This window comes from Panthera pardus, unplaced genomic scaffold (assembly GCF_024362965.1).
Source record: "Panthera pardus isolate Hobbes unplaced genomic scaffold, ASM2436296v1 HiC_scaffold_11, whole genome shotgun sequence".
Taxonomy (NCBI): domain Eukaryota; kingdom Metazoa; phylum Chordata; class Mammalia; order Carnivora; family Felidae; genus Panthera; species Panthera pardus.
In genome coordinates, this window is record NW_026526666.1 from 62,156,584 (window position 1) to 62,400,376 (window position 243,793).

Below are 243,793 nucleotides of genomic sequence, written 5' to 3' on the forward strand. Positions count from 1 at the left end.
CTGTTGGCACCAGGGAGGGCTAGACATGTATGAATATGACACCTCCATTCTCTGAGTTTGGGCTGGGCAAACAGTCACCAGGCTAGTGACTACATTTCCCAGGCGCCCTTGCAGCCAGCTGTGCCTCACCAATAAAGCGGAGCTGGCTGCAAGGGAGCCTGGGAAATGTAGTCGCTTCTCTCTACTTCCTCTCTCTCCACCTTCCCGTGGACCGGAGCGCAGATGTGGTGGTGGCGGTGAAAGATCTTCAAATGAAGGAACAAGGTGACACTCCAACAGCGAAACTGGAAGGAACTCTGGCTCCCCTGGCCCACCTCTGGAGCACACTGCTGTGTGAGAGGCCAGTCCACTTTGATCCTGCTTTGGCGACCGCATTCTGAGGTCTCCCTTGGGGCACCTTAACTTTTAGTAACTAGTACACAGCGTGACCTCTGAACAAATCACCTGGTATCCTGGAGCCTCAGTTTCTGCATCTCCGTATCCCTCATAACACCTAGCATGGTACTTGCCACATGATACAAGCTCAATAAATGGCTCTCTGGGCCTGTTTCCCCATCTGCAAAATGGGTACACTAATCATTCCTTTGTGAAACCCCATTTGACACAGAGGACCATACCGTTTGTACACCCGGTACCTAGCTGCCAGCCGCCTGAGGTATCAGGGTACTTTGCACCGAGAATGAGCAGAGGTTTCACCTTCCTCTGTCTGGGTGAGTTTGGGCAAGTCCCCTGTTTTGGACGCCGTGTGGGAGCTCCCCTGGATTAGAGGCAAAGGACACCTCTGTCTCTACAGGCCAAGGAGGGTGAGGCCACGGAGGAGGCAGCCTAGCGAAGGCGTCTGACCGCACAACGCCTGCTGACTTAGGCGTGAATGAATCAGAGGCACGTGGGTCCCATCACCTCTTCTGCACGTGTGGATTTTAAAACTAAATGTGTGCCAGGGAAAGGGGGAGCAGTTAAAGTGAGTTCTCAAGATCACCCTTCATTTGTCCCACGCAAGTGAAAGAGTTGAAAGGCCAGTCTTTTAAGCTTTTGTCAATCACAGAGCCCTGCGTTAATTAGATACCTAATATGCGTCAGCCCCAGTACTCAGCACACTGTGTATGCTCTCTCCACCGATGCAACAGCCCAGCCCGATGCTCACCACCCTGCAGATGTGAAGACCAGAGAACAAAGTGCCTTGCCCAAGATGACACAGCTAACAAGTTGCTGAGCAGTATGTGAATACAGATCTGCCTGTGGCCAAAAGCCACGTTCTTCGAGGCCACAACTCTAACACTGAATACCTATTATGCTCTCAACGAAGGCTAAGTTCCTTGGAGAACAGCAAGACAAATCAGGTACAAGACTTTCTGTTCCCCGGGTGATTTGAAGAACGTTTTCTTCATGGAAAGTAAAAGGATGGGGTAGGTGTCAGACTTAGGATCAGAGAGCATGGGGTGCTCTGCCCCCTAACTACCCCACATCCTTCTGCACTTTTCTGTGCCTCTCTGGGCTTCATTCTCCTCACCTATAAAATAGGAACGGCACCAACGTCCCAGAATCACTCAGAAGATTAAAAGAAGGAGAGGGGCGCCTGGGTGCCTCAGTCGGTTGAGCGTCTGACTCTTGATTTCAGCTCAGGTCATGATGCCAGGGTCGTGGGATCGAGCCCTGCATCAGGCTCTATGCTGAACATGAAGCCTGCTTAAGATTCTCTCTTTCCCCTTCTGACCTTCTCCCCCACTCATGCTCCCTCTCGCTCTCTCTCCCAAATAAAAAATAAAGATAAGAAGATAACAGGTATAAAGATGCTATGAAAACTCTCCAGTACAGGACAAAAGTCAACATTGTTTTCAGCTACTCTGGAAGCCTTGCTTGTGTTGTTCAAATGCTCCACTAACATCCATGGGGACAGTGAGCCAAGCACATTTGCTCCCCTGGGACAAAGGGAGCGCAAATGGTGTCTCCTGACGATGTTCCCCACATGTGAAATCCCAGAAGCTCACACGCCCGAGTGCTGGACCATCTGACCTTCCAATGCCAGATGGCAGATGTCAACAGCTTCGTGGCGCTCTGTAGGCCCGCTTCTGGCAACAACAATTTCCGTGTGGATGGCATTTCAGAGTTAACAGAGTACTTTCACACTCGCAAATTCTTTGGAGCGCCTTGGAACCCAGCAACATAGGGAAGATAATTTGCATATGAGGCAACTGGGGTCCCAAGGTACCAGGAGGTACCACAACTTGCCCAAGGACTTCCATATTAATAGGGAGAATCCATACTATATAAGCCATGTCTCAGGCCTGTACCTGGGTCTAAAGTTCTTTCCATTTCCTGGGTATTCACCACCTGCTACAGAGGAAACTATGTATGTTTGAGGCCCAGGTTACAAAACACAGCACATGAACCCTACTCAGTCATTCAGTAAATGTTCACTGAGGATCTTCCCCTGCCCAGTCCCGTGCTGGGCCCTGCAGAGACCAGTGGGCCAGATGCAAGGCCTGCTCTCCAGGGACTCAGTCTGCTGGATCACAGGACCATGGAGTGAGGCTCTGCTGTGCCTCTGTGATCTCTAATTCTTACAACAACACTGCAAAGTGTACATTTGCCCCAAATTTAATAATGGGCAACGGAGGCTCAGAGACACTGACTGATTGGTTCAAAGTCACTCAGCCCATAAGTGGCAGGTGTAGGATTAGATTTACGAAGTCTTTTGGATGCCCAATCTCAGGCTCTTCCTCAAGAACACACAGGATACCTTGACATGTCTTCAACACATAATGTCCGGAGAGGGGCCAAGATGGCGGAACAGCATGGAAGTCTTCTGCTTCTCTCATCCCCAAAATGCAGCTAAATCAACGCCAAACCATCTTACCCACCTAGAAAATTGATCTGAGGATTACCACAACAATCTGCACAACTTGAACCACAGAACTCGGCAGGTACACTGTGCAGAGGGGTGAACTACGGGAGAGAGAAGCCGGGGGGGCAGGGAGCTGTTTTTGCTGGACAAGACAGAGGGGAAGAGTACAGGAAAAGCATTCCCCCCGAAAGCAGCTGGAGAGAAAGAGAGTGGAAACACCCATAAAGGGCTGAACAATAAAGGGAGAAAGGGGAAAGGAGGAAAGAGAGACTCTATAAACAGGGGAGGGCAGAGTCTGAAACTCCACAGCTCGGTACCAAGCTGGACCCAATGTCCGGAATAGAATTAGAAGTGCCACGGCACCCACTGGGCTTAGTTACATGACATCAAGCGACGATTCAACTAATTTATTTCTTCTTTTGCCCTCTAGGCTGGTGATTTCACGCAATCATAGAGCGTCAGAGAAAAAAAGGGCATCTAGTTAAGTTAAACCTCCTCACTGTACAGATGGGATAGCTGAGGACGAGAAAGCACATCTTGCCCAACGTCACAGAGCAACTTAACATCAGAGCTGGAAATCAGCATACGTACGTCTGCATTAAAGCCCCAGTTATTTTCACTCCATCGTGTTGTGGCTGCCCAGCCTAAGGTCTGGCATTTCCTTTCACATTCTTTTTTTTTATCTGGAGAATACCACCTGCTTCAGGCAGAGACGGACTGCAGTTCGTCTTTGTGCGTCCCGTGCCTGGAGTGCAGAGTGATGCCCCTCCGTGAGTGTGTGATCACTGAACGACAGACGAAATGACCGTAATTATCCCCATTATACAGATGAAGAGACTCAAGGTTCAAAGAGATTAGGGTACCTGTCCAAGATGACATGGCCAAGCCATGATTCACACCTGGTCTTCTGGCTCTGGAGGCCCTACATGGCTGCTGGCCGGAGGGCGTACGAAAGGCACCAGCCCCCTGGCAACCTGAAAAGCAGGCACGGCATTGGGACCCTGACCTGCACCCTCTTCGTGTTGGAAAGAGCCCTGAGTGTGGGGGTCCTGCAGAAGGACCAGGTGCTGTGACAAGTGTGCAGGGTGGAAAAAGATCCGTCCCAGCAAGGCCCCCCTTGCAGAGGGGCCTCGGGCTCACGTGGCCAAACCAGTCCCACATGTTTGGAAGTGAAGAGCCTTGCTGGGGGCCAGGAGAAAGATCCGTTCTGGGGGTTCTGCCAGCCCTGGAGATGAGGCTGCCAGAGGGAGGTCAGGACAGGGGAAGGACAGATGTGTCCAAGCCCCTGCCAGAGGCCACGCTGGCCCCAGTGAATCCATTCTCTAACCAGAGCCGTAACTCTATTCCAAGCCCAGGCGTTCCAGTTCCCAGATTAGACTGTGGAAAAGTGGTTCCATGTGGACTCTTTAGCTCGGCTGCTTCCTCAGTCCCCGCCCCTGCCCCCCACCTCCAGCCCAGAATCGCAGGGAGGCCATTTCGTGTCAACACGAGGATGTTGCTCTTTATTTTCTTCTCTCTTGAACCCATAAAAATAACTCTGCCAGACCCAAGTATCCGTGTGAGCTCCCAAGAAGCTGGACTGAAACATGTTTGCACGTCGGGACCAAAGCAATCCCACATGTGGCTGCTGAAACGGAGTGTCCTCTACGTGGCAGGTGGCTGCCTTCTTGAATCTCACGGACGATCACGGAAGGAGGAAGGGACCACATCTGCACCCCGTCCTCTGCTCTTCAAATGGCCCTTCTGTTTGATTTGTCGTCTTAGTTTTGCAGATGGAAAAACCTAAGGCTCAGAGAGATGGGAACGGTTCAGTCATTCGATCACTCCGCACTCTGCAAATGCGTATCATTTCCACCAATGCGCTCGGTGCAGATTTTTGTAGGGAAAACCCTTTCTTTTCTGCTTTATGAAAGGATTCACTAATGGATTCCCTGGGGTGTTCCATGCAAAGTTTCCCAAAGCGTATAAGGTAAAAGACTAATTCTATGAGGGCTTAATAGGCATTTGGGGAAGTCTATGCACAAATTAACCTGGAAATCACTGATTAAACAACACTTCCTTAGGAGATCACTGATTAAAGAAACTCAACAATGCAGGATTTTCTTAAGTATGGGCGTTTTCAAAGTTTGTAATTGGCTAAAGTATATTTGAGTCTCCCAGCAGAGTATAAAGCATGCAGTCTTTTCCCAAAGTTATGAGCGAGAGTTCTAAGAAAAACTGTCTTGGAAACACTTCCCCAGTATATTTGGTTGACTCATATGAAATTGCCAACCCACGGCTGTTTTTTTATCCACAAAACGGCATTTCCATATGGTTCAACCTGAAGTGCACAGCAGGGTTTTTCTCAAGTGTTTTGTGACTCCTTTATCTGATTTCATAATGTGATGGGGTTCGTAGGCCCCGAGCCCCTTAAAGGGTACTTGACGTGTTGCCTTTTATGTGCTCACTGTTAGAGCTGGAAATGGTCCTGGGGAGGGGTGGCCCAGAAGGCTACTCTCTGCCCAAACCTGTGCCTGTCCTTCCGTACTGAAGCAGCCACGTAAGTAGAGGCTGTCTTGCCAGAGCTCGAGCCCCCAGGTGGGTGTGGGGGCCGGGGGCCGCTATGGAGAATGAGCACAAGGATACACGTGACCGCCAAGCGGAGGGAAGAGTCAGGTGTCTTCTCCATCCTCTCCTTGCCCATCTTCTGGCCGAACACATAGATCTCCAGAGTCCCAGAGGCTGGCAGACCCACAAGAGGGAAGGGAACTCAGTCCTGATTCACCGCCTGGTGGAAAGCCACCCACCAACTAAGCACACCTATGTTGAACCTTTAGGTGAGGGAGAAAGAAACGGATTGCTTTAAGCCACGGAAGCTTGGGAGGTGTTGTTGACATCGCGGAAGGAAGTGTCAACGTAACCAACACAGTAAAGTTGGGAGCAGGTGGTGAGAGTGGCCGTCCAGGGCCCTGAAGGTGGGTAAGAGGATAGAGCAAAAGAGGACCACCCTCAGCAAGGCTCACACGACAAAAGGGTCACCAGCCAGGATGGCCGGACCGGGCTCACGCGTGCAGAAGCTCTCTTAGTCAGTGTGGGCGGCTACAACAAAACGCCATCGATGGAGTCACTTACAAACAACAGGCATTTCTCCCTCATAGTTCCAGAGGCTGGGAAGTCCAAGATCAAGGCCCTGGAAGATTTGGTGTCTGATGAGAGCCCATTCTTTGGTTCACCTGGTAGAAGGGACAAGACATCTCTTTGGACTCCCTTTTAAAAGGGCGCTAATCCCATTTATGAAGACCCTGCCCTCATGACCCTAATCCCCTCCCAAAGGCCCCAGCTCCAAATACCGTCACACTGGGGATGTGTGATGAATGGGGTGGGGGGAGAGCGGACAGGGGAGACATGACATTCAGTGCTTAGCAAAAGCCAATGTCATTTGTAGGAAGCATAATATGAATGGAATGCTGGGCTGATCATAGGGCTATTATTCAAAACACTAAGCATCGGTTGAGACCCTGACACCTTCCTCCCACTCATACCCCCCGTGTCCAATCAGGCCCCACAGAGTTCTGGGGATTGTATGTCCTCCATCCTATGACCCTGTCTCCTCCTCATCCCTTGTGCCCTAAATACACGGCCTCCTTCAGATCTCCCAAACACCAGCCTCACACCAGCCCCTCTAAAGCTGCACATAGGAAGATTTCCAAGGGGTTTTCTTGGCATTGAAAACCTAACCATGGCTCTCCCTGTCTAAACCCTTAAGCAGATCCCAGTATCCTCAAAATAAGTCTATGCTTATGGAGTAAAGGCAGAAGAGGGTGAGCTTTGGAGGCAGACTCCTCTGGGTCTGATCCCTGACCTCCCCACCTCCCCACCTGCATGACCCTGCACGCGGACCTTATGCTTTTGATTTTCCTTTTCTTGACCAATAAAGTAGATCACACCACAATGCCTTGCATGTAGAATGTCCTCCTCCTTAATCAGCATTCTTGCTTTCCCGTGCATGGAGCAAAGGACACTAAACATGGAGGTGGGAAGCCTGATTCGAGGCTGACCACTAGCACAGCACTTGCACGGAGTAGGTGCTCCAGACATGCACCTGCCAGATGGGTCAATGCCAAAGCCCTGACTCCCTGTCATGCATGGCTCTACTCCAGCTGCTACACTTGGGTTCCTTTCCAGGCAGGAGAAGGCGGTTGTTACCGGAGAGTGTGCTACACTTTGCTGTCTCTGCCATGTCCGCGAGGTGTCCCCTAAAGAAACTTCTCTGCCCATCGGAGAAGCAGACTGGGTCGCACTGGGCACGCAGCCCTGGGGTCTACCAGCTAATTGGCCTCTAAATCGGGCAGGCAAGATCTTACAGTCCGGTCTGCTAATCTTTGAAAATGAGACACAAGGGGAAACATTTACCTCCCCAAAGCACACATCTGCTCTGCAGTTTCTGAGGATGAGCCCGCGGAGAGACAACTCCCTCTACGAGGGCTCCCAGGAGAGGCCAACAATGTGTGCGGCCTTTTCCCATGAAGGAAGGGCCAAGTTCCCAGAGATGGCCCCCAGTCACCCCTCCCTCAAGGATCATGCTAAGATCCTCCTAACACACCTGCTTTTCCTTCCTCGGGCCTGGGACAAGTCCTGTCTCCGAGGTGGTTCATCCCATCCTGATCTTGATGTTCTAAAATAACATTGTATCCATTTCAGCCTCAGGGTCCTTAGGGTGCATCACAGTGGCCCCTTTATTCTACTTATGCTCTTCCACTAACAAAAACTATGGGACAAGGACAGGGGAAGAAGTGGTTCTCACACTCATACGAAAACGCCACTGGGCAGGTGGTTGTTGCATATAGCAGGAAGCGTCCTCATTCACCATGCATTTTCAAACCATGGGATAACGCCATCGCGAAGTTCCAAGTAACCATATTTAGACATCGAATTACCAACTGGAGACCATAGCTACGAGGTCCCTTCCTTGCAACTGGGAGTGGCCATGTGACTGAGTGCAACAAAAGGATACATAACACAGAAATTTGTTGGAGGGTTTCTGGGGGAAGATGTTCTCTCCTGATAGAGAGACGCTGTTCTGGCATCTCTGGCTGCCCCTTGGCCTCCTGTCTTTTAAAAAAAATTTTTTTTAATATTTATTCATTCTTGAGACAGAGAGAGACAGAGCATGAATGGGGGAAGGTCAGAGAGAGAAGGAGACACAGAATCCAAAACAGGCTCCAGGGTCTAAGCTGTCAGCACAGAGCCCGACGCGGGGCTCGAACTCACGGACCGCGAGATCATGACCTGAGCCGAAGTCGGACGCCCAACTGACTGAGCCGCCCAGGCGCCCCCTGGCCTCCTGTCTTTGAAAAGAGCCCTTTGAGGACTATTTAAGGTGAGGTGGCCCTATTTAAACCATGAGGCAACAAGCCTAAAGACAAAAGCCAGCGTTCTGAGAAAGAGACACAGAAGGGTGGGATGAGGCTGGTTTGGGGTTATTTGTTTTGTTTTGTTTCGTGTGTGTGTGTGTGTGTGTGTGTGCTTTTGTTCTGTTTTGTTTGTTTGCCACTGAACCAGACCAGAACCACCTACTTCGCAAGCCATTGTTAGGCAGGTACACTCAAAGTCTCTTAACGAATGCCTCGTGCGTTATCAGCCCACAGTATTTTAATAATACCTTGGGACATGAGAGGACCACAAGGTGAGTAGACAATTCAGGGGCTAAAAGTATAAAATAAACCTTTACAAAAACGGGACAATATGTAAGTGAATGTTTAATATTATCAATACGGGCCCTTGTGAAAGCCTCTGTTTGTAGAACAGGAATAATAATATCTGGTGTGGGTTTGTTCCAAGGATTCCGCGAGTTAATACAGGCAGAATAAAGTTAAAAGTGCCAGGCACAGAGCAAGTACTATCTAATAATAACTATCAAGTTAATCAGTAAAAAATGTAACTTTCTTTAATAAAGAGTATAAGTCTGGGTACCGGATTTGGAATCAGAAAACCTGGCTTCTGGAGGGACACTTCTCCTGTTTGATCACAGATCAATGTTCATGGCTATTTCAGGACCATGAAATCTCAATACAATAGAGGCCCCTGGTCAAAGCGTGTTGAAAGTTTGATAAATCATATGAATTCTGAGCTGTCACATGTTGCCAATTCAGTAATGAAATAAATGTATCACTGGAAGTCTAAAAAGGCTTTAAAAATACGCCTGTACATAAAATGGAACATTTGGTTGTGCAACTAAGGAAGAGCCTGGAAGTTTTTAAGTAATTTCATATGAAATTGATTTTCCTTTCCTAAAACAATAGCTGGACAATGACAGTATGAGCACAAATGTAGAAGAAGACAGAGAAGATGGACAGTGCCTAGGCGGGTCCCCCCAATGCCCTGCTGATGTGCCTCTAGGTAAGTCCTTTCCCATCCCCGGGACTCAGTTTCCTCGTTTGTAAATTGAGTAGTGTAGGACACAACAGCCCTTATCCCATCTCCAGTCCTCAGCTGTGGGACCAGAAACAAGGGACTTACTTTCTCTGAGCCCCACGAAATGGGAATGAAAATTGGGAATGAAAAAAAGAGCAACTTCACCGGAAAGCTGTGAAGGTCAAATGTCAGAACACGTGAAAACATTCCAGGCACAGGGTAGATGCTTAATAAATGTTGGTTGGAGCCTAGTACGTTGTCTATCCCAGTCCCAACATTCTGTGGTTCTGTATAAAGTGGGGCCCATAGAGGCAATGGCAAAAAAGAGAGGACGTGTTCTTTGTCCCACAAAAGCATGCCCCAGACAGGATGGCTTGGGCCTTCCCAGGTGGCCAGGGCTCCCTTGTGAATGGTCCAAAGGCCCTTGGCCAACGTTTAGCACGAGAGACATTTATTAGACCCAGGAGACAAAGACGGTCCATAAGGTCCCCTGGGTTCTGGTATAAGGAATGTTAGACAATAGACACGGGGAAGGTATAAGCTATGAGAAACAGACTTCTACAGGACGTCATCAGTGCCTGTGGGTCTATGACCAGAATTCCCACAGTCACGAGGTCAGGTCGGGAAGCCAAGATTGGACATGAAAACATTCACTAACGGACTCACCACCTAGAAAAGTACCCTCATTCATACAGCACCACACACACTCACACACACTGACTCTCACTGTTTGACACGAACAATTACGACCCACAAAGAAGTGGATGGGATGGGCAGAGCGCTTCTCCTTTATGGTCAAATGTGCCACCTCTAACAACACGAGGAACGTGCAATGCAAATGGCCTTCAAAGTCATACTGAAACATACAAAAGACGTCAGATGTCACGAAGTCAGTGAAAGTGATCTAAGGATCTGCGTGGATCACAGGCAGAGTCCGTGATAAATGACCAGTTAGCCACCAAAGCCAAGAAAATCAAAAAGGATGATCTCACAATAGATGTCTCGAAGGAGAGTGTTTCTAACGTAAGTGAAGATCAAGGAAAAATTAATGCGCCTTTTACTCTATTTACACAAACCACCCTTTTGATCACGTTGCAAAAGTCAGAAGTAAACAACACATTTTGTGCTCGCATACAATGGTATCAGGAAAACCGTACCAAAGGAACCAACATTCGCTTTGTTCTTGACTCACCGTAAGCCTCTCACATGTGATGGCAACGCAATCTAAACTTTGTTAAATGCAAAACAAAATAAACATGATGATAATTTTTGTTCGTTCTTCAGAATAATTTCTAATCACACTTTTCATCCTTTTCTACCATTCACTATGAAACCATAGTCCTTATTTTTAAGTTTACTAATTGTATGTGACTAATTTCAAATATGAGGACCTCTTTTATATGGTCAGACGAACAAGAACCAACTCTACATTGAATCCAGCCCTGGCTGGGCTCCGGGCTCTGAGGATCTGAGGATGAGTACATCGGACAGAGGAAACAGCTTGTACCAAGGCTCTGGGGCAGGAAAGCCTTCGATGCACTTGAAGCGGGGAGGAAATGAGTAAAAGGAAGAGCGGGACAATACGAGTGACAGGGGTCAGCAGGGATCAGCTCAAGCAGGGCTGTAGTCCCTGACAGGGAGTTAGAGTAAAAACTCGAAGTGCCCTGGGAGGTGACCAAAGAGTATGAAGCGGATGCTCTGCCCGGAGCATCTGGTGGATAGAGATGCCCCTCCAGGAGACCAGGCGGCAGCAGCAGATCTGGAAGGTGATGCTGAGCTCGTGGTGGGAGGGACAGTTTGAGCTGCCTGGAGCCTTGCACGTGCACACGCCCAGCGGGCATTAGATCCAGGGTTCCGAAGGTGGTCAGAGACGTATGACCTTCAACTGTGCCCCGAGGACAAGGACTTGGGAATTTTCAGTATGGAGGACACAGCCGAAACCATGCTTATGAGTGCAACCCCCCCCCCCATACACACACACACACAAAGAGAACATGTAAACCCACAAACGGAAACTCCCGGAGGAGCTGAGAAAGACTGTCCCCTCCTCAGATGACTCAGGCTGCCTATTGTTCCCAGATCTCCAAGCAAAACAGGAGACTGTGGATGGAAATGAGAGAACACTTTTATGGCAATGGAATATATCTGTGTGCCCTCTCCACGTCAGAAGGCTAACGTGTTAATCAGCTTGGCTTGTCACATGTCGCCGATTCCCCAACGAAATAAAAGCTCTGATTTTGATCTTTCAGGAAAAACTTGAATGGGTCAAAATAAGCTTTTTCTCCTTGTAAACAAAAGAAAGTTCTCTGATTGTGCAACTGGGTACAAGGCCAGCCAATGTTAAAGAATCTCATATGAAACCACCCTCCCCCCCCCCCACCCCCTCTCCACCTACCGGACTTCAGCCCTAAAATAATACATCACATGTTAGGTGGCAAAGTTGAGTAAGAAAAGGAATAAAATGGGTGTCAGGAGACCCAGGACCTAACTTTTGCTCAGCCATTGACAGATGTGGAGACCCGAGATAAATCATTTCTCTCAATACCTCAGTTTTGTCATCTGCAAAATTAGGGGGGAAAAGGCGGGGGGAGTTATGTTTTAAGTCTCTTAACCGTGTTAAGGGCGTGCAATTCTATAAATAGGCAGGTTAGTGGGCCTCTAAGTCTCAGCGAACTGCTATAATATCCCAGGCCCATATGTACCTTTTCTCATTTTAATGTGCACGGCATCCCTACGAGGCAAGCATTGCTGATGCCAATTTGGGGATGGAAAGACTTAAGGTCCCTAAACGGCCAGTGTTAGCGTGGACAGAATTCGGGCTTTGGTGTCAGAGAAACCTGGGTTTTAATCGATTGTAATACTGTGCCAGTAGTCAATGTGTTGCCTCTCAGCCCCGGACTCACCCTCATTGGCCGGCTTCGTGATGGCGTTGCGGGACCCTGGGAGCAGTTCTCCTCTGCCAGCAGGTGGAATGCTAGGCTTTGTCAGTAGAGGGCGCTAGAGGGACACACATACACACACACACACACACACACACACACACACACACACGAAGGCGGCTCTGGTCTTCCTGGGTCCATTGGTTTGCCCTTTTTTTTTTTTTTTTTTTTTTTTTTATGCTCCTGGGGTGAAGAGCAGCCGGCATGGAAAGAACACCCAGCAGTCCCACTGGTGCACACACCTCAGCAAGTTTCACTGGCACCCCAAAAGGCAGCTCCTCAGCAAATAGCAGCCCTCTGGGGAACAGCTTCCAGGGGTCTCAGTCACACGCCAGAAGACGGATCCCCAGAGAGTGTTGTCTGCACCCCAGGGGCTGGTGTCATTGGAGGCGCCTCAGTAGACCTCTCCACCATCCAGCGGAGTGCAGCCACACCCGCTCCAGAGAGGTCTGAATCTCAGCCGGGGGGACCGGGGTCCTGGCCCAAATCTGTTCCTTCCTTGCATAACTGTGTTCATCTATTCACAACACTTCTGACACCAAGCGTGTAGGGGTTTTCCCACACCAGCCAATTCTCCCACAAGACTGCCTGTGACCAGATGCCAGCCGTAAGTCCCAAGTTGTCGCCCATACATCTGAGTAACTGGCTATAAATGGGGGACTCCCAAAACCCCTTGTGCAGGTTTGATCATGTGCTATGAGGGCTCACAGAGCTCAGGGAAACCCTTACTTATATTTACTGGTTGGTTATAAAAGATATCATGAGGGATACAGATGAACAGCCAGATGAAGAGGTGAGATCTGGGTGAGATCTGGAAGGGTCTCAAGCACAACATCTTTTGTCCCAGTGGGGTTGGGGTATGCCACCGTCTTCGCACGTGGATGTGTTCACCAACCAGGAAGTTCTCCAAACCCCATAGTTTAGGAATTTTTAGGGAGGCTTCAGCCCATAGACATGATCAAGCTTTACTCAATCTCCAACCCTTTGACCCTCCCTGGCGTGTAGGGCGAGGGGCTGAGAATTCCAAGCTTCTAATCATGCTTGGTCTTTCTGGTGACCAGGACCCATGCAGGAGCCCACCAAGGACTGTATCATTAGAACAAAACACACTCCTGTCACCCGGAAAATCCAGAGGATTTAGTAGTTGTGTGGCAGCGGCTCCTATCGCCTCCATTTCTCAGGAAATTGCAAGAGTTTTTAGGAGTTTGGTGTCAGGATCTGGGGGCAAAGAGCAATATATCTATTTCTTATTATTTCACAGGTACCCTGCCTCAAGCCTAGAGGTAGAGACTCCGTTTCTGCCTTCTTTAGTGTTATCTTTACCCCTTAGTAGTTAAGATTTCCTGTCACTTTGCAATTCTTTATATAAGACTTTCCCTATTCAAATTCCTGTGTGGCTTCTACCTTCGGACTGGACTTTGATATGCTCGGAGAAAGTTACTTACCGTCTCTGAGTTTCGATTCTATCTTATGGAAAATGGAAATAATAATAATCCTTCTCTGATAAATTGTCATAGAAAATTAGAGCTGTTGTAATGTTCACCAGTTGGAAGGTGTTAGTACAAGTACTCAGTGATTGAAGCTTTTTTTTTTTTTTTTTTTTCATTAATTTATCCAAGGTCTGGATAAATTGTCAGCAGTAGGTGAGCGGAGGGGCTGGTGCCCGCCCACCCAACCAGAGGCAGCCCATGACTGGGCGTTGCAGTGGTGCTAGAGCCCGCCCACCCAACCAGAGGCAGCTCATGACTGGGCGTTGCAGGGGTGCTAGAGCCCGCCCACCCAACTAGAGGCAACCCATGACTGGGCGTTGCAGGGTGCTAGAACCCGCCCACCCAGCAGAGGCAGCCCATGACTGGGCGTTGCAGGGGTGCTAGAGCCCGCCCACCCTACCAGAGGCAGCCAATAATTGGGCGTTGCAGGCGTGCTAGTGCCCAGCGACCCCAAATTCAGGGCTCCCCCAGGGGTGACTTGGCTCCGGAACTCCTACACCAGCCTGGCCAAAACTTTCTTAGAAGTGAGGTGCGGTCTGAAACCTTCTCGCCACCCCTCACCTTCCTCCCCCTCTGTTTTCCCAAGTGACAGAACTGAGTCACGTCTGCAGGCTCCCCGTGCCTAGTAGGCTGCTCTCTCCCCTGTATCCTTCACAAGCCTTTCCCCAATAAAGCTCTTGAACTTGGCATCTGCCTCTCAGAGGATCTGAACCGACATTTCCTCTTAGCTGATGTTGTGTTCGCAGATGATCCCCAAGTAAGACGCCTGTTTTACTTCCCACTGCAAAGGAGCCATCTGGGAGGACCAGCATGTGTATACTGAAGCCTCAACTTCCCTGTTTTCTCTCTCTCTCTCTCTCTCTCTCTCTCTCTCTCTCTCTCTCTCAGATCTCACCTGGCTCTCTCGACTTCCGTCATGCTGACCGCTCCCCGCATCTAATCGGACACACACACGGGCAAGCGCACACACATGTGCACACACGAGCCACGCACACTGCTGTCTCCCTCCCAGGACTCGTCATCCTCCCCCACCTCTTGCAACAGGCGGGGCATGGCCCCTCAGACTTATCCCGAGAGTCTCTCTCCCACCCCAAACTGCCTGCAGACAGCTCCCCGCAGCCTGCACCCCCCACTCTGGGCAGGACCGGAGCTCCAAAACGCAGCTTCCGTTGAGCTTACCTCCCTCGAGGCAAAGCCAGAAGGGGCCCAACAAGGCACCCTCTGAGGGACCGTTGCAGAAATCCCTACCTTAAACAGTGACGGGGACCAGGGTGGGAGAAATCCACATAGCTGAGAACAAGCACCAAATCCAGGAGTGGCAGAGGCATGTCCCAAATGAGTCAGGGAGTCAGGAGCTCAGGATCCAGAATGAGTGGCTCAAACGCAAGAGCAGAGCTTTCCGAAAGATTGTCTCAGGCACAAATAGGACCAGCGTAGGGTCTGGTGAGGGTCTCGGGGATGAGGCCAGCCTGACCTAGAGGGAAGCTGGGTTGGATAGTCACTGTGCCGCACTGCTCAAGCCTCAGCCCTCGGGTTGCTCTGGAGGGCAGGTGGCTACCCAGTGTCCCCTCAGGTGAAGCCCCACATGGACCTTCCTCCGCTACATTGGCCTCATTTGCTCTACTGGCTGTCACTTCAATGTCCCGTTTGTCCTCTGTTCCCTGCCACAAGCATCTCTCCGACTCCTTCCGGATGCTGCAGAGGGCTGGACACGGACGCACAGCTCCAGGCACTAATGGGTTAAGTGCTCCTTTTTTCTCCCAGACCTTTTAACAACCCCACCCCCAAAACACGTGGCGGGGGGGGGCGTGGGACCACATCTAGGCCCTTCACCATTGCCTCCCTGGCCACCTCCACCCTTTTTACTCACACAGCCACTCAATCCTTAACCAGCCATGGCTTTCTCCCTTTTTCTAGTCCAAGCCCCTGAGGCCCCTGTAGGGCTCAAGGTCAAGTCTATGTGATCGGAGGTAAATGACTTTCCTGCTCCGGACCTCAGATCTGCCTCTTACATGGATGAAGTGTATCCTCTCTAGATCATCCCCCAGGGCCGTCCCAAGTGGGGAATCCCATAGCCACTTGGCTCTATAATCCCATGGCCACTTGGTCCCACGATCCCGTAGCCACTTGGGTCCCAGTATCTCTCGTGCAAACACTGCTTCTGTTTTCCCTTTCTTGTTCTCACAATGGGAAAGGGGCCATGAGGTCAGGCCACATCACCCACCTCCTGGTGCCCATGGCCACCTACAAGCTCTCAGTAAAGAGACTTCCTGTCCCGATATAAAGAGGACTTCCTCCTCCCCCCACTGCTCTCTTCTACATTCTGGTGGCTGGGACAGTGGCCTCCCCACCAGATTCACAGGAGATGAAAGACATCCTGCCCCATCATCCCTACTCAGATGCAGACCTCAGCACACACTGACAGCGACACATGGGTCGCACAGCTGCTCGGTCTCTCACAGACACACAGGCTCGCCCTCCCTGCCTAATATCCAGTCCTTTCCTGTCTTCAGACACACACAAGCCCTCAGTGCTCTGGCTCACATTCCTTCTCTCTCTCTCTCTCTCACACACACACACACACACACACGCACACACGCACACCCAGACCCAGCCCTCGCCGTCATGCCCAGGCCCTAGGGCACTACAGCCAAAAGAACGAAGACAACGATGTTGCCTAGGCACTGGCTAATGTTCTCAGGTGATAGAACACGCGAAGAATGCCCGCCAGCGCCCGGTCTGGAACAGAGCTGGCGAGGGGCTCCGAGGGAGAAGGGGGGTGTGGGAGACGCCGAGCCAGCAGGAGCAGCACTGTCTTCCTCCGGCGCGGGTGGGAGAGGCTGGATCCCTGGATCACTTCTGTAGCCCTCAGAAAATGTATGTACCCCCTCCACTAAGGGGACATTTCCTTAGCCACCTTCCTCATTCTAGCATAGTAACCCACATTGCTGCATCCTTATTCTGAGTTAGGGGCTGTGAGAAGCACGGGAATAAGTGAGTGAGTGTTCACTTTGACCTCACAAAGTAAATGTTGCCATCACTGTTTCCGCAGAAGAAAAAACCGAGGATTGACTAAGAGTAGTTCGTTTATTTAAGGATTAATGTTTTATTTTAAATTTTTTTTAAGTTTATTTTTCAGAGAGAGAGAGAGAGAGAGCATGTGCACGGGGGTGGGGAGGGGCAGAGAGAGAGAGAGAGAGACACGGAATCCGAAGCAGGTTCCAGGTTCTGAGCTGTCAGCACAGAGCCCGACACGGGGCTCGAACTCCTGGACCGAGAGCTCATGACCCGAGCGGAAGTCAGACGCTTAAGCGACTGAGCCACCCAGGAGCCCCAAGGATTAATTTTTTCAATTAATCAAGAATTTAAAGGAGCTTGCCCAAATTCACCCAACAGGTCAGGAAGGAGCTGGTATTCAACCTGTGGGAGCCCCAAGCCCACAAGATTAACCCCCAGGCTCCCTCACTCCGGGACGTGACCAGAGCCAAGTGCAAACCTTAGCCCTCCCGTTGACTGACCGTGTGACACCAAGCAGGCTCCGTCACCTCTCTCGGCCCCCATTTCCACGCTGGTGCGCTGAAGATAACAGCATCTGTTTTGCAGATTTGTAAGGATTACGAAGGGTTTATCAAAAGCGCTTAGCACACTGCCTGGCCCAGAGTAGGTCTTCAACCGTGTCTCATCTCTGCCTTCCTGTAAAATTACCATAGGCTCTTCAAAGACCAAAATGAGCCCACGCGGTAACAGCCTAAGCCTGGGATGCCAGATTTGGAGAAGGCCAGGGGTGAGAGTTTTTCAAATGTCGCCTTTAGGATAAATAAAAAACAGCGTGTTCCTTCCTACCCCAGGGTTTAGCCATATGGAACTCATTTCTCTGAGGGGGGTACGGTCTGAAGCCATGGGCGGGTCCAAGTTCAGTTGCGACCTCTCGATGAATGACAGCGACAGAAGGGGGCATCCGAATGAACACTAACACCTCCTGATCGTCTCGCACTTTACAGTTTTGCAGCGGCCTGTGCACCCATTCTCTGTTGTGGGCTCACAACCACCCTCCGGGGCTGGTGGCGAGGTCACGGATGTCTAGGCTGATGTCATCTCCAGCTGACCGATGAAAGAATGAGACCCAGGAGGGGGCACGCCATGCCCGTGATGAGACCCAGGCCCACTGACAGTGGCCTCTCCCGGGGGACGGGGAGGACAGGAGGAGCAGGGGACTTCCTGTTGGTAATAGCAGTGGCCAATACCCATTTGCCAGCAGGGCTGGGGACAAGGCTGAAATGAGAAAGACAGCTCGGGTACAAAATCGAAAGAGAAAAAAAATAAATAAATAAAAAATAAAAACAAAAACAAAATCGAAAGAGGCCAGCAAGCACGGGGTGAACGCATCCTTGACTTTGGCCCCCAAAGCCCCTCCCCCTAGTCCTGGCCCTATTTACCAGGCTCTGTTCTAAATGCCTTATACGCATCAACTCATTTAGTCTTCACCACAAACCACAGGGTAGTCGCCGTGTCATTACCTCTCACACGCACCCCTTTTTAGGTGGGGGGAGAAAGAGGGTGCAGCATATGCTCAGGGTCTCATGAGGACAGTCCACACGCACACATTTAACTCTGCTGTCTGCTCCTCCCCGCTGCCTCTGGCCATGGCCGTGGTCTCACCAGCGTGGCCCTTCCCCGGAAAGGTCAGTGAGTGCAACCAGGAAAGAAAGGGACTGACATGCAACGTGACCCTGAAACATCTAGAGTTGATTGTCGTTATTCAAGGTGATTATGTTCTATAAAGTCACCATGAACACTGAGTTAGCAAATACTGAACCCTTGCTCGTAGGGAAATGTAGGGTTAGGTTCCTATGAACCCCTGGTCACAATGTTCTTATCAACCCATCAGTACATAACCTTGTTCTATTGTTTCATATGTGTTTCTGTTTAAAGACGTCTGGGGGCGCCTGGGTGGCTCAGTCGGTTGAGCATCCGACTCTTGGTTTCAGCTCAGGTCATGATCTCACAGCTCGTGAATTCAAGACCCACGCTGGGAGTGCGGATCCTGCTTGGGATTCTCTCTCTCCCTCTCTCTCTGCCCCTCCCCTGCTCTCGCTTTCTCTCTCTCCAAGTAAGTAATTAATATATACTATTGATTTATTAACATTGAACTCCAAGCCAACAGCACCATAACTCAACGCTGAACTCACGAAAGAAGGCTACCCAACGCGTGTGTTTTCTCCACAAGGCGCATAGGACCACTCACTAGACAGCACTTTGGCACTGGGGCTCCCATGACCCCATGGGCATCTGCATGGTATAGACATGCCACACAACAGCTGTTTCCTTTTAAACAGGGAGGTCATGGGCAAAACCCACAAAAATGTGAAGAACGTGGCACACAGTTGATTGCATAAAGGACACCTGTTTAGAGTATGGGCCGAAACGGGAAGGCAGAGGGTCACCTCCTCTGGCCTTGGCTGGGAACAGGTGCAACGGGTGACCCCTCACTCTGCGGCATCCACAAATGGCAGCAAAAGCACCGTGACTACTGATTTGGGGGTCACAAATAAATTTCGGCGAGAGGCAAGTTCACAAATCTGGAATCCGTGAACAATGAGGATCGCCTGTGCACGCATAACTATTACCTCTGCTTTCTAGAGAAGGACACAGAGTCTCAGACAGGTGGTCCGGTGGCCTGCTCACAGCCACGCAGCTCTTACGTGGCAAGATTTGGGCCTAAACCAGCCCAGGTTCGTTTCTCGCCACGTCACCCTCCCTCAAAGAGGAGTATGTTTGGATGTTTCCCACCGTTCCAGACCTTCCTTGCATGAACCCCAAGGGACTCAGCGTAGTGCCCCACAGGCTTTGGAAGACCCAGGAGACCCCAGCGTGAAAGCCAGCTCCGCCCCTCCACGTTCCCATCTGTGAAGTGGCCATGACAGCTCCCACCTCCCAGGAGGCTGTCAGGATAAGCAGGTGAACCGGTGTGAGTGATTGTCCGGTTTCCCCCTGGAAACAGGCCTTTCCCAGTAAGCAGGGCGAATGCTCCCACTCCGGGCCATCCCGCTGAGCGGACTGGGCAGGTCTGGCCTCCCCAGACTGGAGCCGACAACCCTTCTGTGGCCGGCGGGGCCCACAAAAGGAGCAGTGGGCACACTTCAGGACAGGATGCACGCTCTCGAGTGGACGGTAATCCCCAGACCCTGGCCTTTCCCCAGAGCCAAAGCATGGCCCAAGGTTTAATTTTAGAAACACAAGTGACCCTCTCACCCCTTCCTTTCCAGGGTCCAACAGTGCAAAGACAGCTCCTAAAGGAGCCCACTTGGCAAGCTGAGCATGCAGAACTTTGGAAAGATCCCATATTAAAGTTAGATAGCACTGGGGCACCTGGGTGGCTCAGTCGGTTAAGCGTCTGACTTCGGCTCAGGTCATGATCTCACAGTCCATGAGTTCGAGCCCCGTGTCAGGCTCTGTGCTGACAACTTAGAGCCTGGAGCCTGCTTCAGATTCTTTGTCTCCCTCTCTCTCTGCCCCTCCCCTGCTTGCACTCTGTCTCTCTCTCTCTCTCTCTCTCTCAAAAACCAATAAACAATTTAAAAAATGTATTGCCAAATGCAGTGAATAGTAGTAAATGCTCCTAGAACTAATGTAAGAATCAAATGAGTTCAATCCCTCGGCATTTTACTACTCCAAGCATGTCCTTGCACCAGGAGCATAGGCATCGCCTTTTAGAAATGTGGTAACTCTGGCCCACCCCAGACCTGCAGAATCGGGATCTGCGTGTTAACAAGGTCCCCGGGGTGTGCACCAGAGTGTGGCGCCCTACCTGGCGCCCTGCCCAGCTTGCAGCAGGTGCACAGTTGCTGTGATTGTTCGGAGTGTACAGGTCTGACCCCCAAATGGTTCACAGGCAACTAATATGAGCACGCGGATGACTAACATAAGGCTGGGGCATCTTGGAGACGCAAGAACACGTTGTGGGGCAGAGAGGAGAGAGTGACTGCCACAAGTTGGGGCATTCAGACCAAGCATTAGACCTGGGCTTCCTCCCTTCATTTTTTGTCCTAATAATGCCCCTCCGTTCTTAAATAAACGTGTACCTTTATCCTATGTGGATTGTGGTCTAGGCTCCGTCCTGTGTCCTGGGGAAAGAAGGGGAGACATGGACCTTCCCCTCGAGGCGTTTACGGTCCAATCAGAGACACCTAAACCAATAATCACAGACCACGTTATGGCGGGATATGAAAGCCAACAGAGCACAGAACAGGTGGAGAGGAAGGATGGCCACAGAGCCCAGAGGAAAAGAGGAGCAAGGACCAATCAAAGACAGAGGACAGCGCTTTGAACATTTTGCTATTTCTTACCATGCTCTTCTCTCTTTCCCCTTCTCTCCCCCTTCCCCTCTCCCCCCCACCCCGTCCCTTTCTCCCCCCTTCCCCTCTCCCTCTCTCTCTCTCTCTCTCTCTTTCCCCCTCTCCCCCTCTTCCTCTCTCATTGTGTGTGTGTTTTCACATAGCTGGGTCATATATTATATAGAAATCTGCATATTGCCTTTTCAGTTAATATTACTACGTAAGAATTGCCCGACATGTAACTGGTATATGGTAAACGGATAGGACTCAGAGAAAGTAGTGCCTTTACTTTTTTTTGTCCCCTCTAAGCCCTGAAATGTACTCACTGGGGAAAATTCCTCTCCGTCCTCTGAATGACACCTACCAGAGTCATGAATCTTCTGCTGACACTTACGCGATTTGTGTAAATCACGTAAGTCTTTTTAAGTCTGTGTAAGTCTTTTCAAATAACAAATTTAGTCTCAGTTAGCTCATTAAAAGTCCCAGGGGAGAGGGCACCTGGGTGGCTCAGTCAGTTAAGTGTCCCACTCTTGATTTCGGCTCAGCACGTGATCTCATGGTTCGCGGGTTCGAGCCCCACATCTGGCTCCGTGTTGCCCATGCGGAGCCTGCTCGGGACGTTCCTCTCCCTCTAAATAAATAAATAAATAAACAAACAAGCGAACAAACATTACCAAAAAAAAAAAAAAAAAAGGAGAGGGGGGGTAATCAAAGCTCCAAGCTTGGTTCAAAGGGTCAGTTACACCCCTGTCGCCGTTGCTGCAGGTCTGTGTGAGCAAGAAGCTGGCTTGAGGGGTGGGGAGAGGGAGAGGGAAAGATAGGGTCCGTCTTCCGCCCTCCTCCTCCATGATTACTTCCATGTCTCCTCGCTCCTCTCGATGATAACTGTGCTTCCTGCCCCCCCCCCCCCGCCCCCGGCGGAAGAGAGAGGCAAGGAAGGCAAGATAAGAAAGGCAGGGAAGTTCTTAATGGACTGACACTGTCAGAGGATGGCTTTATCACACTCTCTCTGCTCAGCGGTGTTTGAAACTCATTCCTGAAACCGTTTCTCGGCCTCTCACCGACCCCACCCTGCAGGTCCCTTGACTGTGACAATGGATCCACCTCCAGCTTGTCCCTCTCAGCTTCTGCGGCCCCAGGAACCCAGAAATGCCCCTCTTGCCTTTTCCACCCATTCTGTCTCCCACTCTGGATGGTCACCCGCCCGCTGCTTCACCGTGGTCCACTGGAAAAGCTCCTACACGATTTGCCCCAACAAACCCTGGGAATGTAGCTATCTTTTCTCTGAGGCAAGAAGCCAGTAGATTGCAACTGCCAGAGTAAATTTTAGGACAGGACACACTACAGGTCTTCATATTCATAATTTTAGTAACTATGGGTCTCTCTCGACATTTATTCTCCTTTTCTTCTACAGTTACAGTACCCAACTTTGTAGCTAGACACAAGGTTGGGCTGACATTTTTCCTGTTGATGTAGAAACAAAGTGTTGGGTGAGGAAGTCGGAGGAGGCTCCTTAAAGTAAGAGCCTGCACAGGTCTCTGCTACTTTTCTAGTCGCTTGGAATGTGGATGTGATGGCTGGTGCTGCAGCATTTGCCTTCAACTGTGAAGACAGTTGATGAAGCAGAAAGCTGGACAGCAACTATACCCACTTATCCGTCAGACCAATTGTTGGACTGCCTTCCCCCAGACTTCATTTACTGAGACAATCGGTTTCAATCTGGCTCAAATCACCATGTGATCGTGATGCCAGTGTTGTTTTTTAAAACTGTTCTTCAATTTCCACCATTAGGAAGGACACCATGATGAAGTTTGTCCATATTGCTGCTTGTTTTCTAAGGTAGAAATTAGAACTCTTGATAGAGCTATAGATATAGGTCCATATCGTTTTCCTGAAGTGATACTCATTTACCTCCTCAGGTCACATCATTCACATATTTAACGTGCATGTGGACTTTAGAATATATCGCCCTGTATTTGTCAGCTCTTGGTATAATAATGCCCCGTAACAATCATCTCACACCTCGATAGCTTTCAACAACAAGCGTGTATCCTCACAATTGCAAGCTCTTGTTCGGCTGATCTAGGCTGGCCGGGCCAGGAAGCTCTGTTTCAGCTTGCTGGGCAGTTGCATTTGGCTACACTGTGGTTGGGTCAGGTCAGTTCCACGTGTATTTGTTCTAGAACCCAGGCTGAAAGGGCAGTGGCTACCCAGGAGCACTCAGAAGGTGAGATAAATAATCCAGGGCAGGAGAAGGATACTGTTCAGGGAAGCCACAACAAGAAAGGCCACCTTGCAAAGATAGAAAGAAACTGCTGAAGTTCTGCGCTAGACATTTTCAAAGAGCTGTGTGTGTGAACGAGTTGATTAAACAAGATTCGGATTCAAAGAGTTACACCGGCTGAGCACCTATTCTGGCTAAGCCCATGCTAGGGCTTCTCAGAAATATACCAACCCTTGCAACAAACAAATCTATCCACACGCATTAAAACTATAGAGGCTCAATGTTAACATAGACCAGAGACAAGAAGAAATGCTTTGAAGTTCCCACCTACCCCTCGTCAATGCTGAAGATCTAGTCACCACACAGGCAAAAAGGTTTGAGTGCCCAAAACCGGGTAGGCAGAGTTAAGGTGAATGGACCTCACATCTGATTTTCTGGATTCAATCCTGGGTCTATTTTCTACCTGCAACCTTAGCAAGGTATTTAACCCATCTGTGGCTCAGTTTCCCCATCTGCAAAGTGGAACAATGAGAATACATATATTCCATAGAGTCATTGTGAAGATTTAGTGAAATAATACACCGAAATCTCTTAAAATAGCACCAGCCAGGCACAGGGAAAGTGTTTGGTAAATATTAGTGTTGTGCCAGGGTGCAGCATTTAACTCCTATCAAAACTCAAACTGCCCAAGAATGTGTGGCTCCTTTGTTTTGTCTATCACTTTTTTCCTTCTGATTAATAGATTCTGTGTGTTTTTTCCAATGTTTACTGACTTTAAAGAAAAAAAAGTATGGTTTTAGTTTACATTTGGGCAGGTAACTAATGAGGTTAACTTTTTTGTCTTCCATTTTTTATCACTTAGAATATTTTTAGAAGCCTTTCAATAATGGCTAATCTTTATCCTCTGAGAGTGGGTTTGATTTTTGGAAATAGCCAAAAGCCATTCAAAAGTATGACCTGATTGCTCGCATGTCTAATCAGGTTTGAACCTTAGTATAACACAAAAATGTAAACGGTCCCTTCAAAGGATGTTTACTCCCTAGGGGGAAATAAAGTCTTAGTCTCTCAGACAAAAGTCTTTTGGCTTCTCTCCAAGAGGACATCTGGGTGTAAGTGGGGAGAGTGGGGCTTAAATTATATCATGGAAGAGTCGTATTCACGTGGTTGCTGTGGCTCTTTTGGCCCGGATTGGATGGGGGTTCCTGATCCACCTGCTGGGATACACAGCAGAAGTTTGCATCTGTAATGCAGTAACTTGTGGCCCAGGCTTTTCCTCAGCTGGTCAGAGCCCAGGGGACTGCCTGGCCGACTCTGCCTCAGACCAGCTCTCCCTGGCAAGTTAGACTCCTCTGTTGGCCCTCGACGCCCTCTCATTTGCCATGCCTCCAATTTGGCCGGACCCACGTGGTCCACTGTGCAGTCCTTGCCCCGGGGCACCTTGACCCTCTACCAGTCGTGATGGCTCCCACTGGCGGTGCTCCCCAGCAAACATACACCGTGTTCTGGCTCCTTCCGTGCCTCAATGGAAATAAGGATGGCTCAGGAAAGCTAAACTTGAGCCCCCCCTCTGCCTGGTCACACTGCACTGCCATGTGGATGCGGTCACACCCCAAGATGACACTATTCAGCAGAGCCTCCAGCGTCAAGGACAAGAGTCTCCTCTGCCCTTGGTGAGAGCCCCACCTGTCCAGTGTGCCTTCCGCGTTCTGGGCCAAAGCTGGGAGAACACACAATCTGAATCGGTCTCTCACCTGCTCATACCTCTTTTCTCCTTCTCTCTCTTTCTCAGTATCTCACGGGGTCCCAAAAGGTCAGATTTCCCCCCCACACACACACGTCATGCCCTCCATCTTTCACTTCAGCCTCTTGGAGAGGCCTTAATGGAGCACAGGGGTACGTTTGGTCCACACTGGGGGAACACCATAAGCTGGGTCGATCAGGCTGCGCTGTTGAAACCTAGAGAGATTAGAGGATCTTCGAAATCCCCTCTCAAGGTAACACCTGGCTTGCAAAGTCACTTTTCTGTTGGATAATTCTATTCTACACTAAGTTAGAGGAGGGATTTTAACTTGCTCCTTCCTTTGCCATTCCTTCTGTTACAAATCATGACCTTCCCCTAGGATGATGGATGCTTCAAGCCAGCTAGAGCGAAGGCCAAGGAAGGAAGGAAGCAAAATAGAAAAGCACACAATGGTCCTCACCGCATTACCTCCAACCGGCCATTATGATTAGCGATAATTATGAGGCTCCTTTCCTTTCTTTCTCTAATTTGATCTAGAGTGTCCCAACTCTCTGTTATGCTTAAGAATTGGTGTGAACGTGTGGGCCTTGTTGGAGTTTTGATTCAAACAACTATAAAAAGATGCTTTTTAGACAAAAAAAAAAAACACCTGGTATTTGGCAATATAAATCAATTGTTCATTTTGATGGGTATGATAATATCATTATGCTTAGGTCAAAAAAATATTCACTAGTTTTTAATGTAGGCTTAAATATCTGGGGCATAATGACATGATCTTTCTGATTTGCTTTTTAAAATGCTGTAGCACAGGGCGTCTGGCTGGCCCAGTTAGTAGAGCATGAAATTCCTGATTTAAAATAAATAAAATAAAATAAAATAAAATAAGGAAAGAAAGAAAGAAAGAAAGAAAGAAAGAAAGAAAGAAAGAAAGAAAGAAAGAAAAAAGAAAGGCTGCAGCAAAATTACAGGTGGGAGGGTAAGTGATGGACAGATCAAAACACTGATGGTTGTTGTAGCTGAGTGGCAGCTACAGGGAGAACTTTTCCTCACAAAATTTATTTCTGTGTGTGAGAGACTCTTTAAAATAAAAGGTTTTCAAATAAATTTACATGGGGAATGATAAAACACAAATTATGTATGCTGTATTTAAAGGTCAGTTCAAGGGCAATATTGATTACATGCCATTTTCACTTTACAGGATCAGATGTAACTCAATCCCGTGGCAATGCCCATCTCCCAGTCCCATTGGCAGCCCTGAATTTTATGTCGATTTGGATTTATCAGCTGAATGATATCAAAAAAGAAAACAGGGTCGAGTCTTTTTCATTTATATTTGGGAAGGTTTTTTTTTTTCCTCAAATGTTTATTTTGAAAGAGAAGCGGGGGGGGGGGGGGGGGGAGGCGGAGAGAGAGAGGGAGACGGAATCCCCAAGCAGGCTTGGCTTTGTTAGAGCAGAGCCCAACACGGGATTTGAACTCATGAACCGTGAGATCATGACCCGAGCCCAAATCAAGACGCTGAACTGACTGAGCCACCCAGGCACCCCTGAGAAGTTTTAACAAGGTTCAAATCATTTCAAATATTTCCTACCCAACAAAGTTTTAGCAGCTCTTTCCAAATGGCTAGTCTTTGTCCTCCCAAGAATAGATTTGATATTTAGAAACCACCAAGTGCTGTTTCTAAGCAGGTAGATAAGCAGGTGATGCGTAGGGAGAATGGTCAAATGTCATTTGATCCCCCAAATCTTAAAAAGAATTAGGTCTGGTTTTCTCCGAGGCCCTACAAACAGCCTGTGAAGGTCTTGCTCAACCAGAAGATGTGACAAGTATCTCCCGGTAACAATGTCAGCTCTTTAAAACAAGGGACCGCCTTCCCAAGTTTGGAGGATAAAACACTCCTTGGGATGATATGAACAACGTCGGTGATGACAGCTGTAATGTGTCTTGCACTGACCATATAGACGTGGTAGATAGATTAGCTAATTACCGCTAATCTATCGCCTCTCAACATTTTCCATAAATGTGCCCCTAAATGCACAGAAGGAATATGAGAACCCAACCTGCTGTAAAACACAGAGAGGGAGGCAAACCGTAATAGACTCTTAAACAGAGAACACACTGAGGGTTGCTGGAGGGGAGGCGGGGGGGGGGATGGGCCAAATGGACAATGGGCATCAAGAAGGGCACTTGTTGGGATGAGCACTGGGTGTCATATGTAAGTGATGAATCACTAAATTCTACTCCTGAAACCCAATACTACACTGTATGTTAACTGACTTGAATTTAAAGGAATTAATTAAAAAATAAAACTTCTGCTCAGATGTGGAGGGGAGGGAAACACAGCCCGAGGGCTAAAATTCAGTGAAATCCCCTGGTTTATCTTGTAAAGGGACGTGGTGTTTCCATTCTGTCCCCACCCCACCCCCACCCCCACTAGTAGTTGCTAACGTTCATAGAGCACTTAAAAGAGAGTCTGCCTTAAGCTTTCTATATGTGTTAATTCTTCGACCTTTATGGCGACCTTTATGCTATTACCTCCGTTCCGTAGGCGAGAGAGCTGACCCACAAAGAAGTTAAGCCATCTGCCTGAGGTTGCACAGCCTAGTGTCAGAGCCCGACAGTCTGTAACCAGCGATCATGGCCTTAACCTTTCACCATAAGCATGTTTCTGCTCTCTTGAAATTAACAAATCAATCCTATCTTCTAAGTTACCGCGTGCCCCTCGTTGAGAACATCACAGCCACCCCGTGCCTTCTCCAGGACGTGTACGACTGCATAATCTTGAGTTACGACTACCCAGTTGGAGAAGCGCAAACACGTACTATGATCTCCAGTCCTTGTGATGACAGCAACATAAAGATTCTTATCCTGTTTCAGAGCTCTCCCAAAATCAGAGGTGACATCTCTCCGGCACAGGGGTGTGGGGTCAGGCAAACGTTTATTCCATCATCCCCTCTGTCTTTACCAATGGCAAACATACAACGGCCCTGCTTCTCAGGCCCGTGACTCAACCGTCACGCGCACATGTCCGCACGCATGCACACATACAGGAAACCTAGGTCCGCCGGACCTAAGAGCAAACCCCAGCCACGTTCCGTGGGGACCAGCACAACTTCTACACGTGATAATTAATAAACGGACACCGGACCCGTGAACGAGCCGTGAGCCCCAAGGAAGAAACTCTGCCCTGGATTTTCCCTTGAGACTCTAATCATGGCTTTTCACATCGGAAGACCATTGTCGACCTTCCGAAGCCGATTAGGAAATCCACAGAAAGCATTTTCCCAGTAAGCACTGAAGAGGTGACAGGAAGGAGTGGTAGGGCACACACTTTGACGTCAATCAGACCCAATTTGATCTGAAGCTCCTCTCCGTGTTCAGTTCTGTGGCTGTGGGCACATGGCATAGCTGCCTTCACCAAGCCCCCTTTCCCTCATCTTTACAGCTGTCGAAGTGACAGGCACCGTGTGAGGTCATCGCAGGACTAAATGAGATGCCTCACGTGAAGGTATTAGCTTTGTGCCTGGTAAATCATAAGGACTCAATAAATGTTCGTTAAACGGCACTAATTTAGAGGGCATAATAGTGTGTATATTGTGCACACACATATACACACACATATTCACACGCCACAGGTGCACAAACTATTTCAGGAAATGATCCCCCCGAGGGAGAAGGACTGGAAAAGGTTCTGGGGTCGGAGGGCAATGTGGGTTTCCATTTCTTTGTGTCCTTTCCACTTTATTTCATAAATGTTCTACAGTTTTCAGAGTACAGATCTTTTGCCTCTTTGGTTAGGTTTATTCCCAGGTATCTTATTTTTGGTGCAATTGCAAACGGGATCAATTCCTTGATTAATTCTTCTGCTGCTTCATTATTGGTGTATAGAAAGGCAACAGATTTCTGCACATTGATTTTATATCCTCCGACTTTGCTGAATTCATGCATTAGCTCTAGCAATTTTTTGGTGGAGTCTTACAGGTTTTCTCCATAGAGTATCATGTCATCTGCAAATAGCAAAAGTTTGACTTCTTCTTTGCCGAATTGTAGGCCTTTTATTTCTTTTTGTTGTCTGATTGCTGAGGCTCAGACTTCCAGGACTATGTTAGATAGTAACGGTGAGAGAGGACATCCTTATCTTGTTCCTGATCGTAGGGGAAAGGCTCTCAGTTTTTCCCCATTAAGGATGAAATTAGCTGTGAGTCTTTTGTATATGGCCTTTGTGTGGAGGTATGTTCCACCTATCCCTACCTTGTGGAGGGTTTTTATCAAGAATGGGTGTCATATTTTGTCAAATGCTTTTTCTGCAACTATTGACAGGATCATATAGTTCTTATTCTTTCTTTTATTAATGTGGTGTATCACGTTGATTGATTTCCAAATATCGAACCAGCGCTGCAGCCCAGGAATAAATCCCACTTGATCATGGGGAATAATTCTTTTAATGTACTGTTGAATTCAATTTGCTAGGATCTGGTTGAGAATTTTTGCATCCAGGTTCATCAGAGGTATTGGCCTGTAATCCTCCTTTTTAGTGGGATCTGTCTCAGTTTTGGAATCAAAGTAATGCTGGCCTCACAGAATGAGTTGGGAAGTTTTCCTTCCGTTTCTATTTTTTTTTAACAGTTTGAGAGAATAGGTATTAACTCTTCTTGAAATGTCTGGCAGAATGCCCCTGGGATGCCATCTGGCCCAGGACTCTTGTTTAGTGAGAGATTTTCAATGACTGATTCAATTTCTTCAGTGGTCCTGCACCCTGAGCATCACTGACGAAGGGGCTCTCCCCTAGACCTGTGTCTTGCTCTGCCAGCTGGCCTCAAAGCCGTCCTGCCTGGAATGCAGATCTCATAATGAGTTTTACAAAACAAACCTGTAGTCACTAGACCCCTCTATGCAGAAGACTAGGACCTACACCTTGGATTTGGATGAGGAAAGCAAAGTAGCAATGTGGTTCGGTCCACTTCCCCCTCCCACACCCTTCCTCTCCTGGCTCACCACTGTGAACAAAATTTCCTCCTCCGCAGCTACCATCCCACACATGCACAGCCAGGGAGCAGTGGCCAGTGCCTCCGCTGGCCTGTGCCCTCTCTAGGGCTCTACGGGGCTCAGCTAGATCCGTGTAGAGCATTCGGTGTCTAATAATAGCAGGCATTTTTAAGTGCTGGACGCTGGGCTGGATAATTTACAGACAACATGTCACTTAACCCCCATCTGCCAATTAAGTAACACTACTCCCAATTGTGAATAAAAACCAGGCGCAGAGAGATTTGGTGACGACCCCAAGGCCTTGTGGTCAGAAGGTGAAATTGAGACTCAAACCCAGCAGCCAACCAACTCCGCCCCTACGTCCCCGCTCACCTCTCCCGTCCATCCTGAGGTCTCTCTCTGAGAGTGTCTCCTCAGCCCCCATTCAGTTTTCAGGAGCCGGGATAGGGACGGGGGACAGGGAGGGAAGAGCGAGAAAGCTTCAGGCCATGGGCCCCCGGAGCGGGCACACTTCTTGAACTGGAATTCTTAAGAAATTCAACATGGCCCCTCTCCCTAGGGACGGAGGAAGCCTTTGGCTTTCAAGACCCCAAGGGTCCCATTTGATGCTGAGCGAGTTTTGATGTGCACAGTTTATTTTAGTCAAGGAGAGGGAAAGGAAGAGGGAAGCATGAGGGGGTCGTAGGAAACCTACTAACGTTGCATGTCTTGGTGGGGGAAGAATATTTTGGACTCTTGCCACCCACTAGAGTACCAGGCAGGCATGTCCCACAGAAGCTTTTGCCAGTGTAAGAACGTGACGGCGAAAAGCTCTGCTCTCCCACCTAGGATTTCAGGGTGGAGGGAGGCACTCGGCAGGCCAGGAAGGCTCAGACTGAATTCGTCCACTCCTCAAACACTGATCACACACATGCTGGGCGTTTTGATAGCAGCGTGAATCCGAGGGCCACGGTCATGTAACAACCCAGGGCGTGGTTACCCCTATTTTTCAAAGGAGAAAACCAAGCTTTAGAGAAATGAAGCGTCGAGCACACACGACTAGGAAATGTCAACGCTCTGGTTCCAACCACTTTCCTGTGACACCAAATCCAGGGTCTCCCGCCACCCAGGGGTCCTCCCCTCGGAGACCTCATGTTCCAGCGAGGACTCAGACCTGTACACGGACAAATGTCACACCAAGGGACAAGGGGGCCAGGAAAGCGGAGCAGTTCAGGGAGTAGACTTTGAACTTGGACAGACCGGGAGGCACCATCCAACTCTGCGGCCTACAGTTGCGCAGTTTGTCAGTGAAGCTTTCCACAGATGAGTTTCGTCATCTGCGACAAGGACGCGTCGAGTCCTGCCTCACGGAGGTGGGAGAGGATTAAGCAAATGTGAAAGTCACTTAGCCCAGTGCCTTGGCACAGAGGGACAGCTCTGGAGGTGGGAGCCGCTGTATTTGCCACTGAAATGGAGCGTGTGCAGAGGGAGACCTAAGAGAGATGTGCTGGCCCCAAAGGCAGACCCAGTGTAGTCATTCCTATGCGGCTGGAGTGGGAGCGGGATGAAGGTCCTCGCCTCGGGGGGGGGGGTTAGCAGGTGTATAAACACCTGAGACAAAAGATAACTATTGCTCTTTCTAGCTCCACCTTCTGGCTGGGAAGAGGGGACTCCAGGAGCCTAAGCCTAACCAGGGCCTGGAGCTGAGCAGTAGGAAGGTTGGAGCGAGCCCCACACGAGGGTCTGTGCAGACAGCACGGAGCCTGCTTGGGACTCTCTCTCCCTCTCTCTCTCTCTCTCTCTCTCTCTCTGAGCCCCGCCCCCTGCGATCATGCTCTCTCTCTAAATAAATAAATATGTTTTAAAAATAAATAAAATACAATCTTAAAAAAAAAAAAAAAAAAGGAAGGACAGAGCGAAGTTTCTCCGTGCACTCTCACACCCAGGCACACTGGACTTATGTCCTCCTCCACTCCATTCCCAGCCCTGGGGAAAAACTTAACCTCTCTGAGCCTCAGTCGCCACATTTCCAAATGGTGAAGGGTAATGCTATCTCATTATTAAAGGAAATAATGTATATAAACCGCCCAGGGCAGCTCCTGGCGCACAGACATGCCGGAGAGACAGCAGGTGTATTAGCCTCCCCCTTCACACCCTCTTGGCAAGCTCTGACCTCCCAGCGACAGGTGAAGCCCTTCAGCAGCCACCCCTCCCTGCCCCCCGCACCTGCACGTGCACACGGGCACACACACATGCGCACAACACAAGGGAGGGTCAGGTCGGAAAGAGTCTTGGCTCTGCGAGGCAATCACCGCCCTCAAAAGAATGTTCGCCTCTGACTTCGGCTCAGGTCATGATCTCGCGGTTCGTGAGTTCAAGCCCCACAGCAGGCTCACAGCTATCAACACAGAGCCCGCTTCAGATCCCCTGCCTCCCCCTCTCTCTCTCTCTGCCCCTCCCCCACTTGCACCCCCTCAAAATAAATAAAACATTAAAAAAAGAAGAAGAAGAAGAAGAATGTTTGCCTAAAACCCGAACAGCTCTGGGGTCTGTCTCCTCCAGGGCTGTGAGCAGTTTTGCTGCATAGTTATCTTCACATTGTCCCCCCTGCCCCCATCCAATCCCCATTCCAGCCGCCGGAAAGGAAATTCTTCCTCACAGCCTTGGACACTGTCCAGGTTGGACAGCCCCGTGAAAGGTTTCCATTTTGGCCAATTGAAGCACTTCCTACGTAAGGGTCCCTTCTAATCTGTGGGAGAGGCCGGGTTCCACAGCAGTGGTGCTTGGTGAGAGCCTGAGTAGGGAAACGAGTCAGGAAGAGGGTTCAAGATGTCAGATAAAAGGGGGCGACAGGAGGGCCATCAGCCAGGAACCATTGGCAGCCGGAGGCAAGGCCTTCCCACGCTCACCTAACATCAGCAGGGCGGGCGACTTCCTTTCCTTTCCTTGTGGTTACAGGGCCATGAGGACAGGCCATGCAGGTTCCCATCTCCTCTCTAGCCTTCGAGCCAAGCATTATGTTCCCTGTCGCACCGATGGAGTCACTAAGTTTAGAGAAGGGAAATCGTTGTCCCAGACCATGTAAGTGATGAGAAACACTGTCACAGGTTCAAATCTCCTGGTTCCTAATCCAGAGCTCTTGTACCAGGATGCTTCTCTCATACTGCTACAAAATTAACACTAATAATAATAATAGTAACAATGTCACAGGGCTAGCACAGAGTAAAAGCTCAGGAAAATTTAGCTAAGGGCTATTAACTATCATACTTACTCCTGCAATAACCCAGAGAGGAACGTAGTATTATCTTCATTCGCGAATGAGGAAAATGAAGCTCAGGGGTCAGCAAACTGGCCCATGGCCTGTTTTTGTAAATAAAGTTTTATTGGAACACAGCCCTGCTCATCCGTCCCTGTATTGCCCACAGCTGGTTTTGCACAGTAACACCAGAGGTGAGTGGTTACAACAGGGAATACAGAACCCAAAATGCCTCAAACATTTACTAGCCGGCTCTTCAAAGAAAAAAAAAAAAAAAAAAAAGGCATCCACCCCTGGTCTAAGTGATTTGGAAAAGCTCCCACCATTCTAGAGGGCAAAAACCACGACTTGAGCCCAGACCTAATTCTAGAGCCTGCACCTGTAATCCCCTTGCCTTCCCACACCCCATTATTCAGTTTTTCAGGAACCCTCTCTTCATTACTGTTAGGGGCCGAATTGTGTCCCCAGCCAAATGTATGTGTTGCAGTCACCTCAGAATGTGACTGTATTTGGAAATGGGGTCTTCATGGGGATAACTAAGTCAAAGCAAGGTCATTAGGGTGGCCCTAATTAATATGACTGGTGTCCTTCCAAGAAGAGGAAATTTGGACCCTGACATATAAAAAGAGAGGACCGCGTGAAGACACGGGGAGGAGACCGCCATCTAGAAGCCAAGGAGAGGGCCCTCAGAAGGAACCAACATCTTGGCCTTGGACTTCCGGCTTCCTGGACTCTGAGAAGACAAGTTCCTCTAGATGAAGCCAACCAGTCTGTGGTGCTTGGTTCCAGCAGCCCTGGCATATTAATACCATTGCCCATTCAGAGCCAGACACGGTTCTCGGGGAAAGCAAACAGGGCCTGGAACACGGCCCTCCATCAACATTCGTTACTGGGGTCATTATCCGAGCAGTCTGCTTGCATTGACGTTTCATCCTCACAGAACGCCTATTCCCTGAATACTCTTTTATCCCCATTTTACAGGTGAAACGTATGAAGCCCAGAGAGGGTGTGTACTTACCCAAGGTCACACAGCTAAGAGGAGAAGAAGATGCGGGCCAGTGTCCAGTGGGGTTGGGCATACTGGGCAGCAAATGAACGGTCAGACCACTGGCAACAGCCACTGCCTCCTCGGCTGGTTCAAGGAAGCCTCTCTATGCGGCAGACCAAGCAGTGGATGGAACTCACGAGATATGCCCTGTGCCTGGGCCCCTGCCGTCGACACCCCACCATGCCCTGCCCACACGGGTTTTTGGTGACATGAGATCCATGGGACTCAGAATTACCTGCTCCCCTGGGAAGGCTCTGGGTGACTTGAAGTGTCATCATCACCCATTGCCCTGCCTCTTGGCTTCTAAGAAAAAAATCATTAAAAATTTCATTTAGACTCAAGTTAAATCTTCTGGACGCACGGCACACATCTCAGATACCCCTCTCCTTTGGTTCATTCCTACTTCTGGTCCTGTGTAAATGACCTTTCCTGAGAAATGTCTTTCCTCACCCCCTCAAAGGCCCCTGTCTCTTGTCCTCGGGACGCATCAGGGCTTTCTCCTGGCCCTTCTCCTCGGCGTTATTAAAAAGAGCCCCAGAGGAAGTGAGGAGCGAGGGCAGAGGAAGGGGTATCATTCAGAGTCCCCTTGCACCAAGCTCCTGGGCCGACCAACGCATAGCGGTATGACCTTACACATTTCCTTCTCAGTCTGGGCCTCTGCTTTTCCACTCATACAATATAGGGGTGGCTGGGGTCATATTAAAGTTCCTCCAAGTTCTACAAGCCTATGGCAGCTTTGGCATCGAATGCACACGAGAGAAAATTTGCTCCCACAGCTCTTTCGCATCCTGGAAAAGTACACATCACTCTGTCCAAAAATTGAACCGGGAGCGTCTCTGTCCTCCGTGAGACTGAGCTCTCCGGGGTCAGGGATGGGGTCCATCCAGCGTGTGTGCCTCCCACGCCCAGGACAGAGCCTAGCACACAGTGGGAACCAAAATTTTGGCCTGTGTCTCTTAGAGACTTGAGGTTACCACCTAAAGTGAGAGGCATCAGTAGAGACCATTTGGGGATCCCAATGCAATGAAATGATTTTTGTTTATTTTAAATGTTTTTCTTTATTTTTGAGAGAGAGACAGACAGGGCATGAGTGGGGCTGGGGCAGAGAGAGAGAGGGAGACACAGAATCCGAAGCAGGCTCCAGGCTCTGAGCTGTCAGCACAGAGCCCGATGCGGGGCTCGAACTCACAAACCGCGAGATCATGACCTGAGCCGAAGTCAGAGGCTTAACGGACTGAGCCACCCAGGCGCCCCTGAAATGATTTTTATTCAGATCCCCCATTCCCACGTTATCAGATGGAGTTGTGAGCACAGCCCCATGGGACATGCGTTACCACCCCTCCCCCAGTCCCAGATGCGGGAGAGGAATTCACATTGACAGAGCAGCAATTATGCACTCGCTGCTACACTAACACACTTAGAGTTGTCATCTCCCTTCATATCTCCTTTCACCCCAACCTGCCACGTAGAGATTATCGGCCCCACGTTAGAGGTAAAGGAAGCGAGGCTTACAGAAGGCAGATAACTCGCCCAAGGTGCTGAGTAAGAGTCAATGCTAATCCCCAAACTGGGACTAATTCCAAAGTCCATGGCCCTCGTTCATTCAGTTCAAATATCAACACATAATAGGTGCTGCTGCCCCATCCTGCCCCGTGGCATCCCTGACCCTGAGAGACCCAGAAGCAGAAAGCTGAGGAGTGAGGGTGGGGGTAAGAGGGCAGGTACCTCCCTTCCCCACTGGAGGTCCCTCAGGCCAAAGCCTGGCCTAAAACAGGGAGAAAATGAGGGGCGCCTGGGTGGCTCAGTGGGTTGAGTGCCCGACTTCGGCTCAGATCATGATCTCGCAGTTCACGAGTTTGAGCCCCGTGTCAGGCTCTGTGCTGGCAGCTCGGAGCCTGGAGCCTGCTTCGGATTCTGTGTCTCCCTCTGTCTCTCTGTCTCTCTCTCTCTCTCTCTCTGCCCCTCCCCCACTCACCCTCTGTCTCTCTTTCTCTCCCTCCCTCAAAACTAAACATTAAAAAAAATTTTTAAACAGGGAGAAAATGAATTCTAAACTGGAAACGAGGTTGACGTTGGAGAAGACTCAGGCCAGAAAACGTTCAGCTCTGCCACAAAGGGACGTTCCATCAAGCCCATCTGAAGGCCATGATTAGAGGAAAGCAAAGCTGTCTTGTGCTTACCTCTCACCGAGATCCACCTGTACCAGGCCCTGGTTATAAAAGCCCGGGCCCATGGGCGTAGAGAGGCGTGGGATTCTGGGGAGGGGAGGGACGGAACAGAGAGTCAAGGCCCGGCTGTGTGGGCTGAGGCCGTCCCTAGGAGGCTTGCGGCAGGAGCCGTGGGGGAGAGCCTTCGGGCGGAGACCCGGTGTGCAAACAGAGGGACATCCAGCACGACTGCAGAAGGGAAGTGGACATGAAAAGGAAGAAGTGGGGGTCGGAAGGGAGGGGTTCACAGGGCCCCCGTAGGTCCAGGAGAGGATTCTGGGCTTTGTTGTAGTACGCGGTGGAGGTTGGAACAGTGAAGATGCCGGTTCTAGAAGCTCGAGAGGAAACCCAAGAGATGACGGTGGCTTGGGTTGGGGACGATGGAGATGGGGGAGGGGAGGTGTACAAAGGATTTCAAGGAGCTCAGCAGTCATCTGTGGTGAAAGAGTCATTTCTATAATTTCTCCAGAGGAAATGCAGGACATCAGGATGAATCTGTGCTACTTTTGATCAAAAGATGTGCTTGACTAAGGGGGCCCTGGGCAGGCAGCCAGGCCTTGCCCCTGAGCTGTGATGCCGGGGCCATTCGAGCCGAGAGGGAAGGGAAGCAGCCCAGTGGTGGGGTAGAGCGGCCTCCAGCAGAGGCATGATCGAGTGATAGATGTACCGAAACGGAAAGAATGCTTAGCAGGGCGCCTGGGTGGCCCAGTCGGTTAAGCGTCCGACTTCGGCTCGGGTCGTGATCTCGGGGTTTGTGAGTTCGAGCCCCGTGTCAGGCTCTGTGCTGACAGCTCAGAGCCTGGAGCCTGCTTCAGATTCTGTGTCTCCCCCTTCTCCGCCCCTCCCTGCTCCCGCTCTGTCTCTGTCTCTCAAACAAACGTTAAAAAGAAAAAAATGCTTAGCGAAATCCCTCATTTCACAGCTAAGGCACAGTCTCCATTATCCGACAGGCCTGGGTTCATCCTGACCTTGCCACTGACTGGCTGGGGAAGCCACTTGACCGTGGTAGCCTAGATCTTTCTATCTGCAAAGCAGGTATGGTAAGCCCTCTCTCTCATGAGTCTTGCAGGGGGGCTGGGAAAGTTACGTAAACTTGGTAAATCACCAAGCACAGTCCTTTACTGAGGCTCTGGAGGTAGAGATCAGCTGGAAGATGGTCGGAAGTGAGGAAGAAGAGGAATTGGTGATTGACCGGATGTGGGGAGTGAGAAAAAGGGCAGAGGCCAAGATGGCACTCAGATTTCTGCTCCAGTGCACCATGGATGTCAGGATGTAGGATCCCTCCCACGGTTACCCCAGCCTGCCAGCCCCACGTGTAGGAGGCTGAGAAATACTCCACTCCTCTCTCTTCCGTCCCGCGTTGCCAAGAAATTCCCTAGAAGACCGGGTACCCATAAAAGTGAAAAGGAAAACGACCATCCATCAAGCTTTTGCTACGTGCCAGCTGAGGGCTTTACTCTCACTGCGTCATTTAAGCTCCCGACGGCCTGTGTGAGGAGGCAAATCCCGTCTCGTCTCACCGGTGAGGAAACTGAGGCCCAGAGTGGGGACACCGCTCCCCCCAGGCAGCCCGGTGAATGAGGAGCAAGCAGGTCCCAGCCCCAAACCTGGGCCTGGCTCCTGCCCAACCCAGAGCAGCCGGGGCTGCGGACACCCTTGCTGGGGCCCCGCTGTTGTGAGCCTCCCACGCGGGCAGTCCACGCCCGTTCTGTCAGATGACTGACTTAGTGGGAAGCCTCGTCAGGAACAGGCAGGCTCCTGAGCAAATTTGTGACCCCCACAACCAGGTGTTCCTGCCGCCTGGTGACGGCACCTGGATTACGCGTGGCTGGAAGAGGAGCAGGCCCCGGCCTTTCGACACTGGGTTGCGGCAGCAACCTTTGCTTCTCGGGGACCTCCTACTCTCCAAAGTCTGTGGTCCCCGACAGCTGTGAGCCTCAAAGGCTGGTCCCTCGTAGCTCCTTACACATTCAGAACCTCGGGCCCCACTGGACCTTGGGAATCCGAATCTCCATTTGAAGAAGCTTGACAGGTGCCTGGCCTGCACGGGGACACAGCAGAAAGAGCGTTAGCCCCCAAGTCCAGAGACCCTTTTTTTTTTTTTTTAAGTTTATTTATTTATTTTGAGAGCGTGAGAAAGCGTGAGCAGGGCAGGGGCAGAGCGAGAGGGAGAGAGAGAATCCCCAGGAGGCTCTGTTCTGTCAGCGCAGAGCCCAGTGTGGGGCTCGATCCCATGAACAGTGAGATCATAACCCGAGCCGAAATCAAGAGTCGGACGCTTGACAGACTGAGCCACTACAGGTGCCCCCAGGGACCTTGATAAGAGTCCTGACCAGCCGCTGAGATGAGGCTCTGTGACCCCCCGGCGAGTCTGAGCCTCAGTTTCACCATTTATAAAATGAGGGTGTTAACACCGGATCCTCTCTAAAGCGATATCAGCAGGTGGAGGGAACGGAGGCCTGGGAAGTCAGACCGGCCTCCCTGCTTCTGGTAAGGACCGGCCAGCGCAGGGCAGAGCAACCCCCTGCACACAGCCCCTCAACCTCCGGTGACACATCCGAGACCGTGGTCCATGTCGGTGAACGTGAGTGGACGAGTGAGTGAGTGAACTACGTGGTCCCGTGCCACGGGACAGGGGACAGGACCGTGCATGCAACGGTGAGGAGACCATGGAGAACGCTGTTCAAGACGTGACCTTTATCACGTGGAGGTCTTCCTGAGAAGGTTTCCAGAAGAGCGCTGCGACGGAGAGAAGACAGCTTGCACAAATCACCGCCCCTCTCTGGGCTTCCTGTCCTCCTCGCTGCATCACCTCTAGGCTCTCCTCTAGCTCGTTCATTCGGAAAGGGCCCCTCCACAAGAATACCTGTCCTATGTCCACAACGATCGTTTGCGGAGCAAAGAAAGGTGATCAGACTGGCCCGGGATAATATTTGGAACAGGTGTGGTATGAGGGCGGCGAAAAGAGGGACTTGAAGTCTTTTTCCTTTGGGCCTGACTCCGTGATTAAGATTCAGGCGGGCAGAGCGCCTGGGTGGCTCAGTCAGTTAAGCGACCAACTCTCTGTTTTGGCTCAGGTCATGATCTTGAGGTTCGTGAGTTTGAGCCCCACATAGGGCTGTGCGCTGACCGTGCAGAGCCTGCTTGGGATTCTCTCTCTCTCCGCCCCTCCTTGCCTTTCTCTCTCTCTCTCTCTCTCTTTCTCTCTCTCTGTCAAAAATAAATATTAAAAAAAAATTTTTTTTAACGTGTGGGAATTGTACAATGTGTCTGTGCGCTCTATGGCTGTATGCACAGAACACATCTCTAGGTAGAAAAACGACATGAGCAAGACACGGCAGCTGGCTGGGAGGACTGGCGGGCAATTAGCAGGTGGGAGAGGGGGCTGGAGGGGAAATTTTCCCCTTATGTCACTCTGGGCTTTTTTTCCCCGTTTCTTTAGAAGTCGATTTCTGGTGAATTAGAAAAAACAATTTAAGTGCCCGGATCAATCTAGTGAAGACATTTTGACACGGGTAGAGCTTCATCTATTCCTGTTGCTTCTGGATTTTGCAGCTTGTGGGAGAGTAGCTCAGAAAGAGCCAGCCTCCTGCTTTGTTGGAACTTAATTCAAGAGTTTTTGATGTGTAAGCCTCTCACCTGATCAAAAAATAAAGGAGGAAGAGGAAAAAAAAGAACAAGCTATTTTTTTTTAACATTTGTTTATTTTTGGGACAGAGAGAGACAGAGCATGAATGGGGGAGGGGCAGAGAGAGAGGGAGACACAGAATCGGAAGCAGGCTCCAGGCTCCGAGCCATCAGGCCAGAGCCTGATGCGGGGCTCGAACTCACGGACCGCGAGATCGTGACCTGAGCTGAAGTCGGACGCTTAACCGACTGAGCCACCCAGGCGCCCCAAGAACAAGCTATTTTGAACGTGTTTATCTCATCCAGCCCCCAAATGGGGGCTAATGCCGACCCCTTCTTCCATTTGCGTAGATCGGCCCTCATTCCAAGTAAATTCACTTCTTTTATAAGATGCTGATGCATGGATGTGCAGAAAGACTGGGCATCTTTTTTTATGGATAAAAAAAGCCAACACTTAGCAGGAATAAGTGACTCGCTCATGCACACACAGGCAGTAAACCAGTTAAAATGTTTTCAGCTTAAGAGTAACAGAAGACTTGATTTAAAATGGCTTAAGCAGTAAAGGACTTAGGAACTGGAAACGAGGGGAGATTCTGTTTGCTTAACTCGAGGGCAGGAAGATGTCAAAGGTTCAGCACGTTGCTGGTTTCTCTCCTTGTGGTCACAAGATGGCTGCAGCAAGGGTCACTTAAGGACACATTATCCAAACAAAGAGGACACTTTTTTTGCTGTGGATTTCTCTTATCAGCAATGAAATCCTTTCCCAGAAGCCCCAAGGGGTTTCTGCTCAGGTCCTATCTCCCATATGACTGATTCATATGTCCATACCCAAACCAATCCTAAAAGAGTTTGAGACCACCAAGGATGGCTTAAACCAGTCACGATTCATCCTCCTGGCGCTGAGGATAGTCTCCCATAAGCACAGGATGTCCCCAAATTGAGTGTCCTCGGCAAGGGTAAAATAGCTGTTATGTACCCAGCCAACAATGTCATCCGGGTAGTAAATGATAAGTCCTCTCCTACAAAGCTGGATGTGACCTGGTTAACTAAGATCATTAACAAAACCCATTATTCAGTAAATTTTGCTGGGTACTTGCTACGTGCAAGGCAATCCATATAAGGAGGTAGCAGGGATTCTGAAGTGAAAAGCATAGTCCTTTAAGGTCCTTCCCACTGCAGGGAGGAATGCAGACCAGCAAAGACACAAGTCCAGCTAAGCACGGCCAGAACCCCACGGAAAGGAGGCTCAGGGGACTGCGGGAGGTGGAAGAGGAAACTGGCTGGCCCAGAAGGTTGTGGGCAGATCTTCAAGAGAGGGGAGCCTTGAGAGGTGCCTGGGTGGCTCAGTCAGTTAAGCATCTGACTCTTGATTTTGGCTCAGGTCACGATCTCATGGTTCATGAGACAGGCGCTGCACTGATGGTTCAGAGCCTGCTTGGGATTCTCTCTCTCCCTCTCTGCCTCTCCCCCCATTCATGCTCTCTCTCTCTCTCTCTCTCAAAAAAATGAATAAACTTTAAAAAGAGGAGGAAGCCTTGAGCTGTGAACCAAAAGAACTGGAGATAACCAGGTAACGGCCAGTGAGGGTGATGGAGCAGAGAATAGCCTGCACAAAGCCTGGAGCCAGGGAAGCACAGTGTGCACTTGAGGGACCATGCGGTGGGCACAGGTGCAGCGGGCAGGGCAGCTGTCCTTGCTGAGCCTCATGGGGCAAACCTTTAGCCAGGAAGGTGAGAAAGTCAGACCGTCTTTAGTAGGGGTCTGACATCCCCAGGTTTACATTGTAGATGAGGAAATGGGAAGGAAAAAAACAAGAAGGAGGACTAAGCGAAGAAGCAACGAATGGAGAAGGACCGAGTCATTGCAGACAGCGACTGGGGCCAGATTCCGTCCTAGGTGCAGGGGGTCCGGCGTGAACTGGGCAGAAACGGCCCTGCCCTCACCATCGCCATCACCATCCAGATAGATGCTGACCACATGCTCTAAACCACTGGTCACCTCGGGTGTCAGGGGAGGCTCCAGGGAGGAAATGGGCTTCAGGCTGAGATCCAAAGGATGAGTAGGAGTGAGCTAACGAGGGACTGGAGAGAACGTTCCAGGCAGGGGAGCAGCATGTGCGGAGTCCCTGAAGTGCAGAACACGTGGCATGATCCAGGCACAGGGAGGCCGCCAGAGTAGCTGGAGCTCAGAGAACGAGAATACACTGACAACAGGAGAGCTGGAATATACCTCTGGGCCGACGCCCTGGGCCGTGTTTAAGGGGCTTCTGTTTTATGGAGAGAAAGAAACAGAAAAAACACAAGGAGGAAACAGGAAGAGAGAGGGCTAGAAGGCAAATTTCCTGAGTTCAAGCCATTGGAGATCCCATTGGCAGTTGAAAACCCCAGGATGGGATTTCAGAGTATGCAATGGCCTTGGGCCACGCTACCCAGCCAGGGATGGCGTGACAGCCTCCTGGCAGTCCTGCACCCCACCCCACCCCCAGCTCAGGGCCCTCCGCAAGGCGGGCCTCGGGCCTCTAGGGGGAGACCTTCAGAAGTGAGAGATTTGCCCCAAGGACCAGCAGCAGAGGGCCTGTCCTTTCCCCTGGCAGCTTCCAGACCTACTGCAGGTGGAGGCCATCAAAAAGAGATTAGCACGCAGCCCCGAGACACCTGCAGGGAGGAGCCTTACCAACCCTCTTGCTGGAAACTCCTCCAGCTGATGCTAAGGGAAGAAACCTGAGCTCTCTTTTGGCAGGAGTCAGAGAAGCCTTGGAAACACATTTCCCCAGGGCGGGGGGCTTTGCAAAATCCGTGATGGACTTGGGACTTGCAGCATTTGGAACTTTTTTTTTTTTTTAGCCAAAATGTGTGCTCAGGAACTTTAGGGAAGAGAAAGCCAAAGCCGAAGTGGGAATATGACTTGCCCAAGGTCACAAAGGAAGTCATGGGAGAGCAAAGACTAGTATATGAGTCTAAAGACTCTGTTCAGCACTCTTACTGGTAACAATAATAGTAGCTAACAAGTATTGAACACTTACAATATACTAGACTCTGTCCTAAGTGCTTTGAATATTTTAACTCATTTAATCTGCACCACTACCCCATCAGACTGGTAATGGCATGATTCCCATTTTGCGGATGAAGAAAGTGAGGCACAGAGAGGTTAAGTAACTCTCCCAAGCTTGCATAGCTGGCACAGTTAGAATCTGAACTCAGGCAGCCTGTGCTTTTAAAGACCACTCAGAATTGGAGGTGGATGTTCGACCTCTCGGTTCCAGCCCCACCTCCTCCGAAAGTCAGAAGCTATTCACTAAAGTGGGCCCCACCCTTTAAACCGTGGTTTGTCTTGGGTTCATCTCTCTTCTCCCACCCAGAGCCCTCCCTTGGTCTGAAACAGCCCGTGGTCCGCACTGACAATAGACCAGGTCAGCATAGCACTTTTTCCTCTGTGTAAATAAACACTCACATCTCCGCTAACCCCAAGGCAGAAACAAGGTCACCTGCCAATATGTCCGCTAAGCCCCACGCCCCTCCCACCACTGACCATGTTTCTCTTCTTGCTGGCTAACTTATATAGATTATATGGCTGGGCATCCTTGCCCTCTGGACAATGGGAACAATGGAAAATACAATCAGGAGATTAGAGGAATAGAAAATAGAGGCTGGTGTACTTATTCCTCCCCCCGCCCAGTTCCCTGTTTTTCTGGTCGCCATAGGCTGGCTGAATCTCCCACCTGCTACCCGGGTCTAGCTGCCACCCCGGGCAGGGGCTTTCACACAGCCTTCTCTTCCTTGGCTCCTTCAGAGCTGGGGATGGTAAAGGAGCCTCTCTGTTGCTTATTCCAGGGTTCAACAACATCCCTTGTGGGTTCCCTACACCCTGCCACGGCGCCATGGAGAGCTCCCACATGAACTTCCCGGTGGGTCCTCATTTGAGTGTGCCTGCCGTTTTCTGAGTGACGCACAAGCCACTTCTTGATCTTCTGGATTGTGTGCTCTGCCATCGCCCAAGTGAGCTGAGACTGACACACAGCAGCTGGTCACTCACGGGTGGCGCCCATCCTAAAAAGCCCCCCAGGCTCGTCATGCTCACCCGCTAACGTCAGGATCCACCAGCTAACGTTGGGGTCCTCATTAGAGATGGTTCTCAAGTCCAGAGCCGTGAGCCTCAGTCACAAACATGGCCCGAGTGAGTTCCCAGGCACCGAAGCTGGGCGGTGCACACACACAGGCTCTCTAATCCCAACAGCAGCCCTCCAAGCTTTGAGGCATCACCCCATGTTCCAGGCCAGAAACTGGGGTCCAAAGAGCTGGACATCACAGCTCTGGTTGCTGAGGCTCGGCTATTGCTTGGCTGTGGAGGGGTGCCCTACGTGCCTCAGTTTCCTCATCTGCATGCTACAGATATTCAAAACAGCACCTTCCTCCGAGGGCTGTCAGGAGGACTGAACACTTAGAAGTAACAGCACTTAGAGCAGCACTTAGTGCAGCACTTCCAGTCACGCCTGGCGGACTGTGACGTCTCAGTAAGCGTTAGGTCTTGCCATCCTCCTAAGGCACGCGGGCCACCCCAGCCTCATTCCGAGCCGCGAGACCACTCCACACCCACTAAGGGAGAGATGGCTGAGGCCAAACAGCTAGACCTGCCCCCCAGTCAGAGTGCCTCGGGGACCCGGAGCCTGCAGGAGAGGCATCCACGGGCTTAGGGCAAAGCAGGCCTCCAGGCGGGCAAGTTCAGGGTGTCCCTGGACCGTCCAGTGCGTGCCAAGACCTGGTTATTTTTACAGGCCTGCTGGGAGGCCCCTCCCACACCCCTCCGTGACCACCACCCGACTGTGGGGCTGACCTTTTCCTAACCATCAGCGGCCCCAGAGACGCAGGCACCAGGCCAGGGCCCAGCTCACACCCAGCCTGTCAGAGAGCACACTGCCGGGCTGCCAATTGGTTTATAGTTGTGCTGCTACACCCAAAGACAGAATGGGATGTCTTCGGTTAGAAAGGAAATTGTGGGTTTTGTTTTTTATTGAATTAAGAGTGTCCCTGACCAAGAACCAGAAAAAAATGCATAGGGAGAAAAAATGCCTGGAGCCAGTCAGGAGGCCCAGACTCCAGTCCAGGCCTGTCGCTGGCTCGCTGTGACACCTTGGCTGGTCCCTTCTCCTCCCTGGACCCCGGCTCCCTTGACTGTGGAGTCCTGGGTGGGAAGGAGAGAGAGCAGCAGAGGGAAGGCAAGTGGGTTAAGCAATCCCGGTGGCCTCCTTCCCGTCCAACACTTCAGAAGCTCCCTTTCACCACAAAGACCTGTTACTCTACACTTTAGAAAAATGAACCTTCTGCAATCCTAGCACCGGTAATCCTGCACCGTGCTTCCTCCCTGCTCGCTGCTCACCGACCAGGGCGGCTGTCTCTCATGAACCCACAGCTGAAGCCCTCGCCTCCCCTCCCTTTCCTGTCTTCTGAGAGTGTAGGGTCTCAGAACTCACTGGAAATGGTAACAAATGACCAACGTTTGCATCAGCCCTTTGCAATCTAAAACTAACTTCACGGTGATAGCTTTGTTTAGCCTGAGATTGACAGAGGCCTATCAGATCCAGTCCAAACTTAAGTCTTGCCCCTCTCTACTGGAGTGGCAGATTGCATTGTCTTCCTTGTGGAGTCTCTAGCCTCCAGGGTGGCTGGAGGATCCTCTCTTAACAAATGAGACCACTCCCCAACTGGTGGTTTCTGGAAAAGCAGACTTAGATATAGGAGGGGAATCCCAGTGGTTAAGGGATTCAATCAAGGACCACGGTGGCATCTCCAGACTGAGGATGTCAAGAGCAGTGCCCAATAACGCTTCTGTGAGGTCTGCAAGAAGTCCTTTGAGTGGTTTTTACCAAACCTGATCATTCTACAGCCTGTAACACCAAAGCAGATAGACCTATCTGCTTTGCAGGTTAGAGGAATATTTGGGCTCAAATCAATCTGCAAGGGAGAAAGAAAGAAAGAGAGGAAAAGAGAAGAAGAAACAAAGAAAAGAAAGAAACAAAAGAAAGAAAAAAGTTTCAAGAAGGAAAAAAAAAAATGAGCCCCTTGAGGCAAATGTATCTGACCCAGGTCAGACTCTGTAAACAGAACCACATGAATGTTCAGACATGTTGGTCAATTAGCTTAATGGAACATTCACCACACCTTGCAAATGCTTTCTTTTTTTGGGGGGACTTTAATTAAGTGGCCAGAAGAGGTCTGGTACAGAGGACGACAGATGGGAAGGGATCACCTTAGAGAAGACATTGGCACAGAAACAGAGAAACCTGGGCTGGCTGGGATGCTCAGCATTCATTAAAATTCCCAAAGTGTGAACTCACGCCTGAGTCAGACTGTCAGTGGGGAGGAGAGCGGGGCCCATAATGAATTCTGCAGCCAGAGGCCTATGCCACCTACTCCAAATCCAGCACCAGGGCTGAGGCAAGGAAGGTAGAAAACCAAAGTATGGAGACAGAGCCTTAGGAGAGCAGGGGCCCAATCCAGAATGGGACTTGCCTTGGTGGCTGGGGTCCACCAAGGGGGCATGTTTGGGCCTCGGCCGATAGCTGGTCTAAGGAGGATGCTGCTGAGGCTGAAGAAACCATCCAGGCATTGCATGGTTGTGTTCTCAGCAGGAAAGGAGGCTTGGTGCTTGGAGCCAGGGGGCCTGTAGGACCTTCCCCAGCCCTCCTTTGTCCATCAGTCCCGCAAAGGTCCGTCTTGACCTGCTCCTCTCATTACTCCCCTCCAGCTCCCACCTTACGCACGAGTCCCAGACTCCTATTAACTTCTCTTACCAGATGTCTCAGAGGCCTTTCAAACTCAAGACTCCCTAAACCAGACTCCTCTTTCTGCCAACTTGCAGCATTGTCCTCTCTGTGCATGACGGGCACAACCATCCACTTGGACACCAGAGCCAAAAACCTAGGTACTGGCCTCGACTCCTCCCTTCCCATGAGTCGCCAAATCCAGCCGGATCCCAAGCCCACCATCCCTCGCCACCCTCTACCCGGAATACCTCGGATGCACATCGGCACGTCCCTGCAGAACCTGCCTAGGTCCAGCCAATCTCCAGCAGTGCAGAAACTTTGGATGGCTTCACCTCCTGTTGAATCGCAAACGCCCTTCCCCAGGCTTGCGTCCCAAAGGCAAGCCAACACTGCCAGTTCTCACAGGACTCAGGATCTTAACTTGTTGCCCTAGGGCTCCTTGTTTCTCCTTCATCTGGGACTCCTGACTCGGCCCTGGCCAGGAACCCGGACCCCCCACCCCCACCACCGTGCAGGCGCTCAGAGACCTCTCCGTGCAGCAGGTGAGCAAAGGGACAGAATAAGGATCGAAAGCAGAAGAGGTGGAATGACCTCCACTCCCATTTCCCTGGCCAGACCCCAGTCACAGGGCCACACCCAGCTGCAAGGGAGTCTGGAAATGTCGTTGAGCTCCACGCCCGGAAAGAAGGAAAAAGAACACGAATGTTGGTGAGTAAAGCATTTACAGCCATACCTGGCAAGGTTTATCGGGCAAGATTCTGTCTGTTTGGTTAGTTACCAAGTTTAGCCTTGGGAAGGAGATTGACTAGAATTTAAGTAAATTGATTGAAAACAAAAACCAGACAGAAACCACCTTGGGCAGGAGAAACCTGATGGATAGCAGCAAGAAAAATAAAGGCGAAAGGCCCCTTCAGACTCCCTCTCCTGCTGCTGCAGTGCCAGCTGCCTCCTCCAGGCAGCCACCCAGCACCAGCTGTCTCATATGGAAGGTGGGGATTTCCTGCCTTAGAGAGGGTGGTTTAACTCCTGGTTTCTTGCGATGACCCAAGAGACCACAGGACCGGGCCTCCTCACATACTCATAAGTGCCCAGGGCATCTCACTGGGTTACTGGAGGAGTAATAAGAACAGGAAACAGTTAGAAGATCCCAGGACACCCCTGGGGAGAACCATACCTGCAGCCCAAGCTACAAGGTCAGGCCCTTTGCTTATATCAGTGGGTCTCTTTTGCTAAGCTCTGAGCTACTCAGAGGCAGAATTTCTCTGTAGTCCCAGGGCCTGGGGCAGCATCTGGCACGCAGTGGCCATGAATCCAACTCCTCCCTGAACCACAGCCTTCCAGAACCTGGTCTGGGAAAACTGGATCCCGTTAGCTAGGACACCCAGACCTCAAGGACAGGCCAACAGAACACTGGCTCAATAACCTGGCTCTATTTTCCAGATGAGTCACCAGAGGACACAACCCAAGGGGCATTACTAAACTCAGTCCCTTCGGTTTTTTGCCTGCTAAGCGTATGTACAAACCAGAGTTATTGGCCAAAACACAAGTTGGAATGTGGGAGGGGATTACACATTCCTGGAGGAAGGGAAGAGATACTTAGTAGCCCCCCGGATCGGGTGTGTTTCCTTCGTGAGGTCGTTTCATCTCCTAAGGACTGCATAAAGGCGGTATTTGGGTGCCCATTTTGCAAATGAGATAACGGGCGCTCGGGAAGTATAAGTAATTTTCGCAAGGCCGTCCAGGCAGTGAGCGGTTGCCTCTGGATTTGAACTCCAATCCTTCTTCAAACCTGCTGTCTTCTCACATACCATGATGCTGGCCTCCTCCCATCGATGAGCCTGCTTAGGATTCTGTGTCCCTGCTCTCTGCCTGCCCCTCCCCTGCTCATGCTCTGTCTCTCTCGATAAATAAACATTAAAAGTAAAAAAAAGAAAAGAAAAAAAAGAAAAAAAGCTGTAAAGACAAACAAGGAATAAAACTCAACAATACATAAAACCCCAGGGGACAAGAATTGCTGTCATTAAGGAGACTGCCTGTCATCTAGGACACTGGCTTGCTAAGATCTTAAGTCTTTTGCATGTCCTGGTTTGTTTGGTTTTTTATTAAATTTTTTTAATGTTTATTTATTTGTGAGAGAGAGAGAGAGACAGAACATGAGCAGGGGAAGGGGTGGAGAGAGAGGGAGACACAGAATCCAAAGCAGGTTCCAGGCCCTGAGCTGTCAGCACAGAACCCAATGTGGGCTTGAACCCACAAACCGTGAGGTCATGACCTAAGCCCAAGTCGGACGCTTAACCGACTGAGCCACCCAGGCACGCCTGCATGTCCTGGTTTAAATGCCACCTCCTCTAAGGAGCCACTCCCCGGAAGGAATCCCTCTCTCCTTTGCCTGTACTGTTGGGCGGTTAGTCTAGAATTTATCATCTTCATTCCCCAAAGTCACTAAATGGTAATCCTATTGGAAGCAAGCAACCCACCTTCTTTGCAGTAACAAAAGTAAACTAATAGCCATCATTTGTCGGGTGCTCCTTATGTCCCATATGCTTTACTTTTGTTATCTCCTATAATACTCATGATACTCTTCCTTCGTTTCACCAATGTGGAAACTCACGGTCAGAAAGATCACTCACGGGGGCCAGGATCCAAACCCAGATCCAAGACTGGACTCTCTCCAATATATGACAACGCACAAAGTATTTACTAAAAAAAACATTTGTTTCATATTTGTAAATTCGAGGGTTCCAACCCCATCACCCTGGGTGTCACTTGAAAGTGAACATGATAATGTATCCATTTTTTTTTAATTTTTTTTTAACGTTTATTTATTTTTGGGACAGAGAGAGACAGAGCATGAGCGGGGGAGGGGCAGAGAGAGAGGGAGACACAGAATCGGAAGCAGGCTCCAGGCTCCGAGCCATCAGCCCAGAGCCTGACGCGGGGCTCGAACTCACGGACCGCGAGATCGTGACCTGGCTGAAGTCGGACGCTTAACCGACTGAGCCACCCAGGCGCCCCGATAATGTATCTATTTTTTTATTGCTGCCTAATAAATCGCCCCAAATCTTAGTGGCAGAAAAAGACAATCATTCCACTCGCTCCTGATACTAAAGATCAGAAATTCTGGCAGGGCTCGTTAGGGACCACTCCTCTCTGCTCCCCGAAATCTCTTTTTTTCTTCCTTGTGACCTCTCTCTCTATGGATACTCTGGGCTGTTTACACGGCAAGTATGTTTCTCTCCAAGTTGAAAGCAAAAGCTCTCTTAAAAAGCTTCTTAAATTTCAGAATGTCCGTTCTGCCGCATTCTACCGGCCAAAGCAACTCACAGGTCCAACCTAGATTCCAGAGGGTGGAGAAATGAACCCCCCACCAGTGGGTGGGAGGAGCAGTGAGGACACAGCACAGAGGGACGTGGACCTAGGAGAAATCAACCCACAGGGGCCTTGTTTAGCCATCGGCCCGATACAAATGACAGATTCTGGTCAGAGCACAGAGCTGCAGGATTAACCGTCCACTCCCTTCAAGAAACAGATAGTGCCACTCCTGACCTGGAAATCAGAGCACAGCTGCATCAGACCCAGAACTCTTCGTGGATTTTTCTCCTTTCTCTGCTTTGGTCAGGGTTTGCTATGATAATCCTCACACGTACTTTACAAAGTTATCGACGAACAGTAGCACTTGTACAGAATTGAATGGGCTCTAAGTTCAGCCTTCTCGCCAACCAGGAGTTTTGTTGTGGCAGGGACCATGTGGACCCTTCTGGACCCCGGAAACCATCACTGGCACTGGCACCCCACTGGACACAAGGCACAAAACGGCCCCCGCCGGCACCAGGAGAAACTCCACTGGCCCCTGGGCCACTCTTTCAGAGTCAGAGCCTCTCAAGTGGACATTTCATTATCTGGAAATCCTACCATGTGGAAAATTCCTGACGGGGCAGGAACTGGAGGAAAAGAAGCTATCTGTCAGGAGAGATGATTCAAGTCCACCAATTAGTGCCGGGAGAGACACAGCCGGTCCTTACTCAGCCTGCCGATCAAGAGCAGATGCCTACACTCAATACTCTCTTCAATGCGTGTGACAAACCACTTTTTCAAGTCCGCTCCCTACCTGCATAGTGAATTGTATGAGCTCCCAGCAGATTCAGGTAGTACATGATATCTGCAACGGGGGCGGGGAGTGCAAAAAGGGGCTCTTCTTAAAGATGCGAGCCGAGTGTAAGGAAACCAACAAGGAGTATTGCAACGCCCTGGGGTCCACAGGAGCAAGGCTCCCTGAACTTAGCCATGGTCTTCTGGCTGGGAGAATACCCTGCGATGCCCCCCTCCTGCCACCCCAATCTCCTACCGGTGCTGGCCATTGTCTGATTCCAACCAGAAGAAGCCACAGGGCAATGGAACCCATAGAAGCAGTCTTTCAGGATCAACTTCCCAGGGCACAGGGCAAAGAAGAGAAGAGAATGGGGCTGGAAGGACAAATGGCATTTGATCCAGCATACAGCCCCTCGGCTAAGCAGCACACCCTGGGGTGTTCCTAAAGATCGCTCCCTGTCGTGCCTGACTCAACAGTCTTTAAAATCCAGTTTTACCCGATCCCACGTTTGCAGGGAAGAAGGATAGTACACTGGGATTTGTCCAAGAGACACCCACCAGTGCTCAGTGCTCTGACGTATACATTTCAGATAAGAGCTTGGGTTTCCTGGAGTTGCCGTGTGAAAATCCAGTGAGCTCGTGAATGCGTTGCATCCTTCTCAAGTATAAAGCAATCTACAGATACGCTCCATCACATGTGATGGGGGCAGGAGGGCACAGATATGAAGCCACATCTCCAGTGAAGGACACGTCTCAGCCAGTTCTGTCACACCCATGACCGCGCGCACATCACTCCTCGACCACAGGTCCAGGCAAGCTCCCAGATCCCTCACGGCCACCTCTGCTCTGACGCGTGAGGCCAGCGAGGAGTCCGGCCGACCCTGCAGCGTCAGTGATGACCACCTGGGAGGACGTTGGGAAGTCAGTCCCTCGGCAGCATGCCTGATGAGCTAGACATCCGTGAATGTCATCCGAGGTTTTGTTTTAGGAACACTCTTCTCTCCAGAGAGGCCCTGTGGGAGCATTGAAACCCACAAGGTTTATTTAGGGGCCTGTGAAGTAAGTTGGGGACGCCAAAGTGCGCAGTCCCCGGGGAACAGCCTTACACGGGCTGCTGGCCAGAGAGATTCAAGAGTCGGCCGAGCCCAAGGCCGTCCCTCTGCACCCTCACAGGACCCTTGCCAAACTCTCGGCAAAAATGGCTCCAGAATTTATGAGGCCAAAAGAGGCTTTTAAATAATTTTTATTTTATTTTTAAAAGAAATTGGAAGAGTGCAGCGGGAACAACGATATCCCTCTCAGAGGGGGTGAAGCAGCACGAGAGCCCGTGGAAATGGGGCGGAAGCAATTACCATGTGTGTGCCCACTTGACTTACGAGTAAAATATCCATTTTAGGGGCCCCTGGGTGGCTCAGTCAGTTGGGCGGCCGACTTCGGTTCAGGTCACGATCCCATGGTTTGTGGGTTCGAGCCTCGCGTCGGGCTCTGTGCTGACAGCTCGGAGCCTGGAGCCTGCGTCAGATTCTGTGTCTCCCTTTCTCTCTGTTCCTCCCCAGCTCATGTTCTGTCTCTCTCTCAGGGATAAATGAAGATTTTAAAAAAATTTTTTTAATAAAAAAGCAAGTAAAACTTCATTGGAGGGGGGAAGGAGGAGCAGACTCTGCCTGTGTTTCCCATCTAGTGGCTCCCTGCTGCCCAAAAGACAACAATGCCCCAAGTTCCTTAATCTGGCCTCTCAGAGCCTCCCCAACTGGCCCTGGCCGATTTTTACAAATTTATTTCCCAACACTGTACCTTACAGGCTCACAATCCGGACTCCATCCCTTGCTCTGTTGTGTGACTTTGGCCAAGGTATTCAGCCTCCATGACTCAGGTTTCACACCCTAAAAATAATGGCGTTTGCCCACAAATTAACACATTGGCTGACCAACCCCCTTCCCCCCCCCCCCCCCCCCGCCAAAAAAACAACTCAGTAAATAGCAGCTGATAGCAAACCAGTCTCCTGGCTATGCCATGTCCTTTGCTCCCAGAATCCTGGCCGCCCCGCCCTCCACCGATACAAACCCACCCCAAGTTCAACATCTCCAGCTGCTCTAACCACACAGGCCTCTCTCCTGGCCTTGACCTCCAATCCACCAGAACACCGGATAAACCAGTCACCCTGCAAAGGTCACCACCATGAGATAAGAAATACTGCTGGGTTCAGCACCCAAAAAGCCAAGTTCACATCACAGCCTCTCCGATGATTCGCCACCTGACCTGCTCCCCAGTCACTCAGCCTCCCTGGACTTCCATTCCTCTTCTCTAAAATAGGGAGAATGACCCCTTCCACTCACTGTGGAAAGTCAACAGGATGATAACATGGAAGGACTGTGTAGTTCTGAAATACCTGAAAAACCCCGGTATCTGCTGAAAAACCCAGGGTGCCGATTCAAATATCCAGGCCACTCCAGTTCACCATCACTAACAAGCAGAATTTCCATGGACTCCTTGCTCTTTCCCCATGCCCATCTCTGAAAAGTGAAAAAAAATTATGTTCAGTTTATGTTGTTGCTCAGACCACAGGAGTTCTAGTTCTCATCTGAAGGTGCTTCACAGTTTACAAGCCACTCCTACATCCCCGTGCTAAGGACTCTACAGTTGATTGGAATAGCCAGCCAGAGATCCCCAAGTCAGCCTGGGTCACTGCTCTCCCTCCAAACCCCATGGGCCCAGGGCTTATAAAATTACTTGAAAACCAGAGAGCAACCCATCCCACCTGCAAAGGGCCAAAAGCCCATGGGAAAACGGGATTCTTTGGAATGCCCAATCACATGTAATGGAATCAAGCCAGAGTTCTGTAACCCGAGAAATAAAAGGATTGCTTCTTTTGTTTTATTTCTTGCAAAGGGCAAATCTAGCCCTTTGTCCTTCCCCTGAAGTTTACGGCCCCGGAACAGACAAGGAGAGCCCAATTTACCAACTCCGGCTGCCTGTCAAGGCTATGCTAAGCCACCATGTTTCTTTCATTTTGACCTTCTTGGCTGACATTTCTTAGTCTAGTTGATAACGCACAAAGTGTGCATTTTCTTCGAGATAAAGGAAGCTATCTAGGGGAAGCAGATTTATCTGTAAGCACAAAAAGATTAGTCAATTTGTTTAATGCTACACAGCGCCACAGCTGGTGTTAGAACCTATGGCCTCTAATGGTCTAGGTTACCTCAGTGAGATAAACAGTGGAAATCCTGAAGTGGGAAGAAAATACTTAAGTCTGATTGGCAGTCTTGGCAGCTGGACTATCAATGAGAAAACCCACTGGTCCCAGTTCTGCCCCTAGTTCACTGTATAACCTTGAGTAAGTCAGTTCCCTTCTCTGAGGTTCATTTCTTTGTTGTTTAAATGAAAGGTTAGATTAGGTGAATTAAAGCATGTATGTGTCTGTGCCCCATGAGCTCAGTCACCAAAGCCCATGCAGACATTACTAATCAATCTCGGCACCCTTTCCCAGGAAGTAGGACACAATCCAGTGCTTCAGGCCATTGTCACCAGAGGCCAGAACTGGCACATAAAATAAGTAAAACCTACTTGCCATCCCTGAGCTAGATAATTTCTAAGGATTTTTACCAGTCTTGACATTGTGTGATCTATGAGGGGTTAAAAAAAAAAAAAAAAAAAAGCAGAAATCAGGAAACCTGGGGCCATGGCAGCACCCTGCCTCTTTCAGTGCCACTGAGGAAGGATCTCAAAATCTGGGTCTCTGCTGCCTCCCCTGCAAATTGAGAACAACAATTTTATTCTTCTTCATTTTTTTAATGTTTATTTATTTTTTTTTTTTTTTTGAAGGAGAGAGCACAAGCAGGGGAGGGGCAGAGAGAGGGGGGAGACATAGAATCTGAAGCTGGCTCCAGGCTCTGAGCTGTCAGCACGGAGCCCAACACGGGGCTCGAACCCATGAACCGTGAGATCATGACCTGAGCCCAAGTCGGACGCTTAACCGACTGAGCTATCCAGGTGCCCTGCGCAATTCTATTCTTCTTATCTTCAAGATCTTTGTGCAGGTGGAAATAGAGATGAGAAGCGTGTGAAAGAGCTTTCTAAACTGAAGTCCTCACTATGAGAAGAACACCGATACTTCTTAAGCACCAGACTGGGTCCTCAGGTTTATGTCCTGCCTCATTTCCCTGCCCTCACCACTGCAAAGCTGGGTTTCTGGCACTTGCAACCAAAGGAAATCTGATTAACAGAGACTGCAAACTCCTCCAGAACAGGCCTGTTTCCTCTGTGCCTTTGTCCCAGCCCAGAGCCTGGGGCATTCAGTTAAGTATTTATTGGTTTTCTATGATTTTCTGTAAGAAATGGTGGCTCCTGAAACAGTAATTGAAGGCCTATTCGGGAAGGTGAAGTGTAACTGCAGGACTGAGCTAACAGTGGTCTCAAATCCTAAGGACAGGTCAGGGTATCCTGCATGGACTTTTCACCTCATGGTCCCAAAATGGCTGCTGTATCCCTAGACCTCACATTCTCACAGTGTGTTTCCAAAGTCAAACGTCAAGGGGGTGGCCAAGGCAGTAAAAGAGAGCTCTTGTGGAATACTTACCTCCTTTTATCCGAAAGAGACTCTTTCCCCAGCTGGCTTTTCCTTATAACTCCGTGGGTCTCCTGATCATCCCTGAGTACAAAAGAGGTTGGGAGTATTAGTACTTGGGAAGAAGGCAAGGAAGGAGGGTTGTTAGAAATGGCCATTAGGCAGACGAGCAATGATGCTTCCCAGGGGAGGCATTTCAAGCATTCTCTATGTATTAGTTTCAGATTGTTGCTAGAGCAAATTACTACAAACTTATTAGTGGTTAACACCACCAATTTAGGGTCTTACAGATCTGGGGGTCAGAAGTCCCAAATGGGCTTCAGCAGGCTAAAGTCAAGGTGTCGGCAGGGCTGAGTTCCTTTGCAAAGCTCTAGAGGAAAACTCTTTTCCAGTTTCTACAGGCTGCCCTCAGCCGGGGCTTGTGGCCCCTCCTCCTCAGCAGCCTAGGGTCTTAGAGTGCCCCCTGACTCTGCCTCCTTCCTCTATCTCCCTCTCTGATCCAACCCTCTGCTCCCTCTTCTGGCTTTTAAGGCTTGTGGCTTGTGAGAACACTGGTTATCCCACCAGGATAGCCTCCCCATCTCAAGATGGTTAACTTAATCACACCTGCAAATCTCCCTTCGCAATGTAAGGTCATACAGTCTCGGGTCCTAGGGATTAGACAGGGACACCTTCCGGGTGGCTGTTCAGCCTGCCGCACCTCAAGTGATTCCTTGCAAACCTCTTCGTCCTGAGCACAGACCAACTGCTCCTGAAGCAAGGCTGAAAACAAAATGAACTGCAGACTGCAGAAATTTTCTAGGTCTGCCTTGCTTAAATTTCAGTGGTCTACCTTCAAAAGAGCCACAAAGAGGCTAGTTCAGGCCATTACCTGTCTTGACAAGCTTTCTACCAAGCCCCTGAGAGGAGATACACAAAATAAATTTGCAAACAAAAAGAAATGTGTTCCTTGGGTTAAAGGAAATACTATTTTTTTTTTTTAGACTATCCCACAGCACCCCCCAGTGCCAAGAGGAGGGAAGAAAGGCTTGCAGTTTGACAAAGAATTTTATTTAGCCCAACGTTTCTCAGCTTTGTTGAGACTCCCTAGGCACAGATGCCCAGGCCCTAACCTCAGAGACCCAGATGCAAGTAATGTGAGGTTGGGCCCAGATGCGAGAAGCTTTTGAAACATCCCAAGCGACCGTGTGTCCAACGAGAACCACTGAGTTCAGTGTAGCAATGAATACCATCCAAACACCTACGAGGCCACGGAGGGTCCAAAATAGATACAATCGTGCCCCTCCTTTCAAAGAGCTTCCAGTCTCAATAGACTGTGAAACGTGGCAGAGACGAGCCACAACCAATGACTGTGACACAGAAGGCAATTTACTTACCCTCTCTGTGCCAGATTCCGCATCTGTAAAGTAAGACTAGTAAGAGTCCGGCCTTATAGGGTTAAGAGCGTTAAACGATACAAGCCGCGTAAAGAATTTAGTGTGGTGTGTGGTAAAAAAAATAAGCATGCAACAAGGATTAGGTGTTCCTGCCAAGTTCCAGGGGTAGAAAATACATGACCTACATGCCACCCTCCCCTGTCACTCAGGGCAGACAGCACTGATCTGAATGCTCTTTCCTGCCGAATCTGGACAAGCTTCTAGGCCAGTCCTCCAGGCCAGGCGCTCTGCGTATGTGGCTTTTCAGCACTCACCAGCTTGTCCGGCTCTGCCTTGGCCACAGCATTCCGTGCTGGTCGGGGCTCCTGGCTGTTCTTGTCCTCTCCACCGCTGCCTCCTGGGTATTCTGCAGTGACAGAGGGACCTCAGAGTTCCTCTGAGGGCCAGACACCCAGAGTGACATTATAAGAACTCACACCCAGGGATTAAAGCCACTCCCGCTCACAGAGCCCTGACACCAGCCTTTTGCTAATTGCTTGATTGTATCTGATGAATCTCAGATAGCATCGTGTCAATCCCGCCAGGCGGGGATATTTGTACCCCCCGGTGCATCGATGAGGAAACTGAGGCTTTAAGAATTTTAATATCTAAGGGCGCCTGGGTGGCGCAGTCGGTTGAGCGTCCGACTTCAGCCAGGTCACGATCTCGCGGTCTGTGAGTTCGAGCCCCGCGTCAGGCTCTGGGCTGATGGCTCGGAGCCTGGAGCCTGTTTCCGATTCTGTGTCTCCCTCTCTCTCTGCCCCTCCCCCGTTCATGCTCTGTCTTTCTCTGTCCCAAAAATAAATAAAAAACGTTGAAAAAAAAATTTTTTTTAATAAAAAAAAAAGAATTTTAATATCTAGACGGTGTTAAAATTATTCAGAGGCAAAAGAGTATCCGAACCCAGGGCTGGCCCCAACAAACTTGACCATACCTTTTAGCTTTACCTATCCATAACCTCATGAAACAGAACCGCTATACTTTGCCACAATCCCAAAGTTTCAAGGCTTCCCTCGGTCATGACATTTACTACATTACATTGAACCTGTCCTGTCCAAGTAAGGGTCTCCCCCATAAGACTGAGGTCCCTCTGCTGCTATATTCCCAGCACACACATAAGCATACATATACGCCTTTTCTACCAGTGCCCTACTCATCCTTCAGTGTTATGCTTAATAGTCACCCCTCCTCCAGGTAGCCTGCCTAGACTGTCAGGTGTCCCTGCTCTACGCACCAGTATCAACCTGTATTTCCCTCGTCTCAGCACTTGCCAGACTATGTGGAATATGTTCTCTGACTACAGTGCAATTAATCTAGAAGTCCCCATAATGTCAGGATCTCACCATTCCCATTTGAGCTCTACGTCGGGCTCTGTGCTGACAGCTCGGGGCCTGGAGCCTGCTTTGGATTCTGTCTCTCTCTCACCCTCCCCCGCTCACACTCTGTCTCTCTCTCTCTCTCTCTCCTTCAAAAATAAACATTAAAAAAAATTTTTTTGAAATCTGCCAAGAGAGTAGATCTCAAGTGTTCTTATCACACACACACACACACACACACACACACACACACACTAGCAATTACGTGAGATAGTGGATGTGTTAATTAGCTTAATTGTAGCAATCATTGAACCATGTATACGCATACGAAAACATCATGTTGTACATCTTCAATATATCCAGTTTTTATTGGTTAATCATACCTCAGTAAATGTGGTAGGGAGGAAGAAACACTAAATTATACTTAGTAGTGGCAGCTATCATATTGAGCTTTGTTCCGGACACTCACTACCCTAAGCACTACATAAATATACACACACATACATATATATATATAATCTCACCTAATGATCACTCCAAGAGCCACTTCGGTAGATTATTATCACTTTTCTCCTCTGTGGGAGGTAGGGTTGGGAGCCGGCAGAGAATGAGCCTCAGAAAGGTTGTGAACGGCCCAAAGTCATGCAGTTATAGATACATATGTGGCAAAACCAGAATTTGGAGCCAGATCTGTGTCTGCAGGGCCCAAGGTGGGGTCCGCCATGCTCGATGCAGCCCGACTCACACCCACAGCTTTGTGCAAAAGCCAGTGGCCCCATGAAAACTCGTCCAACCCTTTTTCCTCTTCCTACTGCGATCTCAGCTACTAGAAAAATTGCTAGATTGTGAACAGTTCATCGAATTCCATCACCAGAAGTTGCCAATGAAGAGCAAAGTGTTCCCCAGAATTGACACCCACCCCCCCCCAAAAAAAAGGAGCTTGAGGGATTGGTCCTAGTTCCAAAACTTGAGAAGGAACTGTTGAAGCAAATATATATACATTAACTTCCCATCAGAATCTGAGAAAAGAGATGGTTTTGTTCCTTCTCCCTCCCTGGAACCTACAACAGTGCCTGGCACAGGGTCAGTGCTCAAAAAACACTACTGAACAAGTGAGCGGGGTCACATTATTTTTTTTTTTAACGTTTATTTATTTTTGCGACAGAGAGAGACAGAGCATGAACAGGGGAGGGGCAGAGAGAGAGGGAGAGACAGAATCGGAAGCAGGCTCCAGGCTCCGAGCCATCAGCCCAGAGCCCGACGCGGGGCTCGAACTCATGGACTCACAGACCGTGAGATCGTGACCTGAGCTGAAGTCGGACGCTCAACCGACTGAGCCACCCAGGCGCCCCAAGCGGAGTCACATTAACCCAGATAATGGTAGCACACGAGTGACGGCAGACAGCAAGGATAACCCAAAATCATGATAAGAGTTCTCCAAATATGGCACAAAAATTTGTTTCACGTAAATTTATAAATATTTCCATGTTTATTTATTTTTGAGAGCGAGAGAGAGAAACAGAGCATAAGCAGGGGAGGGGCAGAGAGCAAGGGAGACACAGAATTTGAAGCAGGCTCCAGGCTCCGGGCTGTCAGCACAGAGCCTGATGCGGGGCTCGAACTCACGAGCTTTGAGATGACAGACTGAGCCAAAGTCGGCTGCTGGACCAACTGAGCCACCCAGGCGCCCCTGTTTAATGTAAGTTTAAATGGTCAAAATTACATCTACTTCTTAAGAGCACAGTTATCCTTTTTTTTCTTAGATCTGCCCTCAAGAAATTAATAAAAATTATTTGATACAAAATAGACTAATCACTAACGCTTATTTCCTCTTACATCACTGCTAACAATGATATGATCTAAAACATTCTAGTAATTAACGCACAATATATCACATGAATTGTTTGATGGAAAACAGTTAACGGACTGCTACCAACTCTCTTATGAAGGGGCCAGTGGACGTCTACTGGATGGAAGGGGACAGAGGGACAGGTGTGTGGCCAGGAGCGTGCTTAGAGGCAGGAACTGACAAGTTCAGGAGACCCGGGCAAGAGGAGGCTGAAGCCAGAGGAGGGAATTTCCAGGTGATAGTTAGACAAGGCACAGCAAGAGGCTCCAGGGAGGAGAGTGGGTACGGCATTCCAGCAGCTTGGCCAGTCACAGCAAACTCCCTTGTCCCAGGACTCGTTCACTCTGATCTGCAGACTCTGCCTCCCAGAGGCTCATTTGTGGCCCTTTTCAATTGTTTCCTAAATGCACCTTTCTGCACCGCAATTAATCCACCCCACCCCTCCTCAGGGAGAGCTAATCCTAAACAAATTAAGAAACTGTTAAAAGAAGAACGCACAGGAATTAAGAGGAGCTCTTTACCAAAGGCTGTTAGAGAACAGGACATAGTATCTTCTGGGGGTGGTTATGGGCAGCCTCCTCCTACTCTTGACTGAACTGCATCTTGAAACCCTATTCCATCCTGACGGTGGGTGGCAAGAAGAAAATGCTAGAGGCGGCCACTTCGGCCCGCCGACACAGCTGTGCCCACGTCCACAAGAGGGCAGCGGTGTGTGTGGCCTGAACCAAAGGTCTCCCCCTGCCATCAGCTGCTGCGATCAGCATTAGGAAAAGCAATATAAGATCCAGGGTCAGAGAGTGGAGGTGCCAACACACACACACACACACACACACACACACACACACGGCACTAAGACCCAGCGAGCAGACCTGGCAGAAACAAATTACAGAGCCAGACTTCCTTCCCTACGTCCGTGGGTCCCACACAGAGATAGAGATCCTGGTAACGGGACACTGGGTCCCCATCCAGACCCAGTGATCAGAATCTCTGGGGGAGGTTCAGACATCAGTGATTTTGAAAGCACCCCAGGGTGATGTCCTGCTTACCGCTGCCTCTCAACACAAAGGATACACAAGAAAGAAAAATTTGGGTCTTCTATACTTTCGCACATTTTGTGACACTGAACAGAAAAAGGCAAGAAAATGTGAAACACGAGAACGTGTATATGAAACAACGTGAAAGTCAAAGTCTCAGCAGAAAATAGACGTCTCACTCAAATTGGGTCAGTTGGAGAGAGTGAATAAAGGAATTTCAGAAGTATAATCAGAGTGGAATAGAGGATCAGTTTACGGGACATTTACCCCAGGCCAGACCCAGAGGAGGGAGCGGGTAATGGACCCTACACAGCAGGGAGCTGCGGCCCTCAGTACAAGGAAGCAGCCAAGGAACAAATACCCCAGACCCACTCTCCTCTGCCCTCTGAGCTCCTGCCAGGCTTCTATTAGGCCAACCTCAACCAGGTGCCAAAGGCAGGAAAACCATTGATGGAGTCCCTTGAAAATAGCTTCCAGGGACAAGGAGCAGGGTGGCAGGGGACAGAGAGACTATCAGAAGTACAAGCAATCACACACAATTCAAACATATATCTGTCCGACAAAAGCTGAATGAACAGTACTGTTTAAAGACGCTATTGGATGTAAACCAACTTCACTTTAAACCCCCGTGAACAAGGAGTAGACATTCTTTGCTAGTTTGAATACAATCTAGGCAAAGTCACCTCTGGGAAAACAATAATTGAGTTTTATTTGGACAAAAGAGGAGTTTCTAAACATCCTTATTTTTTTTAACATAGTAATGAGCAACTTTTCTTACAACTGGACAACAAAGTTTTCATTAAGTTACAGTACAATGAGGCTACAAACTTCCTGGTTAGTACTATAGAATTTCCTTTCCGAGGCTTAGAAAAAATAAATAATTTCCTTATATTTATTATACAATACCTGTCTTTTCAAAGTGCCACAAATTATCTCATTTTTAAGGTAGTATCTTTACTCACCATCTTACAGATGAGAAAGCTCAAACATGGAGAAGTCAAACCATTCTCAAAAGGTCAACAACGGAGCAAGGGAAGAGGGACAAGGCCAGGCCCTCTGATGCCCCCCGCCCCACTGCCCCCAGACCCCAGACCTCCAGCCCCCCTGCACCAGAGTGTTTACCTCACCCTGGAGTTAGAGTCAGAAGGTTTACAGTTAAGAACTCAGCAGGGGCTCCTGGGCGGCTCAGTCGGTTAAGGGTCCAACTTTGCCTCCAGTCATGATCTCGCGGTTTGTGGGTTCAAGCCCCACGTTGGGCTCTGTACTGACAGCTCGGAGCCTGGAGCCTGCTTCAAATTCTATGTGTGTGTCTCTCTCTGCCCCTTCCCTGCTCCTGCTCCGTCTCTCTCTCTGCCTACCTCAAAAATAAATAAAACATAAAAAAAAAAAGAACTCAGTAAAAGGGGGTCCCAACTCTAACAGGACCCCCCCCCCCCAGGTGACCTGCCCTAGTCACTTCCCTTCTTTGGGCCTCCGTTTCCCATGAGAGATTTGGACTAGACTTGTAGTTTTTAAGCATTTTCGGCAAGAGGACTTTTTCAAGCAAAATCTTACTTGGAAACCAATGATCTGACTTACCAGCTCTGTTCTTGCTGAGGCAGACGCCCTCTTACCCTGTCACTAACACCCCTGAGGAAATTCTAGAGGACTGTTCCAATTCCTTCCAGGCCTACGTTCTGTGAAATACTGGTTCCGTGAGATAGTAGCGTAAGCATTCAGGAAAAGGAGGGAGACAATTCATGCACTTGGTCAGCAAAGCCAACAAATCTCTTTCCTGCAGGAATCTCCAGGGTCTAAAATATGCTAACATGTTTCGTCACTCTCCGAGCTGGCGGTTTAATATAGAGTTGGGGAAAGCGTGATCTACACAAGTGTTTCTCGGTCTTTTCTTAACACCATCCACAGCCAGAAATATGATTTCTATCGCGACCACACACGCACGTGCGCACAGAAACAAGTTGCACAAAATAAAATCCATCTTTCCTGCACTATTCCGCTTCCTTTTTCCCGTGTCTAAACTCTGTGTGAGAACGTACATGAACGTGCATGTCTGTGTGTGTCCCTGGGTCATGACGCGAAATTCAGTTCTCACCGTGGGCTACAGTCAGAAATGTTCGAGAACTGCTGTCTTGGCAACTGTCGGCTCTGTGACTCCAGCCACGCAGGCTGCAGGCTGCTTGCGGGTCTCCGAGGCGCAAATTAACGGATTCTTTTGGGGGCCTAAAACATGGGAGCCTCTGTGCTTCTCCTCACAGCTGAGTTGGGCCAAAGAATGTGGACAGGATGGAGCGAAGAAAGTTGGCATTGCCCTCGTCTGGGAGGTACAGCTCAGGGACAAAGAGGGAGTTTGTCTCAAGGGCTGCCAATCCCGCCTCATTCACAGGCACTAAATTCATTCAGCCTCCACCAGCCCGCAGGCATCCCCTCTCGCCCCTTGGGGCCTGCCAGCCGCTGCTACAAGGGGATAGTGTCAGATCTGGGCAGCTCTCCCTGCCTGATGTGACGGGCATTCAGGTCGCCTGTGAGAATCGGAAATGGAGTCACTCTTGTCTGTTGAAAAACAACATCCTTCCCCCATAACCCCATGTGCTCCCTGCTCCCACCCCCACTCTCTGGGGACCCGGGAAACAAACCTATCTTGAGATGTGCGTCCGTTGTGGGGAAGGGTGCTGGCTGCCCGGCGGCTGCTTGCAGGTCCCAGAGGGTCCCCATTCCTCACTCTCTCCCTCACTGGGTGTCCCTCCTTCTTACTCTGAAAGGGCTGCCTTTCCACAGCACCCTCAGCAGCAGCATGGAGAGAGGAGGAAGGAAAGGGAAGAAATCCTACCTTGTTCCCGGCAGCACCCTGGGTACCTCGTATCCTCATCTCAGGTATCCCCCATCATATACAGAGGAGGAAATGGGGCTTAGGGAGGTTGTCACTCAAGCCAGTGGATCCCCAGGCTCAAGACCTGCTAAGTCACAGGGAAGAGGGAGATGGCAGGAATAGCAGGTCAGAGGAGTCAGCGGAGGGCAGCCCCAGGCTTAGGCAAAATGGCCTACAGAAAGAAGACCCAAGGAGTCTATGTGTGGGCAGCTGAATACAGGTACGACAGGCGTCACAGGCTGAATGGCGATGGGGACAATGGCGGATAAGGCGCCCATTTTGTAACCACACAGACTCGGGGGGGGTTTAAATTAAGAGTCTATTCTTGAGAGCAGTTTCAGCTTCACAACAAAACTGAGCAGAATGTAGAGTTCCCACATACTCCTGCCACGCACATCCAAGCCTAGCCCACCACCCTCGTCAACATCGCCCACCAGAGCGGTACCTGTGTTACAGTGATGAACCTACGTGGGGACATGACCACCACCCAAAGTGAGTGGTTTGCATCAGAGTTCACTTCCTGTGTTGTACATGCTTTGACAAATGGATGACGACACGTATCCACCATGACAGTTTCATGTAGAATGGTTTCACTGCGCTAAAATTCCTACCTGCTTCCCCTAACCACCCCTCCCTTTCTCCTCTCACATCTCTGACACTCGGCAATCTTTTCACTTCCTCTATAATCCTGTCTATTCATGAACTTGGATCCATTTAAACTCTTCAAAAGCAAATATCTAGCCTCAGATGCTTTCATTGGACAATTCTACTAAAGGTCTAATTTAGAATTAACACTACTTCCACATAAACTCTTTCAGAAAATAGAAGAGGATAGAGTTCCTCTCAGTTCATTTTCTGAAGCTAATATTACCCTGATTCCAAAACCAGACAAAGACAATCCTAAAAAAAGAAAACCACAGATCGATATGCCTTATGAATATAGATGTAAAATCCTTAACAAAATATCAGCAATAGAATCCAGGACATATAAAAAAAGAATTATACACCATGACCAAGTAACATGTATTCTAGGGATGCAAAAATGATTCAGTGTTCAAAAATCTACTGTGCTAGGCTAAAGAAGAACAATCATATGATCGTTATCAATCAATGGGGGGAAGTCTTTTGACAAAATTCAACACTCACTTATGATAAAACTCTCAGAAAAAAAAAAATAGGAGTAGAAGGAAACGTCTTAATTGGTCAAAGATCATCTACAAAAAAATCCGACAGCTACCATTATACTTAATGAGGAAAGATTGAGTGCTTTCTCCCTAAGGTCAGAACCAAGGCAAGGATGCGTGTTCTCTTGTTCTTTCCATTCTTAATCAGTAGCTTTCTGGGACTTTTAGTTAGTGCAATAAGGCAAGAAAAGGAAATAAAAAGCATATCAATAGAAAAGGAGGAAGTAAAACTATCCCTACTCTCAGATGATGTAATTGTCTATGTAGAAAATCCCCAAAATCCTCAAAAAAAATTTTTTTAACTCCTAAAATAACTGAGTTCAGAAAGGTCATCAAATATGAACATACTTAAATCAATTATATTTGTATACGCTAACAAATGAAAAATACCATTTACTCAAAAAGTAAATGCCTAGGTGGAAATCTAACAAAACATGTAGAAGACTTGTATGCTAAAAATTACAAAATGATTGGGGTGCCTGAGTGGCTCAGTCAGTTAAGCCTCTGGCTTTAGCTCAGGTCATGATCTCAGGTTCATGGGTTCGAGCCCCGTGTCAGGCTCTGTGCCAACAGCTCAGAGCCTGGACCTGCTTTAGATTCTGTGTCTCCCTCTCTCTCTCTGCTCCTCCCCCACTCACACTCTCTCTCTCTCTCTCTCTCTCTCTATCAAAAATAAACATTTAAAAAAATTTTTTAGGGCGCCTGGGTGGCTCAGTTGGTTAAGCGTCCGACTTGAGCTCAGGTCATGATCTCACAGTCTGTGGGTTCGAGCCCCGCGTCAGGCTCTCTGCTGACAGCTCAGAGCCTGGAGCCTGCTTCAGATTCTGTGTCTCCCTCTCTCTTTGCCCCTTCCCCGCTCATGCTCTGTCTCTCTCTGTCTCAAAAATAAATTTAAAAAAAAACATTAAAAAAATGTTTTTAATAAAAAAATAAAAATTACAAAATGATGATGAAAGAACTCAAAGAAGAACAATGAGAGACATACGGAGTTCATGGATTGAAAGATTTGACACAGTAAAGATGTCAGTTATTAATCTATACGTGTAATGGGATTCTTGTCTAAGTTCCGGCTAGACTTTTTGTAGATATAGAGAAGCTTATTCTAAAATGTATACGGAAACAAAGGAACTAAAATAGCTGAGACAATTTCAAAAAAGAAGAATGTGGGAGGAATCAGACTACCTGCTTTTGAGACTTATTCTGTAGCTACAGTAATCATGACCGCGTGACATTGGTGGAGGGACAAACACATAAATCAGTGGAACAGAAGAGGGAACTCAGAAATAGACCCACACAAATACACCCAAATACAAAAGCCACCCAATGGAAGAAAAATAGCCCTTTCAACAAATGGTGCTGGCGTAATTAAACATCCAAAGTAGCAGAAAAAAAATGGACCTCAACCTAAGTCTCACACCTTCTACAAAAATTAACTCAAATGGATTACACACTTTAATATAAAATGTAAAGCTATAAATCTTGGGGGGAAAACACAGGGGTAAAAAAAACATTCAAGATCTATAAAAGGAAAAATGGAAAGAATATATTTTATAGATACTAAATTTTTTTTTGCTCCATGAAAGACCCTGTGAAGAGAAGAAAAAGACTGACTACGGTCTGGGAGAAAATGTTTGCGAACCACGTTATCTGACAAAGGGCTAGATACATATCGCTGGAAATTTGAAAGTCAAAATAAAAACCAATCTAACTAGAAAGTAGCAAAAATGTGTGTAGAGACATTTCACTGAAGACGATCTATAGATGGTAAATAAGCATATGAAAAGATTTTTAACATTGTCAGCCATTAGGGAGATGCAAATTAAAACCACAGGGAGATACCGCTACAAATCTATTCCAATGTGCTAAAATAGAACAGAGACAAGACCAACTGCTGGGAAGGATTCTGAGAAACTGATCACTCATGCATTGTTGGTCAGAATGTACAATAGCACATCCACTCTGGAAAACGGGATGGCAGTTAAAAAAAAAAAAAAAAAAATTAACCAGGCAACTACCATACAAACCGGCAATAGCACTCCCAGGCATTTATTCCAGAAAAACAAAAACTGATGTCCATTATGTAAAAACCTGCCCATAGATGTTTGCAGCAGCTTGTCTGTAAATCGTCAAAAACTAGAAACAATCCAGATGTCCTTGCAAATGTTTTACAAATGCCAACAATGCCACTTAATAACCATTCTTGTGACATGTCTTCTTATACACACTAGAGCTTAGCAAACACCACAGGAAGCTCTCCCACAGTCCATTTTCACCTTCAAGCTTATTCTAATGACTGAGACAGATTCGATCCCTGCTTTTAGAGAGCTCGCACTTTTCGGGGGAGACACTGGCAACCAAGCGAGTATAAACAATTGATTGCTGCAGCAACAGCTTGTTGTTACAAACCTCTGTTAGCTCACCGCTCTCCCGACCTAAAAAGGTGCCAAATCCAGTAGCTGACTTCACCATTCTACACAGGAACCTTGGACTGTTTGATACTTTTATGTAAAACTCATCACAAAACTTTCCAAAGGACTAGGTGACAGTCCCAGGAACCCTAATTAAATCTCTCTGGTTTAATTAGAAACACGGAGGTTCTCTGATCAATGGAGCAAGGAACAATTTGCCTGACTTAATTATTTTGTAAAAAAGATAGTCTTTCACCCTCTTCCTGGACCTGTGTATTAATGAGTCCCTAGAGGAAGTAAAGGTATTAAGAGCTCATACACCAGACTCAGATCACCCCAGCTTCCCTCCTTCTTCGCAGTTAACCTTTACTTAACTTCCTTAGGCTTTAGTTTCCTCTCCTGTAAAGAAAGACTTCGTGAAAGTACCTACCTGATTGATAAGGCAATTGTATCGATTAAATAAAATAATTCATATTGATAACGCAGTATGATTAATGCGAATAATTCATAAATAATGCATATTCATGCACAATGCCTAACATGTAGCAATTTCTCTATCCCATGACAGTAGTCCTCCCTCATCCATGGGGGGTACGTTCCAAGATCCAAGTACGTTCAGCTAGTACGGAACCATATATATAAATATAAAAACCTGTATATTTAAACCTATGTTTATAGGTTTTTTTTCCTGTATATACAAACCTATGATGTTGTTTAATTTATAAATTAGGCACAGTACAAGATTAGCAACAACAACTAATAAAATAGAGCATCTATAACAACATATTGTTATAAAAGTCACGTGAATGTGGTTTCTCTCTCTCAAGATGATATTGTGCTAAGGGGGATGAGGAAGGCATAGTGACGCTGCACAAGGCTACTCTTGACCTTCTGAAGACACATCAGAAGGAGGATCATCCGCTTTCAGACTGTGGTTGATCATGGGTCACGGAGACTGTGGAAAGTAAAACCATGGATAAGGGGGGACTACTGTGTATAACAGCGAAATATTCGGCTTCTTTCCTTAGAATGACTCTAAGGAGGAGTAGAAGGGCAAATCAAAGAATTTAAACATTTTTAGGGGCACCTGGGTGGCTCAGTCAGTTAAGCGGCCAACTTGGGCTCAGGTCATGATCTCACGGTTCGTGGGTTTCAGCCCCACGTCGGACTCTGGGCTGACAGCTCAGAGCCTGGAGCCTGCTTTGGATTCTGTGTCTCCCTCTTTCTCTGCCCCTCCCCAGCTTGCATCTGTCTCTCTCTCTCTCTCTCTCTCTCTCTCTCTCTCTCTCTCTCTCTCAAAAATAAATAAACATTGAAAAAAAAGAAACATTATTAAATTTCATGAAACACATTATCAAATTATTTTCTGAGAATGGCTAGATTGATCTACGTTCCCACCTGCTGTGTAGAGAGCACCCGTCTCTCCTTATCCTTGCCAGCTGTATGTGCTTTTATGGTAAAGTCTTTGTAATTTGATAGGTGAAAATTTGTATATTCCTTTCCTTTGTGTTTTTTTATCAGCAAGGTTGAAAAAAATTTTTAAATACCTGTTAGCTATTTGTATTCCCCCCTTGGTAGATCATTGATTAATATCTTCTACCTACATAATTATGAGGGTCTTCACTTTTATTGACTTGTAGGAGTTCTTTATATATTAAGCGTATTAATTCTTTGACGGCAGTGTGAAATGTACGATATATGTGTGGAAAGGCTGAGAGCAGTTCTAGTGCTTTGTTATTGAAATGGTGAGTAATGTTTATGAGATGTATGTGACCTTTACGACTTTTAATTCTGCACAAATGGTAAGGCTACCATTGTTTTCTTCTTTTTTTAAACTACCTATGCATCATTTTCCATCCTGCACAGATATGAAGATACAGCTTCTGCTTATTATTTCTAGGGAAAGAGTGGATTATAGTGGGTCCCACTGGTGCCCCCTTCCCTACCCGGTGTGAATATTGCTGACAAAATTCTGCTGCCATCTTCTGCACAGAATTGCCCTGAAGCAACAGGAGAGCCCTCACCAGAGAGGCTATACCACTCCTTCCTCCTTCTTCCTTTCCACCTGTCCGCAGACCTCAACCAATAACGGATTGACATTCGGGTACAACAGCCCCAGTCACTTACTGTGAGATGGCACGCTTTGTGCTCCAGAACATTCCCATGAGAGCAGATGGGAGCCAGACGCTGGAGCTGACCACACTCTTGCTTGCCTTTTCTCCTCTGCCCTACACCACTTCCCTCTCTCCCCTTCTCCTGGGAGTGTTCTCCCAGTAAACCTCTTAAACAAGAATACCTGTCTCAGGCTCTGCTTCTAGGGGATCCAACTTAAGGCCGTGGCCTTTCCAGGAATACTCATTTCTATTTGTACCTTTGTTCCCCAGCCATTCTGAGACACGCTTCTTCGTGGCCACCCTGAGCGTACAGCTACTCCTTTATGGTTGAGTAAACCAAGTGGTGAATTGTTCAGTGGCTTGTCCGAGGTCAGCTGGTATGTAGTTAACGTTTACTGAGACCCCTGAGGCAAACTAACCTGAGTGTGAACTTTTGGCCAATGGCAGCTAGAGCTTGGCCCAGGCCCTGATGAACTGAGATCTCACATCACGTTCCCAACTCCAGGGTTGGCTCCTTCTGGGCAGAAAATGATTCACACTGGCTCGGCAGCTCCAGTAGAAGGTACAGAAAATGACTCACCCGGAGGCCCGAGAGGTTGGAACATGCTGGTTTGCACAACCATACATGGCTGGAGCTGGAGAACCCCATACTGAGTATATAATCTTACGGATAGGGAAGCCAAGGCCCAGAAAGGTGAAATTACTCATTCAAGGCCAAGCAGCAAGGTTGTACAGCCAACAAACAGCAGGCCATGCCAGCACAGGGCGAAACTACGGGCCTAGCTATAATTGCTTCGCCTTCGAGCCCCCTTTTTATCTCCTGTCCCTTCCTTGCTGCTCAAGCTCAGCCCGTGGTTGGTTTGCCTGAAAGCAGCCCTCCTCCACCTCCTCATCAACCTTGCGCTCCTGCCTCATCTTTCTCGGTTGCTCTTCTCAGCTCCTGCTCCCAGCTCCCCAGGTGCTGCTGGAGAAAATGGCACTGGCAGACGGGTTCCTGGCTTCCCTATCAGCTGACCCTCGCCTCTGACAGCCTTAGCTACTGGGGTGGTTTGCTCTCCGTCTCGTTCCATTATTGCCCCACCCCTTAAAACACATACACTCTGAACAGCTTCTTCGAGAAGAGACATGACTGTGCATGTGCCCCCTGAGCCTTCTGTCCTGCTGCAGGAGAATTGACCTCTGCACCCAGATCCCCATCTTCCCTCTGCCCCTTCCACTGCTACCACAATGCCTCCTGCTCCCTAAGGGCCCAGCCCCTTAACGCAGACTCTCCTCTCTCCGGTATCCAACCTTGCCGTCTCACCTCCACCAATAAGCCCGCAGACTCGCTCAAGTCTCTCCCATCCTAAATGCAAGCCAAGCAACAAAATGCCCCTTGCTTTAAACCCTGCAGTCAAGAGCCAGTGGCCCAGATGCCTGAAGAGGCCACAGTGGCCCGGACCTGGTCCCAATCTCCTCCTCAGCCCCAGCGGCATCCACTCCCCACCTCTGACTCGCTTCTCTGGTGACAGTGAGGTGCTTCTATTTCCCCTGAGCGCATAAGGCTCTTTCTTGCCTTTCTATCTTTGCCCATACAAGCCCCTCCTTCTGGAACATCTTCCCGCTTCTCTCTTTTCCCGAGACTTGGTTCAGCTGCTATTTCCTCTAGGAAGCCTTATTCGCTGCCAAGCGAAGCAGAGCTCCTCTCTGCCTGTGCACCTTGCCACATAGACCACCACCAGGCCGCTGACTGCCCTATGGCAAAACCGCGTGGGTCTGTGTCTGCATCTTGCACTAAGCCAGAAGCTCCAGAAAGCCCAGGGCTGTGGCATATCCCTGCTCGAATGGGGTTCCGGCACTGGCACCTGGGAATTTCTCCGTACCTGCCTATTCAGCCTGGCCCTTCCAGTGCAGGTGGTGTCGAGGACCCTCTGCCCGGCAGCGTCAGCCCTTGACGTTGCGACAATGCCGTGTCAGTACAGGTAAAACCATTCCCCTGGCCCTGCTGCAAAGAGCCTCCACTGCCGAAGAAGCTGAGCTCGGCCACCAGGAAGTGCTTGCTGGAGAACACCAGCCCCTTGTGTTTTCCAACACCCAGGAAGGAGATGCATACGATAAGAATAGGTCTTTAAACGTTTGTTTTCCCGTTTTCTCTCTTCTGTTCCCTGACCTGTCACAGTGCCTTCCATACCAGTGTCTTCAACACACCCCCTCATCTTTGCTGTCACGTTGGTGTCCCTCTGACCTCACAGTGGTGAGAGTCTCTGCAGAGGATGGGGGCAAGAGACAACCTGAGCACCCTCATTCCGTTTTTAGGGGGGTATCCTAATTTACCCACCTGTTTGCCTCCAGTTGAGGGTGTTGCTGATGTTTTGCCACTGTGAGATAGGTCTCAAAGAATGTCTTTGGCTGGAGATATTTGCCCCGGCCCCTCCACTTACTGGTTGTTTAGCCTTTGACCTTGAACCAGTTTCTCATTGTCTCTCTGCCTCCGTTTCCTCAAATGCAAAAGGGAAACAATAACTCCCGCTGCCTAGGGTTGCTGTAAGGATCTACTGAGACAGACGCTCCAAGGTACTTGGAACAATTGGCAAATGAGTCTTCTGATTTGCTTGAGGTAACAAAATTAGGGCTGAATTGATATAATTCCAGATCAAAGGAAAGAAGCTTTATAGTTTAGGAATCATTTACTAAGGGGCGCCTGGCTGGCTCCATGGGTGGAGTGTGGGGCTCTTGATCTCAGGGTTGTGGGTTCAAGCTCCATGTTGGGTGTAGAGATTGCTTAAAAATAAAACCTTAAAGGGGCGCCTGGGTGGCGCAGTCGGTTAAGCGTCCGACTTCAGCCAGGTCACGATCTCACGGTCTGTGAGTTCGAGCCCCGCGTCAGGCTCTGGGCTGATGGCTCGGAGCCTGGAGCCTGTTTCCGATTCTGTGTCTCCCTCTCTCTCTGCCCCTCCCCTGTTCATGCTCTGTCTCTCTCTGTCCCAAAAATAAATAAAAAACGTTGAAAAAAAAAATTTTTTAAAACCTTAAAAAAAAAAAAAACAGAAAAAGAACGGTTTACAGAAAACTCACCCTGTGCCACGCAGTCACTCATCGAGGTAGGCATTATTATCGACCCTGTTTTACAGACAAGGAAACAGATTAACGTGCCAGCATCACTTAGCAAGCAGATAACAAAGCTGAGATCCAAATTCCAGTGATCTGATAACAGAACTCAGACTCTAGTGCCCTTAGCTATCGCCAAGATGATGAAACCAAACTGTGAGATTTCCATTATGTTTTGTCAAATACAGCAAAAATCTAGAGCCCCTCTCTCGTTACCTTGACACATCTCCAAGAATCTTCAAATTCCAGATGAGGAAACATTGTCATAAATAAATCCCTCTCAAGATACTAATCACTTTCTGTTTGTGTTTAGTTTCAGCACTTAAATCTAGATAGTTAAAAAAAAAAAAAAAGCTACCTCGTTTTTTAAAACACTTGGTTCTCTATGTATCCTTTCCCTCTCTATCATTGAATACATTTAAACTGCTCTGTCCAAGGGGCGCCTGGGTGGCTCAGTCGGTGAAGCATCCGACTTCGGCTCAGGTCATGATCTTCCGGTTCGTGCTGTGCTGACAGCTCAGAGCCTGGAGCCTGCTTCGGATTCTGTGTCTCCCTCTCTCTTTGCCCCTCCTCCCCTCTCAAAAATAAATAAACATAAAAAAAATTTTTTATACTAAATAAAAGACACTTTCCCCAAAATGGGAACACCAGTCCTAAAGAAGACAGGCATAAGGGGGAAAAGCGTGGATGCCATGGATAGGTGTGTGTTTGAATCTTCTACCCACCACTGACTCTCAGGCGGCTTCATACACGTTGCTTAATCTCATCCTAAGCCTCATAAGTCAAATGGTAATAATACCATCCCCACAGGGGACTGGTATTATCATCAAGGATTAACAATAAAATAAAAGGCATCAAACTCGTAATAGACCCTAACTAAATGGAGGCAGGCATTGTTGGCATTACTAACTTAAGGCTTTTTATTTTTCCTTTTTTCCCCAAGTTACTCTCTTACTTTCCAGCTTGCACAGGAAAGAGCTTAATTACTAATTAGGACTTAAATCGTTTAGCTTGATCGCAGTTCAACGGGTTTTCCCTTTACGGTATTTTCTTTTTAGTCAGGTATTCCAGAGACAGCACACCTTAGTGCAAATATTAATGGTGGAATTTATCAGCTCGTCACAAAATATGGGAGGAGGAGGAGGAGGAAGAGGAGGACAATGATAATAAAAATACTTAGGGCTTCACATTAGCGTCATATTAATAGCTACCATTTATTACTCACTCTCTACATGCCAGGCCCAGTGCAAGAAGCTTGATTGTTTTTTCGGACTTAATACTCACAGGCGTGCAAGTTACGAATCACAATGACCATTTTAAAGATGAGAACACTGAGTCACAATGATGTTGTGCCCTGGGCTGTACGGACAGAAGAGGCTGAGTTCACTTTCAAACCCAGGTCTGTGGGACTCCAAAGCTCACGTTCTCTCTTTGACATCGGACTGCTTCCCAGTGAACTGGAATCAGCATCTCAAAAGCAATCACGGCCAGGTGACAGACACCCGGGGGATGTCCTGGGTATGCGTGGATCTCGCCAGAATCTGCTCTGTTGATGATCATTCTTTGCTGGGTGCCTGCACTGGAAACCATGACTTAATTTGAGATTCTTAACCCCAAGGCCAACATTTCAGGAAGGGCTCCCCTACCTTCAGTTATAAGCCCACCTCTGCTACTTATTGACCTTGACCTCCTTAACTTTCTAATCCATAAAGTGAGAATAATAATAGAATCTAACTCAAAGGGTTAGAATTAGGAAAACTAAATGAGCTAATACATGTGCAAATTCCTAGTACGGTACCCGGGAACTTATTAGTTCTTAGCAAATATTTCCGAGTATTATAAAATTAACACATTATTACTAAATGAGAGACTAACCTACTTCCAGTCTAGATGTCCTTGCCCCGTCCTCTTTCCTTCCCTGCATGGCTCCCTCATCCTATCCCCCACGGTACAAAAGCTGTTTGGAGATTATTTCTGCCTGGGGATAGGAATTTGGGAAGAAAACAAAATTAAACCAATCAGGCTATAAAAATTCCTCTTTGCCAAGATGGCTTTGTGCCAGGCCTGCTGGCAGTCAGAATGTATGAACCAAGGGGAGATGAAGGGTACAATTCCCTTCAGAAAACGCCACCGCCAGGATCAATCTGTGGCATGAAGTCAGAGTGTGCCTCCTCTGTGACAGGCCAAGCTGGACTGGACAAGCAGGCTTCGTTGCCCCCAGAGGCCCCTGCAGACCCCAATCCCCAAGTGTCACCCAGCCCGACTTTCCCAGCAAGAGAGCGAGGGCAGAGCCAGGGCCACCAGGGGGGGGTCCCCTCTCACGGGGAGGGGCAGGCCTGGCCAGGACGTGACACATCTATCCCCGAGCAGAGGATGCTTCCTCCGGGTACCCAGTGGCGACATAACAAGCATAGGTCGTGAGAGTAGACATGACCAGAGACCTGGTCAAGGTGGGGAAAGAGGGCGCAGTCTTCCGGGGAGCAAGAAAGGAAGGGAAAGCCCTGAGGGAGTAAGGTGGATAGAAGAGTGGGCTGAAAGCCGTATGCAGCTGGGAGCAGTGAGCTAGGGCGGAGGGTTGTGCCGGCCGAGGCGATGGCATGGAGACTCATCACTTCGCACCCTCTGGCTCTGCTGGGGAATCTGGTTTTGACCCTGAAGTAAATGGAACGTTTTAAGCAAGGGAGACACATGACCAGAGTTGCGTTTTTAAACAATTCACTGAACGGATATTCTTGAGGACCTACAAAGATCATGCAAAACGCTAAGAAGAACACTATGGAAACAGAATAACCCTCGCTGAGCACTCACTCAGTGTAGCAGGGCAATGAGACTAGTTGCCAGATGATCACAATGTCATGTGGAAAGGTAATGTTTCATTAGGAAAGTTTTTTTTTTGTTGTTTTTTTTTTTTTTTTTTTAAGAAAAAACGGCGGGGTGCCTGGGTGGTTCAGTCAGTTAAGCAGTCGGACTTCGGCTCAGGTCATGATCGCACGGCTCATGAGTTCGAGCCCCGCGTCAGGCTCTGTGCTGACAGCTCGGAGCCCGGAGCCTGCTTTGGATTCTGTGTCTCCCTGTCTCTCTGCTCCTCCCCCACTCCTGCTCTCAATCTCTCTCTCTCTCTCCCTCTCTCTGTCTCTGTCTCTCAAAAATAAACATTAAAACATTTTTTTTTTAATAATAAAAAAAAGTTGTGAGACTTCGGGCAAAGTGCTCAACCTCTCTGTTCACCAGTATTCCTTTTATTCAAAGCAGACGTTAAAGGAGACATGGGATCTGGACCTACGGAGCGTGTATGGGGGAAGGAGGCCTAGAGGTGGAGGACAGGACGGGAAAGAACATCGATAGAGACCCAGAGGCCTTGAACGCGGAAGAGCAAAGCAGCCCCATTTGGCTGGGACCAAGTGTGTCAGAAAAACCGTGGCGTAGAAAAGGCTATTAATGCTTTTTGGATTTTTACTAGGTGCTGGAGCCCCGCACATGCGAACACGTTTATTCACAACCACCCCGCAAGGGAGGTGGGATGTCCCTCATTTTCCACTCCACGCGGTTGAAATTCTAAGATGTCAAGCAGCTTGATGAAGCTCCTGAGGGGTAGAGTGGATTGGAACCCACATCCTCTTACCCCAGAGCTCACACCCGCTCCACATGACCACGCTCATGCCTCCCCACCCAAAAACCCCCTGCAGCCACCAGGACAGGACAGCATCTTTTCCTGTGGTGGCCCCCCACCCTCCCCGAGCACATTGGGCTGCCGTCACCTAGGACATCCCAGAGCCTGAGCCGCACCTGGGAAGGCAGTTCAGAAAAGAGTACTCCAAAAATTGCTTTGAGCGAAACGATGATGTCAGACAGTGCCTCCCTCCCAAAGGAGGTTCTTTGAGGAGTTCTGCAGTCATTTGGAAGTGTAAGATCACTGGAGGTTTTTAAAGCCTCAGTCACATTACTTTATATTCACACCTCTATGTTACCTTGGAGTAGTAACAAATTAAGCTGGAATCAGCTATTCACACTGAATGATTTTATAACACTTTCTCTGCTCCCACAGCCTGGCTATTTTAAATGCAAGCGACTTGCCTAAGGAAGCAGATAGGGTGGAAACGGCATTAAAAGAAGGTTCATAAATCACTCCAAGATCCTGGACCCTTTACTTCCAGAATTCCTTCTTCGTTGATTCTCCTAGCTCTCAGCTACATAAAAAGAAGGAAGTATGGGCAAGAAAAAAAAAAAGTTACTTCTATCCACTACCCCCCCCCCCCCCAAAAACGTTAACAGTGTGTCTTTTGCATCGCACGGTAAATTCTGTCATAAAAACAAACGGGAAACAAACCGGCAGGTCTTTGAGAATGGGATCGACAGTTGAAAGGGAATTGACATTTGGGGAGTTTAAAAATAGATACTCCAATAGAAAGAGCATCTGCCCGCTAAAAATATGAAGCAACACAGTCCTGCCGCACTCTGAGAGCACTGACCAGGTTATTAGGCTATTAAATAATGCCCTATTTTTAGGGCTGGGAGGCCAAGAAAAACAAGCTGGCTTCAGTGGCTCAAATAAACACATAATGCAAGGACACTCAGAGTACGTCTCCAAAGTATCTAGAACTAAGGGCTTTTAATAAAGCAGAACAAAGTTTTCTGTGGCAAAGCAATGATTTGGCAAAGTTTTCCGTAGCTTTCATAGGCTGCTCAGGTTAATGGGAAGGGGGGGCGGGGTGATGGCCTTATCCTTTCTCATTTTGCTGGGATTGTTAGCATGAAAGGGACCTTAGAGACCACCTAAGACTGGATATTTGATGTGGATTGGCTGCCCCCAGTCTGAACCCTCTGATTCCTACGGTGGGGAACCCCCGTCTGAGGAGGGTTGGCGATCAACAGAACTTGCCTCCCTCTCTAGGAAGCTGTCTTCTAGTGGCCCCAGAGCGACTGGAGCTGGGGCTCTAACATATGACCAAACTCAGGGTGTCAGATTCACCTGCTCAGGCTTTGGAGTCAAAAGGTAATGACTCAAAGAAGGAGGGAGGGCGAAGAATTCTTTCCAAGGGTAACAGCAAAGGCAGCGACATCTAGTTCCCAAGGGCAGTGTGGCCAATGGTGCCAATGGTCCAGGGCCTACTGCTGAGAGGAGTGGCATGATACTAAGCACTTAGTGGCACATGGGCTGCAGTGGCTTTATGGAGCCTGGTCCCTCACTGAGATTCTGGTCCTGGTTTGGCCTGTATAATCTTCCTTGTTCTTGCCAGTTCTCAGGGTCTGGTTCTTCAGGCTTCCTGGTAATCCTGTGAGCGGTAAGCCTGTGAGGGGGCCAATGTCCTTTCAATCAGTTCCTTTTCTGTTTAAATTGCCCAGAGGCAATATTTGTTCTTTACAACTAAGAACCCTGAGTGCCTGAACAACCCAACCCTGTTTTCTACAGAAGCAATTAAGAACGAGAGGACAGGAGTGCCTGGGTGGCTTTGTCAGTTAAGGGTCCGACTTCAGCCTAGGCCATGATCCCGCAGTTCGCGAGTTTGAGCCCCGTGTTGGGTTCTGTGCTGACAGCTCAGAGCCTGGAGCCTGCTTCAGATTCTGTGTGTGTGTCTCTCTCTCTGCCCTTCCCCCACTTGCTCGCGCGTGCACGCACGCTCTCTCAAAAATAAACATTGGGAAAAAAAGTGTTTAAAAAAAAAAAGAGAATGAGAGGGAAAAACACACAACTAGTTCGCATCAAATCCAGGCCTCAAAAGCAGGCCCCTGACACAGTTTAGGGTGCTTTCTCCCACATGGGTGCAGGCTTACAGAGGCACAGAAGATGTGTTCTGTCCCTGACTTGTGCTCCATCTCGGATGCCTCCCCCACACCCACCACCAGAGCGGGACAGGTCCGTACTTTCCTCCCCGGGGGTCACCACTGTCATGGCCTACCCACCAAATTGTTTATATATTTCCTGAGTCATTCCAAATGTCATAACCTACCTACCCTCAGTCACTTTCCCTCTGGGCCCTTCCAGGTTACAAAGTCTCTTTAGAAGCTTCCTTTCTTCCGAAAAGGATTCAGTGAGTACCTCCACATGCCTGACTCTACGCAAAGCACTAAGGATCCTACGGGGAGGAAATCAGAAATGGACTCAGATACCATGAACATCACAGGGCAGGAGGGAGACCGATGTTAATCAAATAATCGCACAGGCATGTAACTACAAACATAATAACTAAGAAAAGGATAGGCTGTTAGAACAGCATTTCACCGAGGGGCCTTTTCTAGTCTAGAATTCAAGGAAGACTCCCCGAGGAAGTAACATTTGAGCTGAGATCTAAAAGTCGGTTAAGTTCATCTGGTGGGAAGAGGGGAGGGAAAATTCTAGGCAAAGGATTGGCCTTCACAGGTCCCGAAAGAGAAGCCCAGGACTAGAAACTTAAAGAAGGCCAATGTGCCTGGCAAGGGGAAAAATGAGAAGGGCTGGGCTGAACTGTAGGGGTGGAGTGAGGTCACTTAGGGCCTACAAACCTTGTTAAGGAGTCTGCTCAGGGCAGCAAGCAGGCATGGGATGATTTTAAGCAGAGGAGAGACACATGGCCATACTGTCCTTTGAAAAGATGGCCGCCGCTGCCCTGTGGAAAATGAATTGGAGAAGAGACTAGAGGGAGTATTTGCAAGCAAATTAGCAGGTGGTGGCCAGAGTTCAAGGGCGAGGTGATGGTAGCTTAGAGTCAGGAGATAGGATCAGACTGGAGAGAGATGTAAAATCAACAGGACTCGGCGTTTGAGGAGATGGGAGAGAAGGTGTTAAGAAGGACGCCACATTGCTGGAGAGTCAGTGAAGTTATTCACCAAAAGAGGCAGTGTAGAAGGGTTGGTTTTGAGAGAGACACCATGAGGTTGGTTTTAAGTAAATGGACTTCGAGGTGCCTTTGAGACTTTTGAATGGAAAGGGCAAAAGACGAGGCTCTGAATGTCAGGAGAGAAGATTGGAGGAAAGGTGTACTTTGAGTGTGGCCTTGCGACCTAAGTTAGCTCCTCTTCGGCCAAGACGAGTTCTCAGAGAGCCCAGGCCTCTTAAATCAACCTTTGCCTGAATTCCTTGCAAAACGGAGCACATTTTTGGCAGGAACAGGCCAGAAATCACCCCCAACATAGCACAACTGCTTCAAAGCCAGGCCGCCCGTGGCCTCTGGAGACGAGCTTCAAGCGCCCAATCTCCTCCCTCTGCTTCACTCGTTCCCTGCAGAGTCCCGGTCTGGGCGATTTCGTCGCTTGTTTCGAGAAAAAGAAACCACCACGAAATTTCTCATCCACTTTCACCTCCTCTCCTGGGTGGTCCTATCTGGAGGGAATCTGCTGCGTCGCATTTCTCTTCACTGGGAATACCAAACCCACCGACATGAATCGGGAAACTTCGCTCTCTTTGCCACCCACCCCCCACCCTCCACCACACTCCCCTCCTTCCTGCGCTTGCTCTGCGTCCCAAGCAGCTGATGCTGTGGGCCACAAACCTGGGCTCCGTTGTTCTCTGAGTTCCAGTTGGGTCTGGCGCTGGCGGGAGATGGAGAGCTAGACCCATCCCTCCACGTGCCAGTAATGGCTGCACCCCTCCAGGACCTCAGCCCCCAACCTCGGGGAGTCCCTCCTTCATGACTCCAGCTCCCGAGAGGCCTAAGTGGTGGCGGAGACTGCCCACCGCAGCTAGTCCCGGTCGCCCCCGCAGTCCTGGCAGTTCCCCTTCCTGCCCTTGCCTCTATGAAATCATCCCTTTGTCCAATTCACTTCCAAGTTCCATCCAGGTGTATTTCTGCTTCCTGCCATAGGACCCTGACTGACACACCTGCCCTTGTCCCTTTTCATTAGGGGAGCAGGGGCTAGACGGTTGAAAAATCAAATGACAACAGGGGTCACACAACCATAAAGTCACAGGAGAAGTGACTGTCAGGCAGGGACTCAACTCGAATTTTTACACATTCCTGACTTTTGAAAGCAAACTCCCCCAACCTGCCTCAGAAACACTTCCTGGTGGGCGCGGCTCGTGTTTCTCACCAACGTGGCTAAATTTCCGACCAAAAGACATTTCCGAAGGTCGGTTGACTTAGATGTTTTTTTTTTTCCCCCTGCAACACCGAGCAACACTGATTAACAAGGAAAGGTCTGTTAATTTTCAGTGAGTTGGCTTCTATAAACAGGCAGTATGTAAAATTCTGAAGTAAGTAAAAAACCTGTGTCCTCCCTTCATGCTGCTCCGGGGCTTTGAAAGGAGAGGAGGAAAGGAAGGAGAAAAGGTAGCTAGTGATACTCAGCTGTTAGTGACCTGTGACAGCTCTTCAGAGTCCTGGAATAATTCCAAAGCAGTGTATCTGATTTTCCTATACAGCAGGCTCTCACTCCTGTATCCCCCCAGGTCTGTCTGTCTGTCTGTCTGTCTCTTTCTCGTACCCCCGGAGAAAAAAATGGAGAAACCATCAAAAGAGAGTATTTGTTGAGTAATAGTGGGTCAGTATGGTCCTTTGGTGGCCACGCTGGTGGTGGTGGCTCAGAAGAGAGATGTCACTTCGTCTTTCTTAAGGTCTTCTTTTCGCTGGAGTTGGAGTGTAGTCTATGCCTCCGACTTTTGCATAGCCCACATTCCACCTAATCTTTGTTCCTTTCCTCTGACTCTGCTATGGCACCTTATGGTAGCTGACAAGTAGGCATGTTAGGTGTGCCTTTATTATTTTTGACACAGGAGAGTTGTGGTAAACACACACACGCCATTACGGCTGATGGATTGCCTAATACTGTATCTGCATTGAGAACGGCAGTAAGCTTAGTCTTAGAGGAAGCAATGATTCACGCCTCCCCCAAATAATGAAAACAGCACCTAGGTAAGTGAGCAGGTGAAGGTGGAGTTAAAAAATGTACAAGCATCCCCAACTTCACCTTGAACAGCTCCCCAGTGCCTTGGCTTAGCATTTGAGATTTCCCATTGGCTGCCTCCTCCCTATGTCTCTAACCTTCCATATACGGATTCTCTATCCGAGTCCTGTACCCTTACCCAGGCCTACCTCTGTGCCTTTTCCTCAAACCCAATGAGAGAGATGATCCAGGAATTCATCACAGCCTTTACTTCTTCCCTCTTCCATCCACAAAATATCTAGCATGCACCTATGCTCCAGATGTGGGAGAAGGATGGGCTAACCCAGTCCCGAGCTGACCAGGAGCTGAGGGGTAAGGTTGCCTGACCTCATAACCCTTGCATGGCTTCGACTTCATCTGTAAGATAAAGAGTGGGGGAGGGGGGAGCGGCGCCTGGGTGGCTCAGTTGGTTGAGCATCCGACTCTTGATAACGGCTCAAGTCATGATCTCATGGTTCGTGCGTTCAAGCCCCGCATTGGACTCTCTGCTGTCACCACAGAGCCCGCTTCAGGTCCTCTGTCTGCCCCTCACTCTCTGTCCCTCCCCCACTCATCCCCTCGTCCACTCGTTCTCTCTCCCTCAAATAAATAAATAAAAACTCAAAAAACTTTTTTGAAATAAAATGAAGTTAGATGGGGTCAGAGACAGAGGCAGGGAACAGATGACATAAGGTAAGGAACTTGGATTTTCTTTTAATTGGCATAGTAAGCCTTCTAATAATTTTAAGTAAGAAATCTGACATGATCTGATTTAAGTATTTTACTTTTTCATTTTGAAATAATTATAGATCCACAAGAAGTTACACAAAAAATGTACAGACAGGTCTCGAGAACCCTATACCCCCCCTTCCCCAATGTTAGCATTTATGGAACCACAGTACGGTAACAGCACCATGAAATGGACATTGCTACAATCCACAGAGCTTACCCAGATTTCTCCAGTAGACATGTGCTCGTGTGTGTGTGTGTGTGTGTGTGTGTGTGCATGTGCGAGTATCTATAGGCAATTGTTCTAGGCAATTTTGTACCACGGAGCTTTGCACAACCACCTCCCCAATGAAGATTCAGAGCTGACCCACCGTGTGGCCCTCTTGTAGCCATGCCTACGCTCTCCCCACAAGCACTAACCCTGGCAATCACTAATCTGTTTTCCATCTCTATAATTACAACATTTCAAGAATATTACATAAGTGGAATCGTACAGTATGTAATCTTTTGAAATTGCTTCTTGCACAGGGTATAATTCCCTTGAGATCATCCAACTTGTTGCCCATGTCAAGAGTTCATTCCTCCTTACTATGGAGTAATGTTCTATGGTAGGTATGTACTACCCATTGGAGGACATCTGGGTTCTTTCCAGGTTTTAGCTATTATGAATGATACAACCATTTGTGTGCAGGCTTCCACATGAGCATAAGTTTTCATTTCTCTGGAATAAATGCCCAAGGGTGCAATTTCTGCATTGTATGGTATGTGAGTTTATTATTTGTGGATTTAGCTTCCATTTACCTAATGGCTAATGATATTGAACACCTTCTTCTGTCATTGCTTGTCCTTTGTGTTTCAATAGTGTCTCAACATGTTTTTTTGCCCATTTTCTGATTGGATTCTTTCTTGAACTTTACTGTTGAATTTTGAGTGATCTTTGTATATTCTAGAGAGAAGCCCTTTGCCAGATAGGTGATTTGTGAATATTTTCTCTGACCTGTGGCTTATATTTTCATCTTTAAAAAAATTTTTTTTAATATTTATTTTTTAGCAAGAGATAAAGAGAGAGACAGAGTGCAAGCAGGGGAGGGGCAGAGAGAGAGGGAGACACAGAATCCGAAGCAGGCTCCAGGCTCCAAGCTGTCAGCTCAGAGCCTGACGCAGGGCTCAAACCCATAAGCCGCGAGATCATGACCTGAGCCAAAGTTGTACCCTTAATCGAATGAGCCACCCAGGTGTGCCTTATCTTTTCGTCTTTTAAACAAAGTCTTCACAGCCCAAAAATATTTAATTTTGATGACATCCAGTTTATCATTTTTTCCTTTTTTTGGGATTGTGCCATTGGTGTCAAATCTAAGGAATCTTTACTTCATCCTAAATCTTGAAGATTTTCTATGTTCTACCTAAAAGCTTTGTGGTTTTAGGTTTACATTTAAATCTTGGTCCTAGTTTTAGCTAATTCTGTGAAGATTAAGTCACATTTTTATTTCTTACCTTATTTGATTCTATTTATTTTTTGCCTATGTATGCCCAGTTGTACTGGCACCATTTTTTGCAAAAGCTATCCTTTCTTCATTGAATTGCTTTTGCAACTTTGTAAAAAATCAGCTGGGCGTATGTCTAGGTCTAATTCTGGGTCCTCTATTCTATGCCATTGATCTGTGTGTCCGTCTGCCAGTGCCATACTGTCCTGATTTCTGCAGCTATATAGTAAACTTAACTTGGGAGTGATTCCTCCCAAGTTACTCCTCCTTTCTAGACCATTTTAGCTGTTCTAGGTCCTTTGCCTTGACAAATAAATTTTATTTTTAAATTTTTTTTTTTTTTTAGCGTTTATTTATTTTTGAGACAGAGAGAGACAAAGCATGAATGGGGGAGGGTCAGAGAGAGGGAGACACAGAATCTGAAACAGGCTCCAGGCTCTGAGCTGTCGGCACAGAGCCCGACGCGGGGCTCGAACTCACGGACCGCGAGATCGTGACCTGGGCCGAAGTCGGCCGCTTAACCGACTGAGCCACCCAGGCACCCCGACAAATAAATTTTAAAATAAGCTTCTCTAATCTATAAAAACTCTTGCTAGGCTTTTGACAGGAATTTCATTAAGCCTGTAGATCAACTGGAAGAGAACTAACATCTTCACCATGTTGAGTTTCAGTAAATGAATAATAAAGGAAACTTACCTTCTTTGATTTCTTTCATCTACATCATCACGTTTTGCATACAGATCCTGTACATGCTTTGTTAGATTTATATTTAGATATAAATAAGTATTTCATTTGCTGAGGGGCTGTTGTAAATAGTATTGTGGTTTTAATTTCAACTTCCACATCTTCCTTGTTAGTGTATAGAATTTTATGTGTGTTCATTTTGTAATCTGATGCCGTGCTGAACTTATTTGTTCTGAGATTTGTTTTGTTTCCTTTGGAGGTTTTGTGGGCTTTTTCCCCACTCCCCACTGATTCCTTGGGTTTGTCTACATGATAGACAATCATGTTGTCTGCAAATCAAGACAATTTTATTTCTTTCTTTCCAATCTGTATGTCTTTTCTTTCTTTTTCCTGCCTTATTGTGCTGGCGAGGATTTCTAGTACTATGCTGAAAGTGGTAAGAGTGAGCATTCTTACCTTTTTCCTAATCTCAGGGAGAAAGCATTTAGTTTTTCACCATTAAGTATAATGTTGCTTGTAGGATTCCTTTTGTAGGTGCTCTTTATCAGGTTGAGAAGTTTCCATTTCTATTTCTTGAAAGTTTTCATGAATGGGTATTGAATTTTTGTCAAATGCCTTTTCTGCATCTATTGATATGATCATGTGGATTTTCTTCTTTAGCCTGTTAATATGATGGGTTGCATTGATTGATCTTCAAATACAAACCAGCCTTGCATACCTGGAATAAACAACCTTTTTGGTTGTAGTATATAATTTTGTTGCACATTGAGGCACCTGGGTGGCTCAGTTGAGCATCAGACTCTTGATTTTCTCTCAGGTCATGATCCCAGGTTCATGAGATTGAGCCCCACATTGAGCTCCATGCTGGGTGTGGAGTCTGCCTAAGATTCTCTCTCTCCCTCTCCCTCTGCCCCTCCTCCCAACTCATGCTCTGTCTCTAAAATAAAAATAAAACTTAATTAAAAAAATCTTTTGCATATTGCCAGATTCACTATGCTAACATCTTGTTGGGTATTTTTACACCTAAGTTCCTGAGAGATATTGGTTGATTTCTACTTTTAAAAGATTGCTCTGGTTTCTTGGTGGAGAATGGATAGAAGGGCATGACTGGCAGTTAGTAAACTAGTTAAATGTTGTTATTTTCTCTCAACCTTGAGCTTCTCCCTCAACCTTAATCTGCATTTGCTTCTGAAATTATGTTTGCCTTCCCTGGGTCCAAGGAACACTACAATCTGATTGAATATAACCCTGGTGACCCTAACCCACCAGCTCCAATGAGTTTGCTCCAACTCCAGCAAGAAGAAAGAAACTTTCCATTCCGGCCATACAAGTCCTTATGTTCAACGTGCCATGTACCTTGTTTATGCCCTACCCTGCCCTCAAGATGTCATTCAAATCTTGGAACCACCTCAGGCTTTCCTAACCATTCCAGTCAGCTGGGAATTGTTCCTTCCTGTCAGCTCGTACAGCTCTTACTGTCCACACTACTCATTGTACTTAATTAATTCACTTATGCAGTCAGGAAACATTCATTGAGCACTTTCTATCTTCCAGGCACTTTGTAGATACTGGGACACAGCTGTGACCAAAAGGGATGCAATGGAATTTATAGTCTAGCATTAAATAAAGGTTCACACAAGCATATATGTGTACACATTATGCTTGTGTGTATATGTATATGTTGTGCATATGCACTGTAAAGAGAGAGAGCTACAAATCAAGATACGTGCTGTGAAGACAAAGTATGGGATGTTTGGAATAGACTACTTTCATTTCTGCACATATTCCGGTGTAGTCGAAGTTCCTTGAGAATAAAGACCATATTCAATAGTGCTTAGTCAAACTTAGAATCTAACCCATAATAGGTAAGCAGTGGATGTTTATTAATGATGATAGTGACCATGAAGAGAAACAGTATTGTTTGAGGAAGACTCTTAAGTACTAGGAGCTGAACAAAAGACACTTTGCATTCCTGAAAAAAGTAAGCGATCTATTGAAGCCTGGGTGGCTCAGTCAGTTAAGCATCTGACTTCGGCTCAGGTCATGATCTCGTGGTTTGTCAGTTCCAGCCCTGCGTCGGGCTCTGTCCTGACAGCTCAGAGCCTGGAGCCTGCTTCACATTCTGTGTCTCCCTCTCTCTCTGCCCCTCCCCTGCTTGTGCTCTGTCTCTCTGTCTCTGTCTCTCTTAAAAATAAACATTAAAAAAAAATTTTTTAAAGCAATCTATAGAATGCATTCTTTGTTGGTTTAAAGCACCAGGAAAAAAATAAATTAAAAAAAATAAATCACCAGGGCACTATCTCTGAGCGTTTTATCTCTGGCAGGGCTCTGAAAATTGTTTTGAAATGCCTACCTATTTACCTCAAATGTACATGCATCCAATCTCCAAATTATTGTTTTCTAGGACTGTGCATAATGGTGTACCGATAAATGTCCAACAGTGGACTCCTTCAAAACAAAAACAAAACAGAGTTGTAACATTTGCTGGGATCTGTGGTGCAAATACTCCCACCATGGCCAATTCAGAGCTACCAACATGCTGTCACTAAACACAGAGATGGGAAGAAATGCATAGTAGTACCTTTGTTAAACACCGTACAGACACAGCACATGGGACGTCAAAAAGCATAGTTAGTAGTAACATATTAGGAAGTGATGGGGCTTTTTTTCTTTGAGTATTGCCTTTTTCAATAAAATTTATTGAATTAGAAGTTCATATAATTCGGGGCGCCTGGGTGGCTCAGTCAGTTGAGCGTCCGACTTCGGCTCAGGTCATGATCTCACGGTCCCATCCGTGAGTTCAAGCCCCGCGTCAGGCTCTGTGCTGACCGCTCAGAGCCTGGAGCCTGTTTCGGATTCTGTGTCTCCCTCTCTCTCTGACCCTCCCCCGTTCATGCTCTGTCTCTCTCTGTCTCAAAAATAAATAAATGTTAAAAAAAAAAAATTAAAAAAAAAAAAAAGAAGTTCATATAATTCAACTTTAATGACTGTATGGATCAGCTGGCTCAAAACGTTCCTAAAAATTTAGAAATTGGCTCTCATGACACCTAGGAGCCAACTCCCGCACCCCACGGTGCAGCTTAATAGACCCATATATGTCCCAGATGGGATCCCACTATGCTGAGTCTTTAGACACAGGGGAGAAGGCAAAAGTTGAATTTTGCTACTGAGGCTGTTTCCCTCAACCCTCATCTCCAGCTCTGCAGAACAGCTAACAGGCATGCTGAAAGCTTCAGTGTGGCAACACTTCAAGATGGATGGTGGAAGAACCACTGACAGACCACCTGTCCCCTGTCTACTTCAACTAGGAAGTCTGGAAAAGTTAAGCATTCATTTTCCCAACTTCCAGTGAGGTTGAGTGGCCAGTGAGACATGACAGTGCTGGGGGGTGGATAGTGGTCTGGAAAAGCTTTTTGCTTTTCTAGTATAATGACTACATGAATGTTTTACCCTTCCTACCTATCTCAGATATGAATATGATGTCTGGAGCTGCAGCAGCCATTTTGGAACCATGAGGCAATATGCCTGAGGAAAAGGCCAAGAGAATTGAAGAGCCACTGGCTGTGGGTTCATTGGGCTCCCAGACTAAAACCAAATCTGCATATTCCATCAGACCTGGTGTTGTATAAGGGAGAAAGCACTTATTCCTTTAAGTGCTTGTGTTAAGTTTTCTGCTACTTATAGCCAAAACTATCGCCAGCCTGTATAGGAATTAAAGGCAACTGATATAACAGGGATAGTCTTGGGTGGTTTTCATCTTCTTTAAGTTTCACAACACTAGGAGAGATGACATTTATAAAAATGTATAATTTATCATGGCTAGTCACACTTTAAAGGAAGGGTGGGGTTTTTTGTTTTCGCTTGAAAGAGAGAGAATATGTGTGCGTGGGTGCATGTCAGCATGGTGGGGGAGAGAGGGGGAGAGAGAGTCTTAAGCAGGCTTCATGCTGGGCATGGGGCTCAATCCCATGACTGTGAGATGGTGACCTGAGCCGAAATCAAGAGCTGGATGCTTAACTGACTGAGCCACTGAGGTGCCCCAAGGAAGTGTGTCTTAAAGGATGATTTGAGAGAGCTGCAGCTATGTGGACCTTAAAAACTTAATTTCAGTGTAAGTTTGCAAAGGTTTGAACACTTATCCGTCTTCAGTAAATTAAAAGCACATCAGGGGCATCTGGGCGGCTCAGTCGGTTAAGCGTCTGACTTCAGCTCAGGTCATGATCTCGTGGTCTGTGAGTTCGAGCCCCGCGTCGGGCTCTGTGCTGACCGCTCAGAGCCTGGACCCTGCTTCAGATTCTGTGTCTCCCTCGCTCTCTGCCCTTCCCACACTTGCACTCTCTCTCTCTCTCTCAAAAAGAAATAAACATTAAAATTTTTTTTTAAAAAAAGCACATCACAGACATTTCCTTTGGATAAATTAGACACAAACTACCTATTGATAGACGTAGCATAGCATCCACGCCCACATTCTACCGAGCGAGTAAGGACATTTGTTTTGATTAACAAACGCCAGGAAAGATTTTTCCTTTTATCAAAGTTGGCCTGGGTTTCAAGGAGATAAAGAACAGGTTTAACTCCCTTGGGGCTGGGTGGTGGCAGCTACTGAGGAGGAAGAACTGCTTGCTATGGGGTGGCTGGTCCTCTCCTAGGCACACCAGAGGCCTCTGTTTCCCAGGGGTCTGGAATTCTCCCATTGAGAACCAAGAAGGAAACATGGGAGAGCACAGGGCTTCCGGGGCTCAATCAGCCAGTCACCCAGTGGTTAGAAGTCCCTGGGCTTTCCAAATGTATGGAAGGTGGAGGTCTCCCTGACATGAGTCAGGAGGACTGGGAAATTGCACAAAGTTCCAAGGGAGAAAAGCGAGGGTGGGGTGACAGCCGCCACACCAGGAGATACTTAAACATCGTTGGATGCATTCATTCCCACTGGAAGAGTGGAATTCCTGCCAGCCAGCCATTCTCCAGTCATTCAGAGGAGGGACGTGTACTGAGTGTCCACTGTCCATGATGTCCTGGGAATGTAGCAAAGGAGGTCCTGCTCCCATAGAGTCTTCAGTTTACTAGAGAAAACAGTTAAAAAGAAGGTATAATGAAATGGGGCGAGTGTTACAATACCTGAAGGCTATTATTTACAATTCATTCGCTTCCCTCTGTGTGGTGCCACAGAACGAAGAGAGCGTTGGACAAGAGCATCAGTGAGCCTTGCTTGGTTAAGCCATACATAGACATTCTTCGGTTGTCTGTCCTTGAGTAAATCTCTTTACCCTTTCCATGTTTCTTTTTACTTTAAAATGAGGTCAAGCTAGATGGTTCTGATTCTATTATTTCTATTAAAAATAGAGGTTGGGGGGGGGGCACCTGCGTGGCTCAATCATCCAACTCTGGTTAAACGTCCAACATGGTTAAACGTCCAACTCTTCATTTCGGCTCAGGTCACGATCTCACAGTTCGTGGGTTTGAGCCCCACATCGGGCTCTGTGCTGACAGCTCGGAGCCTGCTTGGGATTCTGTCTCCCTCTCTCCCTGCCCCTCCCCTGCTTGCTCTATATCTCTCTCAAAATAAATACAAATAAAAACTTTAAAAATAGCAGTGGTAACTCTTAAGAATATCTCCCACCTGCTTGTGATTGCCCCATTTGGTCAAGTACCATTTCATTGTTTATCGGCGTGTCCTAAAGTGTGTTCCAAGGAATACATTATTTCCTGAGCGTTTCCTGTTTCTACATGGATCTAACTTGGGTTTCCTGGGCCTGCCTTCCTAGTACTGAAAGCCAGATCTGAGGTTGATCAGCTTACTGCTGGCAATACCATCATTCTACAGCAAGGGCAGATCTTTTGAACTGGTTCTTCTACATAAGTATATTTTCAAAGCAGTATTAACCCAAAGTCTTAAGTTCCTTGGAGAACCAAGGATCAGCTTGTAGAAGTCCATAAATCTTTCAAAGCCATGTGAAAAATGGATACAAAAATCTGTGTACGTGTGTGTGTATGTGTGTGTTGGGGAAAAAGAGTTCAAGGGGTTCATCAGATCTTCAAAAGTGCCCATAATGCCAAAAGACTTAGGAACTTTAGGCTGGAGATTATGATATAATCTTGATATGGTCTCTCCATCTTCTGAATGTCTCTGTTTCTTACACCTTTTACCATTGTTACTATAGGGGTGTGCATCTTTCCTAGCAGACTATTCCTTCCTTAAGAGTGGAGATTGTATCTTATTGAAACAAGTTACACACACACACACACACACACACACACACACACACACACACACAGATATTTTGGAGTCAGACAGCAAAACCAACCATAATACCCCTTTCCCAGCTATGGAGATGGACAGCAGAGGGGCACATGACCCCCACTGGCCAATTGAGTTACTTTCTAAGATTTTGCTAAGTGGCACTGGCTGGGCGGGCAGGGGGCCGTGGGATCCTTTCCTCTCTGGCTGCACACAGACCTAAGCTGTGCATAGTCCTGTGTCCTTTCTCGCGAGGACATCAGTCTGTAAAAGGAATGAACAGACTTGGCAAACAGACGGAAGCAGAGGTACAAGAAAGAGAACTTGCTGGTTTCAATGCTCCAAGCTTCTCAGTTGCATGAACCAAAAGACGCCCCTCTTCACCGAAGCAAATTTGCATTCAAATCTGTCCCATGCAACCAGAGTCTTGAGCTGTTCCGTGAGTAGACCTAATAACGTCTACACCTCAGGTGTGGTGAAATTGAAATAGCATGTAATGAAGAAACTGCCAGTGAGCTTTCACCCGGCTTGTGACTGTCCCATCTCAACAGGTACCTTTTATTTGTTCTTCAGTGCGTGCCAAGGGACTCTAACTACACAGGCTGTAACTAGGTTTTCTCTGAGTTGAAAAAATGACTAAATAATTTGATAAAGGCTTGGTTAAACAAAACTCTTTCCCAAGGGACTTTCCAGAGTCTCCAGTCTTCTATGTTGCCTCTTGAATTCCCAGCTTGGGCAAAGTCACATGACCACAGGGCCCTACGTCAAGAAGCATCTGTGAACACGTTTTGGGAACCGCGGCCTCTGTGGCCAATTCAGGAGTTGTGCTGTCACAAACACTGCTTCGGGGACAACCTGACTGCCATCCAGTCCTTTTTCTACTGAAGCAGAAGTCCAGCAGCTTTTCATCCCCCGTTCTGATGATTACCAGCCATGAGCCTTGGAAAGTCACTTGCTTTCCCTGAGTCTTCGTTTCGGTCACCAGTAAGGTGATGATAATAGACTGCACGACATCCAAGAACCCATCCAATTACCCAGGCCTCTGCTTGTGGGATTATAAAAGGTTCTGAGAGGATTGAATGCAGGGGGCAGTGGACACTCTGGGCCTAGGAAGGTCAAGAACGGCCCAGGCGGTTGAGTGGGGAGAAGTGAGCTGAAACAGGGAAATGCAATGAGGGCTCACAGCCGTCCCTAGAACCAGCTCCATTTTGGGGTCGGGGGTGGGGGGGATCTTATGCCAACGTTCTGGCATAGCAATCTCTGGATTTTCTCACCTCTCTTAAATTGAAATTTCTAATAGTACTGGATTCCATGGGTTTGTATATTGTTTTATGGGGCCTCATAAAACAAAAGGTTAAAATGACACAATTTTCCCTTGTGGGTCCTCAAAGGCCAAGAAAACCCTTCAGCAAGAGGCAGAGAGCAAAGATCGTCACGATTCAGACTCCGAGTCCTGAAAAGCATTGGGTTCTTTCCGTTCTTATTTAGTTGAAATGTGATCAAGACAGCTGTGAACCAAACCCTCTTCTCTTCTGTGACCATCAACTAACCAGCAGGAACCCGTAGTGTTCCTAGGGATGCTGGTAAGTGTCAATGAGATGCCAAAGAGAAAACCTTTCGAAAACTGCAAAGCACTCCACGAATATATTATTTTTATTACTATTCCTAACGTTTAAAGTATTAATTCTGGCTTTCCCACAGACATGACTTCAGGCGAGTAATTCGTCAGCTCCACCCTTTATATAAAACAAACGCAGTGAGGGATGGGAGAGATTAACTCGAAAATGATGGGAGACGCCTTTGAAAATTGAGGGTCACTGCAATACTCACTAATTAATAGTAACCATGCAATTGTGAAGTTATAAATAGCTCCGCATCCTAGCAGAACCCAGAGTGCTCTGCTACTTTTTCACTTGTAGCCATTTTGATTCAGCCCATTAGCTCCACTGGCCTATAATTAGCACAACACCCTGGAAAATTAATCCAGCCTGGTGAGTCAACATTGGGGAAATGAAACAGACCTCTAAATCGTGTTGGAATCCAGCTGAAGTCTGAGAGCCGGGTCCTCCTGGTTTCAGAGGGAACTAAAAGCCTCAAATCTTGATTTTCTAGCTAAAGATAGAGGAGTCCTTCACTGTATTCTCGATAACTGAGTTTCAACGTTGCTGTTAAGGTAAATATATCCCTTATTGCAATTTTCAGTCAGTCGGAGAATTGCAGCCTGTTACATTATAGTCATACAATGTATGACTTTTAAAATGCAACTTTGGAGAAATGAAACCTGCTGATACAATGAAGACAAAGTGTCCAAATCTCTACCTTCTGGCAGAGACCCTGAGGTCAGCCTGAGCAGGAGGGTTCGGAGGGCCAGACTAGCAGAGGAAATCTTTTCCTGGAAACTGAGATTGCTGAAATCTGAGCCCAGGGAAAGAGGTACCCAATAGGCAGGGAGGGAAATCACATGTTACTGTAGACAGGAGGCAACAAGCAGATTAAAAGCAATATGGAAGGCTCGAATATGGTGCCGTGAAGGTCGTCAAGAAGACGTGACTGCCAGTTGACCCACGCTGAACTTGGGCCATCAGAGGCCTCTCACCCACCTTCCCTGTCCTTAGAACGGGCATTTCATTTGCCTTCACCATGCTAGAAGCTACCCCATCAGAGCCTTGAGATAACAATGTGGTACTGAGACCATCTGAACAGTATACATTACTAAACCCTGTTAATGCCTCTACATAGCCTTTTAAGATTTAGCAGGCAGGTGCAGAGATTCATTTGTCTTATGGCCACCCAAGACAAGCCTCATTTAAGTAAGTTTGCTTGCCTATTAAAACTGCCACCTACTAACATGGAGTGATGGAGTGGTCTGCCTCTTGCGTCGGTCTCTCCTGGCCCTCCGTGTACAGGGCTCAGTTTGTGAAACGAGATACGGAACCAGCTACCCAGGAGCAAGGAGATGAAAATGAAGAGCAGTGGGTAAAGACGGGCGTGTGTGCTTCTCCTAAAATGCTTTTTGCTTTCTTCAGCGGGCACATAGTGCCATGTGGAGGTGAGTGTGCCGAGTTAAAGGCCAGGCACTAGGTCATCAGAGAAATAAATGGGTGCTTTCATCTTTCTCTTTTTGTAAAGTCGTTTCACTTTTCAAATTAAATATCCCCAGTATCCTTTCCTTGTAAATGTTTATCAGCTTAAACTGTTTTGTTTCCAATGTACACGTGTGATATGATTGGGGAAGTCTGCACGCAAACTTTCCTAGTGAAATGTCAGCTCATGTAGGGCCAAAGTCATCATCTTCCCTTTTGGTTCAAACTCTGACTTCAGATTACCTAGCCTTCAAATCTAGAAGTTTTTCCTTTTCCTGGATCGTCAAATCCAATCGCCAAATCCTGAAGAATCTACTCTACTTCTGCATATGCTTCTTTTCATTCCCCCCCCCCACCTGCTTATTTAATCTCTTGTGTCCGACATATTAATACCATTTTAATCTCCAGAAAGCACATTCAACCACATCATTCCCTGACTCAAAACATTGAATGGCTGCCCACTGCCTAACAAATTAAAGAAAACTCCTCGGTTTGGCAGCCAACACCTTGGCCTTACCTCGTATGCCTCCTCTCCACTTGACAATCTAATAGCATATATTTATGCTGTGGATGGTTGGATTTGTAACTCACCTGCTACAAGGGAAAGGCCTTCCAAAGTGGAGGTAAGGGAAGGAATCTGCACGCCCAGGGGATAGCTCTGCCCATTAGTCACGGGGCGCCAGGGAAAATTCACTCAGGCTGCTGGTAAAAAAACCAAAATCTAATGTTGGACTACCATCAGGCCTGTCACATCATCTTCTTAAGTGAAGGAAAATACCACATTAACTTTTAAATGACTCCCCATTTGGCAACATACAGTCTTCAGTAAAGGGTGGGAGGAGCCTTGGACTTAAAAATTATGTTTTCCTCTTCCTTCTTCTAGTGTTCTCCATTTTTCATACTGATTTTTTTTTTTACATTAAATAATCAGAATCGCATCCCTCTAAAAGTAATTGCTTTCCTTAATCCCCATCACCTATTTGACCCATCCCCTCACCTAAGGAGTGTACTTGTCATGATGAACACCACGTAATGTATGGAAGTGTTGAATCACCACATTGCACACCTGAAACTAATAGAACACTATTTGTTAACTAATCAGGATTAAAATAAAAATTTAAAATAAAATAATAATAGTATCAAAAGGTTTGCGAGTCTTAGAATATATCTTGAGATAATTCTGGGGGGGAAGCTATCTATGTGAGTTTTACATGAAGGCATTTGATTGCAAAAACAGTATTTCCTCCTTTTTAACTCTGCTTTTATAAAATACAAAATTGGGTCTGCATTATTTTTGTATCATTTTAGTTCATAAGTTACTCCATTTTCATGGTAAAAAAAATAAAAAATAAAAGCAATCGCTCTCTTTCCCCCAGCAATATTATTACTGTGTTTTTAAACAAAATACAGTATTAGCAGATTGAATCCAGTAACATATATGAAGTATTGTGCACCATGACCAAGTGGGATTTATCCCAGAATGCAAGATTGGTTTTACATATGAAAAATCAATAAATGCAATACACAATATCAGTAGAATAAAAAACATAAACCACATTGATCTTTTTTTTTTTTTTAACGTTTATTTATTTTTGAGACAGAGAGAGACAGAGCATGAACAGGGGAGGGGCAGAGAGAGAGGGAGACACAGAATCTGAAACAGGATCCAGGCTCTGAGCTGTTGGCACAGAGCCCGACGCGGGGCTCGAACTCACGGACCACGAGATCGTGACCTGGGCCGAAGTCGGCCGCTTAACCGACTGAGCCACCCAGGCGCCCCCACATTGATCATTCTTAATAGGAATAGGAGAAAACTATCTCAAAATAATAAAAGCCATATACAAAAACCCCAAAGCAAACATCATTGTTAACGGAAGGATTAGATGCTTTCCTCCTAAGATCAGGAACTAAACAACCATGACTGCTGTCTGCATCTCTGTTCAACACTGTACTGGAGGTCCTGGCCAGGGCAATTAGACAAGAAAATAAACAAAAGGCATCCAGATTGGAAAGAAAGAAGCAAAACTATCTTTATTCACAGATAACATGACCTAAGAAATCCACTAAAAAAAAAACCTATTAGAATTAATAAACAAGTTGGGCAAGGTTGTAGGTTAGAAGATTAATCTATAAAATGCAACTGTATTTCTATACATTTGCAATCAAACCATCCAAATTACGAAAACAACTCCATGTGCCGTAGCATCAAAAAGAGTAAAGTATTTAGGAATAAATTTAACAAAAGAAGTACAAGACGTACTCTGAAGAGCACAAAACACCTACTAAAAGAAACGAAAGAAGTAACATGTTCATGGATTGGAGGACTTAATATTGGCAAGATGGTAACAGTCCCCAAATCTGCTTACCGACTCAATGGAATCCCTAATGAGAATCCCGGCTGACTTCCTTGTAGAAGTTGGAAAACTGATTCTGAAATTCACATATAATTGCCAGGAACTCAGAATGGCCAAAACAATCATGAAAAAGAGCAAAGTTAGGGGCGCCTGGGTGGCTCAGTTGGTTGGACTCTTGAATTTGGCTCAGGTCAGGATCCCAGGGTCTGCCCCTCCCCTCTCCTCTAAAAAATAAAAACTAAAAAAATTGACCACAAAGAAACTTTAATCAAGACAATGTGCTATAGGCATAAAGATTGACATATAGATCAATAGGATAGAATGAGATTCCAGAAATAACCTATGTGTCCATGTTTAATTGATGTTTGACAAGTGTACAAGACCATTCAATGGGGAAAGAATAATCTTTTCAACAAATAATATTGGGACAATTAGATAGCCAAATACAAATGAATAGAATTAGACCTTTACTTCACACGATATACAAAAATGAACTCAAAACGATCAAAGATCTACTATAAAACTCTTAGGAGAAAACACAGGCAAAAACATATTATGATAGGAAATTTGGCAGTGATTTCGTGGATATGCCACCAAAAGTACAAGCAACAAAAGTACAAGCAATAAAGAAAATAAATAGATTGTACTTCATCAAATCTAAGAGCTTATGTGCTTCAAAGGACACTAGCAAAAAAGTGAAAAGATAAGCCACATTACATTAGAAAATAGTTACAAATAATATACCTAGTAAAGAACTTGGATCTAGAATACAAAAGTCCTACAACATAATAATAAAAAGATGAATAACCCAATTCAAAAAAAAGGCAAAGGACTTGAATAGAAGATATACAAATGACCAAGAAGCGGGATGCCTGGGTGGCTCGGTTGGTTGAGCATCTGACTTCAGCTCAGGTCATGATCTCGCAGTTCATGGGTTCAAGCACCATGTCGGGCTCTGTGCTGACAGTTCGGAGCCTGGAGCCTGCTTTGAATTCTGTGTCTCCCTCTTTCTCTCTGTTCCTCCCTGCTCACACCCTGTCTCTCTCTCTCTCTCCCTCTCTCTCTCTCTCTCTCTCTTTCTCTCTCTCAAAAACAAAGATTAAAAAAATTAAAAAACAAAAACCAAATGACCAAGAAGCAATGAAAACATGTCCACACAAGAACATTCATATAAACAGTGATAGCAGCATCATTCGTAATACCCAAATGGTAAAAACAACTCAAATGTCCATTATGAATGGATAAACAAAATATGGTATATCTATAATGAAATATTACTCAGCCAGACTATGGAATGAAATACTGACACATGCTATAGGACACGGATAAAGGTTGAAAACAGTGTACAAAGTAAAAGAAGCCAGACAAAAAAGATCACATATTGTAAGATTCCATATACATGAAGTTTCTAGAACAGGCAAACCCATACAGACAGAAAGTAGACTAGTGGTTGCTTAGCACTGGGGGGAATGAGAATACAGAAGAGATATAACTAAAGGGTATGAGGTTTCCTTCTTAGGTAATGAAAACTGTTCTAAAATTGACTTGTACACTTTACATGGGTGAACTGTATGGTATGTGAATTACCTCTCGAGAAAGCTGTTACATATTAAAAAAAGAAAGAGAGAAAAGAAAAAAATATCAATGCCCAAGTAGAGTATTCATGGTGTAGCCATTAATGCCAATTTTTCTGGTGGCTGTTTTCATTGGTTTTTAAACATATACAATGGGGATAAATTTGCTTCCATCAAAATGTGGGACATTAGGGGTGCCTGGGTGGCTCAGTCGGTTAAGCGTCCGACTTCGGCTCAGGTCATGATCTCGCGGTTTGTGAGTTCGAGCCCCGCATCAGACTCTGTGCTGACAGCTCAGAGCCCGGAGCCTGTTTCAGATTCTGTGTCTCCCTCTCTCTATGCCCCTCCCCAACTCATGTTCTGTCTCCCTCTGTCTCAAAAATAAATAAACATTAAAAAAAAATTTTTTTTTAAATGTGGGACATTAAATGTCATTTTAGGGGCACCTGGGTGGCTCAGTTGGTTAAGCATCTGACTTTGGCTCAGGTTATGGATCTCACAGTCTGTGAGTTTGAGCCCTGCATCAGGCTCTGTGCTGACAGCTCAGAGCTTGGAGCCTGCTTCGGATTCTGTGTCTCCCTCTTCTCTCTGTCCCTCCCTGCTCATGCTCTCTCTGTCTCTCTCTCTCTCTCTGTCTGTCAAAAATAAGTAAATATTAAAAAAACATTGGGGCACCTGGGTCACTCAGTCTGTTAAGCATCCGACTTTAGCTCAGGTCATGATCTCACAGTTCTTGGGTTCGTGCCCTGTGTTGGGCTCTGTGCTGACAGCTCAGAGCCTGGAGCCTGCTTCGGATTCTGTATCTCCCTCTCTTTCTCTGCCCCTCTCTCTCTCAAAATAAATATTAAAAAAAAAATTTAATGTCATTTTATTTTTTCAGAAACAAATTAAAGCTCACTCAATGCCCCCTTGCCAGTGTATTGAGACATTGAATAATAGTCATAATTAGAGTTCCCTCTCCCACTGCAGGGGGGATTTATGCAAATTGTACAGGCTTGTGCATCTACAGCAACATCTGAAGGAGTCCTCTGGCCTGTGGTCTATACTCATTAACATGGAAGGGATCACAATCTAAGCCTGCATAGGCTAAGGTCTTTTGGAGGAAGGTGATTCTGTCGATTCCCTGCCCTGCTAGAGACTGGGGGATTTTGTAGAGGCTGCAAATCTTGGACTCAGGCCGTCATTTCCCTTTGAGCTCTTTCTACTTCCTGGAGCACTGCAAGCTAGCAAGGCAAGGCTCTTCCTCCTCATCGAATATCCAAAATACTAACTTCCTCCTAGTCTTGGAAAATCTCCCTCTGTCAAGGTCTGCTCCTTTTACCCACTGCCTTGAAGGAATTTTCTCCATCTTCTTCTCTTCTATGGGGTTTCTGCTTCCAGTTATGACAGATTTGCTTTTTTAAGATCATCCCTCTTACTGACACCAACTAGACAAGCTGGGCAGAATAGAATAGGTGCTTGGAGGCACTGAAAGCTTCCGAGGGAGAACTTGAAGGGCCAAATCGCAAAGAGAAAGGAAGTACAGACAGGTAAGCCCGTCATCTGGCACTGCTTTTCCCTTTAATGGGCTTGCTGATTAATCAGCAACCAAGTTAATCAATCAACTCAATTCTCTACCTTTACCCTTTCTCCCTTTTAGATCATCCTTCACACAGTACTCTTCCTAAAATTTAAATAACAGCACCTCTCTCCTTCACATAAATATTTCAGTGGCTTCCCATTCCCTTGGAATGAAGTGCAAACTCCTTATCAAGTTTAAGTAGTCCTCTCAGATCTGGTGTTTGGCCACATTCCCAGATTCCCTTCCCACTATTACCTCTCTAGAGCTCCAGCCATATTCCACTGGCTTTTAATTCTTCTCAGTTGCTTTCCCCTTACTCACTCCAGGGCCTTTGCACATACTGTTGCAGTCTTTGGATCGCTCTCTTTTCATCTCATATTCATTTTCCTGGCTTTCCTACTTCCTGGCAGATTATAGTTTAAATACCCTCCGGAAAATTTTCCAGATTTCCTACGCTCGGTAATTTTACCTCCATAGAAGGCAAGAAATTTGCCCCTTACATCTTGAACTTCCCTATCAAAGCACCTATCACTCTTTATGATTACTCCTTTATTGTCTGTCTCCCTTTAAAGACAGCAAGTTCTAAAAGGGCAGGAACTGTGTCCTGTTCTCTAGTCTTTTTTTCTCTAGTCTTGCTCCCTAGACACCTAGAGTTGTCTCTCTAGTCCTCAGCCTGGTTCAAAATAAACCCTCACTAAATATTTTTAAAATTACCTGTTAATATTAGAAAGCCCTCATATTTTGTCTTCCACACAGTTCATCATACCTCTCTTCAAGACCTGGCTATTTTTTTTTTTCTTCTAGAAGATTCTAGAGAAGGATAAATGTGAACTGAATGTTATTTAAAATTTTTTAGTCCTTATAACATTTTCAAGATTTTACTGCAATAAAAATTAAAATGTGAGTGAAAGCATGACTACTCACTCCACAGGCCCCTCCCCTATTATCCCAATTCGATAGGGTTTAAGGCCTCACTTGCTTTCTTACATGCAAAAAAGTGTGATTACAACTATTTGCATCCTCAAATGACATTCTGGCTTTTCAGCCACTCCAGGATCCGGTTCAAAAATGGCCTTCCTTGTTTTTTGTAGCCTTTTGTGGCTCCTTTCCAGTTTTTATCACAGACTTTGTTTTTCTCTGCTTCCTCTTCTCAGCTCGGCACAGCTCCCTCTGTCATGTTCTATAAACCTGCCACTGTTGATGAGTCTTTTTATGTGCCATCTGAATTGGCCGGCTCGGTCTCATTACCTCTTGGGTTCTGTCTCAAATCTCAGTGGCAAACAATTTTTCCCTTTACCTGTTACTTATTCCCCCCTTGTAATCCGTTTCTTAATTTGGTCACCGAATTACCTCGTCAGACACCGGGCGAAAATGAATGCCATCACTTTTCCATCATCAAATTTTGTCAGCTTTGTTTAGCCCTGCATCACCAGTGCCAAGAACAGTACCTGGTTCCTGATAAATAGCACATATTTGTTGAATAAATGAAGTATCTTGGCGTATACTTCATGATCGGCTACTTGGTTTCATTTACATTACTTTTGGTCCTCATATACCACACGTAAATATTTAAGCACCATTGAGGTACTTGAAAGTTAATGCCACTTAGTAAAATTTTATTTCAATACATACCCTGGAACCTGATTCAGTTCCAGGCATTCTTCCCTGGTAGGTTCTTTTGTTGTTGTTGATGTTGTTGTTGTTGTTACTGTTTAAGAAATGTAAGAAGAAGGATTTGTTTTATTTCCATTCACAAATTGACTTTACTTCCTTTGGGGATAAGGCCTAGCCTTTGTTCCATAATACAACCTTTAATCAGTATACAACAAATGTAGTCACTTCATTTAAATGTAAACAGCGATGAACTCACCCTGGAAATCAAATTGTTGGTGTTTAAAAATATAGGTAGCAAGTAATAGGCAAGAAGGGTTCTGTGGTCCAGGGGAAGAGGTGCTAACAGAGTGCAGAGAATTTTCTGGGTACCGACCCTAATTTAAGATTTGGGACAGGTGGAGATTTCAGTAAGTGCTGGGTTGTCACAGGGAGGGGTTTGATGGGATGAGAAAGGTTAGTGGGCTTCAGGGTTCTGGAAGAAACGAGGGTGAGGGCATTAGGAGATAAGCTGAGTTAACAAATACGTAGTGAGGTAAAGAAAAGACATCAGGATCTTGGGAGATGGTGGGGAAAGAACCTAGAAGCATGAATTAAAGGAAACTGAAGGGGGAAAGGAGCAAGGGGCTAATGTTAAAGGTGGAAAGAGAAAGCAAGGCAAATAGGCCTCAAAGGGAAGAGGAATGAGTGCTTAAAGGGAGAAACGAACAGCGGTGGGGTCCTCCCGTAAAGGGCAGAAGCAGAGGGGGCAGGGTTCTCCTTCAAAAGGCAGAAACAGAGTCCGGAGCCAAGAGATACAGTAGTGTGAGTAGGTGGGTCAGCATCAGGAGGGGAGCACAAGTCCAAGGAGTTCGAATGAGTCTGTGGCTGGCCATGTGAGGCAGTCTGAGTTTTTCGGAGGTTTTCGCTAGCGCTGGGGTTCGGAGTTCGTAAAAATACGTTTCAGACGCCCAGGGGATTTCAGTGTTAAGAGTTTGGTGGAATACGGTGGGGTTTGGTGAGGGGCAGGTGGCCAGTGACGATAGGAACCTTCAGCGAGGGCTGGGAATCCATTTCAGCAAGGTTGGGGTAGTTTCAGTGAGAGCTGGAGGGATCTGGGTCGGGTTGCGTGGGGGTGATTTTCGGCCCCGGTGGACCGATGTGCCCGGTGTGGGCATGAATTGAGGTGGGCGTTGGGGTGTATTTCAGGCAGCGCGGCGGGCCAATTTCCGTGGTTTGGGGCGAATTTCTTTTGGGACTGCGGCGCGCGTTTCAGGCCGGGCTGGCGGCGAGGTGCAGCCGCGGCCGAATGAATCCCACCCGGGATGGGGTGCGTCTCGGGCGCGCGGGGGCGAGCGAGGCCGGGAGAGGAGTCCAGCGGGGGCTCTGAGCAGCTTCGGGGTGCGAGGGGACCGCCGTCGGGGCTGGGCCGCACGGACGGCTCGGGGGACTTCGGGGACGTTCCGCGCAGCGAAGGGCACCTCGCCTCCACCCGTCCCGCTCCCGCGGGAACCTGTTGCCGGAGAAATAGGCGGGCGGTGGCGACGGCCGAGGACCCTCCCTCGCCTGCGCCCGGGTGTCTGCGCGGCCCTTTCACCCCAGAGACGCTCCGCGGCGCGGCCCCTCCCTTTGCTGTCTAAATTAAAAAAAAAAAAAAAAAAAGCCCCCCCCAACACCCGCGCCCGTCCTCGGCGAACCTGGGGCGGCCCGGGCCGCTTCCGGGAGCGGAGGCGCGGCCCCGCGGGCCGGAGGAGGCGGAGGCGGAGGCGCAGGCGGAGGAGGAGGCCAACATGGCGGCGCGCAGGGCTGGGCCGGGCCGCCGCCGCGCCTGAGCGCCCCACCGCCCTCGCTCGGCTCCCGGCGTCCACGCCCGCGCCCAGCCTGGCCGGGCGGCAGCGGAGCGCGCAGGCCGGCAGCGCAGGGGCCCGCTCGGGCGCGGGAGCGGCGCGGAAGCAGCGCCGCGCGGCCCGCCAGGCCGGGGAGCCGCAGCTTCGCCGCTCGCCGGCCGGCGCGGCTCGGAGGCCCGAGCCATGGAATCGGAGGAGGAGCAGCACATGACCACGCTGCTGTGCATGGGCTTCTCGGACCCCGCCACCATCCGCAAGGCCCTGCGCCTGGCCAAGAACGACATCAACGAGGCCGTGGCGCTGCTCACCAACGAGCGGCCGGGCCTCGACTACGGCGGCTACGAGCCCATGGACAGCGGCGGCGGCCCCAGCCCCGGGCCCGGCGGGGGCTCGCGGGGCGACGGCGGCGGCGACGGCGGCGGCGGCCCCTCCCGCGGCGGGAGCACCGGGGGTGGCGGCGGCTTCGACCCCCCGCCCGCCTACCACGAGGTGGTGGACGCCGAGGTGAGGAGGGCGACCGTGACCCCGCGGGAGAGGCCAGCGGCTGGAGTTCCGCGGGCACGGGGGACACACCCCACTGGGCTGGGAGTGCGGAGGGCGTTTGGGGCGGGGGTTGGCTCGGAAACGGAGAGAATGGAGTCCCGGGCCCGGCGGGGGCGGAGGTCACCGGGCCGGGGTCAAGTGGGGAGAGGGACCCCTCCCGGAGGGGCTGAATGGGCCTTAAGGGACGCGGGGCAGGGCTGCGCGGCAGGGTGGGGAGGGGGTCTCGTGAGCTTCGGGCTCTGCACGCCGCAGGGCCGGTCGGCCGGGGATGGGAAGGAGGGTCCAAGGCGTGCATCTGCGATGCGGGAGGATCGACGCGCCAGCCTGGAGTGTGTGATGGGGAGGGCGCGTGTGTTAGGGGTCAGAAATGGGATACTCGTAGGCCGGGCTGGGGGCGGCAATTTCGTGGCACCGGCTTTTAGTGAAGGAGTAGGGGAGGCACCAGGTTCAGGGTCTGAGAAAAAGTGGGATGGGCCAGCCAGAGTAGTGGCCTTTGCTAGGGTCAGAGGAGGACTGCTGGGGTTAGGAATGGGGTTGGGATTTTAGCCAAGGGCCGGAAAGAGGGGAGATTGGACAGGGTCTAAAAAATGAAGAGGGGCTGGTAGGGACCAGGGAGGAGAGGAATTGATATAAGGCAGATGGGGGAGGGGGCTATGTGCAATAAGGTCTGGGTTGGGGGGACTGACGTTAATAAGGCCAGGTGGGGATTGGACTGAGGAGGTTAGAAGCAAGAGGCCAGGTTGGGAATCGAAGCTGAAGAGGCCTGGAATTGAAGGATGAAGCTGGGACCAGGTCTGGGCAAGGAAAGTACTGGTCACAGGCAAGGTCAGGAATGAGGGAAAAGTAGAGGGGAAAAGGGATTGCAGTCATACTGAGGGTGCTGTGCAGAGGGACAGGGGACACGGTGGGACAGAAATGGGAGGAGTGGAGGCATCTGTTAAGGAGAAAGGGTTCCATCTAAGCGAATGGCTCTGATCACAGATCTCAAGTCTGGGTGGAGAAAATCAGGCCTGTTTGGTTGGGGATGTGAGCAAAGACCATGGGGAGGAAAACCGACTTTAACTGCAATTTTAAAAGAGATCAACCAGAAACACCAGTGCTTGTGAAATAATTGCTCTGCAGGAAAATGGCAGCTCACCTGAAGATTTGGTCAGATTCATTGAATAGTGCATTTTGGGGGTCAGGTAGAGAGCAGCTTGGCCCAATCCCAGAAGTGCGCAGATCTCACAGATCTCAGATTAGTGGGCTTGTGTTTTTAAAATAGAGACTTGAATTTGCATAATTCTTAATGAAGCTAAGCCTTCTGAAAGCATTTTCCCTAAATTATGTTATAGCCTTTTAATTACATGCTTTTGCAGCAGTTACTCGGGCTGAAGTCACTTGGGGGGAGAAGGTGGCACTTCAAAAAACCGGTTTCTTCACAAGATTTCTTAGGTGCCCAGACTTCCACACACGTGATTGGTCGCCCTTAACTAGCCTGTAACTCAGTTATATGATTGACTAGTGTGTGAAAGTAAAGATTGTTATTATTCCTGATTTGGGGAAATAATCCCACATTATTAAGTAAGTGTACTTAAGTCACTTTAAGAAATGAGCTTCTCTTTGCAAGTCCCCATCACTCCCCTACTTGCTCATTCCAGTTTTGACCCAGTTTTGCAATCAAGGAGAAAGCCGTGGCTTTTTCTGCAAGTATTTGTATAACTGTGATGTTCATTGTATCCTCATTTTGTGAGGAATCTTATTCTTTGTTTCTTTTGTCACACCTTGTAATTGTCTGTAATTGAAAAATCAAATTAAACGATGCTTGGTGGTACTTCAACATCAGCTGTACCGTCCATAGATTTAAGTGCAAAGAAATGGGACTGGCATCTTTTCACATGAATAACGGGCAGAGGAGTTTGATTTTAAGTAAAATCCAGGGAATCTTTATCTTTTCGAAGAATTGTGTCAAGTTTTCATTTCCTCTTGACCCGGGGATTTTTGGCCTGGGGAGGCTGCACCATTGATTTGGAGAGTTCAGGAGGGGCTCCTGGCTGAGGCTGCTTTACCCAGAAGCATATTGGCGGGCTACGAGCAGACACTTTGCAGGCACATGGGGAGCCTGTTGAGAACGTTTAACCCAATTTCTGCCTCTAGATTTACAAATCTTCTGCCTGTCACCTGTGCAGCTAGCTGGGTGGTCATCCTTGCTGTAGACAGTAGGAAACTGAGGCTTTTGATCCTGGGAAGGATGCTGATTGTTGTTGAGCATCTCCAGCATGTCAGGCACTGTAGCAGATGCTTTACTATACATTCTTTTAGTCCTCAGTGAGGTTGTTAATAACATCACTGTTTGAGAGAGACGATTAGTTCGTGGCAGTCTCTTGAACCTGGTGCTCTTAGGGCTTCAAAGACAGTGTGCTTTTTTTTACTCTGCTCTCCTCATGGTTTTAGGATCGGCTTCATTTTAGCATAAGAAAGAAAAATTAAGAGGGAAAAAGACGATTTTGAGGCTGGGGAACTAGGCTAGGAATGATGGCAAGCACTGAATCAAGGCATTAGGAGTAGAATAATGAGTGGAATGAAAGGATGATAGATCTTTAGGGTGGAAGACTTCAGAAATTAAGAATTTGTTCAGCTCTTTTGTTTAAACAAACAGCCTGGCAGGGCCCAAAGGGGAAGTGACTTGTCCCCACAGAACCAGTTCATGGAAGAAACGGATCTAGAACTCAGGCCTTCTCACTGCATGGCCCGTGCACTGTCTCCCTCCCACTGCCTTCCTTTCAGATGAAGAAGGGTCAGGCTACAGCAGTGGCTTAATGGGGAGGAAGACAAGGGAAGTGTAACAAACTGGCTGACGTTCATCAGCTCTTATAGAACCTACCTGTTCTGTTTCTTAAAAAATGAGTACCTTATTTTAAATTCTGTAAAGTTATTTTTGGTGCACAGGAAATTTCAGTTTTAGTGTCTTCTTCAGAACGTTTTGGGGATAAACAGATTAAATTATAAACGTTAAAAAAGAAAAAAAGGATTACATTTGTTTTTGTAGTTTGGAAACAGGCAGTAAACATTCAGTGCCTTCAGTGTCCCCTGGGCGGGGGGGGGGGGGGGGGGGGGGGGCGTGGGAGTAGATAGTGAAGGTGAAGGTTACATTCTAGTGGCTCTCAGTGCAAGCCTCTCATTTTACAAGAAGCGACTTCCCAAGGTCATGTAGTTAGTTAGGGCAATCAGTTTAGTAATTTGGGCCCATGCCGTAATTAGGATTTGGTTTAAAAATTAAATTTTGGAAAATAAAAGCAGTTAACTTCTGGTTCAGGAGAAGCAAGAAGAATGCAGATAAAAAACACCCAGATAGCTAACAGGGGGCAAAAAAAAAAACAACCAACCCACCCAGATAATGTACCAGAACACATAAAACTGCTCAGAAAGCCACCTTTGCCGTATCCTCCAATTAAGTAAAGGTGTTGCTTCACACATGTTGTGTTTGGTCGCTACGAGTATTGTTGGGTACACGGGATTCATGGGCTCAGTGTCTGGAAGGGACTTTGAGAAACTACCCAGTTTTGATTCTGAATAGCATTACTTCAAAACCTGCCGAAGGCAGATAAGAGTTTGTTCTATTATTTAGGAAAATGGAATCTCACAGCTGCCCTAAGTAACTTATCCAGATGTTTATCACCCCCACTCAGAATTTTTTCCTGTTTCTTACCCTGATGGCCACTGCTAAGGGCATGCCCTCTGGTTCTCTCCTTCCCAGAGCTGGGAGAATCTCTCCCTTAAGCATTGTGATCCTTGATCTGGTCCATGGGATCAGTAGGAATCAACCAGGTGCTGTTGTGGGCATTTGAGACAATTGAACAATTGCAATACGTACTCTATTCATTATTGTCTTATTTTTTAGAAAATACTGAAAATGGAATTTTTTTTTTTTTTTGTAAGGAGATATCAGCTAACAGCAAGAAATACCTTTCTTCACTGTCTAGTTCTGTGATAATATTCCCAGAAGTGACATTTAATACCGTGATCTGACAAATATTGGTAAATTCTTATTTTGTTCCTTTTTTAATGTGGACCTAACTTCTGGGGGTATTTTGTGAAAAGTATTTGCAAGATTTCTGTCTGTATTTCTTTCTTTCTTTCTTTCTTTTTTTTAATTAAAGCCCCAAAGTTGGTCCTGTTCCAGTATATCTAAATCACATTAATTTGTAGTTCTTTAACTTACCTCATTTCTGCCTCTTTTTTTTCCTTTGATAGTATGTGATAGTTCTAAATGAATTAAAATTTTAGTATCATCAGTGCTTATATTATTTATTTTAAAATTCATATTCCTCAAATAAAACAATCCTGCTACATTTGAGTGTGGGGTAAATATCAAATATGATTTGGTAAATTAAAAAAAAAAGGAAAAAGAAGAATCCATATACAGATTTTAAACTAAGAAGTAAACTAATTCCAAAAAATTGGTTGAAAGTGATGACATAAAAATAGGGAATCTGCAAGGTTAATTAGCATAGCCTAATTTTTGAAATAAGTATTTCCTTATAATCTAGTATACGAATCTCCTTTGGGAATTAGGCCTATGAGTTCATCTAACAGTTGGCTTCTCACCTTATAATTACCTGGCCATATGCTGTTAGAACGAGTGTAATTTGGCACAAAGGAAGCACCTTTTGTGTGTTGGTGAGTGCAGTTCTAGCAGAATCATAGGAGGTAGTGACAGTTTTATGCAGCATAATGGTGCCGTTAGCTTAAAATTGGAAACCAGTCGCGATGGTAGAAAAGTAGATGTTTCGGTTTTAACAATTTGAAGCAAGGATTTCAACTTTAATACAACTTAAATAGCAGATATCAGTGTACTGCATACTTCCGTACTTACTGCCAGGTACCATATAACATTGATTTTATTTGAATCAGAGTATGAAGAGGAAAAGTTTTCACTTCTGATAAGAACTATAGTTAGAAAGATTTAGTCCAATAATACTGTTTATATCTAGAGTTCAGTTGTCCAGGAAATTTTCACATTTGAACCCGGAGAGAAGTAGACACGTAAATACGTAACATTGAGCCATTGCAAAACATGCCCCCACATTCAGTGCGTTCACTACATGCGCTTCACTCATTTATTGTTTTAACTTCTTTTAAAAAAACATAGTTCATGCAAATGCTGTTATTCCACGTCCTAGCAAATTGGAAGAGGTTTTGTTGCAGTCCCAACATGAGGCGATGAGCATTTAGAGGGAACCATATTTGATAGTAGTGAGAAGTGACAGGTAGCAGTTCAGTGGTACAGGAGGGGACAGGAAAAGTTGAAACGTGGGCCCACCCAAAGCAGGCCGGCCCGTGTGTACAGGGCCAAATAAAACAGCTCTGTGTGCTCCGTGACCCCAGAGGATGGCTGGTCTTAGTGATGTTGCACTCAAGAAAAGGTTCCAGTATGCCGTTTAGGAAGGGTCGCTGGGGCACCTCGGTGGCTCAGTTTTTGTTTGTTTGTTTTTTCCAATATATGAAATTTATTGTCAAATTGGTTTCCATACAACACCCAGTGTCGGTGGCTCAGTCTTTTAAGCGCAGAGCCTGCTTGGGATTCTTTCTTTCTCTCTGCCCCTCCCCTGCTTGCGCATGCTGGAGCACATGCGTGCTCTCTTTTTCTTTCTAAATAAATAAATAAACATTAAAAAAAAAGGGTCAGGAAGGGGCACCTGGGTGACTTAGTCAGTTGAGTGTCTGACTCTTGATTTCAGCTCAGGTCATGATCCCAGGGTCATGAGATTGAGCTCTGCGCTGGACACAGGGCCTGCTTGGTATTTTCTCTGTCTCTCTGTCTCTCTGTCTTTGTCTCTGTCTCTCTCTCTCTCTCTCTCTCTCTCTCTCTGTCTCTCTCTCCCCCAGCCCCTGCCCCATGCACGTTTGCTCTCAAAAGAAATAAATAAACTTAAAAAAAAATGGGTCAGGAATGTGGAGTACAGTTTAGCAAGGTTTTAGTTTTTAACCAAGAGAAGGAAAGGAGAAGAAAGTTGGGCGCATGAGGAAGTAAGCTTCAGGTGCCTTGGAAATTCAGACACATGGGGCATTTCAATGGAAGGGCTCTGGACTGCTAAGGCCCTGCTAAGAAGGTTGTGCTTCATTTTTAAAAGAATAAATGTTTTCTCTCACCTTCCTCCTAGGGTGTTTTAGTTTCTTTTTTAAGTTAGTAATTCTCATTCTCATTAGTATCATAAGAATTTTTATTGCTTAGTATTGGAACATTTTTTACTCACAGTTGGATTTATGAAAATTACTTGTTAATTAGCATGTTAGCAGTAGGAGGTATTATTTATTGTTTAGTGTTGATCATCTCTATGGTGAGTTTTTGGCAAAGCGTTTTGTAGCCTTTTTGTTTTTATGGTATGTTTGTGAGTTCACTTCTCTATCCAGCAATGGGAAACCTGGCTTCCACCATTGGCTTACATTGTGTGTGTGTGTGTGTGTGTGTGTGTGTGTGTGTGTGTGTGTGTAAGGGAAGTGGAGTCTACTTGGTGTTAGCTCTTAACTTTAAGCTGGTTAATAGAACATATAGCTGTACATTTGGTTTATTTTTGTTTGTTCTGAAGAGAAGAGCTAACACAATTAAGTCGAAATATTATTCTGGTAATCTTTCCAGAAATTGAAATGCTTCAGCCGTGATGCAGAGTTCTGTGGAATCTTTTGGTAGGACTGCGTTGAAGATTTGATTTTCCTCTTACAGATAAATATTAACACATAAATAACCTCTTAGGTGCCCACCCAAGTCTTCTCACTTCTAAAGATGAGCTTCCTTGTTCCAGACCCCGGTTTGCTTTTCTGTGGTATCACAGCCAGTTATTTGTGTTATAAAATTCAGTTGACACTATTTGATATGCTTTCACTTAAGTTTAAGGTGTTTGTGTTAGAAATATTTTGCTAAAAAAAAAAACCAAAAAACTGAGTAAAAGGCATGGTGCTTTTTTAAAAAAAATTTTTTTTAATGTTTATTTTTGAGAGAGAGAGAGAGAGAGAGACAGAGTGCAAGGAGGGGAGGGCAGAGGGAGAGGGAGACCCAGAATCCGAAGCAGGCTCCAGGCTCTGAGCTGTCAGCACAGAGCCCAACGTGGGGCTCAAACTCACGAACCACGAGCCTAAGTCAGTTGCTTAACCGACCGAGCCACCCAGATGCCCCAGTGCATTCTTTATCATAAGTTTCCAAATGGTTTCTGAAATTAAAATCTTTTTCAGAAAGACTTATTGGTTAGATATTCTGTTGTCAAGACTTTCCAGTTTCTGCTTTGTGTGCTTTTAAGAATCCAGCTTATCAAAAACAGGTCAGCATTCCCCCCCCCCCCCGCCTCATTTCTCACCTCTACATTGTCAATTTTGGTGGAAAACTGAAATGCTTTCTGAAACCTGTAGCTGGAAATCTTAGAGTGAAGCATTTTGGTAACGATTTAAAATCTATTACAGATCCTAGAAATTTTCAAGGTATTCCACACTGCAAATGGCAACATCATCTAGCAATTGTTTAATTTATTCTGGGACTCTTTCTTTTCTTTTCTTATTGTATAGCCTATTAATTCTCTAAATATCTCTCCTGCCTCTTCTGTCTATCCCCACTGTTACTGCTCTGTGTTCTATTCCTTTCTTACCTTTTCTCTCTGCCACTCACTGGCACCAGAATGATCTCTCTAGAATGCAAATTTTAATCCCATGATAACCTTGCTCAAAAATGTTTGGTGCTTCCTCATCTTCTCTAGGTAAAATCCAAATGCAAACTTCTTTTCTTTCAAGGTCTCCATTCTTACCCATCTGTTCCTATCTCCTGACTTCCCAGTTTTGTGTTCTCCCTTGCAGTTCAGGGGCCATCTCTTGGCCCACTCGCTCTCCTAATCTCCAGTCTCCATCTGCCTGACTAACACCAATTCATTCTTGTTAGCTCCAGTGCCATATCTCTTTAAGGCAAAAGTAAAGTGGTGGTCATATTTTAGTTAAAAAAGTTATGTTTACCTTACATGTATCTGTTTTTCCACTAGGCTTGAGGAACAGGTCTCGTTTTATCTCTCTGTCTCTGGCACCCCAGCTCACAATATTTGATTGGATAGAGTGACGAATGAATGGAAAGAAAATTTTAAATGAAATAAAAAGTCAAATGATACTGGAAAGAGGATTGAACCTGTGGTTTGGGAGATGGTACCTTTTGTTCAGGGTTCTGTTGCTTGCTAACTCTTCCACTGGGCAAGTCAGTTTGCCCCCGAGTCTCCATTTTCTCATCTGTAAAATAGTGTGATCTTGGACTAGATCTGTAGTTAATTTTTTTCATTCATTGACTTCTTTGAGAAATTAAAAGCGAAGAGGCCTCTCAGATAACAGCGTATGTAAATATATACGCTTAATGTTTAAAGTAAGCTGGTGCTAAGGTATTAATACTATTATTTGGGCTAATGGGATTACTATATTTCTCAATTAAAAAAAATTTTAGGGGCTCCTGGGTGACTCAGTTAAGCATCCAACTTTTCATTTCAGCTCAGGTTATGATCTCATGGTTCATGAGATTGAGCCCCACTTCGGGCTCTGTACTGACAGAATAGAGCCTGCTTGGGATTCTCTCTCTCTCTCTCTCTCTCTCTCTCTCTCTGCCCCTCCCCCTCTCCTCTCTCTCAAAATAAATAAACTTTTAAAAAACGAATTTTTAATGAGCTTTAAAAACGTATATAAACTTTATTTAAAAAGACCAACCAAACTATGGTGTTTATTAAAATGGAAATAGCTTTAAAAAAAAAAAAAGTATTTTGTGAGTCTTAGGAAAATTTTGCCTAGACCCCAAAATTATTTTATAATTGTGCTATTGTTTCATTTGTGTTTTATCTAATTAAAATGTAGAAAAAAAAAAGATTACTATTTCCTAGCATATCACTGGGAACAATTTTCTTTTAACCTAGAATTCATATTTGATTATCTACTTATTAGTTTCCAATTATTTTTAGTTCTAAGAAAACCATGGCTTGGAAGATGTGATTCAGTAGGACTTTCCAAATTTGAGTCAGAGATTAAGCTTTAATAGAGTTTCTGTTCAGTGGGGTTTTTTCTTTTTTTTCTTCTTCTTTTTTTTTTTTTTTTTTTTGCATGCTCTCCCCTGCCACCGAGTATCTCAGCATTTTGCCTTGTTGATTGGTTTTAGGATATTCTTTTGGATGACTCCAGTATGTTTTAATTGGCCTTTAGATTATCTGCCAGCATTTAAAGACCCTCAAAGGTCTGCAACTATATTTTGAAACCAGCTGTCTTTAGAGCAGAGGGGTTTTTGTTTGTTTTGCTTTGCCAAAGGTATGGAGTAGAGATGTGTGTCTGGCCAACACAGCCTTCCCTTGTCACCTGTTTCCTGTGACCTAAAGCAGTTTTACTCATGATCGTTGGGCTCTTAGTAGGCTCCAAACCAATCTCATCCATTATTTCCAAGAAGCATTCCACTCCCTCGACTTTTTCTGTCACGTATATACTTTAATGGACAGTACTCTCTCATGTCTTTTTGCACAATTTTAAGACGGTGGGATGGCTGTTTCTGGTATTCTTATTAAATGGAAGATAATTAAAGAGTTCTCACAATAAAAACTCTAGATACGTCTGAAATAATGATACAGTTCACATTCTAGTGATAAAAACAGACATTCAGCTGAAAATTGTTAGAGCAACAGAACAGTAAATAGCCCATTTACCAAAACAGCCCTTGATTCCGTAGGTTTTTATTGAGCAGTGATGGTGTGCTAGGCACTTAGCTAAGTGTTGGGAATATAATGGTGAACCAGTCACACATAGTGTCCTCTCTGTGATAGTTTGAAGTCTGGTAGATTTCTTGTGCTCTAAGTGGAATACATCATGATGTTCTAATTCAGAAACTAGAGGCTTTGAAGAATCGGGGGTTGAATATGAAAGAGCTTACATCTATCAAAAGCATTTAAATAGTGCCTCAAGAATCTTTTGTGGTAATTTGATTTATAGTGGGATCCATTGCCCGGAAATCAAGTGGTATTTTTCTCAAGTGATACGTCTTTAGCACCATGGAATGTACAGAATTTGTATTTATTTACTTGTTGGATGTTTAATATTAGTAGTTGATGTTTCTCTCAACTAGGACCTCTTCTAAGAATGGTGCTAATTATTTCCTTCAAATTCTGTTACTTTTTGTTCTAAAATCATGAAGGTATGCGTTTTTACCAGAAATGAGAAATTACTCTAGAAACTGGTCTGATTTCAGGCTAAACATTCCTTATGGTTGTGGATCATACAGAAGAGGCTGTTTCAAAGCTAGAGCAGTGTTGATTTTAGAAAGACTTGGGATGGTAGAAATAGCAGTAACTATGTAAATGAAAACTTGTCTGGGATTAGTAACATAAGAAGTCCTTAGTTTATTATTAGTATTTTGGTTTTTGTGGTCAGTTTTACGTCGGAGTGGACTGTCTTTCCTAAAATACTTTAAAAAAATTAGTAATTTTCATTTTGTAAGATTTACTTTTCATATCTGCCTCATTTGAAGTGTTTTGGGGAGTTACAGTAGCACAGATCACCCTATGTTTCATCCTTTCGACATCATACTTGTTTTTGAGAAAATGTCAGTTATCTATTGGGCAGTTGGTACTGTAAGTGTTGAAATCACGCCAGGCGTGTGTGTGTGTGTGTGTGTGTGTGTGTGTGTGTGTGTGTGTGTAACGTGTGCCGTAAAAACAATTGGTTCATGTTATGTGTATAGATACACTTACATCTGTGCAGAGTAACAAGTGGGTCCTGTTTGCTATTCATTACTCTTGAGGTTTTTATGGCTGAGTATAAACCATGTCTGTGATAGAGGAATTCTAAGCATTTGTTAAGGGGGATCAAAGATGAGGATCGGTGCAGGATGACCAGAGATTCACCCAGTTCATAGTGATTATAATGTGGGAGAGAGATATCAACAATGCTTAGCAAGATACACTTTATGAGACAGAAAAATTATCTGTAGAACTGAGAGTGTTTCTTGTCTGCCCCTCTCCCTACTCCGAGAAAAAAACCCCTGAAAGTGGTAAATTTAAGGATGAAAATGGAAGATTTGTTCACAGCTGGAAGGGACCATGGGGATCTTGTGGTGTTAAATCTTGCCAATTTAGGAATGAGGACCTTGACCCTGGATCATTAGCAAAGTCAGGAAGGGAGTCTAGCCTTCTGCCTCTTTCAGCGTGTAGTTTGTATTCTTCACGCTGTCCTTCTGACACGAGGAAGTCTTTGACTGTAGGTCATCTTTAATATATCCTTCCTCTTAAACTCTCTGTATTTTAATCACCACCATTTCCTTTGTTAGGTATTAGTTTGCATTACATGGGCAAAGTTGACATTTGATTCATTTTCCCCCCCTCCAAGTATTTGTCTTGCTTTCTCATTCAGTGTTTTTTAATGTCCGTGGTTATTGATGTTTATAAAAGGTAGTAAGGGTTGAAGAAGGGAAGGTTGAGTAAGTGCTGTCACTTGTGAAGGTCTGTGTCTGTCCACTTTAGCATCCCTGTATAGCTGACCAGGATTAGTGATATCCTTGGTCCACCCACAGTTGCACACATGCGCTGGGTACTTAAAAATAAGCTCAATAATCAGTATGCAAATGTCTTGAAACAGTATACCGCCTAATTTGTTTTACATGTGTATCTCTTCCTTAACTTTTTTTTTTTTTTTCTGCGTATCAGATACAGTGTTTATTATAAATATCAACTGGGATGGGGGCGCCTGAGTGGCTCAGTCGGTTTAGCATCCGACTTTGGCTCAGGTCATGATCTCACGGTTCGTGGGTTGGAGCCCCATGTCAGGCTCTGTGCTGACAGCTCTGGAGCCTGGAGCCTGCTTTGGATTCTGTGTCTCCCTCTCTCTCTGCCCCTCGCCCACTCATACTTTGTCTCTCTCTCTCTCTAAAAAATAAACATTAAAAAAAGTTTTTTTAAATAAATATCAATGGGATGTGTTATACACTTGTAGGTTTGAAATTAAACATTTTTAATGATACCTTGGAAAGGTATCAATATGCTAACAGCATAATATGTGCCTTAGATTAAATATCTTAATGAGTACAGAAATAAAACAGTGTATATTGATTAACCCTTAGAGAATAACTTGAAAAAACCAGCCTTTAAATATGCTAGGGTTTTTTTTTTTTTTTTTTTTTTTTTTTTTTTTAATGACTGTGTGCGTGCTTTTTCTCCTACCTGGCGTGTCCTCCTTACCCCTTTTCCCCTCTTGTCATATTGGACCATGGAAGTTAGTCCACAGCACTGCCTCTGTGATCTCTGCACTTCATCTTTTCTCTACAAAGTAGATTTCATACAGGCTTGCGGTTGACGGAGAGTAATGAACGCCCTCCTTATTTCAGTACAGCCAATCCTAATGCTAACATACCACATGTACTGTTGATCAGGTTTGCTACTGGTTTTCTGGTCGGGCTTGATACCTTCCATTATTTTTCCTCCCGTTCGTGGTTCTGTTTTTCCTGGTTAAAAGTCCCTCCTTGACTTTGAATAGAGATCCTTACATTCCCCTGCCACAGCATTTATCTTTCCCGTTGGAATTATTCACTTACTTGTCATGCAGACTGAATTGTGAGTCTTCTGAGGACAGGGTCTGATCTTCTGTATTTCCTGTAGCGTTCAGGGTAACACTTGACATAGAAGGTGCTAAATGAAGTGAAAAATTCTGATCTGGAAAATAGGTAGTTTGCATCACCATTCTGGAACACATTTTCCTTCATTTGCAAGTATCAGATAGCATCTGAAAGCTAATCTTGCCTAAAAGAACCTACTCCGTAGCTTGAAGGCAACATAAACATTTTGGGAGTCCTATAACAGATTTCTGTTGTGGGATTTATCTTGTTTTACAGTTTGTGGGAAGGAACTTTTCTTGAACTGTTGCCAGCGTCGTTAAAACGGGCACCATTTTGGTGCATAATAGCACATTAAATTTCAACTTTGGTATGCAGTACCACTCCCTTTGCTTTATAAACTTTTCTATGGCTTGCACAGAAAAATATTGAACACAGGAAAAAACGTGATGGCTGCTGGAAGAAGCAAGCCTTTTTTTTAGCCTTAGGTAGGACGGTTTGCCAGTCTGTTTTTCTATGGTTTTATTGCATGGCTTCATTGAGCTCTACTTCAGTAGGGAGAAGATTATTTGCAGAGATTATCGTTTCTGGAGAAGAAAGAGAAAACATGCTCCAGTAGAATTAAAACAGGAAACGGATTTTTATTGTTAGTTTTTGTTTCAGATTCTTTTGTTTCATTTATCACTATAATAATCATTAATGATGTTACTGTTGATTTAAGTGGGTTTATTTTCAAGTAAAGCTATTAAGATGTTCATTTTTTATCCCTCTTTTGTCACCCCAATGTAAAAAAAAAGATGTGTAGAGAGGAAGGAGGAGGAAAGAAACAGTAGTATGGGAACCATTTGTTTAACACTGAACAAATATTTATTGAATGCCTTTGGCTCTAGTCTGTTCTCTGATTGCTAAAACACAGTTCCTGCTTTTAAGGAGTTTACAGCCTATTGCAGTGGTTATGAATGGTGGGTAGGGATGGCCAGCACCAGGTCAGAATCAATTGGGTTGCTTTTTCAGAATAGCTTGTCCCCAGCAGAGCTTCCAGCTGTCCCAGGATATATGCCAGAGTAGGGAGTACGGGGTAAGACTGCTTAATAAAGCATTAGAAAAGGTGCGTGTTCTGTGGTCAGCTACAAATCCAGTGTGGATGTAATTTGATTGGTATGCTAGATGTATTTTTCCCAAGTTTTCATCTTGAACAATTTCCACCCTATGGAAAAGTTGAAACAATAGCACACCTTTTGTACCCTTCACTTTGAGTCAACATTTGCAAGCGTTTTGTCACATTTGCTTTCTCTCTCCTCTCTCTCTAAAGGCACACACACATACACGCGCGCGTGCGCACACACGCATTTTCTTTCTGAATCTTTTGAAAATACGTTGTAAACGTCATGACACTTGACTTTTAAATACTTCAGTATGAATCTCCTAAGGACAAAGACATTCTTCTACAGAAGCACAATACCATTATCTTAGCAAAGGAATTTAACAATGATATATTAATATTCTCCATCATTTAATTCATATTTAGATTCCCCCCACTTATACCAAAAATAGCCTTTATAGACATTTTAAAAATAACCCAGGATTGAACTAAAGAATGTGCATTGGATTCAGTATGTCCCTTTAATGTAGTTTCTAGAATAGTCTTTGTATCTTTTTAGTCTTTGGATACTGACATACTGACATTTTTTAAAACAACCCAGTTCTCTTTTCTGTTTTTTAAAGATTTTATAATTGAAAAATACACAAGGAAGTTTTATCATGATCTGTTAAGGCAGTAAGGAAAACTGAACAAAAATATTAACTTCTTCCACCACATAATTTTTTCCTCCTTAGTATGGCTGCACTTTCAATCATCTTTTTCTGACTTTTACAAAACGTTAGCATTTTTAGAGCTTCAGAAGAGAACTTGGATCCATAGGTAAGCATTTTCATTTTAGAGATGAAACTGAAGTATGAAGATACCAAATCTTATGCAAGAACGTGGTTCTCAGCCAGGGGCAGTTTTGCCCCAGGAGATATTTGGCAGTGTCTGGAGACATTTTTGGGTGTCACAACTAAAGGGGTGCTTCTCGCACCTTATGGGTAGAGGCCAGGGATGCTGCTTAAACATCTCACGGTGCACAGGACAGCCCCCCGCCCCCCCCCCCCCGCCTCAGCAAAGAACTATCCAGCCAAAACTGTCAGTGATGCTAAGGTTAAGACACTCTGGTCTAAAATCACACAGCTAACTGCGGGACTTAAACTCATTTCTTGACTGTCAGTTCTGTCTTCTGTCCACACGTGAAAAACACAGCACCTCGCTTTGTTTCCCGTTGATCCCCCCCCCCCCCCACCCTGCCCCTTCATCCTCATTTCTTCATGCTGAACCTTTTGATTAAGCCTAGTGAATTATTTTCTGGCTATAAGGATTAAGATGGATTAGAACATATTGCTGGAGAGAGCATGGAGTATCTTTCTAAGAGAAACATAAAAGTGCTTTCAGTGGAATTTTGTTCCTATAATAAAAATCTGTGCAGAATAACCTTTAGGAGCAGTTTAGATCATCATAATAGCACTTCACTTCTGTTTATATGATGTTTGAGTGTATAGAACGCTTTCACATATATTATCTTACTGAGTATTCACCAAAACCCTTTGTATTAAAAGCAAACAAGTGGCCGTCTCCTTTTCACAAGCGAGGGAATAAAGGTTCACAAAAAGTGACATATCCCGTCTGACTGTGCTTCAGTGGGTATTCGTCAAAATTACATGAAGAGAGATTGCAGTTGAACTTTTATCTGTGCAAAAAAGGAACAAGCCATCTCAAAATGTTGTAAGCTCCTGGTCACTGGACATATTTAAGCAGAGGCTCTGGGGTTTTTCTGGGGGTATAGAAGGGATTTACATATCAGATATAAGTTCAGACACTGGAAGTAGAATGGAGACAAGATGTGGCTCTGTCATTGAGTAACACGATCTAATTGGGACGCCAAACCTGTGAGTAGGTAAAGCTTCCTGTACCTCAGTGTCTGATGTTCTGGGAACAGAGGAAAGCACTTTCATTATGCTGCACTCTGCCTTTGGTGGCAGACCCTCACACACAATTCTCTGTGCCTAGAATCCCGTCGCCTTCTCTTTCATTTCATAAGGATTTAATTCACTTGGTGCTTAACATCGATCCACTCACCAAAACGTATCGAGCACCTGCTCTGTGTCGGGGGACCGTTGCACATAATGCAACAGACAAAACAAAAGTCCCGCCCCCGTGGAGCTTACATCCTAGGTTCAGGGAGGCAGGCAGCAAACAGGGTAACAAGCAGGATGGCAGCTGAGAAGTGCCACAGAGAAAAAGAAAGCAGGGGACGGCAGGGAGAGCACGCTGGGCTGGGGATGGGTATGGCAGGCCCACTTTTTAAAATAGGTTATTTGCGGACAGCTTCGCTGAGAAGGTCGCGCTTGAGCAAAGACCTGCAGTGGGTGAGGAGCAAACTGTGTGGTCGTCCGAGGGGAAAGCGCTCCGAGTCAGATTCTGTAAAGGGCCAGACAGTAAATATTTTAGGCTTTGCGGGCCGAGCGGTCCCTGTTGTAGCTACCCAGCTCGCTGTCGCAGTGCGAAGGCAGCCACGGACTACACAAACCGGCAAGATGGTCTGTGTTCCGATACAGCCTCATATCCAGAAGGAGAGAGGGGACCGTACCCTGCCGACCCCTGCGCTCAAGTGGAGGAACGCCTCGCGCAGAGGGCCTGGTGGGGAGCAAGGCTGGCCTGCTTGCGGGGCAGCGGGAAGGCCAGCGTGGCTGGAACTTAGCAAAGAGGGGAAGAGCAGGAAACGAAGTCCGAGGTGAAGGAGGGGGCAGGTCCTCGCCAGGGCCTCAGAGGCAACTCTGCTGATGCCTCTTTGTCAGAAGGAGGAAGGCAAGCCTTGAGGGTTCTGAACAGGAAGGTGACACGACCTAGTGGGAAGGATCCAGAGTCTGTCTGGGGGGCTTACTAGCTCAAGACGCTTATTAAACGTCCGAGGAGAGGTGTCAGAGAGGAAATCGGATAGATGCGTGGAGTCGGGGGAAGGTGTCTGTCTGGACTGGAGCTAAAGTGTGAGAGCCTCAGCTTAGAGGTGGTATTTAAAACCAAGAGACTCAGCCTCTCAAAAGGGCCAGTGGCACTCCAAAAGGACCAACACTGGCTCTTGAGGGGTGAAAAGAAATCTTAGGTATTCTGGTGATTTTCTCCAGATCTCACCCCTCCCCAACACAGCCTTACTCTTTAATATTTAATTAACGGAGATGAGATGATTGGGAAGAACATATGGAAAAACCTCCCTGAAGGAGGGATCATGAAAACAAGGCTAGGAAACACCACCTGCACAGTTGAAAATCCACATTGTAACTTTTGACTCCCCTGTAATTTCACTACTAACAGCCTATTGTTGATCAGAATCCTTTCCTGTAACTGGAACAGTTGGCTGACACACATTTGGCATGCTATACGTGTTATGTATTAGATTCTTACAATTAAGTAAGCTAGGGAGAAGAACATGTTATTTCAAATCATGAGGAAAATGCATTGACGGTATTTACTGTATTTATCAAAGAAATCCGTGTATGAGCGGACACACACAGTTCAAACCTGTGTTGTTCAAGGTTCACCTATACAAGACAACTTCTCGCGAAAACCTCATTTCTGTGATCATCTAAATACATGAATACCCACTAAGAGTTGTGAAAGAAGGGCCATAAGAAATGTCAGTAGAAAAGTTAGAAAATTCTCTGCTGCTTATAACAGAATGAAAATGAATTCCAAGAAAAATAACTTGCAACTAGACTCGAGACACAATGTATTAGTAGCTTGGGGACTCCCTGCCCTTGTCCGTCATCTCTCTTTTTCCAGGAAGCAGTCAGTATTTTAGGAATCATTTTCTCTGGTCCGAAATAATAGAAGGAACACCAGATCTGTACATCACTGTCTCTGAATTACTTTGAAAAATATTTAATACAAAAGACTGACCATCTCAAGATTTAGTGACTGTTACAAATTCGTGATACGGAGTCAAGTGTTCGTGTTTTCACGTTTTTCCTTAAGTACTTGACATACAGGATGCGATATGTTTATTTAAAAAATTTTTTTTAATGTTTATTTATTTTTTGAGATAGAGACAGAATGTGAGCAGGGGAGGGGCAGAGAGAGAGGGAACACAGAATCTGAAGCAGGCTCCAGGCTCTGAGCTGTCAGCACAGAGCCCGACGCAGGGCCTGAACTCACGAACTGCAGGATCATCACCTGAGCCAAAGTCAGATGCTCACCCAGCTGAGCCACCCAGGTGTCCTGCAATATGTTTATTTGAGTTAATAGATTTATTTTTAAAATCATAGATCAGTTTGGCATCCTCATTTTTCTGTATTGGTCGGAAATGTAGATTCTCTTCTGAGTACATTGTTGGCTAATAAAATAGCTCAGTATATGAATTTTTATTAAAAGATACTTGATGCAACGTTGCCCATCTCCTCTCCTTTAAGTTGAATAATTTTATCTGTATTTGTTGAGTCAGTGGGCAGATAGGAACTTATCTGTGAACTGACAGGCTGTGCCTACTTGAGTAGGTGTTGCTTCTTTGATCAAAGAAGGCTTAAATTTTAATAATACATCCTTGTTGAGTTCAAGACTTTTTTAAAACTCAAAGGCAGTTTTCTAAATAAATAACTCTGTGATTAACTTAAAAGCTTATGTAACGATATTTTAAAGTTCATTTGCGAGAGTTAAGTAAATTATATTGTTTTGTATACTCAGCCACTAGGTAAGGTATTGCCTGTATTGACATTGGTTCAGCTGCGCTTTTCAAACAGGCAAGTTTCTGGATATGGGCAGTGACATATTTTAACATATCTAACTGTAAATATAAAAGGAAAAATACTTTTGTCAGAATAACCTACTTGTTCAATCTAAAGATCTTTGCTAAACTGTGTAGGTAGGTTTACATTATACACTTGACAACATTTGTCAATTCCATGAAAAACTTTACTTCCAACTCCCTAAGTTGGAAATACTTAGTACTAAGGATTAAGTTGCCATTTTAAGTAGGTAAATAGTAAATAGTAAGTCTCACTCGGAACAGTTTGCCAATAGATGGAATTACAACCGCCACTGCTTGAATTCCTAGCTAGTTTATAGCACTGTGAAGTATTAGGGGAGTTACAGAGGCTTTGTTTATATTTTTATCTGTATTTATGGGCATAAGTAACATTATTTATTTAGGAAACAGGCTAAATTATATCCAGTAATATTAATTGTTTTGATTGTCCTTCTGGCCTATTCAGAAACCCTGATTTAACAACATGAACTCATTTATTTTCCTTAGATGATTAAACACACAAGATTCAGCGTTAATAGAAAATTTTCAGGTTAAAAATGACATTCAAGAATTGTTTGCAAGCTCATTTCTCTGTTGCCTGAATGACAGAATTGTGCATCTCTAACAAATGCTAAATTTACGTAAATATTATAAAATAGTTTTTAAAATTAAGGGTTTTTTTTACATTTTAAACGACATTGGTGGAATATCACAGTAAGTAAAGGCATTGCCTCAAAAGGCTGAAAACTGAGTTTTTATTACTTAATGTGCTTGAAAAATAATACTAGTTTTGAAATAACACTCTGTAACCTTTTGCTTGGGTTACTGTTTCCCTTAAACTTCTTCAGCTGTGTATACGCTCATTCCCACCACAAATGCATGCACAACACCCAGAGGCTAGTGGATCCCCCGGCCCCCAACATTCACATTATCCTGTTCTTTAAAGACAAGAATTGTGTCTTTATCTCTCTCCAATGCTGAGCACCTTGGCTGGAACGTAGAAAGCTTTTGATAAGTGTATTTCTAATTGATTTAGAACCAGTAATCATTCATGGTTACTTGGGTATTGTTTGGATTTGGCATCTGATGAGAAAATGGTGTATTGCATTCCTTAATTCTTATTAAAAGCCCAATACCTCATTTCTGTTGGGAGCTATTTTGCAATAGGACGATTCTGAGCTGCTTTTGCGTGTGTCCTCTTGCTCAATAGGTAATTTTTGCCAAGGACAGGCTCTACTCAAAGCGATGACTCAAAATATTAAACCAACCTGAATTTGGGTTCGTGTCACCATTTCCTCCTCTCTTGCGATTCCCTCTCTCCGTAGTGGCAGCAACCTCCTGTAAATGTAACGCTGCTCTGAATCGTTCGTTAGCCCTCATGTATACTGTGCCAGTTCTCTTTTCTTTCAAGGTCAAGAATGTTAACTGCTTAGGATGAGATTTTTTGCCTGTTAAATCTCAAATATGTTACTTCTAAAACTGCAGATTGAAAACTGTCAAATGGGCATATGTATTATTTTTACTACAGATCATTAGGTACAACCTTGTGTTTTGAAATTCTTAGATATATTTACATACTCACTCATGTTTAGTGACTACAACTATTGAGTTCATTTTTGTTACTCAACTTTTTCAAATAACCGCCTTGAGATTCAATTCACATACCATAAAGTTCACCCTCTTAAAGTATGCATTCACAGAGTTGTGCCACCATCGCTACTCTTTAATTTTAGAATATTTTAATCACACCCCCCCCCCCCCCCGCCCCAAAAGAAACCTTATAGCCATTAACAGCCACTGTCCTTTTCTCCCTCCTCCCATCCTCTGGTAACCACTAATCGACTTTCTTTGTCTGTGAATTTGCCCATTCTAGACATTTATATAAACAATCATATGATATATGGCCTTTTATGTCTGGCTTTTATTTACAATAGTGTTTTAGAAGGTTATCCCTGTTTCTCCGTTGTACAGATATACCGTATTTATTCATTTGTCAGTGTTGACGACATTTGGGTTTTTACTACTTTTCGACTATTACCGATGCTGCTGTGCACGTTCATGTACAAGTTTTTATGTGGACATATGTTTCCTCTCTTTAGGGTATATCTTGTAAACATAGAGAAGACTACAGTTGCTGTGTCCTGTGGTAACTGGGTAACCTGAGGAAGTGCCAAACTGTCTTGCCAAGTGGCTGCACCATTTTGTAATCCCACCAGCAATGTATGAGGGTTTACCCACATCCTCACCGATTCTTATTTCTCTCTTTATTTTTAGTCATTCTAATGTATGTGAAGGTGGCATCTTTGGGGTTTGATTTGCATATCCCTGAGGACCAATGATACTGAGCATCTTCTCATGTACTAATGGCCATTGCTACTTGTATATCTTCTTTGGAGAAATGTCCATTCGAATTGGTTGCCCATTTTTTGAAATTAAAAACAAATGTTTATTTATTTTGAGAGAGAGAGAGAGTGCATACAAGTGAGGGAGGGATGGGGCGGTGGGGAGGACGGGGGGTGAGGGGGTGGGGGGGGTGAGAATCGCAAGCAAGCTCCACACTCAGCGTGGAGCCCAACAGGGGGTTCCGTCTCACCAGATCTCACCACTGGGAGATCATGACCTGAGCCCATATCAAGAGTCAGATGCTTAGCTGACCTAGCCACCCAGGGCCCCTCGTTTGCCCATTTTTTATTGAGGTGTTTGTCTTTTTGTTCTTTAGTTGTAAGAGCTCTTTTTAGATCAAAGTCTGTTATCAGATATGAAATTTGCAACTATTTTCTCCCATTCTGTGATTGTCTTTTCACTTTCCTAATGATGTCCTTTGATGCACAAAAGTTTTTAATTTGATGAAATTCAAAATTCAACATTTATATATTTTTTCTTTTAACATTGTGTTTTTGGTGTCCTATCTAAGAAATAATTGCCTAATCCAAGGTCACGTAGATTGATTCCTATGTTACATTTTGAGTTAATTTGTATGTGTGGTATGACGTGGGGGTTTAGTTTCATTCTTTTGCTTATGTATATTCAGTTGACTACCATTTGTGGAAAAGGCTAACCTTCCTCCATTGAATGCTTTTATGCCTTTGTCAAAGATTAACTAAATTACATTGTCACCCTTGTTGAGAATCATTTGACCAAAATGTATGGGTTTTATTCATGAAATCTGAATTCACTTCCATTGATCTGTATGTTTATCTTTATGCCAGTACCACATTGTCTTGGTCACTGTAGCTTTGTAACACGTTTTCAAAGTGAGAAGTCTAGATCCCCAAACTGTTCTTCATTTTGTTTTCCAAGATTATTTTGGCTGTTCAGGTTTTTTTTTCCTTTCTGTGTGAGTTTTAGAGTCAGCTTGTCAATTTTTGCAAAGAAGTCAGCTGGAATTTTGATGCCAAGCTGAATCGATAGACTCATTTGGCAGGTATTGCCATTTTAACAATGTTAAGTTCCAGTCCATGAACATGTGATGTCTTTCCATTTATTTAGGTCTTCCTTAATTTCTTTGCATAATGTTTTCTTTTCAGTGTATGAGTCTTGTACTTCCTAAGTATTTTATACTTTTTGATGTTACTGTAAATGGAATTTTCTTAATTTTAGTATCGTTCATGATTAGTGTATAGAAATGCAGTTGAATTTTACTGTTTAATATAGTGTATTCTGCAACTGCAGCCTTGCTGAACTCATTTATTCTAGTAGGTTTTTGGGGGACAGGATGTTGGTGGATTCCTTAGAATTTTCTGTATACAAGATCATGCCATCAGTGAATGTAAATAGTTTTACTTCATCCTTTTCAACATGAAGAGATGCCTTTTATTTCTTATTTTGCCTAAGTGCTCTGGCCAGATACTTGATTACAAGATATCCTTCTTTTTCCTGATTTTAGAGAAAATAATTGAGTCTTTCACAATTAAGTATGATGTTAACTATAGATTTTTTGTAGATGCCTCATACCAGGTTGAGGAAATTCCCTTTTCTTTTTTGAATTTTTTTTTTTTTCATCGTGAAAAGGTGTTGGATTTTGTGAATATTTTTTTTCTGATCTATTGAGATTATCATGGTTTTTGTTGTTGTTGTTGTTTTGTCTTTTGTTATGTAGTGTATTCTATTGATTGGTTTTTGTATGCTAAACTAACCTTGCATACTGGGGATAAATCACACTTCCTCTCCTGTATAATCTTATATACTGCTGGATTTGGTTTGCTAGTTTATTGTGAGGATTTTTGTATCCAGATTTGTAGGGATATTGGTCTGTCCATAGTTGTTTTTTTTTTTTTTTTTTTTCTGATATCTTTGTCCATTTTTTAAAAATCGTGGTAAAACATACATAACATAAAATTTACCATTTTAGCCATTTTCAAGCGTAGTTCTGTGGTAGTAAGTACATTCCATTGTTCTACAACCTTCATGCCATCCATCTCCAGCATTTTTTCATCTTCCCAAATTGAAACTGTGTACTCATTCAACGGTAACTTCTTATTGTCCCTTGCGCCCATCCCTTGGCAACCGCCATTCTATTTTCTATCTCTATGAATATGACTACTCTAGTTACCTCATAAACGTGGAAACATACAATATTTGTCCTTTTGTGACTGGCTTATCTCACTGAGCACTAATGTCTTCAGGGTTCATGCCTGTTGTACTATGTATCAGAAGTTCCTTCCTTTTAAAGACTGAATATATTGTGTGTATATACCACATTTGGTTTATCCACTCATTCATCAAGCATCCGTTGACGGCAGGTATCTTTGTCTGGTTTTAATATCAGGGTAATACTGGTCTCCTAAAATAAGTTGGTAAATGTTCCCTTCCTTTCTTTGTTTCTTTGTTTCTTTCTTTGTTTCTTTGTTTCTTTCTTTGTTTCTTTTTTTCTTTTTCTTTTTCTTTTTTTTTTCTTTTTCTTTTTCTTTTTTTTTTTTTGAGTGGGGGAAGAGTGTGCAGGATTGATGTTGATTCTTCTTTAAGCATTTGGTACAATTCATCAGTAATAGCATCTGGCCTTTGGCTTTTCTTTGTGAGAAGCTATTGATTACAAAGCATTCCATTTCCTTGGTGTAGGTCCTTTCAGATTTTGTTTCTACTTGAGTTAGTTTTGCCGGTTTATGTCCTAGGACTGTGTCTATTGCATCTAGATTATCTAATTTGTTGGCATGTAATCAATCAATAGTATTCCTTGTAGTCATTTTTATTTCCAAAAGGTCAGTGTTGATAACCCCCTCTTTTCTTTCCTGATATTAGTAATTTGAGTTTTCTTTCTTTCTTTTTTGGTCAGTCTAGCTAAAAATTTCTCCTTTTTGTTGAAAGGAGTTCTCTTTTCAAAGAACCAATTTGGTGGGGCGCCTGGGTGGCTCAGTCGGTTAAGCGTCCGACTTCAGCTCAGGTCACGATCTCACGGTCCGTGAGTTTGAGCCCCGCGTCGGGCTCTGGGCTGATGATGGCCCAGAGCCTGGAGCCTGCTTCCGATTCTGTGTCTCCCTCTCTCTCTGACCCTCCCCCGTTCATGCTCTGCCTCTCTCTGTCTCAAAAATAAATAAACGTTAAAAAAATATTAAAAAAAAAAAAAAAGAACCAATTTGTTTTTTTTTATTGTCTCCATTGTTTTTCCTATTCTTTCATTTATTTCCACTCTGATCCTTATTATTTCCTTCCTTCTGCTTCCTTGGACTTAGTTTGCTTTTTCTAGTTTCCAAGGTTCATGGTTAGGTTATTGATTTGAGATCTTTCTTCTTTAAAAAAAAAAATTCCCTCCAATCACTGCATCATAAGCTTTGTTACATTTTTTCTTTCATTCCACTCAAAGCACTTTCTCATCTTCATTATCTTTTTTTTTTTTTGATCCATTAGTTGTTTAGAATTGTGTTGTTGAATTTTCACATGTTTTTGGGTTTCCCAAATTTCCTTCTGTTGATTTCCAATTTCATTCCACTGTGGTCAGAAAACACTTTGTATTATTTTAATCCTTTCAGGTTTATTGAGGCTTGTTTTAGGACCTAACATGCTCTATCCTAAAGAGTTTTAAAAATGTCTTTTAGATTTAGTTTGCAGTATTATTTAACTCTCCTATATCCTTGTTGATCTTTTATATTGCTCCATCTATTACTGAAAGTGAGGTATTGAAGTCTCCAGCTTTTCTTGTCGAATGTGTATTTCTGTCTTAAATTCTGTCACTTTTTCCTTTCTTTACCTTGAGTCTCTTTTGTTAAATGCATGCATTTTTTTGTAATCATTATGTTTTCCTGGTGGATCATCCCTTTATCATAAAAAAATCCCTCGTCTTTAGTAACAAATTTTCACATAACATCTACCTTTTTTTTCTGATATTAGTGTAGTGACTCCAGCTATCTTTTGGTTATTGTTTTCATGGTATGTCTTTTTTCATCCTTTTATTTTATCTTCCTCCTGTATTGACCTTTTTTTTTTTTTTTTTATCGTTATGAAACGTCTCTTTTTATCTTTGGCAGTACGTTTCTCTTAACATCTAGTCTGATACCTGTATAGCCACTCTTGCTCCTTTATGTGTGTGTGATATATCTTTTCCCATTCTTTTATTTCACCCTCTTTGTGTCTTTGAATCTACAGTGTGGCTTTAGACAGCATATAGTTGGATCATTTTTTAAAATCCATTCTGCAAATCTCTCCCATTTTCATTGGAGTGTTTAGTCCATTTATGTTTACCATATTACTGATAATTATAATTTAATTGAGAAGACAAAATTTACATCTACCATTTTGCTGTTTGTTTTCTATGGTTTATGCTGTTTTGTTCTTCCATCTTCCATAACTCCTGTTTTTTGTATTAAGTAGGTATTTTTGAGTATACCATTTTAATTCCCTTGTTTTTTTCTTTCACTATATATATATTTTTAAGTTATTTTCTTAGTGGTGGCCCTGTGGATTATAATTAACATCTGAATTTGTAGCAGTATAGTTCAGATTAGTATCAACTTAATTTCTTTTTTTTGTTTTTTTTTTTTTATTTAAAAAAATTTTTTTTTTTTAACGTTTATTTATTTTTGAGACAGAGAGAGACAGAGCATGAACAGGGGAGGAGCAGAGAGAGAGGGAGACACAGCATCTGAAACAGGCTCCAGGCTCTGAGCTGTCAGCACAGAGCCCGACGCGGGGCTCGAACTCACGGACCATGAGATCATGACCTGAGCTGAAGTCGGACGCTTAACCGACCGAGCCACCCAGGCGCCCCTAGTATCAACTTAATTTCAATAGTGTACAAAACATCGCTCCATTACCAGTTTTATAATTATTGCTTTGTGCATCAGCCTTTTAAATCAGGTAGGAGAAGAAATACTACATTAATACTGTCTTTATATGAGCGAGATGATGGGGGCTCATGGAGGTGGTGAGAGCAAGGTTAGTTCCACATTTGTGCATTTTTAAGAAAATAGAATCTGTAAAGAAATAGCTTTTACTGGAAAAATAGTTATTAAAATGTCAGTGTGATTAATTTTTAAGTGGTGGAATAAATGGTAGGTTTATTTTTTGCTATTCATGTTTTTGGTATTTTCTATTAAGAACATGTGTACCTATTTAGTAATTTAAGACAAAAACATAAAAGTATTTAGAAGCTAAATTATTTATGTTACCAACTGTAATGGAGTTCTTAAGTAGAGTATACTAAGTATAATGTAACTTTTTTTTTTTTAACCCCTATAGGTACACCCCTATCTTTCTAGATTCATTAGATTCTTCTGTGTAAAGTACGGAATTTTCTTAGATTCTGTATGGCACCAGAATTCTATGCCTTTTATATATTTATCTAACTAAATAGTTTTTAATTTTGAAATAATTCCTGATTTACAGACAAACTGCAAAAAGGACGTTACAACTTTACCATAAATCTGGAATTTTTATATAACCTTTATTCAGGTTCTTCAAATGTTAACCTTTTATCACATTCTCTTTATCATTCTCTGTTTGTATGTGTATATTATCACGTGTATATAAATACGTGTGTGTATGTATTGTTACTGCTTTTCCTGAACTGTTTAAGAATAAATTACAGACATCATGCCCCTCCATCCTTAAATACTTGAGTGTGTATTTCCTAAAAATGAAGATACTCTCTTTTTTAACCTTAGTACGTTACCAAAACGAGGAAATTAACACTGATCCAGTACGAAAGTCTTTGAAGCCAAGAAATAAGCTAAAACAAACAAAAGCCCATGCTGCATTCAGTTATTATGGCTGTCTGGTCACCCTCCGTCTTTCATAACTTTGGCATTTGTGAAGAATACAGGCTAGTTATTTTTTAGAGTGTTCCTCATTTTGGGTTTCCTCATGACTGGATTCGGGTTCCGCATTTTTGGCAGGAATACCCCAGCAGTGATGTTGTCGTGACTTCACGGTACGTCCCTTTGGTATGCACATGAAGTTCGTCTCATTACTGATGCTGTTAAAGACCTTGCACCCCTACCCCCCAAAGGAAGCTCTTAGCTTTTCGGTTGGTTGGTTTTGGCGTATGAACAACAGAAATTCATCTTGCGCTGTTCCAGAGGCTGGAAGTCCAAGATCAGAGTGCCCGCATGGCTGGGTTCTGGTGCGGGCCTTGTGCAGGTCACAGGCTGCCGACTTCATTGTGTCCTCTCACATTGGCAGAGAGCAGGGAGAGAACGCAGCTCTCTTGTGACTCTTAGGAAGCTCTTGGGGGCTCTTCACTTAGTAACTGCTGGGTGCAGTTGATGATTTCATATATGATTTGATCTATTAACTCCTGTGGAAATTAACAATAGATATTTCATAGTAATGACATAACCTGTCATCCAGTTGAATTTTATTTGTATATGCTTTAGTTGTACTTTGATCCTAAGTTAATAAATTGAGGCAGTTAGCAAGTATGCTATTTTGAAAGTATACAGAATCTTTACTCTTAGAGTGTCCTCAGCTTCCTTTAAGTAAAACTATTTTATTTACAGAACTTATTAATTACGTGTCTTTCTGAAGAGAACTGAGTTTTCCGCATATGTTACAATTGTAAACCTACTTGGTCCACCCCCAGTTTCCGTTGTTGTCTACTTCATTTTTAGCTTTTCATCACCTTTTTGGTTATTGTCTTATTTTCTTCCCAGCTTAACCGTGAACCTAAAAAAACTAGAGTGTCCCGTTCCTTTAGCCCTCATGTGGGATTGAAAACTGTTTTCTTCTGTGTATTTTTATCACTTCTGCTGTATATTTATGGTCTTTTCCTTAATTGAGGCTAAAGGTAATTTCTTTTAATGGAATGATTATAGAGTGAGTTGTGAAAATATTTAGGTTTTAAAGAAACCAGAGTAGGTATGAGGCAGTTTGGAGGAGGGGCCCAGTTTGCTTTATAACAGATTACTGTGGTAAGAATTGATGGAAAGCCTGGCAGGTCCCCTATTAGTAGTTGAAACTTTGTTTGCACAAAGTCTTTTTCCACCTTATATATATATTAAACACGTACTCTGTGTTAGCCACTGGGTTCTGGAGATACAGATACAGAGGTGGTCAAAACCAGCCCGGGTTCCTGTCTTCATGGAGCTTGGTCTAGTGGGGGCAAACATAAAATCATTCACAAATATGGGGCACCTGGGTGGCTCAGTTGGTTAGTTCAACTCTTGGCTTTGGCTCGGGTAATGATCTCACAGCTAGCTCATGGGTTTGAGCCCCACATCGGGCTCTGTGCTGACAGTGTGGAGCCTGCTTGGGATTCTTTGTCTGTCTGTCTCTCTCTCCCTCAAAGTAAATAAACTTAAAACAAAAATCAATCACAAATAAATGTAAAATTAGATCTGTGAGCTGAGCTACGAGGAGAAGCTCAGGATGGCAAGAGTATAAAATAATTAGGGAAATTTGGTATAGTTCGGATGTTCTGGAAAGGCTTTTCTGAAAGAGTTATGGATGTACAGGAGTTTACATAGGTTAAAGAAGGTGGATGGGTGAATTCAGGAGTAGTGGCACCTCCATGGGGGTAGACGGAAGTAGATGGATTGGAGAGAAATTTAGGAGGTCTTATCACCAGGTCTTGGAGTGGGGATGGGAACACAGGGTTTTAAGAACGAGTCCCTGATTTCTGGCTGTGGTGCCTTTCACTGGGATGGAGAACACCGAGAGGAGAGAAGAGAGCCTAGCGCTGAGGTTTGAGAAGCTCCAGTATTTGATGGCCAGGAAGAGGGGGCGAAGAGACAGGGCAGAACAGCCAGACCCCCAGGGAGGTGAGGGGTGAGCTAGTCTTGCAGGAAGAGGGAGCGGGCAGAGGGGCAGACACTGTGGGGAAGGAGGAGAAGGACTGAAACTGCTCATTGGATTTAATGTCGTGGAGTCCAGTAATGGCCTGAGCAACAGTGGCTGTGGGAGAGTGAGGACTCTGGAAAAGCCATACTGGTGCGAGGTCAGGGGTCACTCGGTGTGGGGAGATGGGGACAGCAATACAGAGGACCCTTTGGAGAAACCCGTCCCCTCTGGCAGTGGGAGAGCAAGGATGGCTGTAGGTGAAGGTAGTTTGCTGTTCTGTAATGAGACACTGAGAGAGCTCATTTTTGAAGAAAGGTGAAATGACTTCTGCGAGAGCGGGATGTCACTGTGAGGGGAGTGGACAGTGGCCCAGCTGGTCCCGCAGATGTGACCGTGAGGGAGCCGTAGGGGATCCACACTCCGTACGGGGCGCTACCGCTGGGCATGCATCTCCGCTGAGCTCAACGTACACGCATTGTCACGCAGTCACTGATGCGTTTGCTTGTGTTTTTGCTGTGATCCCTGTTTATCAGAAGAATGATGAAAACGGAAACTGCTCGGGGGAAGGGATCGAGTTCCCCACCACGAATCTGTACGAGCTGGAAAGCCGCGTTTTGACCGATCACTGGTCCATCCCCTACAAGCGGGAAGAATCACTGGGCAAATGCCTGTTGGCGTCCACCTACCTGGCCAGACTCGGTAAGCTCTCCCCCCGCAGGCCCCAGGAGGAGGGGGTGGGCGGGTGGATTGATACCAGGCCTGGCCTTAATCCTCCCTCTTGTCCCTGCCCATCTGGGTGACATTCGATCATTTACTCTCCTGGTCTCCGTCTAGCCCCCGTGGAATAAAAGCTTTGAATTGAACCACCTGTTGTCTCCTAGCTCCAATAGAGTATGAGAGTCTTCAAAATATAATTGAGAAGCTTTGTAGAAATTGAAAGGAACATTGTCCACAAAAGCTTGGAGCATTTTAAGGTTCAGTTCAGTGGCTTTTTGTCCTTAAAGAGAAAAAGTACTACTTATTTAGCAAACATTTTGCGCATATTAAATGTTTGGCACTGTCTTCAGTACTTTATAAATATTAAACTAATAGAGTAATAAGCTATCTCTGGGTTGGAGAATGGGTATCAGTGTAAGGACGCTTCTAGACTCTGTACTGAAGAAAAATAGTTTTCATATTCAGTTCAGTTATAGGATGAATTGGTCCACTGTTTTGTGATTTTCTTTTCCTCATTAAAAGTATACGTGGTTTAATTTACCACCATGATTAAATATGAGGCACATCAAAAGGAAATATTTTGACTGGGATCAGGTTTAATCCTCGTGGCCTCTCGTGGTACGTTCTGACTGGCTTCTCAGCAGCAGCATTTATTGCGCGCCTGTTAGGATGTGGGTGCTGTGCTACGTGGTGGGTCTGAAAAAAAGAAAATGTGTCCAGCGGTATTCCCAGTGATAAGCAAAATACATTTTTAAGTGTTGTGTGTGTGTGTGTTTTTACTGTATTCCAGAGGATAATTTGCAGTGGAGTCATTCATTCACTTAGCTAGTATTCATCACTTACTGTGTGCCAGACACAGTTCTGTGCATTTGATAACACAGAGTTCATCAGTTTGTTTTAGGGAAGAAGAGTGATTTGGGTATCTGTTGAGAATACTTTTGTTTTTATAGAGCTGTTTAAGATAACAGTAATGGCTAGTAAGAAGCTGCTGTTGGTGTTTTATTAGCTGTTTAATCAGATCATTTGAAGTTACTCTGAAAATGGAAAACTAAGTTCAACCGTTTCACTTCTAATTAGTAACTTATTATACTATTAACCAATGCATAGGAATTGGTTCATATTAACATATTGTGCTATTAACAAATACATTAATACTGTGATTGTTTCTCGGTCTGTTCCTTCAGCAGCAAAAATACATATATATATATATATATATATATATATTCTGCTTTTAATAATCCCTTAAGAAGTTTTCTATAAATAACTAGTCCCATGGGCATGAATTTGGAATGATACATATGATTTCTGCAAACTGCCTAAAATCTTAGTAAGGCATATTGTTTCATTTATTTTGCTAAGGTCTTTCCGAGTCTGATGAGAATTGTAAAAGATTTATGGATAGGTGTATGCCTGAAGCATTTAAAAAGGTAAGAAAAAATGCGCGAGTCTGGGTTTTTTTTTTTTTTTTTGGAGGGGGAGGGACCGAACAGGCTTTTTGTTTTAGTTTCTTGTGGGAGGCCAGTTTATGGGTCTTGTTCATGTGAAGAATCCCCCAGTATGCACATGAATTTGGGGCTTACGAAGGATTCACTTTTACATTTAACTGTTCGCCCTGTCACATTTACTTCCATCTTTTTAATTGCCGAAGAATAGGTGAAGGCTTACTTACACTTGGAAATTGCGCATCTTCCTAAACTCAGGCCTGTGGCATTGGGAAAGATAATACTTATCCAAATACAAGCCATTTAATCTGATTGTTCTACCGAGGCAGAAGCAGGCGTTTTAAACCATGCAAAGTTTGACTGGGTTGAGTATGTTTCATGGCAAATGGCACGAGTATGGCAGCATTTCTGTCAGAGCTAGAGCAGTGTGCTTCCTCCCATTCCGGTCACATCGCTTAGAAAGCAATTTTTCTTAACAGGGAGAATAGGAGATCACAGGACTTGTGTTTCTGAAAGCAGTCTAACTCAGCATGACTCCCTTTGCGGGACATGAGTCCTGAATCCCCAAAAGAGCAGAGACAATGTCATAGACACTGTAGTTTTCCCCAGTGCATAGCCCGCGCCTGCCTCTTCTGGGAAAGAGCTCAGTAAATCTTTGTTGAATGAATAAATGAGTCTCCTGCTGTCTTGTCCTTCTGGGTTTTGACATCCATTTTTGTCCCATATGCAAGGAAGTCACTAGAACTACAGATGGGTGAAGATTGTATTTATCTTAAAACCCCGTAAAATAAACTGTTCATTTGTAAACTATCACTCCCATCTACATCTTGGTAGCATCTCCCTCGCTTCAAGGCTTAAAAAATACCAAAATTAATTTTAGGAACAAAAACAGCTGCATCTTTGAAAAAAGTGCAAAATCTTTTAAAATTGTCATTTGGGCGGGGATTATATGGAATCAAGGCTTATGTTCATTTTGGATGAATTCATCTACCAATTTATCGTTTAAGATTATTTTAAACTTTTATGAATTCTGTTAAGAATTACAGTAATTTTTTTAATAGCGGAATTTTTACAGTGTGACAATACTGTAGCACATTGCACTGTATGTATAAATTTACAGACAAAGAAAATGCAGGCTTATTCAAAGTCGCGGAAAAGGATTTATCAGTGTAAGGAGAGGACCTTTAGGTTGATGATCTCCAGATCCAGAGAGCCCTGTGTCAACGTGGGTCATTGGCAAGTTGCGTATTTGGAGTATATTACTCTGTGTGCAGAGACAGTCCAGAGAACAGTTTTATATTATGTGCTCAGCTGTTTGTAATAGCATAATAAGTGGTCCAGCGGTTGGTTGCTAGGTTGTTTTTTCCCAGAAAACTACGAGCACAGAGGTACCCTACGTTCTGTTGTTCAATGTTTATAGAAAAATGTATGTGTTAAGTTCCCTTTACAGTTAAGAGCTATTAAAAAGGTTCTTGTCCCCATCAAAAAAGCATACTTTAAAAAAAATTTTTTTTAATGTTTATTTATTCTTGGGGGGGGAGGAGAGAGAGAGAGAGAGAGAGAGAGAGAGAGAGAGAGAGAGAGAGAGAGAGACTGAGCATGAGCAGGGGAGGGACAGAGAAAGGGAGACACAGAATCTGAAGCAAGCTCCAGGCTCTGAGCTGTCAGCACAGAGCCCGACGCGGGGCTCTAACTCACAAACCCTGAGATCATGACCTGAGCTGAAGTCAGACACCCAACTGACTGAGCCACCCAGGCACCCCCCCCCCCTTTTTTTTTTTTTTTTTTTAAATCAGAAGAGCTAAGGACTCTGTGTGCCTTTGATTTGGCTACGAGAAAACTCAGTGGTATTTTATATAATTGCCATTGCTTTCCTTAGCTGTGTTTCCGGGTATGATGACTATTTTTCTACCCTCTTCCCTTGGCTTTTCTTACAAGCCACCTCAAATGTTTTATTAGAAGGAAGGTATGAGTAATAAGCAATTGTACGAATGAGGCGCACAAAAGGGACTCTGCTGTCGTGTCTGCCTTCTTCACCTGTTACCTTCAGGCCAGCCTGGATTCTTTACCATGTGTTCAAGCAGGGAAGGAAATCTAGGTCTGGCCATAGCGCATAGTTATGTTTAAACCTTGAGCACAGCTTCCCCACAAAGGGCTGCCTGTCTTTCCCCTCTTCTGCAAGGTAGGTTGAATTCCCTTTTCAGATTAAAAACTGAACAGTGAGATGGCAACAGAAGGAGTGGTGCTGAATTTTATTTTATAGTCGTATGAAGCTTCTTGAGTGCTAATCTCTGCTTCATCTTGCTTTATAATTTAGGTATAGGAGGAATATACAGGCAGGCAAAAAATTCTTGCAAAAAAAGTAGTAACTCATTGGTTTATATAAAGTCGGTGTTATGATTATTGCTCATTGGAGCAAATCGTGCGATTAATTGGTATTTAGAAAATCTGGAACTGAGGTTTTTCTCTGCAGCTAGAGAAGTTTGGGCTCTTTCAGGCTGCTCTTGTTAAGGGATTCTCAGTGTGACGAAGATGGAATTTTTATTGCATACCATTTTCCCTCTAAAGGGAAATCTTTGGAAAACATGAAACCAGCATACCAATTTGCCATTATTTTATTAAGTGAAACCCTTTGATTTCTCATTCCCCATTCTGGGAAGTTATTCCTGCATTAGATTTCCCCAAGGACTAGAAGCCTGAGGCGTGGAGAAATCCACTGATGATTATCTTAGTTTCATCTGTGCACCTTTTCCCGCCTTGTTAATGAATCTGAGATGCTGTCTGAGTGTAACATGCACAATTGTTGTGTATTTTATGTTTTATATTTAAGAGAAGCAGTGCCAAAGTAAATAGCGTTACAGTGCCTTATCACTTAGAGCTATTTTAGATTGGCTTAAATAATTTTAAAAACTGAATATTACTTTTATACATATCAAAAAGGAAAACGTAAGCAAAGTCTATAAAATATTTCTAAAATTGTTTCCACATTCGTAGTCCTGTTGCCATCTGGTCAACAGGTGGGAAGATGCAGTTCTGACATATAAAAAATCTGACAAGAATGTGTGTGTTCAAATCACAAAATATAGCATCCATTGCTTAGATTCCAAGAATATCAGTTAGTATTGGCGGCCACGATATATCTAATAACAGTACTGCACTATGTATAAGATACCTTTTCACATTTGTTTTATCTTTTGATATTGAGCACATCTGTGTGAAGTGGGTAAGAATTTGCCTCTTTACATGAAAGAAACCGAGCCTTGGGAACTCAGGTAAATTTGTCCAAGATCAGACAGCTAGAAAACAGTGGTAGCTCCAGGATTTGGTCTCATGTTCTCACTTGCTCTACACCACTTGACCTCCCCCCAGTAATAATGAAAAGTAGAGAAACAAATGCAAATTTTCTTTTAAACAAACTGCTTCCATGTAAGGGAATTAACATGCAAAAACAAAACTCAGTGTTGACTCTGAAATAAAGGAACGAGCAGACGGGCTACAGGCTTTCCTTAAAGCAAGACATCTGCATAAGAGTAATATTATGGTAATAATCTCTTGATTATTCAAGATTGAACTGGTAAACAATAGACTTTTTCTTTTCAAGTGTGACTCTATAAAGTGCCCTTTGTTTTTGTAGCTCCTGACATCAAGTGCTGTTCACAAGTGGGGTACTGAAATTCACGAAGGAATCTACAACATGTTGATGCTATTAATAGAACTGGTTGCAGAGAGAATTAAACAAGATCCGATTCCCACAGGTCTCCTGGGTGTGCTTACGATGGTACAGTATCTCTAAAATGAAGCACTTTGTGTTTTGCTTTTATTTAAAATACCTTCTGTCTGTCCTCTGACTTGTAATTAATGATGAGTGATAACTAATATAGTTAAAGATCTTAATTTAGCTGTTAGGGACCTTGCTTTTTATTTTAAACACAGAGCAGCCATTCATTCTGTGTTTTCAGTTTTAACGAAATACCTTTCTAATTTTAATAGCTTTTTCAGCTCTTAGAACGATTAAATAGCTTTCCCTCATGTCTTCCTGATTATTCACATAAATGCTTTCACATGGGGTGTTCTTGCGGTTTGGTTTCTGGCCTTTTTCCCTGACTGGTCACAGTAGCTGTGTGAAGAAGGGGACTTTACTGCCCTGCGGCCCACCTGTCCCTGTGGCAGCTCCAGGGCCCCTGGTGCACGGGCCTCACCTGGCCCGAATCCTGGTCTCCCTCCCAGCGAGCCCTGAACCGGATAGGAGAGCCCTGCTTCAGGCATTCACTCCTCTGCACCGGCTAAGGAGTATGCGCTGTAGGGATATTTGAAAGATTCCGCTAATGGAGGAGTCCAAGGCTATATTTTTCTTCTTTTCTCCTGCTAATATTGTTGCTATAGAAATAGGTAATAATAATGCTTCTCTGTTCTCTTTGAATCTAGGCTTTCAATCCCGATAATGAGTACCATTTTAAAAACAGAATGAAAACATCTCAAAGGAATTGGACAGAAGTGTTTGGGGAGGGAAATATGTTTGCTGTTTCACCTGTGTCTACTTTCCAAAAGGTAAATATAGTCTAGTTTTGTCATTTTATAGAGAAATATATTGAAAAAGTTTTTCTGTGCTATAAAAATTTACGTGGAAAGATTAAAACAGTCTGTGAAAAATGACAGTTATTCCATATGGCTCATAAAATCGCTTAACTTTTTTTCAGATATTGCATATTTTTCCATAGCTGTTAACTAACATCATAAAGAATTTTATAGATTCGAAATGATGTTTAGTGAAATGTGGAATGACCGCATGACATCAATGCCCTATTTATTGAATTGTCAGAACCCCAGTTTAATGGGTGTCCCAGTTTCTTATAGATGTTTGAGAGGCTAGAGCATTTGAAATCGTTATAGATGTTTGAGAATCCAGAGCATTTGAAATCGTTTGAAATGACTAATTAAGCCTAGAAAAAATAATCTAGAAGTTAGTTTCGTGCATCATTTTCTTTTAAGCTCCATAAGCATTAAAGCTTTTGTTTTCTTTCAAGCCAAGAACCAATATCTTCATTTTATATTTAAAGGTCTACAATGTGCCAGTGACATGATACCCACAAAGAGTACATAATTTAAACAATCTGTTGACTGAACTCTGGCTTTCGAGAAACAGTGGAAAGCGGTAAATTTAGTAGATAGAAAACTTGTCCATTGCTTTAGTGGAAGCAGAGGTTTAGCTCAGCCGTCTTATAAAGAGTGCTAAGGCGTGGTTCCTAGCTTACAGCATAGTGGAGGAGATGGGAAAACAACATATTACAGGACCATAGGCAGTAGGTGCACTTGTAATAATATGGCCTGCACGAGGGAGTGGTCCCGTCTCGCAGAGCCAGGCAGTCCCCAGAGAGGAGGAGGAGGTTGACAGCCGCGCACAGAGGGCAGTGAGGAGACACTGCAGCATTTGACCCCCACAAAAACTCTGTGAGTTAGGTACTACTTTTAACCCCATTTCATGGATGAGAAACTGAGGCACATAGAGGTTGAGTCCTTGTCCAAGTCTGCAAACCTAGTACTCATGGGAAGAACCCATGTAATCTAGCCTTCTAGTCTGCATTCTTTAGCTACGCGCAGTCTTACTTCCCGAAGTATGAAAATCTGATCCTCAGTTTTGTTGTGAAGATTAAAGGGCAAGTATACAAAACACTAAGCACGGCGCTCCCCTGTAGCAAGTGCCCAGCAGAAGGTCATTCTCTTCCCCTCAGCTTAACATGCGTGACATCTGGGGCCCAGAAAGGTCCAGTCTGTTCATATCCTCCCGTTATTGCAAAGGAGTTTCTCTCCTGCAGAGGCCCTTGCTCATCCCCTTTCCTCTTGCCTTCTGAGGCATTTTCCTCCTGTTTTCTATCCTTTGTTTGGCATCCTCAGTCTTTTCCTCTCTGTTGGATCACTCCTGTTGTATACAATGTGCTCTAGTATTTTCCATCTTTTTTTTTTTTTTTTTTTAAGTTGAGAAATGCAGACTCTGTGTGTGGGTGTGTGTGTGAGAGAGAGAGAGAGCGAGAGAGCGTGCGTGCATGCAGGGGAAGGGGAGGGGCAGAGAGAGAGAAAGAGAGAATCCCAAGCAGGCTCCACGCTCAGCGCAGAGCCTGATGCAGGGCTCGATCTCAGGACCCTTGGGATCATGATCTGAGCCAAAATCAATAGTTGGATGCTTAACCAACTGAGCCACCCTGGTGCCCCATAGTATTTCCTGTCTTTAAAAATTCTGCCTTTGATCCCACATCCCTGTCTAGCTTCAGCACGGTTCTTCGTCTCCTCCATACCTTTACCAGAGAAGATTCCACGTTCTCCTTTCCCAGTTATTTTACTGGTTTTCCAAAACTTTAACTTAATGAAACAAAACCAAAATTTCATTAATATCTTTGTGTTCCTCTGAGCAGTACCTAGACCTTGGAATGTTTCGTGTGCTCACTTCCCACCTGATTGACTTAGTCTCTGAGAGTCCCTCTAGCGTGCGGCATCTTAGTCTTTTCCCGCCTTGCTTTATGCTCAACTAGGTATCAGCATTGTTATTTTATACGGTGTTTTGACTTGGCCACATTTAGGCGTTCTCTCTTTGTGTACTATTCCTTCTCTATCTCTTCCGTTGGGATAATTTTTCTTCTGCCTGCCTACTAATATGTCCTTTAGTAAGTGTCCATTGGTGATTACGTCTTTGTTTTTGATGGCCTAAACTTAACGTTAATCCCCATGCCTTAAAGAATGTTTTCCCTGGGTTTTAAATTCTAGATTGACTGTTACACTTTCAGAATATCAGAGATACCCTGTCAGTGTCTCCTGGCTTTGATTATTGCTGTTGACAAGTTGCTGTTTGATCTGTTGTTCCTTTGTAAGAAATCCACCTCTCCCCCCATGGCTGCTTTTGGAGATCTCCTGTTTCGCTTTGATGTTTGGCAGTTTGACTCTCCTGTGACTGACTGTGGTATTCATATTATTTTGCATCAGAAACATTGGGCGTCTGCATCTAAGGATTAATATCTTGTATCAATTTTGGAAAATTCTCAGCCACTATCTTCTTAAATATGTCCATAATGCCTCTCCTCCATTAATCAGTCTCTCCTTCAGAACTTCAATTGGATACATGTTAAGCCGTCCCTCCTGTCCTCCATGTCCCTTAACCTCTGCTCTGTTTCCCATCTTTCTGTGTCCTTGTGCTCTGACAGGGTGTGATCATTTTTTTCAGCTCTGCTCTAGTTCACTAATTTTGTTTCTGCTTGTGTCAGTTACGCTGTTTACCCTGTTCATTAAAAGTCTTCAGTTTTGTTACTTTCCTTCATTTATGTAAATTCTATTTGGTTCTCATTTGTTTTGTCATTTTTTACCATCTCATGTTCTAAACACGTATTTTCGTTCTCCTGTGTGTTTGTCTTGTGTCTGATATCTACAAGTCTGATTCAGCTGGCTCTGGCTAACTTTAACTTGTTTTGTATCTGTATGTATATACACAGAAAAAAAATTTACACTTGTTTGTTTTTCTGTGAAGTCCTGTTTCTTGGAATTTAATCTGGGAGGATGGTTTGAGGCCTGGAGTGAGGGAAAGTTCCTTTCTTTCCAAGGAGGATTTACTTACTTCTTCCAGGTGCCTGGAACCACTACAGTCTGGGGCCACTCTAGAATAAATTCTCAGCTTACGGTATTTCAGACCGTGAAATCAGTGTGAATTTGAGAAGTGAAGCCGTGTGAGGGCAGTTCAGTGGCCACAGATTCTTAGAGAATTTTTTTTCTCCCCTGCATCCAGTACCAGAGTCCACGTAGGCAGGCTTCCCTGTTGCTCTCCCTTTCTCCAGGTAAGTTCTTTCAGCTCACCTTACCCTGAGGCTGTAGCCCTTTGAGCTCCAGTTTTAAGTGACTACCTCCTCTTAGTCTCCCAGCCCCCACCTTGGCTTTGGGTCCTGTTTCTCAGGCACCGTAGGGCTGTGAAAATGGAGGCAGGAGGTCACCAGGGTTCCACAGACGCCTGCACGGTGAAGGCTAGCCTGAGTCTGTTTACCCCACACAATTTCTGCTTTCTCTTTGTTTTCAGCCTCTGAGCACTTTGTGCCAACTCAGCTATGTGTGTTTAAAGATTTTTTTTAAATGTTTTCATCTGTCAGAGAGGTGTTTAGGGCAACTAGACAAAAGTCTCCATTAACTCTTCAGAGTGTGCCAGTCTGCCTTCTTTTTCTGCCGCACCACTGAAACCACCCTCGGTAAGGCACCAGCACCTTCTAAGTTTCCAGAACCCAAGGAAACGTCTCTTAACACCACCCACAGCAGTGGTTGGTCACCATCAGTTTGTCCCTCTCCGAAATCGGTTCGTCTGGCAGTCTCTTGCTACCTCCTACGTCACTTTGCCTTTCTTGATTCCTTGCTTTCTGTCCAGCTTTAATCCAGAGCCGCCCTCTCTTTGTTCAGTATTCTTTCCCCCAAGAACTGTCTTTCCTTCTCACGGAAGCAAATGCAGTCTTTGTGCTGATGGCCCTTCGGTTTGTATCCCTGTGGCCCAAACCTCTCCTCTGAGCACACCATACTTGACGAGCCAACCATTCCTTTTGGTCGCCACACAGATGTCTCCAACTTAGTGTGCTTGAAATGGAACTTCCTTTTGTCTCGCCAGCCTTCCTTCTTCTCCCTCTCTGTAAACCACATCACCATCTACCTAGGTGCTCAAGCCAAAAGCATAGGAGTCAGCCACGATTTATCCCTTTTCTTACGACCCATAAGCAACCATAAACATGTCCTTTGAATTCATCTCAAAGGTGTCTTCAGTTGCCTTCTCTCTGCCTCCACTGCTGCCATCCTGCCCCCCGACACCATCCCGTCTAATCTAGTTACCGCATTAGTCTTCCAGCTACTATCTCTCCCTCCACTCTCATTTATCTGGCCCATTCCATCCTCCACACAACTGCAGGACTGGTCATCGTAAAGCATGAAATGCATCGCTTCTGGCTTAAGCACTTTGTTGCTTTCCTTCCAGTCGCAGCCTGCAAGTTTCTGCATGGTGTGCACTCTGCCCCTCTCCACAGCTCTACCTGTGCTGCTCCTCCCGACTTGCTGTGTCCCCGCGGGGTGGTGGGGGAGGTCCCCCAGTTACTCTTGAGTGCCGTCCCCAAACAGGACCTTTGCCATTTCGGCCTCTCTGCCTGGACTGTTTGAGTGGCTAAACCGGTCTCATCCTGTAGGATCCAGCTTGAAGACCACCTCTTCAGAGAGGGTTTCCACGACCACCACTCTGAGCAAAGGAGACTCCTTCTGTCTCTCATTTGAAGACCTTTTTGTGGTTTTTCCTTTCGTGGGACTTAGCACAGTGTGAATCCTGTTAGGTGTGTGTGGGTTTGCTTGTTTCTGTTGAAGCTGCTCCAGTATGAGCTCCGTGAAAGCAGGTACCACATCTCTTCATAGTCACTGTTCCCCAAATATTATTCAGCCCCCAGAGCAGTGAATGCTTAGAAAAAGAAAGGAAGGAAGAAAAGAGGAGAAAAGAAAGCACTTGCTCCAGGGCACCAATTAGTGGGACAACAGGGGCTAAAATTTAACCTTTTTATTCCTGATTTGCTCCTCTTTAGTAATAATTCTGGATTTCTAAAATGTAATTTTCTTAGAGAATTTGACTCAAGTTATCCTGTACCTTGGAGAGCTTAAACAACTGACGTCAGCTACCCAGAAATGCAAGAATGCTCCATACTGTAGCAGTGGCATCCAAGTACAGACGTGCAGACTCCTAAAATTATATACAAATGTCAGAGACTCACATTAAGAAACATGTAGAAAAGCCTTTTGAAATATTTTTCAAATCTTAATATTTTCTTCTCCCAACTCTTCACTTAGGTTAAAAAGAAATCTATGGTAGGGGCGCCTGGGAGGCTCAGTCAGTTGAGTGTCTGACTTCAGCTCAAGTCATGATCTCACAGTCTGTGGGTTCGAGCCCCACATCAGGCTCTGTGCTGACAGCTCAGAGCCTGGAGTCTGCTTTGGATTCTGTGTCTCCCTCCCTCTCTGCCCCTCCCCTGCTCATGCTCTGTCTCTCTCTGTCTCAAAAATTAAAAAAAAAAAAAAACAAAAAAACATCTGTGGGCTCATGGGGAAGTTCTCATATTGCCAACTCAATTTCTATTTTCTTTCCTCATAGGAGCCTCACGGATGGGTTGTGGATTTGGTAAATAAGGTATATAACTTTTGTTAATATAGTCGTATTTTCCTTCTTTTAATGAAATTGCTTGGAGTTTGGTATTTTAGGTAAATGACAGCTAGAAAGAACAATAAGAATTTTTTTCAGTTCCTCCTCTTCTTTATCATATGCTGTTTATACAGATGAGCACCAGCGTCAGGATTTAGCACATCTCCTGCAGTGTATCACAGGAGCAATAGAATTATCTTTGTGATGGCTTTCTCTAGATCAGTATTACAGAGCACGTTGGCAGAGTAGAACGGTAGCCTTTGTTTCTTGTTTAAATTATTAACGTACAGCATTTTAAAATTAATTTGTGCCCTTTCTCTTCTCAGTTTGGAGAATTAGGCGGATTTGCAGCAATCCAAGCCAAGCTTCATTCGGAAGATATAGAACTTGGGGTAAGTTAAACCAGTATGTGTGCCCACAGCAGAAGTTCGCTTTATTCGGGCTGGTATGTTACCCAGGAGACGTGGTCTGGACACAGTCAATGAAACGTTACAGTGTTAAGTTATCTCTGCAGGAGCAGTTTCAGTGGCTCTGATAAAGGAATGTTTGCTCCTAATCATAACCAAATTTCAGTGTAGGGTATTTGCTTTCCCCCTCCCCCCCCATTTCCCTTTGCTTTTGGCATTTGCCTCCTAATTTGTGATGGTTGTGTGAAATCATCTTGCTTTTTAAGGACAGTTGCTGTATGTGGCAAAGATATGTGTACATACAGTGTTATGACTCCGTTACATCAGAAAGTCTTCCCTGGTGCCAGGCACAATAAAATATTTCATTTTAAGGTTGGTAGGAAGTTTTTTGGTATTATAGGACTCCTAGATAACACAGGGCTGTCACAGGAGCTTAGAATCCTCCCTCAGAATCAGTACATCCTCTTTTTACATGGGACTTCATTTTCTCAAAGACATTTAACCTTATGGTGAGGGGAATAACTTAATCTTTTATTTTTCACAGAGGGCTGACTTGTTTGTAACTAGGAGCATTTTATTCTGTCTTCTGGTTGATTGTTCACTTAACTGCTCGTTACGTACTTGGCCACATGTAGGACACTGTGCTAGCTACCGTGATGTACTGAGAACAGAAGGTGATGGGGTAAAGTCATCCGTTGCCCCTAAGTGACGTAGGATTGTGCTTAGAGCAGTGCTTGCTCCTGTGGAACCTCGACTAATCAGCTAACTCGCTTGGTCCGTCTTTGGGCGAGGGAAGTAACATCCAGGAGAGAGTCTGATGGTATGCTTGGTAATAAACTGACCCTTTCTTGCCACCCACTGTTTATCCTGAAAGATTAAGTGTCTGCCAAGCCTTCTGCTGACACTGACCAGGGAGTGTCTTCTCCCTTCCCTGAATGTTAACTAGGCTGTTTGGCCGTCATTTTGATCCCCATTGAGTGGACCAAGCATGTTAGAAGTGACTACTGATCTGGAAAATAATGGGTAATGATTTAAGAAGCAAAACCGTTTATGGGGCGCCTGGGTGGCTCAGTCGGTTGAGCATCCGACTTCGGCTCAGGTCATGATCTCACAGTCTGTGAGCTGGAGCCCCGTGTCGGGCTCTGTGCTGACAGCTCAGAGCCCGGAGCCTGCTTCAGATTCTGTGTCCCCCTCTCTCTCCGCCCCACCCCTGCTTGTGCTCTGTCTCTTTCTGTCTTTCAGAAATGAATGAACATAAAAAAATTTTTTTTTTAAAACAAAACCATTTAAAACCAAAAACCTTTTCAGATACAGGGTTTTATCCAATTTACTTATTTCTCAAAAACTGGCTGTATAGGTCATTGGTCATATTAGAGATTAGCTTCGGGGTGCCTGAGTGGCTCAGTCAGTTAATCATCCGACTCTTGATTTTGGCTGAGGTCACATTCTCACCGTTTGTGGGTTCGAGCCATGCGTCAGGCTACGTGCTAACAGTGCAGAGCCTGCATGAGATTTTCTCTCTCTGCCTCTCCTCACCGTGTGCATGCATGTTCTCTCTCTCTCTTTTTCTCTCTCTCTCAAAATAAATAAACTTTTTTAAAAAAGAAATTGCTTCATATTTTTAAAATGTTAAAATACTAATTTCTGGCAGAGTTAATGTATTTAAAAAAAAATACAGAGCAGTCCAAGTTTCTACCCTACTTGGAAGAAAATTGGCTTAAAAGTAGATACATAGGAATCTGGACTTACCCTCGTTATTATTAAATATCTTGAGGTTAAAGATTCCTCCAAGATTTTTCCCTTAGGTCAGACCATTTTTCAAACAACCGTGTTGTTTGCTGCAGTTGGTAGAGAATTATATTGCTTAGTTGTATTTGAGATGATGATGAAATTCAGGCATAGGAGAAAGAGATTCCAAAGATTAAGACTCTGATTTTATCAAACAAGGATTAAAATTTCACAATAAATGCCTGCTTCCTGAGCAGTTAAGGTGACTGTGTCCTAGAATAAATATAGGCCACTGAGTACAAGTAAATGCATTCATTTTACATTTACATTTATATTTATATATTTTTGAATTTGAAAAATACTGTGAAAAAGCAACATTCACAATTGATCAGTTAAAAATACCTGCACGGGGACCCCCGAGTGGCTCAGTTGGTTGTGCATCCGACTTCACCTCAGGTCATGATCTCACGGTTCATGAGTTCAAGCCCCACATCAGGCTCTGCTCACGGCTCGGAGCCAGAAGCCTGCTTCAGATTCTTTGTCTCCCTCTCTCTCTGCCTCTTCCCCCGCTTGCTCTCACTTTTTCTGTCTCAAAAATAAATAAGCGTTAAAAAAATTTTTTTAAATTACCTGCACAAAGTAAGGAATGGAAGGTGCCTGTCCTCCATCCCCCCAAACCCCCACACCTCTACCTTCTTCCTAGGTAATAGCTACCCATTTAACTCATAGCATTTCTGACTTTTGCCTAAATTTATGTGGAATATACCTGTGCACGTTCTTTCCTGCTTTCTCTTTCTTTAAGGCTGAATTGTAATCAAGCTATATGTAGTAGCATGTTTTCGTTTAACATTACATCACGGACATCTTTCCAGATCCGGCTGTCATTGATTTTAATGGCTGTAATGTGTTCCTGCAACTGTTGTACCATGATGCTGTCATTTATTCATGGGCACCATGTAAATATGTAAATTTGTCTTTATGTGCATATGGTACCATTTCGGAAGGACAAATTCCTGGAAAATGTGATTTTTAATATAATTCATAGTAATAAATATCTTTCCAAAAAAGAGATTTATTTGGACCAGTCTGTACTCCCATAAACTCGTTTCCTATTTCTCTCTTTAGTACTGAATATTTTCCGTCTTTAATTTTTTCATTATAATGGACAAAAATAGTATTTTGTTATTTAATTTGCTGTACTCTCATTTCCTGTGAATTTGAGCATCTCATCATGTGATTATTGGCTGTTTACATTTCTTCTATAATTGACATCGTTATTTAGGTTTCTTTGGGGTTTTCTTGTTAACTTTCAGGAATTCTTTTTATGTTCAGCATATCAATGCCGTGCCCATTTTATGTACCTGTAAATTTTTTCTCCCAGTCTTTTGCTTCTCTTTTTATTTTTATTGATAGTGTCTTTTGCTAACAGAAGCTTCCACATTTTATAAAAATTCCCCATTTTTTCTTTAATGGCTTTAAGAGTTTTCTAATTTGCTTAGGGAATATTCTCCCATCTCAAAGTTATAAAAATACCTGTTTTATTTTATACTTTTACAGTTTTATTTTTTATACTTGGTTCTTGAATTCATTTAGAATTTATTTTTATATATTACATAAGATAGAGATCCAGTTTAATTTTCTTCCAAATAGGTAACTGATTGTCATCAGAGCCTCTAATGGCTAATCCCTGATTTCTCTCCTATTTTGATGTATTGGCTCAGTCACATGTCACAGCCCCACGTGTACGCGGGTGTGTTCCTTTCGTTGGTTTGTTCGTTCGTTCTTTGCCCATTTCTATACTATTGCTGCACAGCTTTCCTTCCTGGTAGTACCAGTCTGCCCCACGTCCTTCTTCTCTCAGATCTCCTTGATTGCTCTCGTATTTCTGCCCTTTGAATATAATCAACATGCCAGGTTGTCCTGCAGAAATCCCCCAGAGATTGTGTTCGGAATTGTATTAAACGTATAGGTCCCTGTGTGGAGAATTGCAGTGCTGGTTCTTTCCGTTTGGCAGCATGGCATCTGCTTGTTCACCTGGGCCTTCCCTTACGCGTTTCAGTAAAGTTTTATAATTTCCTCCACGGAAGACTTCGGTGGTTTGTTGAAGGCACATTTCACTCCTTCGCCTACTATCCCCTTCTTTTTCAAATAAAGACTGTTAGTATTCTACAATATAAGTTTTAAAAGTCTTTCATCCAGTCCTCCAAAGAGGTTTTATTGGCATTATTATGATTTAAGTTCTATTAAATTTCTGGAACAATGTAAATGGATTGACGTCTTGTTACCAGTTCTTCCCATCTGGGGGGTGTGGTTTGTCTGGTCATTCATTCGTGACTTGATCTAGTCACCATTTCAAATTGTCCCTGAAAGGGACGTGTATAATGCTGAAAGGAAAAACACCCTCTCACACTGATGTCTGACCTTCACTGTCCTTGTTTTCAGGCGGTCTCAGCATTGGTGCAGCCCTTGGGGGTGTGTGCGGAGTACCTCAATTCCTCGGTGGTTCAGGTAAGACAGGCCACTTTACATTTGCTTCAGAAGGTGACCTAACACATACAGACAGTAATAATTACCTTTTTATCAGTTGGTCAGAATTGTGCCCTATTTCTTTTCCTTGTTCAGATTAGCTATTTTTCTAATAAAAATACTCTCAGAAAATAACGAAAAAATAACTCAAGGTAGAGGAGACTTCTAATATTTAAAAAGATGATTTACCTTTTCAGTTTATCATTTTATCAAATATTTTTCTAATAAAAATACTCTCAGAAAATAACGAAAAAATAACTCAAGGTAGAGGAGACTTCTTTTTTTTTTTTTTTTTTTTAAATTTTTTTTTCATCGTTTTTTATTTATTTTTGGGACAGAGAGAGACAGAGCATGAACGGGGGAGGGGCAGAGAGAGAGGGAGACACAGAATCGGAAACAGGCTCCAGGCTCCGAGCCATCAGCCCAGAGCCTGACGCGGGGCTCGAATTCACGGACCTCGAGATCGTGACCTGGCTGAAGTCAGACGCTTAACCGACTGCGCCACCCAGGTGCCCCGGTAGAGGAGACTTCTAATATTTAAAAAGATGATTTACCTTTTCAGTTTATCATTTTATCAAATAGAATTTATATATGATTGCATGTATTTTTGTTTCCTTATCTGTAAAATAGGCGACATATATCCCAACCCCCTTCCCAGGATTGTTTAAGGATTCAGAGCCATTATGTATTAAATGAGATCAGTGTTGAACAACCCACTGGGCTTCCTTGCTAGCTAAGTCACTGCTGAATAACAGCTTAACATCGCGTCTTGTCTGATCTCCTGTCCCTGCAGGTTGTAAGTCAACAGGCCATCAAAGAGTCAAAGCTGTGCATGTCAGTTTTCTAGTGCTTAAGGCCTATTATACTTTCTTGCTTCCTTTCCATCTCAGTTGACAGGTTTTACTGAATAAAGTGTCACTTTGAAATACCTTCATTTTTTATTTTCTTTGTAAATAGGTCTGTGAAACCTGTAACTTTCCCAGAGATTTTTTTTAAAATCCCTATAAATGTCTTTGAAAGCATAGAGTCCTTTGGGAGCAGTGTTTTTGTATGCACTGTTCCTTCTTGCTAATATCTCATTTTAACAAGGGAGATACGATTTTTTTAGTAGTTCAGGAAATTTCTACCATTTCTAAGTGTTAAATGCTTTCTTTAAATGTCAGAGTAATCCTGCAAGATTTTTACATGAAATCAGATGGTGGGCTATTTATGTATTTCTTCATTCTGGATATTGAGCTCATTAGAAACATTTTATGTTCTTTCACCTTATTAAACATATAATCATTAATTTTATAGTTGAAACACTAAGATATAAGAGGCAAAATTATTTGACTTTTTAATAATTTAATAATAAATACTAATAATTTAATAATTGGCTTTTTAATCATCAGGGCCAGGATTGGATTTTTAAATGCTCTCTACCCATGCATTGCCTTGTGGAAAGAGATTTAGCATAAATGTTCTAGCTTCTAATTAATATTAAATTCTTTAGAAATTCTAAGTTTTAGAGATGCCTGGGTGGCTCAGTTGGTTAAGCGTCCAACCTTGAGTCAGGTCATGATCTCACAGTTCATGGGTTCGAGCCTTACATCAGGCTCTGTGCTGACAGCTCAGAGCCTGGAGCCTGCTTCGGATTCTGTGTCTCCCTCTCTCTCTCTGCCCCTCCCTCCCTCCCTCCCTCGTGTTCTGTCTCCCTCTGTGTCTCTCTCTCAAAAATGAATAAAGACTAAAAAAAATTAACAAAGAAATTCTAAGTTTTAGATAAATAAGCACAGCAGACTTCAAAAAGTAAAAAGTATTGAATTTCCAACCAAAGCATATTTGACTGCTTCAAATTAGCCAACCTTCAATTTACTCAGCAATATATTCATGCTCTGAATTTATTCTCATACCATGTTCACATCGTATTACCTGATGTAAATTAACAACGGTCTCTACCACTTGCCCCTTGTATGCTTTGGAAGACATATGTAACATCTGTGTTTTGGCCTTCTTGTCTATAAAATGGTGATCATGCCCTTTGAGCTGCAGTGAGAAGTGAGCCGGGGGGTGCCACTGACGAGAACAGCACTGCTTGCCTCCTACCCTAGCAGCCCCCAGTCTTCCCTGGACAGGGGACGCAGGCGTAGAGGAAGAAATCCCAGTTGGATAATCGCCTGGTGTCATTTTAATTCTTTGCTAATGTCTTCTTGGCTTTGACAGCCATATGCTGTCTATCTTCTCTTGTCACCAGATAAGTTTTTAAAAATTATTTTACTTAGTTGGAAGTGAGCATTTAGACCTAGCTAGTATTTTCCTCCTCCTCATGTAATATTTAGAGTTAGTTATCTGATCATGCTACCATCCCGGAGCTATGTGTTGTAGGAGTCTCGTCTGTAGGCCTCATTTATATCAGCACACAAAAATAGTGCATATCACAGCATTTTTTTTTTCGTGGTCTGTGCTTATATGCAGTTGTTAAAATCAACCACCAAATATTTACTTTATTACAGAAATAATACCTACTCATGCTTCATGTTTTAAAAGTTAGTTTATGTGTCTTTGGTTGCTCTTTGAAAGGACCCTTCTGAGATAGTGATGACAGGGATTGCACCCATGTGGTATTAAAGGAGCTGGGGCATGGAGTCGGGTATGGGCCTACTTGGGATGGTAGGAGCTAGCTAGCTATGGGGCTCTGGGTACTAGAATTGAGATCCTTCCGTTGCACTCTGTCCTTTGTGAAGTGTGAATGAAGAAGTGTCTGCTCTCTAGCTCTGGGGCAGAATCCGGAGTCTTTATTAACCGCAGCACGTCTTTTCTGCAGCCGATGCTAGACCCAGTCATCCTCACTGCGATCCAGGATGTACGGAGCGTGGAGGAAAAGGACCTCAAAGATAAGGTAAATCCCGTCTCCAGACAGGTAGGCCCCAGAGCCTGTTAGTCCTCAAAGCACAGCCAGGACTCGGGGTTCACACACCATCGTTCTTTGGATTCTGGTCATATACAACTCACATCAAGTTCATTTTACATTTTCTAACCAAGAAATGCTTTTTGTAAAGCATCAGTATTCTGAAGCACCAGGTTGGCATTAAATCAATAGAGTGATTATAGGGTTCTCAGTAAGTGATACCATTCAGAATTTTACTAACGTGTTGATTTAGAGAGTATTCTAACAGGTATAGCATTGAAGAAGCTTTTAAATAATTCAGTACTACAAGCTTATCCAAAGTTGTTTAAAGTAATTTTAGCATTTAAGTTTAACAGTCTTTATTTTGTTGACCTTGGAATTCTCACAGGATCCTTCCCTTTGCTCACCTGTGTGCTAACTTTTGTTTAGAAGCAAACTAGTTAATTGACCATATGGAGTATGAGATACCACCAACCATTGCTGTTGAAAATGTCCCGTACTCCCGTGTCTGAATTGGGAGCAAAACGTTCTCATGGCTCCTTTTCTGTTTGTGTGTGCTTTGAATAAAAGAGATTGGTTAGCATCCCCGAGCTCTTGTCTGCCATCAAGTTACTCTGCATGCGCTTCCAGCCGGATTTGGTGACCGTGGTGGATGACCTTCGATTAGACATCCTACTGCGCATGCTGAAGTCGCCACATTTTAGCGCTAAAATGAATTCCCTCAAAGAAGTAAGTTTTGTATTTGTTTGTAGAAGACTTAAAGCACAGACGCTTTAAGTTCTGCCAGAACTTGCGGTCATTAATATCAGAATGTTGAGAAATGAAGCAGAATAATTTCTTGTAATCGTACAAAAAAGAGGTAACAGTGATTGTATATAAAATGGTATCTGTGTTCGTAATTGTTAACGCGATCTTCCTACATGTGTTACATTCAAAATTCATTCTCTGAAATATTTGGAAATATTTAGTGTTTTTGTGAAATTGCCCAGAGAGTACCCTTGTTGGCTCCATATTCTTTTTTTTTTTTTTTTAATTTTTTTATTTATTTTTGAGAAAGAGAGAGACAGAGCACGAGTGGGGGAAGGGCAGAGAGAGAGAGAGAGAGAGACAATTCAAAGCAGGCTCCAGGCTCTGAGCTGTCAGTACAGAGCCCCATGTGGGGCTTGAACTCATGAACTACGAGATCATGACCTGAGCTGAAGTCAGATGCTCAACTGACTGAGCCAGCCACGTGCCCCGGCTCCACGTTCTTTTTAAAGAGACATCAGGAATAAGTAGTCTGTTAACTTATTACAGTAACTGGCCTTTGATACATTTTGGCTAATTATCAGACTACATTGCAACACTGTAAAAGTCACAGGGTATGTATACATATATATGAAGATTTTGATTGTGCATATTTGCGCTGGATTCTGTCACAATAATCCTGTCTTCTTAGGTAACCAAACTAATAGAAGATAGCACTTTATCCAAATCTGTGAAGAATGCTATAGATACAGACAGATTGTTAGATTGGCTGGTTGAAAACTCAGTTCTGTCCATTGCACTGGAAGGTAAGTTGCTTTTTAAAAACATATTTCTTAACACGTAGTTGTAAGTGATGTATTTTTATATCAAAGAAAGGTGTGAAAATGTTGTTTTGACTGTATTAGCCTTTAAATCTGGTAGCGAGTTAATATTGCTTTGAATTAATAGAATCGTATTTAGAAAGTCAATGTTCACTGAATCTGTCTGCCTCTTGGGTGTTTCTTCCCTTAGGCAACATAGACCAAGCACAATACTGTGATCGTATAAAGGGGATTATTGAACTCTTGGGCAGTAAATTGTCTTTAGATGAACTTACTAAAATTTGGAAGATACAGGTAAGTTGATCAGAATTATTTTTGCCTTTTTCTGACATTTCTGTCAGAAGGAGAGGGAAGGAGAGTGGTGAACAAGCAGGGAAATGGGTCTTGTATCCTGCTTTAGTCAAAGCGGAGCTGCTCCAATCTGTTTTGCAGTTCAGGGCTTCTGCTAAGATTGTATATGTGAAAAAGGATTGCACTACTCAGAAGATGTAAAACTACCCAGCTAGTCTAGTCTTCTCATGTCTCAGATTGAAAAAAAATGAAAAGCTTTACCACAGGCCACACAGCGGTTAGGAATTATATGTCTTTTGTCTGTCAGTCTCCTGTTCTTTTCACTGTGTTTGCTTATCTATGTTCATGGATAGGTGTTTCCTGTTCAGTTCTGTTAAATGAGGATGAAAGTAACACTGAGTTTACAGACCTCAGCTTACCAGGACCCTCAGCAGCTGTGACAGAGTCAGCCACACCCTTCATTTTCTTTTTCCTTTGCTCTGTTAATATCCATTTGACTCATTTTCCTCCCACTTTTCTGGCACCCTCTTCAAGTCTCCTTTACTAACTTATTCTCTTCTACTTTGTAAATGTTAGTTTCTTTCAAGCCTTAGTCCTTAGCCCTTTCCTCAGTGTATAATTTTCCATTAAGCAGTTTCCTCCACTCCTGTGGCTTTGACTGCTTTTGGATGCTGCTGACTCTCAGAATTCTGTCCCTAATCCATACCTCTTCTTGGCCCTCCAGTGCAGTGTATGTAAATGTACATGTAACTCTTGTGCCTTCATGCATGCCATCTTGTAGGCGTCTCAAATCCAGTATGTCAGTACCTAGTCCTTTTTTGGTCTGTTTCAGTAATGGTGTTAGCCTTCATCTAGTTGCCCAGCCAGAAAGAGGCCCGGAGCTCACCTCGACTGTACCCTCTTAGACATCGTATCAGTCAGAACCTGGTCAAGAAACAGAAGCCTCGCTAGGTGTCTCAGAGGGAAGTGGATACTGGGGGTTGTTGACAAAGGTGTTGCTAGGGGGGAAGAGCAAAAGAGAGAAGCAGGAATGCTGGGGGAGCAGAGTGGGGAAAGGGCATACAAAGTGCAAGGAAAGGAATCTGCTTTTGGAGATGCTTTCGCTGCAGATGCCGGGATTGCCCGTGAGCCTGGCACCCCCAGCAGGGCTCCTGGAAGCCCGTGCTGCCACCAGGGCCAGCACCTGCGTCCAGTCCCTGAGCACAGAGCAGTGCCTCTTTCTTCCCCCTGCCTTCTCATCTCCCCGCAGTGCCTCCCCTGGGCAGGACCTAGCGGGAGCATAGCTAGTAGAGGAAATGTGATTGGCAGTCTGGCAGCCTGGCAGCAGGGAGCAGACTCTAGAACGTTAGGTGCAGGACTGACAGAAAACCATCCTGGGTCCTACAGATCTTACTTCCCATGTCCACTTTCGTTGATTGAATACCCTCACAGAATGTCCTGAGTGTAAGTTGTGAGTCCACATAAGGCTAAAGATTAGAGATCATGATGGATACAATGTATATCCCTACTGCATGCGGTGAATGTTTGTATATGGCAGATACTGGAAAATTCTTGTGGAATTGACTCTAAAAAAGTCCCTGCCTTTCAAGTCCTCCACATGGTGAGCAGTGAGGCATGATGGAGTCATGGTTGAGGTCATAAAGTGAGTTTCAGCCATAAGGACAGCCACAGGACCTACATCTCTGAAGCAGAAACTTACTGCCCAAGGAATAAATAGCTATTCATTGAAGTTACAATGTATCTATGAGCAAAATAGAAAAGGAGGTAAAGACTCCCCTCAGCCGGAAGTGAATGTAAAGTCCTGAAATCAATTTGAATCTTTATTTGCCAGTCGAAAATACTTTGCACTCCCGTTGAAGTAAATATGTCAGATTGAGCACTTAATTGTCATCTTTTGAAAGATTTAATACTGCTAGGAATTTAACCAAGGCCAACTGATGGCCATTAACAAGGGTCCCTTCCTTTAGTTTTGCCAGTATTCTCATGCAAGGGAATGCCAATGAAACTAGAATCAGTTTATCTTTATTGCTGTTTTGCTTTCCTCTTCTGTCAGTTGCAGGAGGGGGGGATGGGAGGCTGAGGTTTTTTCCAAGTTCCAGGACTTAACTTGCCCCCCATGTTTCCTTTTCCAGTCGGGACAATCATCTACTGTGATCGAGAACATCCATACTATTATTGCTGCAGCAGCTGTCAAATTTAATTCAGATCAGCTTAATCATTTGTTTGTTCTCATTCAGAAGGTACGTGTCCAGTCAAACGTGCTAGCTTTTTAAGTTTTTTCTAAAAGAAGCTTCCCCCTCTAAGCTGGAAGCATCTAAACATACACTCTTCTTGCTTTATCGAACCTTTCTAGCTCAGGTGTAAACTTTCTGCATATTTTGCCGGTTTGATACAATTGGATTGTCTTGCCTTTTCCCTTCCGCAGAGCTGGGAGACGGAAAGCGATAGAGTAAGACAGAAGCTGTTGAGCCTGATTGGACGAATAGGCCGGGAAGCTCGCTTTGAGACCACATCTGGAAAGGCAGGAGGATGAAATTAATCTTTCCAGCTCCACATACTTTATGCGGTTGTTCGTGCATGTGTGGGCTCATCTTGTGTGGTGTTATTGTAGGTGTTAGATGTACTCTGGGAACTGGCCCATCTTCCGACCCTGCCCAGTAGCCTTATCCAGCAAGCCCTGGAGGAGCACCTGACGATCCTGAGTGACGCATACGCGGTGAAGGAAGCAATCAAGAGAAGCTACATCATTAAGTGCATAGAAGATATTAAAAGGGTTGGTCTTACCTTCGACCTCCTTTTGTTGTCAGAGCACCAGTAGCATTGTCTGAGTAATTAGGACCCAATGAATTTCTTAGCCTATTATGTAAATCAAATGTGCGACCTGGAAACTCTTACCTTAGAGTCCAAGATTTGGAAATTGTAGGTACTACTTCTACCAAGTCACTTACATTTCTCTCAAAATTCATTTCAGCCCGGAGAGTGGTCAGGTTTGGAAAAAAACAAGAAGGACGGATTCAAGGTAAGACTTTTCACATGGAACCGCCCAAAAGGTATACTAATTTAATAATTTCTTTTAATAAGTGTTTTGGTGTTTCTTTGAGTAATGCTCAGAAACTGCCGTCTATTCACAAATCCAAGGTCACGTTCACAGGGTAGTTTTATTATTTTCATAAAATTACAAGACCTTTAACTTAGTTTCTTCTTTTGTAAACTAAATGTGAAGTGTGCACCGTTTTAGTGAGTCCAATGGATTCTGCATAAATACCATGCCCATTTTTCTGCCATGAGGGAGAAGTGGAGAGTGGGAGAAGAAAGAGAAGGGAAGAAGGAGGTTCATTCAGTGCTGGCACATAGTTGTTGTTCAGGTGCCTAGTTCAGAGGTGTTCATAAAGTGATTCCTTGGTGAGTCTTGCTGCTAGGACCCAATACTAGGAGGCAGGCGTAGGCGGTGACAGCCAATGGGGCCACTGCTCTGGGAGCCCTTTGCCTCAGGGCTCCGGCCTCCAGCCTGCTGGGCACCTAGGGGCTGCCCTTTGAAAGCATGGTTAGCAGAGTAAGCAGTGATGACTGTAGCTCTCCCGTCCCTGCAGTGCTTAGACATCCAGTCTGTGCTCCGGAGGGCTGATCTTGGGGTGGCTCCTTGGAGCGACCTCCCCTGTTGCGGCAGGACCCCCACCCCCCACCCCCGCCCCGCCAAAGCAGTGCCCTCCTCTAGCCGAGGCCCTTGGGTTGCCCAGACCAAATGGAAAGCCTCATAACAGGAGGGATTTCGTTTTATTGTAACATAAAAAAAGGTTTTGGTGAATGTGGCTTAGTAATTTCATTGGCTAAACATTTTTCTTGGCTTTCATTAATAAGTGTTTCTTTAAAGGTTCTTGAATACTGCTAATTTTCATTGGTATATTCAGAGACTCTTAGCTCTTGTTAAGAGGCCGTGGTGATTCAGTGAGCTTTTATTAAGTTATATTTGGTCATAAAGTTTAGTTAGGGACACGTAAGAACTTTGTGTTTTAGATTTCTAATGCCGAAATGTGATCAGGTGAATTTTCTACATATAACCTAGCCTTAGAGATTTTCAAAAAGTCACTCACAAACTGGAGGTGATGATGCTCAGGTTTTAAGGAATTGTTCCTTTAATTCAACAACATTGCTCTCGCTCTCAGATACAGTGTGAATTTTTCCAGTTCTCTCAGCTTAGCAATTCAGATACTTTGTTGCAGTCTCTGTCTTTGCGGTTGACCCTCATCCAGAGTGAGTTGTGTGAGGAGTTCAGACCCTTCCCTAGTAGTAGCAATAGCAAGACAAAAAGGTATCTGTAGACAAACAGTCTTGTCTTCTCAGCAGCAGATACATTTCTCTATAAATCTGAGGGTCCCAGCTCAAGGGACTTTTTCCTGCCTCCAGGGAAATGGCTTTTGAACCCAACACCCCTTTCCCGCCGCCTGCTCCTTCCTCGCCGTGGCTCAGCATGACTTCGCTCTTCTAGTCGTAGCGTCGGTGCCTCTTTGTTGCCCCTCTTTGCGGTCACCTCATTCATGCCTGTTGTTTTATAACAAAGCTCAAGTCACGTGGCGATTTTTGGAGTCATTTTGTGAGACTTGAAAGGAGTGCCCTTCCGTTTTTATTTCCCACTGCTCCCAGTTAAAGAAATTCTGATGTACCATGATTTCATTCCAAATAATACCTTGCGTTTACATAGCACTTTTCAGTGGACTGAGTGCTCTCGCACATTCGCTCTGAAAGTACACATGGCTGAGGGGGGCAGCGGGAAGATCAGAGCCCCCTGGATCTGGCTCCAGGCAGGGGGGTGAGTTATATCCTGCCACTAAAGGTGTTTTTCTATGCTATGCCCTTTCCTGCCAGGCAGCAAGGTGGGCTGACTGGGGATTATGTCTCCCTGCCAGGCTACACAGAAACTAAGCAAAGGGTAAGACAAGATCACCCACCTCTTACTCCCCTCCCACCCTCAGCTACCTCTGTTCCCCCAACTGATTCCCCTTCCCTCTGCTTTTGACACTTTTAAAATTCCCAGATTCCACTGTTGTGTTCGGAAGTTCCGACCCTTATTTCTTAACTTTATTTCTGTAGATTCTGCCAGGATACCTACCCTTGGCTCCCTTGGTCCTCTTTCCTTTGCTTCCTTTATACCTTCCACTGTTTACCCCCAACCCTCTCCCTCTTATTTCACTCCTTTTCTCCCTTCAATTAAAAATTTAAATGTACGCATCCAAAAAAAAAAAAAAATCACTGAGCCAAAAAAGTCGTTTTTACTCAAGTAGCAGTGTTTGGGTATTCCCTAAGTCATTCTCTTCAGCACCACCCCTGCCCCCCAGCACAGTGCCTGGCAGCTTCTAGGTGGATGCCCGCCCCTTCCTCTTATTCCGCCCCTTCACCCTGTGAGGACACTAAAATCATTACTTACCCAGAGTGGAGTGGCCTCTACTTGCCAAAGCACGTAATTCAAAGCAAAAGTAGCAAGATGTCCTCAGTACAGCCTCACAGTGATGTGGTTAGCACAGGAGGAAATACTTTTTTAAAAACGTCCTCCCATGCAAAAATGTGTGCTTTGAATCTAGGGTAAATGGCTAGGTCTGGAAAAAGAAGACAGATGAGAAAGGGGGGATGTTCAGCTTTGAGAAGAAAATTCAAGAAAGAATATGAAAGTGTTCTTTAGAGACTTAGATTGCGATAGAGAAGTTTGATCCCACCGACTTTTTATGTCTCCCAAGAAGTCGCGGGAGGCCTGTTTCAATATGAGAGAGCAGTGAACTTTCCGTGAGAAGTCGGCGGTAGAATGCACTGTCTCCTCATCACGGGAAGCACTAGGAGACTAGCCGTTAAACCAGAGTGACTGAGGATTTAGGCATAGGTTTGCAGGCTATACCAATTGACTTTGAAGGCTTCATCTGATATTGAGGTCTAATTTGGACATACCGTTACCGCCTACTTATGAAATCTCAGCTCCATTACCAGGCATTATCAAATGTGCTCATTTTAATTGTTCACCGTAGTCTCTTGCCCTTTTGGTAAGCGGAGAAAAATAATTTAAATTTTTCTTGTAACTGAGCAACATCATGTCGTGGATATGATGGAATAAATAACATCTTTCCTGTTTGCTAAACTTTAGAAAGGCCATATCAGAAATACTTTTTAAATTCCAATTTTATTTGATTTCCTGAATTTTATTGGATGGTGAGCTACTTTCAAAGGATGATTTTCTATGTTAAATAAAAATATTCTAACCATAATTAACTGAAATCGTCCTAAGACTGCTTTTTAATATATCTGATTATTTGCTAGAGGGTTCATATTTATATCCTCATGTTTATAATCCTTTTGGTAGGTATAAGTTTGGACTTAAGCCTTAGGGTTTTAATCTTTGTCATTTTGCAACTCTTCTGTTTTAGCACAAATACGTAGGTGGTCTTGCAAACAGTTGGCCTTTAATATGTACCTTATTTCTCTGATTCTAAGATGCCAGTGACTGCAACCCGCATCACAGATTTCGTAAGTTGCAGAGAAGGAAAAAAGAAGCTCCATTTTAGTTTTACCATTCTTTAGTTTAAATTCACACTCAAGAGTTTGCATCTAAGCCTCTTTCTGACCAGTCTGTACGGCTTCACTGGCACAGTGCTTTTCATTATCTGGTAGTGACTTTGACCTCCGTAAGAATGACTGTATCCTTCTGAGGCATGTTAAAGACTATGGAATTTTGTGTCCTTGTCCTTTTTTGTAAAACTCAAGCTGCTTTTTCCTTAACTGAGTCAAGTTGTGTGTACTACAAGATAAACAGCTTCTCTTGAATTTTGGGTGCAACCTTCGGACAGAGACATTTAGTGGTGGGTGACACGGCCCTTCACAGGGTACGAGTCTGTCACACCAAATTCTCCTGGCGTTGAGACTGAGACCACTGGCAGGATTCTTTGCTTTTGAGTTGACAGACACGACAGGCTAATCCTGTTCCATCGTAGTGTCATCTCTTTGACAGTTTAAGTAACAAATTTGTGATCTAAATTCAAGTTAAGAAGCCATCCTTGTTTGGTGCTACATATATGAGGTCACAACTAACATGACGGGTAGACGAACAAGTAGATACCTTTCATATACAGCTAGGGGTGCACGTACGCAGGTAAGGACAGCTGTGTCAAAACTTTCTCCCCCCCTAGTGGCTGCTCAGTTACTTTTGACAAAATTGTAAAAAGTGTCAATTTCAGAAATGTTGAAATTTATAAAACCTGTATCTTAGAATCCAGGAAATACGGTATTTGCGATTGGTTGGCTGATCTCCAAGAAGACCAGTCTTGTTTTGGGCAATAGCTCGCTCTCGTTTACATATTCAGTAGTATGCTGTTTTTCTGCCAAAGACAGAAAGTAGGTTTTTTCAGAAGTATTTTCTGCCCCATAAAGGTCTTCAGGTTACTGAAAGACGTGAAGAAGCAAGAAGGCTTTGAAAACGAAAGCAAAATTCAGCCTTGAAAATAAAGGCTAAGGACCTAAAACTTGTACTCAGTTTTTTAGACACTTAATCGATTATTTGATTAATAGTGTTAAACTGACAGCCTTCCAAATTTTACAGATCTCTTAATTTGAAAGCTGTTCTATATTAGAGAGCAGTTCTGTTTTTAAAGATTATTTCACGAACATCAGACTTTTCAGATACGTACTACGAAGATCTGGATTGTTCTGTACCAGTTTCAGAAATAACGTTTGAAAGTGTTTCTGAAAAATACAAAGTACAAATGTAAAGTGGCTGTAATAATTAATAAAAATTGAATTCTCTCTTGCAAAATTGTTTTAACTAGGAGATATAAGCAGGTCATGAGTATTTTCTTGAATATATAGACCACTATCAGTGTCTTGATCATATCATTGGTATCTTAATCATATAATTGTAGAAAATCATACTTCTATACCATTTTCCTCACCAGCCAGTCCAGTATTATCCAAGTTAAACTTTGCCCGTCAGTTCATTTGATCATGTCAACATGTCCTAGCAGCCTGTGCTACTTAATCTATCCTCTGAAATTGCTAATCCCTTGTCGTCTGTTTTTTGCTGATGTACCCTATACATTTACTGTCACTTCACATCCACTCCTGTTTGCAGTTCTTGGCCTTAGGAAATTGCATGCGGAATAAGAAGTTGAAGACTGACTTACGAGTGCATGGAGATGAGCTGTAAATGAGCAGTGTGGACAGAAAAATAATAGAATGTCTAGCATCAAACCTAATCGACTTGGGAAATTTTTATAGCTAATAAATTTTGCCTGCCATTTATTTCTAGATGTAACTCATGTAACTTCTTTTTAACTCTAGTCGTCTCAGCTTAATAATCCCCAGTTTGTGTGGGTGGTGCCAGCCTTGCGTCAGCTCCACGAGATCACCCGCTCGTTTATAAAGCAGACCTATCAAAAGCAAGACAAGGTAAGAGAGCAGCTATATTTGATCAGCATACAATTCTGCCTACTTACACAACTTCTCTAATAACAAAACATAAATAAAATGGCTGAGTTGTCAAGTCACTATTTTACATCTTTATGATTATTAAAACAGCTCATTTATATTCTTTAATAATCTTGAGTTCAAACATCATTCTGCTTTCATTTCTACAAGAGCTCTTCTTTTGCAACATCCTTGATTCATTTCCTTTTTATTTCCTTAATTGATTGACATGATTATGCCAGTTTTTAAAAGGCTGAATGGTATTTTAGAACTGTGTTCGAAAAGATTTAAAGACATTTGATCTCAGGAAGATGAGATTGTTTAAAGGACCCAGAGCTTCTTCAGTGTACGAGACTTGGGAGGAAAGACCTGAAAAGTACGCAAGAAGCGAAAAGATTCTTTTCTGAAACCCGTCTTTTAAAAAAAAGAGAGAATGTCTCTAGAAGCAGAACATTAGCAGAGAAGTTTATGAGTTCCCTAGTAAGTGCACATACTAGATGATTTTGTTTGCTTTTGTGTAGGGAATGAATCCTCAGTGAAGCAATCCTCAGATTTGCAGTCCCTCACTAGGGCTACGTGCTGACGCGGAAGCTTCTGCTAAACTCACAAAACGACTGCAGAGTCTCATGCCATTTTTCTTTTTGTTGTTTTTTGCCAAGAGCATCATTCAAGACTTGAAGAAAAATTTCGAAATCGTGAAGTTGGTGACCGGAAGTTTGATAGCTTGTCATCGACTTGCAGCCGCTGTGGCTGGACCCGGAGGCTTGACTGGTTCCACGCTGGTGGATGGCCGATACACTTACCGGGAGGTATCCGGAGCTGTGCTTTCGTGTCGCGCTTTACAGCATCCGTTTGGCTATTTGCGCGCGAACTATAAACACGATACCGGTAGGGTGTCGCGCTAAAGAGGTGGCATGAGGTTTCTTTGTAGCGATGGAGCAGTTTTATGTTTTGACTATAACCATTTTAAACAAATTTTTTTTTTAATTAATTTATTTTTTTAACGTTTATTTATTTTTGAGACAGAGACAGAGCATGAACGGGGGAGGGTGAGAAAGAGGGAGACACAGAATCTGGAACAGGCTCCAGGCTCTGAGCTGTCAGCACACAGCCTGACGCGGGGCTAGGACTCATGGACCGCAAGATCGTGACCTGAGCCGAAGTTGGCCACTCAACCGACTGAGCCACCCAGGCGCCCCAACTATAACCATTTTAAAATAACAGTTTAGGAAGTTGTTATTTGTGGGCGAATCATTCAGCAAATCACCTTAGAACTGCATACGATAAAGTGATAAAGATGACCATGTTTCCTCTGCCTTTCATATGAAATGATAATGGTCTATGCTGTGGAGAACTGCTTTCGTTTTTCAAATCAGTTGATTAGTAATATTGTTTTTAAAAATTAGAAAAAAAACTTAACCAGTGTTTGCGGTATTTCAGTTTGAGGTTACGGAGATGATATTTTACTGCCATCCAACTTGACTAGAAGTTGTAACAGACTTGAAGTAGTTTCCACTGTATCGTGCTGTTAACAGATGTCTCGCTTTTATTTTACCCTAAATTATATGTGCAAGCGTTAGGTAGAATTCTTGTTTTAATTTTTAAAAAGTGTGTTTTAATTTTGCTTTTGCGTAGGAATGCCTGGAGTTAACTAATCAGCATTACTTCTTTTTGCAGTATTTAGAGGCCCATCTAAAATTTCTAGCATTTTTCTTGCAAGAAGCCACTCTGTATCTGGGTTGGAATCGTGCCAAGGAAATCTGGGAGTGTCTTGTGACTGGCCAGGATGTTTGTGAATTGGATAGAGAGGTAAGAAGATGGTAGTGTGGCTAAAATAAGGCAGAGGTGGGGCTTCTATAGTTTACCTTTTTTATGGGTCTCATATCGTCGATTCTAAATGCTTCTCAATTTGCTAAGCACACATTTATGCTGATCGGCCAGGAGCTGTAAGTGCTGAAAAAATACATTATATGATATATATCTATGACATAAACGTATGAGTTCGGTAATTTTTATACCATTCTGGACAAAACCAAATTGAGCCGAAAGAGCACAGCTGAAGAATTCTCGGTATGTCTTATAATTTTTCTCCCTCCCATGGAACTAATTTCAAGTTACCAACCAAGAACTTTGAGTTCCTGCAATGATGTACGGCAGAAGCACAAACACAAACTTCTTTGTTGTATTCTAAACACAAAGAAGAATAAATGCCCAGACAGATTTTTTTCTGACTATAATTAAACAGCTGAAAATAGATTAAGCCAGGAGCAGAACACCTGACTTGGCGTATTGTAACGATGAATTGTGTGCTCATCTCCGTTTGCAGAGTTGTAACTACTTCCTAGGATTGTTGAAAGGACTGAATAAATGCCCGTGCCCAGCACAGCGGCTGGCACACAACAAGGCTTATGAATAAACGTTAGTGGGCAAGCCCAAGTCTAACCTTCATTGAACAGTAGGAGTGTATATTTTCATTATCTGAGGGAAGGGCTGCTAGGAACTGCTTTATTTGGCTCTGGCGTTCCAGGCATTTCCGTTGTCCCTGGTAATACAAATTTTTGCAGCATTGAACATAGCCTATCTTCTTTTTTTTTTTTTTTTTTTTTTTTTTTTAAATATTTTTTTCAACGTTTTTTTATTTATTTTTGGGACAGAGAGAGACAGAGCATGAACGGGGAGGGGCAGAGAGAGAGGGAGACACAGAATCGGAAACAGGCTCCAGGCTCCGAGCCATCAGCCCAGAGCCCGACGCGGGGCTCGAACTCACGGACCGCGAGATCGTGACCTGGCTGAAGTCGGACGCTTAACCGACTGCGCCACCCAGGCGCCCCAAACATAGCCTATCTTCTGTCTCCCACTTTGGAATAAGTATTTGCCTAAAATGAATTTTAGTTATAGGGTAATGTTTGTCTTAATCCACAGATGTGTTTTGAATGGTTTACAAAAGGCCAACATGATCTCGAGAGTGACGTTCAGCAGCAGCTTTTCAAGGAGAAAATTCTTAAATTGGAGTCATATGAAATCACCATGAATGGTAGGAAGAAAACTTCAAGTCTTTTTTTCTCAGTTCTTTAAGAAATGTGATTCTTTCCTTTCCCTGTAAGCCCACTTCTCAGAAGCAACTAAGCAGTCTGGATTATCCTTCTGGACTTTTCTTTATGCGTATAAAGACATATCTGTGTATACCTGTGTTTATATACACAGATTAATTCCTTTTTATGTAAATAGTATCTCGTGATTCACTTTAAATTATATGGCCTTACCATTTCAGTTGTCAAATGGTAGCACTTATCAGTATCATTCTATTTTATGGCTGAATAATATTTCATTGTATGAATGTACCACATTTTATTTATCCATTCATCACTGATGGATACTGAAGTGTTAATCACTTTTGGCTATTACTAATAACACCGCTGTAAGCATTCATGTACAAGTTTTTGTGTGGACATTAGTTTTCATTTCTCTTGGGTATATACCTAGGAGTGGAATTGAATCATATAATTAACATTTTGAAGAACTGTCAGACTATTTTGCAAAGTGGCTGCACCGTTTTATAATCCTACCAGCAACATCTGAGGGTTTCAGTTTTGTCACATCTTCACCAATCCTCGTTACTGTCTGTCGTCTTTATTCTAGCCGTCCTGGTGTGTGTGAAGTGTTATCTCGTGGCTTTGGTCTGCGTTTCCCTGATGACTAAGGATATTGAGCATCTCTTCATGTGTTTATTGACTGTTTGTCTATATTCTTTGGAGAAATGTCTGTTCGGACCTTTTGCCCATCATGAATTGGGCTGTTGGTCTTTTTATTGTTAAGTTGTGAGAGTTCTTTATATATTCTGCCTAGTGGCACCTCATCCGATAGACACTCTGCATATATTTTGTCCCATTCAGTGGGTGGTCTTTTCACTCTCTTATAGTCCTTTGAAGCACAAGAGCTCCTAATTTTGATGAGGTTCAATTTACCTACTTTTTATTTTGCTGCTCGTGCTTTTGGTACCATATCTAACAAACCGTTGCCTAATCGGAGGTCTTGAACATTTATGTCTGTTGTGTACCAAGAGTTTTACAGTTTTGGCTCTTGATATACTTTGAGTCTCTTCCTTGGTTATCTGTGTTACTTAGAGTGCATGAATTTATCTGACCTTCTGTAATTTCAGGGTTTAACTTATTTAAGACTTTTTTTGAAAATGTGAATCTTTGTGATCATCGACTGAAACGACAAGGAGCTCAGTTGGTAAGTACCTTCTTCCAAAATCTGGATAATCTGGATAGTCTAGTAAAACATGGCAAAAAAGGTGTTCTAATTGAGAGAAAACACGACCTTTTTTAAAGAATGGGCATCACCTCAACTGCGTCTTTTGCTTTGATGACAGAGCTTCTCTTAGAGCGTAACGGAGGCTCCCTTTCTGGCACAGCGACACCTCGCTAACTGCCCGGGAGAACAAAGTTGACTTCTCATCCCTCTGTGCTTCTTGCTGACCCAGGGCAGCCAGCATCCTCCTGTGGCTATGTGAATGCAGGACAGGGATAGTTTTATCGAAGCTTCCAGCTCCTCAGATCCAGTAATGGATGTGTTCCTAAAAAATAACAACATCTTAGGGCGCCTGGGTGGCTCAGTCGGTTGAGCGTCCGACTTTGGCTCAGGTCATGATCTCACGGTTTGTGAGTTCGAGCCCCTCATCGGGCTCTGTGCTGACAGCTCGGGACCTGGAGCCCGCTTCAGATTCTGTGTCTCCCTCTCTCTCTGCTCCTCCCCTGCTCACACTCTGTCTCTCTCTCAAAAAATAAATAAAAGATTAAAAAAAAATAACATCTTTCATTCTGAAGATGAATCTTCGGTTCATCATAGCGACAGGGATTTGGGGAGAAAACTTTAGGAACAGACAGTGAAGCAGGAGAATGTGAGGATCTGTCGAATGTATGCAACTTATGTTTATATTTACATGTGAACCTTAAAAAAAGAAAGGCAGTAAATAATGGTCTTTTTTAAGACCTAACTCTTTTGGTTCAAGGCCTGGCTTCGTGGATGGTACAAATTTTTACAAGATCTTGTAAGCTTGGATCCTGCCATTTGAACTGCGCTTTGGGAAGACCCGATTGAGCCTCAAGGATTATTAACCACTTCTAGCCTGGCTCTGTTTCCTTTTGAGGACAAGCTCCTGAAGCTGGTGCTCCTTCACTCCTGTGCTATTTTCTGTAACCTGCTTGGGTAGATTTCCAGCTTGGGTTTAGGAACATCTGGAGAAAACTCTCCATATCTCCCCTGGTTGCCATGGACATAGCCCAGTGTTTCTGTGGTTAGTTGTTTTTGATTTAAAATATAGTACAGTAGTGCTCTCATATGTCTTGGCTTTCGCAGCCTTAATGCATATTAAACTGAAAGGTGTGGACTTAATGATATAACAGAAAATAATTGTAATTTTGTGACCTTGGTGTGCTGTATGATTTTTTTCTTTTGAACAGTATGTAGAAAAGCTGGAATTGATAGGAATGGATTTCATTTGGAAAATAGCCATGGAATCACCTGATGAAGAAATTGCTAATGAAGCTATTCAGTTAATCATAAACTATAGTTACATTAATCTAAATCCCAGATTGAAGAAGGTGGGTATCAAAGGACAGAAGGTACTTACAGACAAAACAGAAAATTATATATATATATTTTTTGATAAGTTCTGACCTTTGGCGTGCCTGAAAATTGGCTTTTTTATTTTGATGTTTTCTCGTTACTAATGATGGCAATTAAATGTCGGACTAATTTTAATTTCCATGTACCTCTTACTTTTAGGATTCCGTATCGTTACATAAGAAGTTTATTGCTGATTGTTACACGAGATTAGAAGTGAGTGGCAAATTTTATTTAACATGTTTTTGAAATAAATGCTTTGACATTTTTCCTTTTGTAATTTTCTGTTTGAGATCATGTGTCATGTTGATATTTGTGGCTGGATTCTGTCGAAGAATTTGTCAGCCGTATTATATCGTCACAGAGGGAACAGACATTTGCCTGGATTCCCCCAGTACAGAAATGTCCTCCGTAGGGAAGCTTTGCTTCTCTTTCCACCACGTCTCCTCCCCGCTCCACCCGCCCCCCCCCTTTTGGGGTAAGGGAACTGTCTTCAGAAAACGGGCCTACTCGACATTCCACATTTCTAGTAGATTCTTCTCCCCTTTTTCCTTTTCTGCCCAGGGTTTTTATGCAAGAACTTGTTTCTCCCACCCTTGCCCATGTTTCAGCTGCGATTATATCTTAGATGCTATTAAAGGCCGTAGCAGGTGGTATTGGTTGCCTTTGTCCATTAGAAGCCTGCTGTGTGATACTATCTCACATACATTTCCAGTGCCTTGGCTCCAGCATGATGGTTAAAGCGTTAAACAGTCATTTCTGTTCTTAAGTTGTGTTTAAGTTTTTTACCTATTCCAGAAACGTAATGCTACTGCCCCCAGAGGTCAAGAAGTTAAACCTCGTGATGACGAATACATGCTTGAATCTGTGCAGGATTTTCATAGTTCTTCACCCAAATCTGTGACTTCACCCAAATCTGTCATCATAAAAAGCCATTTAAAGTATTCAAGTACCTTAATTAAATGAGGTACTGTTTAAGTATTCACATATGTAAAACAGTAGTTCTCAGCCAGGGGTTATTTTGCCTCCCAGAGAGCATTTGGCAATGTCTGGAGACCTTTCTGGTAGCAGTAGGTGGGTAGTGACTAGAAATCAGAGATGTGGCTAAACATCCTGCAAAGCCCAGGACAGCCCTCTAACAACGAAAAGCGTCCATCCAGCCCAAGGTAGCAATCGGCCCGAGGTTTGAGAAACCCTGATAATAGAATGATGGTTTCATGTTTCACAGGCGGCCAGCTCAGCACTTGGTGGCCCCACTCTGACGCATGCAGTGACCAGAGCAACAAAAATGCTTACGGCAACTGCTATGCCAACCGTAGCAACATCCGTTCAGTCTCCATATAGGTAAGTGTGCAGAAATTACAGCACGTACTCACACGATGCGTAAATACACATGTACCTGTTTGGAAAAATAACTGGCTTCTTTTTTGGTTGATTTTCCTCATTCTGTGTCATAGTTTTTGCAGAGAGTCGTATCCTGAGAAATTGCGTATTCCTGTCATACATCCCAGATCTGCATTTTTTTTCTGAAGATCCGTAGGTCATTGTCACCAGAACCAAGTAGTGGTCTGCCCCGATCCTGTGCCTACTGGACAACTTTTGTTGTTTTGTTACTTTTTTTTAAAATTTGAATTCTTTCACTTTGACTCTGTGTAAATAGGAGTAAGCTACTCTTTACAACAGACTAAAGATATACTCGTTGTGTGAAGAGTAATTTTTCAAGTTTGAAGTATGTACTTACTGAGACATAACCTGTCTCCTGGTGCCCAAATCCAGGGCACTTAACAGCACGCGCAAAATGAGACGGACGGTAATGATTAATTAAAACTGTGCATTATAATAACATCATAGTTAAAATATTATTTCCTTAAAATTAGTTTTCAATAACTTCTAACAAGAACTTAACCCCCAGATATTTGTGTTCAAACTTTGAGCTGAAGTCTCCTGTTAGATTGCCCTGTTTAGTGTCTTCAAATATTATCAGTGAAACCCGAGTTCAGTATTTGCTATAGTTCTTTGATACAGTGAGGAACATAGGTGAGTATTCAGAAACATTAGACTGAAGCATAGCTCAGATGCTACTGTGAGGTTTTCTGAGCCTTCTATTCTTAGTAAGCAGCCCCCAATCACTGATGCCCAGGAAACCTTGGCAGGTGTTCAGAACGAGGCCTGCTCTGCTGCCCTCTAAGTGATGGGTGCACGTATTGTCTCTCCCTGCTCGGAATGACTCTATGTATGTACATATGTTATTTATTTTTATTTACAGTTCTTCTTGTTTTTAAAGGCTCCCTTTAGAATAGGAATCAAAGCAATAGCCTTGCTCACATTCATCATCTTTTTTTAAATGAGTACTGTGGGGGCGCCTGGGTGGCTCAGTTGGTTAAGCATCCGACTTCGGCTCAGGTCACGATCTCACAGTTTGTGAGTTCGAGCCTCATGTCGGGCTCTGTGCTGACAGCTGGGAGCTTGGAGCCTGCTTCAGATTCTGTGTCTCCTTCTCTCTCTTCCCCTCCCTAACTTGTGCTCTGTCTCTCTATGTCTCTCAAAAAATAAATAAATGTAAAAAAATTTAAAAAAATAAAAATAAAAAATAAATGAGTACTATGTAGTGATACTAATATTAGAGAGGCTCCAATAAAATTCAACCCTCTTGGACTTTTTTTTTTTTAAATGCCAGAAAGCAGGGCACCTTGCTGGCTCATTCAGTAGAGCATGCAACTCTTGACTTCGGGGTTGTGAGTTCAAGCCCCACGTTATATATAGGGATTACTTAAAGATAAAATCTTACCCAAAAAACCCAGTTAAAATGGCGGAAAGTGATTATAGATTCAACTCATGACCTTTGCGTTCCCACATTGTTGGAAGTGTATCTTAAATAGACTCTCATTAAGAATGCATGTTAAGAGTAGGGGTACCTGGGTGGCTCAGTCAGTTAAGTGTTCAACTCTTGGTTTCAGCTCAGTTCATGATCTCATGGTTCGTGCGTTCGAGCCCTGCGTCAGGCTCTGTGCTGGCAGTGCGGAGCCTGCTTGGGATTCTCTCTCCTTCTCTCTCTGCTACTCCCCTGCTCACTCACTCACTCACTCTCTCAAAATAAATAAACTTTTAAAAAATGCATATTAAGAGTCTTTAGTTACATGTTTGTAAGATGTGGTTCATCTTTATGACCTAGGTCCTTAATGATTCATTTATCTGACAAACCAGAATAGAAATCCAATTTTGAACTATTGGATTGGGATTTCCAAACTGCAACATCTTTAAATAAGTGCGTTATTTTTCTCTCTTTTTACTAAGTGTTTTTTATTCTGAATCATTTCATTTCATATTTGACTGACTACAGAGCACAGCCACAGGATAGTTCTTAACTGTTCTTATTATAAACTGCAAACACTGTTCATAGGAGTGTATAATTTCAAAGTTGCATTTGAACCACGACATTATAGTTTCTTATTTCACTGGTTTTGAGAGAACTTCTCAGTGACCATAGTTCCACCTTTGGTGGCGGACGGGGGAAAGTTATTCTCTCATCTCTACAGTGGTCTGCAATGTTGTCTGAGATTTAATTCATTATTGAGGCACAATTAAGATAGTTCACTCAATAATTCACTTATTATAGGGGCACCTGGGTGGCTCAGTCGGTTGAGCGTCCGACTTCAGCTCAGGTCATGATCTCATGGTTCATGAGTTTGAGCCCTGCGTCGGGCTCTGTGCTGACAGCTCAGAGCCTGGACCTGCTTTAGATTCTGTGTCTCCTTCTCTCTCTGCCCCTCCCCTGCTCACGCTTTGTCTTACTCTGTTTCTCAAAAATAAGTAAATGTTAAAAAAACCCTTTTTTTTTTAAATAATTCTCTTACTATAGCATTTAGATATTCCTCAAGCTTCCCCACCTGAATAGCAAATTCTAGTTCTTGCCCGTAGCCTGAAAGAATTTAGAACTCTGTTAAATATATTTAACAGTACTATTACAGCGTATTTAACAAACTCTTTCTAAAGTAGAATTTTCAGTACTGCTAATCAGCCAACCAGACCAATTGTTAGAAAGTGTTAGTACCTCTTTTCAGATTTAGAAAGATGCCTGTTTGAAATGCCTAGACTTTCTTTTCTGGGAGAGCACATGTTTAAATTAAGGACATTTGGATTTCCATCTCTTGATGTTAACACACGTAATGTTGTCTTTAGAATCAAATATGGAGCTGTGAGTACATAAGCTGCTGGACGTTAGAGTCTCGTTAATTCAGATAATAAGTAATATTCCCTAAGTCTGACCAAAAGGGATCTCGGGTCTCATTTTCAGGGGTTAAGCTAGCACTTAACCTTGCTATATGTTGCCTGTTCCAGAGATGGTTGTCCCCTGATGAGTGTTGATTTCTCAAGCACTTTGAAAACCTATAGGATAATAATTCTTAACACTTGTGTGTGTTTTTTAAATTCTTTTTAACGTTAAATTATTTTTGAAAGAGAAAGAGAGAGACAGAGTGTGAGCAGGGGAGGGGCACAGAGAGAGAGAAACAGAATGTGAGGCAGGCTCCAGGCTCTGAGCTGTCAGCACAGAGCCCGAAGCGGGGCTCAAACCCACAGACCGTGAGATCATGACCTGAGCTGAAGTTGGACACTTAATCGACTGAGCCACTCAGGCGCCCCACACTTGTGTGTTTTAACTCTACAGAATGTTCATTTAAACCAGATAAACAGTTGTTTGTCCTTCCTTCCTCCTCATTCTTAAACTATTTAGAACAGCAAGTCTTACTTGTGGTACACTTACTGGCTTTCAGCCAATTCAGAACTTTGTCAGATTCCATGTGTTTACAGAATTAGGTGGCATATTTTAGTGGTAAGATTATGAGACTCAAACCTGCTGGTTGTTCACTCTTGGTGGATTGATGGACAGACAGGCCTGGAGGCCCAGGTCCTCCTTTATGGAACAACTGTGTAAAAAGACAGAAGGGAAAGGACAGAAAAGGAAACATGGAGGGGGCCTGCCTGTCCTCCCTTGCTCCGTCAATGCACAACGGCTGTGAGCTGGCTGAGCCGCCTCCCGCCCTGGGTGACGGGGAAGTTTAGTCTTTGCAGATTTAAGCCTTCAGCCACTGAGGCTAACTGCGTGGTTTTGGTGAAGCAGACTGGAATCGTGCGACTTATTTCAAATACGTTCAAGTCTTCAGTTCATTTCAAATATGCTCAAAAAAAGTTTTTTAATCTATAGATCCACTAAACTTGTAATAATCGAGAGACTGCTGCTTTTGGCAGAACGCTATGTGATCACTATAGAGGTAAGCCTCTTTTCTTTTTAAAGCAACTTTATCATCCTGTCGTTAGACTCGTGTTAGGTGTGTACGTTGGAGACTTAACAGTGACGCTGTGCGTCTGACTTGTTTGACTTCTATTTTTTCAAGGATTTTTACTCTGTTCCACGAACTATTCTACCTCATGGTGCCTCATTTCATGGACATCTTTTAACTCTCAATGTCACGTATGAGTCTACCAAAGATACCTTCACTGTAGAGGTAGGTTTACGTTAAGCCCTGTAGCCATTTCCATACTGTCTTGATTCCTTCCCACGAGCACTGCGGAGCGGGATAGCTCCATGGGGAACTATTCTGCAAGCTGTTTAGCAAACAAATATAGACTAAAGGCCTGCAGCGAAAGGGAACTGATGGGTGTACAGAGGCACATGAATAAGTATATAATATAGCATCGGGTGGTGATGAGTGTTCTGAAGAATAAGAATAAAGAAGAATAATTTGGTAGAGAGCCAATGCGTATGTGTGAAATGTCATCAAATGGGCAGGGAAGTTCTCTCCGAGGTGGTGACATCTGAACAAAGGTGGAACGAAGTGACAACAAATAGTTTCTGCGGAAGAGCATTCCAAGCAAAGGGAGCAGCAGGTACTGAGGCCCTGGCGAGGGACTTGCGTGGCTCCCTGAGTGACAAGCAAGGTGGCTGGTGTGAGGGGAGTGTAGAGAGAACGGGAAAGAGTGGAGACGGCAGCAGCAGAAGGACTCGAGATTTGATTCACAGGAGATGGCGAGGCATGGGGGGTGGGAAGACGGGACATTGAATTACTGCGGAAGGGAAGCCTTACAGGGCGGGGAGTTTTGTCCGTGGGTCCTCTGCTCTGTTCCCAGCTTCTGGAACAGTGCCTGGCACGTAGTCCGTGCTCACTAGCAGTTGTTTAAACGGACAAGTAAACAAAAGACTCCCAACAGCGTTTAATTTTGTCGTACAGGCTCACAGTAATGAAACCATAGGGAGCGTGCGATGGAAGATAGCCAAGCAGTTGTGCTCACCTGTGGACAACATACAGATATTTACGAACGATAGTCTGGTAGGTTTAAACCCACACTCTGTGGCCCTTCAGCCCGCCGTCAATGCCTTCCTCTTCCTGCCAGTAACTAAGAAACCACTTTTCGCAGCTGACCGTGAATAAAGATCAAAAGCTCCTCCACCAGCTGGGCTTTTCTGATGAACAGATCCTCACGGTGAAGACTTCGGGCAGCGGGACCCCATCCGGCAGCTCCGCGGACTCCTCGACCAGCTCCAGCAGCAGCGGCAGTGGGGCCTTTAGCTCATCGTACGCCATGGAGCAGGTACGGGGTGCCGGAGTCAGGTGACCAGTCAGAATTTAGGAAGCCCCCAGAGACTTGGATGACCGGGTCCTCTTCTCCCAGACACGTCCTGACCAGTCACGATGAGGTTCCTAAGGGAATGAGCGTAGACAGAGGAGAGGCCAAAGGACCGAGCCAGGGAACTTCTTTGTATAGAGATCGAGGGTGAAGAGGACCCAGCAGGGGAGACAACAGAAGAGCCAGAGAGGAAGGGGAAAGCCAAGCGAGTCCTGACAGCCGAGTGAAGACAGGGTTGCAGCAGATTGTTGACTGTACCTTTAAAATACACCTAAAACCTAGTTAGTGTCATCTGCCTCCATGGCTTCCACACCGGTCCAGGCCCCCGCCATGCCTCGCCTGGAGTGTTCCAACAGTGCCTCCCTGCTCTCACGGCTCTGCCCCTAGACCCGTTCAGTCTCTTCTCTGTACAGTGCCTGGCAGCCCGGGGTCTTTTTAAACAGCAGTCATGTTGTGCCACCCTCAGCCCAAAGACTCCCAGGACTTCATCTCAGAGTAGGAGCCAGGGTCTGCCGGGCCCCACAGGGCCAACCTCACAGACCTTCGTGGAACCTCTCTGATCTCTCCTCCCTTGGCCCCGCCTCGCTCCCACCCCTCCAGCTGCACTGGCCTCCACGTTGGTCCTCAGACTTAGCAGCGTCCGTGCACTTGCTCATCCCTGTGTCTGGAACGTTCCTCCCCAATATCCAGGTGGTCCCCTCTCACGTTCTTCGGCTCTCACTCAAATGTTGCCTTCTTGGTGGCAATCCTATTTATGTTCTTAGCTCCAGCCCTGCACTTCGTATCTCCCGTCCTGACTTAACGTTTTCTTTAACGTACCGTGTGTTTTATCATATGTAATGTCTCTCTCTCCCCAGTGAAATATAAACTCCATGAGAGCAGACTTCTGCCCGTTTTGCTCACTGTTGTATCCCCAGCACCTAAAACAGTGCCTAGAACATAAAAGGTACACAGTCAGGATTTTTTGAGTGATTTCCTGAAATCAGCCCATGTACTTTGTACCCTCTCTGTGTCAGGACCGAGCTTGGCACCAGAGATAAAAACCAATGAGACTGGTTGTGCTTCTTAGCTTTTACAGTCCAGCAAGGAACATCACACCAGACCTTATGTAAAGGTATTCTAATAGCATGTGGAGGTTTTTTTTTTTTTTTCATATTTGTATATATGTACACATATTGCCTTATTTCCAATTAAAAGATCTTTGTGTATTATGTTTTTTTACCTTAGCATAATCTTGCCATTGATCTCAACTCCTCAGGGTCAGTATTAGTATAATGTGTTTGTTTTTTAAGTAACCGTACTTATAGTAAGAATTTAAGGAAGATCCCATTCAAGAGTAGCATTATGACAGTTAATTAACAACAAAAAAAATGTACAAACATCCTTTTACTTTATTGCACTTTGCAGATTTTGGGTTTTTTTTTTTTACAAATTGAAGGTTTGTGGCAACTCTGCACCAAGCAAGTCTGCTGGTACCATTTTTTTCCAACAGCATTTGCTGACTTTGTGTCTCGGTGTCACGTTTTGGTAATTCTCACAACATTTCAGACTTTTTACTATTACATTTATCATGGCGACCTGTGGTCCCTGACCTGTGATGTTACTGTAATTACTTGGGGCACCACGAACTGTGCCCATAGAAGACGGTAAACTTAGTAAATGTTGTGTGCGTTCCGACTGCTCCACAACCAGCTCTTCCCCTTCTCTCTCCCCCTCTCCTCGGGCCTCCCTATTCCCTGAGACAACAGCAATACTGGGATCAGGCCACCATTTTAATAACCCTGCTGTGGCCCCTGGGCGTTCAGGTGAGAGGAAGAGCTGCACGTGTCTCCCTTTCAGTCAAGAGCCAGAAATGACAAAGCTTAGTGAGGAGGCCGAAAGCTAGGCCTCTTGCACCGAACACTTGGCCAACTCTTGAGTACAAGGGAAAGTTCTTGAAGGAAATTGAAAGTGCTACTCCAGTGAGCTCCCAAAGGATAAGAAAGGGAAACAGCCGCATTGCTGATACGGAGAAAGTGTGAGTGGCCGGGATGGAAGGTCAGACCATGCCTCAGCATCCAGAGCCTGATCTGGAGCAAGGCTCTAACTCTCCTCACTTCTTGGGAAGGCTGAGAGAGGTGAAGAAGCTGCAGAAGGAAAGTCTGAAGCTAGTAGAGGTGGATTCACGAGGTTTAAGGAAGAAAGCCGTCTCCATAACATGAGATTACAAGGGGAAGCAGCAGGTGCTGCTGTGGAAGCTGCCGCAGGTTCTCCAGGAGATCTGGCTCAGAGAATTCATGAAGGTGGCTGTACTACGCAACAGATTTCAGTACAGATGAAAGAGCTTCTATTGGAAGAAGACGCCATCCAGGACTTTCCTAGCTAGAGAGGAGTAGTCAGTGCCTGGCTTCAAAGCTCCAAAGCACAAGCTGACTCTTGTTAGGGGCTAATGCAGCTGGTGACTCTAAGTCAAAGCCAGTGCTCCTTCACCCCTGAAAATCTTAGGGCCATTGGGAATGATGCCTAATCTACAGTTTCTGTGCTCTATAAATGGAACGACAAAGCCTGGATGACAGCACATTTATTTACAACATAGTTTGCTAAACCCACTCTTGAGACCTGCTACTCAGGAAAGAAGACTCTTTTCAAAATACTGCTGCTCAGTGACAGTGTTCCTGGTGACCCAAGAGCTCTGATGGAGATGTACAATGAGGTGAATGTTGTTTTCGTGCCGGCTAACCCAGTATCCGTTGTGCAGCCCGTGGATCAAGGAGTCATTCATTTCCACTTTCAAGTCTGAAAGTCCTGAGGCTATAGCTGCTATCCATAGTGATTCCTCTGATGGATCTGGGCAAAGTAAATTGAAAAACTTCTGGAAAGGATTCACCATTAAGATGCCATTAAGAATATTTGTGATTCTTGGGAAGTGGTCAGAATATCAACATTTGCAGGAGTTTGAAAGAAGTTGATACCAACTCTCATGGATGACTTTGAGGGGTTCAAGACTTCCCTGAACGAAGTAACTGCAGATGGGGTGGAAAGAGCAAGAGAACTAGAATTAGAAGCGGAGCCTGAAGATGGGATTGGATGGCTGCAATCTGATGATAAAACCTGAACAGAGGAAGAGTTGCTTCTTATGGATGAACAAAGTGGTTTCTTGAAATGGAATCTACTCCTGTGAAGATGTGAATATTTTTGAAAGGACAGCAAAGGATTCAGAGTATCACATAAACTTAGTTGATAAAGCAGCGGCAGGGTTGGAGAGGACTGACTCCATTTTTTTAAATGTTAATGTATTTATTTTTGAGAGAGAGGGGGAGGGAGGAGACGAAGACTCCCAGGCAAGCTCAGCACTATCAGTGCAGAGCCTGATGTGGGCCTCGAACTCATGAACCATGAGATCATGACCTGAGCTGAAACCAAGAGTTGGATGCTTAACCGACTGAGCCACCCAGATGTCCCGGATTGACTCCACTTTTGAAAGTTTTGTGGGTAAAATGCTATCAGATAGCCTTGTGTGCTACAGAGAAATTGTTCGTGAAAGGAAAAGTCCATCAGTGCAGCCAACTCGATTGTTGTCTTATTTTAAGAAATCGCCGTAGACACCTCGGCCTACACAGCCGCCACCCTCACCATTGGCAGCCATCGACATCCAGGCAAGACCCTCCACCAGCAAAAAGATTACGACTCGTTGAAAGCTCACATGATGGTTAGCATTTTTTTTAGCAATAAAGTGTAATTAAGACACGATACATTGGGTTTTTTTTTTTTTATATAATGCTACTATACCCTTCATAGACTACAGTAGAGTATAAACGTATATGCACTGGGAATCCAAAAACTCACTCGACTCGCAGTATTTGCTTCTTGCTGTGGTCTGGAACTGACCCTGCAATATCTGAAGTATGTCTGTACACAACATCTTCAAGCTTAACATTTTCAAATTATCTCCTATTTATCCTGAATTTATTAAAAACATTCCTTTGTATAATGACATTCTGTAGCGATGTCTAGTTTCTTAACTTTATAACCAAAAAATAGTACTTTAATCACATCTAAATCTCTTCTGCGTGTTGTGTGTGTTTATACATTTGTACTACTATAATTTTGCTCTTAAATCTTTCATTACCTTGTTTGCTCCTGATGAGCCATGATCAGCTTTTAATGGTGTCTACTCTCCATTCTGTTCATTATACCTGCCCATCATTATACCTCTCTTCCACTGCCTGCCTTTTGGTGCCTTAGCCCCTCACCTGCAGGTGGGTAGGAGAGAGCCCTGTAAGTAGATGCACTAGAAAGTAATGGTCCCGCCGGTCTGTTCCCAGGTGTTGCTCCGTAGGGCAGGTAAGCACGCTGTTCCCCTCAAGCTTTGTAGTGGCCAGTCTTTCAGAATTAGTCATTTTATTGTTGGCACAATATTTCTATTTGGTTAGAAAAAGAGAAAATTCTTTCGTCAGTTTGTATTTATATTTTGCTTTTTTCCTCAGGAGAAGTCCCTCCCTGGTGTTGTGATGGCACTTGTATGTAATGTGTTTGACATGCTTTACCAGCTCGCCAATCTGGAGGAGCCAAGGTATGATGGAAATATTTATGAAGCATGAAAAAGAGAAAGCTATTAAAGTTAGGGAGCCCAGCGTATTTTTACTTTACATCTGTCAGGAACAAATGACTTTGTTCTTGAACCTGACTTACATGACAAAACTTGTATTTGACAAATTTCAGGATAACTCTACGCGTACGAAAGCTTCTCCTGTTGATACCCACTGACCCAGCCATTCAGGAAGCCCTGGATCAACTTGATTCTCTAGGAAGAAAGGTATAAGCATCTTGGACAGTTACCTAACTGGCATGGAAATTTGATGTCATGATTCAGTAAAAATACAACCGGAAATCACTTTAAGGCCATGTGATACCATCTTTCCCATAACAGCTCTTCTTTAGAAAATTACTTTCACTGTAAATGGAAATCAGAACTTCATGTTGACTTTTAAGAGATCTAGAGTCAGTAACGACATCAAGTTTTAGAACCAGAAGAGATTTGAATATCATGTATTTCCATGTTCTTCTTGTTCTGTATTAAGAAACTGAAGCCCAGAGAGAGGAAGTGTCTTGTCCAAGATCAGACTCTAGTTCTGATTCAGCAAAGATGTTTTTCTTCTGTCATGATGCCTCTCTGAATGTGATTGTTGTATGTGTTTGAGTTGCTTGCATAATTATATCATTTCACTTTTTCCACAGCTGATATTTAAAGTTCATCTTAATTTCTAGAATGTTGTTCCTCAAGGATTTTATTATGTATTGAAATTGTATTTTGTCTGTAATAGTGTTTAATTATGTTCTCAATAAGTTCATGTGGAACAAAGCCGTTAGAAGGTATGAATTCACGTTACCAGTGGCTAAAGGTTTAGATCAGCTCGTGGTCTTGTCGTACACAGCTCAGGTATTATTTGTGGGGAGAAGAAAATTAACGTAATTCTAAAACATATCACTAGTACTGGCTGAAAACGTTTTCAAAACTACCACTTCTACAATCTTATCATTTTAATTACCGGTATTTAGTAGTGCAGATGTTAAAAACACGGAAGCAAATAAAAATGACCTTGCTAGTGTTGCCTGGAAGACATTCTCAGACGCATTCATGGTAGGGTTGGAACGCTGTTGAGCACGTACAGTTTGTGTGATGGAGTTTGATGTTTTGTTAGTAATTACAAAGCGATGTGTCTTTGAGGTTGATTTATAGAAGATTTCTTTGGTGCAATTATAATAAAGAGAAAAGAACGTTAGAATACGCATTAAGATGTGTTTCTCTCTAATTTGTGCTTCTAACACATATATTCTTGGTTTTCATTCTTGAAAAACTTAGAAAACATTACTGTCCGAAACGAGTTCTCAGTCCTCAAAGTCTCCATCCCTGTCCTCAAAGCAGCAGCATCAGCCAAGCGCCAGCTCGATTTTGGAAAGTCTGTTTCGCTCTTTTGCTCCGGGAATGTCCACCTTCCGAGTGCTCTACAATTTAGAAGTAAGAAGGCTCATTTCTTTTCGTTTCATTTGGACAGATTCGTTTTCGTTTGCAGATTCCTGCGTTTAGATACCAGAGATAAGTAAACAGGTTTCTACTTGTATTGGATGATCTGTGAAAAAATTAGATTTCAAAAAAAAAAAAGTAAGAAACAATATAAATTGAAACATTTTGTTGTTTTGGGGCCTTAGAAGATGCTCAGGCTTTTTTTTCACTTTATACCTATGTATGTTGCTATAGTTGAAAACATCATCTAAATAAATAGTGAGGAAGCCTTATGTAGTAAAATACGCCATCGTCTTCCTCTGGAAATTTAGCAAATTGTCTAACACGAGTTGTTATCCTCAGTCTTCTCATTACTAAATGCATCCTAACTTTTTAAAGAACGATTGTAATTTGTTGTTCTAAATGAAGCAGCGAGGGGGTGGTCAGGAAGTACATTAACCTTCTTATTTCAAGGTTTTAAAAAAAGGTTTGGAAGAATTTAAACAAAAGTGCATGTTTATTACCCTCTTTTCCCCAAAGTAGCTTTAAACTAGTAGATTTAGTTCAATAAACATCTGATAACTGTATAAGGTGTGCAAGTCATTGCGGTCGCTAAAGGATGACCACTGAAAAGGCAAGATATTTGCTCCAGAATCTTGAGTGAAACGTAAGGAGGCTACATCCTCTGAGTCTTGAGAGCAAAGCGTTGGGAGAGTGAGCAGGTGGAAATAGTCCCGTTCTTGGAGAGCGAAGGGTCAGGCCCTCTTGCCATTTTCGGTCTGGAGAAGATAAGGCCCTGAATGATTTTGCTTTGTCCCAAGTTTTATTTCATCTGACAGTCTAATTTGGAGTATGTAATTCTATTCATTCATTTTTCTGCATCACTTATTGCCTGTGTGTTCAAGCTGTGTTATTTCATATTGGCCTTAAAATAATCATTCTTGTGAAAAAAATACGTGGGGTTCGAAACGAGAAAATATTTAGCAAATGTTTTTAAGATAAAGTATGTCTTTATTTAATGTGGACATTTAAAAATATGTTTAATATTCCAAGGCAGAATTGCCCATTAATTTTTGGTCAATTTAAGCTTATAAATTTTTCAGTACTTGCCAGATTTATCATTTGCCTTTGAATGACTGTCTCAGAAAAGTTAAAGTGTAAACCTTAACACCCACATTTGAGAGCACCTAGAAAAACGGGATGGCATGACAATGAATCTGGCTTGTCACCAACTACCTAGGTTGCCACATCTTACAGCCTAAGGACAGTGGTTGTAAAATACCTCCAGCACAGTTTCAGGGAAATCCTTTGATAGGTTGTTTTTTGCTTTAACACAAAACATTTAGAAAACCTAATACTTTCAAAAGCACCTTTTTTTTTTTTTTTTTTTTTTTTTTTTTTTTTTTTTTACTGACTCCTGAAAGACTAATTTCCTTGCATTTCAGTCTTCCACTTACATTTGCCTACTAGGTAGCTTCAAAGTGGATATTCCAAATACCCATTCCTTTGAAGAAATCTTCCTTCTTTACTACATTGTTGTCCATTGAGCATGAGGAGTACGTGCATGTGGCTGTCCTCTCACAGGAAGGATTAGAAAAACACTGTAAAGGATTAGAAAAGGATTGTTAACCCTCATAACCTGAGGTTGAAGAGCCTGTTACCCAAAGAGCACTTTAGGAAGATAGCATCTGTAAAAAAGAAATCCCATGCTAAAAATCTATGCACATACGACCCATGGATTCATAGAAGCAGACTTTTCTAGAATTGAGAAGGATCTTGAATTGTATCTACTTTAAAAATACCTTGGGGGGGTGCCTGGGTGGCTCAGTCGATTAAGGGTCGACTTCAGCTCAGGTCATGATCTCGCAGTCCGTGAGTTTGAGCCCCACATCGGGCTCTGTGCTACAGCTCAGAGCCTGGAGCCTGCTTCGGATTCTGTGTCTCCCTGTCTCTCTGTCCCTCCCCCACTCACACCCTGTCTCTCAAAAATTATTAAATGTTAAAAAAATTTTTTTTTTAAATACCTTGAGGAAACTGAGGCAGTGGGTCTTTTTTTTTCTTTTTTTAAATTTTCAATCATAACTAAATAAGCAGTTGTTTACTAAGTCTCATACTAATAGTATGATTATTTACTAGAAATAATATCTGCCGTACCAGAATTTTCAGTTAAGCTTTCCTTTAGGTACATGTGTCAGTGTCATAAAAGGGGCATAGATGTAGGAGGGAGTTTGAAGTCACTTAGCCTTTTGGGTCTCAGTCGTGTAAAGTAAAACACATAACACCCGCAGGGTGAGATATAAGAGAGAAGGCATGCTAACAGCCTCATCCTCTTTTGTTGTAGGTGCTCAATAAATAAGAGTTTGAGAATCATTATTAGAGAGCTCGTCTAGCATTTTTTTAAAATATTTATTTTGAGAGAGTACACGCACGTGCACATGCATGAGTGAGCGGGGGAGGGGCAGAGAAAGAGAATACCAGGCAGGCTCCGCACTGCCAGTACAGAGCCCAACTGGGGGTCAGTCCCATGAACTGTGAGATCATGACCAGAGCCAAAATCTAGAGTCAGACGCTTAACTGACTGAGCCACCCAGGTGCCCCTCGTCTAACATTTTTAATGAATGGGCTATTTTATAAAACTTTATATACTTTTTCGAAAGCGTATCTAGCCTATCACACGGAATCTGAAGTGGGCTGGCTCTAGGCTCTGTGTTCAGCACAGAGCCCGAAGCAGGGCTCGAACTCATGAGCTGTGAGATCATGACCTGAATCGAAGTCAGACGGTCAACTGACTGAGCCCCCCAGGTGCCCCTGCTCTTGTCTAAGCCTGAGAGCCTGAGACATCCACTTTTGCTGGTTTCATGAAAAGAACACACCAGCTTTCTTCAACAAAACAGATTTCTCTTGCCAAGCGAATAGAACTTGGAAAACGTGAATATTTCCATTGCGACACGTTAGCCTCCTTATACTTCTGGGGGGCGGGGGGTGGGTGGGAACAGCATGCAGCACTTAAAGAGACTCAGACTCGAGTTATCTGATTCTTTTACTTAGTGAAGGAGTAATTTCTGCTGGAAATGTTGGGATGATTAATTGTATTTATCTGTTTTCAAGGTTCTGAGCTCCAAACTCATGCCAACAGCTGATGATGACATGGCAAGAAATTGTGCGAAATCCTTCTGTGAGAACTTCCTCAAAGCAGGAGGGTTGAGGTTAGTCTCACTGTGGTGTTACACGAGTTGCAGAGAACGGGTGTAGTTATCGTGGCTGGTTTCTCCTGCCAGGCCTTGCTTCTGCCTACAAGGTATTATGTGAAGCGTCACGAGAGGTATAATCAGGAGTGACGTTTCAGTCTTCGGAACGCCTGAATTCATTCTGTGCCTTTTGGTTCTTTGGAGAACCGGCAGAAGCACATCTCCTTCCCTCTGGTAGTGGAGGAAATTCTTGAAGAAGAGAGGAAGCAGATCTGTTTCTGTTCGTTCCCACCTCCATTTCACACCAGGTGAATGTGATTCCTGGGAACGCCTGCTGTACGAGGCACTCGTGCTGGGGATGCAGAGATAACTTAGATCTCATCCCTGCCCTAGAGTGGTTCATGGTTTTAGCAAAGAATAACAGTTATTGTAGGTCCCAAAACAGGCTAATAGAAAGTCCTTGGGGGCGGGGGCAGAGGTTATGGAAGATAGTGCTTAAGTGGTTAAATTTTCATGGGATAATAAGATTAGGAAGCGCTTCACAGAACATGGCGTTTGAGCTGGGAATTGAGAAGTGAGCAGTCATCCCCTAGGGGGCTCGTGATGAGAGGGCCCGCTAAGCCGGAGAGGACGGGGTGAGCACAGGCACTAAGGTGCGTGGCCTGTCCTGGGAACCACGGTAGCCTGGGGAGGTCCCGAGCACAGGCAGAAGGAGAGATGTATGTAAAGTAGGGCCACCCTGAGGAACTTCAACCTTAGCTTCTAGACCGGGGAACACAGGAGGTTTCAGAGCCAGGCGTTGCCTGGAACGCTCGCTTTGGCTGCAGTGGGGACGATGAGTAAATAGAAGCGGGAGAGGTAGAGGCAGGGAGAGCCATGCGGAGCTGTGTCAGTGGCCCAGAGCAGAGTAACAGGTTGTAAATGTAGGGCGCCGGTAACTGACATTTATAGGGTAACATGGGCAAGTCTTATGACTAGAAGTACCGGAGTAGATTTCACAATGGCCCTGTGATTCCTAGCCTGGGACAGTGAGCAAATGGTGAACATTTGGTCAGTGTGGGAAGTAAGCGTGGAAGGAGATGGAGGGCACGGGACATCAAGAGGGACGGACGTGGTTGGTCAGGTGAAGTGCATGCTTTGGCCGCGATGCCCTCGAGGGGAGTGGAGAACGGCATTGGAGACATGGAGGGGCCAGTGGTGTGTGAGTGGCGTTAGGGCACGAGTGTTCAGCCGTGAGCGTGAGGGCAGGAGGTGGAGTCAGACTGCAGGCCACTGCTTTACGGTGAGCAGAGAAGGAGGTGACAGTGACAGTGACCGGAAGAGAAGAATAGCTGAGGGGAAAGTTTGCTTTTCTGCCTTTGTTTTTATCTCGGGGAAGCCTAGGTTGCCTTTGCAGGCTGTCTTAAAAAGAACGACCAAAGGAAAAGGGATGATCCCTGGGGCCAAGTTCTGCTCTGGAAAGAAGCAGGCCTGCCGTTTCCTCAGGTGGGGAAGCCATGAAGGCCGGAGGACAGTTGAAGGAATTCCTGTGGGAGGCCTTGTGGGGAAGAGGCTGAGCCGAGACCTTAAAGGGAATGGGCCTGAAAGAACCCCCAAGCGTATGGAAGGCCTACCGCTTGGGGCTTTATTTGTTTTCAGAATCGCAGAGGTGTTCTCAGTGAACACTCATTTCTGATTACTCACTTCCGCTTACAGAGCTCTGGCGTAAAGGCGTTTTACTGCTGGCTTAGTTTTGTATGTCAGTTAACCTCCATGTCAGGCATTGTTCTGAACACTGAGAACAGAGCAGTGAACAGATTAGACAAACTCCACATCCTTGTGAAGCTTACCGTCTAGAGGGGGGAGATGAGCAGTAAAGAAATAAAGGTAAAAGCATATGTCGGGAGGTGAGAAGAGCTGTAGACAAAAATGAGACAAGCAAGAGGGGACGGACAGGGTTGTGATTTTCAGTAGGGTGATCAGGGAAGGTGTCACTGATGGGGTTATGTTTTACAAACATCTGAAAGAGGTGAGGAAACGAGACCTGGAGATCCCTGGGGGAGAGCCGTCCAGAAGGGCAGTCAGTGTGTGCCCCTGCGTGAAACAGACCTGGTACCTTTGGAGACCAGCAGTCCCGCGTGGTTGGGGTAGTGGGAAGGAGGCAAAACAGGGACACATGAGGCTATAGACATACCAGAGGTCAGCTTATGTAGAATCTTACAGGTTCACGTGAAGACTTTCTTCTCTGCAGGAAATCAGAGGCCGTGGAGGATTTTGTGCAAAGCAGTGCGATGATCTCACTTATATTTTAAAAGGATCACTCTGATCTTTTGAGAGTAGATTTTGGGGGTGGAGAGTCAAGAGTAGAAGCAGGAAGAACAGTTAGGAAGCTTTTATAGGAATAGAGATTGTAGCGGATGTGATAGCTTTATTGAGTTCACCAGTTCCAGGTATGTTTTTTAACTGTTAGTTCCAGTGATAAGATAACGGTTAATCAGTGAACTCACAGCAGTTAGCGAGAAGGAGGACTATCCAAATGCTCTATCTTTTTGCTAAGCAAGAAATCTAATGCTAAAGGGACCGGGAGGGTTATAGGTATCATGGGAAATCATTGCTAAAAATATATCTGGTCCATGTGTATGTAAGGACCTTGTAGAAATTGTAAGTAATTGATAACATTTACATGAGCAATTAATTACTTAGAGAAAATTTCCTATGAAAGAAATACAAGTCTTTATTTCATATTCTGCCCTTTTGTTTTCTTTTCTTTTAAGTTTGGTTGTAAATGTCATGCAGAGGGATTCCATCCCCTCAGAAGTAGACTATGAAACAAGGCAGGGAGTTTACTCCATCTGCCTACAGCTTGCAAGGTAGGTAAATACATCCTACTAGTCTCCCAAGGCAGTATTTTTCTTCCCAAGCCCTATCATTTTGAGTAGTTATGAAATGACCTCAAATAAATGTAGCTTTTTGTTTCCTTTGAAGATTCTTACTTGTTGGGCAAACAATGCCCACATTGTTAGATGAAGACCTCACCAAAGATGGCATAGAAGCACTTTCTTCTCGCCCATTCCGAAACGTCAGCCGGCAGACAAGCAGGCAGATGTCCTTGTGTGGTACCCCAGAGAAGTCCTCCTACCGACAGTTGTCCGTGTCCGACAGGTCTTCTATCAGGGTCGAGGAGATCATCCCTGCTGCGCGAGTTGCAATACAAGTAAGTGATCTGTGCATTCAAGCAGTGTGGCATCTTTCCTCTTTGAAGGAAGTTATTGATGTGAATATGGACGTGAATATGGCCTTCAAGGAACTTCCAGTGAGCAAGAAAGAGACCACTAGTGCAGAAATGACTGTCATTCAAGGCGGGAACCATCAAGGGTTGCGGGAGCGCTACAAGGGCAGAACATTTGCAGGCCTTCAGAATAAGAACAGTAATCGCCTTCACCCATGGCTGTCGTGGATGATTTTACATAGCAGGTGGCATTGGTGTTAGGCCTCAAAGACAGGAGAGATTACAGATGGCGAAGCATGGAGAATTGTTCCAGCAGGAGGGCAGGTGTGAGCAAAGGTAGAGAGGCAGAACAGAGCTTGTAGGGAAGGCCACGGGGTCGTTCACACAGTAGTGTGGGAGAGGAGAGTGGCAGGTGTCTGAAAGCCTGAGCGTGGAGATCAGTCTCTGTGTTACAGGTAGCAGAGAGATACTGAAAGTCTTTGAACAGTATGGAAGCATGAAAGAGGCTGTCCTTCTGGATGATCTTGGCGGAAAAGAGTCTCACAAAACTGAGACCAGTGAGAAGGTTCTGGAAGTCAGTAGAATAATCATGTTCCAGTACTACCTTTTCTCATGACTCTTTCCATACTTCTTTAGACAATGGAAGTAAGTGACTTCACGTCTACTGTGGCTTGTTTCATGAGGTTGTCATGGGCTGCGGCTGCAGGACGACTGGACCTCGTTGGGAGTAGCCAGCCAATTAAAGAAAGCAATTCTCTGTTTCCTGCTGGAATTCGAAACAGACTCAGCAGCTCAGGTACTGATTTAAAAGGACAGAGTAATGAGCTCGTTGGGCAAGAAAGAAGCTGTAAGAGTAACCTATGCATAGGCTTGTTCAGAGTCACGAGAAGAAAGCCTTTTCTCTTGCTTTTGAACATGAGTAAAAAGCCCATGAAGCTGTGCACTTAAGACTTGTGCACATTACTGAACTTGTGCCATACTTCATCGAAGAAAACAAGCATTGGTACGCAGAGAGTAAGTGGGGAAACCAAATCAAGCAGAGTTCTTAGCTCACTGAGGGTTGTAAAAGTGCCAAGAGGTGAATAATGGTGGCTGTAATAAAAACGCATCTAGAATTCCTACCTGGGAAAGTCATTTTCTTGATTTGGCTGGTTATTTTCTGCTACGCTTTTATGAATAGCTTTATTTCTCAGCTTCATTTGGTTTCCCTCTTCAGTTTGTGTGTGTGTGTGTGTGTGTGTGTGTACCTCAGTATAAAAGTTTCAAAAACGTATGGCATTCTTACAGTGAAGCGCAGAAATGTTAAATGTACACGCTTTTTGGGATTTTTCTGTACGAATAACCCATCTAGATCAGGATGAGGAACATTTCTAACATCCCCACAAGACTCTCTCATGCCTTCCAAACTGCACTGTTCTCCCTTCTGTCACCTCAAATGAGTTTCGCCTCATAAGTGCATATTTTGAGTGCCTCCAAATGTGTTTTAAAGCAGTCAGGGTCAGATAAAGTGATTAAGTGTCTCTTGTTTCCTAGACCAAAATGTCAGATTGCCTCTTCGCACCCTTTAATTTCACTTGAGGCTCCCGGGGCGCATTAAAAGGATGTTAGGGTACCGTGAGGGTCCTGTGGGGTCCGCAGTAACCTCCTGCTTGCCTTTTCCCAGGAAGCAATTGCAGCTCTGGGAGCGAAGGGGACCCAGCAGCCCTGCACGCAGGCATCTGCGTGCGCCAACAGTCTGTGTCCACCAAAGACTCCCTGATCGCCGGGGAGGCTCTCTCTCTTCTTGTCACGTGCCTGCAGCTTCGGAGCCAGCAACTGGGTATGCAGGAGGCTTGTTTTCCCTTCATCTCTTTTAGGGAAAGGCCAGGTTTCTGTTGGCCTTCATAGATAAGGTCATGCTAATAGAAATGGAAAAGGGGGGAAAGTTGGCAGGTGGAATAAGTAAGAATAGTGCTTAGAGTAGTTAGATTCTGAATAAGTATTTATTGAGTACCTTCTGTAAGCAGGGTTCCACAGTAGGTGTTGGAAGGGCACTATGCCTGCCCTCCAGGAGCTTACTGTCTAGTTGAGGAATTAAGACAACCCACATTTATAGCCCATGAACCATAGAACTAGAATTACATATCAGTCTCTAAACTGATGATGACTCTAGTAGTCAAAGTCACGAAACTTCAGATTTGCCCTTTTATCTTCATTTGTGGGCTTTGGCAGACTGGGGCTGTTATTGATCCTACTTTAATGTTAGAACACCGCAGGGTGTTCTCATCACACTCTCTTCTCTGTCTGTGCCCCTTCTCCCCATGATCTCATCCACCGTCACAGCCCCAAACTCCTTCCAGATGCAGATAATGTCTGAATTTGGAGCTCTGGCCTGGACCGCCGCCCCGACCCCTCCACTGGGCTCTTAGGTAGACTTCCCAGGCTTGACGGTTCCACAGCTGAAATGCTCAGCTGGCCCATATCACACACATTTACCAGCTTAGTTAATAGTGGCTTCATTCTTTCACTTGCTCTGGCCAGAAACCTTGCAGTCATCCTTGATTTCCTTTTTCACACCCATTTCTAATGTGTCAGCACATTCTCCTTCCAACTGTGTCTAGATTCCACCCTCTGGTACCACTGTCACTGTCACAACCCTCTGATCCAGCATCACCCCTTGCTTGGATTATAGCAGTAGCACCTTCACTAATCTCCCTGCTTCTACCCTTGCAGTTTACTCTCCACACAGTAACCAGAGTGGACCTCCTACCATGTAAGTCAGATTGTATCATCCCTCTGTTGAAAACCTGGCAGCGGCTTCTCAGGTCGCACTGAGTAAAAGCCAAATCTCAATTACTAAGGCATTCGAGGCCAGACAGAGTCCACCCCTTTGATGCCTCTGTGCCTTCACCGTCTACTGCTCTCCCCTCACTCCCTGTGCTTTGGCCACCCGGCGTCCTGGCTGTTCCCCAGCACTCCAGGCACGTTCCTGCCTCAGGACCCTCGCACCGGCTGTTCCCTCTTCCTGGTGTGTTCTTCCCCCATCTTTCCCACGTGGCTGTCTCTTCCTCATTTCCTGCAAGTGTGCTTAACCTCACCTACTTAGTGACATGTTGTTCTCTGCCCGCCTTTTTAATGAAGTCACAACCCTCCCCTCATCCCAGCACTACCTAAACTCCTTACCTTGTTTCTTCTTTATCGCTTACTGTTTTATAGCATAGAATATAATTTGTTTACTTACTATGTTTATCGTCATCATCCCTTCCCCATCTGGACTGTAAGCTCCACAGAGACTTTTGTCCATTTTGTTCCCTACTGAATCTCTCACACCCAAATACTGCCCAGTATGTAGTAGGCCCTCAATAAATATTTATTCAGCAACAAAGTCTTAATAGCTCCACTTTTAAAAATTGTACCAACCCATAGGTGTCCTGTTCTTCCCTTCTATTACCAATTCAGACTGCCTGTTGTGTAGAATTGATCATTATGTGTTTAGTAGAATATCCAACCTCTTTGTGTAAGACACTCAAGGTAAAGCTAGAAAAAACTCAGACATTTGTAGAACGGTAAGTAGTGTCCAAATGGTTAGTTTGAGCAAGAATGCTTTTGAAGACATATATAGGAAGTATAAGTCATTATGAAATGCTTTTGAGCAAATGCTATAATCATAGATCAATTTTCCTATCATTATTTTAGTGATATTCTCAAATCAAAATGAAAGAATTACAACTTCCCTTCAAGCTTTTTTATCATTTGTAATTTTATGGTAGGGTACATTTTATAGTTACAGGTATTGATAGTTTATCAAGGCAAGATATATTTATAGCCAGTATGTACGAGACACCGTGCTGAAATGTGCAGGTACAGAGATGACCAAGAGTCTCTCGAGGGGAAACTCAGACGTGTGGAGGCAGTTATGGGCAGTACTGAATTCGATTCCATGTAGAAGAAGAGACGAAATTCTTCTGTAGTTAAGCATAAATTTTTCAGAATTTTGAAAATGCATTTGCTGACTTGTTTCCCACCCCCAATTCTCCTTATTCTTATCGTTAGCATCTTTCTATAACTTGCCCTGTGTTGCCGATTTTATCATTGATATTCTGCTTGGATCACCAAGTGCTGAGGTAAGAATTTTGACTGTACTAAAAAAAATCCCCTTGGTCCTGCTCTGTTGAGGGCCCTTTGGAGACCTGTGACCCTGCGTGGAGTACAGAGGAATGGCATTTAGCCCTCTCAGGAAGTCCTCCGAAGGGGGCGGGGACCACTCTGAGAGCAGAGTAACCATTTGGACTCTCTGCCCTCCCTTCTATTCCATATTCAGAAGTTCAGAGACTAGTGCTAGGGTCAGTTGTGTGTGTTTGTAACAAACAAAACGTTGCAGCGGCGTTGAGCGTCCGCTGCTGGCATTCAGTGTCAACGTGTTGGTCACAATCAAGAAAGACCAGCTGTTGGGGCGCCTGGGTGGCTCAATCGGTTAAGCGTCCGACTTCGGCTCAGGTCATGATCTCGCGGCCCGTGTGTTCGAGCCCCGCGTCGGGCTCTGTACTGACAGCTCAGAGCCTGGAGCCTGTTTCAGATTCTGTGTCTCCCTCTTTCTCTGACCCTCCCCTGTTCATGCTCTCTCTCTGTCTCAAAAATAAATAAATGTAAAAAAATAAAAATAAAAAAATAAAAAAAATAAAAAAAAAAAAAGAAAGACCAGCTGCAAGCCGTGAACTTTCACTGGATTTTCTCATTCTGATTTTCTTGTACGGCCTTGAAAATTCACTTGGAAACACTTGAAGAGTTTTCTTATTTTCATTTTTATCAAATTATCAAACTATTGATTGACGTAGGAGAGAAGAATAATTTGGGAAATCCGTTCTCAGACTGCATTTGTTTTTAATCAGCCCTACGGTATTTAATGTCAACTTTACCATTAGTGATTAAACCGTTCACACCCTTATAGTATCCTTCAGGTCGTGGACTTTGGAGGAAAATCCTTTTGTAAGCAGTGTCTAAGTGTCGGTTGGTGTATGTCCTTTGCCACTCACAATGTAATTTCAGATTCGCCGTGCTGCCTGTGATCAACTATATACTCTTAGTCAGACAGATACTTCAGCTCATCCAGATGTCCAGAAGCCAAACCAGTTTCTCCTAGGTGTGATTCTCACAGCCCAGCTACCTCTCTGGTCCCCAACTAGTATAATGAGAGGAGTCAATCAGAGGTATGTAATCACGATGAAAAAGCTCACGGCATACAGAAAGAGAATCATGATTTGCATGCTGCCCCCTGCTGAGGTCCACAGTGCATTACTCAGATGACAAAAGAATTTCTCCTTTCCTCTTGTACCCTTTGTGCCCCGAGAGAGGGTATTTCCATTCTTATTATCCCCATTCAGGACAGGAGAGTCAGAAGAAACAATACCAGGCCTTCTTCCCTTTGAATTACTTCCCATTCTCACCTCCACCCCAGGTGGTCCGCCACCCTCAAGAGAAAGAGGAGCTTGCTTTCTGAAAGCTGGTTGGTGAGAGGCTGAAATTATTGGAGCCCGATCACTTTTTGAAGCTCCGACTCCTCACATCCTTGCATGCATCCCTCTCTCAGAGCAGCGTGCTTCCTGACTTCATGTCCAGATATAGCTGAGGCATCCTTCTGGCTTTCTTCCCTGGTTTTACATGAGCCTGGGCACAGAGGGAATCTGCGGTCCAGGCTGATAGAGCGGCTTGAGTAAGTCCGTTCTGCCTGCCCCACTGTCCCTCAGTGGGCCAGCCCGCATGCAAGGCTGCCCCGGGCTAGGCCCAGGATGGGAGGTGAGGGGATCCCATGCTGACCTCCACTTTCTCCAACTTAGCTTCACCAGAGAACCCTCGCCGTGGGGCTCATGAGGTGCCACTGAGATTTGTGAAATCGGTGTCCACTTGCTTTGTGTATCTGCTTTACAAATTAGAGCCCTGGAAGGGAAGGAATGTTAGAGCTACTCCAAACCCCTAAGTGTGGCTAAGGATCCAGACCCCTAAATTTGGATCCAAACTCGGTCTTTGGAAGCATACAGTTCAGTAGCATTAAGTATATTCTCATTATTATGCAACCATCTCCACCAGCCGCTTCTAGAACTTTTTCATCATCGTAAACTAAAACCTTCTGCCCATTAAGGAAGCCGTTGAATGAAAGACTAATAAACTTGACTCCATAAAAACTAAAATACTCTGTGTGGGAAACTAATACCATAAATCCAAAAGTCAGTTGCCCGACTGGCTGTATAGATTTGTAACATGCCAGCTTATTTTCATAATGTATATAAAAAGCTGTTAGAAATCACTAAACAAATGACCCAACAGCCAAATTGAAAAATGGGCAAAAGACACGAAGAGACGGTTCCAAAACAAATACAGGTGGGTTGTTTTGTTTGTGTTTTTTTATTTTTAGATTTGCTAGATTTTTTTCTTCTTACTGGAGCAAAGTATACATACAATTGATCATTTTACTGATTTTTAAGTCTGTAATTCAGTGACGTTAAGTACATACACATTGTTGTGCAGCTGTCCCCGCTGTCTGTTCCCAGAACTTTCTCATCATCCCAAACTGAAACTCTGTATCCATAAAACAGTAACTCCCCTCTCATTCCCCCTCCATCCATTCTCCTATTTCCGAGGTTCCTCCATGTCATAGCATGTGTTAGTTAGGATTTCATTTCTAATTAACACTGAAAAATATTTCCTTTATCTGTTCTTTCTTTTGTTGCCTGTGCTTTTGGCATTGCATCCAAGAAATGATCACCAAATCCACTGTCACAAAGTTTCCCTTCTATGTTTTCTTCTAAGGTTTTTAGTTTTCACTCTTATGCTTACTTGTTTGATCTATTCGAGCTAAATTCTGTGTGTAACATAAGGTGCCCGACTTCATTCTTTTCCATGTGGGTAATCCAGTGGTCACGGCACCTTTCTCCCATTGAATGGTTTTGACAACTGATGAAAAATCATTCGACTGCTGGCTTGCTGACTGATTGATTGGCTCTTCGTTTCTCTTCCATTGATCTGTGTGTATCTCCATGCCAGTATCACATGGCTTCATTGCTGTAGCATTGTCGAATTCTTCCACCGTTGTTTGTCCTCTTCACCGTGCGAGCCTTTTGCTTCCTTTGCTAAGTGGATGCCTAAGTACTTTACTCTTATTGATGCTTTTGTAAATAGAATTGTTTCGTTTTTCATATTCTCCATTGTTGGTGTATGGAAGCAGAACTGATTTTCGTGTCACAATTTTGTATCTTGCTGCATTTACTGATTAACTCTAAATCTTTCTGTGTGGACTCTGGGGTTTTCCACATGTAGGATCACGTCATCCACAAACAGAGAATTGTACCTCTGTGTAAGCCATTTTTTAAGAAGTGAGCTATTGCACTTGTGCTTTTTGTAAGACTCAGATTATTTAATAGAACTTAAATTTAAGAGTTTGATTGGATATTAAATTTCTCAAAACTCAGGAAAGAAAGAAAGCATTGGATGAGTTTTTAACATACCTTCTCAAAGAATCTCTCGGATGTAGAGCATTTAACTTCACCTAAAATTGAATCTTTAGTTATATGTTTTTTATAATTTGAAATGGTGTTTCACAACTTACTCTAATGGCCGTGTTTGATACATGTTTTCCTTAACATTGATGACGACAATAGCTATTTCTGTGGTCTGACTATGTGCCATGCAGTAGGCCAGGTTCATTGCATATAGTCATCCTGTAATGCTCACAACGGACAAATGAGTTTGACAGTCTTATTGTCTCTTTAATCATCGTATTTCTCAGTTCATTATCTCCTCATCATTAGTGCATTCTTGAGCCTTTTGTGTGTGTGTGTGTGTGTGTGTGTGTGTGTGTGTGTGCATGTTTATTTCCAACACTCTAACAAGCATTTTAGAAATTAGAAACCAGACACATTGTCCCTAGACGCCCAACTGTAAGTGGTGGAGCCAGGATTTGACCCAAGGTCGCCTGACTTTAAAACTTGTGCTCTTTCCTGAGATAATGACAGAGAAGCTTCACTGACCACCCTGGATAAAAGAATTTACCTTCTGTTTTTTCTCTTACTGCACTCTGTTTGCCTTCTTAATATCACCTTTTGACATACGTATTTTCTAATGTGTTGACTGTCTTTTTTGTTCTTTGTCAGCTCTTCTGAAACAGTTGCAAGCATATAGTGTGCCTAGTCAATGTCGGTATACACAATTTCTATAGTGTATCTGTATCAGCAAAGTCACGAGTGTATTTCTTGCTAAGATATGGAAGTTGAATTAATGTAAAAGCGGTTATTTCATGCTTAGGAAAATTCCCTTGTTCAGCTGTTTTATGAGCCTTTTCTTACAAGGAAGATGCTTTTTTATTTCAAAATCTGACATTTTTTAATACTTGAAATCTTATCTTTTTTTAGACTACTATCTCAGTGTATGGAGTATTTTGATCTAAGGTGCCAATTATTAGATGATCTGACAAGTAAGTAAATGTCTAACTTTGATTCATGTAGGGGGAGGGGAGAGGGAAGAGTAGAAAAGAAAGCCAAATGGACATTTCTCAATCTGACTGAGTGTATCTTAGATAAAAATGAGATTATAATTACTGTTCGAAGTTGAGTTTTATTTTCTTGAAAATAGCATGCAAACCCATATACCAACCAGTTCTCTGTTCTCCAATTATATATGTAACCATTAATGTGTTGAGAAGATTTGTTGGTTTTAAAAATTGTCAAAGACACATGTTTTAATTACGCTGATATGGGGCGGGGGGGGGGTGCGGAAGAAGGGAAAGTGGGTGATGGGCCTTGAGGAGGGCACTTTTTGGGATGAGCACTGGGTGTTGCGTGTAAGCGATGAACCACGGGAACCTACCCTGGAAACCAAGGGCACTCTTTATGTGCTGTATGTTAGCCAACTGGACAATAAATTATATTAAAAAAAGAAAAAAGAATGACTGGAAAACATGTTCATACTGAATAAAATTATTTTCTTCTTTGAAGAAAAAAATAGTAATAATCACACTGATACAGAACTATTAGGAAGAATCTTTTCTCTCTAGTATAGTGAATTCTGACCATTTTTAAGGCTGATCATTGAAGGAAGGAGGGAATCTCTGTTGAGGTATATTGATAATAATAGAAATGAGTGATAGAAGCCAGTTAATTATTTTGTGTCAAGTGATTGAAGTATTGTTAGAAATTTTAGTGTTAGAGCATTTGGATTTTGGTTGTACTTTCGTATAACACGAATGTATGTCGGGATGCTCTGTGTAAGTTTTAGTTGTTCAAATCAAGAGTCTGTTAGTTTATTTTCCACTCTTTACATAAAAGATTTGCCTCATCTTACAGAAAATAAGTAAAGTAAAAATCAGGCTGAACCAAAGTACTGATTGGAAACATTAATTGGAAAAGAATGTCAGCGCTGGGCAGTTACAAAGAAATACCTTGCACGTATGCTGGCTGTCAACCTCCACAGTCAGAATTTGGTTGTGAGGTTTGCTGGGGGACAGAGGTGAAAAAGGAAGAAAACCGAGTGGTTTCTCAAAAGAAACAGATCTTTTTGCCAGCACTTAAATCTGAGAGAGACTTGGTGCAGAGGTCTTTCGTGTAATGCACACGTGAAGACGTAGTCATTAGTAAGCCTCAGGAAATGTCTCCAAGGCAGATGCCTTCATCAGTTTCCCGAAAGTGTCTCTTGAAAGTGGGAGACACGGTGCTCTGAGCAGTACAGTGAAAAGGTTGTGTTGGAGCCTGAGATAATGTAGTCTGAGTGGATGTCTCGATGCGGGGGTCAGACCTGTTGTATCTGTCATCCAGAGAAGTGAACGGGTGAATGTCCATCTAACAGTCCAGCTGAATGCCACATTCTTCTGCCAGGCCGCTGGCAAGGTTTGCTCTCTGGTTTGGACTCGGAGAGGGTGGGTGTTCTGCTTTGCTTCTCGAGGACTGGAATCGTGAGTTGGCTGTATACATGATACATACAACTTCAGAAGGCATGAGCACGCTGTTAACATAGGCCTTCCCTGTGGTCATCGAGTGACTAATGAGGGATCCAGCATCCCTTATCGGGATGTTGAGGGCAGAGTGGGCATATGTCTGGAAACAAGCAATGTTTGCCATTTGGGGAGTATTTTGTATATGCCAGTTCCTGTACTAGGCACTTCATACCTAGCACCCTGAGTGTAGGTGTTAGCCTCATTTTGTAAATAAGTGGATTCAGATCCAGTGCCGGTTCCGCTCTGACCCTGAAGTATTCCTTTTCACCTGATGCTGTGGGGCCCTACCGCTTGTGGCTGCAGTGCAGTGGAAGGAGAGCACGGTCCGTCTTCTTCTCCTTCCCAGTCCCATCTTCCAGTATGGAACCTTGCTTTAATCCTTGCTTACAAGAAAGTAAGGTAACTTACTACAGTAGAGCAGGGTGGTTCTCGGGGTTTGGGGCACTATTTGGAAACCTGCACTCTGCTGCTGTGCTGCGGACCTCCGTCTCCTTTGTGGGACCCCCTTGGCCTAGGTGATGCCGTGGGAGCCTTGGCTGTCTTCGTACCCTCCATCCCTGCCTTCTCTAGAAGGGTGTGCTCCCAGGGGGCACCTGCTGACACCCCCTGGACCAGGAGCTTCTTTGGAGCAAGATTAGCCCCTTCGTCTTCTATCCTCAGCATATGGCCCACTGACCCGCACAGAAGGGCCCTCAATACATGTGTGGCTTAGGACTGAAGAGAGTGGGGAGGAAGGAGTGAGTGTGCGAAGCCGTCACGTTCCTCTGAGGCAGCAGATGCAGCCCACTGTTGATTAGTGACAGCTTTCTCAGATCGCCAGAATGGAAGGGTGGGACTTGACTTTGCCTGCTTTAATTCAGGATTTGGACTCCATGAAGGGAAATCCTTTTTTCTTTTCTTTGAAATGGATTTTTTTTTTTTTCCTTCTTAGCCTCAGAAATGGAGCAGTTAAGAATCAGCCCGGCTACCATGCTCGAAGATGAGATCACTTGGCTGGATAACTTTGAGCCTAATCGCACGGCTGAATGTGAGACCAGTGAAGCAGACAACATCTTATTGGCAGGACACCTACGGCTCATTAAGACCCTTCTTTCACTGTGCGGGGCAGAGAAGGAAATGCTTGGTAATTATTGCTTCCTCTTACCATGTGGCAGAATACCTCCCTTCTCAGTCCTTGCCGTAGTAGTGTTTGTAATTAGGAGAATAGGATAAGTGCTCAGTGCTCTGTAGAAAATTGACCCTTCAGGTAGTATGAGGTTGTCTGGAATTTTAGTGGCTAACAGACTTCAGGTGTATTCTACCTGTGTCATTAAACCATATGAAGAAGTTGATAGCGTTCAAAACGGTTGGTTCACATAATGTCTTAATACCAAGTAAAACTTACAGTTCAAAATAAGGTTTTCTCTTCTTGCTGTTACATACCTTATAAAATATTATCTATTATAGATCTTACCTCTTTTAAGGGTAATTCTCATCTGGGAGGCAGCCCCCAACCACTACCCCCTGCCTCGTGGGGTACATATGAATGTCCTGGGGTACATGTATAATTTGTCAGGGCATATTCAGTATTAGAAGGTACATTCAGAAAACAAGTCAAAACATTAATTACCACTTTTATCACACGAACTAAGCTCTATAAAAATCTTCTTGGCTACTGGGGATACATAGAAAAGAGTGATTCTACACCAGGCTAAGAAGGGTACATCACTTTACCTAAGGAAGGCAGGATTTTAAAAGTTTCAGAAACCCTCCTGTGGACTCCCCTATGCCCAAAGTAAGAATGAAGTGTTCACTCGGACCGTTCTGCCTCGTGTTCTTGGCATTTGTGTTTCCAAAGTGAAAGCATGACTTCTTTCACTCCATTGTCAGCTCATAAAGGAAGGTACCCTCACTTGTCTTTGTTCCCTGTCCCCTGACCCTCCCACCCATCCCCACCCCTCTGCCCCACAGACCTTTGCCATGTGTTATAAGTGCTCAAAAAATAAGCATCAAATTAAATTGAATGCCCTGCCATTGGGTGCCTTTGCTGCTCTGATATGAAAGTACAAAAACAGAGTCTTTGAATTAAAATGTGTTCATCCTCAACATGAATATTATGCTCTATTCCAGGTTCATCACTCATTAAACCATTGTTAGATGACTTCCTTTTCCGAGCTTCTAGAATTATTTTAAATAGTCATTCTCCAGCTGGCAGTGCCGCCATCAGTCAACAGGACTTTCATCCAAAGTATGGAAAATGCACGTTGTGTTCAGTTTTGGTAAAAATTCTAATTCGAAACTTTAGTCCAAAAAGCTTTTCTTAACTTGGAGTTTGTTTCCATCTTGTGAGTGTGTGTAGTTATAAGATATTATCCACCCTATGAAGAAATGCATGTAAAGGGGCTCAGGATAAGCCTGCCTGGCACATAGTGAGTGCTGTGCAAGGATGCTGGTACCATTATTATCATCAAATAAGAAGAGTAAGTAGTAAATAATGTGCTTAATTTGGTCGGTAGCAAATTCCAAGACAAACCGAGATCAGAAGAATTAAATCCAAAGTTAGAGTAAATAGGCTCTGAATCTTGAGTTTCTTCTAGGAAGAAAGCGTAGGTGCTTTTAGTGCATGAACCTTGTGATTTGCTGGGTATTGCCTGTGTCCTGACGATTAAAACTGCTAGTGACTTATTGTGGTAATTTTAGAATCAAATACTGTGTTAGTTTTTATGGGTAGAAATTTGAAAGATCTTTCTGGAATGTTGGCCCTACTTGGGTGCTCCTGGAGCTATAGGAGGAGGCTGCCCCATGCTGCCATCTTCCTTGCTCTGAATCCAGCTTACTCCATTCTTACGAAAACCAGACTTAACTGAATAATCCTGAAGAAACTGGGGATTTGGTATTTAACCAGTGAAAAACACTCCCGTATAATTTCAGTGGTTATTGAAACGAGCAAGGCACAAGAAGCAAGAAGATTTCATGGAATCTCAAGCGATATCTTTTCATGTATGAGTATTTCTCTATGTAGCTTTCCTTACTAGCAAAATCTGTTTCAGGCAGTCAACCTTCATTAGAACTCTTGGGGTGTCTCTCAGGCTTTGGCTCCCATCTCACCCCTGCCCCAGTCTTGTTCTGGAAGATCCGGCACTGGCTCCGTGGGGAGTCTTTTATTAAAGTAGTAGAAATACGTGAGTATCTCCGTTTTCAGTGAACGGGGAAAATAAATCTTTAGCAGTTTTATTGAAATTTTTATTCGTGAACACTCCTTGTATTTATTAAAAGTAATACCTCCATCAGCAAGGAGTTGGGTTTTTTAATCATACACAGTGCCTTAATTAGAAAGGCAGTGTTTTGTTTCATCCCTCCCCGTGCATTGAGTGAGGCTCACTTATCACAGTGACTCCAGCTGTTTCCCGTCTGAACCCTAATGCCAGAAAGAGCTTTAAAATACACAGTATTTTCACAAGTGACGTTTATTCTTATTAACACTAACAAAGGAATTTCGTAATGCTTAGCCTGTGTGTACGGTTCCTCCTGTTCGTTCTTTACCTGTCCTTTGCAAACCAAAAGTCCAAGTAAGAGGCAAAGGACAGGGCCAGCTGCTGGCCATTGTCCTCAGGGCCTGGCCCAGTGCTGATCTAAGAGCCCCACAGCCCCTCGTGAACACATCTCCCACACTGCTCCCCATACATGTTTCTCTCAGAGGTTCGATGTCCTCTTTTCTGTGTATCCTTCCTAACCTGTGATCTCCTCAGTAATGTAAGGTTGGCCTAGGTGACAGTGAGAAATTACTGTCCATCCCCAAAGTGATTTCTTCTAAACGTGAACAATTATCAGAAGCCTTTGGTTTCCTGCAGACTGCCTGCTAGTTACCTTTTATTGTCATTTGAAACAAATTAATTTGGCAAACCACGTATTTCTGTCTCCGTTTTCTCGGCAAGATGAAGTTGATTAGTGTCCTCGAAGAATTTTTTATCACCAGACACATATAAAAAACATTTACGGGTATCTCTTCTGATCCACATAGCTTTCTTTTCCTGCCATTTAGATATTTGAATTTCAGGACAATGTCTACAAAAAGCTTCCTTGCTACCTACTTTGAGAGAGAGTTATTCTCATGTTTTCCTTGGTAAAAGTTTCAGACTCTTTATCCTCCATTTTTGCTGATCCAAACCTTAGATAAAAATACTCTGGACTCCTAAGTGGGACCTTTCGCTACTTTATCAGGCCAAGAAGATATGTAGCTCTTAACCATAACCATTCCTCCTGTATTCATGGCCTCTTCCTTTAAGTAAACACTTCCCGCTGGATTCCTAGAGCTCTGCCATCAGACCCGATTAACTCAGTTTGAGGAATTGCGGCTCTAATATTTTCATTTCAAATGTTGATTTAGTTTAATGACCAACTCAAGTGGATTATTCACTGTTGGAACTGACTTGCATCTTTTGTTTGTAGGTGTAGTACAGTGAATAGCCGACTGGCAGCCTATGAAGTCCTTGTGATGCTGGCTGATAGTTCCCCGGCAAATCTTCAAATTATCACAAAAGAACTGCTTTCCATGCATCATCAGCCTGACCCTGCTCTCACCAAGGAGTTTGATGTACGTTTCCTAGACCTTGATACACTTGAATTTTTTTTAGGATGCTCAATCAAACGTATAACTTTAAAGCCTGTGTCTGCATTACCCTAATCCCAAAGAAAGTCAGTAGTATTCTTTTGCTTATCATGTTCCCATACTCTAATCAAGCATAATCTACTAAATTACTTCATACCATGGTAATACTGTATTACTCAATGATACCCTTTTTACTAATTAAAGAGAAGACATTTTTAAGTCACTTGATAATTACTCTCGGTAAGAAGTAGCATTGCAGCCTATGTCTTGAGTAACTGCGCGTGGTACAGGGCCAGGCTGCGGAGATACATACTCGAACGTTGGCTCTGTCACAGTGCGGTCTACATTCATTTAAATTCAGCTAAGATTTATGGAGTTTAGAATGCACTAATAGGTGTGTTGGGCTTTTGGAGCTCAAAAAATGCAGACAGGATTCCAGCCCTCAAGAAAGTCGGTGTCGAGTGGAAGAGACAGACCCGCAGGCAGATAATTTCAATATAATGTGATCGATTGTAAGATCCGGGTCATGTCCTGAAGGCTCTCCTCGCAGAGGGGCACTCTACCACCAGACGGCGGCGTCTTAGAAGGCGTCTTAGAAAGGATGAAGCTGGAAAGAGAACTCCCAACGCTTCTTCACAAGCTGGTGGGAAGGTGATTCCACAATGAGAAGGACGTGGGCGGAGCTGTGGAGCCAAGCAGCGGCTTAGTGTCCATTGGGAACTACAGGAGGGGAGCAGCAGACCAGGAGCCGGAGGACGCTTTGAGCTTTGAGAGCTGCTTTTGTGTTTTCCACGGACCTTGTGGAGTCAGGCCTACCCCTTCGGACAGCTGAGCTGAGTCGTGTGCGGCATACAGGTTAGGCAGGAAAGGAAGGTGTTCTAGACAGAGAAAATCGCACTTGCACAATGAAATGCGAGCGTGTAAATTGGAAACGGTTTTCGTATCAAAACATTTAGTTTACAAAACGTGTGCTTTAGTTGTACATAGTTTATTTGACAGATTTAAATGGAAATGTTATTTTTTTCATAAGTCAGGGATGATTATGTCAGCGTAAGGAAGAAAACATTTTTCTCATGTAAATACTTATTTTTTAGCACTGTTGTGAACGAGTTTTTCTTATCTTGTAACTTTTTAAAAATCTGTGCTTTGGACTCCACAAATACATTACCGTATTGATTAGATCTTAGAAATCACCCTGCTTTACGTGTATGTCAAATGTAAGTGGAAAATATATAATATTTAGCAATTCCTTGAGGTCTAAAAGACCTGCAGGGTTTTGTGGGTTAGTTATAATATGGATGCGGGTACTTAATACATATGCAGAACGGGTGATTCTGGGCATGGCATTAGAACCAAGATTCTGCTTAAGTGGCATTGCAAGGTGTGTCCTATCCATTTCTACTTTGAGAAGTGCCGTGTTCAACTTTATCCAGGAAGACTTTTCTAGATTATTTCTAACCAGAAAAGCATTGTAATGGGATCTGTGTTAGGACAAAGCATCTTTAAGTGAAATGCTAGCGTATTTACCTGTTCCTTTAACTGTATGCTGATTAGCAGTGGTTCCACAGAAGAAGCTTACTTCCTTAAAAAGGAAGGGAGGGAATATGAGGCTTCCTTGACCATCCAGATTGGTCAGGAATCTACAGAGTAAACACTGCATAGAACCCTATTCCATTTGTGCAGAGTGCTACCTCAGTTTGTAAGTAGATCTGTTTACTTGCTTGATGTCTCTGTAATCGAGCAGGCTGTGAGCTCCTCGAGACATTATCCCTGGCACGGTGCTGGCACACAGTAGGTTCTTAATAAATATTTGTTGAATGGTAATCAAGTGACAGAATGCGTGACTACTAGATGGGCAAACAAACAAACATGACACGTTAGGTACTTTATGAATGGAAAAGGAGCATTGAGGTATTAGTATTATTAGCATCTGCGGAGGTACTTCCAGAACATAGGTTTTGTTAGCGTGACTCCTAAGCCACTGGATGGATAAATCTGTGGGTATATCTCTTTTCCCTCTCAGACATCTAGATAAGCATGGTGAAAATGGGCTGCTGACAGATACACTAATTCTCTCTCTACTGTTCCTACTCCTCTCTTTTCTAGTATCTTCCCCCTGTGGATAGCAGGTCCAGCTCAGGGTTTGTGGGGCTGAGGAATGGCGGCGCTACGTGTTACATGAATGCAGTCTTCCAGCAACTGTATATGCAGCCTGGTCTGCCTGAGGTGATTGCTTTCTTCTTTCCTGTTTGGTATGACAGATAAAGCGCGCAGTGGCTGAAAATGGTCCCATATTCATATATTGCAACATATAGGGGTCAGGAGCACTGACCACCACCATGCAGTCAAAAATATAATTTATATATTGCATTTTGGGTTTACTAAAAATCTAGACATTACTAGGGATTCTTTAGTCACTTCTGAAATCTGTGCACATCTGAACACATTGTTTACAGTCGCATGTTTGGGGGTTTTTTTAATTTTTTTTTTTTAATGTTTATGTATTTTTGAGAGAGCATGAGCAGGGGAGGGGTAGAGAGAGGGGGGAGACACAGAATCCGAAGCAGGCTCCAGGCTCTGAGCTGTCAACACAGAGCCCGACGCGGGGCTCAAACCCCCAAGCTGTGAGATCATGACCTGAGCTGCAGTCAGACGCTCAACTGAGCCACCCAGGTGCCCCCACAGTCACATGTTTTTATAAATCTGCTGAGGGAATATGCTGCCTGTTTGACAGCTAGACTTGACCAAATGGGATTTTTGAACTAAGTTACTGCCAAATTCTGTTCTATAACATTACTAATATTTTTAGTATTTTAGAAAAATTTAGGGTCTGTCATCAGTGTTTTATAAGAGTTCAGTTGACTCTTGAACAACATATAAGGGTCAGGAGCGCTGACCACCCCCCTCATGCAGTCAAAAATCCACACGTAACTTTTGACTCCCCGCTGATGTTAACCACTAATATTCTTCTGTTGACTGGACAGTTAACACAGATTTTTGTACGTTATATGTATACATGCGTAATATAGTGCAATATGTATTACATATTCTTACAGTAGAGTAAGCCAGAGAAGAGAAAATATAATACTGTACTGTATTTATCACAAAAAAATCCATGTGTAAGTGGGCCCACACAGTTCAAACCCACGCTCAAGGGTCAACGTATAGTAGAAGCTTGTGGTATCGCAGTCAGTAGTGTTGAGAATATCTCCGTGTATCATGGCACGTTTAACCTCTCATAGAGATAACTGGTATTCCTCATTCTAGCTTTTCGTAATCAAACAGGCTCAAAGAAATGATTTGTTCATGTTTCCACCAGCTAGGAAGTATGGAGGCTAAACATACTGAGAGTTGTAGCCACGCTCAGACATCCGTAGCGCTGTGAAAGCAAGGTGGGAAGTACCTGTGCATATGTCCGTGTTTCCTGTGGAGCAGTGAACTACCTCTAGCTTAATGCATTGCGTTTCTTTCCAGTCGTTACTTTCAGTAGATGATGACACAGACAATCCAGACGACAGCGTATTCTACCAGGTGCAGTCTCTCTTTGGGCATTTGATGGAAAGCAAGCTGCAGTATTATGTACCTGAGAACTTCTGGAAGGTATTTCACTCAGTCACTTTAGATAGTTAGATCTAGTGATAATTGTTTCTGTCTTTATTAACTCCAGACTAATCCCGTTGCCAAGAACCTATAGAAGAATGGGCTGTACCATTCTTCTTAAGATCAGTATTTGATTTCAGATGATTAGAATATTAAGAAAAGTCATTTATAATTTCTAGGGATTTGCTAATCTTAACAATTTTGAATGTTTCTCATGATTCTTATTCTGATTCTTTGGATATTTGTTTAAATTAATGTTCTAAATATTTTTTTATTCTTTTTTTGTTTAATGTAAATTTTAGTTAGTGAACGTACAGCGCAATATTGGCTTCAGGCGTAGAATTCAGTGGTTTATCTCTTACATTCAACACCCAGTGCTCATCCCAGCAAGTGTCCTCCTTAGTACTCATCACCCATCCAGCCCATCCCCCGCCCACCTCCCTCCATCAACGCTCAGTTTGTTCTCTATCTTTAAGAGTCTCATATGGTTTGTTTCCCTCTCTCCTCTCTCCTCTCCCCACCCCCTTCCCATATGTTTATCTGTTTTGTTTCTTAAATTTTATTTATTTATTTATTTGTTTATTTTTTGAGAGAGAGAAAAAGAGGGAGCAGCATGAGCAGGGGAGGGGCAGAGAGAGAGAGAATCTTAAGTAGGCTCCATTTTCCACGCAGAACCGATTCGGGGCTCTGTCTCACAAACTGTGAGATCATGACCTGAGCTGAAATCAAGAGTCAGATGCTTAACTGACTGAGCCACCCGGGCGACCCTCTTAAATTTTACCTAAGAGTGAAATCATACGCTATTTGTCTTTCTCTGATTGACTTATTTTGCTTAGCATGGTACATTCTAGCTTCATCCACGTCATTACAGATGACAAGATTTCGTTCTTTTTGATGGCTGTATAAATGTATACACACACACACACACACACAGAGATATATCACCTCTTTATCCATTCATCAGTCACTGTGCTCTTTTGGGCTCTTGCCATAGTTCGGCTATTGTTAATTTTGTTGCTGTGAACATTGGGGTGCATGTGCCCCTTTGAATCTGTATTTTTGTATCATTTGGGCAAATACCTAGTAGTGCAATTCCTGGGTCATAGGGTAGTTCTATTTTTAATTTTTTGAGCATACTGTTCTCCAGAGTAGCTGCACCAGTTTAAATTCCCACCAGCAGTGCAAGAGGTAAAGAACATTACTTTTTAACATTGCTCTACTCTGTTTCGCAGGAGGAGTACCTTGTATTTTCCCCTGTAGTTTGGAAAGTTCTAAGACAGAAACTGTTCTGTGGCCTCAGGTCCCAGCCGGTATGGTTTCCCAGACTTGTTTCGGTTACACAGAAGCCAGGGAAAAGCATAGATAACCAAGCTCATCTCACTTCAGGACAAGTGTCTAATGTCCTATTAGTGAACTTGGTTTTTAGAAGGATTTGAGTGCTCTTTCACATCCGTGTTCTACTCTATTCAGAGATTGCTGCTTTTCCTTTAGTAATATATTCTTGTCTTGCACAGATTTTCAAGATGTGGAACAAAGAACTTTATGTGAGAGAGCAGCAGGATGCATATGAATTCTTCACTAGTCTTATTGATCAGATGGACGAATATCTCAAGGTAGAGAACATCTCACTTTCCCTCTGCCTCCCTCAAACTGTAGTACGAGAGCAGAGTTGCAGGATTTGGGCTGACTGTGAAACCTACAGATCAGAAAGTGGTCATCTGTAACACCCCACCTGTAATTCATTTCCTCTGGGTTTGAACATCAAAACAGACACAGATCACTGAATGATGGACTTCTCTTCTTAATTCCTCCAACACTTGATGGAGAAGTATGTCATTCTTAATCTGTACTCCACAGTAACCATTTGTGTCCACGTGCTCTTCCAGAGGTTGCCTGGCCTCGGGAGTGCTGCCCTCGCCAGTGACCTGACGGCCCTGTGCATAGCAGCCCAACTCAGCCAGAGGGGCCAGATTAAAAAGTTATTTGTGGTGATGTTTGAGCCCAAAGCTTCCTGCCCCCACCCAGCGTAACGTGTGACAAACTTCCTAAGTGGTGCTGCCTTCTAGTTATAGGGCGTCCTCCCTCACTGCCATTAGCTGTCCCTCTTCTCCTTAGTAGGCATAAGTCAGATGTCCTTTTTCAAATAACTTAGGAATTGATAGCATTTTATCCACAAGGAAGAAAAGATTGTGAAGAGTTGCCACTAACTTGGTTGTTGCGGCGTGGGGAGAAGAGTTCGGAATCGTCACGGAAATGACAAGCTTTTCTTGTCACCAGCTGTGACTGGCCCCTCTCCTCTTCCTTTGCCGGCTGTTCAGGCTCTTCTAATAGCCAGTGGGGCCAATGGGTTATAAGGCTCCTATTCATTCCCAACTTAAACTACCATCATGACTCTTTATTTTAGCTGTTAGTTGAAATCTGTGCTTTAGCTTAGGTCTAAATAAAATTCTATCTAAGTGACCTAGAAATTCTAGGGGTATCAGCTAAAATTCTAACTTTTGATTCCAACAGAAAATGGGGAGAGACCAGATTTTTAAGAATACTTTCCAGGGCATCTATTCTGATCAGAAGATCTGTAAAGACTGTCCTCACAGGTTAGTGAAGTTACCACGGACATCAAAAAATGTCATCATTGTTTTTATTTTTTTTCTCTTAATAGGTAGCATGTTATTCATTAATTTTCATCCGTATTTCACTTGGCTAAAATGACAATATCTGAAAATCTCAGCTGTTAATCTTTTTAATGATTATTTATTTTGAGGGAGAGAGAGAGAGAGAGAGAACCGGGGAGGAGCAGAAAGAGAGGAAGAGAGAATCCCAAGCAGGTTCTGTGCTGTCAGTACCGACCCCGATGTGGGGCTCTAACTCATGAACCAGGAGATCATGACCTGAACTGAAATTAAGAGTCAGACACTTAACCGACTGAGCCACCCAGGCGCCCCAGCTAGTATCTTTTTTAATAGTATTTTTATTCCCTAAGCTACTGTAACAATTTATTGATACATTTTTATTCAGCCAAGTTCTATAATATTCAGGCTCGTGATCATCGCCATGCTTAGTATTAAGTAAATCATGATGCAAGCAGATTTCCTACTCATGTATTTAAGGCAAAGCTTTAAGAATGCTTTAAGTTTCATTTGTAAGTATGTGGATTTCCATAGGAAGTCACAAATCCTCAAACAGGAAAATACGTATTCTCAGGGTTATCCTGATCCAGAAATCAAATTTGGAAGCAATATTTTTATAGTAGAAAAAGGATTCAGTATTAAGGTAAAAACATGGAAATTGCTAATTGGCTACAGTCGTAATGTACATGATCGTTGTCCTTTCTATTTTTATTTTTTAGTTTTTTAACAGTATTTTTTTTTAAGTTTATTGTGAAAGAGAGACGAAGAGAGTGTATGTGTGAGTGGGAGAGGGACAGAGAGAATCCCAAGGAGGCTCCACGCTGCCAGTACAGAGCCTGATGGGGGCTCGATCCCACAAACCATGAGATCATGACCTGAGCTGAAGTCGAGTCAGACACTTAACCGACTGAGCCACCCAGGCGCCCCAGTCGTCGTCCTTTTTAAATAGTGCTTCTAGTGTGTTGTGAATCTTGCATTTGTTGACAGACTTGCAATAAACCTATGAAGGTTTATTGAGTTAAGTTTCTTTGGTTTCCATGTCTAAAATTTCTTCGTTGAAATTCCTAATTGTTGAGTGATTTTGAACTGCCAAAAACTGGTATTTGTATTTGGCAGTGTACCTTTAAAAGGATGAGGGATGGCACGTGTTAATTTCACTGATCACGAATGTAGACCTGTGTTCAGTCTCTGCTACTGTGGTGGTGTCAAGATCTTAAATTGTTTAAATTCCATGGTTGATTATGTTCTTTCTGTGATTTGCTAATCAGATACGAGCGTGAGGAAGCTTTCATGGCCCTCAATCTTGGAGTTACTTCTTGTCAGAGCTTGGAAATTTCTTTGGACCAGTTTGTTAGAGGAGAAGTTCTAGAAGGAAGTAATGCATATTACTGCGAAAAGTGTAAAGAAAAGGTATTACACTTGCCTTTTTTGAAAAACAAGATCAATTTGTTACTCATTTAGTTTCTCTTTATGTTTTATGTAGGAACAGTATTAAGCTCCAATTGTTGCTTCCATTAAATTGTGTCTTTCCCTGTTTTCACATGGGCAGGAAAGGCCTGTGAAAATCTGTGACCTTTGTATGACTTTGCTGTTTTCTTTCCTCCATGGAGATAATTGGGTTTTGCTTTTCTTTAGAGAATCACTGTGAAAAGGACCTGCATTAAGTCTTTACCTAGCGTCTTGGTAATTCACCTAATGAGATTTGGATTTGACTGGGAGAGTGGACGCTCCATTAAATATGACGAACAGATAAGGGTAACTTATTTTTTTTTCCCTGAAATTTCTTACAACCATTACCTCACTTTCTTTTCTGCTGTTACTTTTTATATTTTTAACTTTCATCCCCACTGTGAAAGGCTATGGTCTCAGCATTCTGAGGGGTACACAGCCCCTTGTCTTAAGCAACTGCTGCCCATGGACAGGCAGATCCGTAAACAACCCTCCTATCTGGTGATAGAGGGGAGGTAATCCTAGCTAGAACTAGGAAAACATCCCTCTTTTTTGAATCTGACTTAATTGGGTATTGCCGTGGATATTACTCATCAACACTAATGTTGTCCTTTTGCTTTTAAATAGTTTCCCTGGATGCTAAACATGGAGCCCTACACAGTTTCAGGAATGGCTCGCCAGGATTCGTCTTCTGAAGTTGGTGAAAACGGGCGAAGTATGGACCAGGGAGGTGGAGGATCCCCACGAAAAAAAGTTGCCCTCACTGAAAACTATGAACTTGTCGGTGTCATTGTCCACAGTGGGCAGGCACATGCGGGTCACTACTATTCCTTCATTAAGGACCGACGGTAGGGGTCTCACGCGGTCCCTCCCCCTGCCTTCCAGTAGTCCTGCCTCCATCCTGCTTCCTGTCTCTCTCCTCCATTCCCCCTGCCCTCTTCTATCCCTCCTCCACTCCCCCTGCCCTCCTGTGTCTCTCCTCTGCTCTCCCTGCCCTACTTTATCATCCATGCTTATGAGTGTAGTGCAAAGAAGCTTTTGCACTGCTCTTTGGTCATATTTCATATTGGATTTTTAAAACTTAGTATAACAGTTTTTACCTCTTTGGTTTGAAAAGTTGTTTTAGAAATTTAAGCGTTGTCCATTTGAAAATACCCAAATAGAGTCATCTGCTCTATTTGTAGACAGTATATAGAGATAAAGGCTGGGGAGGGGGATGTTGGGTTTCCATCTTATAACATTTGTTTCCCTGTGGGCTTCAGGGGGTGTGGAAAAGGAAAATGGTACAAGTTTAATGACACAGTCATAGAAGAATTTGACCTAAATGATGAGACCCTGGAATACGAATGCTTTGGAGGAGAATATAGACCAAAAGTTTATGATCAAAGTAAGTATTTACAAGTGGATGTTTCACATTAGTTTGTTTGTTTGTTTGTTTTTTAACTTACGGTTTTCTATCAAATTGGAAGCAGTATTCTTTACATAAAAATGTAATTTTATTCTTTTTACATACCACTTTTCAGGCTGTATAGATCCACAAGCTCATAGATAGGCAGAGTGGAAATGTTTAAGCTGCTTACAGAATGTTTTTTAAAATAATTCCTTGCAGCAGCCCTGGGGGGACAGGTGATAGAGGAAGAGGAAGAAACGAATATCAGAGAGAAACTAACGAACACAGAATTTCAGCCTTAAAAATTGCTTCAGAGGAAGTAGTTGTCTGCTAAACTTCTCACATTTCCTTTTTACTTTCAGAGAGGCACGATGAATTAGACAAGACCCCTCGAACGCCTGTTTTTGAAACCGTATTTATTACGTAGTGTGGCAGTCCTTCTCTCCACAGCCACTGCCCCCCCAGAAGAAAAACTATGAGGAAAAGGACATCACAGAATCCAATCAGAATTTGCCATGGGGGGGAGGGGGGACATTTTGTAGAGATCTTAGCATTTCTGAAACCTGATTTTGCAATATTTTAGGGGCATTTAAAATTTTCTGCCTGTATTTGGGTCGGAAGGAAATAAGAGAAACAGGTGAAGGAAGTAAGAGGTACAGACTTCTAATTAGAATATAAGTAAGTCACAAGGATGGAAAGTAAGCCTAGGAAATCAAGTCAATAATATTGTCATAAAGCTGTATGGCAACAGATGGTGATATATTTATCTTGGTGAGCATTTCATAGCGTGTATAATTGTCAAAACACTGTGTTGGCTACCTACAACTAACATGTCAACTATGCTTCAATTAAGAATTAAAATGAAAAATTTCTGTGTCAGATTTTGATGCCGTGCCATGGTAGTCCTGTGTCTGATAATAGTAACCTCTAATGGTTAAATCCAGTATTGTTGCCAAAACTTACCTAGATTTGGTTGTTCTATGCAAAAATGGCTAAGTGAGCCAATTATAATCCCATCCTGTGCCACAGAACTTCTTTTTAAATGTTCCTTGCCTTTTTAAATCTAGACTCGCCTAGGAATGTTTATCTTCTTTACCCCATCTTTGTACAGCTTCCTTACGGGTCTTCTGTGTCACCTTCCAAGCAGTATGGTACAAGGACACACACTTTACTTACACTTTGCATTTAAGTTTTGTAAACATTTGCTGGGTTTATGAGCCTTTCTTTTAGATCGTCGAGACAAGAAACCTTCTTTATTCTATTTACAAAGGCTTCTTTCTTCATGTCTTGTTACAAAGCAAACCCGTATACAGATGTTCGCCGAAGATACTGGAATGCCTATATGCTCTTCTACCAAAGGGTCTCTGATCAAAACTCCCCAGTATTACCAAAGAAGAGTCGAGTCAGTGTGGTACGGCAGGAAGCTGAGGATCTCTCTCTGTGAGTTTCTCTTTCACATAGTTTGCTGTGTGATTTCAGTAGGTGGTCGTTGTGTAATCTTTAGTACAGTGTTTAGGATTTACAGGTAACTTGTTAAACAAACTAGAGAGAAATTCTAAAAAGAAAGTGAGTAAATCTCTTTACCCCTCTTCTTATGGCCACCTTTTTATTATTTCCTTGGCAGAAGTTATTTCGTATTTGGAACATGCACGTAGGGGCCCCTGGGTGGATCAGTCAGCTGAGTGTCCAGCTCTGGCTCAGGTCATGATCTCACGGTTCATGAGTTCGAGCCCTGCATCAGGCTCTCTGCTGACAGCACAGAGCCTGTTTCAGATCCTCTGTCCCCCTCTCTCTCCGCTTTCAAAAATAAACAAACTTTCAAAATATTTAAAAAAAAAAAAAAAAAAAAGAACATGCATGTAAACTATTTCGTTCTAGAATCGAGATTTTTTTCCAATCTCAGCATTTATCGAATACACTTTATAGTCAAAGTGTGGCACTTTGCCAGCACTGTGGGTTTCTTTTAAGGCCGTCTTGTTTACGAATTTGCGTTTAAATATATTGGATCCGTAAAGTACGCAGTTTATTGTTAAGCCTCGTACCCTGTATACGTAAGTGTGTCGGGTTGTGTTAAGTGCTAAAACGGCATCCACTTTATACCACACGGTTTTCTGATTCTGTCCTTAGGTCAGCGCCGTCCTCACCGGAAATTTCACCTCAGTCCTCCCCTCGGCCCCATAGGCCTAACAATGACCGGCTCTCTATTCTAACCAAGCTGGTTAAAAAAGGTGAGAAGAAAGGGCTATTTGTGGAGAAAATGCCTGCTCGAATATACCAGGTAAGACCCACGTAAGAAATTCTAAGGGAGAAAAATCACATAAAAGTCCAAACCTGCCCCGTAGGTCCGGAAGTACTCCTGCCGGCCTCCTTATGGACTCGGTTGGACCTTGCGTGCCTCATCCAACCCACCTCATTTCACGAGTCTTTTATAGCAGGTCACAGAGGTGTCCACAGACTCAAGGGGGCCGGCACTGTCACTGGCCTGCTATGCGGCTGGGGGTTTTCACAGATACACAAGTGGGAGGGAGTGGCCGGTAGAGACAAACGCTGCTGAAACTAACTTACCGTCTGGAGAGGAAAAGAAGTTAGGGTTCAGTATCTTTGGGTAAAACTAGTATGACAGTGATAACCACCAATTACTGAATATCTGCTCTGTGCCACGTGCTTTAAACAAATCCTTAATTCTTAAAAACTCTTGTGAAGTAGTAGGTTTTATTCCCATTTTTCAGATGGAAAAACTGAGGTCAGAAAAGGAGAAATGTGAGGCTCCTGGGTGGCTCACTCAGTTGAGCGTCTGACTCTTTTTTTTTTTTTTAATTTTTTTTTTTTTTTAACGTTTATTTATTTTTGAGACAGACACAGAGCATCAACGGGTGAGGGGCAGAGAGAGGGAGACACAGAATCGGAAGCAGGCTCCAGGCTCTGAGCCGTCAGCCCAGAGCCCGACGCGGGGCTCAAACTCATGGACCGCGAGATCATGACCTGAGCTAAAGTCGGACGCTTAACCAACTGCGCCACCCAGGCGCCCCGAGCGTCTGACTCTTGATTTCAGCTCAGGTCATGATCTCACAGTTCATGACATTGAACCCCGTGTCGGGCTCTGCGCTGACAGCACGGAGCCTGCTCGGGATTCTCTCTCTTCCTCTTTCTCTGTCCCTGTCCTGGCTCACGCACATGTGCTCTCTCACACTTGCTCACTCTCTGTCTCTCTCTCAAAATAAACTTTAAAAACAGAAAGGAGAAATGACCTACCAGTTCACAGAACCAGGATTTAAATTTGGAACTGTCCAACTACCCAGTCCAGGGTTTATACATAAGTAATCCAAAGCTGAGTTAGCCAGAACCAGAGAATTTAAGAAAATTGTGGAGCGTTTCATTAAGAGAGAAAGATTTAAGCCATCTGATACAAGGAAAACGTGAATTTGGTTGTGCTTGGGAGAGCTCTGTGTGTCCCTTCCAACCCCAAATAACTGGTTTGACTTCACTTGTCCCTTGGTGGTTTTCCTAAATTTCCCAGAAGTATTTGGTTTGATGAATAATAATTCACCTTCTTACAGCTTCTTATATTTAAAGGAAGATTTTCCTCTCTCCCTGTTTAAAATTTCAAAGCTCTAGAGAAGGGTTTTTGTGAACCTTTTCTAACTTAATGTAAAATCCTTTCTACCTAATGTGTCATTAAAAATCTTCCACGTGCTGAATATTTTGCCCTGTGTCTTAAAAATAATTACTGATTTTCTTTTGTAGATGGTGAGAGATGAAAACCTCAAGTTTATGAAGAATAGAGATGTATACAGTAGTGATTATTTCAGTTTTGTTTTGTCTTTAGCGTCACTGAATGCCGTAAGTACTAGTTGGCTTGTTAGTAAAGGACTAAGAAAGCAGAGTGAAAGCTGTCAGCTCAAGCGTTCAGTGACAGCCCTCGGTTGTTAGCATTCAGCTTGGATGCCCAGAACGTTCCCGCAAATAATGTCACTCACTGGGTGATATTAAAATACTGGCGGTGCTCAGAACATATACTGCGGATTGTGAATGGGTGCGGGTGTCCACATACTGGCTTTTTAAAGTGCTTTTTAATTTTATAAAGAATCTCTGAGAATAGCCATGAGGCGAGGTCAGTGAATATTGGGCTTGGTGGAGATTAATTTGTCCTCATTTGTCATCAGACATCTTCAGACTCAAGATGAACTTCCAAGTACTTCTTTTTCTTGAGTACCATGATTATGATTTGCCAATAAGGGAGAAACTTTCTTAGTCTGTTGACAGTGTTTAACATCCTGTGGTCTAAAGGCTCTATTTTGAGAGGGCTTCATAAAAAAATGAAGAGGATGTCTTTTCTTAACCTTTTTAAAAATTTAAATGGAACATTTTTTCTATAATAAGCTGGCTAGATTTTTCTTATTAGTGTTTAACTTTATTATAAGTCATTCAATTCATAACATGTAATAATCTATAAAACACCTTTGAAAAATGCTGTGTTTTTTCACTCTCTCTCAGACTAAATTAAAGCATCCATATTATCCTTGCATGGCAAAGGTGAGCTTACAGCTTGCAATTCAGTTCCTTTTTCAAACTTATCTACGGACAAAGAAAAAACTCAGGTAAGAAATGATATGTTTTGATAGTCTGTTGTGACCGAAGGCACTGATTAATTCAATTAAAATTGAATTTATAAATTCAAAGCATTGTGAAGGCACCTACCTAATATATTCAGATGACTAAGACATGGTTCCTATCTTTAAGGAATTTCTAATCTCATAGGAAGGATAAATCAGAAGAACCAAGGCATAAATGCTGTACGTCTTTGGGAACTGGACAAAGTCCTATCCAAATATGGGGATTGGGTAGGTGTTAAAGACATTGGGGTTCTCAGAGAATTTTGAAAGGCAAAAACAAACAGAGGGAATAATCTAGGTGAAAGGGGAAAACCTGAGTAACGGATAAGACTTGCCTGAAGAGCTATGAATGACTAGTGTTGTGCTCATACATGTAAGGACTCACTGGAAGTGAGGTCACCTGTGGGCTTTGAAGGAGCCCGTCAAGTGTCGTTGAGTGCCACAGAGGGGAGCTGGGCCTTTGTTCAATGGGAAACCATGAAGGGTTTTTGAACAGGGGGCAGTATGCACAGAGGCACGCTAGATTTGGACGGCATATTGTCCACCGTTGGTTTTTATCTTCAGCACCTGGAAGGTGCCCGACACATGGTAGGTGCTGGGTGAAGAGCTGTCTGTGGATAAATGGGTGAGAGGCGAAGAGTAAGTTACCCACTGGCTGGAGGAGGTACCCGGAGCAGGGAGGGACTCGGGTGAGGAAGGCAGCTACAGTCGGAAGACCGGGACAGTTCTGTCCTCTCTCGCCAGTCCCGTGCACTTCTCCCACGTATGGGCAGGTTTTTTAGAAAGACTCTGCAATCAAAAAACACTGGAGAAGAAACAGATATAATGGCAACTTCATTTTCATGCGTAATTAAGATATATTAAATGATACTGATCTTTATTCTTCAATTGGAAAAGAAGGACTACTATGTTCCTTTCTTTTAATGTCTGGCATAGGACTAACTAAGGAATCGCATAACTTTTGTTTGTGAAGGTGGCTTGAGCTGTTGGTACATCGGAGACTGTTTCCATTTTGTTTATATTTACCATTTTGGGGCTTGAGAGAGTGGAGGGGTGTTACGTGAGGTCATGGGCGATTTAGTCATTATACCTCATTGTCTGCCCAAATGTTTTTCTTCCATAAAGCAGGATATTAATAATTATAGCAATGAAGTATAAAAATGTTGATGTAATAACCTATTTTGAAGGCGGGCATTTTGTGAATGTCAATCGAAGCAAAACAAAATGCTGCAGGGCAGACGTTTTTCCCAATTAAGACTGTTTGAAGAAGATGAAAAGATAAAAGTTAAACTCTAAGACTTAAGCTTCTTTACACATTTTTGTGGGGAGGAGGGACAGGGATAGGCGAATCACATCACAAATACCAAAAGATGCAAAGCACTGGCTTCTGGGGTGCATGAAGCCATGTTAGTCAGCGGTCATTGGGTATTCAACTTACCCTCTACCCAACCTCCCCCAAAAATAGGTTAACTAAAACCAAGGTGACACTCCGCGGGGTTATTTGCGGGGGTCGTACTCCTTACATCTCTGTCTTTGCTTTTTTTAAAGGGTTGATACTGAAGAATGGATTGCCACTATTGAAGCATTACTTTCCAAAAGTTTTGATGCTTGTCAGTGGCTCGTTGAATATTTTATTAGTTCTGAAGGACGAGAATTAATAAAGTAAGTGTCAAGATCTTTTAATTAATTAAAAGAAATCTGTGTCTCTTCTAGTGATTTAGAGCTGCAATTTCTTGTGACTATTTTTATTTCTACTTGAAATTACTTTTCCGATTGGAGTCAGTTTTGGACTTTTTTTCCCTAGAAGCATGAGGAACTGTTCAGGTCACTCTAAAATCATTCTTTCGTAAAACTGTCTCTGATGGACTAGACTCAGACGAGTGTTCCGTGAGCGCAAGGAAAGCATGTGTGCACATAGCCACACGGTCACAGGCAAGCATGGCCTGAACTCCTGCTGTGGCTCAGGAGATTCCAGAATATGCGTCCCCTCCCTCAGGGACTCACAGTCTGGTGGCAAGGTGGAGAGGTCAGCAATGCCCGGTTACTGCATAGCATTACCACAGTATTAGACATCTAGCTACGTTTGGATTCTGCTATTTTTCAAAAACTTACTACTAGTATAATACCTATGGTAGTACATTTACCTACATACCTGTAATAAAACATAATTAGCTTTTTCTGGTGAAAAGTCTAGATGCTCCAGTCACTGTGGATGTTTAGCCTGTACTCCCAGTCATCCTTGGGCCAGTTTCTCTTGTCCTTGGGGGGTGCAGTACTTACGCACAGGCTCTGTGATCTCAGTGTCCCTTGTCCCCAGTGGGCCCCTCCTTCATCTCCTCACCCCTCATGCCTGCCATGCTAGCACACCCCACCTCCAGCTAAGGACCTTGCCTCGGACTTCACTGAGAATATACGAGTCACAAATGAGCAGGCCTCTATCCCCAGCACGTCGGAGCCTGTTCTTGTCATCTTTTCTCCTGTTACTGTGGGGGAGTGTCCTGTCTCCTCTCAAAATGAACGTCTACATGAGCAAACCCTTTATCGGCTCTTACTTCTGCATCTTTACCTTCTAGAATTTTCTACAGAGTACTTCTGTCAGCATGCGGATATGCTCTGGTATCTCTCAGCTCGAACAGACAACAGAGAATTCAGAAATACAAGCTCGTTTCACAGGGAGCTCACAGTCTGGTGGCATGTTAGCTGACCGAAACTCTTGATCCCATATTCCTTTCATCTCTAGGTCTGAGCTCCAGACACTCATTTGCCTACTTGATGTCTCCACTTCTTTCTCTAATCTACCTCATACAGCAACAAAAGTGGTTTTTTGAAACAAACTGGATCACATTACTTCTGTGCTTGAAAATTCTTCAGTGGATCCCTGTCAGACGCCTAATAAAATCCACAGCCTTTACATAACCCACAAGGCCTTGCATATGGTCTCACTTCAGTTTCCTCACACGGGTTTGTTGATTCCTTCGACACGCTCAGCTTACTTTCCTGCCTAAAGACCCTTGTACCTTTATTGCCTCTATCTGGGATGTTCCCCCATCCAGTCCTGCATCTTACCCTTGAGATGTCAGAGAAGCCGTTCCCTTCGGATGACCCTATCTAAAGCCAGTATACGATTGCTCTGCTCTGCTGTTGTACCTGTCTCCTCACTAAACCCTGGCTTCTTGAGGGCAGGAGTTAAGCGTGTTTGGTTCCCTACCGTACACAAAGAGCCTGGCACATAGTAAGCACTCCGCTGTTTGTGGGTGCGTGCGTGCGTGTATGCACCCGCGCACATAACACACGGAGAGATAGCAAGTAACCATTCATGTGAAGTGTTATGTGTGCCTGGCCCTCTGGAGTTTGCACTGAGATGAACTTTCCCGTTTGTCCAGTGTAATTCCAAAGTCTCTTCCCAATAGTAAGAAGCTGAATATCCTAGAATCATCACATATTTGGAAGGAACATTGCAAATATTTAGTTTATTCCCTTATATCCAACCAGGCTTGCTTTGAAATATCTCCGGAGGAACTTGGTGACTCCTCTGGGAGGATGTGTGGTTTGTTAGTGTTCCTCACGGTCAAGAAGCCCAATGAATTACCTAATCTGAATTCTTCCTGAGAGAGTTTATTATATTTTTGTCTCTTTATCACTGTCAATTTGTCACTGTCAGTTGCTGAATTTACATTTTGTAATTTTATAATTCTTTAGAATTCTTAAGATAACCTAGGTTGCCACTGTTATAACTAAAATAACTGTCCGTGTGAAGGGCTGCCGTCTCTTAGGTCAGAGCTTCTCAGTGCTGTGCTTTATTTTTTAGGCAATGGTCAAATGTCACTATAATTGTAAAAATCTGAAGCTGTGGTAAACATTGCTAGAAAATCGAGCTCTATTAAAAATTGATCTAAATTAAAACTACTAAACGAAGAGTATTTTACATCTTCTAAAAAGGTTTTGTTGTGGACGCACTTAAACATACAGAAAGTAGCCACAGTGAGAGCCCTGTCCTGTGCCACTTCCCGGGCCCGGTTCCCAGCACTTTGCCCATCTCGTTGCCCACCCTGTTGCCCACCCCCTGGCGCCCACCACTCACTCACAGGCCTGCTTTTTTTCCACAAGTGTTTTAAAGTCAGTCTCAGACATCATATAATTTCACTATAAATTTTTCAGCATGTGTCTCTAAAAGGTAGTTTTTTAAAAAAAAAAATAAGCACTTTACCATTATCACACTAAACAAAAACACTTCTTTTTTTTTTTTTAAACATTTATTTATTATTGAGAGACAGAGAGAGACAGAGCACGAGCAGGGGAGGGGCAGAGAGAGCGGGAGACACAGAATCCGAAACAGGCTCCAGGCTCCAAGCTGTCGGCACAGAGCCCGATGCGGGGCTTGAACTCACGGACCGTGAGATCATGACCTGAGCCGAAATCTGATGCTTAACCAACTGAGCCACCCAGGCGCCCTCAAAAATACTTCTCTTATATCCTCCTAAATCCAGTCCATATTCAGATTTCCACAGGCATCTCAAAAAGGTTTACTCTTCCACTGAGTTTATACAAATCAGGATCCACACAAGCTCCACACGCTGTTAGTTTATACATCTGTTAAGACTCTTTTAATCTATAATTGTTCTTTTTCCCCCACCACCTCCTTTTTTGTCATGCCATCTTTTTGAGGGGCACACTGGCCGTTTGCCCTATAGAAGTCCCCACATTCTGGATTCGTCTGCATTCTCATAGGGCCTCCTGGTGTCTACGATAGGAAATGTGGAGTGACCTCTGAAGACAGGCTTTCCAGAAGAATTACACCCGAATCTGACAAAGCCTCTGGAGCTGAACATTATAGGCACACTTGCTATCTCTAACTTTCTTGTGGCTGCCACTTAAAGTCTTAGTGCATTTGGAACACAGCCTTTTCAGTCTGGTGCACATTAGGTAGCTCCTGGGCAGCTAGCAGTTACGGGGAATAAGCAGCAGAGTGACCATAGAGAGCTCCGCTCTGATCTCTCTCTGGGGAAAAGAAGGCAGGCTCTCCATATACCCCTGAAAGGGGAGGAAGGAAATACCAGTGCTGCACGCAAACAGGGACCAGAGCAGCGTTCTTCTGGCACCTGGAGGACGTGGTCATCAACATTCGGCTGTATTTAAACCTCTCATGTGGAATAATGCGGACTTTCTGTTAAGAAATATTAGAAAAGACGGGGCGCCTGGGTGGCTCAGTCAGTTAAACGTCCGACTACGGCTCAGGTCACGATCTCACGGTCCGTGAGTTCGAGCCCCGCGTCGGGCTCTGTGCCGACAGCTCAGAGCCCGGAACCTGTTTCAGATTCTGTGTCTCCCTTTTTCTCTCCTCCCCCGCTCATGCTCTGTCTCTTCTCAAAAAAATAAATAAATGTTAAAAAATAAAAATAAATGTTAGAAAAGATAGACGGGTTTTCAGTTTGCTGATTACAGAATGAGTTGTCACACGGGAGTGCGTGTATGAAGCAGAACACAAAGCGTGGCTGGAGAAGCACAATCCAGGGCATTCCCACCCCCCTCAGCCCCGAGAGCAGCACCCCTGCCTCTGAGGCCACCGTACCACCATTCCACGCGTGTAAAGGATTGAATTAGGTTGTGCACTTGTGGGGCACGGTGCAGTAGCTGACCGTACCACCAAGAGTGCTGAGACGGCGAGGCGTGTAACAGACCTTGACTGCTGCGGTCATCACCTCCATCCCCATCACGGAGGGAGAAAGGAGGGAAGCACCACCGCTTGTTTAGGGGTCGGGTAATAAGGCTTGGGGAGAAGAGAGGAAAGGAAAGAGATAGAAATCCTGACATACGGGTGGAGGAGGAGGGGCGGTCTTGACTGTGAACTTTATTACGTTACTCTGAGAAATTCAAGGGATGCCCCTGGGAGAACCCCTTAGCCAACAGAATTTATAAAATTTTAGGTCCTTCGCTTTCGTATCTCTTTATGTCCATTTATCTCGTTATGCTGTTACATTTATACAAATACTCATTTCAGGAGAAGTGGGGAAGAAGGGGGAAAATCTACTTTCAGTGCCCAGGGGTCTGGTTTTCCTGTTTGGCCGCCTTCCTCCTGCACAGTGGCCTGAGACAGTGTCCCAAAGCTCTCAGGAGCCTTGACCCGAGAGCTTGGAGGGATTTTTTTTCTTGCACAGTAGATGGGCCAGGTGTTGGGAAGGTTAAGTTATAGAAGTTCCTTCTGCCTTCTCAGCACGCACCTTTTCTCTGTGTGTTTTAGGATTTTCTTGCTGGAGTGCAGTGTGCGAGAAGTACGAGTTGCCGTGGCCACCGTTCTGGAGAAAACCCTAGACAGTGCCTTGTTTTATCAGGATAAGGTCGGTCTCATTTCTTAAACGTTACATCTACATTCTGTCTCTACCAAGTGTCTTAAATTGCACGTAACAAGAAAGAGAGCCCAGGGTTGGAGTCTGGTAATTCTGCCTTAGAGAATGCACCTCCCACAGTCTGCCTTTCTGGTAAATGCCAGGGTAGAAGGCACACTGTCCTTGCCTCCTCGTACCCCAGAAGTCAGGATAGGCTAGGAATTTGGGTCTGCTCTGGTCTGCTTCAGGCTTTTCTCTCTAGAGCACTCCTTTTTCAGAGTCTTCGCTCAAGACTCTGTTCAGTTTCACTGAACTGAGACTAACCTGAATCTTGAGACTCTAGTCTAGACCCACAGACATTTTGAGCCGCACTTGGCTTTGTCTCTTTCCTAACAAGCTGTTTCCATGATCCAAACCTGCGGTTGGCGGCCAAAGCAAATAGTGCCGTCCATCTAGGAAGGAGCAGCAGCCAAGATGGTTTCTTCATTGGTCTCCATTACTCCTAATCTTTGCTCCTGTTCTTCTGGATTTCTTCTTCCTGATTCTGTTTCTGCAACATATTTTCTGGTTCACAGTTCCACACGTGCTAAACTAAACCGTGGTATTTATGACTGTCCTCAAATTTCAGATATCCCCCTAAGTTTTAAGTCTTAGGGAAATAAATGACATATACTGTAAGTCTGATTATTATTCAATCTGTTATTAAGTCCTAGCAAATATAGCACTTCTTCCCAAGTTTGCTGTTTCAAACAGCTGACACCACATGGAAAACTTTGAAAAATGTTGTTTTCAGATCCGATTGGCTCCTTATAGACATTGGCTGGAGGCAATGTGTCTCAATAAACTAAATGCAAATTCTAAGAGTTGCTGCTTCAGATTCAGACATTGGCTTTGCTGTTCCACCTTGAGCAAGTCCTTTTGTTTTTATTGTTTTTATTTAAAAAAACTTTTTTTGAGTTTATTTTGAGGGAAAGAGAGAGTGCAAGTGGGGAAGGGGCAGAGAGAGAGAGAGAGAAAGAGAGAGAGAATCCCAAACAGGCTGTACAGTGTCAGCTCGGAGCCCGATGTGGGGCTCGAACCCACAAACCACGAAATCATGAGCTGAGCTGAAGTCAGACACTTAACCGACTGAGCCACCCAGGTGCCCCCCAAGTCCTTGAAGAAAGATGCTAATCCAGTTACAGTACTTAGCTTCTTCAACATTGCCTGACCCAAAGTTCACCGTAAGACAACCTAAGGAGCTTTGCTCAGCCCAGAGTGAACAATGAGGTCAAATAGGCCCTTTAGGGAAGCCCTAGAAGAAGACCATGGCTCAATTCCAGGAATTCCAAGGAAGCTAAGGTTTACTCTAAGGCACTGGTTTTCAGTCAGCTTAAACAGCAGGACCATTTTTCAGACCTCACCTTGCCTGGATGCAGAGTATGTAACATCAGTCATTGGGAGCTGCTTAGGACAGTTCGAATACCATTGCTCTGAAATACCCTCACGGAGCTCTTCTACGATACTTAATGTAAGGGCCTTCTCGCTGTCCTCCTTCCTCCCGTGTACCAACCCAAACAGAGGATAAACGCAAAATTAGTGCAGTCTCCCTCCAGATGGGGTCAGGCTATGGCGTAGTAAGTAGTCCACCAACCTCTAGAGGCAGGACTACAGGTGGTAGAGAGGGAAGGGAGTGGTGGAGGACGTAAGCACGGAAGCCATTGCCTCAGTGAATTCTGTTTGACACCCAGCTGATGTATTTTATGCGTATTTCCCCCCCCATAACGGAAATGGTGCCTCTGGCCACCCACCTTATATTGTAAAGTACTTTGAAAACGAAGTGCTATATCAATGGTAGGTTTTACTGTATTTATGACGAGTGTGACAGGATGGGTGGGAATATTTCAGAAGCCTGTGAACACCATCTTCAGGGGAGATGAGCTAACAGGAGTAGTGAGCTGGTCTTAATTCTCCAGTCACAGATGGATTTCTAGGGACTCGTCCAAAACCAGTTGGGGTGGGAGGGAAAGAAGAAGCAATGTGATTACCAAAATGGTTTCTAAACAAATAAAATGTTTTTCAAAGCTTTCCATGAGGCGTCCGCGGGCTCTCAAGTAAGTTCACAGTTGAGTTGATATTACCGTTGTCATTCTGTCAGGCTGTTGCTCTCCATTTGCTCCATTGGCTTGATTTCTGGCCCCTATGCCTGTGTCTGTGTTTTTTATTCTTTGCATCTGTGATTATGTGAAGATGTAGCATAGTGGAGGGAGGGATTCAGAAATGTTTCCTCTTAAACCTCCCCTCCCCACTTTTCTTTTAAGAGACAGAGAGAAATTGGCTCTGCAAAAAATGTGACCATTAGGCCAATGAGTCCTGCCCCTGAATCTTCAATCGAGAAAACAAGACTAGGCTTTCCTCTTAATTGTTTCTACAGCACCAGTCTTTCCCTGGAGGATAAAAGTGATGATCCGTTTTTGCTCTCCAAAGCATAAATCCATCTGAATCTGAGACTGGATTGTATCAATCAGACTTCCTTTTGTTCTTGCGGTGATTTACTTCAGATTAATTCCGTTACAAACGTCTGTCTTCTATTCTTTTTCTTTACGTGATTTCGTCTTTCCTCAACCAGTTAAAAAGCCTTCATCAGTTACTGGAGGTCCTACTTGCTCTGTTGGATAAGGATGTCCCAGAAAACTGTAAAAACTGTGCTCAGTACTTTTTCCTATTCAACACTTTTGTACAAAAGGTAAGTGATTTTTTTTTCTTCTAATATCTTTTCCTTATATAGCAGATTTTTAGTCTCAAGGAACTTTTTATACATGGGAAAAATTTAAACAGGTCAATATTGGATCTAAATGTAGGGTTTTATGAGCGTTGCTTCTTAAAAATCTTTATTTGTGGATTCTGTTACTTGCCAGAATTCTGATACAGGTAGATACAGTTACTCGTATCAGACCTAGCAGGGGGTCTGCATGAAAACTAGTGCCTCCTCGCATGTCTGGCAGCCATTGTGAAGCAAAGTGAAGTTGTTGAAACTCCGGAGGTTTTTAAATTACATTTTTAACCATATTTTCTGTATGTAAATCATAGCATTTAAAAACTTACCCCTGGGGCGCCTGGGTGGCTCAGTCGGTTAAGCGTCCGACCTCGGCTCAGCTCTTGATCATACGTTTCTTGAGTTCGAGCCCCACGTCGGGCTCTGTGCTGACAGCTCGGAGCCTGGAGCCTGCTTCGGATTCTGTGTCTCTGTCTCTCTTTGCGCCTCCCCTGCTCATGCTCTGTCTCTCTCTCAAAAATAAGTAAATGTTAAAAAAACAAAAACAAAAACCTCACTGACCCCTTAAAACTTCTCGTTTAACTGTGTTTTTAATACAGATTTTTATCTGGAGAGATGTATAACTTGTTCTTGATATCTTGTGACAGCAAGGTATTCGGGCTGGCGATCTTCTTCTGAGGCACTCAGCTCTGCGACACATGACCAGCTTTCTCCTCGGGGCCAACCGGCAAAACAATCAGGTAACGCCCTCTACTTTGTGGCCCAGTGCGATGGCCATGGTTTTGTCACCACGTTGTCTCCCTTTGTAGGTGATGAATATATTTCATTTCATAAGAGTCCAGATACTAGCACTATGAAGCCCTTAAAATTCTTCGGAGTTCACTTGTTTTTACGGCCTCCTCAAAGATAATAGTTTCTCATAGGTAATTAGTCTGATAATAACTCATGGAGATGACTAGAATATCCGTCAAAAAGTGTCCTAGGAGGAAAGATGGGCTCTGCCTGGTGGTTTCAAAAGCCTTTAAGAAATAGTGGCATTGGGACCTCCCCTTGCCACCTGGGACTGTGAGCAAGGCCATTCTGGTGGAGGTTGTAAGTGGGGTGCTGGTCACAAGGGCAGAGTTCAAATGGGAAGTTGAATGGTGATGCACTGAGTGATGCTGTGGATATAATGCTCACGGACAATGAAAGGGAAGTTGCGATAAGTCAGGCTAGTTACAGCAAAAGAGGACTCTCCTGGGGCACCTGGGTAGCTCAGTCAGTTGAGTGTCCGAGTCTGGCTCAGGTCATGAGCTCTCGGTCCGTGAGTTCAAGCCCCGCATCGGGCTCCGTGCTGACGGCTTGGAGCCTGGAGCCTGCTTTGGATTCTGTGTCTCGCTCTGTGTTCCTCCCCCACTCACACTCTGTCTCTCAAAAATGAATAAATACTAAAAAAAAAAAATTAAAAAAAAAAAAGAGGACTCTTCTGTGTGGAGTTTCTATATTGCTGTGTTTCTCCCATTATTGTATTTCTTCTGTTTGATAGACTTAACTGTGAAACATGTGAATGTGCACTCAGGATGAACACTAGTTACGGAATGTTTATTACGTGCCAGGCACGCTAGTTACCTTACACAGTATACCTCGGATACGGGTCAGTAAAATAAGCATTCCCCTCCCCGCCACATTCTCAAGCAAGAATCAAAGCTCAGAGAACGTCAGCGAGTCATGTCAGGCCACAGAGCTAAAGCGTTGTGGAACAGAGATTCAGACCCAGCTCTGCTTTCCCTGCTGTGTAACGCATCACGTAGAAGCGCCTTCCTTTCTCTGTGAGAGGACACAGACTTGCGGGCCAGGCCTCCTCTCGGCCACCCGTTGTGCCGCCAGTTGTGCTCTCCAGTATCAAAACCAAGTGCTGCCTCCACAGCGTGTTCCGTGGGTTGATACCATGTTGAAATTTACAGTGGCTTGTTTTACTTCGCGCTGTATCCTCTCAGACTCCACTGACCCTGACGATTAATTGATACTGACTGTGATTTAAATAAGATTTAATTTAATTAATAGTGTTACAGAATTCGTATTGTTTTGCTTCTATGGAGCACATATAATATTGAAAACGTTTTCTTTTTCTGGTTTTCATTTCTGTATATATCTATTTTTTTAATCTCCATCCAAGTACGTTAGCATATAGTGCAATAATGATTTCAGGAGTAGATTCCAGTGCCTCATCCCTCACGTATGACTCCCAGTGCTCATCCCAGGGTCTTCCTTCAGGCCCTTACCCATTTAGCCCATCCCCCCACCCCCAGCCCCTCCAGGAAAACATTTTCACTTTTAGTGTTTCATGTGACCCACACAACCACGAAGCGGACGGGTATGTTGTCTCTGCTGTTCCACAAAGAGGCCAGATGCCATTACGGCAGAGAACTTGCCCCCGTCCAGCAAGCGCGGTGAATGGCACAGGAGGGCCATGGCTCCGGCTCTCCAGCCTCCCGGGTTTTCCCCATCAAACTCAGGTATAGGAAAATTACCCAGCACTCGAGAAGCATGCAATACCTGACTTCACGACGTAAATGGAACTGTTTCAGAGCACAATATGTCTACAGGAAAAAGAAATACAGGCTGGCTTAAAACCCATGACTTTCTTTATGCTTTGACTTCTGTCAGACACGGAGAAAGACTTGTGGTTCAAAACATCATGAACCAGCCTGTCCTTTCCCTTCTTTTTCATGGTACTTCTAACCCACACAGTGACGCTCAGTCTGTTTTCACTGTCGACAGATACGTCGGTGGAGTTCAGCACAAGCACGAGAATTTGGGAATCTTCACAATATAGTGGCATTACTTGTTTTGCATTCAGATGTCTCTTCCCAAAGGAACGTTGGTGAGCTTTCATATATCCTTGATACAGCAGAAGAAAGAAGGCAGAGTGAATTTGTCAGTAATGCACAGAGACTAATAATGTTAGCAATTAAATGAATATTATTCTCGTTTGGCTATTTGATATTTGAGGAACACTTAAGTTTTTTTGTCTTAATGCATGTTAAATTTCACCTTATTAGTTTGTCACAAGAGAAAGTCAGTCATTTATTTGGTGGGGAGGGGTATACAAATATTTTTTAAAAATACTCTAGGATTAGAGGCTAATGCAGAGTTCGCTCATTACATTCATTACTATAATTGGCCCAGCTAATCTAGTGGGGAAAATAGCCAAGTGTGGGTTGCAGTCTCCTAGCTGTGTGAACTTGACCTTTCTGATCCTAGATACAAAATGGAAATATTAAAAGCATAACTCCCCAGGTATAACGAGGATTAATGAGATAAAATGTTAAAGTACTTTGTAAAACTGAAGACGATTCAGACGTGAATTATGTCGTGGACATGTGTTTGGATATAAGAGGCAATAGTTGGTACCTTTCCCGCTTTGTCCCCCAGAACCACTAGTCTGTCCTCATTTAGCACAGCTGAGACACAAGTCGCCTCTGTGCTTAATCCAGTATCCTAAGCTGTGTGTGCACCATGTTTTTATACCGTGCCCGGGCCTTGTCAGGACAGCACCAACAGCAGTGACAATAGTAATACAAGAGGGCAGCTGGAAAGTATTCAGTGTTTTCTGTGTGCTGTGTGCTCTGTGTGTGTGAAATCCCCTCAGCAAACCTGTGAGGGATAGTCCCCTTCCACAGACGGGGAACCAGAGCACGGGCAGGCCTCGGAGCTTACACAGGCCTCAGCTGGGAAGTGGCACAGGGGTGGGTATGTGAGCGCAAGCCTCTGATCACCAGCAGGTGTAGTAGGCGTCCCTGTCATCTGACCAGGAAGATCTGATAGAAGTCCCGGGCATCACTCTGATCTGGAAATGCTTCCTGACTCCGGAGGACCACTGGGGAGCGCTCAGATGGTTGTGGGGTAGTTTGTTTTCTTTACTCTGACTCATACACCTAAAAAAGACAAGGCTACCTAATCTGTGAGCTCAGACAGGTTTGTAAAAGAAAGTCAGAGTGTGAGTCCTTGTTTTCTAGCACGTGGGGCAACTCACCCCTTCCATGTGGGGTGATTCTGCTTCACATCGATGGTGTTGGCCATTATTAGAGGGCACTTGTTTGAGCAACTAATGTCTCGTCTAGTGTCCCTTCAGAGGGCATTTGAGCATTTTGTTTCATATACCATTTACATTTTACTTCTTTGAAAGATCGTCTTGGGTGGGGTCACTAGGAGTCTGGAGATGTAAGTAGTCGCTCTGACAACTTAGGCACACGCTGTGAGAAGTAGGTAAACATTCTGTCCTGTCTGCATGCCTGGCTTCCCCACCAGACTGTGAGGGAACAGGCTGTAAGTACTGAGCAGTTGCGTATATGAATCTCAAGAGCATCGCTTTACCTTGTGGATTGTCTGCTCTGTAAGATAACATCAAGTGAGATGGGTTTGCTTTTTTTGGTCCCCTAAAGCTCCTGGTGTATTTAAACAACGGCCACCTATTAGCATCGCCCCCTCCAGCCCTCTGCTGCCCCTCCATGAGGAAGTAGAAGCCTTGTTGTTCTTGTCTGAAGGGAAGCCTTACCTGTTAGAGGTAAGTTCTTGATCTTCTGGAACCATTTTCTTTTTCATTATTTTCTCTTTGCGGAAACATGCCCTTTGTGATATTTTGCATGTCGCTCCGATGAAGGAGAGTATTGTTAAGAGAAGAAAAGATTCTTTCAAATCAATTTTTCTTCCTGGGTATATGTCAGAAAGAAATGATCCGCTGAAGAAAATTTTTATCAGTCCTCTCTACAAGCGAGGATTGGACCCTCGGGGTCCAGCCCAGCTAATTTCCCCCCTGCCCCACCCGGGTCTCAGGAGGAAGTGAATGACGCCATCAGTTACTCAGTTTATTATCTAAAGGTTTTGTTCCCAGTCTTCTGTGTGGGAGACTACATACGGCTCTGGAGCACACGCTTTTGGTAAATCTCAGGAGTGTGGGAGTGGGCTGCTCCCAGCCCTTCATCGTGTCACACGCCGTGTGGCCGACCTGCAGCTGGCGTCCTTCCCCTTCCGCCCAGAGCTGCCTACTGCTAAGAATTTAATCTGCCAGACCCTCTTCCGAAACTTGATTTACATGTATAAATCTGTAAGCCGTATATCATACTGGTGGTTTAATCATGTCAACAGTGCTGTACTCTGTATCTTTTGGTTTCTTTAGCTTAACATTGTTTACTTTAGGGATCTGTCAGTGACTCTCTTCATTTAGTGCTGGCGGTGGTGGTGCATTTGGGGCATTTATCTTTGAATATCCGATGAACGCGACTCCCCTGGGGAAAGAAGGTGTTGTGCACATTTGCACAGATTTTTTTTCCAGAACGACTTAGGCCTCTGGCAGTTAAGAAAGCCTGCTGTGAGGTGATGTTGAAGAGCTTGACCCTGAATACATCTATTTCAGTTGAAGTCAGAAACAACACATCGACAATTAACCCCGCCCTGAGAAAGTTTCCTCCTTTCATACCCTCCCGCTAGGTGATGTTTGCTTTGCGAGAGTTGACGGGCTCGCTCCTGGCGCTCATCGAGATGGTCGTGTACTGCTGCTTCTGTAACGAGCACTTCTCCTTCACCATGCTGCACTTCATTAAGGTAGGGTCTCCGAGAGAGAGCCGGCGCGGGCTGGGGGCCTGCCGCCGAGACTGTAGGGAAGGGCACCTTTGCTCCCAGGAAAGATGCTGCTTTCAGCGACCTAGTTGCTGTTTCTAATCAGAAACATACTGTAGGCCCCTTCTTAAAAACTAAAGACTGAAAAGAACCCAGAGTCTTTCCATTCACCGATAATCACCACAAACCTTCTCTTAGGTTTCCCTTTTATTTTCTGTGCGTGTATTTTACCATAATTGGAATTTTACCGTCTTTACGACTTTGTGTCCTTTTTTCACCTGACGTTATAAGTATTTTCCCACGTTATGAAGTTACCTTCGAGGCCCTTTCATCCTCTCGTCTACCATCATTTACTTAGCCATTCCCTCCCTGGCGATGCACGTTTGCCTTGGGCTCAGTTGTTAAGTACTTAGAACGTACTTCATAGTTAATCATATGCAGTGGCCACCGTTACTATGTAAGATGGGCTTCCAATTCCAGGTCCTTTTCACCAGGCAACATTTTAAACATCAAAAGTAGGTTTTTCTTACCTCCTGAAGAGGTGACGAAACTCATTGGGAAGCTCTGATCAGTACTGGACTCTTCCATACGTTGCACTTAACTGGGCACCACGTGCCGTTCCAGCCATTTACACATGGAACCCTCAAGTGGTCCTACGATGTAAACACTACAACTGTTACCATGTTACAGTTGAGGAAACTGAGGCACAGAGTAAGTAACTTGCCCGGTGTCCCGTAGCTAGCAAGTGGCAAAGTGGGAATCTGAACGTCGGCAGTGTGGCTCCAGGGCTGTGCTCTCAGCCATATTGCGTACTGCCTTTCTGGGAATTACTAGAAAAACCTTGAAGCCAGCACATATTTTTCTGAGTTTTTAATCTTGAATGTTTTTAATTATACGGATAATGCACGCCTGTGTTTTCTTTGTGAAAAATTAAGACGTGTGATAAGGCCAAAGTCCACCAAGCAACCGTGTCCACTCTCCGTCCTACCTCAGGGGTCAGTCCTGTCCCCTTCGCTGTGTCCTTTCAGGCCTCTTTTTGTGAATCGTTACCATATATATTAGTTTCTGCTCACAGAATCTCGGCCACCCCTTCTTGCCTTCTTACCTGCACCAGGACTTGTAATAGTGACACCTGTAGGGTTAAGAAGTGGCAGGTGAGCAGTGGATTGTGTGTTCAGACTGTTCCCAAAATGTGTTTGCCCTGAGCCTTTTCTGTGAAGACCTGTGTCAGAGGTGATTGAGTTCCTCTTACCCTTTACTAATTATACGGCCTCAGGCAGTTTCCTCCTCTGTTAAGTGGGAGGGAAGTATGACTTAACAGAGTGTGACACGCGGAATGCCCCCTCAGTACCGGACCTGGCACCTTGAAGGGCAGTGTTGTAACGCAGTGTCCTTCCCCACGGTCCACATGCGTGAGGCCGATAAGGCGCCCAGCGGAGCGTGAGTTTTACGAACCGTGATCCCTTCACCTAGTGTGCCTTGGCGAGTTTTCTATTCCGTAAGCTGACCTTTCTCACATATATCACTCATAGCATCCTTACCCCAGAGCGTATGTTCTGGAAAACAGAGTAGGTTATGTGTGAATGAAATAGAAACAGAAATTTGGGCCTGTTTGCTTAAAATTCTCTTTTCCTCTCTGCCTTTCTTCCTCTGTCCTTCCTAATTGCGTAGTGTGGTATCCTAGTCTCACAGTGTTACAGTCCGTAGAGACTGCTTTAGTCCCAGGCTTAGCCCAGAGAGGACAGCTGGCCCAGGGTCGAGCCGACAGTGGTGGATTTAGAACGGGAGCCCAGCCCTGTTGCTTTTGCCACTCTGATGAGCTTTCCACTGAAGACTCACTGGAATTTTTGTGCTTCTAAAAAATTTTTCAGAACCAACTAGAAACGGCTCCACCCCATGAGTTGAAGAACACGTTCCAGCTCCTCCATGAGATACTGGTAAGTGAAAAACGTTCTGATTCTCCTGTGCTGTTCACTAGGGTTACCGGTCAGGGCGCTGGGGTGGCTCCATCGGTTGCGCGTCCAACTCTTGATTTCAGCTCAGGTCGTGGTCTCAGCGGTTGTGAGATCGAGCCCCATGTCAGGCTCTGCGCTGAGTGTGGAATCTGCCTAAGATACTCTCTCTCTCAGGGCGCCTGGGTGGCTCAGTCAGTTGGGCATCCGACTTCAGCTCAGGTCGTGATCTCACGGTCCGTGAATTCGAGCTCTGGGCTGACAGCTCGGAGCCTGCAGCCTGCTTTGGATCCTGTTGTCTCCCTCTCTCTCTGCCCCTCCCCTGCTCAAGCTCTCTCTCTGTCTCTCTCAAAAATAAATAAACGTTAAAAAAAATTTTTTTTTCAAGATTCTCTCTCTCTCTCTCCCCCTGCTCCTCTCTCCCTCCCTCTCTCCCTCCCTGCCTCCCTCCTCTCCCTCCATCCTCCACTCACACTCTCTTTCTAAAATTAAAAAAAAGAAAATAGTCAGCTTGTTCTAGTCAGCTTGTGTTTGCAAACAGAAAGTTCGTGTCCTTGTATCGTCTTGTACTCACTTGGCCTGCACTTAGTGGGTCCTCTTTACCGCAGTCATGTTTCTGTCATTACCGACTGGGAGGCTAGTGGTAAGGAAACTACCTCGTGGGAACTCACAGTGGAGCGAGGGAGCCCGCCAAGTATAGGCAGTGACAGTGCAGAGAGCAAGGAAGTGGTGGCCGGGGGACTGTGCCGAGCACAGATGCCGTCTCCTTCAGACCTCAGGATAACCGTCACGTAAATTGCTGCTCTACAGTTCATTCACATCTAAGACCCCGCTGATGGCCCACGTGCTACTAAAATTCCTGCTTACAAGCCACGAAACGGGAATGTAATCCACCGTAGGATGCATTCCAATTCCGGATACGGAGGAGAGGCAGGGGAGAACTCAGCTGTAAGCAGTGAAGTCCATTATTGATAGAAACTGCACCTTAGCAATGTGGAGGGATTTGCCCAAGGCCACCCTTGAATGGAAGGGACAGAGTCAGGATCTGAGCCAGGCGACCGGCCCCAGAGCCCGTGCTCTCCACCAGCTCGTTTGCAGGGCCCGTAAGGAAGTGGCGTCAGCAGGAGGAGAGGGAATGGAGTAGGGCTTGGGGAACAAAGCCCAGACCAAATCGTGAAAGGCTCCGGGTACCAACGCATGTGCACGTTTTTCCTGTAGGCCTGTGGTTGCACACTGGTAGCCGGGTTCTTGAGAAACCAGGTCATGTGACACACTGGCCCCATTTCCTGGATGCCCCAGTCACCCAGAGCAGTTAGCAGCTTGCCCCGCTCAGATGAGGCACATGCTGTCCAGTGCCCCTCTGTCCTCACTGCTCCTTATTGTCATTCCTAGCCCACTTGGTTCATTTCCTGCTGTCCTGGCCTGTGTAGACATTTCACTTTGCAACCCCTGCCATCACTGTTGGGCGGCATGGGAAGGCTTTAACAGGGGAGTGATGGGACCTGACTTAGGTCATAGAAAGGTTCCCCTGGCACTTGTTTTGAAGGACTGACCGAAGAAGGAAGCTGGGTTGGAATTGGAAAACCACACAGGCATGTGTGGCAGTAACCTGAGTGTGAAATAACAAGGTCCGAATGGCAGAGAGACAGGGTAGAGGCAGCAAGGAACAGGTCTCGACGTGTTTGGTGGGAGAGGCAATCAGTAGACCTTGATGACTGGTTGTGGGCCGGCAAGAGCCCAGCCCAGGGCTCGCTAAGCAGACGGAGAGTCCGGGTTTCCGGTAGGTTCCTGAGACTTAGCTTAGGCCTTGGCACAGGGTGGGCATTCAGTAAACATTTCTGAATAAGGACAGACACCATGGATACCATTTATAAAAAGCCTATCTCTCTGGTCCTTTACCTCCTTTTTAGTCCTAGCACTTTTACAAAACACAGAAGATTGTTGCCCCTCAGGAGAAGGACAGTGTATTGTTGGTCTGTTCAGCAGCAAACCACTTGGCCTACTGCCCTGTGCATAGTTCAACGCCAGGCACAAGAAGGACGGCCATAAGCAGGACACAGATCCAGCCCTTTGTGGCTTGGCATAAACCTCCATGCAGCGTGGAGAGACTGTATTGTAGCAAAACTTTCACGTGGTTTTGGCAGACAGTTTAGACCCTAAACCTCTTACCCTTGGGATCGTGCAATACACGTCCTTAGAGCCCGCTAGGTTACTATTGACAGCTGTGGATATAGTTGGTAAGAACACATAGACAGGAAGCGAATGGATCTGCAACTCTTCCTGAAGTTTTTCATCTTTAGTTTAAAATTTAAGGGGCGCCTGGCTGACTCATTCAGTAGAGCATGTGACTCGATCTTGAGGTCTCAAGAGTTTGAGCCCCATGTTGGGGACTAAGTTGTACTTAAAATAAATAAATAAAATAAAATTTAAGATACTGTTGAGATACATGTCAGTGACACGTTGTCTGCATTGGGTTTTGTTAAGTGAGGAACTAAACCTCTTGAACAGAATTATTTTTAAAAGGCACCAGTGCGTGCCATCGCACAAGTCCCTTCTTTCATTCACCAGCCTTTGTCTCCTTCCTGTCACAGGTCATTGAAGATCCCATACAGGTGGAGCGAGTCAAATTTGTGTTTGAGACAGAAAATGGATTATTAGGTGAGTAGCCTGGCCTTCCTGAGAAACGTCTGTAGCAGACGGGCAGATGGCCTGTTATGGCCGGCCTCCTCCCTGACAGGTCTGCCCCGGGGCTCTTCCCCGCGGGGGACCTTGGGGTCCCGTTCCTGGGGCAGGTAAGAGTCAGGGATGCTGTGACTTTTTTCAACAGCGAAAGGCTGCTTTCTGATGTCAGAAGTCTTTCATTCTGCTCTGCAGCCACTGGGGAGGGAAAAGGACGTTGTCATTCTCATGAGATAGGATTGTTGTTTTGTTTTTACCTGTGGTATGAATGCACCCAGATTTCTTTTATCTACTTGTAAATTTTTTGTCGGAAGGCTAAAGTGGCTTTAATGAGCTGTTTCTTAGAAAGTGTGGTTAAAAATAGTCCTCTTCAACATCCACCACCCACCTGTATTTCCAATTAATCTGAGTCATTTTAGATTTTGCTCTGTAGTAAGAGATTTAAGACCTCTTATTCCAGAAAAGAAATGCAAGCTAAAAAGCCGTGACATTCAAGGCCACTGAGCAGCACCCAGGCTCCCTGTAACTTCCAGACCATGCGCTCCTCAAGGGCAGGGACCAAGTACTATTTACTTCTACATCCCCAAAGTGCAGAGCAGGAAGTATGTGTTGAACTGAACTAATACCCTATATTTCCATTTTTCAAACTGAAAGTGTTGTAACCACTCTTCTGTCAGTAGCATGGTGGGTAGAAAAGCCTGAAGGTCTGTTGAATAATCAGTCGAAGTTTTAGTTCCTTTTGGCTCTCCTAAAAGTCACACCTCCACCGCCACATAGGTTTCTTGAATACTATTCAGTGTTTCTGCCCATCAGCATATGGGGAGTCCTGTCGAATCCGTGCCCCCCATGCTGATAGTCTGTCCCCTGTCTGCTGATCAGACTGTAAGTGTTCAGAACAAGAGAGTAGTGTTATCGGGACCCGCCTGCAGTGACCTGCTTTCTTGTCACAATTTCCTGTTCTCTCCACTCAGCTCTGATGCACCACAGTAATCACGTGGACAGCAGTCGCTGCTACCAGTGTGTCAAATTCCTCGTGACTCTTGCTCAAAAGTAAGTATCAACTCAAAACGCAGGGAGGAGATGGTGTGTTCAGTTACAAGCCGTCTGGCCAGGAAAAAAATCTGCCTCGCTGGAGTTCCTAGAGAGCCTGAGTCAGGGCGTGCTTGCTGGGGTGGTTCAGAAACCGGCTCACGTGATCTCGAGGAGAGGTGAAGGGAATGTCCGAAGAGCAGCAGGTCTTGCGGAATCCAAGACCAAAGGCTCATCCGGCAGGGCTCGTGCAGGCAAGGCAGGAATCAAGGCGGATTCGGGGACCTTAACCAGAGTTCATGCACTCGGGCTTGAGATGGCTTCAGGCCATGTAACACCACTAGCACCTCTGTCAGGCGGGTGGATCCCCGCTTTCCATCCGGTCTCTCCAGAGACAGAACAATGTTGTAGCTGCCTCCACATAGGAGCCCAGGCCCTGTGCTGAGTGCCTTGCCCCACTCTCATTTAATCCTCGCAGCCGCTCCGCGCGGCTGGATACCGCTAGTCCCGCGTGGTGGGCGGTTTAAGCGGCGTGCCTGCGGTCAGAGCGAGGGCTCGAGCACAGGCGATGGGCTTCACGGAACGGTTCTCTTCTCCTTTGCTTAATTGTGGTAAAATACACACAACACAAAAGTTACCATTTCAGCCACCCCTAAGTGTACAAGTCCACGGCGTTAAGCGCGTTCGCGTTGCTGCTCAGCCATTGCTGCCACCCGTCTCCAGAACTTTGTCAGCTTCCCAAACTGAAACTCCATACCGACTAAACAGTCACTCCCCATTCTCCTTTCCCTCTTCCCCCAGCAGCCCCCCTTCTCCTTTCTCTCTCTACGAACCTGACTCCTCTAGGTGCCTTATGTAAGTGGAATCCCGCAGTGTTTGTCCTGTCGTGACTGGCTGAGTTCACCTCGCATGATGTGCTCAAGGTTCATCCATGTTGTAGCCTGTGCCAGAATCCCCTTCCGTTTTCAAAGCCCAGAATACTCCCCGGTGTGGCTCTACCACGTTTTGTCCACTTGGCGGTCGACAGGCACTCGGAAAGCCAAGGTTGTTGGTGTTAGAAGGAACCGTCGTGGTTTGCTGCTTCGGCTCCCCTGGGTAGGACACGGGCAAACAAAAAGCCAGCGTGACTGCATGGTGACCCGAGGCTACAGAGCACGTTATGCCACGCCACTGGGTCTCCATTTATCTTGCCCCAGATTTTTACCGATTCTTCAGCATGGGTATTGCCATCCTTGGATTTGTACCCGAACAAGAATAAGAAATCTCTTGGCCTTACTCTTGCTGCATTTGAGTGTCCTACACAAATTAAATGAGAGCTCTGGTGAAATAATGGGTGAACGTGCGTTTTCCCAGTGACATAGCATTGTGGACATGATGGAGATCATCCCTGCCACGGTTGTGGGTTCGTTACCAGGCTTGATAATGGGCGGCATGACATGAGAAGTACTTGCCTAAGTGGCATTTCCAGGTAGTGTTGGGGCCTCATGGTATGTCTGATGCGGGTACATAGTCCAGATAGCAGTGTCTTCATCTGTGCCTCTCTGTCCCTCCTGGAACCTGCATTGCACACACACAGGATCCCCGTGAGTGCTGTCTTTGACTCTGAGGGGCAGCTTTCTAAGTGGACAAATAAACCTGCAGAGAGAAGGGGGCTCCAGACCATACTTTAAAATTGGTTTTCCGGGAATTATCACTCGCATCACAAAAGTGTAAAGACTGGCTTTGATTCTTTCGAGAATCATTTCTGTAGTTAACTGTACGGTGTGTCGTGGGGTTTTCTTGTTTATTTTTGAGTTTCCATCTTTGAATTGTAATAGGACTTAGTGGATGAACTGGTCCTAGATCAGAGACCTTTCGCTACACATTTACCTTCTTTTGCCTTTTGAAGTTTAAACGTATGAATGTGTCTGAACCAAAAGCAAGTAAAAAACTCTAGAAAGACAACTGAACTTTAGCAGAAGTAGCATTTGTGTATCAAAATCAAAGGGGATGAAACAAGTATATTTGCAAGGAAAGCATTTGGCTGATAGAATATTCCCCAATCACCAGGTGTCCTGCTGCTAAGGAGTACTTCAAGGAGAATTCCCACCACTGGAGTTGGGCTGTACAATGGCTACAGAAGAAGGTAATTGCATTTTGAACTTTTCTGGCTATCACATAGGAATCAGTAAGAGCACATCTTTTTTGTTTGTTTGTTTATTTTTGAGAGAGACAGAGAGTGTGAGCAGGGGAAGGGCAGAGAGAGAGAGGGAGACACAGAATCCGAAACAGGCTCCAGGCTCCTAGCTGTCCGCACAGAGCCCGACGCGGGGCTCGAACTCACGGACCGCGAGATCATGACCTGAGCCGAAGTCGGACGCTCAACCAACTGAGCCCCCCCAGGCGCCCCAAGAGCACTTCTTACCAGGAAAAACCTCTTCATTTGGAGACTGGCCTCAACATTTGGTCAGACTTCAAACTTTTTTCAGTACAGCTGATACCTATCATGACACATTAAGTTTGCGTCTTAACACAGCATCTTAACTGTATAGGTAAGAGAGCAGGTGATTACGTAAGATGTAGGATCTCACTGAGGTCTTGCGAGGGGACGTGAAACCCTCCAAGAAAGCATCTCCTGGTGTGTTAGATCTGGGTGGGTCTGTGTGCTGTGTTAATGCTTTTTATATTCCGATATCTAATGGTGGAAATTGTGGACTCCCGTGGGCTTGTCTGATGGCGTCTTTGACTTTCCGTCTCAGATGTCAGAACATTACTGGACTCCACAGAGTAACGTCTCTAATGAAACATCAACTGGAAAAACCTTCCAGCGAACGATTTCAGCTCAGGTGAGGCCTCTCTTTTGGTTTTGTGTGGCTTGAAATCCCACAGGTAGGATTTGTAGTGTGTTTCACACTAAACATCGTAGTGCGTTTAACGTGTGCCACAGCCTCGGAGCGACGAGAGGTGTGGGTGGCGAATGAGAAAGGACAGAAGAAGGGAGTTTCTGTGAAGAGACAGCTTGTCATGTGGCTGGCAAATTCTGTGGCAGAGGAAAAGCGGTGGGGGCCGCTGGGGTGGGGGGGCGCCCTGGCTGTTGCCGCGAAGGCAGCCCCTGGGGGTCAAGTGACGGGGAGTCTTTCTGGTGGCACCACACACCCTGACTCCCTCCTCTCGTGTCCACGTCTCTCACAGGACACCTTGGCATATGCCACAGCTCTGCTGAATGAGAAAGAGCAGTCCGGGAGCAGTAACGGCTCGGAGAGCAGTCCCGCAAACGAGAACGGGGAGAGGCATTTACAACAGGTACAGCTGTGGCCCACGGCCCAGGGGAAGGGGCACCGCACCCGCTCTGAAGCTTTCCAGGAAGAATTTCCATAATCAAGACCAAAGGAGACCCCAGCTCCGCCCTCTAGCGATGCCGTCGGTGGGGGGGCCTCTCTGGTACTGTGCTCACAAGGCAGAACAGCAGCAGCAGGGAGGGGACTGCAGGGCTAGGGGCTCAGTGCGCGCTGGCCCGGGTGACCACCTCCAAGATGGTCCTTGTACAGCCGGGCCGCAGACGCCTTCGTTCCAGCTGGCTCACGGCACTCTGCCGGCTTGCCACAAGTCCCCCCCACCGCCCCCCTCCTGTCGCTTTCACCAGCCTCCCCAGAAACACGGACCCTTGAAAGGAAGGGCCATCGAAACACCTACTTGTCAGGGGAGTCAAAGAATAATTTTAAGCTTATTAAAAAAAAAAGAAAAAGAAAAAAAGAACACTTTCGATACGGGTCGCTCCGGTAGAAAAAGGAATGAAACATTGCTGGCGCGCTCACCGATGAAGCAGCTGTGAATGTCCTGCCGAGCGTCGTGTCTTCCCTCGGCCTGTATCACCTTGCGCCAGGGCGGTCTCCTCCGTAGTCCCGCCACAGTGCTTGGCACAGAGGGCTCATTAAACGAATCCCGTTGATGTTGTGTGTGCCATTGTTTTCTAACCTTTCAAATTCTCACAACAGCCTCTTGAGGTCCCTGTTACCCTGACTTCACAGAAGGGACACGGATGCCCAGCACGGTGATGTGGTGTGACCCAGCAGTTGCCCTCGTCACCTACTCTGTTTGCAGAGAAGATCAAAGCTGTGGGACGAGAGGTCTCACAGCTGCCAGGCTCACAGGCCCCAGGAGCATGTGTCCCCACACGCGTGTACCCGCACCGTCGCCCACCTGGAACCTCTCCCTCTCCGCACGTCCCTTCCAGCAGTGTTTTGACACACCCTGTTCTCTCCTGTTCTTTAAAAACGACTCTCTCCCCTCTCTTCCTCTTCCCTCTTTCCCCGTTTGCACAGTCAGACTTCTCCAAGAATTGTCAGAACTTACAGTTCTTCTCTCTTGCTCCTCCTGGGACCTCTTCCAGGCTGACCCCCTGCCTAGTGGCTGGCTCACCACTAGGCAGGGGTGACAGGTGGCCTCCACTTGTCAGGCCTGGTCGTAGTGGAGCACACAGCAGCATGGGACCTTGCCGGCCGCTCCTCGCCTCTGGACACAGTCTCCCCTGGGGCCTCCATGGTGCCTCACCCTCCTGGCTTTCCTCCAACCCCTCCACCTGTTCTCTCTCCGTCTCCATGGCTGTGATTCTCCTGGGTGCCAGCCGGGGCCGTCCAGCTCCTTCCCTCAAAGACCTCTCACGGTCAACATGCCTGATGCCTCCGCCCACCCCAGCGAGGGCTGGCCTTCCTTGGTGTCCTTATTAGAAACAGCGCCCTATGTAGCAGGTGTCTTTCTGGACATTCCTTCGCACGCTGCAGTCCGTTCACCGATTCTGCCAGGTTGCCCTCTTAAACATCTCCCGTGCGTCTCTTGCATCCTCATAAGGACCAGAGTGTCCTTGGTCTCTGAGGATGCCCCTGCATCACTCTTCCTTCCCTCAATGGGTCTCCATTGCTGTTAGGATAAAAGCCAGAATCCTCAGCACAGGCCTGCTAGGTTTGGCCCCTGCCTACCTCTCTCCCCTCATGTTCTGAGTTCTGGATGCTGATGGCCTTCTCGGAGTTGATCAGATACCCTCTTTCCTTTTGCGTGGGGCTTCCCCCACTCACCCCTAACTCCCACTCGGCTTATGTGTCACTTTGCAGAGACTGCCTGCCCGTTCCCCACCCAACCCCCACCCACGTCAGCCCCAACACACGACAGACATTCAGAACTTTGTTCGCATATCGGCTGAAGGCCGCACGGCTGGTGACAGAAACAGAATTCAGGGGTGAGCCAGAAGCTTCCTGGTCTTCGGCAGGCAGTGCGACACACTGCTGGGGACGCAGCGGTTCGCGCGGCTTTCCCGAGCGCGGCCTGCATTGTTGTACAGGAACATGGTGACCCGAGGGCTCAGTGACCACACGAGAGCATAGAAATGAGAGTTTTGCACAATCAGGAACTGTCAAACGCAGGGTGTTACAGTTAGGTTTTTATTTCCCTTTGATCAAACGTGGAGCTGTTGAATGCGGACATTACCGAACACAAATAAGTCCCTCGGTGTTGAGAAGCTTTTCTCTAACTTGACCGTGCATGAACTTAACCTCCTTCTCTTTTTCAAAGGGTTCAGAGTCACCCATGATGATTGGCGAGTTGAGAAGCGACCTGGATGATGTCGACCCCTAGAGGAACAGCATGCCCAGCGTGCGGTGAGGAGTCACAGCTCCAGTACTGGGTGTTCAGCACCCTCTCAAAATCCAGTTCTCACCCTTGAGCCCTTTAGAAGAGCCCGAAGCTCGGACTAGGAGAGCCTGCCGTGATCCCAGAGGAGCGTGTGTTTTTCAAGAAGGCACTCTTGGCCCCTGGAGAAGGTTCAGGAGCTGTTTGGCAGTGGGAGGAGGCCTTCCTCCGGATCACCTGTCCCGGGGCACAGTCCAAATGTGGATTCACAGTTCTGTGGAAATTCTAGGAAATAAAGCCGCTGGCAGACTTTTTCGTTTCACAAACATACAAGAGTGAATGAGGGTAAAGCCGTTGCTTTCTCTTTGATGCTACAACGGAAGTTCCTTTGGATTTTATATTTAAAAAAAAAAAAAAAAAAGGCAAGCTGCCTTTAGATAGGCGGGGGCAAATTTTTAATCTTGCAGTAACATTGAATAGGAATATCCAATTTAAAATGATGTAAAGATAGGTAATAAAATTCCTTTCCACTGTAAAATAGTAGTTGAAGAACTCCGTTTACACAGACCTTTGTATTTAATATGTCTCCCTGTTTGTATAGAATCTCAGACGGGTCAGGATCAGAGCCCTAGGCATGAAGTTGGACCGTGATGAAATGTTACCAGGATCAAAAATTGGGAAATTTATTATGCTCTTTAAGGTATTTTTCTGATATGATTCAGGTTGAAAAGAGCAATTAAAAAAACAAAAGTGTTCTTCAGAAGTACAGGGTTCATTCTTTGATATCAATCACTAAGGAAGTTGTGGCATTTTTCCCCAAATTTTGAAAACAGCAAAATAAAAAGCACTTTAAATTATAACCTTACGGAGTTTGACTTCATAAAATCACCTTTCTAATGCTTGGAGACATATTGAATAAACTGTAGTCTTAAATCATGTGATCTGCAATCATTTGCTTTTGCTTAAAACATAATTATCGAGACCCTTTGGCGCTGGTTGTGTGTGAAGTTAAATATTTGAGTTGAGAAACACTGCTCTGTGAGTTGTAGTAATTTGAACGGGGAGAAGGAATTTGAGACCTTGTTTCTCTGCAACATGACTAGCGAACAGTGAAAAGATTGGGACAAGATTTACTTTCCCAGAAATAAGCAGGAAGTAATTGAACAACTGGCCACTTCGTCGGTATTTCCCAATTCTAGCACCATTCACTCCTTTCAGATTTGGATCCCAGAGGGGAGAAGGGATATGCCACCGTACTTCATATATTTTGTGCATTTTGTATTTTGAGTCACATTTTACCTTTAGTTATGTGCTCTGCCTTGTTTTCAACTCACCGCGCACAGAACTAGGGAAGCTTAGGAAGTGCCAGGTTGCCCCTGTCGGTTAGATTTGCCAAGTCAAAGAGGCGTGGCCAGCCCCAAAGTGCCTTTTTGGTGGCTTTCCAGTTGTGTGGACACGTGACAGGACAGCCCTTCACTGCTGTGCACCTCGGCACCCGGCCCCGTCACTCCTGAGCGCTGAGGTGACTGTGCAGCCGGCCGCAGCCGGTACCCGTGTCTACAGCCCGCCGCAGGCCAGTGGCGGCCATTGTCAAGGACGCTGTGCAGAGGGAGGCCGCCTTTAAGAACAGAACTGCGCCCTCGGAGAATTGGTCAGAAGCAGTTGGCAAATTGTCTATGGTTCTGCCGTCCTTGGGAATTCAGATGTGAGGTTTTAAAATCAATTCTGAGAACACGGATACTCCCCTGTCCTACTGTTTTCCCTACCCCACCCTCAACCTTCTCTCCGCCCCCATCCTCACACAACGATTGCGTAGGACATGACCTTGAAATGCCGGTGATGATCTGTGTTGGGATATCATCGCTGGCAACTGCACTCTCAGGAGCCCAAATTCAGGAGTGAAATTGCCACTTCTAGTCCCTTATTTCCTATGGAAACAACACCCCCCGCCACCCCCAGGACCTGCTGTCCTCACCGTAAGGCTTCATCAGGATCGCCCGTCACTGTTGTGTGTCATACGCGCTGGTTAAGTTTGTTTGTGTCATCGCTGCAGTGGACATCACTTCCTCTTTGCCGGGAACCACTTGATTTCCAACGGCTGCAGTCTGCAAACCTGCTGATGACTTTTTTTTTAATGTACAACAAAGTGACAATTACGACAGGCTTACCTTGGAAGAGTTGTCATTTTTACTGCCAATTTTTTGGATGAAGATGTTTTTATAAATCTTTCAAAATGGTCTGCACATCGAATAGGAATTGCACAACTAACTCAATGCTGTGTGTTCTCAAGAAGCTCCCTTCGTGAGGCCCTCCGCAGGGTGCCCGCTCTGCCCCGTAGAGGCGTCTGGGAAGGAAAACCAACGAGCAGCCCAGCAGGTATCTTGCCCATGACTTCTCCTGGAGCGCTCACACGGTCACTGGCACTAGAAGCAATTGTAGGACCTAGGGCATCGTGTCCTCGGACTCACCCTATCTTGCCCCACCCTCCCTGCTAACATTGAGGCGTGTGCAGTTACCTTCTGAGCTTGGAACAAGCAGACTGGAATTTTCCTCTGCTACCTCTTGTGTACAAAATCTTGTTTATAAAATTTCAAAAGGAAGTAGGTAAACTAGGGAAGAATCGTAATCCTAAATTTGGATCATGAGTGGCAGAGTTCTTAGCTTCTAAGGGTATAAAATAAATTTTTCAAAAATGTAGAGTTGGAGTCTCGCCGGCCTTTTTCTGCACGGTGCGGGGAGGGGTGCCCTGGGCCTGTGGCCTGGGGTTGCTTTTGGAACTTTGCACTGATGACGTGAATAAGGCCCCCCCTTTAACGATGAGAGGTGACGGGTCTTCTGAGCCTTGTGTGGTTCTCTCCTCTGGATAGCCTGATCATTTTAGGGTTCATGTGCCAAACTCAGGCTGATGGCCTACGGACGTCTCCCTG

At 44.8% G+C, this 243,793-nt stretch overlaps 1 protein-coding gene and 4 long non-coding RNA genes across 7 annotated transcripts; 1 reads left to right on the forward strand and 4 right to left on the reverse strand.

The window, feature by feature from the left end:
• Positions 1-4,319: 4,319 nt before the first annotated feature.
• LOC109266813 (uncharacterized) lies at positions 4,320-15,765 on the reverse strand. 2 transcript variants are annotated; one of them, XR_008419479.1, is made up of 5 exons: positions 15,680-15,762; positions 14,916-15,152; positions 12,100-12,235; positions 5,957-6,057; positions 4,320-4,627 (listed from the first exon to the last, which is right to left on the reverse strand). It is a non-coding gene; the product is annotated as an uncharacterized LOC109266813 (long non-coding RNA). The 2 variants fall into 2 exon arrangements; XR_002079878.2 differs by having other exon boundaries at positions 14,916-15,765.
• Positions 15,766-52,128: 36,363 nt separating this feature from the next.
• Positions 52,129-57,212, reverse strand: LOC109266816 (uncharacterized). Of its 2 annotated transcripts, XR_008419490.1 has the most exons (4): positions 55,495-57,212; positions 53,878-54,007; positions 53,255-53,431; positions 52,129-52,801 (listed from the first exon to the last, which is right to left on the reverse strand). It is a non-coding gene; the product is annotated as an uncharacterized LOC109266816 (long non-coding RNA). The 2 variants fall into 2 exon arrangements; XR_008419491.1 differs by lacking the exon at positions 53,878-54,007.
• A 16,738-nt stretch (positions 57,213-73,950) lies between these two features.
• Positions 73,951-80,434, reverse strand: LOC128774937 (uncharacterized). Its single transcript, XR_008419489.1, has 3 exons — positions 80,222-80,434; positions 74,631-74,733; positions 73,951-74,329 (listed from the first exon to the last, which is right to left on the reverse strand). It is a non-coding gene; the product is annotated as an uncharacterized LOC128774937 (long non-coding RNA).
• Positions 80,435-82,356: 1,922 nt separating this feature from the next.
• Positions 82,357-85,332, reverse strand: LOC128774938 (uncharacterized). The gene is made up of 2 exons (XR_008419492.1): positions 84,346-85,332; positions 82,357-84,106 (listed from the first exon to the last, which is right to left on the reverse strand). It is a non-coding gene; the product is annotated as an uncharacterized LOC128774938 (long non-coding RNA).
• Positions 85,333-102,659: 17,327 nt separating this feature from the next.
• USP24 (ubiquitin specific peptidase 24) lies at positions 102,660-243,563 on the forward strand. Its single transcript, XM_019449165.2, has 68 exons — positions 102,660-103,235; positions 132,419-132,584; positions 133,962-134,029; positions 137,679-137,822; positions 138,470-138,592; positions 144,180-144,215; positions 144,554-144,619; positions 148,805-148,870; positions 151,692-151,766; positions 152,346-152,504; positions 153,214-153,328; positions 153,534-153,637; positions 155,767-155,874; positions 156,060-156,155; positions 156,246-156,407; positions 156,606-156,653; positions 161,948-162,055; positions 162,733-162,882; positions 163,751-163,882; positions 164,996-165,107; positions 166,233-166,309; positions 167,539-167,679; positions 167,864-167,917; positions 168,930-169,045; positions 172,905-172,971; positions 173,095-173,205; positions 173,929-174,027; positions 174,116-174,289; positions 178,792-178,877; positions 179,027-179,120; positions 180,168-180,323; positions 183,417-183,514; positions 186,250-186,345; positions 186,461-186,689; positions 187,341-187,500; positions 188,368-188,523; positions 190,737-190,807; positions 191,730-191,890; positions 195,086-195,147; positions 197,594-197,785; positions 198,772-198,889; positions 201,091-201,235; positions 203,357-203,476; positions 204,725-204,850; positions 206,365-206,463; positions 207,362-207,444; positions 208,746-208,887; positions 209,113-209,232; positions 209,554-209,774; positions 210,189-210,313; positions 211,615-211,756; positions 212,444-212,594; positions 214,061-214,156; positions 214,811-214,914; positions 216,478-216,591; positions 221,168-221,264; positions 223,861-223,977; positions 224,655-224,747; positions 226,768-226,870; positions 228,432-228,553; positions 229,477-229,590; positions 231,477-231,542; positions 234,149-234,215; positions 235,208-235,286; positions 237,315-237,390; positions 238,004-238,090; positions 238,437-238,547; positions 240,810-243,563. The coding sequence occupies exons 1-68, from the start codon at positions 102,915-102,917 to the stop codon at positions 240,870-240,872; spliced, it is 7,860 nt and encodes a 2,619-aa protein (XP_019304710.2). The 5' UTR covers positions 102,660-102,914; the 3' UTR covers positions 240,873-243,563.
• Positions 243,564-243,793: the final 230 nt, after the last annotated feature.

What these genes read in the sequence shown, in the direction of transcription:
- USP24 (XM_019449165.2), top strand. Translation starts at nt 102,915, where the DNA reads ATGGAATCGGAGGAGGAGCAGCACATGACCACGCTGCTGTGCATGGGC. An exon ending in TCCTTCATTAAGGACCGACG is followed by an intron (nt 209,775 to 210,188) that starts GTAGGGGTCTCA and finishes TGTGGGCTTCAG; the next exon opens with GGGGTGTGGAAAAGGAAAAT. An exon ending in CGGACAAAGAAAAAACTCAG is followed by an intron (nt 214,915 to 216,477) that starts GTAAGAAATGAT and finishes CTTTTTTTAAAG; the next exon opens with GGTTGATACTGAAGAATGGA.